At 40.0% G+C, this 222265-nt stretch overlaps 6 protein-coding genes across 8 annotated transcripts in view; 3 read left to right on the top strand and 3 right to left on the bottom strand.

The window, feature by feature from the left end:
* Nucleotides 1-16217: 16217 nt before the first annotated feature.
* On the bottom strand, nt 16218-27602 carry LOC121946857 (YTH domain-containing family protein 1-like). 2 transcript variants are annotated; one of them, XM_042491656.1, is made up of 6 exons: nt 27374-27602; nt 26569-26593; nt 23600-23679; nt 19793-21442; nt 19013-19057; nt 16218-18793 (listed from the first exon to the last, which is right to left on the bottom strand). In XM_042491656.1, the coding sequence occupies exons 1-6, from the start codon at nt 27398-27400 to the stop codon at nt 18767-18769; spliced, it is 1854 nt and encodes a 617-aa protein (XP_042347590.1). In that variant the 5' UTR covers nt 27401-27602; the 3' UTR covers nt 16218-18766. The 2 variants fall into 2 exon arrangements, with proteins under 2 accessions (XP_042347590.1, XP_042347591.1); XM_042491657.1 differs by having other exon boundaries at nt 19802-21442.
* Nucleotides 27603-30617: 3015 nt separating this feature from the next.
* birc7 (baculoviral IAP repeat containing 7) lies at nt 30618-37204 on the top strand. Its single transcript, XM_042491658.1, has 7 exons — nt 30618-31211; nt 33261-33360; nt 33487-33568; nt 33721-33766; nt 34976-35185; nt 36188-36253; nt 37005-37204. Exons 1-7 carry the CDS (start codon nt 30671-30673, stop codon nt 37202-37204), a joined length of 1245 nt encoding a protein of 414 aa, XP_042347592.1. The 5' UTR covers nt 30618-30670.
* Nucleotides 37205-37401: 197 nt separating this feature from the next.
* On the bottom strand, nt 37402-96153 carry nkain4 (sodium/potassium transporting ATPase interacting 4). The gene is made up of 7 exons (XM_042491747.1): nt 95846-96153; nt 72384-72521; nt 70012-70092; nt 61795-61995; nt 50652-50712; nt 41195-41279; nt 37402-39826 (listed from the first exon to the last, which is right to left on the bottom strand). Exons 1-7 carry the CDS (start codon nt 95897-95899, stop codon nt 39817-39819), a joined length of 630 nt encoding a protein of 209 aa, XP_042347681.1. The 5' UTR covers nt 95900-96153; the 3' UTR covers nt 37402-39816.
* Nucleotides 96154-104545: 8392 nt separating this feature from the next.
* Nucleotides 104546-151656, top strand: LOC121946457. The gene is made up of 10 exons (XM_042491020.1): nt 104546-104900; nt 138788-138996; nt 141143-141197; nt 141347-141437; nt 141553-141977; nt 142328-142504; nt 144820-144981; nt 147506-147640; nt 151185-151348; nt 151482-151656. The coding sequence occupies exons 2-10, from the start codon at nt 138869-138871 to the stop codon at nt 151654-151656; spliced, it is 1512 nt and encodes a 503-aa protein (XP_042346954.1). The 5' UTR covers nt 104546-104900; nt 138788-138868.
* Nucleotides 151657-157551: 5895 nt separating this feature from the next.
* Nucleotides 157552-205074, top strand: slc2a4rg (SLC2A4 regulator). Of its 2 annotated transcripts, XM_042491236.1 has the most exons (9): nt 157552-157998; nt 159696-159931; nt 188132-188232; nt 190207-190445; nt 194834-194934; nt 198522-198795; nt 199810-199950; nt 203998-204125; nt 204732-205074. In XM_042491236.1, exons 1-9 carry the CDS (start codon nt 157741-157743, stop codon nt 204841-204843), a joined length of 1590 nt encoding a protein of 529 aa, XP_042347170.1. In that variant the 5' UTR covers nt 157552-157740; the 3' UTR covers nt 204844-205074. The 2 variants fall into 2 exon arrangements, with proteins under 2 accessions (XP_042347170.1, XP_042347172.1); XM_042491238.1 differs by lacking the exon at nt 199810-199950 and having other exon boundaries at nt 204732-205073.
* A 16701-nt stretch (nt 205075-221775) lies between these two features.
* zbtb46 (zinc finger and BTB domain containing 46) overlaps nt 221776-222265 on the bottom strand; it is a 71265-nt gene continuing 70775 nt past the window's right edge. The window contains exon 6 of the mRNA XM_042491129.1: nt 221776-222265. This exon is cut by the window's right edge and continues 1396 nt beyond it. The gene's annotated coding sequence lies outside the window, so the exon portion shown is untranslated.

Below are 222265 nucleotides of genomic sequence, written 5' to 3'. Positions count from 1 at the left end.
CAAATGTGGTTTCAGGGGATGACAAGTCGGGGTGTGTTTGGTGTTAAAGTTTTCTGTCGAGTGAAATCAACAGATTGGTATTTTGGGGTGACAGTGGGGGGATGGAGATACACAGGTGAGATTATAATGATGCAATCAAGAGAGGCCTAGAAAGTGATGTTTATATAGGAAGTGAAAAATTGAAATACAGAGATATCCACTCATTTATTTTAACAGTTTTACTGATATCAAGGTTCCATTGTGCAGGATTTAGGGGCAGGATTTAGGGGCATCCACTGGCAGAAATGTTATGTAATACTCATAACTAAGTTTTTATTAGTTCATTATCACCTAAAAAGGAAGAGTCATTGTTTATTCTTTACCTTAGAATGAGCTGTTTATATCTATATACTGGGTGGGTCCTCTTCCACACAGTCAGCCATGTTGTTGTTACAGTAGCTGAGAACAGACAAACCAAACACTGGCTCTAGATAGGGCCTTTTGCATCATACTTCTCCTACACACTTGGCACAAGGACAAATTTTTATTTCTGCATCCTCACCACTAGATGCCACTTATTCCTACACACTGACCCCTTAAGTTATAATGTTAATATTTGTGGATGCCTTTCGTGATTACTTCATTATTGTGCCACCCTGTCTCCACTGATGAATGCTTTAATAAGTACTTCATTCTCAGCTGCTTCCATGCATTGTAGGGGCAAAATTATTAAAATAAGAATTATTATTATCAAGGAGAGGATGTGCAATTGCCTGATCTCAGACAGAACTGTCAACTTGTTACACTCCATTTTTATTTTCAGGCTGAGGTAGCGTCCACTCTAACCAATACGTGAGGGGGAAGGGGATTTGATTTTCCATAATCAGTCACTGAAAAAAAACAGATCTGCCTGAATCCAGTGTATTTTAAAGTCCACACTGATATATGGTTATGCCAACATACCTGTCTGGCTGGAGTTTAAGAGTGGAGAGGAGCAAAATTACAATGTCGGGCAATATTGACAAGACATGTCGATTTGAAATTATTTTGAATCTATCTTGTAGGGCTGCCCTCTGAAAGTCAAAGATTACAATAGGAGACTTCTCAGTCGATTGCGATTCTTCGAGTCAAAAGGCCTTTTTTTTTGTCAGTCAGTGTGCAGTGTACTACTGGGGACATTTTAGTCCCCAGAATTAGCTGCGGTGTAAGTGCAGTGCAGGCAGCTGCAGACCCAGGGTGAGTCTGAATGAGATGAAGGCAGCTTTTCGGAGGAAGTGAGGTTTTCCCCTGTCAGGCTCTGAGATAACATTATCTTCTGTCTTCTGCTAAATGAAAACTAAATACAATATAGTCTCTGGCTATTGTTTGATATCTGGTGTCATCAAAAAGTGTTGTTGCACATCTCTGATCTGTGGTTAGCATAGTTAGCACACATTTGTTCAGAGGGCTAACTTAGCTTGTTAACTATATTATGTAAACAACACTGTCTCAATGAACTGCGACTGCAAAGCCCTACTAACTTGTCTAGGTCACTCGTCATTGTTGTTATTACTCCTCACTGGTTGCCAGCACACCCAAGGGTTTGACATCAGCATTAGCCCCGCCCATGGTGCTGATGGGTTTATCAAGTCCCTCCGTGATGCTCATTGGTAAATTTTTATATTAAACCAAGAAACCGCTGTTTTATGTCGGGATGCCAGACAAATTAGTCAAATTAAACTTGCTTGATTGGGGAAATCTATGGTCTGGACCCAGGTAAGACCTGCAAAGCTCCACACAAACTGAACTGCACTGAAAGTTAAATTACATATCAGTGAGGCCTGACAGGTGCTTCCTAGACTCAGTTATTTCTGATTTTGCTTATCTGGTAAGTGTTCAGGAAAAAGGTCCATTTCCAGGTTCACCACTGGACAGCACTGCCTGCTGTCTGATACTTTATCAGTTATTGGTCTCACACTTTATCAGGTTTCTGAGATTGAACCCTGCATGCGCACGCACGCACGCACACATGCACGCATGCATGCACGCACATGTGCACGCACACACACACACACACATACACACACAAGATTTGAAATTGAGGAGTTGATTGTATAGACGTCAGCACAGACACATTTTTCCAACACACTTGTATACATGCATGTACTTATGGCAAACCGCTATGCAAACTGTCACTTAATTGAGTCAAAGTACTCTTAGTCCTTCTTTTTATACACACACATAGACAGACACACATTATGAAGCCACTCTAAGTTTGGAGAAGAAAGCAGATGCACAGTCTCTGGACACACACACAGGGACAAGCATGTCTTCTCCAAGGAGGACACACTCTTGGAGCGTCTCGCATGAGCAAGCACAGAGGGGAGCGAGATGAACACAGGCTGCCACTGCTGTAACCAATCATGGCAGCCACTTATCCTGCTCATTCCCCTCAACAGCAAAATTATGTTGCCGCTTCAGTCTCAGAATTTGTTTTTTTTCGCGAGAGTAAGAATTTAAACACGGGAGAAGAAAGACGATTAGAATGTACATTTATATGTATATTTAGATATTTATGTTGAGCATGGATGGAGCACCTGTGCAGAACTGAAAGCATAAACAATGCTTAAATATAATAATGTTGTTCTCAGCATGTGAAAACGTAAGGAATGAACTGTGGCACATTTAGGCTCTGCTGATAAATAGAAAAAGGCTTTGGAGCTTGTCCAGCTTGCAAGATGTCCATTCACACAAAGCTCTCACTCTGTCACACCTTCCTCCTGTCACTCACACAAAGCATGCTGGGAGGCATGGTTTCCAGGGCAACCGAGAGGCACCTTTCCTTGACGACGGTTCAGAATGCGGAGATGGAGGACATTAGCTTGCACCTCAGGTGTGGCAATATTGGTGCCTATAGCTCAACCACGAGCAGAACAAAGCCGCCGTGACCACTTTAGTGGAGAAGGGAAAAAAATATATAAAGCAGTGGGTAAATACATGTTAAAAAAAAAAAATGACAGCAGAGCCTATATGTGGATCAAACACCAGACGAAGTGGGAACCGACATCACCAACAAGCAATTGTTCCTCTGTGAACTTTGTAGTTTTTGGTTAAGCGGCTAGTTAGGATCCTCTGGAGCTCGGTGTGACAGAGGACCTACTGGGAGTTGAAACAGCTCTCTGGGTATCTTCTCTCAGTGATAAATGAACTAAGCTACTTCACACTTATAGTGTGAATTAAAATTTCACACACACATACTCTCTCAAAAGACCCTCACTCACTGTCCTAAATATGCAATAACACACTCCTGAATCCCCCTGCAGGCTCTAAAATACATCTTCAAAGAAACCCTCAATCTGCTTAACACATTTTACACACTACACTCACACGCACAATCACACATGGCCATAGCTGCACACGAGTGTGCGTGTACAAAAGAACACATTCAGACCCAGAGCACACAGATCAATGCAAGAAATGGGGAGACTTTGTGATATCATGTTACTTTCAGCAAAGGCCAAACCCATGAAATTCATAAAGAGGAGACAGAGGCAGAGATGGGTGTGTCGCATGCAAGCCAAACACACTGCAAAGACAACATGCGGTCGCTCGCACACCTCAAGAGAAACACAAGCGAAAGGGAGAGCGAGGGGGAGAAGAAAATGGGCGTGTGTTCGTAGGTGTGTGTGTGTGTGTGTGTGTGTGTTTGCGCGAGAGAGTGAGTGAGAAGGAGACTGAGTGCATAGAGAATTGAGTGCAGTTAGTAGTGTTTCCCCCTCGGCTGAGGCATTAACAAGCCTATAATGGACCCTCTTAAAAAGCCGACTAGGATCTCCTCCAAAACTAACTGATTTAGAGTGGCCAGGGCCCCCATGGGCAGTGGCCAAGTCCCCCTCTGTCCCTCCCCAGCACAGCCACAGCCAGCCCCGGTGGCAGGCGGCACAGACACACATTGTGTTTGTCTACTGAACCACAAGCAATAGCAGTTTATAACACAATAAAACACCATGAGGAGGCATTAATTGGATATAATAGCCAGGGAATGATTTAGATGATTTAACACCTTTTTCCAAGACGAGTACATAAAAGAGAGAGAAAAGGAAGAGAGGAATAAAAGGGAATTAGAGATGGACTTACACACCGCTTCCGACTTTGATTTTGAATGTCCACACACACACACACAAACGCAGATATAAACATACACTCATTTGTGTAGTCTACATATTGCGTGTAAGGTCAACTATACCTATATGATCAGACATATCTCACATATGTTTTTACACTGTCATCACATTAAGCTATTGCCATGTTAGAATGCAATTATAGAATAATCAGAAAATCCAACAAGTGCAATAAAATCATCTCATCTGTGCTGCATTAAAATGAAACCAGTGTCAAATTTATGTTTTCTTTAATTCAGCAAACCCTTGAAATGATGGCAATAATCATTCCATCACCGATGAAGCTGATGCTGATAAGAGATGACAGGCTCGCTGGTCGAGGCAAAAAAACAAACACACCCACGTAACCTCTTAATCACTCATCAATGTTTCAATGGCAGCGTTTTATTGACAATATACGGCTCAGGAAAATAACAGACTCCAGAGTCTTGCAGCAAATTATCCGCGAGAACCGCTTGCCAACCCTTCAAAATATTCCGTCACCTTATCTCTTCCTCACCTCCCTGTCTTTTCACTCCACGCCGAACTGAAAGGGAGCAAGGGCCTTGCATGTATGTACATAATTGGCACTTTACTGTCATATCAAATTCATATCAGCGCAGGGTCTCGGGCTGGGAAGAACAATGAGGGCCGGACAAAAGCAGTGGCTCGGTGCTCTGAGAGTCGCCCTGATAACCGCAGCAGAGGCCGGTCAATAAAACCAATCATCTCTAATCTTCTTATGGGGGACTAAACAGTTCCCCCAGATACTCCACAATGCCCACTAGACACAATGCACGCCACACTGTACCGATATAAGGAGGAAAACAATGTCTGACCCGAAACCTCGGTGTACGATCTCATCAACCTTATCTACAGCTGCATTATTGTCGTCTAAACACAAAGTTCTTTGGGGTAAGAAATTAAGTAAAGTTTATGCAATTCATAGCAACATTTAGAATAAAAGGCCTCCTTAATATAGGGTATGATATAATGTTGAGTTTTGAAAATTTAATATGAATAAATAATGGTTCAAGCGGTGCATTCTAACAATGAATCTTAAAATAGCTATGGTATTTTCTATTGTGTAAGTGTATAGTGGACTTTCAAAATCATCTGTATATTTTAGAACAGAAGTGATTTTTGGATAAAATCTATCACATGTAGGCTGCATCCTTACATGCTCTGCCCTCGCTCACAGTGATGACGAATGCTGCATCTCCTGGACTCCATTTTGCTGTTACTTTGGATGCAAGTCCTAAAATACACAACATAGGCAATTAAAGGTCAGCAATACCCTCATCTTGTAGTATTTAGCTTCCCACCAGCTTCTGAATTTCAGTGTTACAGTGATTCTAAAATTTCTCGTCTTGACCGTAAAACCTAAACACACAAAAAGAAGTAGGCATGAAATTATATCAAAATATTGTGTTTGGTTACATTTCCATAATGCTCCTCCATCAGCCTGTCAGTGGAGTTGCCTCAGACTTGAATACAGCTGTATGCAAAACCTCTCTGATGCCCCAACGCCCAAACCTCTCGACTGGGGCCTACCCAATCTGCAAAAAAAAAAAAACAACAAAAAAAAAACACGGGGGATGGGAGAGGTCATTGGGGTGAGGCTATATAGTTAGTGTACCACAATCCATTTTTTAAAAAGACATATATGATGTCATATATCCAACAAAGCATAAAATTCCATGTCAGCCACAGATAAAGGCAGATTTTTTTAAATAAATACTTTTTGAACAAAATATGAAATTTACATATGAATAGGATTATTATACTTTGTTTATTTGTACTTTGTCATGTTTAACTTTCCCATGTTATGCATGACAGGATAACCATTCCCCGCTTGCTCCATTTATCTGCCTCTCATCTTCCTCAATCTTCCTCCCCCTTCTTCGCTCTCTCCCTAATGATGTCTGGCTGAGGTGCAGGTTAATTGCAGGGTTAACTGACGGCGTAGAGGAGCGCTATGCTGCAAATATGAGACGAAAGCGAGGTTTAGTCACGGTGCACGGTTGGATAAAAAGCTGCGCATAAGTTTTTATTGAATTGTTGCAGGTTTGCACGCTGTGTGTATGTGTGTGTGTGTGTGTGTGTGTGTGTGTGTGTGTGTGTGTGTGTGTGTGACAGAGCCAGAAAGAGTTGAAAAAGAAGGACTTGTGTGTCTTTGTGCTACTCCACATGTACTTATAAAACAGCATCAGCTGGGCATGAATGAGCATCAGTAAGAGCAACGTTTTGAAGGGAGGTTAAACATGCGCCTTTGTTTTCATGTGAACGGCTGACATGCAGGATTTGTGTAAAACTCACCTCAGCAGTGGTGTCACCTCTGCTCTCTGTCTCAGTGGAATACAAAAAAAAAACTGTCGTTGCTGCCAACTTATTACACTCATTGGAATTTGACTTGTTTTACAAGAGCTAGTAATGAATATCTATGGAGGCGGTTAATGCTTATTCAGTGTTCAGGAGTCTATTTCCTCTGCAGCCTCCTGACTGCTCAGACTGCAGTACATGACTGAGGAGCAGCTTCAGAAATGTACAACCTAATGATAACATGCATGGACTGAGAGAATGCATGTATGTACAAAAGACTTTTCAAGAAAGACATACACTCAAGTACACACTTGAGTCAATTTTGCACCACTTACATATTAATCTAAACCGTTCATTCACACATGCAGGAAGATTTTAGTGTTATCAGCAACACGACTCCAATTTTAATCTTTATGCAACTGTTAATTCAAGGAGATATCAATTTGAGGCTTCGCTCTGATGTCAGTAAATACACATGCGTATTCAGATAAAATGTGCATACAAACACACACACTTAAAGAGAGTTCAAGCGAGATCTAAGATGCAACAGCCCTTCAAATGTACAATAAAGGTCCACAAAAAGACAGGATAATGAGCCTTTTCGACTGGCTGTGTCACAAACAGATCAATGCAAACAGCTCATGACATTTATCAGACTGAGTCAAGGACCTCCACATTAGTACTGACGCTTACCTCGCCGGTCAAGTGGCTCAACATTATTGATATGTGAGTCCACACAGCAAAGGACAAAATGTAATTCATTCATCTATAAACCGTCCAAATGAGGGATTGCTAGAGATGCTGTGTATGAAATAATAATTTGAGGGATTGCGCCAGTGTGTGTGTGTGTGTCTGTGTGTGTGTGTGTGTGTGTGTGTGTGTGTGTGTAAGTAAGAGAGTGTGTGGACAAGTTGACACAGAAGTGACAATCCATCTCTCCATAAATGTGCAGAGCGATTTTTCTCATTGTGAAATAATGTACAGTGACAAGTAGGATTTGGGGTCTTTCTGCTTCGTACAGCCAAAATTCAACTGACGTAGTCTAATTCAACACACTATGACTTCTAGTACAACTTTGAATGTACAACACACACTCTCTGTTGCTCGTTTGCGATTTATCTAATTTTGTGTGAATTCAAAATAATTTGTTTTTTTTGGCTTAAATGTAGCTTGTTGCAAGAAGACCAAAATTAAATTAGATTAAATTGAAAAATGACTTTCTAAAAAAAAAATATTTCTATAAATGTTAGCAGTTTCATATAATTTAAAATAATTAATACTAAAAAAAACCAGTGATCCTGTGGCTGAGATACAGTCTGATCTAAACTTTAATTTTATTTGCTATCATCATATTTCATAGCAGGTTATTTCAGAGACCCAGGCACAATTATTGTAATACGAGATAAGTATAATATATATTAATTTATATTACAATCAATTTTCTATGAGAGCAAATAAAATGTGTTGTAGAAATTTAAGAAATATATTTTTAGGTAATATTTCTAAGCTTACCTGTGACCATGTGGACCACATTAGCTTTACTGAGGCTCTAAAAAAATAAAGTGTGGCTCATCCTGAGAGCAGGTGTAACACACTGTATCCAAGTAGCCTACAGTAAAGTTTTCCTCAGCTCCCAACTGTCCCTGTGTCTACTGTGTGTGTGTGCATTATGTGTGTACAGGACTTAGTAATAGCCGACTTGCAAGGATTTAATATAGGCTAGTGTTTGTTATATCTTGCCATATATTACCATTTCTCCTTGGAGGGGCCCCTTGCATTCAAATCAGCGGCCGGCTGCCTGATCGTAGAGGACAGCTTACTAGGCCCCTTGAATTGTTCACCAGGAACAATGGATTCTTTTGTCAACGTGTTTCTCTTTCTCTCCCTGGACAATACTGGAGGGTCCTTCTGGCTCTCTGCACTTAAGAAATGTTTGCAAAATTACACCTCTTTATATGCCTCTCAAAACAAGTAGCAACGCCAGTATAAAAGTGTGGGAGGTTTAGGGGAAAAAGTGCACCGGAGATTCGTTTCTTTTCTCTTTGATAAACTTCAGACAATGTTTTAAAGGAAATTTCCTGCATTTAGGAACAGCTAGTTTTTTTGTTTGTGTTTTTCTTTCCTGGGAGCCTTGTACTAATATAAAATGTTTTTTAGAAAGCTTAGCTGTAAATAATCCTAAATTAAACAAACAAAAGAAGCACAAGTTAGGTTAATGTTTAACAAGAAAGAAAATGTCAACTGATCAAAATAACACGTGTATGCAAATAAATATGCATTGTGTTAAAATAACAGAAAATATCAAAATTTTAAAATTAACCCCCAAAACGTCTCTGATCACGTGACAAAGGTGATTTTTTTATTTATTTATTTATTTTTTTTATTCAGTGTCTCTTTGCTGTGTTGGAGGAGAGTCCTATTATAAACTATAGCGGTGTATCTGCATAACGAGCTTATAGTGCGGAGCTGCCCACCGGGCCGCAGCGCTGACCCCTCCCTCCTCCTGATGAATAGGCCCATAAGCAGATGCCCAGCTGTGCCTATTCGGGCCTTCAACAGCATTTCGGAAATCGGTATGATTTCCCTGGGAAAGTTGGCTCGCCACACCGGGACAATCTCTCCAACAATGTCCACCATTTTTTTCTATTATTAATATTATTATTATAGATTTTATTATTATTATTATTCTTATTATCATTATTATTATATTAATATATTGTGTGTAGTAGTAGTAGTATATGTAGGCTATATTCTAAAGTGCTTAATTATTCAAATAAATTCAGAAAAATGAATTTGCGTACACAGAAAGAGCTAACTCAAACGGGCTGAGATAAGCTGATGTTTGTGTGTGTTTACAGGTGTATAGAGCAGCATCGAGGTTACAAAACTGGGTTTAAAAAAAATACAGTTTTTAAAAGACACGTGCATATATTATTCTTAATGTTTTTGAAGCCTCTGTAATTTTGTTTGGAGTTTTTTGTGAGTTTGTATTATTAACGGCAACGTTTTAAAATGTATAACTCTAAATTAAGTCATATTTTTACATCTTTGGTGTAATTTCGCGCAGTGATAATGGAGCAAGAATCCCTGGAATATGTTTAATTGTTCAGAGTCCTGTATGAGCCTGCAGCCAACCTCTGGGTGTGCACCATATTTGACTCTTGTTTGCGCAAACTTTGGGATTCAGAGCGCATTTTTGGCACGCCACAATTAAAGGAGTCTGTGCTTTTCGCATGTTGCATCACCTGATTTGAACCTTTATTTCTGCCAAGCTTCACCTGCTGCAGAGAAACGGGGCTAGAGGAATTATAAACAGCATACATATTTGTTTTGAAGTGTTTTTGGTGCATTAAACTCCACCACGGCACGTTCCTTAATGTAATTCAAATGCACAGGAATATTTTCCCAGCGTACCTCAAAAAAGTCCAGGGGCCGCAGCTCGCACAACTGGGGCCGACTCTCCTCTCTCTTTTGTTGGGGCTATTGTGGGGGGCTGCGTGTTGGGATTGGGGGTGTAATGAGGGGGCTGCGACCCCCCGATGGGGGTGCATTTGCTGTCCAAAGACCGTTAGACAGTGGCTGAATGAATGGGGCCTGAATGTCATTGTAATGCACAGGGACAACTCCCCCTTCATTCAGCTTAAGATGTGGAGGCCGCGCAGCTCGGCGGAGGGAGAGATGAGGGGAGAAAAAGCAACCGAGATTCAATTCACGACCTCTCTTTGCTTCAGCGTGGAGAGACGCGGAGGCTATTTGCACTAAAGTTACGGGCTGCGTTTTCTGCACAGATGAAGTCCTGCGGTTGCACAAAACGGAGAGAAGATGTGATGGAGCCTCATGGTGCATAGATGGAGGATAGCCGCAACGACGAGAGTAAGACACAACAAAGGATTTTGAATCCAAGCCAGTGTGGATTTATCAGTATAGGCTGGATGTGGACAGAGGACGCTTCTCCTGTAGCAGGTGGCCGCCCTGCAGCCTGGGTTGTTACATTTTTTTCTCATTTTTTGGCTACCGGGGAACCAAAAAGACCTATAGGCCTAACAAATGACTTGCATTCGTGAATCGCATTAATTTACATGCAGGAAGCTCGTTTTGAGATGTAGATTGCGAAAGATGAGACAAAAGGCACGCCTGATTAAATAGTTAATAATTGCATTTGTTAGGGGGAAAAAGGAGCACATTTGCGATTGTATAGGCTCAGTTATGGAGAGTGAAGGGTTTCATCCTAAACACCGCTGACGGTTCCTCCTCTCCATCTCTTTGTTCAGCCAACAGTGGGAGGCAGACACAAGCTACGAAGGAGGGAGAAACATTTGAAAATCCAATGACATTTTCTTCCGGGACAAAAATCGATATATTCCTGTAGGATTTTAGTGTAAGGGCTTTTAAATGCATTATATGAAAACACGCAGATTTATTGCTGTGTTTATATGACTTCTCTGTTTTAGGAAAATAAATAATATAGGTTGAATTACACTAAATGACGATTGGCTGCAGACTGCAGGCCCACTTTTGGGTCAGCTTGCAAAAACATTTATAAGAAAAAAAAGAGGCAAGTCTCGAAGTTGACACTTAAGTTAAAGGAAGGATTTTTTTTTTTTAAATGTAATTCTTCGAATTCGTATTCTTAGAATTGAAAATGGCCATTTGAACACTGGCATGGCAGCAACAAGCAAAAAAAAGAAAACCACAGGAATGCACAAGGAGGAGCTAATAAATATTTAGGTCTGATATAGGTCAAAGCACCAAAATAGTAGACAACCTATCAACACTAAGAAAAACATTAAAATAATCGTTTTAGTCAATAGTCTGAGCCCACAAGGAGACTCTAATATATTTAAATAACTCATGACATAATGACAATAGGGAATATTGTCCAAAACAGTGCTAACAGTGGTGCATACAGAATGTACACAAAAATGTATTAGACTGTCTCTTAAAAGAATGCATCATATATAAATACATATTTTTCTGTCGTCAGCTTTTATGTAGAATATGTAATAATACATGCCACAGCAGCATAAGGTATTAGCCCAGACCATCTGCGATCACAGGCCACAGGCCTTAAAAGAAAAACCGTGAACACAGTCACAGTAATCTTCAACAGATCTGGATACAGTTCTGTGTGGATGTTGCATAAAATGTGTACTCCCAAATGGGAAAAACGGCATGCTGATGTGTCTGTGCCAGGAGTGTAGTGAAGGGTTAATACACTCAACTACAGGTTAATCAGAAAATAAGTTTGCAAAGTATAGAATTCACCCACTTTTGGCCACCATTATATGGCATAGTTTAAGAGTAGAGGCCAATAGGCTGTGCGCTGGGGTTTGGACATGAGCACAACTTTATTTGGAGATGAAGTTTGTCTCACAATGAGGTCATAGTTGAGCCGATCCACTTTTTTATATACCACAAGCCTGCGACTTCTGCAGCAGCCTTTAGCTGCACATGCACCTGTCCTGGTTAAACCTGCAGGGTGTTGGTATTCAGGTGCACACAACTGACAGTGGGACTGCCATGTTATTTTGGCTTCTTCTGCATGCAATGCTGCATTTGTTAGCACACGGCAACCGTCGGCTGCAACTTCTATCTGCAAGCGTAAACAGTCGTCGCCCGGTGCATGCATGCATGACGCGCTGCAGAAAGTCAGGCCGGTGGTTTCAAGGACATTTGGGGCTGATGAGGATTTGGTTTTAATGGGGGGAGGTGTGGGGGGGGGGCTTGGGCCCCGGGCCATGACGTCATTGTGCGCCCATGTAATCCTCTTGCGCTGAAGCCCAATCAGCAGAGACTCGCAATTGTCTAGGATGGGAAGAGAGGGGCGCTCTAATCCGGGAGACAGTGGATCACACAGCCCGAAAGAGAGAGAGAGGAGAGCGAGAGAGGGGGGTATGCATCCAGAGCTGGATTGTGCCTGAAATGGGTCAGATTAAAAAGACACGAACCGAAAAGGAACCGACTGACTCTTGGTGGAGAGAGGACCTTTCTGAAGACGAAGAAGCCATTTTTTTCCACCTCAGACACGAGAAAATGAGCCTCCCGACCAGACGAGCTTTAGAGAGCTGTGTGGCGCATACAGGAGAGACTTGCCTGTTTCTCCCTCAGATATACAGTAGCCTAACGTAAAAGTAGCCATCTGTAGTGTGTCAGCTGCATGAGAGGAGAGAGGAGGCATCGCGCGTTTTGTCCGAGGGCGTTGATCGTGGACAAGTCGGGGAACTGCATTCAAGCCAAGTTAAATGGAAAATACAGCACTCTTCGCAGTGGGATGTATGACTTCAAAGAAATAGCCTTGTGACGTGCTGCCATCGTTGCTTTCCTCTCTTTTCCACTGTTGTCTTTGTGTTTTGGGTCAGGCTAATGTAAACTGAGTGGTTTTGAGGAAAGACAAAGCGAGAACCTGTGTAGCTTCAGCTGTCATTCTGTGCGAGGTAACCTGCCAAGAGATGCGTAAAGACGCACAACCACAGAATAAGAGTGTTTGTAAATGTAAAAAGGCTTTGCTGTGGGCTGTATGCTGATTGGGTTTAATGCCGAGCTGTGGCGCAGTGATATCAATATTAATTTGCGTTGAATCCAAAGAGGCGCAGGAGACGAATGTGGCCGCGCGCATTATTGCTGGTGTAGGCTATAAATCGGCTTTAGATTTGAGTGTCTACATGCGTGTGTATGTGCGCGCGATTGTCTTGCTAAATCGGCTTTTTAGATTTGTGTATGTGAGTGTGTGCGTGTGTGCACGGCCGAGCGCGCGCGTACGGAAACGGGAGCTGTACTTAAATCGCAGTCATACAGTCTTGCATCCTCCTTGGCGGCAGATGTTGGAGGTTTGAGCGGATGGGAGTCAGGCAGGGTCGGAGGCTGCTGGCTGGGCTTCACTCTGCACCCATCAACTGGGTGAGAAGGCGACTTCTTGAAGGGTTGTCACTCTGCGTGTTCACAGCGGACCTTGATTTAATGTCCATACAATTAAGGCACGCGGTGAATGCCAAGAGAGGAATCTACACAACATCATGCTTCACTTTTTTTTTTTAAATCTCTTCTTTGCTTTATCAGGCCGCAGGCTTTAGTTTACCACTCTGACCCTTAATGGTACAGAAACAGGCCCTGGCCGCCAACCAGAGCAGCAGGATAAAGCTGACTGCTGTACTGTCACTCAACTGCGCGTGAGTGTGCGCACGCGCAAGCATGTATGCCTCGCTCAGTGTGTGTGTGTGTGTGTGTGTGTGTGTGTGTGTTTGTCGCTTTGACTGGGTGGACGCAATGCGTACTTTGATAGGCTGTTACAGCATGAGATGAGGTTTCCGTCAGTTACCTTAAAACGTTTTTATTCATTAATATTGGCGTTTAATGTCTTCCGTTTCAACTGACTTATCAAAAAAAAATGTGAAAACGCCTCGCGCAGCATACGACGCAGGTTTACGAAAACAACTGGACTTTCGCCAAGTGGGGTCAACGGCCTACCTCTGTGTTTTACTAAAAACATCTTTCTGTTGCATTTGCATTGTGCTTTTCTTTACTGCATCTTATATTTTTGGTAAATTTGGGACCTAGCTAAAGGGCTGATTCATTTCTAAGTACGCAGTTTGCATCTCTTGGGAGTAAAAATCTGTTAATTGTCAGGCGTGAGGTCAATACATTTAAAAAAAAATAGGAGAGTTAACCTTAATATAAAATATACAAATAATCAATATTTATATTTAAAATATAGACTAAGCTTTTATGACTCAGATATATTGGCTGTTGCCTCTGATGCACCGGCTGCACAACCTGCCTACAAATTAAACAGACAAATGGTGTGTCTGATAACGGAAATATCCGCCGCTGTTGTGCATTAATGCTAAATACATTTTCATCTTAAAGCGCTCGTGCGGCCGCCTTTAATAGTCCATTACAGTCCTATTGTGACAGATTGAGATATTATTTTTACAAAATATCACAGAGGCCAGCACCAAGGCTATCAGTAGTTTTAATAAATCATTCTATAGGCAAAAATAGGCCAGCAGCTGCAGTCCACCACACCTTCAGTGTGAGGCTCAAACCTCAGGCCTGCAGCAGAGGCTCACGAGCCTTGAAGGGACTCAAACTGGGGATGGCTGCAGTGTTTAGTTGGATGGAGTCAACATATAGAAATTTAAGTGATTGAATGCCACCTACAGGCGTCTTTCTGACAACGCATGGTTGAAGCTGTAGCCCAGTAAAGGCTGCAGGACACTAAAATTAAACGAGATTAAATGAAATAAACTTAAAATGAATAAATAGATAGTTGCGCATCCTTTCATTTTAGTTTTACAGTAGTCGCTGAAGCAGAATATTGTTTCAGATACCACCTCCACTGAATATAATTGCAGAATTTGTATTCTAAAATCAGCTCAGAGGAATATGGTTTTAATTTCAAGCTGAAGATCTTTTGCGTATATTTAAGTATTCATTTAGTAAAAAAACAATGAATGAACCAAGTGGGATCAAATTAACCACAAAAGGAGAATTTGAATTCTTTCTTTGTCACATACTGAACACCATATGCTCAATTTGCAAATTTCATATTACGTGATCAGTATATTTTTACATTTAATTGCAAGCGACAATTATATAAATATATGTCTGTGTTTAATGAAGAATGGAAGCAAATCTGAATATTGCTGTAGGGCCTTTGTAATAAATCTATGCTGCACACTACAGATTGCTGCTACCAGTCTATAGAGCAGAGAGCCCGAATGTGATATTGTTTGCCTAGTTTTTGTCTTGGTTGGATAAATGCTTTGTAATGATGTGATAATAAATAAAGCCTGAGCTGCACTGAGTTCTCTGCTTGTAATTATTTCATGTTATTGTACACGGCAGTCATGCCAACTTTGCCCCATGTACGCAGCATTTTGGAGATTTAAGTCAGATGTGAATTATCTTTACAAAGGGAAAATTCAAAACTTTTTAGAATCTTGCAACGACAATTTAAAGCAGATATGACGAACTCTCTCTAGAGAAGGGAACTAACTATTTTGGAAGCATGTAAACCAAATTATGCGGCGTAAAATGTTATTACCTTCTACAGCAGTGCATCCTTAACGTAAAGAAAATCCCCATCACCATTTCATTTATGATCACTTACAGTGTGCTTCCTCTAGATATGGTGTTCTTTACGTCATTATGTTGCTGGACCATCACGCAGTAGTTCCTCCAAATCAGAAAATCAGCACCACGGAGAGCTCCTGTCAAGAAGAGAAAACCTTTTTACAAGTGCGAAACATATATGTTGTAAAGCTGTGCTGAAAACTACTGTACATTTTCAGTCCCTAAAACAGATTGTGCACAGGGCATTTCAGGCTAAAAAACTGGATTATCAAAATTTAGTTCCTGCAGATGTGTACATGGATTTACACCTAAAGCTTCGGTCTTTAAATTATCCACTAAAATATCAATTACTTTGCACGTACTTATGACGCGCATGCCATTTTCTATCCATTTGATACATTTTATATACCATAAACTCTTATCCCAGGCAGCAGCGTGCACGCGATCATATTCTGTCGTAGACCGCTCCAGCCTGTGGAAACAGAGGTCTGCTTTGATAACAGTATTTACAGATACAATATTGTTAACTGTAGCAACACGATGAAAGAAAAAAAGACAACAGAAAGAATCAATTCCAGCAGAGAAAACCTTTCAGTGACATTTAAGCACTGGGGCTGCCCTACAGAGCTCCCTCTCTGTGAATAAGGTCACTATAGGTGGCTGTTTACTCACTAACAGAGAAGTCATGAGATCAAGACAAAGCAATTTCTGAATGGACAGTTTATTAAGGCTTGATTTCTTCTATAAAGAAAAACCAAGATAATTTTTTTCAACAAGTTATGCCCACTACAACTGTGGTCTATAAGATAATCAATGTTTATTTAATATTTCATGTCATTAATCCTTTTTGTAGTGTTGATACATATACTTTCATGGCTAACCTGACATCCCTCTATTGCAACAAACAGATATCATTAACGTGCACGTGAGCCCTGTACCGTAATCACAACCAGTTCATGCTTCCTGAGGCAAAGACGGCTGCGGCTGCGACTCAGTCTTCGGTTGGCATCCTTTAAGCTTCTCACCTGCCCCTGACTCTACGCTGGTTGGGGAGAGCGGTGTTGGTGAAGGCAAACATGTGAAGGGCGTTCACCGTATTGCTTGGATCAACCTAGCTATTGATTAGTGCAGGTAAAAAGGAGAGGAGGTGGAGAAGAGAGGATCTTGTTAGAGGTCAGTTCTCTAGATTACAAGGAAGGGATACACTGGCCAGGTAAAAAATACAATGCAGCTTCACAGGTGAAAATATGGATGTAGAGCATACGGTTCATACTCACACTCGAGCGACCTCAGCAAAGTGCAGAACTTCTGCCATCTCAACACAACAACAGGGTTAAGCTCTGACAGAATCAAGATACATCAGATACACCGTCTGACATAATCTGAACATCATGTGAACGAGCTCAGACCACAATTATCGGCTTCAGCTCAAATATTTCAAACAGAAAATTTAAATCAGGATCTGAAAATTTGATTAGGTTACCAAAAAGCAACATCAGATTTTACAGAAACACATCAAATAAAAAAAAAAAGATCCCTCAATAGGAAAGAGACAGCCGTGTCTGTTAGCAGCATTCCTCTCTGCATCATGGTAACCTCACAATCAATCACAAAATACTGAACTGACAGTTTCAAAATAATCAAGAGGAGAGAGAGAACCTGCTGATCTCAAAACGCTAAGAAATAAACTGCATTCTGGCTTTGAATGCTCTGAAACGACTGACAGGAGACCGGGGGGGCGTTAACTAAACATCACCACTCTCACCTCACAGACAAGCTGCAGGATGGACAATATTAACATTTTCCAACAGACTTCTTACATTGCAGCTTGCCATGCATGGGCACACACATCTATTAGTGACTTTTTTTTAATATCCAATCTTTTTTTCCATGAACATACCTGAAAGTATTTTACTGTATCATAACCAATGGTTTCAGTTTAGAACAAACTATTTTTGCAACAACAACCAAAAAACACACAGAAACCACATATCATTCTTATTTTTTTCTTACTCGATAGTAAATCAGTTACATTAATTTTTAGGTTATACATTTTAGGCTTTCTCCATGAATATATAGGCTCCTACGTTAAAGCTTAGCATTACGACCAACATGATAGACTTAGCAAAACCAAATTTGAGGGAAAAAAAAGAGGATTAAGACAGAATGATGGTGAATGGACAAAAATGTGACCCCCCCTCCCCTTTTTTTGTGGAACAAAAAACGCAAAAGCAACAATTCATTCAATGTAGCAGTTACATCATTACATAATTCTGATTATAAAACAATTTAAAATGGTGGATGCGACAATTCTCTCAGACTGGGTTGCGTACACAAGCAGAATCTCCTGATGAAACATACAAAAGACCCCTTCAAGACAAACATAAAAAAAGAAAGCAAAGCAGAGGGGTGTGAGGGATGTCAATAGTACAATTTTTTGACTTAAATGGTGAGAGTTCTGGTTGTGGAGGACACATCCATTATTTCTTTTTCCCAGAGGCCTTTGCAATTCCTCCTCGGAAATGTCTCGAGTCCCGTGTGACTTCACACTATCCCTGATTTCTCCAGCAGTGTCACTGTTTGAGCAGTTCTTTTGAGAAGTCACCAATAATTAGAAAAAAAAACATTAAGGCTCCAGAAAACAGGTTTCTGAAATGAAAATTGTCAGTAGTAAGCCAAAAAATAGAGATTTTGTTGATCTGAATGAAAAATAGATAAACCATTGAAGTTTTATTATCGCACAGCTCCAAGTCCGACATTGCCTTTGGGATCCTCCAACCCTGTTGGCACAGTTAAACCTCTGAAGCATGGCAATGTTGCCCCCAAATGGACAAAAAGGGGCAGGACACATCCGTTCCTGATTGTACTGAAATATAAAGTGGCAGATTTTTTTTCTCCATGGTGCAGTCAAACCCTGATTCAATTGGAAAGAGGCGGGAGTTGGGGCAGAGGAGAGAAAACCAGTCTGGTGAGAGAAGAGTACGAGATGGAACGGGAAGAAAAAAAATATTTAAAAAAAACTGAACTAAAGAGTGTGGTGGTGGCTAGGTAAAACATTAAATCAGCTTGTTATCCCTGCACAAGAAGTGGGTGGTACATGGGGCAAAAAAAAGCACAAGTCTCGACAATGGCAGAGATTCACCAGGATTAAATAGAAAAAAAAAATGAAGGGCTTGGTTGCATTTTCATAATCTTCTGTCTCTTAAATCAAAAGTCCTAGTGTAACTGTTGATCAAGCCAAGGATAAATGTCTTCTATTGTTTATTCCTGTTTTGGCGCTCCTGTTTGGAAAAAGAGCAAAAAAAATAACATTAGACATTCAAATATTACATAACAGCAGCAGTAATTTGCAAGGCAGTTTGACGAGGTCTACACATATCTATTCAAAGCAGTGATCAAATATTAGATTATCTAAAAAATTCATCCTCGCTGTGTGAACAGGACACTAACTGTCAGAAAAAGTCCCTTACAGCTTGCGGGAAAATATGACAGGTCTTTACCTGATCCAACCGAGAGCGGTTCTGTATCGGAGAAGGTTCAAAAGTCTGTCAAAAGGAGCAAATAGAGAAAACAAAGTGGAAAAACAAGAATTACACTCTCAGACACAAATAAAAGAAAGAAGCATCAAGAAAATAATGAGCAAAAATAGAGTGCCCCAGTGATGACGTTTTTCTGCAGGCCAACCCGGAAAGTTAGTCGCCCTGCATCCCTTGTCAAAAAGCCTATGGGATTTTTTCAGTGGATTTTGGATCTTTGCACAAAATCAGGCTCTGTGGTAAACAAACATTAATAATTCTTACGCGTTTTGTTCAGCAAGATAATCTTTGTAAATGAACACCACTTTCAGGATGTCTTAAGCCTGAATGCAGTCACCAGAAGGAAAAAGCTAATGCTAAGCTATGACTACCTTAACTACCGTCGCTTCACTACGGCTATGAGACTGTAAAGCCGTGTGCTGTGCACTTTGGCTTAGTGACCATAGTCTCATTTAGCTTCGCTTGTTAGCAACTGCCTTTTATGAGACACATACAAGCTTTTCAGTTTGTGAGTGAAGTATTTACTCACATATTTTATGTTGTAGAACAAAACTTTTCTCACACTTGTGTTAACAAAAGACCATACTTCAGGCTTCTACCCAAAAAGCCATTCAAAAAACCCACCGACTAACAGATTTCATGGTTTTAGGACTCATTTCTGAGGCACTCTACAGACTCATATGCTTATCATCAAATAATATGTTTGGTATATTTAAGGTAACACAGTGACATGACTGTGCCCACCTTGCGCACCTCCTCCTCTTCCTCCTGCCTCTTCTCGTAATGAGAGAAGTCATCAAAGATGGAGGTGGTGTGTTTGTAGGTGGCGATGATCTTGAGCACCTGCTTGGCCTTCTCCAGAGGAACCTCTTGGGTGTCACGGGAGTTGGTCACTGGCTTGTTGTCGTTGTTCTCCAGGCGGATGTGGCGCAGCTGGCTGTTAGGCACGTCCTTAACAAACAACCAGTCCACGTCAAACTTGCCCTTCCACTTGTCCTGTGCCCAAACACCAGCGCTGGTGCCATAGTCCACTGGTGAACGCATCTCTGCCACGCCGCAGAAATGACCGCTGCCGTTGACACTGAACAGAAGGTACACGGGCCCTTTATTATTCATGGCCCGGAAGGCTGAGTCCAGCCGCTTGTTGCCATGCTCCGTGCTGCACCAGATGGAGTACTTGATGGAGCGATGGATATCGTCCTCAGAGTAGCTCTTAATGATGAAAACACGTCCGTTCTTCAGGTTCCATTCAAAGTCCTTGGGGTTGTAGCTATGGGAGGCACGCAGCTTGTCCAGCACTGGGTGGGACTCTCCACCAGGTCCCTGGCTGGCAGATGTTTGGGGGCCACTGTTCCCACCACCAACCATACCCATCACACCACTACCATCATGGCCTGGACCGCCCTGCCCGTAGCCTTGGTTACGGTTGCGTGGGGCAACCCAGCGGGTCTGGGGTTGTGGGGGCTGGGTGTGGTTTTGGTAGGGCTGCGGTGGTGGCTGATGGTGCTGGTGATGGTGGGGCTGGGGCTGTAAGGCCATCTGCTGCATCTGGGGCTGCACCAAAGACTGGGGAGGTGGGGGCTGCATGGGTCCTTGCTGCATGGGGGCTTGAGGTGGCATGGCATGAGGCAGGCCGAGAGGCTGCTGTTGCTGCAGTGGAGCTGTGGCTACTTTAGTCACCGGGCCTTTGTCCCAGGTCCCGATGTTCATGTTGTGTTTGATGGGTGGCGGGGGAAGCGCTCCCCCCGGATTGGGCATCCCTGGCTTCACCTTGGCTTTCAGCTGCTGCGGCTTGGCCGGCTTGCTGGCGATGGCTGCCCAGGAGGTGGGTTTGGGTGGTGGCATTCCAATAGGTGTCGCTCCATTCCCTGTGGCCGCCACCGCAGGTCCACCAATCACAGATCCCACAGCCTTGACTCCTGAGCCCTGGCCAGTAACGTCCCCTCCGATCTTCAAGCCAACCATTCCCTGCTCCAGGCTGTTCATACCGGGGGCTTTGTTGAGGGTGTCACTGTGAAAGCCCGTCTGACCATCAGGCACCAGGGTGCCCCCCAGGGAGCTGGGAGGATAGCTGTAGCTGCCACCGTAGGCTGAACTTTGAGTCTGCTGGCCCTGGGAGCCACTTGTGCCCCAAGCAGAGAAGGCAGGGTTTTCAGGGAAAAAGTTAAACCTGTGGGGGTAGATGCTGCTTCCCAGGCCCCCCGGCTGGCCAAACACTGTGTCCGGCATGAAGTGATGGTCTCCGTTACTCAAGGGTCCATAAGGGGTGAGGTATGGAATAGGGGGGTCACCACCAGTAGACCAGGGAGCCTCACTGAGGGGATACGGAAATCCAATGGAGGGGGCGTAGTAGCTGGACAGGTAGGGGTCGGTGATGGACTGGTAGCTGTTGTTCTAGATGAATGAAGGTCAGCAGAGCCACAACATTAGCAAGCCACTTACAGTTTGATTTAAATCACATCTATAAATTAAATAAATCTCTCCTAGCCTTATCTATACACAAAAACTATTTTAAATTGTTTTCTAATCATGATTTACTCGATGAATCAATTTTAGGGATGGGCAATAATTTAAAATAGGTTAAAAGATATACAATGCAAATTTTTCCTAAAGAACAATGGGCCTCGTTTACTAACGTGTGTAGAAACGTTTTTACTCTGCGCTCAAAGAAGTGCATCCACAAAACTACCATCGGGTTTGTTACACGTGCGCACCAGCTGATTTTGGTCGTACCATCGTGCCTGAGTTGGTGAATCAGAATCATTCTAAAGTGGCAGGCTCGTGACTGGTGTCTGCAATGGGCATACTGCCACGCCCCTATTTCTCTATACAAGGAAGCATGTTTGTGTTTGAGTTATTTCTACACACATATTAAGGTCCTGACACAACAGCGTCGAAACGTCAGTGAGTGTCTGTGAATGTAATAGCAATCAGAAACAGCTGATAAGCCGTTCGTCACCATATCCTGTATATAATTACAGTTCTAATAATAATAACAACAATAATTTGAAGGCACTAAAAATAGTTGAGAGTAGCCATCATTACAGGCGGAGTCAATTCTTATATAGGTTCATGTAAGTTAGGACTGTTTTTTTTTTATCGTGGAATATCTTAATTATTACAATAATAAGTACATAAATAAGTGCATGCATTAGTAAATTACAGTTATAAATATTGTCTACTAAAGGCTTTTTTAAAATAAATATACTTTTAATACACTATGCACTTAGTTAAAAGGTGTGTGTTTACATTTTCTTGGACAGCCTTTATCATGTGTACATGCGCAAGGGTCTGAAGCAATTCTAAATTTGTTCGCAGAATACAAAAAAATTCAGATAAGAAAATATTAATAAATCCTGAATTTCTACTAAAATGTTCATGTGCATGGTTTAAGCACAGACTTATGTGTTTGCACTGTTAGTGAATGAGACCAAATATATAGACTCATACAGACGTAATCCCTCTCAGTCATTGTGTATGACCCACTGTCAGTGTGTGGAGTTGTATTTCTCTGCAGACACTCTGCCCTCTGCCAGTATTTTCTTTTATGTTTAGGGGCGTGTAACCTCACAGGTGCCAGACTGTAAGCAGCACACATCCAAGAGATGCAGTGTCAAAAAAACAGAAATATAGCAAGGGGAAACGCCAAACGAGAGTAAATTTGGGGTTGGCTTTCACTGGCAGGGATATTCGCAGTATTGACAACCTTTCCACCTTCGGATCCCATATGAAAACACACCTTTTCAAGCTGGAATATTCAGCCTAATTTAATAGGGGGACACACATCAAGATCTGCACTGATAATAACTTCATAATAATGATTTTATATCTTTTTTAAACTATGTTTTTTGTCTAGTTATTTTATTAACTTTTTACTTTATATTACTGATCTGTTTGACCAAATGATCTATGGATATATTGCTGCTTGTTTTTAACTGTGTCTTGGAGCGTGTCCTTGAGTGCTTTAAAAAGGCGCCAATAAATAAAATGTTTTATTAGTATTAATAGGTTTACTTTCACGCTCGCTGATGAGCATGTTTACAAACAGTAACCTATAATCCTACATAGTATACCTTTAGTGCCATCAGAACGCAGTCCTGCTGAAATGAACAGATGTTATGTTCCTACAAATTTCTGCTGTAAAAAAAATTAATTGATAGTGTTTAATTTAAACATAGAGGGAGTTCTGTAATGCTGAACAGTTGCACACAGTCCAGTGCTTAGATCATCAGTTTATTTTATCAGAATCAGCTTCATTGGCCAAGTGTGTAAACATACAAGGAATTTGACTCCAGCTTTTATTATTCTCAATAAACTTGCACAGAAATAGACATAATAGCCTGAAACAAGAACAAAACTGAACAGGGTAAACTTAAACTAGTGATTTTGTAAGTGACTGCACATATATATGCCATATCATGATAAATCATAACAGAAATAATAAAATATCAATACCACAAAATATGATATTCATATTCATTATCTAGTCTTAGTCAGTCTATGCTATATTAATATTTTTTGTATTATTCAGATAGAGATATTAAACTTTACCTGAGTTGATTGACCAGTGAGGTATGGCTCAAAGTCATTGTCATGGACAGTCTCCTTCTGATGCAGTGAACCATTTTGCACTGCAACAAAAACAGAATTATATTAGTGTACATTTAAAAAACATTTTCAGCGATTTGAATGCACAGAAAGCACTGGTTGTTTTAGCTATCAAGTTGTGTTGTGTTTGAAATTATGTGACATAGATTAAAATTCTTATACTGAAAAATAAAAAACACACATATTTTATTTGGTCAGCTCACACAGCGCACTATAAATTCATCAACAACCCTAAATAGATTTACTGATACTCTAGAATTCTAAACTGTCCGTCCCTCTTGTATGAGCATATGTTGTTGTTTTTTTAAAATAAAAAAATAAAATAAAATAAAATCACTGAGCCATGTCAAGCTGAGCCTGTCCTATCCTGGAGGTGAATCAGCCTGTGGCCTGCTGCCAGCGAGGCCTGCAGGTGAAGCATGAGTCAAGACCTGCCTGTCACTCCACCTCCTTCCCCAACTGCAGTGAATCAAATGTGACTGGAATATCATAAAAAATACGATTATGAGGCCATAACAACACCACCGCCAATGCCAATATTAGTGAGAAACCGACAACAGTGAATTACCAGTAAATCATTATGTACAGCGGAGTTAGTGGCGGTGTTGAGGGAAGAGTTAGACTGGAAGCTCCAAAAGTATGAATGCTGATTTGTATTAATTTTTTGCACAATACACCTATAGGAATTAAGGTGGATTTACAACATTGTAGTTTGCCCCCTCACAAAGTATTCTGTGGTTAACTTGAAGGGACCAAACTGTGAAAAAATGTTCATCAAAGCTTCTAAACTTCTAAAAATGGTCTGCTAACTGTCATGTTTATGGTAAAATATGACAAAAGTCCTTTTTTTCAAATGGTTTGTGCGTATTAAAGCAAGTTCCTTCCTCTCTTCCATGGTTGGAAAAAACTCCTCTGTCCTAGCTCAGTGACCACTTTGACTAATGTAGGAGCAGGAGGTGGACTGTCTAATGTGCACAAATCTTTGCATGCCTTAGAGGATTGAGACAGAACCAGTGTATTTTCTGGAATATGATTTTAACATCCTCAGAATAATAATGACCATAGCAAGGTGGAATATGCTTCAAGAGAAATTCACACTAGATTCCAAGCTGACTGCAATTTCATTTTTTGTCAAACATAAAATTACAAACTTTGACTCACAACTTTCGATGGTACAGGACTTGAGCGTGTTATACTCAAAAGACATAATTGGGTGTGCCATAACCTCAGGAACTAAATATGTTTACTGCCAAAACATTAGAGATCGCATCAATAGACAGCATCCGCACTGTGCAGGGAAAACTGAGCATAAGAATCACTGACATCTTCTCATCATTGATACTATCAGTAAACAAAGATGTAAAATAAGGTTGCAAATTGTATGCATTTTCCCAAATCGATCATTGGTAACATTAGTGATCAATTATTAAAAAAATAATAACAATGAATAAAACTTTGCTGGTACCAAACCATGTGATTTTTTTTCTCAATCAAAACTTGAAATATATGACATATTCTCTGCATAGCCTATGAGATACATAAAGATGTAGAGGCCTAGACATATAACACACATTCAATATAACCCAGAAATACTTTGCATCGCCAAAATGCCGCTGCCACACTCTTTCCAGACCCCATGATAGCCACCCAGTCATAAAATAATCATATTGCTCCCCTTTTATGCTAATGTTAGTCATTGAAACATGCTTCAAAATCCACCATTCTACTTATGGCTACAATGCAACAGGAGACTACACATCATTTATATCTCAGAATTAGATCTTTATTTGATTGAATTTCACATGTTTAATCAAATTCTTAGTGACCAATTATTGATCGATGACTTCTCATTATCATCCCTGATATAAAGTATTTTCCCCCGAGGTCATCTGCCCTTTTAATGACACCGTGGATGTTGTACTCCAACATGTCTAAGAGTATGTCCTTCCTAGTATGCCTCCACTCAGTTAGTAGACCCATAGCCCTGTTTATAGTCCTCCAATGCTGATTGTGATTTGTCATATTGGACTTTAAAGATCAAACTGAAATTGAATTGTAGGGCTGTAGTGATATACTGGATTTAAGGTATACTGTGATATGAAAGTCGACAGTTATCATACTGTTGACATTTGCTTATGTGCGATATTGGAAAAAGACTGTAACTGGACAGGTGAAGAATCTCACCTTTCATATAGTTATTTTCAAAAGGGAGGCTTTTTACACATGCGTCCATTACAAAAAAAGTTTCAAGTTTCAGTTATAGTAATAAAACTTTTGTTCAACCAAAAGTAAGTGTTTTCATTCCTCTGAGGATCATTCTGACTGATAATAATAATAACTCTGTAATACTGTGATACTGTAACACTGCAATATTTTCTCAGATGGTTTTCATACCGTGGAAATCTCATACCGCTGCAACCCTACTGAGTTGATATTACTATTAGTACGGTCCTTTTGGGCATGCTTTGCGATTGGGTTTCAATGAACTTTGACTTGACTAATCTGTAAAGCACTTTGGTATGAAATGTGCTATATAAATAAATTTGCCTTGCCTTGATTGTTTGTCTCCTACTAAGATTGACAGCCCTTTTTCACTGCTGACATTTTAAGATGTCAGAGCAGGTGTTTTACTGTAGGTGTATTCAATAACATTAATAGCTGTATTGTACTTAGGGGAGACCCGGGTTTTCTGCACAGGTTAGTGGGACACTTAAAGAAACTGTTATCCGTTTCACCTGTGCTTTTCCTGCTATGACAATACAAACTGTCTGTTGTAAAAAAAATATTTTAAAAAAATTAAGAAAAAAAAAAGGTCCATGGGAGGCTGTATGTAATCCTGATTTAGTCTTAAAAAGTATGCCCAGACTAAACAAACAAGTTATCCAGATCCATTCCTCTGTGATGCAACTCACCTTTAGATGCTTGTCCCTTTGATCTCTGTAGCCATGTTGGATCATGAAAAGAAAAAAAGGAGACATGATTATTTTCTTAAGATAGCACATAGACTGAGTGCAGCCTCTTATCAATGCTCTGCTCAGAGGCTGAACATTTAGACTACTTCCTGAAGAGGCAATACAAAACATGCACATGGCGTCAGTCCACAGTGAAAGGTGTATATAGTTACAGTTAGCCACAACAGTGAAAGCCATCTAATTGGTGTATAACTTGAGGTAGTTCATCAACCAGCTGACGTTGGCGTTAATTCAAGCACAACTTCGCTAGCTAACGTTAACTAGCCCTCTTAAAATGGCTTTAAAATCGCCAATAGCGTTAATGCAGCTTGTAACTTAGTTTGCCATATTAGTCTGAACACATTTGGGTCACCCTAGCGACAACACTGGTGCTTGTATCATCTACAATAAAAAGTTAAGATTCACTGAATAAGTTAGCTTGAACCTCTGTTTAATTATCTCAATGTTAGCGTTCACGTATTCTGTCATATGTGGGGAGTTTTTCCTGCTACGTTGGTGGTACAAACATAAAGTCCCAGTTAAAGATGACGACTGCCTGTATGCTAACGTATAACTTCGTGTCATTTGTCTTCGATGTCCATAAAAAAAAAACATTTCACCGTTTAACGGAATGTGGCTAACTTGCTAGCTACATGCACCGGCCAACGTTAGTGGCTAGCTAGCACTTCCGATGAATAGCCATAGCCCAGTAAATCGTTAGCTAGCTTTCAAGCTCCGTACAGGCGAGGTACATCGTTCTTCCTACCTGAGGGTCAATGCTTGTGGCAGACATAATTCATTAAGCAAGTCCCTGGATTCTCACAGAGCCTGAGCTTGTGATTTGAAAGCAAGTTCACAGCTCAGTTACAGTTAGCTATGTGGCTAGTTGGTGCCGCTTTAGCGTGTAGTGGCTAGTAGTTGTAGCGCAGGCTCAGCTGTATATTTTCCGCTGTGTGCACGTATCCCAACTTCCACAGTTCAAGTCTGTCGCCTCGGATACTGTGTCCGAAAGCAGTCAAGTCCCAGTACTGAATTTCAAGTTAACGTTACGTGTCGCCGAATCGACCTTTCGGAGCTTGAATGTTTCTGCGCTCGGTCGCCTTTTACTTTGTCTTTATTATTCCAGAGAGAGAGCCCTGCTCAGTTACGTTAAAGCCCTGTACACTTCCCCAATGGCTGCTCCATCCGGGCTTTGAGCCGCCGCTGCAGTTCACCTCGCTCCCCGCGGGGTGGCAAAACTTTCAAGCATCTTTTCTGCACAAAAAAAGTGCAGTTATATTCTAAAATTATTATAGTTTTTAGGCACATTTCCCGGGTCCTTCCTTCCTGCGTCATTTTACTCTTTTTTGTTTTTGTTTTACTAATATCCGGTTTTTGTTTTTTGTATTGTTTTTGTTTTAACTTTGTTTTTGCTAATTTCTTGTTGATTTTTAGGAAATTATTAAATATATGTATGTTTATCATATATATTATCATAATTACGTATTTAAAACAATGTTACAAATTATTATAATTTTAGGCACCTTTCCCAGGTCATTTTATTATTTTTGAAACTTTTTTTATTTCTGGCTTTTTAGTTTAGTTTTGTTTCGTTTTACTCTTTTTCAGACATTTTTTTGTACTTTTTACTAATTTCTTGCTATTTTCTGGGAAATTATTGGGCAAACTACATTTATCATCATCCATCATTAGAATAATTATGTATTTAAAATTATGTTAAAATAATTTATGTTAATTTAATTAATTAAAATTTGTATCATTTTTAGGCACCTTTCTCAGGCCATTTTATTATTTTTGAAAAATGTTTTTCTTTCTTTTCTTTTTGTTTATGTTTGTTTTACTTATTCTTTCGTTTCTTCTTTTGTTGCTCTTTTTCCAAAGTTTATTTTAAAGAAATGAAGCCAATATAATCACGATAATAATAAATATACTTTTCCCCTAGCTTTTTTCTTTTTCCTCCTTGACAATTCCCTAACTTTTCTAAATCTACTAATTTCTTGCAGTTTCTATATCATTTATCAAGCTGCTCATTACCTTTTCCTATATTTTTCAAAGAAATCAAGCCAATTTGCTCAAAGCTTTAAATACTTGTGCAAAAGCAGCACAAGAAAATTGATGTCACTACAGGTCTTAAAGGGTTAAATGATAGAGGGATAATAAAAAATAAAGCCAACTACATGATACTTAAGATGGAAAAGTTGCTCTTTTTGCACTGTTATTGGTGCTATTTTCTGCAGCCTCTGTGGTTGTAAAGCCCAGGGGTCTATCAGCAGACTGTGTGTGGTTTTCTGCAGGGCCCCCTTAGATCTGATACAGTTTAGCTCGGTGCAGTGCTCATATGAGACTAATTCATTTACTTGAATGCAAATGACACAAAATGAAAAAAGGCCATAGCAAGCATTGGAAATTGGAAGTCTGAGGTATCAATCAAATCCCTAAGGGCCTGTTCATTATATATGAGAGTGGAGGGGTTTGTGCAAAACAGGGGATGCACTCCAAATTGTTTTTTAAGCATTGGAGTGGGAGTTATGATTTTGATTTGGCTTAGGGTATTGACATTTAACTTTAAAGTGACATATTTTGTATTTTATTTTACATACCCTCAGAACCCGAAACCCACAAGTGGGTTTGAAAGACACACTTTTGAAAAAAATCTCCAAAATCGCACCATTTATCAGTCATGAACTGTGAAAAATGGTGGAGGAAGAGTAAAGAATTTTCCCCTGTCATACTCAAGGAAAAATATGTGTAGGTCAAGGGAGGGTCATGATATGAATAACAAAAACATACAAACAAACAGCTTGTTTTAGAGGGTGACCCCATTGATAAAACTATAGACCAAAACAAAGGCTACTTTGTACAGGATCTGTATTGCATATCTGACTGTATGGTCATGGTGTGCATTTCCAAGTGTCATGCATGTAGCAGGTTGAAATTGCTAATGCAGAATGACTCTAATTTTACATGACAGCAGTTTATCGTGAACTGATTAGGTTCTGGCCTGCAATACATTACAGTAGTTATTACTCCCATTCACCATTAGGAGGCAGCAATTTACCCACACCCACCTAAACTCTGTCAGAGGTCAAATCTGTTTCCTACCGTTGCTCAACATGCTAAAAAAAAAAATAGAAAAACTCAACAGCTATTTCTCTTTCCAGAAATAATGACCTAGTTACACAAGATAATCTGCAGACCTTGTTGTGAGCAGTCTCATGTAGCAACTATTTTCTTTCTATCAAACTTCATCTGCCAACCATATCACTGTGCAGAAGCAAGCCTGCATTTACTACTAGCTCATCTAGCACCACTGACCTACCTAACTTTATAGCTCAGCTGAGTAGTATGCAATTAATGTTTATGTCTCACATTGTCACAAGCACAAGAGGTGGTACGGTTGATGGGTGTAGTTTGATAGAAAGAAAGTAGTTCCTACATGAAACTGTTCACAATAAGGTCTGTGGATTATCTTGAGTAACCAGGTCATGATTTCTGGAAAGAGACATTGCTGTTGAATTTTGTTAAATGTATTTCTTTGTCGCTTTAAGCACCACAAGCCGAGTGCCATCTAGCTCCATTATATCAGAGAGGAGGAAGACATCTCTATGGCCAATATCTCAAACACTCAGCAACTCACACCAAACAATTGAGACTGATGAATAGCACTAAAGGTAAGAGGAAAAATATCTATTTTTGATTTTGGGGTGAATTGTCCCTTTAAAATTAAAGTTGTCTGTTATTTAGTTGTAGCATGTCATCATGCTTAAAGGTAGGCCTTCTTTGAAAAACTCTGCAGTATCCCTTCAATAGTCATATCAGTTGTTGGGCCATAGTGTTCCTCTGAAATGCTTTCCATGGTTTTTCCCTAAGAGGTGGAGCCACATGACATGTTCATGCTTTCATTCATTCAAGGATCAATGAGCATACGTTCTGGCATTTAGTGGCTTTTCTGGAAAGCAGTCTCCTGTAGGCCGCTGTGCAGGCCCCCGCAGCTGATCATATTATTTCAGCTGGTGTGCTGCACCCACCTTCAGTGCGCGCTCCACTATGGACCGCAAAACGGATGACTGGCACAGGACAAGAAGAGAAAGGAAAACCTTCATGCCCCAGAATGATGGATGACAGGAGCACTACCCTGCACATCCTCGAGGAGCCTCAGATGAGAAGAGAAAGGGAGAGACTTCGAACTTTTCAGTACTGGCCAGAAGATGCACCTGTCACATCTGCAGATCTGGCCAAGGCGGGCTTCTTCTTCTTGGGCCCCGGAGATAAAGTCCAGTGTTTCTGCTGTGGAGGGATTTTAAGATGTTGGGTGCACGGGGACAGCCCGGCTGCCGAGCACAAGAGGCATTTCCCCACTTGCAGTTTCATACTGGGTCGAACTGTGGGAAATATTCCACTCCAACTTGGCTCCTCCGACTCTGTGGACGGCCAGCTGTTGAGTCAACTCCAGAGGATGACTATGGATGACCAGGGGACAGCTGGACAAGCGGTGTACCCAGAGATGGAGGCGGAGGATTCCCGGCTCACCACTTACCACAACTGGCCCACTGAGGCCTCAGTCCAACCAGATGTTCTCGCCAGAGCAGGATTTTTCTACACAGGTACTCACTGTGTCACTATACAGCATAAAACATTCACATCCTCTTTCTTTAATGTGTTAATATTACCATCATGTGAGTGTCCGTGAGTATACTTATACTTGAATATTCAGCACTGACCCAGTCACTGCTAGAGTGACCTCTCTTTGTGAGAGAGTTCATGGTTCAATTGTCCTGCTGAGTCATGATGTTGTGGACAGAACAAGCTGGACAAAGCTGGGGCTGCTAAAGAGCCTCCACAGCTTCACGCAATACAGATTGTGGACACAATGTCACGAAAACCAAGACACAATAATACAATCAAATAAGTAATCATACACTTAAAAATATGACAAGTTGATTTTACTTTCAAAATCTGGGAAACCAATTGCCTTGAAAAATGTAATGTATCTATTAATCCTAATTGATGTTTACTTATCTATCTAATCTTTTCTAATTGTTAAGTTTACTTAAAAGTTAGTTACATTTACTCAATTTTGTTGCCACTTAACAATGACAAGTTTAATTAAATCAGTATTTCTAATTTTTTAGCAATTTCAGTAAACCAGGTTTACTATGCTATATATCTGCTGGTTGAATGTCAGTCATATTTGTATATTCTTAAACATGTTGACAAAACAGAACTCGCAGATCTCCTAACTTCATCATTTGTCATGATCAAGTTAAGTCAGACTAACTTTGTTTACTGAAGTTGCTAACTTCTTAGAAAGAACAGGGTAAATTCACGCCAATTTTAAGTTGCAACAACTTAACAAAGTTAAGTGAGTACAGCCAATTTTTAAGTAAGTTTAACAATTTGATATAAAGTAAACAAAATTACAATGAAGTTATATTTACTTTTTTCAAGGCAATAGATTTCCAAAATTATTTTAAGTAAGATCAACTTGTCAAATTTTTCAGTGAACAATGGGTTGTGCTTTTGTGAAGCTACTAAAGTTCATTCAAGAGATTAATATTCATTGTCATTTTTAGAGGTTTTAGTTTGCAATGATTCATGGAAATGTCTTGTGTCAGTTGTTAAGCTGTACAGCAGTAGTTCCCAACCTTTTTCCTTGGGACCCCACTGTTTCATCATTTAGTAAACTGACGTCCGCTGAGTAAAGACATATTTTAGGAATATTCCATATTATATTCATTGCATAACAATAAAGGTACAGAACAACTGGTAAACAAAATAATTAACCCAAATGCCTAACTGCAGGAAGTTTGTGTGAAATGAGCGATTTGGATACATTTTGAGCAAGTTATTCCCTGTGAATATTGCATCAGAGATGAGCTTTTCTGATATTTGTCACTTTTTTATACAATATTTTGTCCTTATAATGTATTTTTAAAATATTATCATAACAATCATTCACACATAAAAGGTTTTTTTCTTCCTTTTTCTCGTCTATTGTTCTATTAGCTGCTTGGTTGTGTTACTGTGCATACTTTCTAAAGCAGGACGAGGCTGTTTAGCAGAGAGTAAAGTCTCTGTGAATATAGCTTATGTTCAGATCGTCTCCATGCCCTGTGAGTTTATATATATATATAATTTAGATCTTGATGATAATCCAATCTTTAAAAAAATATCAGTTTCATTTAGTTGTCTTCACAGGAATTAATAAAATGCTTAAATGTAGGCTCTACTGTATTCATATTTTTTAAGTGTTCTTACACTCCTTAAAGAGTAATTAAACCACTGACTTTTGTCTTAAGTGCCTCCTCCCTGAAATGTGAAAATGGGCATGGCTGGAAGGGGGCACTTAGACACGCCTAGTAACTCCACCGTGATGCCTCCTGATCTTATCTGCAGCAGCCCATATGCACATGCATATTTATAACACAATATGTAGAATTCAAGTACTTTGCACTCAGGTGTCAAGATTTGGATTTGAATCAATTAACAACACTACTAAATACCCAAATATATTGGTTTATAAATAAAAAAGTGGTTTGGGGGGTAGTTACTCCCGCCCCTGTGGGGACTGTGGGCCCCCAGGTTGGGAACTAGTGTTGTATGGATTCACAGTCATTCGATCCCTCTCACAGTAGTTGTGTACATCCTGACAGGTCACGGTGACAACGTCAAATGCTTCTACTGCGATGGCGGGCTGAGGAACTGGGAGCCAGGGGATGACCCCTGGCAGGAACATGCCAAGTGGTTTCCACGGTAATAGCAGGACTTGTCACAAGAAGATACAAAGACATCATTTCTAAATATATATGTATGAGCAGTGTCAAGTTTTTTTTGTGTTGTGCACTTGTGCTCATAAAATAGCATCTTTATATTTCTCAGATGCGAGTTTCTAATCCAGGCAAGAGGGCAGGAGTATATCAGCAACATACAGGATGCTCATTTCCATCTGGGTGAGACTGTGGTGAGAGCCTTTATCCCTCTTGTCTGCTCCGAATAAACTCTGTTTGGCATGCAGCAGACAGAACCGCACACTGATAAATGACAGTTTGTCATTGCTGCATTTAAATCATTCATGACTTTCATTGAACATTGAAAATGTGATTACTTTTCTAGGGTGGATCACAGACCTCCACAGGCAGAGATATCGGCTCCAGAAACGGTAAGTCATATAAAACTGAAACAAGGCAGGGAGCAATGGGTGCGTACAAAAAAAGAGAACCTTTATTCCTACCAGCAGACCTGGATAACAAGATAGCAGCCTGCTCTGATGCCAATAATTATCTTTGTAAATCCTGCAGTGCAAAGAATCAAAGTGTCAACATCCTCTCTTGCTTGTTCACACAAAAGGGGAGAGGTGAAGCAAACATTGTGAGTTGCATTGCAGGTTGTGCAAATTGAGAAAATAATGGCAACCAGTTGATTCAATTAGATCAAAACTGGTGAACCATTTCCACAAAGCATACTTCACACCTTGGCACGACATAAAATCTCAATTAGACTCAGGACAGACTCTCTCAGGTAGAAAGCACGTCCATTACTTTTCCGTGGGAGGCTGCTGAAAAAGAAATAACTGCATGTCCAATTACCCGAGCTAATGTTTGTTATAGGATTGCAGTAATTGGGGAGCAGAACCATTTTGCAGGGCAGGCATGAGAGGGCAATTATTCTATACAATTAAGGAATTATAATTATAATCCATTTCAGTAGATTAACTCAAGAGGTGTGTGGTTTGAAATACATTAAGTAAGCTGCACAATTTGCTATGTATTTTTCCAGTTATCAAAAAGGTTTCTTATAGTGAATGTAACATCTAGTGCAGTGATACTCAACTTAAGACCTGCGGGCTAAAACTGGCCCCCAACCATTTCTGACTCACAATAAAAAATAAAGTGATTCACACTGAGAATTGTTTTGGTACTTTTAGTATACATTAGGTGTCAGAGTGAATGACACAGTATTAAAATCGTGCTTGTTTATTGAAAAAAATGCCAGAGGAGGATCCCCCACATCCCCTGACAGAGGTCCTAACTAAGCCCCTACTGTCCTAAAATCCTTGAAAACCCCTAAAATCCTAGAAATGTCTTTAAATCCAAGAAATGTCTTAAAACCCTAGAAATGTACTTAATACTTGAAAGGTCCTAAAATCTGAGAAACATCCTAAAATCCTAGACATATCCTAAAATCCTAGAAACATGTATAGTGCTGCTGTGACTGGCCCTTGGCCCCCTGTCATTTTGTAAAAGTGGCCCCCAAGCAAAGCAAGCCGAGTATCCCTCATCTACTGGATATGTCAGTGTTCTTTCAACCTTATCTGTTGCTGATCACTGATGTCGCCCTCTTCACTTCTCCCCTTCCTCTCATCTCCCAGATATGGTCGGGGGTCTGGGAGCGTCCTCGGCCATGCTCTCTCCTGTGGTGCAGACTGTGCTGCAGATGGGCTTTGAGGCCAGCCTGGTGGAGAGTCTGGTCCAGACCAAGTACCTTCTGACAGGTCAGCACTACACCTCTGTATCTGACCTGGTCACTGACGTACTGCAGGCGGAGCAGGAGGACAGGCAGAGTGGGCCACAGAGGAGAGGTAACAGCCAGTGGTGGAAAGTTACAAGTACATTTACTTAAGTATGGTACTCACATGCACTTCAGAGGTACTAGTACTTGCCTATTTCCATCTTCTACTATTTTATACTTCCACTGCAATTCAGAAAAACACATTATATTTTTCTTTTAGTTACATTTATTAGCTGTAGACACTTTTCAGATTAGGATTTAACATAAAACCTACACAATAACCTTATAAAGCACAACAGATTGTTAAAGATTAAATCAGTGCTTTCCAACCTTTTTGGCTTGTGATCTCTTAAAAGACAAATGTTTGGTTTTGGCCTCTTGTCACATTTTACATGTCGATGAGTTATTAGCAGTTTGAAGTATGATTGATGCTTTAAGTACGTTTTGCTTTTTTGTACTTTTGCTTAGCCCTTTTTCAAACCTGGACGAACTGGCTTGATTTCTTTAAATATCATATTAGCAAAAGTATTAAGAAAATTTACCTAAAAATAAGTTAAAATAAACAAAAATGAAAAAGTGGGAAAGTTAAAAAAGAAGAAAAAAACAACAAGGAAATGACCCGAAAAATTATATGTAAAATAATGGTTATTCCGTAAAACCACTTAAAATACATAATTATGATAATTGGAAAAATAGTTCTCTAGATTTTTTTTTTTTTAAATTGGAATAGAGTGTGTTTAAATTGTTTTACAGGTAGTTTTACTTAAGGTTCTTGATAAACAGGGAGGCAATCTCCAGAATATGAAGATATACTGTAAAAAGTAACATATGAAGAATATGAATACTTCTTCCACCACTGGTAACAGCCAGCTAGAGGTATCAATGATTTGCATGCTGAACAATTGTCACTTTCCACAGTAAGCGGCTTTAAATATAATCTGCCTCTTTTTTCTTTACAATTTGATATGCACAATTATATGACCAAATATAGTAATAACCCAAATGTCAACGTGACACTGGATGTCAGTGTTTGTGATATGTTTGACTGTCTTTTTTCCTATGTGTCCTTCAGAGCCAGAGACGAGGCAGGGCTCCAGTGCTGGAAACGTGAGGACACAAACACCCATTAGAGAGAAAGGTCAGAGGTCAAAACCAGTATGATTTTGGGGGGGGGGGGGGGGGGGGGCAAACTTTTATGTTTGTAAACTTGGTTCCCACACCTTCTTAAACATCAAATCAAGGCTTTCCCAGGCCCAATTCCCTCACATTCAAGGACCAAACACTGCAGAGTGTGAGACATGGATCAAGGTTAATTACTGTTACAAAACTGGGAATTTTTATAATGAGAATTAGAATTAGGAGGCTTTACAGAAGCTCACAGACAACAATTAAAAAGAGAGAGAGGCTTCTCAATTATGCTGTGTTCTCAGCAGCACAGCAAAACAAAAAATTGAAGTTCAGTGATAGAGACAGAAAATCTACGGTTCTTGCACAAAATGTATGAATTCAAGCACTTGCAATGACCTATATCTTTGTGTATTTTCAAAAACTTTCAACACATTTTTTCCTCATATAATTTAAATAAATTTAAGGAGCTGTAGGAGCCCTGTCAAAACACTTTTCATACCAGGGCGACCTCTAGCTCACCTGGTAGCGTGTGCATCCCGAGTCCTTTGCAGCGGCCCGGCTAATTGCTGCATGTCATCCCCTCTTTCTCTCCCTCCTTTCCTCTGAGTCTACAGCTGTCCTGTCAATAAAGGAAAAGAAAAAAACAAAAAACAAAACCGATAACCCATTGAGTTGCTGACATATGATTGCTCTATACTGCAGACATAACGCTGAGTATGTCCGTCTGTAATCTGATTTCCTGTTTGCTGTTACTCTGACAGTGAAGGATCCCAGCCCAGAGGAGCTGCTGAGGCAGCTGCAGGAGGAGAGGACCTGCAAAGTGTGCATGGACAAACTGGTGTCCATCGTCTTCATCCCCTGTGGCCATTTGGTGGTGTGTGGCGATTGTGCTGCCAGCCTGCGTCATTGCCCCATCTGCAGAGCCGTCATTAGAGGCAGCGTTCGTGCTTTCATGTCCTGAGGCTGTAGTGAGAAGCCACTCTTCTACAGGTGATGCATGAGTGGCCTTGAGTTTTCCTCTGTACTCATCTGACCTTGTACTTATTAAAAAAATAAAGACTACTGCTGGTTGCTTGTCAGAGCTGATACTTTTCTATAATAAACATTTGAAGCCGTTGAGTGTGGTCATTATTTGCAGTCAGAGAGTGCACAATATTATTAAAAGAGCACATTCTTTTATTAACAAACACCTATTTACATGAACACAAAGCACAGTTCTGGATAAATAGAATTACACAACCAGGTCACATGGGGCAACACAGGGCACAAAATAGAAGAGTGATACAAAAAAGAGAGATCTTTTCCACTTTCTATACAAAGAAAAAGAAATATCTACAAACAGGTGGAACCTTTTCCAGTAAAGACTAGCACATACACACACACACACACACAACCATAACAGGTTTCAACTAATCTCAGTCACCGAGGGGTTAAGGATGAGGCTGTATTGCACTGAGAGGAAGACTAGTTTTTATATAGTAGCATTTATAACTAATACTGATTATGTTACAATATGAGGTGCTTTGTGTTTTTACTAACCAACACACCAGTTAGCCTGCCAGGAGTGTGTAAAGGATAAATCATAAAGACATAAATTATTGCATCTTGCCAAAGATGACCAATCAAATCAAACTGGGTCACTCTTATTCTGCAGAAGTGGTGAAATGATTTTCAGAATTACAACAGTTTGTGGACCGTCTATGTGGCAGTGAAGAACATTTAGTATCACAGTGGAATTTGACATGCAGCAGGATATTTTTAGGCGCTGACAAAAAAAAAAAAGAACTGAATGAACTTCTTTGTTCACCACACTTTTGATTCCAGTAAAAAATAGCTGAGACCATTTCAAACTCAGCAGCAAGAAAAGCTGTAATCAGACAAATAGCATACTGAAAATGATCTTGATTCAAATTCAATGAGTAAAATAGAATGATCTTGACCGAAATGATCAAGAAAAGGACTGACTGTAACACTGAAACCAGGGCAAATCGTTGACTCCTGCTACATCACAATTACCCAGCAAAAAAATGTAAAAATACTATTATCAGCAGAAAAAGTACTTTTAAGACAAATCATGAAGATTTATGGACCCTGTGGCAGAAACTCAGTCGCCTTGCAACTTGTACATGAACACTTTGAACACCAGGGAGCAGTGGTGATTTGCACAAGCAGTAAGGCAACAGGGGATCTGACTTTGCTCTGAAACATCTGACATTAACAACAATAAGTGCTACCATCAGTATAGGAGATAGGACCCGAGTGTGTGTACTTTTGCCTAAATAAAAATTGTTGGTGGGTCCAAATAAATCTGAGTAAGAAACTACCCAGCAGACGCTTTCAGCTACAGTTTAACCAGCTCGTACACAGCCAGTCAAAGACATCAGTTTTGTTATTACTGATTATGTAATACACATAATTACAATACAAACCCTGTAAAAAACATGCTATAAAACAATCACAACTGAGACTATCACAACTGAGAATCTACACTGTTGAACTGATGGGAGACAAGCCCTCTGGTTCACTCAGGTACAGGTCACGCTGCCACACTGAAGACCACACAACTCAACGTTGCTATGATAGTAGTAAAAACAACTTCTATTGTTTTCTTGAAGTTAAAAATATGCTGTGTGACCTCGGCTTGAGTATGTGTAATGATCACCCCTGTCAGCGGTTCGACGTGTCAGTAGTTAGAGGAGAACTGAAGTGAAAATAAAGCTTTCAGTGCATCTTTTAACACCTGACACTTCAGAAACACTGACTTGGCTGTTGGTGAAAAATAGTCACAACAAAAGGACTCCAGAAATAAAAGTAAGACTTACATCTTTGTGTTTGAACACCTCTTTGCAATCTTGATAGTTCACACATGAAACTCTTAATCCAGACTTCTTACCTCACCACCACCATCTCCCTCCTCTAGTTTCATTATTTACATTTTCTATTTCTGACAGATGCTCCTGTAGGTTTGAGTCCCCCCCCCCCCCCCGCCCCTTCCTGCTTTCCTCGTGTATTTATGCACACAGATCCTGGCCTAAAGTAAACAGGCGGCACACAATAGCTCATTCCACGGGCTCCACTGTAATTCAGCCCTCCAGCCAAGATCTGAGCCAAACCAGCAATAACATGCTAAATCACTGAGTCGTCTAAGACACAGGACCACAGACTGGGAGTGCTGGGGCAGTCCCTGATTACACACACAATGTATTTATATGATATACATGTTCTATACAGGCATGTTCTTGGGCAATATTTGACCATTACGGGCAGTTGGTCCTCAGCAGAGAACTCCATACAAAGAAAATGATTGATACTTCCCTAAACACACAATACGAGGCTTTGTTGCAGCGTAAACCCCCCTTTCCCAGAACCCGACAGCCCTCTGTGGAAAACAATGGACCCTAACTGAAAAGTGGTGGCTTTTCCTGGCAGTACACCAGTAAATGACATGTTTAAAAAATCAAGAGGAGGAGGAATGTCTGGCGTGCCCCATTGAACTGGGATGTTTGTGCCACAACAGCCATTTTGTCTCCGTGGGAATTTGCTGTGTCATCTCCCCGCTGGACGCTCTCTTATTTACGTAGACCTGTGGATAAAAAAAACACATGAATAAAGAGAAGACAGTTAACATTTGTCGGGCAGCTCACACACATCCACATTTATACACACACACTTCCCAGGATGAATGTCTCCTGGATATAACTCTCAGTAGATTGGAGGAGACGAAAACTTCCTCCCTCCCATTAGAGACGGAGCTGATTAAACTGTCAAGAAGCTAATAAAATATTCATTTCATGTTGGCAGAGAATTATTACATGACTTCCCAGACTTATTGTTATTAAGTCCTCTGCACAACTTAATTGATTAATCCAATTTTAGACAGACTTTTTGTGTGTCTTTCTCCATGTGCCTTTATCAGAGACTGCCTGCGGCGCAGGGATGCACTTGTGTTCTACAAACATACACAATAGACACAGGGAAGGCCTCAATACTCCCTACAGCCCTCTGACAGGATGTAGCATGTCTCAGAAAGACATTTACTCCCCAGACATGACTCACAGCTCCAGATACTGAGCGAGCAAGTGTTTGCACAATCACTACGAGTCACTGTTGTTTTGTAACATCTTGATAAGAAACAAAAAACTCTGGAACAATGTGAACCTTGAGTTGAGATTTCTTGTTGTGATTAATAAACAATTTTAGAGAAAATCAAGGAATCCCAACAAATATTGGTCAGACGGTGGCGTTGTGTCACTGGCCAAAAATGGTCCCAGTCAGATGCCAAAAAGTGCATGTAGTTATGAGGCAGATGACCAGATGGTGACGTTGTATCCACATCCAATAATAGTCCTTTAATCTCTTACAAACCATGAAATATTGATCATAATATTGTAATGAAATCTGTAGTGGTCTAAGTCTGTTTTTTTTGGTAATACTTACAATTTCTTTGTTTGTTAATAATATGGTTTTGATCAGTTAAACTGTGATGTCTGCTCTAAGTCAAAAGACTAATATAACTGAATTCCCATTTTTTAAATCTAAAAAAAAACACCTGTGTTATTTATATATATCTACATGTAAATTATAATCCTGATTCATCTTTTTCCTGAGGTGTTAGAGGTGTAAATCAGAAGTTTTATCATGATATGATACTACATCTATTCTCTAGAAGATGATACAATATTTGATGAAATCATAAAGTCTGCCACAATATGATTTCAATTCGATTTAATTCAGGGCCTGTTATCACTGTAGAATGATATCACTAAATAACCTCATTGTCTTTTTCTTGACTGCTTAGCATTGTCTTCCTGATGCTAGGCCGCGAGTATTGTTTTTCCAAATGTTACATGACCTCAAAAGGCTACAAATTATAAATGCACATGCACCTGCTCTTACAGTCACATTAAAATGCACAGAGACATGTATGATGGAGTGACACATTCATACTTACAGGTACATGGGCTTTAAGAGGAGATGAGATGGTTTCTCATTGACATGGTAGAGTGGGAATGGGTCAAATCCACCAATAAAATCAACTGAAAACAAAGGATTAAATCAAAAGACAGACAATAACAGAATAAGACACTGAAGTAAATAAAAATATGCAAAAAAAGATAAAAACACACAACTGATTGAGAAATGAAATGGAAACCAAGGACACAGAGGGAACAGTTGCACTGCAGGGATGTTGAAAGGTGGGCAGCTTGCCAAGAACAGTACAAATCTTTTTTAACAAATAAAAGTCCACAAAAAAACCTCAGCTTAAACTTTTTATCTGTGTATCTGCCCGCGGCTACAGGCGAAGCTCGGGAACAGGTGAAAGCTGGCCAGCTGTCAAAATAGCCAAAGCCTTTTTTATCGCTCAGAAACAGAGGTGACCTTCAGCCACGGACCAAATGCTCAACCCTCTCTGTTTATTTTCTCACTTAAGAGTTCAGACTCTAGGCGATGTGCAGATGAGCAGACCATTGTCGCTGGAGAAAGAGAGGGGGACACCCTGGTAACCAAAGAGTATTTTTGCACAGATGCAGAGAGATATTTTTGAGATGGAAGGAGAGGCTTGTGGCTCTAAAAGGGGGAGAGAGGGGAGAAGGAGAGGTGAGGACTTCACGCTTGTTGGTTCGGCTGACGGGGGTGGGGGGGGGGGGGGATTAGTTTGGAAGTGCACATGTGAAAAGGGGCCAGCATGTCCAGGAGCTGAGGGGAGGGACAGGAGAGACTGATTCTGTGGAAAAAGATGCCAAACAAATAGCAGATCCAAGTTCAAGAGGATGACATAAAAATGAGCAGATCTGTTACTTTCTGGGAATCAACAGCTGCGGGGGAAAACAGACACAGGCCAGCCGTGGAAACTACTGTAAGGCCAAATCAGTTCCATCCTGATAAGAGGAGGCAGCGGTGGTCTGCTGAACAGTGATAGGTGGGCAGGATGAGCGCAGAGAGCCACAGGGTGCATTTGGGGGAGTTGTCCCTTTCCTCTGACCCTGCCCTGGTTTCCTGGGATTCTCTGTTTCATCTGTACACCAGATATATATATACACACACACACACACACACCCAAAGACCTGCTTTCCCTGCTCTTTTCTGTACCACTGATTTTCTCATCATAAGCAGGCGGGGTCCCCGTCCCCGCCACGATAAGCTGTGCTGAGGAATACAGGCAGATGATAATGATGGTTGCCATTTTTAGACACACTCGCAGCTCCAGGGACGGCGGCCGGTCGGTCGGTACATCCGTCAGTCTGTCAATCCAACACTTTGGTTCAGAGTGAAGTTTCGACACAACTATTGGATGGATTGCTGTAAATTCTGCACAGATATTTAAGGTCTCCAAAGGATGATTTCTGATGACCCCGCACGTTCATGTAGTTGTTAATAGCTGCTGAAGCTTTTCCCCACAGTTATTACGTGCATGGTCTGACCCTGACCTTGAGATGGATCTTCTATGCAGCTCACTAATCTAAAAATCTGTGAATCTGTGTATGTTTTCAACAGGAAAACTGAGCATTTTGAAAACACTGCCATGTGTTGGGTGAGATCTCACAACTCTTTGGGAATGTCTGAGACCTGCTGAAGCAATCTGTTCTTTATGCTTGCTCTGTAAGCAGCAAACAACATTTGGAAATGAATGTAAAAAGCTGTTCAGATGGGATGGTGGAGAGATGCAAGCTCAAATGGGCTGTTTACTCGCAAAAGGTGCTTCAAGCACTTCTCAAATGTTTTGGCATGTCCATGTGGATGGCAAACTTTTACAAAATGATCAGAAAACACCAGTAAGGACAGAAAACTCAATGTGAAACAGTGTATTTGATTCAATGACTGGCCCTTGGACTTATTTCACCTGTCAGCAGCTATAACCTATCATTTATTTATTACTTATATTTTAACAGTGAAGAACTGACAGCTATACAGTGAGTCTTTGTGGTTATTCAGCTGTGCAATTGTTAAACTATTCTATTTAACACAACTTTTATTATGATGCATGTATTTGTACACATTTTGCATTTTTCTGTTTGATATGTAGTGTTATATATTGCAGCTTTAATAAAATATTTTTACACACTTCTCATTTTCTGTCTGTACACTGACACTCTGAGGCACCCTTTATCAGCAGTAAGAGACGCACAAGGCCATTGCATTTTTTGACGCTCTGAACAGCTGTTTTAGTTAAAGAGCCACTGACCAAGCATCAGCTGGGAATGAGAATGTGCCGTCTATGCCCCTATATATTGTATAAGAGCAACTATAGTCTGCCCCAATTTTTTCTCTGGGATCATATAAGTATTTCTGATTTGATTCTGATTGCCCTCTTTAGTGCGGATAGTGGCCATGGAAACAGATATGGCAGCCGGGCGGTACATGTGCTCCTGTAATACAGAAAGGAGCGAGCTCAGTTTCTTCCAGGCAGAGAAAGCAAGCTGTTTTTCTTACTTGTGTGGACACACACAAGAAATGAAAGGTATGTAGGCCAATGGTTAAGGCATCTATGTTGTGCCCCTAAACAAGCAGGGAGTGATGTAAGATGTTGATGTCTCAGTTCAAGTGGAAACTGGGTGAAATCAGAGGAACCTGTACTAAACCAGGTGAGAAACTGACAGTGTACAGTTTACTGCTGCATGTAGCACCGTGTGTGTGTGTGTGTGTGTGTGTGTGTGTGTGTGTGTATGTGTGTTTGTGAGGGGCTGGCGAGCTGACAGTGAAAAGAAACACAGGCACAGAGATAAAGGAAAAAGACCAGGAGGGGAAAAACAGAGTTGGTGTGAATAGAGGAGTGAAGAGTGAGGAAGATCAAGTGAGAAAAACAGGAAGAGACGAAGACATAGAAAGATATAAAGTGCTGACAGATAGTTCAGAATTTCAGAGCTTGTCTGTAATACTGGAAAAGGTGAGATACAAATAGGGTTGGACAATATGGCTAAAAATGTTATCATGGTATTATTGTGCTAAAAAAGTGAAAAAAATATTTTGTTCAAGTGTAAAGGCTGAAACTCGTAGCTTATGCCATTTTTCAATCAAAACAATAACAAAACACGGACCTTGATGACGTTGTGAAGCAGCGTGGGATCATTTAAGGGCTGCCTGATATGGATTAAAACAAATAGCATGATATTTTTGAATAAATACCTTAATATCAAGATAGCGTTGATATTGTAGCGTTGACTATTGGTGCTATCACAAAATATTTTCACAGTGACATTTTCAATGAATAATCATGTGTGATGAGGATATAATGATTAATTATGTAAAGGCAAGTAACAGAACAGCTATAACATTCTGGTAAGTTCAGGAAAGTACATCACTTAATTTAACGGCGCCTTAAAAACCAGGAAAAGACAACACTAATGATATTAGGATATCTAAGATGATATTTAGTCTCAAATCACAATACCAAAATAATATCAACATATTGCCCAGCCCCAGTTACAAGACACAGTTTTGGTCTCTGTCTCTCTCACACACACTTTGTATTTGAATGAGCTCCTCATCATTGACTCTGATCTGCAGTGCTGCATCTCTGTTCTCACACACCATTACACAGCCATCACTGCTATACAGGCTACTCATTTAGTTTAAGGACCAGTTTAGCTGCTTTATGCATTGTTATTTTGCATTTGAAAACTTCAGGTATGTTTGATTGAGAGCGTATTTAAAGTTAATCATCCATGCAAAGCGAATAAAGGTTCTAGGCAAATATATACTGAGAGAGCCTCTGGAAACTTTGTTCTTTGGCGAGAAGCTAAACGTGGCAAATGCAGAAAATTGTGTTTATGTCTTGGGTGTCTGTTTCTCATCATTTGGTCCCTGCAGCTGCCAATTTCCTATTTGTCATCCAGCACTGCCTTTACTCTATTCTCATTCATATATTCATGCATGTAGTGATAGTCATAATGTATAGTAGTCATACAATTTAACTTATATAAGACACAAAGCTTAACCGGGACAACCGGCAGGATGGGACAGATGTGATGTTTTGTTCAAGTGTGCAATACACTGCCAGGAGATTCAAAAGGCAGCTAGCGGCATGTTAGCAGCTAACTCAAACAAGAAGAACAGCAATCGAAAATCTGCAAATTGGGAAAACAATAAGGTCGGGGAGCTCCTTACCCTCCAAGCAGATGATCAGCCGAAATATAACAGGTCTCTTTTTCGTCATAGTAAATGATTGTTATTGACATGTTATGCCATTGTTGGTGTTAATGTGTTATATGTCACACTAGAGGCCGATGCTGATGTATTACAAGTAATGCCTGTTAAGCCTCTTTAGCGTCCGGCATACTATCTAAACTCACACACTTTGGCAGCATTATGCCGGAATTGTTTAGTTCTGTATAAAAAGCAAAGCCAGCATAATGAAGGGACTTCGATGTGATCTCTATCTTGTGATCTCTATCGATCGCATGATTGTGAAAAAGTGCATGTCACACATGTTTTTCTTAAAACACTGATTTACATTAAAAACATGCATCACATTCAACTGGCATGTGATTCCACACATGAAAACACAATTTATTACAATTTACAAATTACTAACAGCTACTTTAATATGATCATTTTTTGCAATAGCATTAAAAGTTGTTATTCGATTACAGTCCCCCCCGGAGACATTTTGGCTTGTCATAGCACCATTCAAGTGTCCCAGTAAATCATGACAGTGTGACAGTGAGTCAACATGCCAGATACCAGGAGTCTGAAACTGAGGAGGCTTATTAGAATTCAGCCATCATTCATTCTGTTTTTCACACCTGTGCAGTCCTGCTGTGACATGTCAATATGTGTCTTAAAAAGACCTATTTATCTTAAAATGCTCTAGCTGTTTGATGATTATTGAAGTACGGCGATCGCGAAAAAACAGGGGAGACTTTTTTGATATTCTGACCTTTTAACTCTGTTCTCCAACCTGAGGATACGCTGCCACCTACACATCCGTGCATCCCTCCAGTGTCTCTGTCTGCTGTGAAGGATTTTCTGGGGATGTGACTCAGCACAGAGGGCGGCAGCATAATTAGCAGACATGCTAAAGCGAGCTTATCCCAGCGCTCGGCTTCTAACTCCATGACCTACTTTACAAAGAGGATTTTCCCTACACTCACTCTGTTGGTGTGTCTGCTCACCACCGATAACTCTGTGTAACAAATTCGCACACACAAATACACATAAACGCCTACAACACTTAGTCAGTCACGCACAGTCCACTAACACACACACACACACACACACACACACACAAATGCAAGAGGCATATAGGTATGTGTGAGTGCAAATACACACATGCACTTATAAAGTGACGGAGGGAGAGAGGCATCAAATGGGAGATCACACTCACACACACAGTATGAGTAATACAGCCTGAAAGCCATGTCAAACCCTGAGCTGATGGTATATGATGCTTGTTATTCTGCCCATTGTGTCTTCTTGGCTTCTAGTGAGTGTGTGTGAGTGTGCATGGGTGTGTGTTTCATTTCGTTATTCTTTACGCAAGCCTGAGCACTCAAATCTAACTCACCCGTCTCCCTGGAGAGCGAGAGAGTGCTCGGCGTGAGAGGAATTCCTGTCTTATCTCCTTATTCGTGAAAAGCTTGTCTTGTCTTGCGTTGTTTGTTCCTGTATACTGCCCCGTCTCCTTTTACCCCTTCCTTGACTTGCTCCTGACAAACACCTCCCTCTGCTACCCTACATTTTTCTCTTCCTGTCTTCCCCCCTCTCTCTTTCTCCCTCTCCTGAGGATTCTCCCTACCTTTCTCCTCTTGGTGAGGTGCAATCAGCTGTAGAAGTTATTGACCAGCACGCCGCTTAATGAGGCTGATAAAACGAGGGACCAGAGACCTCTAACTTTTTACAAGCACACCTCATTAAAGCTTTGAAAGCCAGAGATGGGGAGAGACAGAAAGGAAAGAGAGAGAGAGAGAGGATTTCTTGAGCACACTTCTCATACATGGTTATTCCAGCTAACTGTGAAAAAAAAACGAGAACAGGAATAAAGCATATGAGGGAGAAGTAAAGAGAAGGAAAAGTTCTGAGCAGGAGGAGAGGTGCTGAGGCAGCCAGGGAGCTCAATGCAGAAACTCGCTTTAATCTACACATCAAATGAGAGATGGGAAATGAGAGCGGCATAGTGCCTTAGCTGGTTTCTGTGTTGCTGTGTGTGTGTGTCTGCGCACCTGTGTCTGCATGAACACATTTATGTCTGTGTGTGTGTGTCTGCGCACCTGTGTCTGCATGAACACATTTATGTCTGTGTGTGTGAGTGCGCGCACGGGCAAAAGGCTGATTATAATAACAAAGAGCTAGCGGTTAGAAGAGATGTAGCAGCGTTTTACTTCAGCACAGCCTGGATCAGAAAAGAACTGGCAGATAATTAAAAGCAATAAAAATCACACTGTTCTGTTCTGTTTTCACCCAAAGCTTTTTTAAACCAACGCTTCCTTATTGCTCTTTTATTATTTTTATCTCTTTCCTTGATTGCGAATTCATGTCCATTATGAGTTTAAAGGAGCAGTGTGTAGCATTTCGTGGCATCTAGCAGTAAGGAGCAGAAGGTCTCTTCCCCTCTAAAAAATGGAGCATGCGATTAAAATTGCAACAAAAAAAAAATCATTACATGAAGCGGTTTCATTTTACAAAACAGTGTTTTTCTGACGCTATTTAGACTTGTCACAGACTTGCTGCTAATGCAGCATCTACTAATGTGTGCTCACCTTTTCTCTGATAACTTAAAGTCCCTGTTAGCTTCTGTAATGGGATGTATTTCTCAGTGAAATTGAATATTTGATTGGTGTACAATTATAAGAGGGATTTAAATACAATTCTTTGCATTGACTGAACTGCTACAACCGGGCAAATTTAGATTTTAGTGCGATACAGAGCTACAGTGGATCGTTAGCTCTACTGCTGGGGTCCGCTGATGAAGAAAAACCCAAAAACAAGTAACAATAACCCCAGTACACAGAAATATTAAATACACTGTTTTGAAAAATGGTAAGGAACTGTACTCTGTTTATCAGAGTAGGGGGGTTGCTGGGGCAAAATGCATGACCCTCCCTTCACCCTTTAAATTACTGCATTTCACAGCTTCAGGCTGTGATAAATGATGTGATTTTGGAAATTTTTAATGTAAACATACCCTTTCAACCCAGTTGTGATTTTAAAAGTAAAAAATAAATATATCAAGCCAACAGCCCATAGCCACTGCAGTTTGGGGAAACAAAGATGCACCGACACATAGAGCTGTTGCTTTCTAGCTAAATTAATCTTAGCTCTGTGCTCTGATGTAGTTTGATTAATGGTTGGAAGTTGTAATATCATTGGTTGAAATTGGTTGGTAGTACTAGCTTCGGTTAAACACACATAATATTGTGTTTTACAAGAGGAAAACACACAATTTTGATCTAAGAACACTAACAATTGTATATTTTTTCATTTATTTTTGACATATACTGTTAGGTGCACAAAATGCCCAGGGATGTGATCTGAAAGGGTGAAAAGAGCCTTTTTTAATTTCATCTCTCTGAGCCAACTTATCCACATAGGTTTCTTCTCCTCTAAAACAAACAGACCCGGTCATTTAAACCGGTAAAAATACTGAATAAAGCAGTTTCACATTAAAAACCGTCCTTTTTCCGACACTATTTGGCTCGTCAAGGTCATTTTTGGTTTGTCCGTTCTGGGCTGCTGTAGAAACACAGTAGTGCAATGTGGCAAACTCTGTGGATGAGGACCAGCTCCGTACGTAGATATAAAAGGCTTACTTTAAGGTAATGAAAACACAGCAATTCTTATTTTGAGGTGATTATATACTATTTTTATAACTAATTTTATTATATTCCATTTCTGCCAATATATTCCCCTAAATCCTGCACACTGGACCTTTGCACAAACACAGTCTGTGGCGACAGTCCACACAGGCGTGAACAAAACAAAACGTCATGAAAAACAAAAGGAAGAGTCTGTGACGGAGAAAGTCTTTTTTTAATTTCAGTTGACTCGACTCTTGCTAAAATGGTATTGCCCTCCAGGGATTACTTAAGGGGCGACTGGTGATTAAGTGGTACTGCCCAGAGCTGGGGGGAGTGGCTGGGTGGTGGTGCTAACCACTCACAGCCAGTGAATCTCTGGTATGTGACCACCAAAGAACTGCTTAGACTCCTATACCGCTCCTCTACGGGAACACACACGGAAACCACATCACAAGTCCCCCCAAATTATAAGAGTCTGCTGTTTAAGATGCAATTAGTGCATGTAGTGCTTTGTTCATTACGCTGTGTTCAAATCAAATTAGAGTTTGGGTGTCTCACAAAAGGGACTGACGTGATTACAGCCAAGCTCCAGATACTTCATAATTAGTATTCTAACAAGCACGCACAGTATGTGCGAATATGTGCTTCAGAAACTCCATTTAATCTCAGCTAATCCTCACAGAGAGTTTTAACTTTCAGCTAAAATACAAGAGAAAATATGTAAAGGCAGATTCTCACACATGTGGACATTGCCATGAGAGTTACTGCACTGCTAATCAGATATTTACAACTGCCACCGACCCTCAGATCCAATGTTTCCTGCTCTCTGATTGGCTAACCTCCAGCAAGACCTCTGACCTGCTGCCTATGAGGTCACAGCAGCTGGGTCATTTATCACAAGGCTCTGTCTCTGGTTTCTCCTTCTCTTATGACTCATTCCACGATCCCTGTCGTCTTTTCCCGCACCCTTTCCTCACTCCCTGCTTTATGCAAGAGAGGAAAAAATGAGAGTCAACTCTTGCCCTCATTTGACTCTGTGTTAAAGATTTAAGGCAGAGCAGCACACGGCAACAAAGACAGCAGAGAGAAACTTCAGAGGAAGGATGCACATGTTTGACTAGATGCATTACAGAGAAGAGGGAAGGTGTGTGTGAACAAGAGGGTGGGGGAGGTGCAATACTGCAGTATAAAAACACCCACCCTCACCAGGCAACAGACAGCTGGAGCGACAAACGGGGGGGGGGGGGGGAGTGTGAAAAGTGAAAGTACATTAAAGAAGGTTTTCATCAACAGTGAGGACCACACAGAGCGGTGAGGAGGAGGAATGAGGCGACGAGCGGACACGTGAAAGAGAAAAGGAAGAATGGGCTGAAGGAGGTGTGTAGAGGGAACACATGGTTCCTTTGGTTCTGGAGGGAGAGAAGAGGAGAGAGAGGGCCCAGCTGGCGTGGGGGAGGAGAGAGGAGGGAGACAGGGGAGAGCAGGGGCGGTGATAGTGAGGGGTGGGATAGGAAGAGAGGGAGATGAAGAAAGATGCAGCCCTGTTCCCCTCAGCTCCGGTGTTTTCCATCTCAGCTGTGTGAGTGGGTCTGAATCATTAATTGTTGCAATGATCTGTTTCGGGAGTGTGTGTGCTTGTTAGTGTGTGTTTAAGAGTGAGGTTAAGCAACTCACAGCTGTCCTCCTCCTCAGTGATGGCGCTGACAACATAACAGGCGTACACGAAGCCCAGGAGCTGTGAACACACAAGCAAACAAGAGAGGTTACACTCCACAGAGCTGGCAGTGAGCAGTTGATAAACAGCTGTGTGTTTGCTTTGATGGATAAAAAACGGTAATACTGAACATCTGGAAAAGAGCGAGTTTAGTGTGGATGCAGCATTGATTTGGGGAGATTGCGGCTGTGTGTTCCCAGGGCAGGTGATGCAACACTGCAAAGAACAACACACAAATTTACTGGAATTAATTTTAATGATCAAGTGATCATTTGATCCATTTATCAACTCAAGGGTAGTTATCAAGCAAAAAAACGTCAAAAAATGTAAGAATTTAAGAAGGTTTCAGCTTCTTAAATGTGAGGGTTTACTGCTTTTCTCTTTTTTATAACACAGTGAAGTGAACATTTTTAGCTTGTGGATTTTTAGTAAGACAAAACAAGCAACATGAAGGTGTCGCCGCGTGTTCTGTAGACATTTTGTACTATTTTCAGATGCTTTAGAGGATTAGGGGCTGTGTCCACCAAAGTATTTTTAACCGAAGCCAGTGCATTTTTTCAGTGCTTTTCAATGGAGCCAATAGCATCTTTTTCTGTGTGGAGTGTTGAAAAATGCTCAACTTTAGTTAAAATACTGATATCATAACTGTTACCTTTTACCCAGCAGTTCAATCACAGTGAAGGAGGGAATACCACAAAGACCAACCTTCAAAAATTTAAGTGCTGAACAACAGCAACTATGGAGGAGATATATGATTATATACTATGTTTGCTTTTATGAACCCACACACCTTCCTTTCATCCAGAGCAAGCTCTCTCTGCACTAACAGTTTTACTTCTGAGGATGTTCCATATCATAGCAATTGGATACAACTGAAGTGATGAAAATACGCTACACCTCCTAAAAAGTGCTTTCAGCTGGGCGTTTTCTAAAGAGAGCTGAAAGAAAGGACAAGGGGCAAGCATGTATAAAAAGTAAAACCAATTCTTAGCTGCAGCCAAAAAGCAGCTAAAATATTTAATTACCAATAATGGATCAAATAATTATGTGTAATGTGAATGTCACTCATAGTGATGGACTTGCACAAAGCGTTACCACTTGATTTAGCAGTTCCCTTCAACTCACTGTTTTGGTTTTCTGGCCTGCAACTTCAATGTTTTGTTTCACTTCCCTCATCAGTGTCATTTTCTGTCACAGCAGGCAGCTGTGACAGAAGAAAAACACACCCTCTGATACCTGCTGAGTACCAAATGGCAGTCAAAAAAAGTTAAGAGACAGGCCGATAAACATAGTGGAGCATTTAGCTGCTTAAGAGACAGACATTTCTCTCAGGAGTTGGTGGAGGCCAAAATCAGAGCAAAAACGAGAGTAAATATTGGATTTACATACATCAGGTGTCTAGAAACAAAGACTGTAAATACTCAACTGTTCCCCAGCTTATTTATTATTGTTATGTTCACAGATCTGAAGTGCTATAGTATAAAATCAGGGCTGGCAATGTTAAGAGTTTCTAGCATGTACTTATAGTAGTATCTCATATGGACAAACATCAGAAAGCAATGGCGAGCACTCAAAGTGACTGTGCACTGATGCACGTGCAGGCAAACAGTGCTGAGAATAGCCTGTGGAACTGGCAGATGGCTGTCATCAACTCAGAAACAGACACTAGGAGAGACAGACACTGGGAGACAGTCTCTCTCCACCCAGCCGTCCATCCATCATTTGGCACTCTGCCATGCCAATTAAAACAGCGTCGGGCATGCTGCCCTCCTTGCACACTGGGTACACAAACACAAAACCCAAGGGGGGATTGATGTCTGTGATGGTGGCTATTTATATAACATTCAATCAACCAATAACTTAACATGGCCTGTGTAATCATATGAGGAACAAAAACGACGTGCAGTTATTCGGCTTTTCATCTCTATTACTAGAGTTTTATACACGTTTTTCATGTGCACAATATATTTGGCCCTCATTGAAGTACATGCAGACGTAGATTAAATGTTTTATTTATGAATGAAATGCAGGTGTGGCGTCTAGTAGAAAAAGGAATGGGTCCTTCTCTGTGTGGCTAGATAAGATACACTCTCTGCCTCTCTCACTCTGTTTTTTCTCTCTAGTATCTAATTGCTGGTCTCACCCCATCCATTACAGTGGCGGTGAAATGGAGGTGAATTAGCATATGTATAAAGCCAGTGTCAAGCACAAGATGGTGTTAACAGCAGGGGGCAAACCCTGTTTTCAACTGCATTGTGTGTTTTTCCTGTAAAAGTGTGTGCCAAGTGTGTGGTCGTACGAGTTAATATCAATGTGTGAGTGCACGTTTGTTTAATTTTCATAAAGGTCTCTGATCACTGTTGTGGTCTGGGTTTGAGTCAAACATAGTAAAGCCAATAAGTCAAACCCCAGGAGACCTGAGACTGAGAGTGACTTTAAAACAGCGTTTTAAGATGAACTTGATCTTCGTTTTGATACTTTGTCAGATGTATGGGATGAAAATAGAATGAGACATTTTAATAATTTGAGTGCTTTAATATAATGGGGTGGAGCTTTAACAACTCATTCACTCCATTCTTTGCCGGAACTTAGTATCTAAAGCCCCTTTCACACTGCCTGTTCATGTAACGTCCGATCGTAAATGTCTGCAAACTGTTAACCAGCATATATCCACAGAATTGCCAAGATCCCTGCTTCATATTAGATGAACTGCCAGAAGTTTGCGTACATAAATTAAGAGTAAATACATCTTGGCAATTTTGTGGATATTTGCTGGTTAATGGTCTGGAACAACTTAGATGGTACTTACAAAAATACCAATCACAAACTGATACACCTCCTGCATGGGATTTATCTTACCCCTTGGATGCTCCATCTGAAGACGCTTATATCCTCTTTAAACTGCAAGCTCTTCCCTAATGACAACATGAGCTCTTTCCTGCACATGTATTGGAATTGCCCAGCAGTAGCATTTTTCTGGAAAATAGTCTACTAATCTACAACCTTATCTAATCTAATTGATACTGAAGCAGCGTATTGTCCAAAGCTGCTACTATTGAATGAAACCTCATCTTAAGATCTCTTATTTCACTACAGGCTTGCACTTTTTGTTGGTCTGACAGCAGAAAAAAATGTTTAATTTCGTTGGCAGCCACCTTATTCTTCCTCCCAGAGTCATTGGCTACAATCGTTATTGGATGTGTTATATATGAAGATGTGAGAATGCAAAATGCCAAACAATCAACCATCTGTGCCTGGGCTTCCTTTACTGACAAAACGAAAAATCTGCTGTGCACAACCACTAGGTCATAGACAAACTTATTATTGTTATCTTTTCTTTATTAATTTTTTTGCTCTCTTTTAATTTTTTTTCTTTGATCTCCTGAGGCTAATTATGTTGCAGACAGAGTTGGGGTTAAATTGTTTTGTATTTGTGTGTTTATGTTGTTTGTTAACTGTGTTAAACAGTTAAAAAGAAAAATACAGGTTAGTTTTAGTACCATTTCAGAAATATTCCCCACCCATGCTAAGATGCCTTAAAATGCATTTTAAATGACCATTTACGTACTCTGGCAATGTGTGTGCCATGTAAACAGGAAGCAAACTATCCTCTCGCCGTTGGTTGAAAATACTGTGGAGCCCCAGTTAGCCAAAATGACCAGGTTGGCCTGGTTCCAAACTTGGCAAGGAGGAATGAATAAGTAGCATCCAGTTGCCCAACTCTGCTGAGATTCAGGATTAATGACGGCACAGAATTGGGCCAAATAAACTGTCCAGATTCTGGGTGCCATCACCAGGAGATGGTGGAAAGGAAGACCAGGAATTTCTTTGCTTGGACCAATGACAAGGTGGAACAAAGTAACACATGAATAAGGTGGTCAAGGTGGCGGAAAAGATGAATTGGGAGTCACTGCAAAGCAAGTACAGTAAAACAGATATATTCAAACTAAAATATGGTCAGCAGCATTTTCAAAGTCCCTATTTCAGACGTTGAAATATGCCAGAGTAGTGTGGACGCTAAGCAAAAACAAAGCAATAGGAGGGGAGGAGAAAGTGAAGCTCTCGCTTCCTGCCAAAGTTTTCATCAAAGAAATGTAGTCAGGGAAACCACAAAGAGGTTGAGGATGAAAGGAACAATATGAAGTCAGTTTTAAATCTATAGACACGCTATTGCCTTGAGGATAAAAAACACACAATACGACTGACATGAACTTTTAGCTTCGCTGCACACTCATAAATACTACTTCTGCATAGACAAATCAAACACACTAGAAATTCCATGAAGTGTAATACCTTTAATCAGTGAATGGCAAACCTTCGGAGTGAGCCTGTCACTGCTCAGTAATGGAAAATCAGCACCGTTTCTCACTCTTAGACTGATAACTGCTGACAGCAAGACATACTGGACGCTGTAATATATCTGCTCATGTCTGCAGTCTCGCCATGGGCTGATCTTAAACCACTCCGTCTTCTTCTTCATTTCTGTAGCTGCAATACATTTAGTGCAATGCACAGGGTGCTAATAAGATCAGAGTTGGAGGCTTTTTGCTGGAGGCACTGCTGTCCTTAGCCAATATAGGCCAGTGTCCTCAATAACAAGTGACAATTCCACTTAAACATCCTTGCATATTAAATAATCATGTTCATAAACCCACACATGCAAGCACACACTCTCCCGAAGCTTTCTTCTTTGACTTCCCACTGTCACTTCTGGAGTTCAGGGATCATTTTAGAGATTGATGTCAAATTAATTAAGCTCATAAAGCCCCCGCATGTCCTCTGAGGCTGGATGTCAGTCTGCCTGTGAGGACGTGCCAAACTAAAGCCAACTCATTTAGCTGCCAATCATATGGGCTTTTTTTCTCCCTGCACTCTGCACTTTTTTCTTAAAGTTAGTCACTCTTTACACAGAGGTCTCTACATCACTGTCCCTCCTCATTGTGAGTTCATCTTTTCTCTCCACCTCTCTGTGTGTCTTTGTTTTATTGTTGCTCAATAAATGCCACCCTCCTCCCTGTCTCTTCTGCAGGTTTTTGAGCAGTGATCTGGACAACTGACAAAGGAAACAAGTCGCCAGAAAACTGGGCAGTTCAGTGCAAGATGTTAGGAAAACATCAAAAGCACAGCTGCCCTCCGGGGGGGGGGCTTCACTTACTATTTACTATGTTGCAGAGGAAACTGAGGGAGGTATTTGTGATAGTTCAGCAATATCAGAGTTTCTTCTTTTAGATAATGAGGGCCAAAATAAGTTCGAAGCTTAAATGTTCATGTGTGTGTGCTTGAGAAGAAGGCCAGCTGCTGAGCTAGAAAGGAAGGTTACTTGTATTTGCATAGGCTAATGAAGGTCAGGTGTATCCCGAATGTGCCAGTCAAGAAAGACACATGACCTTCTTTGACGATGCGCACCCTCTCACAAACATCAGCCATCAGACATGAAGCAGTTTCATGATTAGCAGAGTGCACACTTCTCATTTGTAACTACAATAAATCAGGTTTCTAGTCAATTACTTGGTTATGAGTGTTACTAAATAATTTCCAACAACAAAAAACTGTCTTTTTTCACTGCAAAACAGCTACATATTAAAGGCCTTTTCTCTTCATTTAACATAGTATCTGTGTAGTCCTGAACTATAAGTTGATACATGGACTAGTTTATTGTCAGTACATGTTTCAACAATTTTGATATTGAAGGGATTAACTAACTCATTTATCTAGCAACAAGACTAACAGCCAAAATACATTGGGCACGGAAACAGTGCAAAACATCTGCTGCACCATGCCCAAAGCAGAGCCTGTCTGTCTGTCTGTCTATCTATCAATCAATCTAATTAATTCATCTATTGGATCTAGTTGCAGCTATCTCATTTTTGCTGGCAACAACCACCAATATCAACCTCATGGTGGCGCTATAGTCAGATGATCACCAAATGATAAAATGGCCTGGCATTTGTGACTGTCTGTATAAACATTTGTGCAAATTCATTTAATTGATTTTGAAATATTTCACAAGGTGATTTTTTTTAACCTGCTGGTGCTGCTAAAGGAAAAGTCAAAGGATCACAAAAGTCGATGGGATCTATCCTCTGATGACCATGAATGTCAGTACAAAATTCCATGACAATCCATCCAGTAGCTTTTGAGACATTTTCATCTGGATCAAAGTAGCAAGCCAGCCAACTGACGAACAGACTGACGGACCTTGAGCTCTGGGGAATTTATTTGATTTATTTTTAGAAATTTTACAAGCAACTACTTGACGATTCTTAAAAATGCATCACATTAATCAATAATGACAATAATTTTTGGGTTGCAGCTCTATATCGGACTGTTTCCTGAGCGAATTACAATTTTCTTTCTTTCCACAGCCGACTGGTTTGTGCACGTGTGTGCAGTGACAGATATCTGAGTCGATCTACATGCTAATTAACACACTATTGATCATGGCTCAGTGTCAGGAGAAAATTCACCTGGTCTCCTCGATTGAAAGGAATTTGCAGGTAAAATATATCACATGGGAGAGAGGAGAAGTGCAAAGAGAGAGGGAGACAGGGGTGCTGCAGGTGTCCTGTAGGTTAATTACACAGGACCTTGTGCCTGACAAAAAGGCGCAAGCTTCTCTCCAGTAAATTAGATGTGTGTGTTTGTGTGTGTGGGCAGCTGCATGTTTAATGGCAAAACATGATGAGATAGGGACTGCAGAGACCACATCCACCTGTTCTTTTCTCCCAGCCCCCTCCACACACAGATCTGTACAGCTTACAAGACCACATGAGGTCGTTAAGTGTCTGTGGTGCTGATTTGCATCTACCACATCAAATAACAGCAAATAACAGTATGTTGATGTAAAAAAAAATAATAAAAAAAAACAGACACAAGAGGCTGACCATGCAGAAATAATGCCTAAAACATTTTAGAAGAGGTTTGACTTAGTGAGGGGGAGAAAAATTAGGCTCTCTGGCAAGAAAAACAAAAGGACAGAGGGCGAAACAGGCAGGTAAATAAAACAACCAGCGAACACTCAACAAGCAAAAAGCAAAGCAAACATGCCGCCAGAGACAATTTACTTCTTTAATGTTGCTTGTTCTTCACTTCCAAGCTCCCTCTTCTTCTTCTTGCCTACCCTCAGAAGTTTAACGAGACCAAATATTAGAGTAAAATTAATCTGAGGAAAATCCATTTCCCCGCAAAACAGATTAACAATTAAAGCTCTTGGCGGAGAGAGCCTTTGAAGTACAATGGCGGGCAGTCATGTTTTTATGATGTTCTGCGAGTAGCCCAACACAATATTCAGTGGCCCGCTGGAGACTAATTCTCTTCTCTGGTCTTCGGGTCTTTCTCTTCTCCTCCCTGTTTTTTGGCAGCAGCCAGCAGACCTAATAACTGCTCACTACTGCATCATCAGTCTTTTAATCCCAGGATCTTTATAATCCTTTGAAGCAGATGCTGTAAAACTTACAGAGCAGTTACAATGCAATGTCAGCACTGACATATTGCTTAATGCTATCATTATACTAGACAATGCGTGGCCAGGCACTGATTCTGGACAAATTACTGCACTTTAAAATAGAAGCACATCAAAGATCCCTCCAGTTGGCTCTACATGCAGCACACACACAAAAACAAAAACGCACATATTCCCCACAGCGGTGATGGATGTTCAGCATGAGAGTCTGAAAACACAACATGGACTAATGGACTTATCAAAGCCAGCACCCTGACCTTTAGGATGAGTAGGGAGGGGGTGGGCGGGGTGGTCATGCCGGTGAACTGAATAAACCTGAACAACGACAAAACACACATCCGACCTTCTGGGCAAGAACGGCCTCCAGCAGTAATGAAAGAGGTCTGCCCACAGCAGCTCTGCTGAGGGGACCACTATAATCAACCAGAGGCCCTTATTCGTCCCTCACACTACCCTGACATTAAAGGAATACTTCAACCTCCGAATGAGCATTTGTATATCAATTACTAATCCTGTGTTACACTGAAATGGTGAAAACTGTTTTCAAAAATTTTGGATTTTTAGTTTATTGTAGAGGAATGTGAGAAAAACAAAGTTTTCTTCACAAATTCAACATAACACAGGGTGAGTAACTGATATAAAAATGGTTATTTGTGGGGTTAAATATTCCTTTAAACCAGCTGCACTTTAACACACATCTAAACACCAGAGAACAAAAGTTACACTGAGTAAGAAATACAGGGAGACACAGAGAAAAGTGCATTGTCATTTTTGTCATTTTAGTTGGTGAAAGTTTTACTGACATGAAGGTCAAACTCGGTGAGATCTGGGCAGGAAAAGCCGAGACAGGAAGAAAAATAGGAGAAAATAAGAGGAAATGAGCAATGGAACGAAAGAATGACGCAGGCTGCCGTTCCTCCCATTATCAACTTTCACACAATCCTCCCAACGCAGATTCCCAGGGAATAGAGAGGCAAAAGAAGAAAGCACTGCCTGTGGCAGCAATAACCTATGCTAAATGATATATCTGTGTGTGTGTGTGAGCACGCGCGCATGTCTGTGTGCATGTGCATTTTATGAGTAGCTCAGCAGCTCTGACAACCCCTTGACATCTCTCACTGCTCCCTTTAGTGTGTAAGAGTTATGTCTACAGATGTAAACCAACATCACATCTTGCACAATTTTTCTTCCTCCTTTCTCTCACACCTTTCTTCCTAACTACCCTCTATCTCACCAGATATGTTTTCTCAGGCTCGACTGTTTTATTTAACAGCGAGGGTGGTGCACAGGAGCAAAAGAAGACGGGAGGATAGAGAGGTGTGTGTAGAATTTTTTTGCTGACTGCACTGACAGGGAAATCAGTCATTATTATGACAGCGAAAGAAAACCAAAGCCATTCAATAACAATATGTTCTGCAGGATGGGTGGGTGATTTTCAGTGAAGGCAACAAAGAATATAAGGGCAGGGATGGAGCAAAATATTCCCCTCAGTGATGAATCAATGAATAATACATTATCCCAGTTTGAAAAGGTTGCCTCCACTTCAAGCTCATCCTTTAAACCTCTGAGTTACTTTTTGACTGATTGTAGCCTGTGGCGGCAATAAGCGACAACACAGGGCTGACTTTAGCAAAGCTTCACTTCTGAACGGCTCTCTTCTAGCTTGTGATGAATCTGCGCGGATGGATGACAGTGATGCCTCCATTACTGGCCAATGGATCCACATTTGTCATCCTAATGAAACATGCTCCTTGGAGCCCAAACTAAATATTTAATGGCCTCTCACAGCGACCTTGAAAACCCCTCTAGCACAGACAAAGGGACACCCTACTTTTTTCCTTTTCTTTTCATTCACTCCTTTAGCTCTCTTTCTGCTTGGCCCACCAAAGAGGAAAAAAATGTGTTCAAATGTAACTAAGTACATTTACTCAGTTACTTTACTTGAGTAAATGTACTTAGTTACATTTACTTGAGATACTTGACTTAACTTGAGTTTATACCTCTTTCTAATTTTACTCCACTATAGTTAAGAGGAAAATATTGTACTTTTAACTTCACTACATATAACTAATGGCTTTGGTTACTTTACGAAATACAATTTTTGCATAAAAAGCAAATAATAAGTTAGCCAACTGACAGAGAATTAATTGGCAACTATTTAAAATAACATTTAAGTCAGTTTCTTATCATTTTTAAAGTAATTTTAAGATTTGGGGGGTGTTTTTTTTTTGTTTTAGTGTACTTCAAGTACATTTCCCTGATTATAGATACTTTTAGTTAAATCAACATTTTCAGTGGAGGACTTTTACTTTTCACAATGTGGTATAGTACTTTTTACTTAAGGAACTGAATACTTTCTCCACCACTGGTAGAAGACAAATGAAAACAAAAGTGGAGTCCATTTCCCAAAAGCAGCGCTCTGCGTTCAGCCTGAGAGGAAGTGAGGGCACAAGGAAAATTATTCCATTTGTGACACTGGGACTTCAGTACCAATTTCCCTGCTCCTCGCAGGAGCTGTTACCACAAAGATGGTGGTGCATGCTTGGTTGGACGTCGGCATGCAAAAATGTAGGCATAAAAAGTGTTGCCATCTCCTGTGGAGGAGTAAAAGTCCATGTGAGGAGAGGAATAAACCAATTCACTGCCTATAGTGCAGAGGCTAATGAGGTTCAGCGAAAGAGTCAGGGCTATAAAGTGAGGTCAGCCGTTTTATTACCTTTCTCCATAGAGGTGACGGGATGAATGGTGCTACAGAGTGCTTCTAAGCACTGGGTCCCTCTGCTGGTTCTCTTATCTACCCTGTAGTTAACTGCATTCATTGTGCTCTCCCAGGTGTAAATTAAGATTATCAAGATTATATGGTAAGAATGTAAAACCAACAGGACTCTGAAACCCACTGAAGGCTGATTAAGCTGCTGTCCTCTGCTGTCACCTGCTGCCACCATTTAATCCACTCCACATGTATTAAAGTGACAATGAGTGTGAAAAATAGGTGTGGGTGTGTTTATGTGCATTTGCAATGGAGTCAAAGTGTGTTAGTGAATGCTGCTGTAAGTAAATGTGCGTAATGTGCATGTCTGAACCCAAGTGCCTGCTGTGCTGGCAACTAAGAACATCCTGGCTCTCATCCAATATGAGGTTTAGTCAATCATACATGAGTGTGTGCAAATGTGCATGCTGGCAGGATGTGAGTTTCTGGTGTATTCATACGGCGCTGTATAAAGAGGACAATAACAGTCCTTCCAGTGTTTGAGTAACCTGTTAGCAGCTGGCAGGTCTGAGCCTCAGCCAGACAAAACAACGGATCAATTTTTCATCCAGTGACCGGGGCAGAGGAAGGGAGGCTGCAAGAGACAAAATAACAGACCGCTGTGGAAGTATATTGAGAAAAGTGCTTGAAGGGAAAACAAAAACATCACCTTCCTTTCAAGCACGTTCACCTTTCACATACAAGAATCCCACGGCTGCTGGTGTTAAGCGTGTAATTTGATGAGTTCCTGTGTAACATGTCCCCACACACACACACACACACACACACACACACACACACACACACACACACACACACACACGCGCACACACGCACACACACACACGGATCTGCATGTAAATATGCAGTCACACTGACGACTTGTACTCACAGCAACGAGAATCTGCGTGCCGCTATGCACAACCTCGATGTACTGGTAGTCCATGAGGCAGCCCATGACAGTGATGTAGGAGTGGCTCTCTGTGGTGCGGACCCCTGGAGCCTGCGGCATCTCTCTCCTAACGCAGCCCGGCCCGTGTTCGCTCCACCAAGAGTGATGGGCGGAGATGTTAAATGTCAGCAGGTCGCTGTCCTGAAAGGAGGAAAAAAAACATTGTTGCTTGACGTTATTCATTAATTATGAGTTACAATCATTTATTCTTTACGATAAACACAAGGCTGGATGTTTGATGTTTTTCATGGCTGGTCTCTCTTTTGATGCAAGGATTGGTTCAACTAGACAAAGGAGGCTATCTTAAACCCCACGCAAAATAGTGCTGAACATAGGACAGCTTGCTTCGATATTTTCAGACCGACACAGTTGTCATTTTTGTGGTCATCTCCCCTTGTGTAAGTAGCAAATGTACTTGCACATATCTGTGCGCCCATGGGTGTGTAGGTGAAGTGGCTGGTCGTTCACTAATTGCGAGATCAGCGGTTGGCTTTCAGGCTCCTCCGGTCTGCATATTAAAGTATCCCTAGGCAAGATACTGCAAAACAAAAATTGCTGTGAGTGTGTGAATGCTGAAAAGTTAAGTTTTTTGTTGGTATTTTTAGAAAGTTATTTGGTCAGAAACCAAAGTGTTGGAAAATTAGTCATTTTGACCTGTTGGTGACACTATTGGAAAAGTTGTAATAATTCATCTGTTTGGGGACTTGAATGTCTGTACCACATTTCATGGCAATTGATCCAATAATTGTTGAGATATAAACAATATTGTCATTCCGAAATGATGACATGCTCCTAGCATGGTTAAAACACATTTCTTACTCACTATCAGCTGTATCTAGCCATGTAGAAAGTTTTGGTTTTGATTTGAATTGACCAGTCTCAGAGAAAAAAGATTTCTGCTTTCACCCCTAAAAGCTGCAGTGTACAGAACTGTCTTTGTGGTGCTTAAATCTTTGAGAAATTACATTTAATTCAAAACAGCAATGTGTCCTTCCAGGAACAATGTGTCTGTTTCTGAGGATAATCCACAGACGTCACAGTCAACAGTTTTCTTTGGAACTACTTTCCAGTGAATAAATAATCCCTCTGAAAACTGTTGACAGTGTTTTTGTGGCTTATCCAGGGTAACATTGTTTCAGGAACAATGTTTGAAGTTGCAGTTTAATACTTTTAAATGTAAATTGAACTCAATTTACCTGCACTGCATTGGGTTGGAGGCAGACCTCTCAGAAGCTGAGGACCAGGCAAATAAAACAAAAACTATCTGCACTACTAGACACCACTAGACGGATCTAAGAATATTTTATTTTTATAATTTTGGGGAGCTATTAATATCTTTAACAGGAAATTGACAACACGCAAGTGTTTAAAAAGTCCATGAGCCATGAGTCATGGGTTACAACTTGAGTACATGAACTTTAGTCGGCATGAACCAACAGATTTGCTGTTCCAGAAGAAAGTTTCATAACTTCTTAAGCTGTGCCACATCGGTGCCACAGCTTTCAGATCCAGCATTTTAAACACGTAGCTCTTGTACACCCTGGCGATGTTCAATTTGCACACAGCCACATGAGCCCACGCGTACAGACGTACAGACGCTCACACCAATCAATACCCCAATACAGCAATCTAACCCTGCATCTGCCCCTCAGTGACAAGACATGCATTATTAACAGCCAAGCAAGCACTGTCAGGAAACATGTCTGATTCCTATCAACCCCCACTCACACTTACATGTACACATTGACGACACCTACGTATCACTTGTATCAACTTTCTGTCAACAAAAGATCCGCAGTCGGTGGAAATCACTGCTACAGGAGTCATAAACAATATTAAACTGATGTTACCATATAATATCCTTCTCTTTCTTCAAGCTGATTACTCTTCATCATCGGCCTCTGTCTCTATTTGCCTTCTCTGTCATTCTGTCATTCTCTCACAGAGTCGCAAAAAACAAGGGCGGCTGAAGGTCAATAGGTAGGATTGTGAAGACTAATGACTTGACAGATGCCATTGATTGAGCCTGCGAGCTAGGGAAACCATCTCTATCCAAGCTGCAGCCTCACTCACGACTGCAGAACATCAGAAGTCAATACTTAGGCTTTTTGCAACTCACTGTCAGGAGTGTTATTGTTATGCTCCCATGCACCCTGAAGCACAAATCAATCCCTCCATATCATAGATTCAAGGTTAGTCTACTGATACTGCTCTAACTATTTTCTTTAACAAAAGTCGATACATATTCCAACACAATCCTATTACTGGAATCACTGGAGACATGAGGCTTTCTATAAAACTAAACATCAAATGATTAGAATCTTATTTTTCATGATTTATTGTTTCTGAATTACAGGGAAGAGAGTTTATGTCAGTAGGATCACATAGGGGAGGAAACTTGAGTGGCTAACTGGGTGTTGTAGACCCTTCAGGCTCTGATGAGAGTCTCATATTTACTTAGATTTCATAAAGGTGTGCATGCACGGTGGCTGCATATTGATTCAAGAGCTAGAGGGACTTTGTTGAGGCTGGTATGCATGTCTAAAATGAAGTCTGCAGTCTCTGTGCGTGAGGGCTGCTGACTACATCCAATGTGATCTGCATGAATCTGAAAAATTGTGAGTTAAAATGACATTTGTTCATAGTATCATTTTTGCAGGTTGTTTTTTAAAATGCTACAAATAGGAAAACGGTTACTTTTCTTTTTTTCTTTCTCTCTAAAGCCCCTTTCACATACACACAAAAACCCTGAATTAATCTCAACATTACCCACGAATGAATCAGTTGATTCAGACATTAACTGGACTCTGCATGATCCCTCGTAAAAAGTCAGTGTAATGTACTGCTGAGTCCATGTGTAATTAGAGCATGTCACAGAATTCACAGCAAGCAAGTGGCTGTGTTGATATCATTTCTATAATATGCAAAACTGGAAAAATACAAACATCCCAGGGTGAAAACAAAGGGTCATTTACAAGAAAATAGTGACAAAAATGTCTAACCAGAATGACAATGGGATTCAGGAACTTCTGTCAGGCCGACGCAGAAATCATCAAGGCAATTTCAAGGAGCGCCCAGGGACTCAATTCCACAACATACTTTTTGGGGCATGTCCTGCCTCCTGCATGCTCGCAGGCACCACCCATCGCTTACAACAGTCATGTCCAATGTCCGGCCAAATTGTGGTCCTCAGACTGAATTTAAATGGCACTTGGGTTGTCTTTCAAAATGTACTTTATGACTGACAAAATATTGGTTGATCAAGCAAGATCACTTTGCATTGATTTTCATTCACTTCATGATGGCAGGACAATCACAAGGTTTGTAGACACGCACCAAGTATGAGCTATGGAGGTGAAACTGATGTGTTTTCAAAAACAGAAGGTAACCAAACAAACAGCTGCCTAAAACCAGATATTTCCTGCAAGGTCGCAGACACGGCCATGACAAAGAAGCATTAAGTCGACAGTGAGGGCCACCACTTTTAGGAGTCATGGAAAGTTAAATACTTTTTTACTTAAAGATAAAACATTTGTGTCATTTGTATGTGATGTTTTAAATAACCTGTATGATGTGAGAAGCAGCTGGCCCTCAGGTATTTTCACATTGTCTAACCTGACCCCCATTCAAAAAAAAGGTTGGAAACCCCTGGCCTAAACCAAAAAGAGTATTTCCAATAGGTGAGAACACGTTTGGTTAATCTCCTGTTGTGTGTTACATATGTGAAAGGTAAACTCCGGACAATGTTTGGACCTTATTCTCTGGGCACTGTTCAGAGATCATGAGAAAAATGGCTTAAGTCAGCAACAACAAAATCAGGTATTTACATCCATTTATATTCAGTGTAAATTTAGCTAAAGTCTAAGACATTTTTCTGTTTCTGTCATTTGATCTGATTCTGTGCTTTCAGTTTAAATCCTGACTTCATATTCACAAAATTGTCTAGAAACATACACATCAATACATGTTATTGATATTGATGACAGTATTGTGCGATCAGCCATATTGGCAATCTATAGCATCGATCACAGAGATAGAAGCAGTGTAGGCATATGCAATCAATACACAAAAGACGGAAATTCACTCACTCTGTTTGACAGCATTTAACTAGTCAAACTGATAATCCTTTTATATCTTGAATCCAATCAGTTTAGTTTTCGCGTTAAAACAATTATGGGTAACAGAAGTTATGACAAGACTGAGCCTACGGCCATCTATGGATCCATCCAATAGTTGTTGGGATTATTTCAATACGGAACAAAGTGGTGAAATGACACACAGAAAGACTGGCGTTGCCATCCATGCAGCCAAACCATTAGCTTAGCTCAAAATCTGAACATATAAAATAAATGTCTGCCAGACAGATAACATGTTTGCCATTTACTTTAACTACATGTTAATATTGGACCTCATTTTCCAATAGTTCTTAAGTGAAAATTTCTTCTTAACACCCAATTATGCAGTTTTCACAAAGATTCTGACATTCATCAATGTTTTCTTGTTTGGGATTTCTTCTTAGGCAAGAACAGAACCTTCACACACAACAGAGCACTCGAACACACATTTAGTGTTTATATGTTTGTTCAAAATAATGGGTTATTGTGTTTTTTTCAATTCTGCAGTTGTATAATATTATATGGATGAGGATCAACTTGGGGATATAAGATTAACTTGCTCATGCTTTCAATTTATGAGGACATGGACTTCTCTTAGGACCTTTCTTAAGAACAACTGAAGAAAAGATTTAGAAAGATAATGTTAAATGATCTTTGCTGATCTTGATAGAAAGAGAAAATGATCTCAGGAGATATTTGTTAGAATCAGAGTTTCACTTTTGGGTATTTTAATATAGCGGTAAACATTTTTAAAAGCTCAGTCAAGGAGTGTGAAAGAAGCTTTTTCAAATTCAGACGGCTTAGTGCGGACATGTTCAGAGTCTTTGTGTCTGCGGTCACTGTGTGTGCAGAGTGTGAGAGGGAATGAATAAAGAGAGAAGTGGTGAATTATGGGGGAGTGTTTAAAACAGAGGTGTGTGTAGAGTAGCAGGGGGTCTGTCTGTCAGTCTGTCTTGCACCATGGGGGTGGGGATAAGGGATCAATAGGAGGTGACAGAGCATGTGGCATATGACTGACAACCTGCCCCCTCACTCTGAGGGCCTTATCATGAACACATACACACACGCGCACACACGCACACGCACGCGCGCACACACACACACACACACACACACACACACACACACACACTTACTTATATAAATACACCCTCCAGAATAGTCCCGTCAACATTGGTCAAGGCTATCCGAATAGAATTAGCTGACTTGATTTCATGATAAAATATGTTGGGGACCTCTCAGGAAGCCGCATGCCATGTTTGGTCGTGCATGGTGTATGTGTGTGTGTGTGTGTGTGTGTGTGTGTGTGCGCGCCCCATTAGCCAGCTCTCCTCCTGGACACCATATGCAGGGCTGGAAGCCCAGGCTGGCTCCATCTGTCGGGTTAATGCCCAGCCTCAGCCCCAAGCAGCTGGCCCATACAAGCCTCATTATTCTAGCAGGAACCATGCAGGAGAACGCACAACACACACACACACACACACACACACACACACACACACACATGAAGTGAAAGACAGACACACTTGATGGAGCCATGGTCTATCACACAATGACAAAGTTGCCAGAGCTTGGAAGGTGTTTCTGAAATTCATTTTTTGGCTGTCTGAACTGGTGCGAGATGAACGTTGCCTACATGAATTCATTATTCTCAGTGGTCAGGTGGGCAAGATACCCATCAATAGCTTGGAGAGGAGGGGGGGGGGGTAAGCAGAAATGAAAAAAGGCAAGATATGGATGTTGTAACATATGCAGAATAAATTAAAAAGGATCAAAGGAGCAGTGAGGCGAGCAGTAAAAACAGGAGAAGACAAGATGTCAGGAGGAGGGAGGGTGGATACATTTACAGGTTGTGAGGTGACCACCCAACACTTCTCTTTGTCTCAATAAATATGCATCTTATCTGCACTCAGGCACCACAGGGGTGCCCCAAAGATTCAAAAGAGTTGGAGTGCGCATGCTGGTTTGGGAGAAGGGATTTTTCCAGATTATTTACCTATTAAACTGCGAGCTTCTACTTGAAACTCAACAGGGAGGTGAACGTCCCGCAGTCAGCACAGACGCACCACACAAATAATTTAAAGGAGCACAGACATCCTTCAAGGCCAAATTATACATCTCTGCTGAGCAGTCGAGGGTGTGTATAGCATAGATTCCTAAAGCGTAGGAAGTAATTTATACTTCTGTGTAGGATTCATACTTGATGGCTATGTCACACAGTCATTATATACCACAAGTAATCACATTTACTTGGGCTGCATTTGTTAATCACATCAGTGTGTTTATGCTTGGCAAAAAGCCCCTGGTAGCTGTGTATCGTATGTAATTGCAGCTTACATATGTTGATAAAGCTCAAAAGTGTGTTAACTATGCTTTTATATTACAGAACAAGTCATATTGGAGCAGCCATGCTTGGTGTAATTAAAAAAAACAACATTGGCACAAGGTAATAATTAAAGCTGAATCACTTTCAGGAGAAAAAACAAACCCAGACATGAGGCTTTTTCCTGGTAAAGACAGGAGGGATGTTGTTTTATCTGCAGGGTACAGTCACTGCCCTCACCTGTCTGCTTGTAGTCAGTTTAACCCCCAGTTAGCCGTTTAACCTTTTAGAGTTCGCTCAAGCTCAGCTACTGTTGGCAAGTAGCACCTGTAGTACTCATCAGGATTCCCCATATTTTCAAGGAAAAAAATTCAGAACATGACTTTTCGAGGACCCATAATAGAAATATTGTTTTCTTGCCCCCGTTACCCAGCAGTTTTCAAACACATCAGATTCAAATGCTATTCAAAGATAGTTACGGATCACAGGGAGAAAATGGAGAAACATGTGAGATGGTAAATAAACACAACATTACGTTGACAGCTACAAAAAACAAATTTGCATGGAGGACTGTTCCCAGAAAATTACTGTAAAGGTTTCATTACACACAACAAAATTACACAACTTTTCCAAAAGTTTATGATTTCTACTCATTCCATGACTTTTCTGGGCCTGGAAACATAATCATGAAATTCTATGGCTTTTCCAGGTTTTCCATGACCGTGGCAACCCTGAATAATTGTTGCTAAAGATGTGGACACGTTCATTTATTTTGTTTAGTCATTTAGGATAGTGGTAACACTGTCCTGTTAAGAGCAATCTGTTGGCTGGTTTATATGTTGTGCACTCTAGTGCTACGACAATAACAAACAGAGATGGGGCGATCTCTGTCAGCAGTGGTGATGCCAAGATGAGAAAATTTTCCCACTGGTATCTATACAATGCTTTCTTTGGTCTTTACCACAGATTTTTACATCTTCCCCTTACTTTGAACAAAACAACCCACCTCGTCTCCATCTCCCTGTTAATCTCATGGGTTGCGCTCTACCCACCAGAATGACCACTTCTTCTTCTTCTAGAGCTGCGACTCTGCTGCTGCTTTATGGAGCAGACACTTAAAGTTTATTACTGTGGTGTCTGATCTCCCACTGAGTATTGAGAACGCACTTCGTATTTTGCAAATTTGTTTTTTTGTGTCTATTCCATTTTTTTGAACATTGGCGCTGATTGCAAAAATTAGATAAATTGTTTACTGCCATTGGAAAACAGGAAAACAATGGTCTGGGTGTAGGGTAAGTAATGTAATCAGTCTTTCATTGGTGTATGCGTGAACAACCTACAACACCTGTAACACTGACTAGATAAAAGTAACCTGTGTGTATGCAGAAGTTATCCACTCCGGCTTGTTTACTTCTGCCCTTAACCCAGGTTCATCTTTAGGTTTTTATCAGAGAGAAGCACTTTCTGCGGTCATGGTATAAGTGTCTATCAGCTATGGTAAAATTCTCAACATGTCTTAAAGACATCTATAATGTGGGTGGCGCAACTCTTAAAGACAGAAATATAAATCAGGCTTCACTCCCCCACCAGCCTGTAACTGTGACCTCAGAGAGAAAAGAATATTCATCACAAAACACACAAAGCCACCCGACTGTGGCTGACAGATGCATGACGAAAGATTTGGAGAAAACAGCATAGTGAAAGTTTCGAAAGTCTCACCTTGGACAGGCCTCCTACGTCCAGGTAGAAACAGATGATGAAGACGTTCCAGGCCACCCACAGAGCGGCCCATACTGTATACTGGGGAAGGTGAAGACACAGACAGATTAGCTCCATGGACACTGAACAGAGCATGATGTGACGGCTACAAAATAAAATAGCAGGTAGAATGAATGATTTTATAAACACAGTCAAGTCAGGGGACAGTGTCCCACCACACACGCAAATATTCTTTAACGCACATGTGTTATTACACACCATATGCTCTAGAGACATCCAAACAGCTTACACACAAATGCATTTGTTTTTTTAAAGGCGCCAATAAGTTCAGCAAGTTTATTTGAGCCCTGAGGGAGATGCACACTTTTTAACTGCTAAGGCTGAATGAAGTTCACGACTTATAAAATTGTACAGTCAGACAGCCAACTGTTGACAGACACAGAGTGGTATTCACTGTCAGAGAGAGAGAGAGTCATCATTGTGAAGGTTGTAAAATCCTCTGACTCACGATGAATCGTGCTTTTAAAATGTCAGAGGTGTCAGAGGAAGAGCGCAGGGTGAGAGCAGCACCTTCGTATAAACATACATGTTGAATCATGAAACCCCTGAGCTTGCTCTCTCCCATTTTCCACTTGAAATGAGACAATAGCTCTACTTTCCCTCCATCCTGTCTTCCCGTCCATTCCTACTTCCTCTGTTTCTTCGTCTTTTCCTGTGTGGCTATCATTTATCCTTCAACATCTCCTCTGTCTCTCTTTACTCCCTTTTCCTCGTATCTCTTTTCCTGTCATTAACATCACCATCTGTGCTTTTACTAATGCTGCAGAAAATATGCTTTTAATGCCTGTTGTGAACGTTATGGTTTAAAATAAAAACTGAAGTGCATAAAAGCACATTTATGAAGCTTTATAGTGGCACCCTCTAACAAAAGGAGTGAAACGACAGGCAGCACATGCTTTGTACCGTGTTTCAAAGAATGACCTTCTCTGTCCAGAAACTCGACGCTGAGTATAAATCTGATGAGCTCCTTAGTCCCCCCAACACACCCACCCCCTCTTTAATTAGCCCTAATTACCATGGGATTAGAGTGATTTAAGGGTGTCACACAATGCACAAGAGAGTGCAGCACACTTTGCAATTAAAGAGGAAAAGCAACAACACGTCCAATCGAATGCAGGCAGAGGACTAATGCACAGTGAACTGCTTAACAAACTGTGAGGAACAGGATTATGTGGCAGACTGTACAATGTCACATGAGCTACTACTCTTCAGTTGTGTGTAGGGTTGGGCCAATGTAAAAATTTTCAAATGGTTTGAAAGTAAGCCAAACACCAGAACGGACAAATTTACTGAATTTTACCATGTGACCCGCATGATTCAGCAGTCAATCCCGACTGTGTCCCAACAGCAAATGATTGTCTATCTATCATGTAGCATCTTGTAACACCAGTGCTCTCTTGCCACATAGATTCAATTAAAAATGCCCCTCTGTCACTTGTAAACAAACCATGGAGCAATCAGCTGTGCGCTCAAGATCAGACTGAAGATGTAAACACAAGATGGGTGAGTGGCTATCTTCTTACGTTTGTAATGTTGCTTTTTAAATCAGAAAAGACATGTTTTATGTTGTGATATTTTCTTAAAATGAGAAACAATGTAACCAACAGTCAGTATTGTTACCCTAGCTTGTTTTTAGTTTTTTTTATGCTCATAAATTAGTAGAAACTTTTAGCTTCCAGGAGATCTCCCTCCAGCCAGCTGACACTGTGTTTAGGTTTTTGTAGTTAAATAAAGTAGATATAATATTAATTAATTCCTCATTTCAGCTACATGTATCAGCCAGTCTTCATCCACTGCTTTGCTTTTAAATCAAGCAACAGGAATAAATAGAAACACAGCATCCGACAAAAGTCCGGCTGATAACAGCGCTTGCATCCATTAAGGACAGCTCTTTCTTCTGCTTAACATCCAAAAGGTTTCCATATTGCTGCAGTTTTAGTCTTTTTAAGAGAACAACTGATTCTCTAATAAGCCTAAAAAGTACACAAAAACAGCCTGCTCTCTCTCCTGACCTCCCGCCTTGCTGAAATGTGATCTCTTTCATGAACACAACCTGTTGGACACTAGTTGCTCCATAAGTTTACAAACATGATATTATATTAATTTCACAGTCACATTGTTTATTACTAATGTAATGCAAGGTGTAATGTAATTTAGCACTGTGACTCAGGCTTCTTTTCAAATTGAACGTGACATGACATAATGGCAAGTGCCGGCTCAGCCAGTTTGCATAAATTAAACCGGTTTAAGCTCGTACACTAGACCAGTACGCCAAACCTGAAATCAATCCAACTTGAGTTGTGTGTACTCACCACCACAATGTAGCGTGGTCGGTACTGGATGGTGCCGAAGAGGCCGAGGATGACAATGATGATGTGGAAGAAGTTGGCGAGGATTGGGGCCCATTGGTAACCCAGGAAGTCAAACACCTGTCTTTCTAAAGCCAATACCTAAAGGACGAGAGAAAAGGAAGGAATCAGGTGAGGTTGACATGGACGCAAACTGCCTCTCCTGCTGTGACAGCAAACTGCAAAGGACGTTCTGAGGTTGTCAAAGCTACACAATGGCGACCCACATGCACATACTGGCAGCGTGGTCATGTACCGCTCATGGTTTATTGAAGACAATATCTATTCACCTCACGGCAATTGGCCAACAATCCTCCATTAAGTGAGCAGACATGAACAGCTTGAGTGTTCAGCCTCTGACTGTGGGAGCGCCAGAGGTGAAGACTGGAAGTTTTGTAAAATAAACAGTGACAGATTTATCGATTCAACCCCTGCTGAGCTAAAGAGGCGCTCACTATTTCCAACCTTCCTGCCAATGGCCTCCAGGATTAAGAATGCTCTGGGAACTTTATGGGAGGCGAGGGGCCTTCTTTAATGATACCACTGCGGTGAGCTTAGGTTCTTATTGAAATATGTGCTTGCAAACAATGTGTACACATGCACATGCATAAGCAAAGTTAAACCGTCTACAATGAAAAAAACAAATTCCACAGTTTTCCCAACGCAGGCATACCCTCCTACATCTACAACAGATTCTAGATCTTTTCACATTCAGGGCGTTTACATGCATCATGATATGAAAGTTGACAATTTTCATACTGTGTACATTTGGTTATCTTCAATATTTTAAACAAATGCAACTGGACAGAGAATCTCACCTTTAGTTGTTTGATAGTTTTTTTTTTTAAAGGGAAACTTTTTAGTTTTACACAAACTTCCACTGAAAAAGTAGTTTCTAATCCTTATTATTGCCATAAAAATATTTGTTCAACCAAAACTAGACCTTCTGTTAACATTATTTAAGGGTCATTTTGACTGATAACAATAACAATTCTGTAATCCAGTGATACCATGAAATACTTCTTGTGATGGTTATTATACCATGAAAATCTCATACCGTTGCAACCCTAGTAGGAATATTATCTTTTTCAGAATAAGGGCAAAAAATGGAATGTTTTGTGCTTGTAAACATAATATTGATTCATTCATGAGGTCCTTTTTTCTTGTTCTCTTCTCCCATCCCTCCACCTGAGCTCTTTGTGTGCAACATTTTGTGCAACAGCAAAAAAAAAACAAAACAAAGCAATTTGAAGCTTTAAGACTGTGAGTCCCTATTTGCATCAACTCAATTAGCATGCCATTTGGGGGGAAAGTACAGGGAGGGGTGTGTGTGAACCATTTAATTAGAATTCCATCGCCAATCCAATTCCATTCTCAGTGTGTGTGTATGTGTGTGTGTGTGGGGGGGTTGTGTATCTCGAGCAGCGATGTGTTTCGTTGTGTGTCGACATGTCATTTCCAGCCAAGCGCTTGAAGATGGATGAGGGAGGGAAGAATCTCGTCTCTGCCGCAATGATAGGAACGCACCATCGAGCACATTCATGCAAACACACACACACACACACACACAGACACACACACCACACATTCGATACACAGCCGTGCCTGCTCTTCCTAATGTAATGGAAATGTTACCAGCAACCCAATGAGACATTGTGACAGGCAGGGGGGAGAGATGATCAAATACTGAGTGATAATTAAAAATGAACACTCCTTCGAACAGAGGGCGAGGGCAATAACTCCACAGACAGGGTGTGAAGCGACAGAGGTCGCGATGAGTGAACTGTGACCCGCATCAAGCATTATCGTACCAAAGTCAAGGAATAGCTCAGCAAGTCAAAGATAAAGCCTTCACTCTAATGGAGGGAAGAGAAAAAAAAAGAGAACAAATAATGGCAGAGAAACAAAATTGTGATGGATGGGGAGAATATTATGAAAAAAAATAGATGGCAGAAAAACAGATAAATGGCAAGATGAGAGAAAATCACAAACGACATATGCCTACGTAGAAAAACTGAGCTCCCTCTCTCTTGATAACCTTCCTCTATCCCCTGGATATAGAGGCTGAGGAAAATGAATAAAGTCAAAAGAGTCATACATCTTCTGGTCAGCTCTGGGTCATGGTAAGAGAGCTCAATAAAACTTGTGCAGGAATGCAAAGATGAGGTGCAGTTAAATATGTCGGGGAGCTTTCAGGACTGACCCTTACAAATCGACAACATTTGTAGAGTTATTAATCAGCCCCGGCTTTTTGGGTGCATGCCTGGACAAACATAAAAGACAGTATTTCATGAAGACATACAACATGAGGTGTTAATTTAATGAGAATCCCATGTTCTCATCCAATCGAATTCAAAGACGGACAAATGTGTGAGAAAGGCACCTGATCAGTGGTATTAATGAGCAGATCTGCAGCTGATTACGGGTGGATCATTAGGATGGTAGCCAACTGGGACCCTAACATATAAAGACAAATAAAGACCTGAAGCTACATTTCAATTAAGGTTTTTATCCACATTCATCTGAGCAGAAAAAGATGAGATGATCATAAGGAAGCTTAAAAATGACAGTGTGCGTCATCGTAAATCCCTGTACCCACACTTTTACAACGTTGGCTGTGTTCAACAATTCCTATAACTTGGCAATACTGCAGTAATACGCACACATACATGACTAAAGAGGTTTTATTAATACAAGCTTTTTAAAAAAATTTTGTTAAGCCCAAGCTTTTCTTATTAAGTTGTTATCCAAAAGAATGTTAACATAGGAAAGAAATAGCAAATCTTTTTGGGATTTTTATCTCTAAACACAAAACAAATTAAGCACTATCAAGAGAAAATGTAAATAGACCAAGTATTGGTAAATGGTTCAAAGAACTGTCTTTAGGTATATCTTTAGAATAAAATGATCTCTTCTATTAAGGGAACACTTAACACTTTTTTATAGTCAAGTGTGTAGGATTCAGGTGGCTTTATTGGCAGAAATGGAATATGATATTCATAACTATGTTTTCATTAGTTTATTAATGCCTGAAACTATTGATTGTTGTGTTTTTGTTACCTGAATATTGGCTGTTTATATGTAAAAACTCAGCATCATCTTCCACAGAGTCCACCATGCTTCTTCTACAGTAGCCCAGAACAGATTAAAAAAAATCACTGATCAAAACTCAAAACTGCACTTAATTGTGCTCTATTTTATGATCATTTTTAACTTGTGCAAATTGTCTTAAAGTGTCTTTATCTTAAACACACAGACATGAAAAGTATAATGGGTCAGCAGGGTGTATTTGGAGATATGCTCTATCCCAAGGAGCAGGGTGGAAGCCTTTGCATACTTGCTTCATGTTGACTGTATGGTGGGATGAAGTTGGACAGTGATGATTACAAGCTGCAGTGGAAGCATTTTTATTTATACATTAATTGTAAGTAAGTATTAAGTATTTATCGAATTGTTTGATTTTTATTTTTTTATGCATTTTTATTTCCTTTTATTTGGCTTTTCTATGTTTGCATAGATTCAATTTTGTGTAATTTTCTTCTTGAAAAAATTAATAAAGTCTTTAAAAAAAGTAATACACAGCATACTGTATATTTGATCTTTGTCAAGTCAAAACTGTTAAACTGTAGCTCCCTTCACACAATGCAAGAAAGAAAATAGGGTGCAGTTTATCTTCTCATGTTGAAGATAGTACAGCTGAGCTCTCAGAATGTCCTCTGGTAATCCTGATGGAAAAAGCAAGATCCAAAAGACTGAAAAATCTGTTGAACAGCTTTTACTCTGTTTGGCTGGATGAATGCAAATAGCCTTGGGCTCTTATTTGGGTATACTTGGTTCCATTTTTCTCATTACAATAATGAAAAGTCTAACAGAATAAAGACATTTTCATTTGTGGGGAAGCTCACATTTTCTTCACCTGATCAGCGTAATAAAATTTAATCAAAGTATTTATCTTAACTGCAAAATATCTTTGTCTCATTTCCAATTTTTTTAAACACTAATAATAGTCAAATAGGCAACAATATCATAGCGCAATGCATTCTGGGAACACTTTAGGGCACGCCTCTCCCATGTAGACAGAAATCTGGTACGGTAGGTAGCAGTATGCACCCAAAAGTTGGTATTGCCATCTGCCAGAAGGTGCATTGAAGAAGTCCAAAGAACAAGTGCAACATAAACTACCCAGAAAAGAGAATTAAATGGCCTCAATCCATACAAACTATAGGTATGAAAATAAGGAGTGGTCTGGCGATTTTAGTGGGCTGCCAAATGTAACTTTTCTTGAGTTTTTTTCACACCTTGTTTGTTGAGTGAGCAACTACATTTTAGATGAGGTCAGAAATTATAAAGGTAAGTAAACTAACTGCCACTCACCACACACACACGACGTGTGACGTGACGTTTGTTCCACTTACGGCTTCTTTATTTTATTAATCTTAGACTGTTGTTTTATATCATTGTATTTATTTATTGTTTCTGCTGGTTTTAGATTTTAGTGTTCTGTTTTACTGTTGCTCACCGGGCCCTTAGTTTCATTCCCTCTCTAAAAGCTTGTGTTTTGGAATAACAATAACTCTTCTTGAATCTTGAATCCTTTACCCATGTCCTTCAACATTTCTTTATTAAATTGGCAACCTGAGACTCACTGTTTTGCTTCCAAGCTGGAAAGCTAAAAAGTCGCATGTAATTAACGATCCTTTCCCATGCCGGTTGTGAAAACAGCTACGGCAGCAAACATTTACACTGTATAAACTGAATAACTATATAAAGTGAACTACACTGTTTACTTGTCCTCAGCCTCTTCTTCTTCTTTTCATTGAGGTTTATGGGTATGGTATTGGTTTACTGGTATGGTCGTCAGTCTCTACAATAGCTTCTGTGTCTCATCCACAATGCTTTGCGCTGCTCAATACTGCTGATGTCACAATCCTATTCTCTACTATCCAACAATCACAGAAACACCTACCATGACCTCTGCACACACGCATTTGCGCATATGCAGAGGCTTGCTAATGAGCATGAACCTTCATCCGTCTAACACACATACGTTAGATCCCTTCATTTATTCACTACACACGGCCATGGCCCCTTACCCTGAAATACATCCACCAGTCACTGAATTGGAAGTAGTGTATAGGCATGAGGGACATGTGTGTATGTGTGTTCGTGCTCCTCTGAGATGCTGCAGTGAGCCTATCACGTTTACTGCTAACTCAATAATACCCTAAGATGACAACAATCAATCAAGTACAGAAAGGCCTCTCTGCCCACACACACACACACACACACACACACACACACACACACACACACAAGCACACAAACCCATATTGCACAATTAGCCCACAATTCATAGGAAGCAGCGTACTGGAGAGTGGGGTAGAATTTGATAAAAGATACCAACGCTCTTCCAGGAATAGTGAGCCGGCTACATAACAACCCGTAAAAGCCTCCCACCGACCTCCTGCGAGCACAAATGACTCCCTCTAGGGTGACGGAATCTCTTAGTGTGTATTTTGGTTTTGGGTGTGTATATGTGGAGAAGCATGTTGCCCACACATACCACTCCTCCCGCCATAAATACTGAGCAATTAGTGGGTGGGTAGGACAGCAGGATGCAACAAGCCCCTCTCTCACCTTCACTACTGCCCATCACTTCTTTGCTCCATCCTCTCATTTTTTTTAACCTCACGTTCTCCAAAACCATTAATTATTCCCTCCTTCAGTCATGTGATACCGTACTGATAAGAATCGTGGGCCTTAATCTTTCTGTTTCTATCCGATGATGTTAGATTGTGTATATTCCTCTCAGTTAGGGCTGGGCAATATGTTGATATTATATTGGTAATGAGATATAACACAGCTATGGTCTGAGATTTCGAATATCGTAACAACGCAAGTGTTTTTTTCTGGTTTTTAGGGCTGCATTACAGTAAAGTGATTTATTTTTTCTGAATTTACCAGAGTATTCTAACTATTCTACTATTTGCCTGAATATTATATTCATGTTTCTGATGGTTATTTATCAAAAATCTAACTGTGTAAGTATTGTGTGAACCAACACACAGTCAACCCTACAATACTGTTTTAATATTAATATGGTCAAAAGATATCACAATATTTAATCTCATCCATATCGCCAAATCCTAAAATGACCTCAAGCAACTTCAAAACGTCTTCATCTTTTGTTCTTGTTTTGATTGTGAAATTACATACTGTAGGCATATAACTGTACAGAATACAGAAATACTGACCACAGTTGGATTTGTTTTGTCTATATGTTCTGTTTACATTGTCAGCTAAAATACCCGCAAAATGTTTTAAACCATCTGCACAAAGAGTTTGAAATGCTGCTGACCAGAATTATGATTTCTTTGTCTATTGTTTTATTTATTGAGATTATTTTGATTATAACTGTTTTGAATCTACCTCAGATTTGTAAAATGTTCTGCTGTTGTCATGTTCTGACATTAAATAGTGTAAACTATAATCAACCCTCTAGTTTCTTCAGCTTTTACTCAGGAGCACAAATCAACCTTTAAACGTTAAGGAAATAATGATTTGACTTTCTTAGCATGATAATTAACGATATCGACTGATATGTACATTTGTTATTGTGATAACATTTTTAGTCGTATCTCTCAGCCCTACTCTCAGTTTCTACTAGCCGAGCATTAAAGAACACACAAGTGGTCGCAGCTTTACACTAATCCCTCCTTTCCTCGACACCTTAAGTGAGAACTTCAAAGTCCCAAAACATTTCAATCATCGCCACCTTCTTTAACATGCCGTGGGAAGTAAGCCACACATGAAAGAGAGATGAGAGGATCAGAGTGAACGTGTCTGAGAGGGAAAACACGTTTGATCCGCATCATTTGATAACTAATTAAGATGTGCATGTGTGCTTAAGATAAGTGCACGAGTAACAGTTTCAAGTAGAGACCAAACATGTGTCAGGGTGGCTTTGACAGTTGTTACCAATGAATAACTCAACTGTAGTGTCACAAGTTAGTGATATGCAGTAGTAGGACACACACTTGATGAGGTGTTAGGACCTGATGACACTCCCCCCCTGAGCAAAAGGACGGAGATGACTGGTGACCCTCTCATTTTCACAGCTCTACACCTTAGCCTCCAGATACTATAAATCACATCAGTGTTTCTCTTTCTGTGCATGTCCTCCAATGTCCTCTGATAACATGTTACTGAATGTGTCATCAGGATCTGTGGCTTTGAAGGTCTGTGTGTGTGTGTGTGTGTGTGTTTGTGCCCTTTCTGTATGACTTCAGGCTGCATGAGTCAGTCTCCTCTTCAAGTATATAACTCTGACTCACACAGTCAGACAGAAGGACGGCATTGAGGGGAAGATGCGAGGGATGAATTACTTACCACCACACTATCTCCTGTTTTTTTTATCTCAATGGAGTCGCTAATGGGTAGTTTTTACTTACAAGCACACATTGTCCAATGAGGCCAAGCCTGATAAAACGATAAGATTCAGAAGGGAAATTTGCATGCAATATCGAAATGTCCAGTTCTGTTTCATAAATGTTTTGCACTCCCATTGGCAAACATACTTAACCATTTGCTGGTAGTCACTGGGGGTGACTGCAAGGGCAAAACATGATACAGTATAAAAACCAAGCTGGCCTCTGATTCATCACTTGCCTCTTTTACTGACTTTCTCTTCTTACAGTTCAGACATACAACTTTTGCTCTGATTTCCCTAACAAATATGGAAATTACCAAGCACTAACTGTGCTTCCATGAGTGCTTGCAGAGCCCTGTGTATCAGTGGTTCCCTATTTGGGTGTTGAGCTCCCCCCCCCTGGGGAAGACAACATGAGTCTGTGGGGTCGGCAGATGGTTAACAAGATAGAAAATCTGAAAAAAATGATCATTGCTACACACAGTCTTGCATTGTTTTATACTTTCTTCTTTGCATTCTTGTAATTAACTTGATAAATAGACCTTTTGGGGCTCTGACAAATTTCAGATAAAGCAAACAGAGAGGGAACAGAGGAGGTGGTGAAAATCTATAGATATTAGAGGCCTTCACAGAGACCTGACCTGGACTATGAGCCAGACAGGGTCCAAATTATACTCTAATCTGGTCATTTAGGGTCTCGTTTGCTGCCACGGCTCTATGTGAGTGGATGTGAATGGATCACGGCATACTTAGTATCAGCGATGATCATATGGTATGTTGGCAGGAAGCCAATTTTACTAGCCTATATAGAAGATGTATGCTTAAAAAATATATATATTTTGGGAATTTAATAACATTATTACAGATTATATTATACCAGTTGAATCCGATTTGGCTCTTTAATACGAATCTATGACAATTCTTTCTTTTTTTTAAAATAAAGTTTTAAAGTGTGAACAGGATGCAGTGGGACATTCAGTGTGACTGTGGCATTCATGTAATATAGTAAATAACCTCACGATGCTAACAGCGGATTGGCAGTGTGCAACAACATTTTACACTGACACTAGATATCAAACAAAGGCCAGAGACTCAATAACTTGCAGTTAGCTTAAAATGCACCACTTCTCAGCAGAGGAGAGAAAATAATGTTTTCTCAAAGCCTAACAGTGCAGGACTCCCTATCTGCTTCGCTGCCTGCGTCTACGCAGCAGCCTGTATCAAAGAGTACTGTGAAAGTCAAGAGCACTCACTCCCTTCCTAAATCTGAGCACCAAAGTCTCCCCAGAAGCACATTGCACAGCACAGTGACTCACAAAAAACAAAACAACTGCAATATCTTGTTTACTGAGGGGTCTCCGACTGATGATTTAAATCTGGCAGGAATTGGACAGCCCTAGACACAACGTGGGTACCGTCATTTTACAAAGCATGCTATCACAATAAAAGTCCCTTTCCTGCTGAACAAAAAACTCACCAACACCCATTAACAGCTGGCTCTTGTATTTAATGGGAAAGGTTACAATCAGCATTCATGCTTGGGATAAATGCGGTAGTCACGGGTATTTATTGACTCCAGCTTAGATTGGCTCCGATCAGCTGTGATAGAAAGAAGACACTCTGGTGGATGCTCTCATTTTCGACCCTTTTTCAGTGTAATACAATGACGTGCCGCCACAAAATACTGTTGTCTCTACCTAAGCAGTGCTCGAACATTGATCCATTAGTATGCACTGAGTTTAAAAGAGACTGAATAAGTAACTGACATAACACGAAGTAACCACCATAACATTTTCACTGAACTCCATGCTGTTCTCTAATGTTTACTAACCTGTTTCCTGGTGTGTCTGCGACTTCAAACATGGCACAACAGAAAAAAACAAAAGGGATTTTTGTCCACTGCAGAGCTGTTTACATGGCTCTGGTCTACTGCTAATGGGGAAGGAGTCTATTGCCTATTTTACACCGTTTGAAAAAACTACATAAATGCACTGATTTTGTTGGGGATATATATAAAGAGTAATGAGAGCATTTTGCTGTTACATTGAACCAGTGGTTCTCACGAGTCCTTGGGGGAGTTCCAGGGGTCTCCAGAAAAACGGGGTATAAATTTACTATTTCATTCACCACAGACGTGAGTAAGAGTCGTAAGAATGAGTTTTCTAATCATAGGTTTCACTTCTTCCACACTTATCTCCTCAACTGTAGTTGACAACTATAGAATTCTGGTCTTAAGCATGTCTAACAACCAAAACCAAAATTCTGGGGCTCTTGTCACGAAAAAAGGTTGGGAACTACTAGATGAAATGGGGAAAGCTGTTTGAGGGCAACACACAAACTCACAGAGCTGGTGTTACTTAAATAACTACTATCCTGAGAGACATCAAAACAACTGTTCTATTCCAAACCTAAATTAGGAGAAATACAGTCACACAGACAAGCTATGAATCAGAGGCTGGCAGGCTTTTTTTTTTTTTTTTTAATGTCCCACTCTTGGCCCTGGCTTGTCTTTACTCTGTGACTCCCAGCAGGCAGTAAAGTACTTCTCAAAAATTTTCTCCAATCCAATTTTTCACCTCTCGCCTGGGTAAAGTCATTATGCTCTGGTGCCTGCCTGGTCCTTGTGTAACTAATGGTGCCAATCTCAGCATGTGTGTGATGGTGTGTGTGTGGCTTTCATTGGGTACATGAAGGGTTGGATAGATAGATAGCCCTTGGTGGTGCCTGGTCTAGCAGAGCTGAGACAGGGATTAAGAGGTAGGGTGCCTTCATAAGCCACTTTCTTCTTCACTGTTTGAAATATGGTCTGCACAGTGAAGTGCACAGCAGCTGGTCCCTTTGAACTTCACTAAGTACCACTTGTTTTAGGTAGTGGTACTAAACAGACCCTGAGTGAAGTGCTCATTGCAGCTCCGGTTTGTGCGAAGTGGCTATTGAAAGCCTAAGAATCAAAGAGCTCTTTATTTAATATGAAATATGTTAAACTTCCAGCGCGCTTAGTGCTAATAACATGCTAATCTTTCAGTGCTATTGGGAACACACAACGCACAAATCCGTCCCACTGAAATAAACATAATAAAAGCCAGTGCTTTGAACTGAGCCTCCCTCTGGACACTGGCAAACTACTTTAATACTTTCAACTTTGCAGTTTTGTTTTGTTTTGTTTTGTTTTAGGTTGTAATGTTTTCTCTGTTACTGTTGCTTACTTTAAGATAAAGTATTAGGCATCTTCTGGACTGGACAATCATTTTCAGTTCGCTTCAATACAGTTGAGGGCAGCTGTGTTCAGTCAGTTTGAGCTTTATGAGTTCGGTTGAATGAAGCTCTCCCGTCTCAGTATACAGTCCATGTTCAAACCAATTGAGAGAGTCGTTGCCCCGCCTGGTCCGTCGACTGGCCTTGTTAGTGATAAAAGTTGTCCCATTCTAAGACACTCTGACCTCCTTTCTGTCTCTCCATCTGCTACCCACTTTCCCCATCCCACATCTCGTCTGCTTTGCTTTTACTTTGCTTTTTTCCGAATACTTTCTTTACTCTCAACAACATTCATATAGTCTAGATAATCTTTGATGTGTACATTACATGTGATTAGGGTTGCAATGAATGCCATTTCTTTACATTCAAAGCTGCTATTTATGATTTTGAATGTGGAGTTCCAGGTGCTTCCATCAAAGGTACCACTAATATATAAATATTGTCCTTCATTCCATCAGTTATTGTTTTTTTTTACACAACTATAACCCTGGATGCCATGTAATTGTGTCTTCTTATTTCTTTTTCCATGATTCATGGTGACAATATAAGAGATCTTCTGCTGTGTCTTTACTCTTAAACTGAGTGAAGCTTTGAATGTCATATTTTCACCCTAAGAAATCCTCAAACAAAATCCTCAATTTGAATAAAGTGATTCATCATATTAAATTTGTTTTTTAGTTTTTATTTTCTGCTTTCATTAATAAGTATGTAACTTGTGGTGCTGTTAGATTTCAGGTACGTACCTCCCTTTGTGTGCAGTGAGTGAGAGAGCAAACAGTTTTTAAGCAGCAGTGAAAATATTGTTTTTGAAAGTCTAAATGTCAACAAATATTGACTGAAGCAAAATGTTTCTTTAGATAAAAACATGTTGTGAATTTTGGAAATGATTAAATATGTCTTTATTTAAGACATTTTGATTTTTGGACTTTATAGTGCTAGTTGTTGGAAATGTTATATTTTTATAATCATATCTAAAAAAAAAATCCCTGAGCCTTTTTCACAGATGACATTTTGACATGATGTTGGAGAAAAAGCACAGGTGTAAATAATAAATTCAACAATGGTTGAATTCTAATTAGGAGCATCAGTTTCAGACTCCTTGTGAAGTTCATGTTGATTCACTGTCACAGCTGTGACACTTGAACAGAACAGAGCCATCGTTAATGTTATTAATAACAACTATACTTCTCCTACTATAAGTCCAAATGTCTCCTGTGAAAAAGGCTTTTTATGTACCAAAATACTACAGTACAATACAGCATCTAGCCATCATAACACCCTCCATTTCATTTAAAAATAAAATAAGAGATTACATAAAATTTCACTAATCCTTTTGGTACACTTACGTACTTACACATGCTCATATATATAAAGTAAATATCACTTGCCACCACCTTTTACTACGTCAGCTGTGATTGAGAGTTGTCCATGTTAACAGTGCTGATCAAAGGATAAAGCTCAGAGCGGATAATGGCTACATGTGTGACAGAGCATTCAGTGAGATTCAGTGAAGGGGAACAAGTCTTGCTTGCATCATAGCTAATCTTATGCTACAAGAAACAAGACATTTTTAACAGTTAACCCGTGCCACGTCTAAACTGCTTTCATGCTCGCTTTCTCAATAACCACAGCCGACACAAAACTGACTAGACAGCATTTTAGGGATTTTAGCGCAAAAATCAACATCTGACTTCAAGGTTCACTGAGATATGACCCAAATTCAAACACAGTGACAGCAAACATCCTTCCTCACATGGCTGGAATCTCCTGTAAAACACTTATCTCGCTCTGTCTCTCTGCCTCCCTTTATCTCTCTCTCTCTCCACTTTGCCGTCAGCCAACATGTCTTTTAAGTTTATCTGCAAAGGTGGCAGCAATGTGCGGATTATTAGAGGCTAATTTAGACTCTGCTGCATCAACTTGAAGAAGACTGCAGCAGCACTGGCTGTTATGATTTCAGCCTCAACCCAAGGGATTAATGTCACTTGTGAGGTTTTGTCTCCTTTTCTTGTGGCTCCAAATTCCTTGTTTGTTGTGTGGGTGTCATGTGGAAAATGAGAGATGAGACAGCAGACTGCGACACGCACACACACACAGAGACACTTTGATTTCTCTGAGATGACTGAAGAAAAGCAGGACGAGAATACAGCCATGGATAAAACCCAAACATCCCAACAATGGATAGGATGGAAGGGACAGTGACGAAATGAGAGCGGCTTAAACCAGCCAATCCCCTCTCCCCTTCAGCCTTCCCATGTCCCAGATCTAACAAAAACTGTTTAGGTTTCGCCCCAATTAACAAGTAGGCAATTTAGCTGCGACAGAGGAAATTCTCATCAAGAATATGCAGTCAAGAACGGCAAACAGCTGTCAGCAGTTTGTACCCTCCAGCTCTACTTTCCATAATTGAGTCAGTAATATTGCTCTTTTCATCATAATACCATCACTTTTAATCTTTTATCCACCAGCTGAGGAAGTTATGCCACGTGCATCCCTGCTGTCTAACGGTTTGATCACACAACACAATTAGAGCAAAAACCATCCGTGAAGTCATCAGCCGCTTGTAAAACAAGGACTGAATGCCAAAAACAGTGGGGGGATTTGAGTGAGATAAATATGCTTTGCAGCCATTCAACTGAGTGCGATCTGTCAAGATAGTCATCCCAGCTGTGGTGCTCCCGAAGCAATTTATTCGATGCCACACTATAACAAATGACACCGCTGGAACCGCTGGAATGGAAAGAGAGAAATGGGCTTGCAAATAGTTCTAGTTTTATCTCCATTATAGCTTAATATTGCAGTGTCACTGATGTGGAACACACACAGGCACACTCACACGAGCCTCTGCATGGATGGGCACAGGCGCACACGCTCACATTTGCCAGCCCAAGGTTTTCGCTATTACCACATAATTAATGGTCTGTTAAATTGAAGACATTAAAATGGCGAGCAGTTGTAAAAAGGGGCCACCAGGGACAAAGAGGAGACGGTTTTTCCAAGAACACACATATTATTATAAACTAACATGCACGCAGCAAGGGCAGTGACTCCAAACTCCAGGGAAGGTCGAGAAACAACAGCAAAGTCACCACCTCTGCTTAATTTGCATAAAACCTGGCTGCTTTAATCTGTGTTTAACAAGCAACCTCTAACAAAAGTAAAAATTTCATTAAATTTATTTTATTCATAAGGACAACACACATTGATAAACATTTCGGTAAATGTGCCAGTGTTAGCCAGCTGGCTAATTTTCAACGACTGTCCTTTGGCAAGATGTTTTGAAACCTATAAAATGATGATCAAATTCACATAAAGACAGCAGGACACCACAAAGACAGCAATAGCGATGACAAACAGGAATTCTAAAGACAGAAACAAGACAAAACAATAACAAAGCAATAGAAAACAGCATTTAGCAAAAACGGCCTTGCAAGCAGCATGAAGCAACGACACAAAGCCAAGCATTACATGCAGAGCAGTAATAGCAATGAGAAACAGCAAATGCCAGCAGCATTCAAAACCTCACTTGGTTAAAAGTGTGTAAGTAATCAACAAAATGTATTTACGAATGAATAAAAAGTAAAAGTACTGAACAAAATTGGGTGTTTTTCATGAGACGCGGGCACATGGGTATTGGAACCCCAAATAAACAAACAAAAATCTTAATTTGAAAAGTAGCTAGTAACTAAAGCTGTCAAATAATTGTAGTGGAGTAAAAAGTACAATATCTCAAAGTCAAAGTCAAAGTCAAAGTCAGATTTATTTGTCAATTTCTTCACATGTACTTGACATACAAAGGAATCGAAATTATGTTTCTCACTATCCCATGCGTAGACAGATATCAGACAGGACAGGGCAAACAGTAAAGTGCACAGGCACAACAGAGTTAAAATAGAATTAAAGAATTAAAAATATAGTCTATATAACTAAAAAAGAAAAAAAAACAAAAAAAAAACAAGAGCAAACATAGTAATGAGCGCAGTAGAGAGAAAACAGATAAACAGAATGTAAACAGCAGAATAAATAGTGCAAAAACAGAATAATCAGTAAATAAACAGTGTAAACAGTGTAGTGCAAAAAAGAATAACCAGTATATAAACTGTGTAAACAAAAACATTGTAGCAGCTGTGGGGGTTATTGCACAAATGAGAGGTAGAATTATATATGCCTAACTTACAGCTTTTTAGTACAGAAAGCCATGCAAGCAGCATGAAGCAACGACACAGAGCTAAGCATTACATGCAGACACACAGAGAAGCAATGGCAACAAAAAACAGCAATGAGCACATTTTAGATAAAGTTACTCCCAAGTAAACCACCCAGCTCTTTCCAACTGGTTGCTATGTTGCATTTTGGGTGGGTCGTTTTTTGTGGTGAGGTTAAAGGCTATGTATGTAAGTTGAGCTATCTTTAGCGAGTGACAGTTGTCCTGAGAGCAGGATGTGTACCGAGCCCCACGTTCAAAACAGCCCAACCCCCCCGAGGTCCCAGCGCTCGTCTCTCACTCCTCAGCACGCTATCTCAGATTTGCATCATACATTCCCATGTCTCCATTTGACAGGTTGGTTTTTATCTCCTGCGGGCTATTCGGCATCTTATTGTGTACATAAAGGTTTCCGTGGTAACAGTGCACCAGAGAGGAGGGGGGAGATGGAAAGAGAACGAAAGAGAGGGGGAAAAGGGAAAGCTAAACATAGAGATTTCAGGTCTCCAGGGTCGTGCTCATAATTGGCCCAGAGTGAGAGGTCGAGCCACCACCCTTCCCCTCCCCCTCTTTTTCTGTTTCACTGCACCTTTGTATCTGCATCTCCCCAAAAATTTCCAGAGGCTCTGGCCCCGCTGATAAATCAGCTGGTGATCAATAATTCAAACATATTCCCAGCAGGGGGAAAAAATGGGGTAAAGGATGTTGGGGGGAGTAAAAGAGAAAGGGAGATAAGACAAAGCCCTGTTGTATTTCAACAAAGGATGCACGTTAGGGGCGGAGCATGAACATTCATTACACATTCAAGCAGCGCCGCTCATCCCCGAGCACCCAGGTTGCATTAGGCTCTCAGGTGAGATGATGACACACTGGAGGGAGCTCCAAAAGTCTGAGCTGTGGGTTTGCATTTATTAAGCAGTCACCTTGCCTTTGTGACCTAAACACACACACACACACACACACACACACACACACACACACACACACAAGCACACTCTTAACCAGTGTGGGCTGTTTAATCAACTTCTTTTGATAGGGCTGGTACTTATGGCTGAGGCAGGACCTGTCAGGGTCTGCTCTTCCGTGCATGAGGGCTGCTCAGGCAGAGCAATCAACACAGTCTGGGTCAAGACCACAATCAGCGCTGAGCACCAGGGGTCCATTTGACAGCACAAGCATAGCACTTACACACACACTGTACTGTACTTAATTATGTTGACCTATATGAACTTCAAAAAGAAAAGAATAAGGGTCCAGAGACAAGGTTAAGACCTTCATTTCTAAAATCACACAAAACACTGGAGCTTCTGTGGCCCATAATCACATACTGCAGTGATATCCAAACTCCGGCCCAGGAACCAACTGTGGCCCTCAGACCAATTTTAAGTGACACTCAGCTATATGATCAACACATTGTTGGTTAATCAAGCAATATCACTTGATATATATTTTCATTCACATCACGATGGCAGGACAATCATATAGTTTATGGACATGCAGCAAGTAGGAACTATTTAACTAATGTGTTTTCATAAATGGATGGTAAAGAAGCTAATGAACACCAGACATTTCCTGCAACATAGTAGACATGGCCACGGCAAAGAAACTTAAAGCCAGCAGCAAGGGAAAGTTAAATACATTTTACTTAAAGATGAATAGTTGTGTTTTTGTCATTTGTGTGTTTTTTTTTTTTTTTTTTAAATAACCTGTATGATGTGAGGAGCCACTGGCCCCCAGGTATTTTCACATAATCTAGTCCAGGCCCCATTCAAAAAGGTTTGACTATCCCTAATATACTGTTAGAGCCTTCTGCCCTCCATCTCCCACTTTCACATCTCTGGAGTGGGTTGTTTGAGTGGGTGTAGGTGTGGGTGCTGTACAGAGGCTATGTTCTCGCCACAGTGGCTGCAGGTTGAATTACGGCCTCGGCCCTTCGCTGCATGTCACCCCCCTCTCTCTCTTCCCCTTTCACACTAAGTGTATCCTATCAATTAAAGGCTAAAAGTAAAAAAAATTATGAATAGCCTACTTGTGTTTTTTATGTGGAAGTGTTTTAATTAGTAATGTTTTGGTAAAATTGCATGTAAGCATGTGACTAGATAAATATTGCATGAGTCGAGAGGTTGCAAATGTATATTTTGATATAGTTTTGCTGTTTTTAAATGTGATTCCCTATGACTTCAATTCATCAATTTCTTTTTTTCCCATTTTTTTTAACTCTTTTTTCACCTAGAAGGCATGCAAGATAAACACAGTTTCCTTCCCGAATTCAAAATAGCACAGGGTGAGTATTTGATTTGCATGATTTGATGGATGAAGTATTCATTTAGAAGGACTGGAAAATTAAAACATGCATTTTCTTTTAAGATAAGTCTATTTCATATACTGACCCAAAGATCTGAGTTTCAAAGCAGAGAGTGTTATACTTGCTTTCCCCATTCACAGCAGCTTGTAATCAGAAACTTGAAGTAATTCTTATTGCTTGAACTACAACTTGTGATGAATCAATCTCACAAGATCCTACTGACAAGCAACAAAATTTCTACAAATGAACCCGTCTCTCCAGATCCTAAATTGCTGGACCATTTCACCCAGCAGGCCTCAGCCGGCTCACCGACACGATTGTGTAAACTACAGAGAAGGTGCCTTGGAGACCTCAAGCACTATATGTGCTTCTAGGACATTAGTGGGTTTGCATCAATTTGACATAGATTTCACTGGGTTTTTTTTAGGTTGTTTTATGTCTTCACTTAGACTAATGTGTGGATTATTTAGTTGCTTCTACGGCAGTAAATGTATGCTTTGGTGTTGCTAGACGAGCTTCTCTGAGTAATGTTAGTAATGATGGAGGTTGTATGTCAAACCAACATTTACACCCCTGGATTCTACAAACAGCAACAAGAACTAAGATATTTTTTTTACTCAAATAAAAAATTAATTTGAACTGTAACAACCTGTCTGAATTCAAAATTTACAATTGTGCAACAGGCTGTTTGCCTTTTAGTTTAACAGAGAGTGCTCTTGAAATTCACAATCTACTTGACCTATTGCATGCCCTATTGACCTATTAGTTAATTAAGCTTATATATAAAAGTGGCCATTATCAAGCAAAACTGTGCTGATTGGAAAATCCTGACACAAAAGCATCTGAGAAGCAGCGTGTGTGCACTGCATTACGCTGTGTTTAAGATAAGATAACCTTTAATTATCCACACACCGTGGAAATGTTCTTGCTAAAATAGCTCAGTGCAACATTAACCCTACAATATAAAATATAAAAAAAGTTGAATATAAAATACAAAAACAAATATAGAAAATATATTAGATAGATATTAAATATAGAAAAGGAAATTATAGATTAAAGAAATATGAACAACTCGCCAGTTGCATATCCATGTTTCAATGCAGTACCAAAAAAAAAAACATGAGAAAAAGACACAGAAAACACTGAAAACTCAGAAGAGAGGTCCCTGCTGCTGTAAGTGGCTGCCACTCATGCGCCCCTGGAAGTAGTTAATTCTTACAAATTACATGTTAAGTAAAACTTATTTGAACTTGACTTTTTAAAAAAGTGACAGTCCTAATAAGCACATGCTTTGTATAAATGTCATACCAACATTAACAACCATTGTTGCTTTGATTGCTGCTACTTTTAAGGCTTCCGTAAGCTAAAACTTACAATATAATTGACTATTAGTGGCCTTAGGCCTAGTGGTATATTACAAACCCCACCCTTAGTTCACATCTGCCGAATATGGTCATCAGTGTGAATAACCCATATGTTATAGTGATAACTATCCTCACAACCCTGAGCACATACTCCAACAGCGCCATTTAATTCTACTTTCCAAAACAAGAAATTAACTGAGAATTGCTGTTGGCGTCTGTTGGCATTTGGTGAACACATCTCATTTATGGGGAGCCCATCTCTGTACAGAAAGCTGTGTCTAACAAACACAGACACCATATTTTGTATCTGCGTAGTTAATTCAGATAGGGATGCTTTGGTAGTCTGCTGCCATCTGTGCAAGCCAAAGCAAAGAGTAAAAAAAAAAAAAGTGTTTTTGCTCACAATGATATGATTTGCAGTCCAGAGAGGCTTAATGTGAACCTTAATAGCAAGCCTAGAGAGGCAGAGAGGAGGGTAAAGAAACCGAGAGATAAAAAAGCTGTGACCATCCACTCTATTCCCGCTGGCCTATCTCCTCCATCAACATGGCAGTGCCAAGGAAATACAGTTCATTATCATTGATCACACTCGACTGCGCGCTCACACAGACGCTCTAAAGAAGTTACACACACACGCTCACCAACAAAAGAGACACCCTAAACAGATGTCTTAAGCATCTGTGATAAAATTGAAATCTTCTTGCTGTTGCCATGAAAAGCTTTCATATTTCACTAGCTACCAGGTTGTGATATATCACCTCTCATGGGAACTAGCAAGATAAAACAGGATTATACAGTAGAAGCAACTCTCAGTCTGCTGACCTAACAGCATACAGTGTTTTATTGCCTTGCAATTTGCCCCAGCTGCTGTAATTACTCTAATTACAGCTGTGTGGTGCATTAATATCAAAGCTATGGGCAGGGACCTTGTGTATGTGTGTGTCAGTCAGTACCCATTGGTGAGACAGTATGCTGATAGACATCCAGCCCCTAAAAGCTCATGAATATTCAACTGGAAATTTGAATGTTAGTGCCTCCATAAGGAAAATGCAGCAGTGGAAGAAGAAAAAAAACAGCCTGAATCCTTTGTAATGTGTGGGAGATGACGTGATGCCTGCCAAGGGATAAGGTTGCGCCTTTAGAGATAACGCTCTTCAGGAGGAGGCGCTCAGTTTCTCCGCTAAAACTTTCTTGGAAGTACTTTGGTTGAACTCGGCCTTCTTCTCTGAAGCCTTCACTACAAAGATGGTTTATTCTCTAGCTATGTCATCAAAAGAGTAGAGGAAAAGTGGGCAGTGTGATGCAAGATATTACACACTCACATAGCGCTTGTGGGTAGTCTGAATGTTAGTTTTTAAAGGGTGAGGATGAGGTAAAACTTGCAGATCTCACTGAAAATGCCCGTATATCGGCACAAACAAAGCTTTTCACTGTGATAACATCGACACCCTTCTCTTCACATTGCTTATGATCAAATAAACACCTTCTAGCTCTCTTCACCTCTCTCCTCTTGTCAGAAATGACAAAGCTGCACTTCCTCCCCTCATACAAAGGTTGTAATCTTTACCCAACACTAGACCTACTAACCTATAACTCACAGGTCTGAATGTGCAGCTGTCAGTGGAGACGTGTGCATGAAATAGTGTCTCTGCGAGGCTGCATCTGTAAGTGCAGCCAGTGCAGGCATTTCTGGGGTCAATGTTCAGATCTGAGCTCATTACCTTTGTTCAGTGTGATTATGTGTGTGCGCACCATGTGTGTCCCTGTCTGCCCTTTCCCGCAAAACCACCGTGACCAACATAGAGGCCTCCTCCATCAATCAACCACTGTCCAGCGTACCGCATTAACCACCATGCAGAACGACGTCCCTCCTCATGGCCAAACATTCACAATATGTCTGGTCGGCCGTATCTGACCAATCAAAACGCTTCCACGCCAGGTCAGCTTCAGGTCAAAACTTCAAACAACTGACCCGGTGAGACAAAAAACGAGCTTGCCTGTTTCTTTGAGTACAAACAAATCATTAGACAGACGGGGCTTCCTGCCAACGCTTGCCTTTCTCTGGGGCTGATCGGGGTTCTGACAACGATCCAGCCCTACTGTCTGGACTAGTTAGACTGCGGAGGGAAAAAGAGGGAACAGAGGCGTTTCGATCAATACAGGCTCATTATCTGTTGCCTTCTGTCCCAGAGAGATGAGTCCCACCGCTCGGCCTGTTGATGAGGAAAGCGCACCACAATTCAATTAGGGAATGGCCGAGATGCCAAAAGAGGTTTGATCAAAGCACTCTGTCTGGCTAATTAGCACACACAGCGGTTCACAAGGGCTATTTTTACATCTTAGGAGCAGAGTATGTTGTTTTGTTAATGGCAGTTTTACCCTGTAATGGACTGGGAATAACCTGGCTCATTGTCAATGCATAGGTTTCATCCAGGGGAGAGCGGGGGCCCCTTGTGCTACTCAAAACACATGTATATTCATGTACACTCACGTGCACGTGCACATAAACACACATAGCTTCAACCTAGTGACCTTTCCAAAGGTCGTGCAGGGTTTAATGCAACCCCTCTTTGCAGGTTAAACTCGTCAGAAGTGTGCCGGTGTGTGTGTGTGTGTGTGCGTGTTTGTGTGTGTGTGTGTGTGTGTGTGTGTGTGTGTGTGTTTCTGTAGACAGGAAGTGTCAGGTCATCCAGAAATAGTGCCAGGGGAAAATTAAGCTGTTTCCAGGAGTCTTTGGGGACTTTTTAGGCAGCACGCTGACACCTTTATAAACCTCTTAACAAATGGTCGACCTCCTTCTCTCTAATGAGGCAGAGAGGTCCGAAGTCTGGGAAGGGAAAACAGGTGTGTCCCTCAAGATGGGTTCATATACCCCGTTGTTTGTGTGTGTCATCAGGGGGGGGAAATTTTAACAAGGGAGCAAGACTGAGGCAATTCTGAACTAAGCCACATTCACACAAGCAGACCAGTTCCTCACTATTTAACAAATTTACAGAGCTGTAACCTGACAGATACACAAGCACAAATACACAGCACTCTATTTTTTGTTTAAGTGGAGAACAGGCAGCAGGACACTTGGGTCGGGACGGCTGGAAGGAAGTTATCCAAATGACAGCAAACCAGGACAGAAACAAATGCTTCAAAGAAACTGAAGTTCTAGTGCACATCATGATGCTCAGATTAATGCTTATTTATAAAAAGCGTAGATTAAAAGCAAAAGAAAGGAGCGAACTACACATATCACTTCATCAGATTTGCTCTATGTTTAATCACCATCAGCTGTTACATTTAAATCATCACATGCTCATTAGCAGAGGATGGGACAGGTGTGCTTCAACATTAAGTCATTTCAGCTGTAATGATACTATGTGGGATTAATTTCAATATAAATATACATTTTATAGGATAAAAAGGTGCAATTAATGTAAAGATAAAGTAAACAACATTATCCTGGTGTGCACTGGAACTTCAGTTAATTTGATTTAATGTTACCCTGCACTGGCTGGCACACAGGTTAGAGGCATGGCGGTGCACAGGGCTTCTTCAGATTTTTTAAACAAATCTTAATCTTTTTCCTCTGAATAAAGCCTTTAAACTAAAGGTAGTGGTTCATGTCAAATGAACAATTTCCAAACTTGAGACCGCCAGAAACCTGTTACTCTGAGGGACAACTCTGAAGGGGTCTTGAGATGTTTTTGGGGGGGATGCAACATCATTAAATAGGAGGCGCAGGTGTTAGTAGTTATTACTGAAACCAACTGCCACTTCCCATTAAATGCTTTCTTTTTGTTGTACCTTCCATTTTTTTCTTCATTTCTGGATTCACTCATGCATGACACAATATATCAGAACTTTCCCATCTGACTCTTTGTCTGGAGGAGATTTTATTGCTCCCTTAGCTGTTAAAAGCGACATTTACTCATTGGGGCTTACGGTGTGAGCAAGCCCAGTTGTAATACCACCATAAATAACAGTGTCACACCCTGTCAAGTAAACTCTTCTCAGGGATAGTGGCAAAGGCAAGCTGGCCTGTGTGTCAGTGAGAAAGCATCGTCTGAGACAAGCTACCATCAGTAAAATGTCACAGCCTCACACTTCACTGATCAGAAACTGAAAAGCTTTGTGGGTCAACACTCCCCACAATATAGCTGGTTTGAGTTCCTAATGAACAAATTTCTCGGATCTTGAGATCAAAGAAGAGATTTATGTATTAGCCAACATCTTAAATGTTTAAGATCATGAGACAGTAGCAGCTCTGAATGTTAATCTGAAATGCAGACAGGGGTTTGAGAAAATAATGCCCCGCACAGAACTACATGATGACTTTAGGTAATACTGTTTCAGTGTATAAAAGATCACTGACACTCAAAAGAGCACATCTATACATTTGCTGATGCTCTTTTATCATGCATCACACAGCATCGGCCTATTACTGTGCCACTACTTCAGGCTGTTAGTGCTTTGAAGAGCTTCTTTAACACCAACAGCAGTACCATATGCTGTCTGTCACAACAGTGAAATTTCCTCACAGATAATGAAAAGAAATAAACAACACCACTTAGGCACAAATCACAACATCAACCCAAAATAGCAGGAAATCAGCAAATATCAAGACAAGGGAGGAGAGAGTTTAAGAAAATATGAAAACGTGGAGACTTGCAGAACTTTTAAGATGCTGATTTTTCTAAAAAAAAAAAAAACCTGTTTTCAGTTTTCAACATGTGCTACTCAACCTTTAACGAGACCATGAGCTACTGGCCAGTTTAACGTGAGAAAGATCAAATTCTAAAGTCATTTCTAGTTCTAAAAATATACACTAAAGACAGGTTACAACTTGCAAGTCAACAAGAGAAGTGTGGGTAAACTCACCAACTGTAAAGTGCAGATAAAGATAAGTGTGCATCGTCCGCTGCAGCAGCCCATTGTGTCAGCGGTGAAAACGTGACTCTGATCCGAGAGAAAAAGGACTTGGAAACAGGTCGGAGGGGCTCTCAATGTGCCGTCCAGACTCAGTCCTGATCCAAGCTGCGGCGTCCCATTCTCCTTTTCTGCTCTGGTGTCTCTATGCTGAGCCAAAATCCCGCGACAGGATCTGCTTGGCTTCTGGGATCTGTCTGTTTGCCTCCGCTCCTGCCGGCCGGTCGCACTTGAGGTGACTGACTGGGTGGGTGGTTGCGAGCCGGTGTGCACAAGGAGAAGGAGGAGGAGGAGGAGGAGGAGGGTGGGAGGTGGTGGTGTTGGGGTAGTCAACCGTGGGCTGGGATGTGGCTGACTGGAGGGCGTCAACTGGTTTGTGGACGCTGTCTGTGGTGAGGCAGCAGAGAAAGTGCGCGCGTGTTAATTGTAAATATTCAAAGAGAGGCAATCAATTTATTGTCATGGTGACCGGATACATTTCTATTATGCCAATTTAGAACGCTTAATGGCAACTAGAGCCACAAATAAAGCCAATTTCAGGCATTTAATTGTTTGCAAACGTTGGATATTAATTCTAGTGTTTGTTAACTAATGGTAGCGTCTCGCTTTTGAGGTTTAATGAGTTTTGTGGGTGCAGGCGCGTGTGTGAGGACGGACACCGAGCTAAATCAGAGGCTATGATGATGATGATGATGATGATGAAGTTGCTGGTGGAGGAGAGGCGCCATCTTGTGACATTCTTTTGAAACGCATTCCTGACAAGTTTTCAAGAGGCTCTGCACCGCACACTGTAACTGTCGACCTATCGAGGGTCTGCATCCTTCGAAGGACGCAACCTACGCGGTCTACGCAGGCGACTCTTTCGAAGACGCTTCCGACGGATGCAGACCCTCGAATGGTCATCATTCAAAACGAAAAACATTTTTTTGTCAGTTATGTGGGTTTTTTTGTGTCAATAAAACAGTTTCCGCCATTATTTAACAAAATTCCCGTTTATGCACAGTTTGGACAATAATAACTAAAGCAATTACAGTCTTAAAGGTCCCCCAATTTGGGCACTCCAAAGCCACTTTGAGTCTCGATGGTTTTCTGGTTAAATAGCCTATTCTTTTAATTACTTTTTTATGGCATGTTTCTTTACCTTAACTTTCTATACCCAGGGACACTGAACATTGTTTTGGACAGAATTTCAAACATTTTCCATGATATTTCAAGTACCCCAATTTTTTTTTTCCCCACTTGCATTTTTCAAACATATTCAAACTCAATTCAAACATTATTTCAGCATTTCGCATGATGTGCTGAAGGACTGTTGGAAATTTGAAAATCCAACAATGTTTTCTGTTTTTACAGTTTCCAATCACGATAAATGGTGTCATTTTAGTGTTTTTTTTTTTTTTAAACATGCCCCATATTTTAAAGTTTTCCATAAAAATTTCCCAAAAGTTTAAAAAAGAAGAAAAAAGCCAAAACATTTTAAAGAAAACATGCTTTTCAACCGTTTTCTAAAATGTAATAAATAACAAAATCCCCAAATTTTCAAGTCTTCTATTAAAAAAAATCACCAAAAAGAACAAAAAAAATAGAAAATCCAAATTTCCCTTTCAAAAGTTTTCTATAAGATTAAAAAAAAGGAAAAAGAATAAATATATGCCTTCCAATGCATGTTTTCTTTAAAAATAGGTGGTAAAGCAAATACAAAATACAGACAATTAAAGTTGTTTTCCCCTTTTCTCAGCCAAAAGGGCTTTCAACTTTACATCAGAGCTATGTTAGGTCATCAGCAGAAATAAATTCAGCGTTATGTTACATTAATGTAACTGAATTTATTACACACAACACATTTCCATGATTTTACTAGTTCTATGGCTTTTCCAGGCCTGGGATATGTGATTTCCAGGTTTTCCATGACAGTGTGAACCCTGTATACCCCTTGTGCCTCACCCCCCTCCCCTTGACCTGCCTCCTTTTCTTCACACAGACCTTTTGTTTGAATCTCCATTTGCCTTCTGGGTCTGCTCGGTATGATTCATAATAAAAAAGATCTTAAAAGCAACTCTCAGTCACCCTCCTCCACTCTCGGAGTGTATGGAAGCAGTTCCCACCTCTCTCTCTCTCTCTCTCTCCTCACCAGCTTGATAAATCTTTTACACGTCTGCGGGCTGAGTGAGGGAACACTTCACATCTCATTTCATCACACACTCCTCCGTTCCACTCCTTTAAAGAACCGCTCCGCCATCCTACACCGCCCTGCCCACCTGCGTCCAGCCGGGACCCCGGAGGAGCTCCTCCCCCCATCGCCAAAAATAACCTCAGGGTATTTATGGAAGCCAGCAAGCACGAATTGAGCTTTTTTTTATTGGTTGCGAAAAAAAGGATGTTGTTTCATCATTAGAGCTCACAACCTGGAAAAATAAGCATCGTGATCAATTTGAAGTAGTTTGTGCATCATCAACCACTTGCATCATTTTTTTCTGATCATTGATTGTTGATAGTTTGTCTGCAGATCCAGTACTTTTACACTTTTTAAGCCATATGTTCTTGTCTCAGATGAGCATTCTTAGGCACATATTTTATTGTGTTATGTAATGTGGACATCAGGTGGTTCATCCTGCTGAATCTCTTACTATATTATATTTTGGGTTCTGTGTGACTTTAAAAAAAGTTTACCTTATGGAGACTGGTAGATATTAGGCTTGGGCAGTATCAAGATATCACAATATACCAGGACATTTAGAAATCCCAAAGGTATGATTTTCTATACCATAAAAAAATACAGAATCTTTCAGCAAATGCAGACCCAATTTCACCCCAATGGTGATGTTTTTCCAGATCATGACTTCTCTTTAGAACCTCCTTGGTAAAGAGAAAAATGCCTCTGCCCCAGTTTTGGATTATTTCGGGTTTAGTCCTGATGATTAGATGAGCCAGCCAACAAGGATGAAGCTATGTGCAGTCTCAAAGCTCTCTGTTCAGCCCACTGATGTGTTGGTATAAGTGTCAAGGGATCCTCCAGGAAAAGTCTATGAAAGAAGGGTGCTAATTTCCTATCTATTCATTATTTTTCTAGGCTGTAAGTTTTAAAACCCAGCAAGGTAATTGCATAGGCAAACACACTCACAGCATTTGTAGGCTGGACAATGTCATACCAGAACACACACGTATTTTTTTTTACAAAAATACCATTAGATACCGCGTATCCTGGTGAACTGTCAGAAAGGTATGAAAAAATAGATATTGTCCAGGCAGCATAGATATATTGTTAATGACAGCTAAAGACAAAAGTTAAGGCATTTTTAATGGGTACAAAGACCATATATGGGTTGAATTCTTGTGACAAAATAATCACAACTCAAAGTCCACTTGCCAGCGTTTTGTTAACGATGTCATACCTTTTTACAAGGAGGTGTAGTTTTTCTCAGTTGTGTATTCAAGGTCCACTTGCTACCCAAACACCAACAACAAAGAAGAGTCCTAAAAATACGGCAGGTACTAAGCTTTTACATCAACAAAGATGACAACTTCCATCGGACTGAATTTATAGCTCTTCAAAAAGCTATGTCGACCTTGATTTGGAGTTTAATTATCAATTTATTATTTTCAAGGTCAAGAAATTGCGCTCATGTTTAACCTTTCATTCCTCCTGTCTCAACAATGATGCAGTGGTGGAGGATGCATCCATACCCCTTAGGCTAATACCACAAGGTAAAAATACTCAATTTTTAGTAAAAGTCCTGCATTGGAAATGTTACTTAAGTAAAGGTATGTACAATCAGGAAAATGCACTTAAGTAATAAAAGTAAAAGTACCCAGACACATTTCAATTAGTCCAGTGAATCAAAATAAAAGAAAAAGCAGCAAGTCCTAATGTTTGAGAAGCTGCAACCGTAAACCGTTTTTGCACCAAACAATTATGAAAATACTTAATTTTTTTTTTATCAATTCACTAATGGTTTTAGCAGCACTTTTGTAATTTTGTATCGTTTGTGTGCAACAATCTTAATTTCCAAAGTAATAAAAGTTTTCAAGTAAATGTAATGGGGTAAAAAGTGTAATATTTTCTTCTGAAGTGTAGTGAAATATTAGTAGAAAGTGGCATGATATTAAAATATTCAAGTAAAGTAAAAGTACCTAAACTTTGTACTTAAGCACAGTGCTTGAGTGCCATTATGCTTATATTGTGTAAAATATTTGATCCCAGTTATACATCAAATTGAAATGTCTTGTGTAAATATTACATACATTTCCAAATTCAGGCTAATATAAGTTTTATCTCTGTAAATGTCTAAATACTCCTCAAAGATAACTGGGTTAAAACAACGTTTGGCTGCATAACATGAGTTTGTAAAACTTGACACATCAGAAGGTTGAACATGTTAATAAATGTAGGAGGCATTAACCAATTTGTTGTTAACAGTTGTCATGTTTTACTGTTACACATCAGGCCAGTACATGCAAGAGCTGCTAGTAGAATACATTAGTGACCATCCTGCACGTCTTACATGCATGAAGCTCATTCATTCACAACTGCATTTCTTATGAGAACATGTTTTCTGAATGTGTGCCATAAAAATGCCTGTGCGTGTGTATGTGGGTTGGTGGGTGGGTGGGAGAGAGGGAGACTGAGAGAGAAGAGCTGAAATAAGGTCACTGTTATAGTTCTATTAGAAGCCTTGATGGAAGTTCTCCTTGTGTTCCCATTTTGCCCATTTTGCCAAACACCTCCTTATCGACTCACTCTGTGTATGCATGTGTGTGTGTGTGTGTGTATGTATGTGTGTGTGTGTGTGTGTGTGTGTGTGTCCAGAACACTTCTTTCATGACAAGTGTGTCCAGGCCCTCAGGGGCTGCTGTTCTCCACAAAGACACTAATGTGAAGTGACAGGACAGCCAGTGGTGAGCTGCTCTGAGGGGACCTGCATTGTGGAGGAGACCCAAGAGTCTGGCTAGTAGGTGGACAACAATAGAGAAAGGACCTCAAAAGGACAAGGCTTTTCTCTCTCTGAAAGCATCTTAGGCTGTCGCTTCAAGTTCCCACCCTTTCTGTCTCTCTCTGTTTCTCTTTTTCCTTCTCTGTTTCTCCTCTCACACATTTTGGCGCTCAAACACCCCAGTGAAAACGCAGTCTGTTTCACTACTATCTAACAGCCAATTCCTCATTTGTGAGGCTGAAGGAGAGATGACAGCAAAATAGATTGTATCCTTTCTCACACTTACAGACGCCTGAATGACTCCCCAAATAATAGTGGTGAAACGGTAATTTGCTTACACCACAGGCCAATAAAAGATGCCATTATGCAGGCTGAAATACTGTACGTCACCTGGGGAGCAGCTGTACAACAGAGATGACAGAATATTCAGCACTGGGTCACCAAACACCCACTCATACATCATAACGTAACCTTAAATAAGCTAAATAAGCTGTTCTCTTCAGCTCTACAGAAAATTTATCAACACAAACTACCCTACATAGCTGGAAATTACAGCCACCACTGGCTGTCCCACAAGCTGAATGCTTTCTTTATTTAGGCCCATGCTCATAAAAGTTTAAGATTATGCATGTGCCCTTGGAGGCAGAGTCTCATCTGATTTTTCTTCACTATTTTGCCATGAAGAAAGTTCCAGACTCCACGAAGAATAAATACAGAGGCTATTATGAGGAGCATGTCAATAATTTATAATGGGATTATGCTTTGGTGAAGAAATACTGGTCCCCAGAATCACTTTCTAGCAGCTGATGTTATTTTAAAGCTGGCCGCTTGGAGGCACTCGCCTGTGAGGTCGCTTTTAATTGAATGGGTGCCTTCACAGGTGCATCAAGCCAGAAACAAGCTAGGAAAACACAGGAAATAAGGTAGATTTCCTTCTAAATAAAAGCATATCATTAGTTGGATGCCCCTGTACTGTAAATATAAGCTGTTGTACAACTTCAATAATTATGTTTTTGAATGTATTTGATCCACTAAAAAGCCTGACACAAACACCATCTAGCTTAGGGTGATTAGCTTAGGTAATTTGTGATGCTTTTTTTTTAGGTAAAATGGGACAGCTGGTAAGGTAAAATCAGACAATTATGTTTGCTTGTTTGGTACCGTTACCTTAGAAAAATATGCCATTTTAGCTTTTTTTCCCATTTTACTTGAATGCACTAAGTACTCAATCAAACCCCTTTCCCATAAAAAGTAAAGAGTGTTGTGAAAATATTTTGACTATAATAAAACAGTTAATAAACCATTTTTGTTGTTATACTCTTATTGTTTTAGTTGAAGGACTCTTACTTCCAAAGAGTAAAAATCTAACTAGTCGAATTTTACTTAATATTCCACATTACCTGGCTTCATCCTATATGTAGTCCATGGTGCACAAGTTGGATATAAAAAAACTGAGAAATCAGAGCAAAAATCTCCCTGAACCAGAGAAGCGGAGGAGGAGGCTTTTTTGTTGGAGCATGGATTACAGCACCGCAGCAGGTAATTCTTAGCTCAACTGATGAAAATAACAAAATAGAAATAGTGTTTCTTTATATCAGATGAGAATGTAAGCTACATATTAATGTTAGGTATTTCTCAATGTCCCCAAAATACTCAGGACTTCTACATAGATTATTTTGAGCAGGAGAACTGGATTATATGTAGGCCTAAGGGACTGTACTATTTTTTTAAATAAACATAGAGGGTTGGCTTGACTGTGACTTCTTTTAATCTCACGACCATTCCCTGAATTATAAATATTTTTTCCTTGAGCCTCCTTGACTGACAGGGGGAAAGACATAACCTTACCTCCACCATAAAAACCATACTTCATTGTCTGTGGTTGTAATAAATGGTGTGAGATTTTTGTGTAAAACATGCCTTTCATCAAACCCACTGAGGGTTTGATGAAGTTAAATCTTACAACAGAACTCCATCCCCAGTTCTTTTAAGACATAAATAACGAACAGTACCTAAAATGAGGTTACACCAATATCATCCAAAATCCATAGTAAGCGAGTATAAATACTAAAGGGCACAAATACTCAAAACATATTTTTGGGGTGGTATAAATTACTGTTGCTAACGTGTTGGCAAAAAGACGAACGTTAACTAAAGCTAATGCGAACGCTAGCTAGCACAAACAACAACACTTACGTACCTGTGGAGTCAGCTTTCTCCGGAAATGGTGATTCTTAGTCCAACCTTCTCAGGTATTTAAGTCTTCGTTTGGTCTATGAAGAGTTAAAATCAGGTCTCGATTCGTCTGGTTCTTGTTTGCTTTGTAATTGTAGTAACTTTACTTAAACTCCCCGTTTCATACTGCTCGAGCTTGTAACGTTAGCAAACAGCAAGCTAGCTTGTGTTAGCAGTTACCGACAAGCTAACTACCGTTGAACAGTTCTTTGCATTGAATGGTCTGTTAATTATTTCATGTATTTTGTATAGACACGGAAATATTGCGATAGATATTATTAGCCGAACGCGTTGTTATTTATTCGTATAAGCCTTAATGGAAACAGCGAAAGCTAGCATGTTTAAATGTTAGCTTTTTCAGGTGCATATATATGATGTAACAGTTTCATATTGCGATGATGTGATTGGAGCAACATCACTTTTCTTGTGCTGCTATTTGAAGTATTTAAGTATGAACCCTGAGCAGCTTGGTAAGAAATGTCTCACAAATAATAGAATCATTTTATAAAGACAGGAGAAAAGTGAAAAAAGCTAGAGGAAAACTGTATTTACATATTTAAAATTATGTTTCAAAATTATTATTTTTAGGCACTTTTCCCAGGCCGTTTTGTATTCTTTTAGATAGCGTTTCTTTGTTTAAAAAAAGAAAATAAAAAAGAATTCATGTAATTTTCTTGTTCATATTTTAGGATAAATGGTTTATTTTAGCCAAACGTGAATAATTTTGTTCCAGTTCGTAATTTTTTAGTAATAACAGAAACATCACTTTTCTTGTGCTGCTTTCACATGCCTTTTACAAGTATTTAAATACTTTAAACCTGAGCAAATTGATGATTTTTTTTTCCTCCAAAACATGAGGAGAAAAGGTGAATAGGCAACTTGGTGAGAAATGTTCCACAAATTAATAGATTTTTTAAAATTATTTATAGGAACCATATCTAGGGGAAAAATGGAAAAAGCAAGGGCAAAACTATATTTATAACTTTTAACATTTAAATTTCTGTTACAAAATTATTATAATTTCTGGGCACTTTTTTTTTAAAATTAAAAAAATACTAACCAAATTAATTTAATATATATATATATATATATATATATATATATATATATATACATATATATGTGTAGCGTGTGTGTGTGTGTGTGTGTGTATAATTATGACATATTTAAAATTATGCAAAAATTATTATGATTTTTAGGTACTTTTCCTGGGCCATTTCCTTCTTATTATTTTGCTTATAACCTTTTGTTCTTAAAAAAAAAAAAAAAACCCAAAACAAATAAAACATAATTTTCTGGTATATTTGTTGTACTTTTTACTAATTTCTTGCTAATTTTTGGTAAATTTTTTCGTTCTTTGCTCCCATGTTTTTGAAAGAAATCGAGTCATTTTGCCCAGGTTGCAAATGGTTAATGAATGTTTTATTTTGAAAGCTCTTACCGGAAGCCAGTGTTGTTATTCTGTCTGCTTTGACAGTGGCTTCAGTCACATGGTGCTGCCTTACCGAGAGCTGATGGAGCCAGATGAGAAAGGCAGGAGGCGAGCCCCTCCGGTTGCGCGTCAGCATCCCCTCAAATAGGAATCCGCTGCTGTCACTTCTGCTCTACATACTGAGAGACGGGCGACTGTAACCCCGAAACAACAATCTACAGGCGAATCTCACTTGGCATGCAGCTGTTTTTGCATGTGATGCCAAAGAAGAGGAGTCAGGGGAGGCTGTGAGGAGGCTGGAGCTTTGCAAAGAATGATAGTGAGGATCAAGGCGCGCTGTCCCAGGAGAACTCATCTGAAGAGCTGGCCTCGAGAGACCGGGATGCTCCTCTAACGCACCGGTGGGCGAGTGAGTACAACAAATCCGACCTGCCTGTCTTTCTTTTTGGTTCCACTTTGGTGACATCTGGGTAGTTTTTGTACCTTGTCCCTCTTTATCGCCTCTGAATTATTCCCTCCTCGATCCCACCTGTCTGATCAATCATTCATAGGCTTCTTAGTAAAGTGCAGCATAACCGGTTGGTCAGCGATGTGTGAAAGTTGCCTTGCTTATTTGGAAATGGTGCACTTTCCCCCTTTGCGCACACCCGTAACTTAATGCATGCACGCATCAAGGTTTAATATCATGCAGTGCATTCCACTGGATGATTAGGGGGTCGATCATGTTCCCTTTAAAGTTTTGATTAGAGTGAACATGTGTTGCACACTGCGGCCACTGTGTCGGTGCAAGGCTAATTAATAAAGCCTTTGTGAGGGGCTCTCCTATCACAGGCACTCATCATTAATCCGCTGATGGCCCGGAGGGCGTGGGTTGCTGTACGTGATGATAAGAGAAAGGCACCAGTCCTACTTACACAGCAGGGCTGATTAATTATGGACTCAGAACTGATGAACTCAGAGACTGTAAGGTGCACAAGAGACAGACATGTCAGAAACAGAGGCTTTTTATATCAATTTCATTGGTCATTTTCACCATTGATAGATGACATTGATGATGATTTTTTTTTTTTTTTTACCAAAATACAAGTTCCGTCTGTTAAAATACACAATTGTTTTGAATCAAGCTTTAAATGACATGAATACTAAGTGATAAAGAAATCAGTTTTAATCCTTGCCACAAGTATAAATCTAAATTAGTTTGTAATGATTTTCTCACCTGTAATAGTCTTCAGAGTGAAGCGCTCACTGCTGCATGTGTGGGTGTGGGTGTGAGTAGAACTTCTCCAGCAGGCTCAGTGCATGTAGATGAATGAAATCCACTTACTATGCAGCAAGGGTTTCCATCTCCAGTGTGTGTGTGTGGGTGAGTGTGCCTATGTGTGTGTGTATTTCACCTCATTACACTCATTGTGTTGACTTAAGCAGGAGGGTCACCCCTGAGGCCCGTTCTCCTGCCTTATTGAGGAGTGATGCCCTGAATTACACCACGCTGGTGCTGATTGCGGGAGCACAGGAGCACGCTGGGGGAAGCATTTTGACTTAAGTTCACGACTGTTATTTGACCGAAGCGTCACATATGAGTGCAATGTATGTTTCCTTGCACAAATAAGTCAGCGCATTACACAATCAACAGTATGAAGACCCCCCCCCCCCTCACTCAATACAAGTGCGTTTCATTGAGAGGTGCTTAACTCCTGGATCTCGTATATTTCAAATTTGCGATGGAGCTCCAGCTCTGGTTCGAATTCTGGGCAATTATGTTCGCAGGCAGCCCACGCACACTTTGTACAGGAGCTCCTCTATTCTTGGTTGTTCTACAAACTGACAAAAAAACTCTCTCCCTTACAGCCTGTGTACTGCATTTCTCCTGAGGCGTTCTCAATATTCTCCCTGTGTATGTATAAAACATCAAGAATGTCGAACTGCAGGCGCGGGGCCGAGCACTTTAAGGCAGAGTCAGCCTTCTGTGGAGGGTGACAGAACAGTCAGATGGCCCCCACAGGGCAGAGAACAATTCCTGCTGCTGATGCACCCAAGGCGACAGGACTGGAGCGCTCCTTCCTCCTCCCTCCTCCCTCCTCCCTCCTCCCTCCCTCTGCTCTCATCCACCTTCCATCCCATCATCCCTTCCCACCTTCATCTCGTAGAAATAAACACACTCTCTCGGGTTCACTCGCACACCTGCACCATGGCTCCTGTGCTCTGTCTACCTCCCCTTCGTCTCCTACTCAAACATGCATGCACAAATGAAACATATATCGTCTCCTACATAAACACACATGCAGATGTGTGCCTAAAGAGTAATATTTATGAGCGGCCGTTCAGGTCATAAATCACATCTGCTCTCACACACAGCATCACTTTACTTTCCCCCACGCATTTGCATACGGTCATACATCCACAAGCATGCTTTTTTTGCCATTTTATTAGGTACATTTGTACAATCTAATATAGCTGTTCTGCCATAAAATCTGCTTTTATGATGCCCATAATGTTTTTTACAATATGTTTTACCATTGAGATTGTGGTTAGTGGCGGTTTAATACTTGACAGGATCATATTGGGAGGGGTTTCTAAGATTTTGCCCCCTTCATTTATGTAAATAGGGAGAGCAATAGAAAAACTTAAAAACTTTAATGTAGCCCAGTAAAGCACTACTTTTTAGCCTTTTGAAACCTGACCAAATAGGCTTGATTTCCTTAAAAAATCAGGAAAGAGAGCGATGAGCAACTCCACAAAAAATGGCGTAAAAATTTGCAAGAACTTGAAGTTAAAATAGGTTAAAAAAAAAAGGAAAAAAGGAAAGAAAAGTAAAAAAAACAATGACAAGAAAATGACCTTGAGAAAATTCTAAAAAAAAAAAAAAAAAAAAAAGTTTGTGTGGGACGTTTCTTGCAATTTTCTCTGATTTCAGACGTTTAAATGGTAGTGAAAGGTGTCTGAGTGCGGCACAAGAAAACTGACGTCGATTCAGGTGTTAAGGGGTTAAAAATGGCTTTACTCACTTCACTCACTTTGTTCACTTTACTGATTTCCAATATTGTCAACAAGACTGAACATTATACCCTTAGTAAGAGGATAGTATATGGCAGAGCTGTTGAATTGAATTGCTATGATTTGTGCAGGCGTACCTAATAAAGTGGCCATTGAGTGTAAATAGCCTAAACACATACAGTTATACTCTAAAGTCATATGATACCCTCAACATGTTCAGACTATAGACTGAATATAAAGATGTCAAATATTTCTCCACTTCCTCCTACTGTACATAATGTAGCCGAAATATCTCAGGTCTGGCCCTGCTGCCATCTTGTGATGTTGACATCATTTGGAGCCAGAGTCTGTGCATTAGAGGTCTCAGCAATATCAAATTCCTGCGCATACACAATCGCAAACAGCAAAAATGATTGTGAGCACATCGATTGACAAATGCAGCTGTCAATCATTAATAATCAATCAATCATTTCTTTATCGTCATGTGACAAATTTTACAAAAGGCAAATTCACACAAAGCCGTTGAAGTTAATCTCTTTTACACACACCTCACAGATGTAATCAGAAGGGGTCATAGTGCTCGGTCAGCCATAGTATGGTGACCCTGGAGCAGTTTGTGGGGTTTGGTGCCTTGCTAAAGGGCACCTTGGCAGCACCCAGGAGGCAGGTTTGCAGGTTCAACCAGCAACCCTTCAGTTTCCAAGACAAGTTCCCAAAGACTTCTGGTGCAATCATGACATTTAACCTCCTTTTTATGGCATCAAATAACTAATTAAAACCAAACTGAACACACGTCAGCATGACAAGAGCTACCTTCAATGACAGAAAGCATCTTTGGGAAAATGTATTTGACGTGTACTTTGAGTTTAAAGTTTGACCCATTTCCCATCTGCTAAGATGGAGGGGGCAGGGTTTATGACCTATACTGCAGCCAGGGTAGGATCGAGACGTTTTGGATTCATTTTTGGGAAGCTCTCATGCCGCACATGATTATGTTCTGTCTATTGTTCAGACTGAGAGTTATTTTTAGAGGCAGTGCAATTGCATACAAAAAATCAATGGAAAGGTGCAAGTCGAAGCGAACAAACACTGTTTGCGGCGTGATACAGAAACAAGAAAAAAAAGGAGCGAAAGTGGAGGAAATTAAGAGAAAGAAATTGGGTTTCTGGTATGTTTTGAAGGGATACTTCACTGATTTTCAAACAGCTTTATATTAAAATAGTTTGGGAGGTATGTGTAGATGATCTGTGGTAACCCCCCCCCATCCCACGTGTAAATTACATCATTTGAAGGAGTTTCGCTGCATCTTGGGCTGTTGCTCAAACTACAGGCTGTGCTTACACATTTTTGTATTGCTCACCAGCTGCTGCCAACTCTGCCGCTGCTACTGTGTAATCAAAGTGTATATAGTAGATCAAGAGACCCACCCGGCCCTCTCTCTGTCTCTCAAACTCGGACCGAAATCTGATCAAATGGTAAAACTAGGCAGTACTGATCAAATATAAATCAAGATTATGTTACTGCACTGCCTTTTTCTCACCAAAAATGTTTTCAAAAATGCATTTTAATGCCCTGTTTCGCCATAATGGCGAGAGTTTGTGAATAGGCAATGGGCGCCACGCTGCTTCCTGCACAGCGGAAACAGATGCTGAAAAAACTGAGATCAAACAGTAAAACTAAGCAGTGCAGATCAAATAGACACAGATCCAGCCAGCCGTCATTGTTTCACACGGGCCAGTCCACATTACGTCAGGTGCGTAGCATTTTGGTAGTTGTAGGATTTCTCCCTCTTGACCCCTTTTTCTCTGTTTTCTCTGGTCATGTAGCACCAGTTGAAAAAATATTTTCGTCTTTCTGCTGCAGAGACTGACTTGTTTTATGTGAGGGCCTTCTTTATATTGGTGAAATACTTTTTTAAGGTCAATCGGATTGTCACACAAGGCTCCCTCTGTGCGCACATAGTCAATGCGTAGATTGATAGCCAGCAAATGTACAGACGCTACTCTGGGTGTTTTGGGCAATTTTACAGGGATAAACACAGTGGGCGAATTTTTTGTTTGATAAAGCAAGGCATAAGGCAGACTGTACTGCAAGAGAAAAATATATCCTTTGAGTTATTGAGAACAGTGGTATGTGTAAAACAGAGTGACAAAGTTCTGTATCTAAGAGGAAATGACAGTATATGTTATATAGAATAGCTGTGTGAAAGAGAGTTTGAGTTCCTGGTTGACTTATGGCCCTTAATGCCATGAAATGGAGAAGGTAACAATCAGACTATTCATGGTGCAGATGACCTTGCTATTGTTCCAGCAAAGCCTGCTGAATTTAAAGTTGTCCTTAAATGTTCTGTGGTTCAATTTAAATTCTCCTTGAAGCTTTAACATAGCTTGAAATACCATTTAGTATGTACAGGCTTTTTTCTTTTTAGGCCAATCAGTAACTGAGATATTTTTGTGGAGATGCTCATCGCTTTCCTGTCCAATGAAACTACCTTCATTTTCAATGAACGCCAATATTTCCCATCTCATTCTCTCACACACAAAGTCATTCCCTTTCTTTCATACAGTGCACACATTATAAATACACATTATATAGTGAGTGTGTACGGTGGTGTGTCCATGAGTGAGAATTTCAAGAGAGCACAGCAGCTCATAGTTATTTGAGGTTTTGAAAATGTCAGTCATTGTCTGAGGCCTTCGCTTGTTAAAAGGTGCAAAAGTATGATGCGAGCTCCACAGATCACGGAGCAAATGGTCCGTGAATCCTCAAAGTGTGTATGCACACATGTGTGTGCATGTCAGCTGTGTGCATAATAGCTCAGGGATCGGGGGGCCGTAGATTGGCCAGTCAGCCAGACAGATGTGCCCTCTCCTGGACTTGGATTGTGGGGCCTCGAACTGGCCTGCCACCCAGCATTAGTGCCATGGATCCGTGACCAAAGGGCTCAGGGCACCAAAACTCACTGTCTGCATAAAATGCTCTCAATTATTAATGCCGTGTATAGGGCAATAAGAGGCATTGCAGAAGCCGAGGGAGGAAACAAGGAAATGGGCACTGAGGGAAGAAAGAAAAGGGATGACAAGCAGATAAAAGTGGAATAAATGAATGAAAAGTTTCTTTTTTACTCCTTTGTCATCACAGTTGACATCAAGCACAATACCACATTTAAACAAAATGAGATCACCATAGCAACAAGAGATCAAGAAAGTGATGCTGCAGCACATTATTGATACTCTCAGTTGCTCTCTTTTTAGAGACATGAAAAGAAAAAAGACATTGACCAGTTAGACCTTCATCTTTTTCACACAGATCTCAAAGATCACACCCATTATTGTGTCATGTGTACAGATGTTTCACTTATACAGAATCCCCCCTCATTAATTGTTGAGTGCACGGGTAGTTTAGTATCCGTCATCTCAGTGTACACTAAATACATTTCAGGTTGGGTTCAGCATTGCAGTAGCTTGCCATTAGCGTAGCAGCACTGTAATTGTATTGATTCATGTCTCAGCAGCATTACAGCATAAAGTCCCTGAACACAACTATATACAACACAATAAATAAAGCAGCAAAGTAAAAATAGTGAAAACACAGATATTCTGTTAACTTCCTATTATGTCTCGTGAAACAATCATGATACAAGAATATGCTTGTTCCCAACAATGCTGCTCCATTACTACGCATAGATGATATACTCCATCCTCTGTTCCACATTTAGAAGCACGTGAATGGAGAGAAAACATGCTCCTTTCCTGAAGCTTGTGTCAGCTTTTGGTGCTTTATTAGCTAGAAATGTACAACAGTGCGACCATGTGCATCTGCTTGTATGCACATTTGTTTTATCACCATACGTCTTGCAGTCACAAGGATGTTTAAACTTCTTATCAACAGATTTTTGAGAGTTTGAAAGCCTTTTCAAGGTCTTAGCATCAGGTGCAGTTTGAGCTTGGAATAGTAGTCCTTGAAGTATTGAAATATTCCTTCAACCCTCGACTCACATGTAGTTTTAGAAGTGCTCTTTGATTTATTAGCCTTCTTGCACTGGTGTATAAAAACCTCCTTCGTGTGTGAGTGGCTGTTCATCGTTCATCATGGTCACTGTCACCTGTGCTCTTTCTTTTTTATATTCCAAACCAGTGTTGCCACTGTATATTGATGTGTCTTTCCATTTTTTATAAATTTTTTCATACAAAAGAACGTATTTTGTTTGTGTTCTTCAACAAAAAACAAAACGTTATGTCTGGCTATAGTTTATACTGCGTTTGCATGGAATCAGATGGATTGTAGACGGAGTGTAAAATTGTGTCAGGCTAGTAGAGAATACCTGCAACGATAAAAATAGATAGCATTGCCAATTGTTGTAAAAATATTTTAACTTTTTGCCATCCTCCACAATGTAATTTAAAACAGAATATTGTGTAACTGCTTCATACAGGGCAAAAACACAGGGAATGCAGACAATTACTGGAAATATTGCATGAAATAATAAACACAAAGTTGTTTTGTTTCAATTTTTTTATTCCAATCCCTGTAAACAATGCAGAATCACTATCCCAAAATATTGTCATGCATGTTTTGTTTCGCCATCCTGCCATTCTGTGTGTTTGTATTTCCTTTACCATCCAGAGATTGTTTTCCATCTACTGTCTGCCTGATTCCATGTCAATGCAGCATCAGGAAATACAATTGCAACTCAGGAAATAGGTTAAAAAGCATTTTTTAAAAAATATTTTTCCAATCAGATGGTTCGAGAAGTCTTTAAGAATTCGAATAAATGCCAAAACAGAAGTAAAAGTTACTAAGGACCACAGATTGTATAAAAGAAATGGACAGCCAATGTGATGTCGCCCATTGGTTTGTAGACGTCCATTTTGACGTCTTGAGTTTGGCATTTGGCAGTTGCCGTATTAATTTTTTGGAGTTAGAAGTGACCATATTTGGACTTTGTTTTGAAAGCAGTTAAGCCTGATAAGCCCCTGATGATGAAGCACATCCACATTGGCTTCACATTTTTCAGACCAGGAGATCATTTCTTGGTAAAGACCTTCTAGAATTTTTAATCATCACTGGTTATTTTTTTTATTTTGGAAAATTGGATGCTTGACCATATGGCTTAAACGGTGATATATGAGAAACACAAACTGGAGCTTTACCACTCTCAAAAATAAATTCAGTGTAACTGTGGCTGCCAGAATACCGAGTGAGGATCCCGTGTCTGAAAAGTCAAAGTCAATAAAAGATGGAGATGTACTGACCAGCACAACTTTGCCACACAATTCTGAATAATGTCAAATCAATCTTTTTATTGACCTTTTTAGTGACCTTTTTCCCTGGCTCTTTGAATGCACAACAACATGACCGCAGTTTGCTGCTGTTGGCTGATGGAGTCTACCACTCAGTGCCTCACTGAGAAAGCCTCACGGCTACAGCAGGCTCGTCTGTATCTCTGCTTTAAAAAAAAAAGGGGGGGGGGGGGGGCGGTTTTGTTTTTCATTCTTAAACTTTGTCATTTCTTGTAGGCGGAGAAGTGTTTAATACCAACAGCAGTTTAGTCTGCGCAAATAGAGCAAATCATCTGAGTCTCATTAGTGGGGACGGGACGCACTTATCTGCTTTGTGTTTTTTTTCCGCCGTTAGATCGGCATACTTTAACATAAAAATATCTCCTGCTCTTGCTTTAAGGAAGGGGGGAGAACTACATAACATGGAGCAAATTTAATATCAGATTCCTTCTAAATACACAAAGTGGCAACCAACCAGAGTATGTACTCATAATGCACCTAAAACCGCTGCCATCAAGCAGCAAACACAACTGCAGTTTGTAATGGGTCTATTGCATCAGCACACAGAGATAATTGAATGATGCCATCATGTGCAGCAGCTAGATTGCAGTATGAAAACCCTCCTGTGAGTGAACATCTCAGCAAGAAATAATACAAAAAGTAACTTTCTACTGGGGCTGCTTGATTATACCAAAAATCCTGATAAAAAATATTTTAGTCAGTACTGAGATCATAATCATTTTACATTATTACTCATTGACCAACTCATTGATCTTGATCTCATAACATTGGCTTTAGGTTACCTAAAAACGTGCCACAGGCTGGCTGAGAATGAGTTCTGGCTTTTAGCAGGGTGTGTGCAGTTTCTTAAAAAGTCTAAAAATGAAATTTGCGTGGTTTAGTTACAGATCTTCAAACCTACCACTGAACCTGGCACTTTTTACTTTTGACTGGCACTTACCTGTTGACAAATCTTGATCCAATGACCTTATTCCTCCATAAAACCTGCCTCTTCATACCTTTGTACTTACCCGCAGTGCTCGAAAAAAAGGATATTTATCCAACAATATGTCTAAAATTTGGTTTAAATTATCTTGAAAGTGCAATGAAAAGCATTCATTTTTAGTGTACAATACCTGGGAGGGGTGAAAGCACACTGCTGTAAAGGAAAGGAGAGTGCTGGATTTATAACACATGACAAGACAAGAGCCTCATAATGTCACGGTGTACGGCATAAAAATTGTTTTATCTTGATTATCTTGTTTAATATCGTTGGAAGCCAAATTTGTAAAAGAAGTAATCTGATTAATCACCCCTACTTTCTTCTTATAGTCACACAACTTTGATGGAGTTATTATGCAAAATGTGGTTGGTATGCATGAAATCATAGGATTTCAAGGGGGATGCAGGGGACATGCCCCCCTCAATATTTAGAAAATGTGCATTTGTTTTTGTGAAAAAAATTCACCAGGGTTTAGGAAATGTCATGTTTTACAACTCAAAATTTTGCAGGGGAGGACCCAAACCCCCTGTTTCATATTTGCCACACCCTGAAATGTTGAAAGGAAACTTGCACGCTTATATTAAGTATTCTAATGCAGTTTGGATCATTTTTCTGTGGCTGAATGAATGTTACTGTGAGGTGATGAACTGATTATTATGCCAGTCATGAGTGTATGTTTAGCTGTGTTGTGCATGTATGTGTGTTTCTACACCTTCCTTTTGCATCTGTTAGCATTAGCATATTAACAGTATGCATACATTTGTGTTACGGCTAATTGGCAACGCAGCAATACTATTAACATGAATATGAGGTGTGTCACTCTGCCATAAATGCCTCTTCCTGTCTGAGATTCAGACAGCCAGTGTCAGCACGGTGAGCGCTGATGGGCGAGTTCACCTTTGCAACAGTAGCTGTTTATTGATTCCTCTGACAGTCGCACAGGTGTTAGCGATGGAACATCAGCCTCTGCACTCAAAGAGCGCGAGGACAGCGGGGCATTCATGCTGACTGGTGTGTTATTTATTCATTAACAGGCGGTTTGCTCTTCAGCTCTGCCTCAGAGGACCATTTTCACCTGTTTCACCTCCTGAGGTTTGAGATAGCGCTGCATCTGGTATCAGATCTGTCTCAGGTGTGCAGGATCACACAAATGCACACATACACAGTAGCATCCACATCACCCCCTCCATGCCGAGTATGAATGAGTGAGACTGTAGGGACAGTGAAAGCCGGAGGAGGAATGAAGGGTGGAGTCGGGGGCTCCAGGGACTGTGGCAAGGCAGATCCTATATTGATTGGTTTAGTAAGAGAATCCTCGGGCTTTTAGTGGTGCTGCTTAATAAGAGTGGCTTGTGGAAAGAGATATCACATCAGCTGAACTGCACTTGGGAGGCTGCCTTCGGCTTTTAGGAATAGTTCACAGCTAAATCAAAACATAAGCAAAGGGGGGGCTAATCCGTTTAGATCATGGTTTTTAGCAACAACTTTCAAGATTAGGAAATATCTCTTTACACAAGGATACGTTGCCTTGACATTCTCTTTTCAAAAGCAAAACAAAGGTCATAAACTTTTGCTGCACACTGTCACAGGTGTGTGATCACCCCCGCCCCCATATTGAAACCTAAGCAGCCTAAACTATGCGTGTACCTATTACACAGCACGTACTCCGATCACACAAAACAGCTTGCAGTGGGTATGTGCGCTTGTCACAGCATGAATGTTGTGGTTTTTTGCATTGACATAGTCTTTTTTTTTTTTTTTTTTTTTTTTTTGCAGCCTGTACCTTATCTGTCTATCTTGGTGTTAAGTCAAGAGCCTGGCTTCAGAGAAACACTGAGCTATTTTAGGAGGCAGCAGATTGTGTTAAGCGAGGAAGTGAAGTGACACAACTGGGGTTGAGATTTCTCGGTGCCTGAAAACCTTGAAAATATCTTTATTTAGTGCTCTGCTCCCCCGACATCTTGCAGATTGCACCTAGCTAACATCAGATAATGGGTAGCTGTGGAAGCAAGCAGCACATCAAAGCCTGAGGATGCACAACCACATTATTCTTTTACTTTTTAATGTAAAATGACATCTGTTATCTCTATACCTGGGTCACTTTAATTCTTTTGTAACTGCTGCGAAAAATATATTTTTGTCATAGTTTTGACATTTTCGTACATAGATTATTAAATTTGAAAAGTGTTACAAACTAATAAAACTTTGAAGAATGTGGGACATATGATGCTTTGTGTGTGTATAGTGCTGAGAGAAAGGCTGGGACTATTTTGGGCTGTTTTTGATGATTTAATTTTATTATTTATGTATTCACCTCCACATGAAAGAGAGCTAGAGTCCCAAGTGGTCTCTTTTTTTTCTCTCTCACACACTTTCCTTCTCTTTCATGAAAACACACGCACACACACACACACACACACACACACACACACACACACACACATCCATATTTATTTAGCCGTTTGTGACCATTTTCATCATCTGATCATTTTCACTGCTGATCATTTGCAGCACTTTTTGTATTTTATTTAATGGGACCTGCACACATCCACCCTCTATCAGAATTGAGCCGATGCAGTGAGTATCAATGTAATCTGACACATTTGTGTGTGTATGTGCAGCTCATTGTGTTTGCATGTGCTTGCACTTGTTTAACGAAAGCACCTGCTGCGTTTGTCCTCTTCATTCACCCGACGGATCAATAGCAAGCTGGGTCTGTCAGCGTGGTAGCTGTCATGGAATCTCTGCTAACCCAATTAACCAAACCGTGCACTAACCCAATTAGCTGAGCCCCTGCAATATATTAACCCGATTCACACTGCCACACATACACACATCTCACTGGCATCAAAAAATGCAAGGCCAGCAGGTCAAACGCAGAGTGAAGTCACAACTGATATGATTTGCTACTTCCATACTGAGCAGCAATGCCTGTAAAATATTAATGTAATGACATTTTTTGTCCCTTTTATGCTTTTCTTATTGAAATCAAAACACTGTTGGGAAAACTCTAATTACTAATAAAACCACATCCCTAGTCCAACTGACTGTACCCAACCACTTTATACAGATTATGACAGTATTGAACATAAGGCCAAGTGGCTCATAGCAATGTATTTCAAGAAAGGGCTGCAACAATTAGGCTCCCAACGGATATCGCTACTGCACAGACTCCGGCTCTCAATGACGTCACCTACGTAAGATGGCAATGCCTGTATCCCAGGTATTCTAGCCTCATTTAAGTGTAGCAGGGGTAAGTGGGGGTGTGTCTTCCATCTTTATATACAGTCTATGGCACTAACATGCACTAACATGCTTGCATGGCCGGACCGTCAATCACAACAACTAACAGAGAGGCTCAGATTACAACACACACAGAGGGATCACGATTTCATTCTCTGCTCAGGACGCCATTACACCACTATATATAGCAAATAGTGGTTTGCTGGTACATTAACCCTTTGGAACCTAGATCACCATCAGTTTTGTTGATGCCTTTTACAAGCCTTTAAACCTCTGGGACCTGAGAATATTGTTTTGATTTTATTTTTAAAACACTGGAAAAAGGCAATGAACAACTTGGCAGGTGACAAGAAATTGACTTGAAAATGTTCTCTGAGGAGATTATTAGATTGTATTTTTTTAAAAAAGTGAAAAAATGTCTAGAAAACTTTATTTATAATTCCTATAATTGTGTATTTAAAGTTATGTACAGACTTTTTTTTAATCACATTCTTAAAGTAATTTTCTCATCTCTAATTTTCTCATATTTTTCGTCATTATTTTTTAAAGATTTTATTTTATTTGTTTATTTATTTTGATTATTTTCGGGTAATTACTTGTTATGTTTTATTATTTACTGCTAATTTTAGGGCCATTTCCTTTTGAGTTACTCATCGCCTTTTTGTCATATTCTTTAAGAAACCAAGGCAATTTGCTCAGGTTTTAAATGGTTAATGCACTTAATATTGTGTATAGCTTCTTTCAAGCAAGATTATTCATAAACAACTAAATGCTAGTTCACTTATGCCTGACCAAAAAAGTGCCATATTTTTTAATTTCTTGGTTTGTTTGTTGTTGGGTTTTTTCGTTGTTTGTTTTTTATGTGTGGTGCGCACATTATGTTGAAGCCTGCAGATTATATAAAGTAACTATTGAAATCACTAAAAATTTGTCCTGTTGAGTTCAACAATGGGGAAACATGCATCACCCTTCTTGGTGGCTCGCTCAAGAGCCACATTGTCAGTCAGAAATAATGAGCTATAATGAGCTATCTAGAGGAATGAGACTGAATAGCATCACACTAAGAGTCAGTCAAACCACAGCACACATGCCATTGATAACATTTAACATCCTGCAACCAGTCAAATACCGTAAAATAACGATATTCTGACTAATATGATTAAGTTATGGCTTTACCTTCAAACACATGTATTTTTCAGTTAAGCAGCTGGTTTACATGAGTCATGTGTGACAGTGTCAGAGGTTGTGAGTAGTATAAGAGATGAGCGGGCGTAGTAACTCAGCAGTGGTTGTGCTAGAGTGGAGGTGTAAGGTAGGTGGCCTTGGACAAGAAGTGTAAAGAAAGGCAGCATGAGTCACCAAGAGAGGAGCCTGCACACTTCATTGAGAAGCAACCCACAGAGCTCTCTCTCCTGTCTCCTCTCCATCTGTGGTGCTGTGTAGGATAATCAGAGAGAGAGAGAGAGGGAGACTGATGGCAAACATGCATGTAGGTTAACATTTTAGAATACACCTGGGGTAATGGTTTTTCCATAAGCTGCCATTGTTGGGGCCGACCCGGCTTTTAAGACTGAATCAAATCGATGGCTTCTCCGTCTGAGGCTGGGAGGAGCAGGGCAGCCTCTCTCTGTCTGCACAGCCACGATAACACTGCTCAATGGGCACTAACCACCTTTCAAATGGAAATGGAATATCCAGTGAAAATTAGACCCAGTCATCCGGATGGTACTTAGCACTGGGCAGTGAATGGGAGATGGTAGCGTGACGGTTGAGGGGTGTGTCACGCTTTGGCTTTGTTGTGCCAGAGCTTAGCTATTTTAAAGCGACCAAGGTTCATGTTGTGCTTCATTTTTTGCAAACATTTTACACACAAACAGGAACTGTGTTGTATATTGAGGCATGTAAGATTGGATGCAAGCTTGCAAGTGCAGAGAGTGACTCACCCAAAACCACGGGGGCGTGTGCTACAGACAGTATGCTAACTTACAGTATATACTCATCAGAGTGCTGGTTCGTTCTTCTTGTGTCTCCCCCTCTCCCTCTCTCCACATCTCCTCTTCCCACCTCTCCCTCTATCGCTCTCATTAGCTCGCTTGCAAACACACACATGCACACACCAGACAAACTCAGGCTAAGGGGGGGGGGGGGAGGGGGTTCATAAATTGCTGACATAGAGAGTGAATGCTGTGATCAGATTGAGTACTGGCTCAGTCCTGTAAAACCCCTTGGGATTGGTTTAAAATAAATCACTCATAGATTCTGTCTGCCCTAAAGATTAAAGTGGAGGGAAGTGTGTGTGAACGCATGTGTGCGTGTGTGTGTATATGATCTGTCAAAATGCGACAGCTAAGTTTGCCTGAGTGTTGCTGTGAATTTACAGTCCACAGTATGTGTCTGTGTGAGAGTTACAGACTGTAAAGCTGATGAAAAGAGCCACTGGGCGGGTGTGCTGTGGTAAATGGTTGCATGAAAGTGTCGACATGTGTAACTGCTCCAATTGGCTCTCCGGAGTCGTCCTCAGGGAAATAAGGGCAGCAGCACAAGCAGAGATAGGCTGCCACTGACAAAGAGTTATGAGTCTGTCCTATATGTGCACATTTTGATTTGTTTTTTAGTCAAGGATGGATGCCAGGAGATGCAACAAATGTACAAAATGTGCGGATTTAGAAAAAAAATCTCATATATAGTTTTGATGTATGTGCATGTAACTAGGATTGTGAAGATTTGTCTTAGTGCATGTAATTCTTTGTTTACATGTACAATGTGTGCATCCATGTCTATAGGCTATATGTGTGCAGTATGTTTGTTCAGGACTTCCCCAGGACTCCATATGGTGTCAGGGGTGATGAATGTGCTCGAGGGACAGCAGCACTTAGCAGCTGTTTGTGGAGTCACGGCAGCACACACCGAGCCACAGCCTTTACACTCTGCTGTGTAAAGGTCTGTGGCTAAGTGGGCATTTACCCATAAACCTGACACGTATCGTACAATGCACCCTCTGTGTCACTACTTCCTTCACATATCATGCCTATTCTCTCTTCTCTCCTGTGCGCCTTGTCTTTCTTTTTATTGTTGAAACAGCGGCAGAAAAAACGACAACAATGGGCCTCATGCAAGAAATGATAAACAAACACATTTTCTCTTATTTTTGCTTAAATTCACCAAGGTTTTCTCATGTTTACTCATGTCTTAGGTAAGAGAAAATTTTGTGAGTGGTCCAGAACATAAATGTCATGGCTCCACCCTCTAAAATATACATTATGTATGAGGACTTTTTCTTTTTAATAATTTTAATTATTTTGATTTATTACATTTATTTAAACCTTTTACTTTAAATACTTCCATGCATTTCCTTGAAATCACATTTACTTTGTTTAACAGTATACCTACATCAGTATCACTACTGCAGAAACTCTCCTTCTTACAACCTTTTTGCAGGCATCGCTCCAGTCTTAGCCATGTGCCAGAGTCTTTGCACACAGCACCACACCTGCCCTTATACAGGTGACTCAATGCTGAATGGCTTATGATTAACTAGGATTCAGCATTGAGCATACCTGGGTAGGAGCATATTTGGATGGTTAAGAACTTTTTGTGCATCTGGGGTTGACTTCTCTTATATTTTCCCTTACCAGAAAATTAAGAGAAACTTTAAGAGAAATTTAAGAAAATGTTGCTGCATAAGGCCTAATGTGTGATATATGTGTGAGAATAACTGCGAGTACAATAACAGACTCAAAATGCTTTAGTTTCAGACCACAGGAGCAAGGCTGCACAAGATGCTTAAAAAGCCCTCTTGTGCAGAAAAGGTTGAACGCCACGGTAGCTGAGTTTCAGTTTTGCTGGTAATTCAAAAAGTCTTTTTCTTTGTAACCATTTATTGAGCTAGAGAGGATTGGAAGGTGCACAGTTGGCTTAGGGAGAAGATAAGGGAACTAATTCCATCCCTCTTTTCCTTCTGCTCTTTGATCCTCACCTCCCGCTTCATATCTCTTTGATTGCCATGTTTATGACAGCTTCTTTTTTCCTTTTCTCCTTTTTCCTCTCTCCTCTCCTACTGTGTGGCGTGGCATGTCAGCGGTTCATCTTCTGTTGGAGGTCCTCCTGCACACGCACTCACATAAACATGCATGCGTGGAACACACACTCTGAGCAAGACACACCCGCACCCCCCCTTTCCTTATAGAGGTAAAGTGAGTGCACCAGCATCCGCGATGAATAATTGAGTTATCTGGCTCTGCGCAGAAATAGCAATCTCCCCACACAAGTGTGAAAACATCACTTGCCACCGGAGACCTGGAAATTGGCGCTGCCATGTGGGTCTACACGTGTATGTGTGTGTGTTTCTGTTTGCACTCATGCTCGTCTTACTTGTGTGTGTCTGTTTTAAGACAGGGTTTAGTCCTTAAGTCATCAGATTTTGTGCTGTGTTTGTGGCTCTAAGCCTTAAACTGAACACTTAGACACAAAGACATGATGCAAAAATAACCTTGGTAACTAAAAAATCTAAATATTTGTGAATTAAAAATAAACTGAGCCCTTCTTGCTCATCTTTTTTTCAGTGGGTGGAGTTGAGATTGTTATATCCGTGGGCTGACATAAATGATTTGTGGGAGCTCATGTGACTCTGGGATACTTTTGAGACCATCATAAGCAAGAGAAATACAGTACAGTGGTCTTTGATCACACACAAATAATTCTGCCAAAGCCAGACCATCATTTTTTTTGTTGGTTTATGAGGTACAGCTGTACAATCTAATGCAATCCAGCACAACAGGCCGGCAATAAATCCCACCTTTATGAAGTTTATAATGTACTTTGGATCTGTTGATTCAATGGTGTAATATTTTTTAGACCATAGTTATTGGGGGTGTTGTAATGCATTACAGAAATGTGTTTTTAATAATTTGCCCATCCCCATTTACATACAGTTAGGGCTGTTCCATGTATTGATTTATCATCATTGTGATATGAGACTACATATCATCTTTTGTTGTATTTTTGTGATTTTAATTAAAACTTGAATTGACATCAGTTTTCTTGTGCTGTGTTCAGGCACCTTTTAAAAGCTTGTTAACCCTTCAAAACCGGAGCAAATTGTTTTGATTTCTTGAAAATAATAATTTAAAAAAGACAATGACCAACTTGGCAAGGAATGTCCATAGAGAGAGCGTGCCTACCAACAATGTGTTGGGCAGAGAACAGAACATGCACCAGAGCCCCTGGGGCCTGTCATAGCTACTTTACTTCACTGTGCAATATCAATGTGCAATATCAATATTCAGGTATTTGGTCAAAATTGACATGATATTGGATTTTCTCCAAATCAGCAAGCCCTAAATGCAGTTAGATTTTGCAGGTGTTGTGTGAAGTCAGTGCAGTCATTTTGTTTATGTAGTTGTACATAATATTAAGATGTAAAAGAAAACAATTCTTTCATTCAAATTGGCATTTTTTCCACAAATGTGTAGTTTGTTCTACTGTAACTAGATCCTAAAATAAAGTGTTGAGGCAATATGAGCGCGAGACCTATTTTTACAGGCCCGTTTGATTGTGATGACAGCACCTCGAGAGATTATCACAGCTGCTGAAATCCTCATAACTAGTGTTACTGGTGGAGCTTAGGCATTCTGTCTGTCTGTGTAAAGACTGACCTGATGTAAATCAGCTACGAGGCCCAGCATCTACTCTCCAAGTGAGAGACTCCCAGGAGCCCTCTGAAGCAATCCGAATGGTGACATGACAAAGCTGAGGGAGCAGAATCACAGCAAACTGACAAATAAGGCCAAATCTGACAGGCGAATCCTCAGAACAGCTCCGCGGTTTGACAGATCCTTCAGCAGAGAAGCGAGAGCCAACGCCCTTCACAGCGGCACCATTCATTAATGCTATTTCATAACGCTACAGTAGAAGTGATCACACAGCAGCGAGGCTGCGGGAAATAATGAACCCACGTGTCAGATATGATACAGATATCGTACAGTATCAGTGCAAAGGTTAAATAGTCAGGTTAGTGTTCACAGTCAAAGGTAGCCTGTTAGTTGTCTGTGTAGCGCAGTAACGTGGGCTTGGGGGTAGACGCAACCAGCTGTTAGGTCTAAAAGCTCAGAGCTCTGTTATGGGGAGATGGCGGCAGATTAAGCAGCAATCCCACTGATCCAGCCCACACACTTACCCTCCCCACACCCCTTCCCCCTCATACACACACACACACACACACACACATCCTTCACGGTAAAGAGGCACTGCTATGAGTGACCACTTTATTTTCTGCTAGGGGGATGTTAAAGAGATCTGGTGTATACGTGTGACAGCCTGCTGCCATAATAGGTAACAAACCTGGAAAGAGGGCGAGAATGAGATGGAGGCCGCATGTGTGGGGTTAAATCTGGGGCAGACTGTCCCAGGATGGACAGCTTCAGCAGCTGTCAGCATGGATGTAGTTGACTGGGAGGGATGCTTGTATGATCATGACATTATCAAAAGACTAAAGGTAGTAAAAGATGATGACAGAGGGTGCTATGAATAAAAAAAGGAAGTTGCCAGTGCTGTTGTGCAGTTACGAAAGTGTATGAATATGTTTGACAGCGTGCTTGCATTGACATTTATGCTGCAGCATGTGATGTAGCAACAGCTCGGGCTGAATGAAGCGAGCTGCAGGCCCATGGTCTTTGCTTCCTCTGTGTTTTCTGCAGGGTTAAGAGTCTTTAGCGCTGAAATCGTCATTAATCTGCTCTGTGCAGACAAGTCAGGCAGAGCCGGGAATATCAAAACATATAGGGAGAAGTCTCCCTGGATCATTTGAAATCCTGTTTGGATGTTTCACTACATTGCAGTTGAGAGATTGAGCCATTCCTGCTCCCGCTTTTCCTGCATCTGTCTCACTCATCCTTTTGTTCTGGTGTTTTCCTCTCCTCTCTCTCTTTTTCCATCTTTCTCTTTTTCTGACATTCTTGCTGTGACTTCTTTCTCTCTAGTCTGCCTGTCTCTCTCTCTCTCTCTCTGTCTCTCTCTCTCCCGCTTCTCCTCTTTTTGGTGCTAGCTGGGGGATTGGGAGGGTTCCTCCAAATTGGCACACAGATGAATAATGCATCTAAAGCAAAAGCAGAGAGCTGGGGTTGGATATATCTGTCTGTCAGACTCTTTCTCTGTATTACAGTTATGTAGGGAGTTAGGCTGATACTTCAGAGGAGAAAAAAAAAGATGTTCATCGCTCTTTACTCAGTTTCCCATTTACTTTTCCCTCTGTCATTAATTCTTTTATTGTCAGTAAATGTGTGCATGCATGGCCACCGAGCACCACGGGTATCATGCAACTTGCATACTGATACATGCTGTGAAAGATTCTTGGATTTTTGGAAGTTTTTCGACAAGGCTTCTGGCTGTTTTTGCCACGACACACATACATAATGCATGTGTGGGATTTTGATTTTATTTGATTCTCTGTCGCTGTATGCATGAGTTTGTGTGTGTGTGTGTGTGTATTTCTTGCTATTCCCAGACTGCAGTGTTAAAAAGCAGACTGCACTTGTGAGCATAAGCTCACAGTAGCACCATCATTAAAGTAATGAGCAGGAAGTTAGCACTGAAGTCAACCATAAACAGAGAGATAGAGAGAGAGAGAGAGGGAACGAGGGAGAGAGAGATCCCCAATCCCACAAGGATAAATCTTAAATCCTGAATGTTGCTTCTGACTCATTCTGGTTAATTAAGTCGAGTCAAGTGAGAGGAAAATGGGGTCTTGCCTCGCCTCAGTCTGTAGGATCAGCACTATACTGTATTTGCAGCTTATGAAGTCTCTCACTGGAACTGTCCTCTGTGCACTCAGAAAGCACAGATAGAACAAACTGTATCCAGCCTCTTCCTCCTATTTTTATTAGCTTGACCCGTGCAGCCTCTTTACACTTAGACACGCTCTCTCTCTCACACACACACACACACACACACACACACACTTCCCTTAGGTTTTAAATCTACATACACAGAGTAAATGCTCCAATTCAGTGTTGGGTTTCAGGGTATGTACACTAACAGAGTTTTATTTATCACACTTTATCATTTGGCCCCCATTTGTGGTAGATGTTATTTGCTTTGCACATCCTGCACTCAGCAGTTAAAGCACACACACACACACACACACACACACACACACACACACACACACACACAAACACACCCCGAAACGCAGAGAAACAAAGAAATCTGTCGAGCAACCTTTGGGATTTTCTTTGTTGTTTTATGGTGGAAAGATTTCGCCATGCGACTCAGGATGAGGCAAACGAGTGAAATGTCAAAATCCTGTGTAACTCTAAAAATAAAACAACACAAGGGTTTGCCATTTGAGGACATCATAGGCACACGATCGGGTGTGGAACAGATAAAACAAACACTTCTTTATACCCGACAGCAACCGAAATGGAGCTGCCAACTGTCCTCTGCTGAGAATAGAAGCAAGTGGATTTTCACAAATGTTTATGTATTTAACATTTTGAGATTATAAATCTTTTTTTCCCCCTCCCCATCGTCATGAAGGATATAAATGTGGCAGATGAACAAGAATCTTTGCGTGAACAAAAATAGCATGACAATAGCATTGCAGGTCCAAGTGCAGCCATATATAATATACAACCTATAATTTATTCATATGCAAATTACATAATATGTTTTGAGGATATAGTACAATGGAGGATGTTGAAATGCTCTTAATCAAATGTAAAAAAGAAAAACTAAAGGAAAAAGATACGTCATTGGTACTGAAAAAAATAAGGGTCATAAATTTGTTGTTTTTTTTCCCTAAAACTGCTGGGTTCTGTAGTTTTTAGCAAATGTCTTTAATCTGAGTAAATAAAACCATTGTTCTGAACTATTTTCAACGGAGGATTAATACACATTTGTTACATTTACGTATTTACAGCAACAGGACTTCGAATGTGAGGTCAACTCAAAATAAAACACAGCTCACATTCATAGTGTCAGTAAACAACTCTCTCCAAAATCCAGGGCTAAAACTCAAATGTGTGATGTCATCAGGTATAAAGTCTAGAGCTGCTCCACAGGCAAAGACTTGGAAAAGATGTTCTAGAAAGATGACTCTGAGAGCGCCCAGGGAAATGTTTTGAGTATATTTTCTATTTCAGAACTGAGAACATTACAAGAGAATAAAGATCATTTGGGTTTAAAAAAGAAAACTTCCATTCAATTGGTCAAAACAATTAGGCTCCCATTCATCGTCTGTGGAGCAGCTCCTTTATATCTGTGGGCCTTTATGCCCTGTGACACCACAAGTTTGAGGCTAAAGCTCTGTTCACACTACGTGACACTTGTTGCTGTAAATAGATTTAAGATGCTAGCAACAAAAGTTGAGCTGGCCAAAACTTTTTTCAGTACTTCAATGACACAGTTAAGTGTCACCCAGTCATATGTTTTTGTTTCTAACTGTGATACTGTGTTATTTAGCTAACCCTATGCTAGCTTTATGTGCATTGCAGTGCACACAGAGATGCAAAGGGGCGTCAAAATATGATGTTAAAGTAGAGTTACAACATTGACCATGAGCATAGATATTTTTGACCAAATAATTTTTTTTAGTTGATGTCAAGGTGTTTTGTGGAAAGTAGCAGGCACATGATGTAGATGAAGTAGATGTTAGCTATGTTAAAGAGCGTTTAAGCAACACTTCAATGTCAACTTGGCAATAATGTAGCTGGTCACGCTGTAGCTGTGTTGCTTGTAGTGTGAACTCATCATTAGGTGTGTGAGGGTTACTAATAGGGCTTTATGTGATTCAGAATTATGCCAGTTGAATCGGATCTGGCAGTTCAAAATCATTATTCAATGGTTTTTTTTTTCTCTTTGTTTTTCTTAGAAAGTTTTGAAGGTGAAACGGGGCTCAGCGGCATTCACATAATATAGTAAATAAGCTAATGGCGCTAACGAGGGGTCGTCAGTGTGCAACATTTTTTGCCGACACTATATATCTAACAAAAGACTGTATTGTATTAAGTTGCTGTGAGCTGCAAATTTGCCACTTTTAAGGAGAGGATCTCTCCCATAGACTGTATATAAAGATGGACAATGCAGCCCAGCTTACCCTTGCTATGCTTAAGTGAGGCTAAAATATAGATACCACCACCATTTTATGCTGGTGGAGTCATTCGGAGCCAGAGTCTGCGTAGTAGTAATATCTGCGGTGAGTTCCCACCATAACACTCATCTGAACAATCGCAAGCAATCTCCCTGAATGTGAGCACATGAATTGGCTGTCACAGCTGTCAATCATGGTGGAATATCCCCTTTTTGTGGCACTGAATAACTCATTAAATCCAAAGTTATCATAAAACCGATCCCTTGAACAACCATCAGGGTGATGAGAACTATCTTCATTGTCAGAAAGCATCTTTGGGAATTTATTTGGTGCGTAGCTTTTACTTTTAGTTTTATTTTGGCCTGTGTCCCATTCACTAACATGGAGGGGAGGGCTTTATGACCTATACTGCAGACAGACACCAGGGGGCGATAGAGATAGAAAAGTTAGACTTCTGGGGAACTTTCATGTTGTCCATCTTTATATATGGTCTATGATCTCTCCTCTCTCCTCCTTTGTCCCACTGTCCATGCACTGCCTGCAAGTTTGCAGTTCCAAAGAGTAGTGAAGGTCAAGAGCACTCACTCTGCAGCAAAATCTGGGGACCAAAACGTCCCCAGGAGAACACTGTACAGCAGACTTGACTGGCAAAAAAGGTCTGCTCAACTTGAAGCAATCCCAGTCTACTCATAATTTGAATCTCCAACTTTCAAGGGGCAGCTCTAGCTAACAGCGTTGGCGTGGAAATTACAGCTCAGTGCGTAAGATATATACTACTGTTTATGTACACAAAAGTATGTTGAACGCCAGTACACAGAGTGGATATGTAGTGCATAGTATGTGATTATCGACGTAGCATTACGTCTTTGGTTTCTGGCTTTAAAAGGAAGAAGCTCATGTTATGAAATGTTGATCCACTAACATATTGAAATTCTTAATTCAGGTGCCGTTCCCCTTTAACTTGTTTTTTACAACTTGTTCAGAGATAACTCTACACTCGTCACTTAATACTCTCACTTATTAAGAGAAGAGTGTTGCCAAAAGCTTAAACTCCAAATCATATTTGTTCTTGCTTATGAGATCAGAACGTTCACTGTGTTATGTGACCACTTTTAACAGGTCACTTTGGCACTAAGTTGCAGACTGAATTTTCCAAGTGCCGGTACAAGGTTTTAGTTCTCAGTGGGTGTGTGTGCGTGAGGCTTAGAGATAGGCATTGCAGCTGATGGCAAAAATGTCAGAGGGTTAAGCTGCCCCCCTCCTCCTCCCACTGTCTCTCTGCCTCCATCTCTCTGCCTTCTTTCTTCTCCGTCTCCCCATCACTCCATGTTGTTATGCACAGTGCAGCGGTGTCCCGCGGGGCCAGAGATTGCCATGGACATGATGTGATTTCTCGTCTCTCCTCTCAGATGTAATGTGCTGTAGTCCGTGCCTCTGATGAACTTGCCTGGCAATGTTTGGAAGACATGTTGTCCTCTGCACACCCCTTCTTTCTTTCTATCACCACCATTTATTTCTGTCCATCACAGATTATGCGTGCATGGATGCCTGATCTTCAGATAGCGTGATAGATTGATTTAGAGGCGGGGCATTTAGAGGGTGAACTGCTTTACAGGTTGACATCCTATTGGTGCTGCAGAGGTGATGCAACTGAGAATATTTCATACTGCCTGATAAGGACTGTTAGCCTGTGACTTGTCTGATGAAGTGGCATGTGCTTAGTTAATCTCAAAGAGCAAGAGTAGTGTTTTACTCTCTCTCAAACAGGCGCGTACACACACACACACACACACACACACACACACACACACACACATTCATATGCAGCAATCTTCGTATATCGGACGTTTACTCTATTGTTGCCCTTGATAATAATCACTTAGTTGGATTTGTCCTAATGTGATGACAGAGACTGAAAGCTGCGCTCAGGAACATGACGGGAACATATCGGCCTTGTGAATCTCTAGCTACAATTAGGAAAATTGCATGGATGCTGGCTTTGTTAATCCAGTGTGGACAGAGAAAAAGAGGGCTTTTTGGAGGAAATCTTATGTGATGAGTGCAGGCAACTTTGGGTGGGAGATGCAAGAGACAGTGACCACCCAAGATTTTAAGAAGTTTACTTTTTTTAGGTTTGAGCACAAGGTCATAAGGGTCATTTAAAGCTCCAGTATGTGGTACTTAGGGTGATATATATTGGCAGAAATGGAGTATAATATAATAAGTATGTTTTTTATTGTGTATAATCACCTGAAACAAAGAATTGTCGTGTTATTGTTACCTTAGAATAAGCCATTTATATCAACCTAGGGAGCGAGTCCTTATTCACAGAGTCAGCCATGTTGCACTGCCATGTTTCTACGGCCGAGAACAGACAAACCAAACACTGGCTCTAGATAGGGCCATTCACATTTTTGCTAGTATATATTTTTCTAGTTGGCCAATGTAGTCAGAGGCACCTGCTGCAGACAGCATTAAAAAAAATGCAAGTTTTTACAAATGTAGATGAGGAAAAGGGAAAAGACCTCTGCGGATAGTGTGGTCCCAGTAGAAACCTCCTGCATGTCTGGATCTTAAGTTATCAGAGAAAACAGGTGAGCAGGTGCTAGACTAATGGCCTGGACACTGAAATTGCTTTATTCAGCTTTTTTACCGGTGTAAATTACGTAGTTTGTTTGTTTTGGAGAGGAAAAGACCTCTGGAAAATTTTGTTAATGATGAAAACGTCCTGTACGTCTCAATTTGAAATAAGGTGAGCACACATTAGCAGGCTCATGGGCAAACGGCCTGTCTGCAATGTGCTGAACAGCATAGAAGAAATAATGATTTGTTCCATGTTTTCACTGGTTTTAATGGAGACATCTACGGATAATTCGGCTCCCGGTTAAAACCTCTTGAGTGGTGAAAACTGAAGGAATTCTAATTGGCAGAAGTTTGAGCTGATTTCAATCTGCAGTCCTTACTGCTAGTCACCACTAAATCTCCCTAAATTGTACACACTACTTCTGTAACAGTTTTAGTTTCATTCATATGTTTTGGGTAAATGTCAGACTCTACTGCAGTGACACCTGAAAACACTGTTTTTCATGTATACGACCACATTAGAGCTGAGAAAATACAAAGCTTACTTCTCTAGAAGTTCAAGAAAACCCTTGAACCATGAATGAAATACCATGAATATAGTTCAAATAAACAGATTTACATTTTGGTGGATCTCTAATACATTGACCTTTCTATGTAGTTACAACACAAATTGAAAAGGTGTCACACATTCATTCAAATCCCCAAAAAACATTTTTGACCTGCTATGTAACCATGATGCAGGTAGTTTTACTTTTATGTACTGAGGTTTTGAGATATTCATCTCTAAAAATGCTGCCGCTACCTAATAAAAATGAATAGAAGTTCATTTGTGGCTGCTCAAGGCTGAGACAAACAACAGAGTGTCTTTCACAAACCAATACCTCACTGTCAACTTTTTCTCAAGTTGAAAGTTAGTTAGTAGTTCCATTTAAAATTGTTTTGACCAAGGCCTGTGGGTTATGTAAGTAATGTGAAAAATTAATAGGTTTTATTGCTTCTATTATTATTGTCTTACCTTGATTTGGGGTGTAATTGTAGCCTAAGCTTTGGAACTACAGTTTCCATCATTTGGGGGCTTTGGGAGATTTTAAGAGACAGTATAATTTTGCCATGGAATTAAAGCGTTTGGCTGATATTGTTTGCAGTGTGCCAATGGATTTACAGATAGCCGTAACTGGATTTTTCTGATAATAAAGAAAACTTAAAAACATGATGATTATCAGGCCAATTAAGGTTCTCAGTTGCAGGAGCATCTTTTGACTTATGAGCCAATGCTTGACAGTGAATGGGGATAATCTGTGTTTCCCACAGAATTAGAATCTGTATAATTCTGTGCCCCCTCTCTAAATCTTGACATTGTTGTGGGTCTGTAAAAACAATACAGGTAGAACTCTTCGTGAGATCTTTTTCCTCAGCAGTACTTTGTGTAGTTTGAGTTGCAGAGTGAATATTTGTATTTAACAAAATAGACTACTACTGATACCTCTAAAGTGTCTTATTTATATGATTTATCTTTATTTTAGAGTGGATAATTGATCGGTTAATCTGACCAAAGCTCGTCATCAGATCTGATAGATGGATGAGAGGAACAGCAGCTGCAGGGGCGAATAAATGCAAACTTTCAGACCCAGCACATTCAATGATTAGGTTACACTTTTACTGTGTCGGACGTTCTGCTACTTCGTCTGTGCCCAGAGTGCGCTCTGCGCTCTGAGTGTGGTGAAATGAATAATCCAACGGTGTGTGTACTCCAACAGTGCTCCTAATGACAATCCAGCTCCAAAAATAGAAAATCAACATGTGGAGACAGATAATTGTGACAAGTTACCACAAATGAATGAATACTATATGTGGGAAACCCTGGAAAATATTATCCTCAGAAAGTTTAGGTCATACTGAATAAAAAAGTATGCATTAGAGCTGCAATTATCAATTGATTAGTTGTCAACCATTAAATTAATGACCAACCAATTTAATAATTAATCAATTATTTTGAGTCATTATCAATTTTTTTTTTTTTTAAAGTACAAGTTTTCTGTTTTCTTTACTCCTCTATGACAGTAAAGTAAAAATATTTTGGTTGTGGACAAAACAAGACATTTTGTCACCTTGGGGTTTTGCAAAACACTGATCAACAATTTTTCAACATTTCCTGTCATTTTATAGACCAAACAGCTAATCATTTAATGGAGAAAATAATCAACAGATTGACCAACAATGAAAATACTTAATTACAGCCCTAATATGCATCATGCAAGCTCTGCATTGGTGGTCGTAATATTGGAAACAACTGTAATGGGGTAAAAAAAAGTTAAGTAAGGGAGCAAACAATTAAGGGTGAACAATGTCAGTAATACAGCGTATGTATACTGTCTGATGTGGGTCCGTGAGTCGACATATTTTATTACACTTTGCTGTTACATGTTATTTCAAGCGAATCTCATAACTCATCTTTACACAGAGGAATTTAAGCTTATTGAAATGTCTCCCTCTTTCAGTCAATCTGAAAGAGGGCATCGATCAATACTAATATGTTTTTTATTTCCATATGCTTCAGTGAAGTAACAACTGGGAACTTGATATTCTGAAAAATTCTCTTTCTACAGCTGCACGGATTTCTTTAATTTTAGATGACTGTAGGGAATCAACAAAGAAATGCTGAGGTTAACCTTAATATGCTTTATATACACTCAGCCTCCCAAATGCTGCCCAGTTTATGCTTCCTCTAGCATTCAGCTCTGTTGTTACTGAAGTCAGGTCTGTTCAGTTGCATTCTGCTCTTTCAGTAAAAACTGCCTTACACAGAAAGCTGAACAGACATCGCATGATTACATCAAGCATTAACAATTTATAACAACTCATGATTTAATTTAAAATGTAAGTGTCTTCCCTGAGATGTAACTAAAATCAGGTTATTTTTAAACCTAAAAAATGTCCCACTTTTAGGATATTTTCAGTCAAAAGCACCATTCACACATCTCTTGGTAATTTATTACAAATTTGAGTACCTAATTAAACAGATCTAAAGTAAAAACCGTAACAGCAAGAAAATTCAATCTTTTTGCAGCAGAAGGCTAAGGTTTTCTGTCCTCCGTGTCATCACACCATGCCCTTGTGATGACGTCATTGCTCTACGTTCCCTGAGGTGAAAAAACGTGCGGTGAAGCCAGAGGCATGAATGATGAATCCATCACAACGCCTTTGCACTCTGCTTGTAAAAGTGAGCATATCTCAAAAACTAAATAATTTACATAGTTAAGATAACTTATAGAGTGTTAAAAAATATTAGTTTATGTTTCTACATTTAAAAGTCATTTGGATCAATATGTTTTATGTTTTTACCTTGTAAAAGTCATGAGAAAAGTCATTTTTTAAATCATTTTTTAATGAAATGATTCCAATACTTTCGTCAGTCATTGTGATTTATTGACTTACATAATGTTTTAACTTAGGCTGTGCAAATTTCAGGGTGATGAGGCATTTGAATATACTTCAAGAGATGACATCACAATAAGCAAAAATACAAATGTAGGCACTGACAGACCATTTCTATTGCAAAGAGTTTAACAGATGACACATTAAAAACACTGCAATATGTATTCTTTATATTATAATATTATAATATCAGGGTCTGTAAAATTTGGTTAAAAAAAAAAAACATTTTTGCGGGGATTTAATTGACATGTGATGAGGTCTGACAGACCTCAAAGAAAACCAGCAAACATGTATGCTCTGCTGAAAGACTAATTGACCAATAGATCAGAATAAAAAGTGAAACACTGCATAGATGTAAACATGCGTAAATCCTTTCTACCAGTGTAGGCACAAAACACTAAAATGAAATGGGGTCTGTCTAAGCCGAGAGCTTAAAATTAAGGATATAAACCTCTAATTGTCTCCAAAACTGTTTTTAGGGCACATGAAAATTGAGCTGATTTTCTTTTCAACAGTCTATTTTAAGCATAACTGGGAGTAGAAACTACAATTAGCTTTTGTTGAGCAGATATTGCATAATAAAGAGGCTGCAGAGTCTGTTGGAATCTCAGTTATACATCTGAGGGTTAAACCGTCTTTTGCCTTCACTTTTCATTGTGCAATCCAAAGATCGCAGCTAGATTTGCAACAGTGTGGCGTTTTCATGCTGGCGTGCGTGTGTTTTTGTTCTGTGCCGTGTGTGATCTCAGAGACACAGAGGAAACCTTCCACCCTGTGGTTGCGCTGCACCGCTGCATCCTGCCTGCTGCTCTGCCAGATCTGCTGCTTGCATCCGCCCCTTGACGCGTCTTCGCAGCTCCCAGTTTGACCTCATTATCGCCCATCGTTACCGTCTGTATTAGTAGCTGCACCCTACATCATCATCACAGACATCTTTATTATAATCACAACCAGCAGCAGCAGGCATCGACGGGGCTATCACCGTCACCGTCATTACTCTCAATATGCTGTTATTGTCATTGTCATTTTACTCGTGATGTTTCTGAAACGAAGACAGATGCTGGAATAAACACTCTTGCACCCTAACTGTGTGTCACTGTCGAGCGTGCTGCAGGGGCGTTGTGCATCGTGCACGAACTGCCTCTCCTCCTCCAGAGTCTTGTTCACCACTTGTGAGCTTCACATACTGTTAAGTATGCCTCTAGACATGTGCTCCCATCCTTCATTGTGTTCGTTGGTGGTTCAGAAATGCAGCTCTTGTATGTGTTTCTCCTCTGAATATTTCAGAAGGGGGCTGACAAAATGCAGGCAGAAACAGACCGCTGATGACCTCCTTCTCATCGCCGCCTCCTTTTTTTTTTCTCCCTCTCCCTCTCTCTCTCAGCCCCCCCCACGCCCTCCCTGTGCTCATCACACATTCTCCCAGGCTTCCCCGCTATTTCTCTCACTGTCTTCATCTTCTTTCGTCTCATCACTCGCTTTTCTCTCTTCCCTCCCCCACTGTTTATCACACCCTCCCCTCCTCGTTCCTCCTTCATGATTCTAGCGTGCTCCCCTTTTTCTCCGTCTTCCCCCGGTTTCTTGCATCTTCTCCCACCTGTCTGTCCTTTCATCCCACTCATTTGCTCCTGTGTCTCATCACCCTCTCTCTCTCTCACCCTTCCCTTTCATTCACCCTGTCTCCTTCTCGTTTTGTCCTCTCTCCACGGTGTTGCTCTCCGTCTGCCTGCCTGCCTGTCTGTCTATTCCATAAAGGGCTGTCTGAGGCCTCTGCTCTGCTAATTCATTCGCTGTGCATCGCCTCACATATCTGCAGGGTCAGGCAGACAGACAGAGAAAGAGAGAGAGTAGGAGAGGAGATCTGGAGGAAGAGAGAGGGAGAGGGACCAAGAAAAGAGGACATGGAGGGAAAAAAAGATGCAGTTTTATCTCCAAGAAACAGAAAGCCAGAGCCAGATCCTGTGGTGGTATATTCCAAAATCTCTCTCTCTCTCTCTCTCTCTCTCTCTCACACACACACACGCACACACGCACACACACACACACATAATATATATACAGTAGCTTGCCATGACCTCCTTCTGCTCACTGCTTGCTTTGTCATTTGGGTCCCTGACGTTCTGCTTTCTGTCTAATCTAATACGTAAACCACATTGCTGCCATTGTCTCTTTTCATAAAGGAATGTACGGCGTGTGTAAGTGTATGCATGTGTGTGCTGGGCAATGTGTAGGGCTGTGAGTGCAGGTATTGACAACTGTTCCTAATTCCAAATGTCTTGTGCCAATAAATCAGTAATTGTAAGATAAGATAATCCTTTATTAGTCCCACAGTGGGGACATACTTTTACCACAACCTGAACATGTTCTCTGTTCAAGTGACATTTTGGACGCGATTCTCATGGAGCTGTTTGCACCAGCTCTTTTTAAGTTAAATTTTAGCCTATTTATAACATAGATGTTTTCTTAGTGGATATTTGTTTTTAAATTAAAACAGATTGTAGTCTACAAATTAGGTTTTATGTTGAGATTACTTCATGTTTACGCAATGCCAGGTGTTACTCCAGGGGACTCCCTAAAAACTTGGTATTTCACCCGAGGTTGCTGTCCTACGTCCTACATCACAGTGTTGTGTCACTGATGTTAGAGTGCAGCCTTAGGGTCATCTTGTCACTTTTTGGATAAGCTTGCAAAACTTAAAAAGATGTTTATTGATCTAATCTTTCTTTTTAGTCCCGAGATCCAGCCTACAGGAGACCTCACGTCTAACTGTAACTTCAAAAAGAGGTTTTTTTTTTTGTTTTTTTTTTAATTGCGATTATCAATCTTGCTTCTTTTACTACTGGTATGACTGTACCAGTGGTTAAACTTTGCTGCAGAATGTCATAGTCATAGCCAAAGTCATATTATTACCTGATAAAACTCATAACATTATGAGACAAAGTCATAGATAAAAACTGGAAAGTTGGTAACGCTATAAAACGCAACATGAAAAGTTTTACTCCATCAGATAAGATAGATGAATGGTTAATGTATGAGACCTTCATGCTGGTTTTGGGGTTTGAGTTCAGCCATGGTCTGTACTTTTTCAATTTTTTTTAGACTTTAGTAGTCAGGATGAATACAGCTTGTGAATGGACACTTAATGCTGAAACTTTTACTTACTTTACATTTTCAATGCAGGACTTTTACTTGCAACAGTATTTATACAGAGTGATATTGCCACTTTTAATTAAGTAAAAGATCTAAGTAGTTTTTCCACCACTTGCTAAAATATTTATACGTATGTACTGCCAATACCACTACGATTAAACAAGTCATATATTCAACAAAAGCAAGTCAATTAAGAACACAATTGGAATCAACCAAAACATGGAGTACCAGTGGAATCAGTGTGCATGTGACTCAATGTTGTAAGGTGCATAAACGTAACCGAAGGACACCTGAGGTAACACTGCTGTCCTCACACCTGTACTGAACAGTAGCTGCCTCACAGACAGTTAATGTTGAGGCAGCCTTTTCTCCCTTTCAGATGTTAAAGTCTGCGTGTTCTGACCACAGTATGCAGGGTACGTTTGGTGAGTTCTTGCATCGACAGAGAGGAAATAAAATAAATGTTTTTCTATGATCTACTGTTACTGACCACCAGTTGGTTGTCCTGGAAATGCAGAAATACATAGTTAAGAACAGGTCTTTTAGTTACACTGTAACGTTTTATGTACAATAACATAAAGCCCTGGACTAACAACTTAAAAATATAACTTAAAAAAATAAAACATGGGACTTGAATCCCAAAATCCCAGTTTAACATCCTGTGACTAAACCCCTCGGCTACCACTTCACCTAAGGAGGAGGGAGATCAGGATGACTGTGCATAACTGTTTGGCTTTAATCTGTGACTTTTCTTTTCCTCAAACATGACAAGTTTAATCTCATTATACCATTACTTTTTTCTTGTTAATTGACATGCTTAATCTCGTAGTATTATGAATTTTCCCTAGTAAATTTATGAGTTTAATCTCGTAATATTGTGACTTTTTTTCTTGTAAATTTATGAGTTTAATCTTGCAATGTTATTACTTTTTTCTCAATTAATACTTATTCAATTCTTTTTTTCCAATATGGCTCTAATCCTCCTTGGTAGATTAAAATGTAGTTACCTGTCACGTTATTTTGTACATTTGAATATTTTTTAGACTAATAGTATTTTCCCGTTGATGCCCTGGGTTCACATGGACCGACCCGTTCTCTGTTAACTCCTCGTTGTTCAATTGTGGAAATTATTGTGTAATTGAACTAGATGTGAAATGGCAACAAACTATGTTTGTAAACACAAAGTTCAGCAAACTTTTAAAGCAGCTGTAATACTATTTAGTACATCTTAAGGGATTGTCATCCTTTTTAAAACCCCTTAAACCACACAGATAACTAATTAAAAACCCCAGAATACGAAAGGTGGAAATTTAATTTCAAGCCAGAAAACATGTCTCTGAGGGTTTCTAAAACCTCTCAAACTAAGCTGGATCGTCTTCAGGAGCACTGTTGTAATACATATACTGTTGGGTTATTCATTTCACCACACTTTCAGAGCGCAGAGCGTATTCTGGGCACGCCCGAAGTAGCAGAATGCCCAACGCAGTAAAAGTGAAACCTAATCATTGAATGTGCTGGGTCTGAAAGTTTGCATTTACTCACCTCTGCAGCTGCTGCTCCTCTCATCCATCTATCAGATCTGATCAGCTCTGAGCAGCTCTGATCAGATTAACCAATCGATTATCCACTCTAAAATAAAGATATACCATGTAAATAAGACACTTTAGATGTATCAGTAGTAGTCTATTTTGTTTTGTTTTTTTGGCTTTGGACAGAGCCAGGCTCTCTAGTTCCCCGGGCTTTCCTTATACTAGGCCAGACTCCTGACTCCAGCTGTGTGCACACATGAAGTTGGTGTCTGAGTTCTCATTTTCAGAAAGTACGCAATTAAGCTTATTTCCCCAAACTACCAAACTACCTCTAACAAATATAGTGCTCTCTGAGCACAAGCACACAAATCTATCTAAACTAATCCCATAGTGTGGGAACAGCATGCAAATGTTTGCCCCTGTGTGTCAGAGACATATAAGTATTTGGGGTGAAAGTGCTTGTTTGTAGTACAACACTCCCTACAAGATAAACCACTGTTCAAAACATTGAAAATCTTGTAGTGAGCCACTGTTGATTGGAGGAAAAAAATAAGACAGCACTCTGCCAGGAAATGAAGTGTAGCAGCGGTGGATCTGGCCCTGCCGACAGTGAGACACTACTCTGGGGAGCAACGGCTGGTTTTTCCTGTAAAACTAACACAAGAGTCTCTCTGGCTAGTCAAATGAATGTTACGGTATCATTTGATCTTTTTTTAACAACAAAAAGAAAGAGTGTGATGAAACCTTTTTTGGCATGCTCATTCTGGCTGCCTTGTAAGGTGTTCTATTTTCTGTGCATTATTCTGCTAGTGAGTCAAAAATAGAAACTGATATGTCAAAAAGAGACAGTGACAAAAAGCCAGAGGCAAAGCAAGCACGCACACACCATTTCTTACCTCGCTCTCTGCAGCATTTCTTCATTTCTTATCTCTCATGTCACTCATATGTTGTATCTTTTTCTTGTCTGTCTTCCTCTGCCCTTTATTTTTGCAGGTTTTCCTGAGCAGACGGTCTGTGTGGCAGAGTTTGAGCTCGTGTGGTAAAGAGTGAGTTAAGCGAGAGGGAGTGGGTGTCATGGATGAAAGTGAAGAGACAAACCCTAACCCTACCTACCAAAACTTGCTGCTCCTGGGAGCCATCGCGGCGGCGTCTGCCTTTGTGGTCACCATCCTTATTGTCCTCGTCTGCGTTGGCTGCCAAAGGTAAGAGGACGGTCACATGAGTTGAAATGTGAGAGAAAAAAATAGAGGACAGACTGGAGTAAAAAAAGAGAACAGCCAGAGTTTTATCATCTCAGCTGCCAGCTCTCCTTGCCCTCCCAGATCACTCTCATCATCCACTCCTTCTTTTATGTGCCTCTACTTCTTCTGAACTCTTCTCCTCCCTTCTTTCTCTTCCCTCCATCCGTCCTCCCCGTCTCTTTTATCCCCCGCTCTGAGCGGAGTGGCAGTAATGAATGTTAATGGCTGCGAGTGTCAGATCAGATGAAATGATGTTTACAGGACACTGAGGAGACAGGCCAGAGTCAGAGCAGCCTCACGTCACCCCTCTTAAACAGACTCCTCAGCAGGCAAAAGCAATGGAACACCCCGCGGTTTAAAGAGGATCAGACTTTGAGCCAGGCAAGAGCAATAGAACAGACTATGGTTCTTTTTTTATTTATTTGCAGAACCCTCAGGGACCAATCAGAGGCTGCACTGTGGCTTTGTTGCCATGGGATACACAGATAAGGATGTAGAGAAATGTCAAACCAGCTCATGTCATGGAAATAAAACCACACTAAGAGCTAAAGAATATATGCCCTCTGATGGATGTTGGAGTTGCAGACCAGTTCAAACTCACTTTGTCACGTACACAAACCATAGATCCCTGAAAAGACAGTCCGTCAATTTCCTGCTATTGATTTAAGAAAGACCCCTCCTGCATTGGTGCTTTTAGCATCAGAGTATTACAGTAGAGATGTTGTAAGATAGTAGTTTAAACTCGCAAAAATAATTGTTGCCATTCTGTACACGTTTTCATCCCTTCATGTCATTTTTACCTTAATCACCCTCCTGTGCCGTGTTATCATGAACATCTCCAGGGGGAGCTGTCCTCACCTTATCACGGTCCCCTCTGGGTATGATGGCCATATGTTTGTGCGAATGGGATTGAGTTCCAGCTCACTAGAGGAGACAATAGCTAGCCCCAGTGACATAGATCTGTCACACAACTGACCCTGACTCTTTCATACATTCAGATTAGATCATATAAGAGAGGTAAGATAAGATATAATAAGATTTCCAGAGGGAAATTGCTGTGCAGTGGTTTCATTACAAAGTTAAAAGAGTGCTGATATACAATGACTAAAAATAGCAAAGTAGAGAGCAACATATAACAATAACAAACAAAATATATATCAAATATGACAGTAAATATAAACAAGATAAAGGTAAGGTGCAATATGCAAGAACTTGCTCAGTTAGGTGCAAAATATAAAAATTAGCTAACAATAAGGTGCAAAATATAAAAACTATATAAAATTAGCTAATTTAGGGTGGAAAATGAAAAAAATAACTTGCAGTAGCATAGAAAATATAGAACTAGCTATTAGTAAAGGACAAAATATAACAAAATAGCGGTAAGGTGCAAATAGGCACAACCAGTAAATACAAACAATGCCACAAACATGTTATCAGAATGAATGATAATCAATGATTCAGATATATTTTCAACATTCCTGCACGTTTGCAAAGCAGAAATGCTATTTTAGCACAAGTAAATATCTAACATTATGTGTGATGCAGATTCTCAACCTCCAAAGTGAGAGAAAGTGGATGGGGGTGGTAGAACAATTCTCAAATTCACACCTGCACCCAGGAGCTTTAGTCATCTTAGTTCATCTCGTCACTCTTTCACCATATCAACGGTTTCCTATAGCTACAGCCGCCTCCAGGGCTCCACAACTCTGGATACATTTGTTGCACACGACTAAATCCACACTGAGATGTTTTCTTTTAAAATGCATCACTATTGCAACTAATACCAGAGGATAATCAAGTAAAATGGCAAAGGGAAATAGCATGGAGGAAACAACACAATAATAATGTGAGTTTGTTTGGTCTTATCATGAAAAGATTAAAAAAAAAGAAGAAGCACAAAAGTTTCTCAGTGAAGGACATTCTCCGCTTCGGCAAAATCCTGAGTCATGCTGCACTCATTGTTCGACTCGGCTCTTGCTCTTAACCAAGGACTTTCATGCCCTAACCAGAGTCGGATGCTGATAGTATCTATCTGCTCTGAGTGTGTATATGTTCTCTCTCTGTCCACCGGCTCCTGATGACCTTCCTCACTTTGATGTTGTGTCAGAAAAAGCAAGAGCAAGCACCCCCCAGCCGGAGAGAAAGGGACATCTGTAAATATGGTGAGACATGCTTTCATTTTATTCCCTCTCTCTCTCGTCTCCATCTCCCTCTGCTCTCCTCCACATGTCCTTTCTCCCTCTTCTATATACAGATGCACATGTTTTATGCCTTGTTGTAACACGTTTGTGTGTGTGTGTGTGTGTGACAGCAGGGTACCCTTCGACACCCAAAACTGAACTCCATGAGCAAATCTGACACCAGGCTGCATGAAATCAATCGCTTTCCCTGCAATGGAAACTGTAAGTGATGAGTTTGTGTATGATATACAACCCTGAGCTGTTTCACTATTTCAATCCTGCCCTCTCCACCACTTTCTTTCTCTCCTTCCTCTTCCTCCTCCTCTTCTCGGTGCAGCTGTTAGCAAGAGCCGTCCAGCCAGTATGGACCTCCTGCTTCTCCACAGCCGGCGCTCCCAGACAGACCTGAGGCCCTCCCATGGGCGCCAGCTTCCCCAGATCCCCACCAGTCCCCAGGGATCAGGCCAGGGGGGAGGAGGGGAGACAGGAGGAGATGGGGGAGGTGGAGGAGGTGGAGCTGGAGGAGGAGGGGAGGCTAGAGACCACACTTACACCGAGGTGGGCATACGGAACAACCCCACTCCCACCCACTGCCTGGATGACGGCTTGTATGAAAGCGTAGGTGTTCGAGAGGGTGACGCAGGCCCCAAAGTACCCTCTGCCCCGCCACCCACATCAAACAACACCCCAGCTACAGTCAGAGCTGCACAGAGCCCCCCAGCTCAGGCCAACGGAGCTCGCAATGGGAACGGAAACGGGAATGTACGTAGATATACACACATCTGAAACTGTGAGCTTAAATTATGATTTTAATGTGAGACACCTCATGGGACTGGCCTCACACAGTGATTCACATTTATGAGACAGAAAATTCTCCACACATGTTAGCCTGTGCTGCCTGCAGAAAATGAAAGTGATAGCAGCAGTATTTTAGTGAGACAGCTATAACAGTTATTTCTTGTTTTCTTGTAAATGGCATGAATCATCATCTTGTGTATATCAGCCAGCTGTGCCTTGTTTGTGGTCCTTTGCATCATGACAGTAATTTGTTTGAAACTGACATGTCTGGATATACAAAGACAATAATGTTTCTTTGTCTTTTTGTCTCACAGGGTGGCAGAGGGAACGGCCGAGGGAACGGCAGAGGGAATGGCGCCATTAACGGGCCGATGGCAGGGAGAGGTAATGGTGCGAGCGGGGTCAACAGGTCCCCTCTGTCTTCTGTAAACTCCCTGGCCATCCAAGATCCAACTGCAGCGGAGTATGCCTCCATACGGAAGTTCAGAAAGGTAACAGTGTTTCAAATTAAAGATTACTGTATTTGTCTCTAGGGAAATGTTTCTTTAACGTTAAGACTGACATAAAAACACAAACATAGTGCAAAACAGTGTATATTACAGACATGAAGACTGCCTCTAATTTTACACCCTCCTTATTTCCTGAGTTTAGGAAATTTGCTGCTAAAGGGATAAAATAGTTTTTATACCTATTCATGTATATCCTCCTGTATTTAAAAGAGATCCTACAACATCTACCAGTTGGAAGTAGTTTGTATTCTGAAAACTGGATATGAGAGGGGTCTGCAATAATTTTCTTTGCATTTTTAACTGTTGTCTTTTCAGAGAGCATTTGAAGGGGGGGCATGCATCTTTCTACCAATCACAGTGTGTTTACATTTCTATCAGTTATTAGGATGAAAGAGGTATTGCTCCTCGTATTTATTCTGTGAAATGACTAGTTTTATTTCATGTACACTGCAATGATACTGTAGCATGTTTGACAAGAAGTCCAACGTGGGCTTTAACAAAAACAGACATGTCACTGTATTCTACAGGTGTGTTGTCACATGGCATGGTCTAAAAAAGAATACCAGAAAACCAAGATTATTATACTTAACTGAAACTAAACTAAAACCTAAAACTAAATGTGGAAAAAAACATTTTAGTTAACTGAAAAAAAATCATGAAAACTAGACTCAATAAATAAAAACAATGAAAACTAACTAAAACAATATGGTGTACTTACAAAAATAACTAAACTAAAATTAAACTTTACAGAAATGTCTTTAGTTTTAGACTTGGCCAATTTGGTCAAGTTTGTCAACACAACAATCACAAGGAGGCATTGGTGCATATGTTTATTGAGACTGGGATATCCACATGACTGTGAGTCAATGGCCTTCACAAAGTGATGTGTTTTTGTGTGATACATATTGTGAACTTCTTGAATCTTGCCCCTGACAAATAAGCCAACATATTATAATTTTAAAAAAACTAATACTGAAACTACTGAAAACTAAACTGAACATTTTCAAAAAATAAAAACTAATCTGTAATAAGCAAACCCTGGGAACTAACCAAAACTAACTAAATTGAAAAAAACAAAACTATGTACAAAACTATAGTGACTTTGATAGTTCACCTAGTTTTTTGTCATTTCTGAAAGCTGTGTGACTAAATTCGATAGAATTTGTTTAGCAGGTGTGTCGGCGTGACGGTTGGTGTTTATCTCTCATGTTATGTGATGATATCTAAAGTTGCTAAAGTAGGTGTTTGTGTGATGTTAATCAGTCTGAAGAAAGGCAGTGGGCTCTGACTAATACCATCAGTTTTGGATAAAAACAGAGAATTGCAACAGAGTTTTTCAGTGGTAAAGGGTGGTAACAAGAGGCCACACAACAGCATGACTTTAGAGGAATAGTTAGGTTGGGGATAATGTACAGTGAGCAGGTCATTATTGCACAATTAAACCTGAATGATGCAGGTATTGAATCTTGTTTTTTTTTTTTCTAATAATGACCTGCTCATTGTACATTATGCTGCTTATGACATGGCTGCTTAATAAAAGATTTCAATTCTACACAAAATATAGCCTGTGCTTGATAAGACAAGATCGGATGAAAATTAAATGATAACAACAAAAAAAGAAGAAAAAAAATGCAATAATAACTGAGAGAAGATAAACAAAAACAATGTGGTTATAATACAGCATACACTTTAACAAGAAGATTAGTAAAATTAACCCAAATTTAAAGCAAAATTAAAAACATGGGGTGTTTAATTTTCTTTAGAAAATAATTTATTGATTTAAAAAGGATTTTATTGCTGCTGCCAAGCATCTATGATCAGAGATGTGTCTATAGTAACAGCCCATCATTCATAGCAGCAGTCTGCTATTCAGGAATAACTGTTTGCAAATTGTCATAATTACACAATTAGAATCAAGTATTCAACGAAGCTTTGTAATAAAGTTGGGATGCTGTACACCGTGTTGAAGGTGAATTTTTTAAACACTTAATAGAGATGGTCACTGTTTGCCAAACCTTAAAAAAAGCTCACATTCAAGCTTGTCTGTCACCAAAGAAAACTATTAAAATTCATCAACATTGCACTATAACCTGCAGCACATCCTATTTGCTTTTAGTTGAAATATAGAGGTGAAAAAAGTCAGCAAATATCAACTTATAATGTCCTGCAAATCTGTTAAATTCACTTCTCTGACATGCATGAGAAGTCCACAATAACTTGATTATGTGGACTTTTTACTGTATTCTTTGACTGAAAATGTCTCTCCAATGTTTTCACTGGTGACTAAAAACATCAAGGTCGACAAGACAAACAGGAAGGAAAATAACGGGGCCGACAGCCAGTCAGACAGCCAATCGAGTGTGAGTGATTCACCCTCTACAGCTCCTCCTCCGCTCCATCGCAGTCAGGAGTTTCCGCGGAAAGCCCTGGAGCCGTTCCACCTGCACTCCTTCCCAAAGGTACAGCAATCATTGGATCAATATGTTCTGAATCAAGCTTTATGTACTGTACCAGCCAACCAGCCACTTTTCCAAACTGTGAGTCTGTCTGAGCACCACTAGAGGGCACTGTCCACAAACAAAACGCTCTTTATATTCAGACTCGGGTTGATATTTCTTGTCTCTCGATGTCTTCTTGTTGGATTTTATCGCACATTTATATTTTATCATCAATAGTCAGTGTACTAATAAGAATATTTTTAATTTGATTAAAAAAATCCAGAATTAACACACGTTTTTTAAGATTATGTCTTAGATTTTTATGTTCATATCACATAGTAAGAGTTGTATGTGCCAGCTGGGATGTGATTATAAACAGTCATGGCCACAGATTAGGGCAGTTCTGAGAGGGAAATACGGGGACAATGATCGGATGGTGATCAACCTTTCCTGTGGGTTTGCTGGCACACATATCCATTTTCCATGTATGTACATGAGTGTGTGTGTGTGTGTGTGTGTGTGTGTGTGTGTGTGTGTGTGTGTGTGTGTGTGTGTGTGTGTTTGACGGAGCATAAAACAGGTGACCTTGTTTTTTTTCTTGAATGATTTTAAAAGGTTTATGTTGTTGTTTAAAACATTTTCTCTTGGCTGTGGAAGTCATGCCAGTTGTTGACCTGCACTTTCAATCTTTTCTTTGTAAATCCTCGATAGTGTGTGTGTGTGTGTGTGTGTGTGTGTGTGTGTGTTTTTGCGAGTGGGTGTGAGTGTATGTGAATGTTTGTGTGTGTTTTCCTCAGGCCATTTGCCTTCTTTCAGTGTGCTGCGCAGCACGGTATTAGAGTGGCCAGCGTAAAGAGTGGAAGGATGGATTATGTAAGAGCTTGGCTGGCTGCCAAGCTGCCTGTGTGTGTGTGTGTGTGTGTGTGTGTGTGTGTGTGTGTGTGTGTATGTGTGTTCCCATTGAATCTATCAGCAAGTCTATCTAGAAATGGCCTAACAGGTAGCCAGCAGCCAGTGTGGGGATAAATAATGTTCACATATTGAAGCCATTTACTCTGCCCCCCCCGCTTCTATTACTCACTCTCACTGCACAGGAGGAGCTTATAAAAGTTTAATCATCCTGGGTCGCATGTGCACGCACCACTACATTCTTTCTAATTGTTTTTTAATTGGTTTGAATCACCAGTGGTACATGTTTGGTTATTGTTTCATTATGAAGTCTATTTTAAAATAGGATCACCAGCAGTGATAAAACTAAGATGAAAGAAAATGCAAATACAATACAAAACTTAATAAAAAGCACATTTTGAGGAGTATTTATTAAAATGACCTTTACCAGCAAAGTTAAATGGTGGTTATGTTTCTGCTGCATTTGTTAGTGGATATGTCTGTCATTAGAATATATTTCACTGAATAGATTTGCTTAAAACTTTGTGGGAAAGTTAGTCACAGACCAAGGAGGGACTGATTAATTCTTCTGGAAAATTCAGCAACTGAGCAGGCATTCAATGACACTTCCATAGTATAAGCCATCTAGTAATTTTAACATTTTTTAATTCTTTAAAGGGTCATTTCACCCTAAATTAAAAAAATGCATGCTTTTTCTCCTACATGGAGTGCTATTTATCAGTGATCATTGCTATCAGTGATATGGTTGGTGGATTATCTTGAAAGAGACATTGCTGTGATTTTTTTCAAATGTATTTTTTGGCACACAAGCACCACAAGCTGATTGCCATCTAGTTCCATTATATTATTGGAGAGAAGGCATACATCTCCAATTCAGACCAAAACAATCTAGATTGATAAATAGCACCACAGGTAAGAGGAACAAATATGTATTTTTGATTTGGGGTAAACTGTGTCTTTAAGTGCAGTTATTTTTAAAAAGATACAGAATTCATTTTCATAGCAACGGTAGCATTAAGGCTGTGGCAACAAAGTAAATGTAATAAGATATCTGTTGCATTTGAGTCCAGTTAGGAAGTGGTGCCAGCTGAGAGGATCATTTCCACTGCCCACTCTCTTTTTGACCACAGTGCCACTTGCTGATTCGTTTATTTGGATCTTGACAGGAAAGCTCCCTGCCGAGAGCAAAACGGAGTGAAAAGCCAGATCATTTAACATGTTGAGATATTGTAGAAATAGAGCTATCTATCCTAAAACAGCTTTAGAACTGACACTTTTATGACCATAACTGTGTTTAGTCAGTAATTTTGATCACAGCAGTGCTGACCAAATTTGATAAAAGCAGTCCGCATTAATCCCACAGTGCAAGTGTGTTATCCCTCCATGAAATCATGACCTCTGACCTACAAAACAAATTCTTGCTCTTTTTCTGCACAATTTGCTCATGCTGTGCGACAGGGTCACTGTGCACCAATTAAAAAGAATACACACACACAGTCAGACACAATGCAACACGACTTTTCATACGTGTAAAAACATGTTTTCAAACTTGCCAGTCCTGCTTCATTGTGTGATTTACTTGTGACTTCCACATAATAATTGCAATACTTGCTCTTCAATTGATGTTATTTATTAGGAGGCGGTGTTCATGGGAAACGGGGAGCAGTACATCTGGAAGCCTCCAGAAGAAGATGACATCATCACCTTGCATCCACCTCCAATCCGCGGAGACAGCATACAGGGGCATCCGTCTCCCCCAACTGCAAAGGAGGTAGTATACGTGTGTGTGTGTGTGTGTGTGTGTGTGTGTGTGTGTGTGTGTGTGTGTGTGTGTGTGTGAGAGAGAGACTACAGGCAGACAGACAGGTCTCTGATTTGTGACTGCTGTGTTTACTGATCGGGGCGCCCATCCGATTGGGTGCGCCGTCATAACATCGCTGCCCTGTGACCTGCCTGTCATACCAGGTTTCTGCTTTCAGCCAGAGGTTGCGTTACATGGACCCAGCATCCCCAACCCCCCTGCCTGAACCCTGACCCCAATCTCCCAGCCCCCCACTCATCTATTTGTCTCCGTCACACAGCTCACCAGACGGCATCAGCATCACCTGCTGACAATTAATAGAGGTGTTTGGTAAAGGTTAGCCGTCTTGCCTCGTCAGCCCACGCAGGCAGAATGTGATGAGCCCTGACTGGGATGCAGGCTACAAACTGACCTACAAATGAATAGATGTATGGTGGAGTCTGTCTGGTAGTGTGAGAGGGAAGTCTGCACTCAGAAATCATGTCACAGACCCCACCACATCTGTTTACAACCCCCACTACTCCAATATCAGCCCCCCACTCGTCACTCTCCGCTGGACACAGTTTAACATCCTGAGAGTGACAAGCAGTTGGGGAACTTTGGGCATGCCCCGGGGGCTGGGGGAAGTTAATCTGAGTGGATGGAGGTGTGTCCCCAAAAAAGATCACTGTCTATTATTAGTCTTTGTTTGGCTCAGCGTCCCTTTTTATTATCATTATCATCAGCTCAGGGGAGTCTTTTTTCCTATTAGTGAGTTTGCTTCAGGGTTCCCAAAATCATGACAACCTTGAAAAATCATGGAATTTCCAAAGTTACATTTTCCAGGCCTGGAAAAGTCTTGATATTGGTAAAAATCATTGAAAGTTTTGAAAAAAAAAAAACATAATAATGTGTTGTGTGTAATAAATTAAAATACATTAATGTAATTTAAAGGTGAATTTATTTTCTGTAGCTGATGACGTGTGACAATGTTGTGACAAGCAAACCATGCCTTACAAACCCACGTTATCTTTTAAAGAATGTGTTGCCTTTTACTGCTTTTCTATTTTTTTTTTAAGAAAATGGGTTTGGAAGGCATTTTTTTCCTTTATAATATTTTTGCAATTTGTACAGAAAACTTTTGACAAAACTTTTAGCATTTTGGGTGACTTTATTCCTTAAAAGGTGGATGGGGGTTAGGGGGCAATGTAGGAGTAAAGTAAAGCTGCAGTTTTAATCTCTTGCTAAGTTTCTTGTCTAAGCCAGTGTTGAGCCAAAGACTTTGGATACTGTATGTGGAGATTAAGGGGTTAAGTCCCCGCTGTTTGGCTCATGAGTTTAAAACTCCTCCTCTGCAAATTAGACTGGTACACAAAGCAGCTGGCTTGAATGCACTCTGAATTCTCTCTCTCAATTTCTCTTTCTTTCTTTCAAACTTTCTTTTCAGTTTTTTTTTTCTTTTCTGTTCCAAACTTTTCCTCTCCCTTAGTCATAGTGTTTTTCCATTTGTGAGTTTGTTGTTGCCCTAACATGCCCATATACTTTGTATCCTCTGGAGTTTGTCAGTTGCAGCCGTCAAAAGGTGTTGAGTTTCCACTCCCACCTAAATCTCCTCCTCTCCTCTGGTGCTCTCTCCTTCTGCTCACTCCCTTCGTGGCTATTAGGAGGCGCTGCCTTCCCTAGCCAATCACATTGCACAAAGCATGTCTCACCAGATGAAGATCGACTGCTAGCAGACCATTTGGAAACAAGTGTCATATTTGCTTTTCATAAAGTTGATCACATACAGATGCATCACTCATGCATACCATTGTGTTTCCACGGATAATCAATGTATGCTGAAATTAAATGTGACTTCTCGAAGAGTCAATGTGAGCGGAGAGCTAAAGCAGTATCAGAAGAGACATAACAGAAAGGAGCGCAGGCAGAGGGGAGGAGAAAAGAAAACACACAATGCACAGGCTTCCTCAACAGCTGCAGCCCAGTTTTGAAATCCCCATCATCTTGTGACTTCCTTCCTCTGCTGCACAGAGCTGCAAATTTGGTGTGCACAAATGCACACACACACACACACACACACAACACACACACACACACACACACACACACACACACACACACACAACACACACACACACACACACACACACTGCACACACTGCACATTGTGTGCACACACTTGTAGCATACGCCAGGGTCTTTGTTTATCCAAAAAGGTCACACAAGAGATTTGTGGGGGCAGGGTATGTGTGTCACTTGAGGACTCTCAGACACAGGGGGAAAGAGAGAAGAGAGAGAGAGACATATGCGCAGTTAAAGTCACAGTGTTTTGCTCTTAAATCCTGCAATATAACCACCTTAACTGATTTTCTCTTATTTAAGACATATAATGTAAAGGTACCATAAAAGTGAATGCAGGGTAAGCGCACAGAAAAAAACCCTTGGCTATTGTCTCTGCGCTCTCTGGTTTCAGTTTTTTGGGAGTGGAACAAAAACAAGGCTAATCTGTGAGTGTGTGTGGGATAGAGTTTGCATAGCCAGTGTTTCACAGGGCCACTAGAGCAGAGCTGCTGGTCTGGGTGTGAACATAGAAGGTAAACATTACCATGTCCCACAATCCTTTGCTCTTGTGCTCCACTTGTGGAATTTTGACACAGAAATGCCAGAGGTCAAAGTGCTGGTTTATCCAAATTCCCAGCAACACCTCACACATGCCTTTCAGTTGTGAGTCATATTGTACATACCTCACTGTAAACACAAATGCAGGTACAGCACAGTATGCATTTACAGACTCATGCACTTGCAGATTAAGTCGCAAAAAAACATGTACGTATGTCTCATTCAGAGCAAATGAGATATAAGCAAAGTCCATCTCTGAAGACAAGTGAGCAGTTTTTTTTTTTTTCAGTGAGTTGGCTGTCATCCAGATCTTTCACACCATACCCTGCTGTTCTGTTGCCAAAGCAGTTGTGGTGAAATTTTAACAGGTTCATCCACTGCACAGCTAACTCTGTCACTCTGCCTAGACCTCAACTGACTGATAACACAGTTTACTCTGTCTTATCCTACCCTGTCAAAATAGGTCAGCTTACAGCACACAGCGAACTCTGTCAACACAGGCACAAACTACTGCACACACACCCCTCACAATCCATGCTCACACATTCATTTGCGCACACCAAATTAGCAGCATTGTATGTTTGATCTCATGTTCACATATTGTACTTTAATGTCTGGAATCACTGCAGACAGAAATACACACATGGAAAATTAGGGATGCTGCCTGTATTCATAGCTTGGTTGAGACTTAAAGGTGGGAAACATTTGATACGATGACTGTTAATTTAAATCCGAGTACAGCATGTGCAGGCAATGTATCAGTAGTGGCAACAGACATTCACTTATAGAAACAAGGGCGTGAGTGAAGCAGTCTCCTTCTATTTCAGGAGCTGCCACCCATAGGCTGTAGGATATAGCTGTACTGTAGTTCAGTGTCATTAACTGACACCATACTCTGCTTCTTGTGTCTTCTCAGATTGCAGACACCTACTCCATCGTGTGTAAAACCCAAAAGAAGAAACCTCCCATGGAAAACAATGGATCAAAGACCCTCCCACGTTCCTTCGGCGGAGGTTCCCGGGGCGAGGCCGAGGAGTTCAGGGCCAGGCGCGTTCCCAGGAGGAGCCCTGCTATGAGCCCGTAGGAGACAGATCCTGGTCTGCGGTGTTCAACGGCCGAGTCTGACCCTGCGTACGCCACGATCGACAGCCACCGGAAACGGGAGCAGGCGGGAACCAATAACAGCACAGCCGGGGGTTCTGCCACTCTGAAGAGGAGGAAGCAGACGCCGCAGCAACCTGCGGCACCAGTGCCACCTCAGGGCTCAGGGACCCACCGCCCTGCCTGCTAGAGGCCTGCCTGGTGGGGAAAACTTCTATGAGACCATCAGCGATGTGAAAACAAGGGGGCAACAGCTCCAGCACCACCACCATCTTCACCTTCAATGACGGGATGGAGATGTACGTCACCGGCTTGTAGCTGGCTGGAGGGGCCCACTGGTATGAAGTCATGAAAGGGACCCCCCCTGTTCACCGGCCGACAGGTTGCTGTACATAGATACAAGGCCCTCTATAGACAAACAACATAAGGATCCATTTTGAGAATACATCAGGTACAAACAGGGTCTTAATCCAGGTTCAGACTTCCCTTGATTGGTCTGTACTTCAGAACCAGCCTAAGCCTAGTCCAGCCCAAATATGGACCAAATATGTTTTAACAAAAAAAAAAAAAAAGATAAGAAACTGGAATATACATCTTCAACCTGCTGTGTCATTGACCATACCCACCTGTTTGTGCATCATTTTCCATAATATCTTTATTTTTATATGAACACGTACTCTTAAAAGAGTATGTGGTGAAAACTCACATCCTGAGATCAGCACACACACACACACACACACACACACACACACAAACACATATATATATATATATATATATATATATATATATATGTATATTTAAAAAAATAATGTGCATGCATTGTGCAAACACACACCTGAAAAAAAGACAGAAGTAGCAAGGAATATTGTCGGTATATTGGGAGTATGAGGCACACTGATAGCTATTGTCACCCACACACACACACACACACACACACACACACACACACACACATATGCCTCATCTTGGGGGGACTTATGTAATATAAGCAGATGGATGTCACAGAGATTTGCGGTGCTTAGCTCTCCCTGAGCAAACATCTCAAACAGGTTCTCTGTGCGCACCGGCCTGTTGCCTGGCAGACAGCATTGTGGTGCTTTGTTCAAACATAGGCCTGTTATTTGTTGGCCTGCTTTAATACAGAAGCGAAGGTTATATTCCTGATTTCACATGTTGCCATCAATGTGCCCTAAACATATTATTAGCAATTATCAACAACAGCCTTCGTGATAACTATAAAAAGTGAGTTTTGCTAAAAAAAATGTAACCCTAAATCAACAATCCACGGTCAGATTTGACAAACAACTGCAGCCAAAGGCATGATGACACACCCCATCACACCCCCACACAGACACACACATACTTGGCAGAGTCATTCGGGGTAAAAGCGATCAGGTCAGGGGCATGGAGTGGGTTGTGCAAGAATTTCCCCAGAGTGATATGGGTGACAAATTGCACAATGCAGAACCGCTGTATCACCAGGATAAATGAGAGAAGAATATATTCAAAAATAAGGAAGCGAAACAGTCTCCAAAATAACACAGGATGCTTTATCCTAAGCAGTTAATATATCATATCCTTCGAGCACTGTTAACATCTGATTTTTATGACCATTATAATTTGCACTGGACAGCCGCAGGGCGTTCGGCTTAATTGCGCATTAACTTGCTGTAAAGAGTGTTTCTGAGCACAGTTCTGATTCGCTCTCTGGTCTCGAGTGAAATCCAGAGAGCTCCCCACAGCTCGGCAGACTTAAGTCTGGTGGTTGAAATAGCAACAGAGGGCTCAGACTCCAAGAAAAATGAAGAGCTGGGCATGAAAATTACCAGCGAGTGTCCCTTGGAAGGTTGCCCCTCACCCTCTCCCCACCCTCGTCTTCAGCCTCTGCACCAAGCTCTCCTCCATTATAAACAATGTCTCTCCCATGTAGCTTTGGGGAGCATTAAAAAAGAAAGAACAGAGGGAGAAAACACGATATTAGAGGCCTAATAAATGGGCATAAACTGCATTAGAATGAGCTCACTGTGAGACAACCATGCAAAGAGAAGACGGGTTTAGAAAGGTTAAATTTAGAAATGCTACTGTGTCGGAAAGTATGTAAAAACAAATGCACTCTGTATTTTAATGCACTGTTTAGTTTTTTACTGACAATATCATTGGTTAAATAGCTCATGCCACTGCCATGAAAACAGTAATGTTTATGTTGTTGGTGCAATTTTTTCCTGCTTGATGAAAAAGTGCATGCTTTGATATATGGAGATGAAAACAAATATTGTGGTACTTAATTGGTCTCTTGTTTGTTAATCTTTTATGTTGTACTTTTTTGCCATGTGAAGCAAAGCAGCATTCCGTTTTTTTTTCAAAGCAGCGACTTGGAGGAGGAAGAGAAATACAAAGATAAAGAGAAGCGACTGGGAGTTTAGAGCAGTGTTGTTTATCCTCCGCTCTGGGGGAGCAAGAAAGAGCGATAGAGGTGAGGAAGGAGAAGAAGAGCAGCTAGTGTAATGCTGAGGATCACTGCAAATGGACACAGACCCAAAGGACCCTCCCCCCCTCTGATGCGTGTTTGCGTGCATGCACACACACACACACACACACCATCAGGCACACACACACACACTGCAACATCAAGCCATGCGCGTTTCCAGTTTTGGGGATGAAGCACATTTTGCTTCCACTTTGTCAGCCCTTGCAAACACTCCCTCCCCCAGCTGTGTTCAACCTCCAATAACCGTTACAGACCTCTCTTTTCTCTGCTTCACCTCTCTCCCTCACTTTGCAGGGGAGGGGCCTTTGATGTCCAGCTCTGAGGGACTCAGGGAGTGATATAAGGGAAGGAGGAGGGGGTCAAAGTGGGGGGGTCAGTGGGTCAGGCCAATCCCAGTCTGATATCAACAATGCACCAACGGCTCAACTACTGTCTGATATGAGAAATGGCTAACAGCTGAGACGCTTAACATGCTCTGTCGAGGCCTCCGTTAGACAATGCTGGCTGGAAATCGCTATCACACTTGATCCTTTTTCTCTGGCAGTCACTTTATGTGTCACATTTTCTTTATCCTGAGAGAAAGCACTGATCTGATATATTCCGTTGAACACTGTTAACACTGATGGAGACAGATGTTCATTGCACAAAAAAACAGTATGATGATGTAAATACTCTGCCGCTGTTCTGATGTTGTTCCAATGTAACATACAGTATACAGTATATTTGTTTAAAAAAGAGATGGTTATCACAGACACATTGTACTTTGTGGATGCAAAATGTTTCATGCTTTCCATGCAGATACAGATGCTGTTTGTTAATTGTCCTCAGATATAATTATGGGCCAATACTGCTGTGAAAGCTGTAGCCAATGTTGTATGTTATTAAAGCACAGGGTTTAGTTTAAAAATAATGAATATAATAAAAAAATATAGTGTGACAGTGCAGATATGCAAAAGATTGTAATGTTTTATATTAACCTTCATAAAATATTAAAGTGAGTTTTTACTTTTCTAATAAAGTGGCACATTATAACGTGTGTTTGTCTTTTGCATGTATTGCTTTGCACAGGATATCAAACCAGGCAGCACTACAGTTGTTGCAGCTCCACAGCAGCCTCACAGTAATAACCGTAGCTTGCAATAAATGCAGCTGGCAATAAAATGTGTTTGTGTAAAAAATTAAGCAATAAACCAGCAGCGTCTGAGCTCTGCAGACATCATAGAAAAGGTTTGGTAAAGAGGCATTCAGGTGCCTCCAACAACTGAAATACAAAGAAAACAAATGTTATTAATGATAACAGCTGTTTCATCATGTTTATGAGCTGCGTATTTCCACCAGACACTCCAGTTTTAGTGAATGTTGAAAAAAGATATTGCTTTATTTTACAGTTTGACTAAACCCATAATTGTATGTAAAAAAAGAAATATATATCATTATGAAACCTATGATGCAATAACCCAAACAATGCAACACAGTAGAAAAAGCATCAAGGTGTCTCTGTTATTTTAACCACCTTATTATGCAATCAGGTCAACAAAAGGGACTGTGCTTTATTTATCAGAGGAGGTGGGTGACTGGGGATATGACTTTTTTTTTTAGATTATGTTTCTGGTCTTTTTATGCCTTTGAAAGGAGGACAGAGAGAGATGGGGCAACATGCAGATAAGGGCTGAGGCTGGAATCAAACCCACGGCCACTGCGATGCGGACACAGCCTCTGTACATGGGGCGCCTGCTCTATCCACCAAGCCACCACGCACCCCCTGACTTTTTTTTTTTTTTTCATTTCTTGTCATGACCCCCCCAGAACTACATCTATTTTTCCTTTAGCCTTCCAGGTTGCTAGAGTTTATCACCCACCCACCACCATAAATAACCATATATATATATATATATTTAATATTCACACCAAATGTAGGTAGCAAGCATGGGAATTACAGTCATCTTAAGCAAAAAAATGCAAAATTGTTTCTTAAAAATTATGTGTTAAAAATCACATTATTAAAGAAAACATGCCCTTTGAACTCACCAGCAGCATTGTGGCTTTAGTGGGTATTTAAATAAAACAAAATAAAACTACTTTTTAATTTTTTTTTTTTTTATTTAAGTTGTATGTTCCTCCCCTAAGTCTACATTGAAAAAAAAAAACATGACTCCCTCCCCAGTGCTTTAAAAATATTTGACATGCCTCCCCAGTTTTGTACCAGCCCCTTCCCCCTCATAGTTCGTGAACAGTCCCTAACAAAAGGACCTCAATATTTTTATACATTTAAATCAAGCACACCTCTATGCTACTCTCATAACACTGAATGTTGCTTCATAAACCTCATTATTTACCACAGGGCCATAGCATAATTTTGCACATGGGTTCATGTGTTTGTGTTCAGACACTGTTCTTTTAATTTTACATAATAAAAACCCCATACAACAGAGATACTCGACTTGCTTTGCTTGGGGGCCACTGTAAAAACGATAGGAGGCCAGAGATCAGTTGCAGCAACCCTGCACATGTTTTTAGGATTTTAGGACATTTCTAGGATTTTAGGATGTTTCAAGAATTTTAGGACATTTTTTCAGATTTCAGGGCATCTGTAAGATTTTAGAATGTTCTTAAGATTTTAGGATGTTTAGGACATTTTTTTTTTTTCAAATGTATAGATAGAGTGTCAGGGCAAGATGACCCTTGCACACTAGAAAGGGAGCGAAAACCCACAGAGGCATCCGGCCTCAAAACATTATTTAGTTTGATTATCTAGTATAAGTCATATGTGATAGCTTATGAATACATATATTTGGAGTATTATATTATTGTAGTTTCAACAGCTTGCTAACGTTATTAGCAAGATAGCTAGCAAACATAGGAATTGCAAGCTAGGCAGCATTTTAGGGAACTTGCTGGAGGAAGACATCCTTAAACAAAAACAATTAACCTGAAGAGGTTTCTACATAATCAATAAATGGGTTTGGGTTGGGATTTAAGTTTGTTTTATTTAACTAGATAGCTTGTTTTGAGCTGGGGGGCATCTTGATTTTTATTTTTGCACAACAAACTAATCTACCAGTTAGTTTTAGCCAACAAAGTGTTGGTTTATGCATCACCATCCTGCACATTCTGAAATTATATCCAAATATATGTTTTTTTTTTTTTATTTTACAGTAAATGCCTTTGTTATTGTGCGGGGGGGGGGGGGGGGGGGGGGGGGTTCTTCCCTCATCTTACTTGTCGACAAAACGGTTGTTTTTATTTTTTAGGGGAAGAAAAAACTCTAATAAAACATGTTCATTCCATCGATAATAACCCGCTTATAAAGTGCGGTTCAAGCGATTGAAACATAATCCGTTAAATCGCCATTTGATTAGGAAAACTACATAAATGCGCAGTTTTCCTCTGAAGCCCGCAGGCTGTTTCTCCTCCGCTCTCCCTCGCCTCCCGCCTCGTGGGCCCGGCTCTTCGTCAACAGACACCGGCCGGTAAACTGCAGGGCACGCCCCCTCCCCTCTCCTCCACCCGCATTACTCGGATTACAAAAAACGTGATTGACACAGTCAAACCGGCCAATCAGAGGCCGCCTCGCTGTTGACGCGTACCAAAGTGTAATGTTTATGTACGCAACGAACCAATCAGAGCGCAGCGGAGGGGGCGTGGCATGCTTTTGGAGGAAAGAGGCAAAACAATCTTTTATCCCCCTGACCGGGCGGCTCTTTGGATATCCTGGGTAGAGGTGGCAAACTTTACATGTAGTCTAGAATAGAAGTTAAGTCACAGATAATACCTATCAACACGCGACAATCCTGATAAATGTATCTAACTCCAGCAATTTGCACTAAAATCCACAGAAAGCTGGTTTTCTTTCTTTAGTCTCCCCTCGCCCTGTCTAAACATGGATTCCAGATACATTTTGGAGCAGCCGGCCGTTGGGACAAGGGTCGGTGGTGCGGATTTTAACTGCCGAGCCGGCCACTCTGTGCTCCGCGACACCCGGGATAAAAACGGTCACACGCCGGTGTACACAAAAGGGCCGGTGTTTTACAAATTTGTGATGGACGATGGCTCGATTGCGGAGGTTAAAGGCGAGCGGACCTCTCCAAAAGGGAACCGACCTTCTCCGGGGGCTCGAATATTGCACGACGTGGAAAAAGTAAGTGCCGTTTCCCCCCTGTGTTTTAAGTGTGCACGCGCGGCTCCGCTAGCCGGTAAAGTAGTCGCCCCCAAGTTACAGCGCAGCTAATATCAGGCGTGTAACGTTATGTCATGTGTTATGCTAACTTTGACAGCTCTCACGCCGTAAGTGCGTTTTAACGGTCGAAATACGCGACCGTGAAGCTCACATGAGACGTTACGACTTTATATCGTGTTGTGTTGTGTGTTGAGTACCGCCTTCACAACTCTGAACCCACTTCTTTTTTAAGTGACAGCAATTTCCCAAACTACTGTCAACGCACGTTCGCAAGTAGGCTAATTACGTCGTATCAAAAAACGCTTTAAATGGCGGCTCATTCTGTGTGCAAAGTTTACAGAAACGGGGGGCAGGGACTCCAAACTATTAGACATACCCCCTCCCCCATAACGGCAGGGTGGAGCTTCAGCCAGGGCTTCCTGGCTGCGCAGCTCGGCCCGGCTCTTCAGATACTACCGAGCCAGTGATGGTACTTATCAGGGGAAACATGTGATACGTTTGCAGTTATTTTCGCTGCAGCAGGGTTTTGTTTGCATTGTGGTTTGGCTTACATTGCATGTGTGTTTTTTTTTGCATTGCACCGTGTGGTTCATGTGTGGTTCTATGTGTGCTCTGCAGGGTCAGTAATTTAATAATATCATGTGTAACTAATTAACCCGGCAACATCACAACTGCACAGGTGGCAACTTGCCACACCCGTTTTTGATATGGATCAGAGAGCGGTTTATTCATATAAGTTTATTGAATTGCTGTCTGTTTATTTTAAACGCAGTGTGGTGATGGTAGCAGGGTTTATAAGCTTATTTGAAGGTTTTGTGAAGGAGCATTTGAATGTATTTACAAGAGTCTGAGGCCACCTTATGCTTTGTTGTTTTATTATAGTTATAATGATCATACATATTTATTTCTCAGTAGTTTCTTTACTAAAATACAACCAGAACATCCAGAAAACGTGTGCAGTATAACAAAATGCAAATATTTCAGAATAAGACAACTTAAGTAGGCTAAAACTCCAAGTATTTAAAGTATTTTTATTGGCTACAATGAGATGATTAATCGATTAGTTAAATAATTATTAGCTGCTTTTCTTTTGTCATATGTAACAGTAAATTATAAATCTTTATGTTTTGGTCTCTTGATTGGAATAAAACACAATTTCCTAACATAGACTCATTTTATAGACTCAACTATTTGTGATGATATTTTAAATAATCATTAGTTGCAATCCCCATTTTTAATGATGATTTAAAAAAAAAAAAACTTTCTTATTTAAAATCTCCCAAAGTCAGTAATGAATATAGATGAGTTTTTAAGACAAAGCAAGTATTTCAATCAGTCAGTCAATATTGTAGCTGTAACCTTTATAACACTCATAACATTTGCATTTATGTAACTGTTTACCAGTTGAACCCTTAAAACGCTTATGCTTATAAAATCACCTCAGGGTTTTTGTGATCAATCAAATTGTACAACCATGGTTTAAAAACCTGCCAGAATGTCATGCAAAGTCATCTAATTTCCCTAGTGGAGGCGTTGAAACTGTTAACCAAATGGTTAACCTTTTTCTATCACACATTACATATTCCCTCTGATGTAGGCATACTGATAAATGGCTTAAGAATTATAGATTGACCTTAATTGTGTTTCTCATTTTCTAGACTGGCTTCGGGGACCAAAAAGACACTGGTTCCTCTGGGATCTTGAAGAGGGCCAGTCCTACTCACTGCCCAGGCGTAAACGGGCAGTCGACAGGCGGCTTCATGCACTTGGACATCAGGAACCCAGGGAAACAGGCAGAGCTGGCCAACAACTTCAGGGCAGCACCAGGGCGGAACGTACCACCAATGGAGAGACAACCCCTCCCTTCCTCCCACATCCCTGTCCCCAGAAACAGGTACAGAGCGGCTAATGACATCCACAGTCATGACCCCTGTCTTGTCTTCATACTTGCTTTCACTTATAGTGTTGCATGCTAAGTTAAAAGGACATCACTTCAAAAGTAAAACAGCCATTTGATGTGAGGCAAGCTTTGGCCTGGCAGCTAAACATAAGCTTTGGAAAGATGTATCAACCCCATATGATCCTGGCACATAAACTATCAGAGCGATGTCTGTGTGCAGGCTCCTATTTCTATTCATCCCAGTCCAGGGTGCCGTTTCTGCACAGATAATTGAGTCATCCAGATTAGAACATTGGTAATATGACGTGAGGCTGATTGTTTTAGTTCTTTGAAGCTGGCTTAATTTCTATGTAGCATTGTTGTCAGAGCAACAAGTCCTTAAGCCAAAACCTGCATAAGGGCACACGTATTGACAGTTTGTTGGATTATGACCGAAATATCTTACTGCAAACCACATACATAAAGTAATTTTCAGTTACAAATGGCTCACTAGCTTAGATGTAGAATGAAAATTTAGAGGAGGACATGCAGGTTATTGATGAATCATTATGATCTGTTGGTATAAAGATCACAGTTACATTTTCATTAAAAAGAAAAAAAAGTGTGCACACAAGAAAGTACAAATCCAAACCAAAGTAGATACTGTTAACAAAAATGCTAAAACCCAGCTAAAAGATTCTGACTGTCAGAAGACTCGTGGAGAAAGAATGGAATTTATAGTTTTTTAAAAGCGTTTCTCAGTGGTATTATTGTTTGTGACACTCTCTCAAAGGCAGCTGGATTGCGTTTTTCTCAGAGTTTAGCAACTGTCACAGTTTTCACGTTTACTTTGGTTGTTCCACCGTCAGGCAGTTTCACTACTGGGGATAGTTACTGCAAAGAACTTACATTGTTACACTTTGGTAACTGGCTATAGCTGCCAATAGCTACTGGGGGGGAAAAAAGTGCATTTCTCTTCCTGTTTTGGTTGAGCAAATGAGTGACGCACTTGCTTTTCAACCTTCAAATCGAACATTCAATTCTCGCCGAAAATCGTTTACGGTGACAGGAAGAATTGCATAGTAAAAGCAAGGTTTACAGGGAGCCACTCTAAATACAGATGGTGTCATTTTTCTATAGCCATTACACTGTGCAATCAACATTTACCTTATAATGAGAAGTTAACGCAAAAAAACTAGCAAATTTCCATGTTAATTTGACACTACTACAACTGACTTTGATAAAAATCCTATTCCATCAACTTCTGTTTGCAAGCTTTTAGCAATGTTTCATTTTCACTGTAGGCTTATCGTTATCTCTTTAAAGTTGTGCATGTCATCTCATTTTGCACCTACATCACTCGTAGTCTAACCACATTCACTGGTAATATCTAATGTTTAACGGCATGGAAACACTGGAAACATTGTGTAGCACCATGTAGAAAATAATGACACCAGTAACAATGCAGGCTCACATATAAATTAAAACTTATGTCCTTGAATCTATTATCCTAGTGCATGTTGAAAGTTCCCAACACATCTACAGTACACACGAATGTCATATGAATGCTGATCACATATTCAAGTCTGTCAATTTTGCTTTTATTTCAAAATAAGGTTGCAGTGTTATTCAAGAGAACATCGTCCAGGATTAATAAATCAATCCTCAAACTGCTTTCAAAGAACAACATTGGCTGGATGAGAATAAACAGGATTATTGTAGTCTGATAACAGCTTGTTAGCCTGAATTAGTTAAGCCATATTTGAAGAACAGGGTCCAGGAGCTAATTTGACACTGATGTGTGGTTATAAAAATAATCAACATTGGAAATTTTTATACTTAACTCCAAACCTGCGTTACTTAACATAGTCTCAACTAGAAGTGGAATTCAGCCTCTGGTTACAACTGTACAGTGGTTTGGGCATGAATGGTGCGGGGGCGCACTGGTCATTGGACCACATGTTTGGTATTCAATCCAGAATAGTTTCGAAATCTGCCGTAAGAAGGCCAGAGCTGGAGATGAAGGCTAGGATTGCCTAATCACTTGACGAAAGGAGACCTGAGAGGAAGAATGAGATAATTATAGCATGTAGATGTTGTTTATTGATAAATAAGCTGACAAGATGCAGGATTGTTTGTATTAATTAGGTGTCTCAATGTCTTGCTTCTAAGCCCAGCATCATCCCTTTGACCCTGTTTTGACAGTCGAGGTTTGTGGATGCATCAGTGTGATGTGCTCCCTGTGTGTCAGGCAGGAAGCTTTGTTGTGTGCGTTTTGTTTGATGTTTTATGTGCAGCGCCGTGAGTTTTTGCTGCCGTCGTTTGACATCATTTTCAAACACAGACTTGCACATTTATGCTTAGGACCTTCTTTGATAGTCCTCAGGCAACCTTACAGCTGGCACATACAGACTGTTTCACACAGAAGAAGCAGAAAATGCATCGAGGGACAGGCCTAGTGCACTGATAAGTGATTATGTAACAGTAATAAGGAGTGGGAGAGACTGTAGGCGGTGCCTTAGCACAGTTTCCATCATTTTACACAGCTATTGGTTACTGTCAGTTGCAAGACGCTGCCGGTCTATCAGACGGTGCTTACACATTAACAAAATGCCCGGTGGCGGTACAGTGAAGTCTTAAAACTTGAGTTGCTCCGTATTAAATCAGCATAGACACATGATGTCTTTTATTCTGAGACTCTGAACAAATATGATTATAGTCCATAAACAATAATTGTTTAATCTGCTGAGAGTTTACATGGTAGGTGTTGTCTGTTGGGGCTCAGGGCTTTAAATGCCACACTTCTTCCCTCATTATCACGTGAACTTCACGTGCCGCTGGTCATGTATGATACAAGGGAGTGTCTCTGGGGAGCATGCAAGACTGAACATGCTTTTAAACCAGAGTGATGCTGCGTTGTCATCTTTGTGAATGCGTCTTTAAATGTGTGTGTGCCCAGTACGGACAACGAGGCTGCTCCTCTCACCTGTCGATCCAGGTCTAACCAGACTTGAAACATGTGTTTTCCACAGAATGATGATGGCTATCTCAGCACACTGCAACCACAATAACAAACTGAGTTGACACTACGCAGCTGCTGAAAGAGGTTGCATAACATTATGTAACTGTGTGGTGGTCATATTAGCCAGGCCTCTTTTGTTAACCTTTCAGATTAATTCCCTGTCTTTGCTCTGCTCAAATTGGCTTTTGTTTTGCAGTTGGTGACAAGAGGCTCTCCATTCTCAGCCATTAATCACATTTTAATTAAAACCACTTTAGTATTGAGTCTTTTTTGGGAATTGATCAAGCTTGCTTATATTTTTAAGCTCATGCTAACTCTGTCATTCAGATGTATGTATGCATGCGCTATTCATCACAAACTTATTAGAGCAGATTGAAAATGGACTCTAGTTGCCATGTGAACCCACTAACACTAATTTGGTGCAAGCAGTGATTTCACCCTGTTACATCGCACTACACTCACAAGCCTATCTTTCTTCAGGTAATTGTCACATTGACAAGGTTGTGTTTGATGTCCCAGTATGTGTGTGCACATCTGTGGTGTGACCCATTGTGCATTTTCTGCACTCTGTGGCCTGCTTTGGGTAATGTCAACAAAACCATTATTTTCATTCGCTCCCTACCAGTTTAGGCAATACCACCATTGTGTTACAGGATAAAATATGTTTAAAGAAACTTAGGCTATAAAGCTGTTGCTCACCTCTGTGTGTTTTAAATCAACCACTGTATCAGTTATGTTCTGTTTGTTACATTCAATGCAGTGCTTTCACACCTCGTCTCGTCAGTTTGCAAACTCTGCAAAGTAGGTCACTATCCTTCAGACAAGCCTAGGCAAAGATCTTTGCAGGAAGAAAGAGGAGGAACAAACACATTTACTTGCAACACATTCAAAGCTACTGTAAATTTAAAGGCACAGTTCGCCCTAAAATAATTTTTAAAAATTTTTCTTCTTACCCGTAGTGCTATTTATCAGTTTGGGTTGTTTGGATGTGAGTTGCAGAGTGTTGGAGATATCGAGCGTAGAGATGTCTGCCTTCTCTTGAAGACAATGAAACTAGATGGCACTTAGCTTATGGTGCTCAAAACTCCCCCATTTTTTTTTTAAACTCGAAAGAAATGTCCCTTTCCAAAAATCATGACCTGGTCACTTGAGATAATCCACAGACTTTGTTGTGAGCAGTTTCACGTGGGAACTTTTTTCTCTCTACCAACCTTCGCCCACTTACCAAATCACCATGCAGAAGGAAGTGTGAATCTAGTCATGGATGAGAGACTTGTTTCAGTGCAAGATTAAAACATTCATGGCATCCTTCTAAGCTAATCCGAAGTGTTAGCTAGCTCAAGTGTTAGGGCTGCCCCTTGAAAGTCAGAGACTAATCATCAGTCAACTGAGATTGCTTCAACTTGAACAGTCTTTTCTATGTGCCATGTCCTTCTGGGGATGTTTTGGTCCCCAGATTTTGCTGTGGAACGAGTGCTCTTGATTTTCATGCTACTTTACTACTATTTCATGCTAGCTGCAGACACGCTGTAGCAGCACAGAGGGAGAGAGAGACCGCACCATTAAGGTGAAGAAGTGGTGAATTTACAGCCCACATCAAGTTAATACAATACAGTCTTTGGCTTTTTTTGATATTTAGTGTTGGTAAAAAATGCTTTTGCGCATTTGCGATCTGTCGTTAGCGCTCCTAGCTTGTTTACTTTGTATGGGAAACAAAAAGAATCGTTGAATATTTGTATTGAACCGTCAAATCTGATTGGACTGGCATAAGTTTGAGTCGGTTACAGCCTTACTCAGTGGTGCCAGGTGAGCTAGTAACAGAGGCATGCTTCCTTCTGCACTGTAATGTGGTTGGTTTGGTTAAAAAAAAAAAATGGGCGCTTTGACACCACAAACCAAGCGCTGTCTATTACATTCAAGAGAAGGCAGACATCTATTTAGCCAACATAACACTCAGTAACTCACACCAAAACAATCTAGACTGATAAATAGCACCGCGGTTAAGAGGACAAAAATGTATTTTTGCTTTTTTGGTGAACTGTCCCTTTAAACAGTCCCGTTGTCTTGTCCACATCGACTCTGTGTGTGTGTGTGTGTGTGTGGGGGGGGGGTGTCTCGCTTTTTCGTTGTTCTGTCTGTGATTGAGTCTGTCTTTCACTCACACCCTAAAGCACAGCTCGTTCTACCTGTCAATACTAATCAGTGTGGGATCGAGCGCACTGATAACGGAACAAAGACCAGCTTGAATTAACAAAAAAAAAGAGGTCTGACGAAATGAAGAGGGGAGGGGGCATTTTCTTTTGATGTGACAAGCTTTTCTCTCTTATCTGTCCTTGGTCAGGTACACTGTCACCACAGTAGGCTAACATGAATAGAAAACACTGAGTCCGCATAAACAAGACACCAGAGCAACCAGCTGCAGCGAGGTGGATTGGTGGTGGGGGGAGAAAAAGCAGCTCTGTTTTTAACATAATTACTGCCCAGCCTTTGACTCAGTCTGCTTAGAGTCACCAGGACAGTTTCGGCGAGGCAGGCAGGCAGGCCGGAGCAGAGTCCACCACCTTTCCACCCCCATCCGACCACCCCACCACCAATCCTCTTCCCCCAAAGGAGACATTACAGCCGGTTGTTGAAGGTCAAAGTTAGAGGAACGGCCAACCGCCCCCACTCTTGTCTGGGATGTCTAACCCACATCCAGACTGCTGACATGGCATCTCGAGTGGAGCAGCACGCTTCTTCTCAGGTGCTTGTTTTCTTCTATATTTCCGTGGAAAACATATTTACTTAAAATACATTGTTAGTATCATCATTAGCTGCAAAATTTCTTCAGAATTTCATGCAGTATTATCATCCTTCCCTCGTCTTCCTTGTTCTCCCTTCCAGAACACAAGGGGTTAAAGCTCTTGCACTGACACAGGCAGGGGTGAAAGGTCATCCTCAATGAATGGAGTCATGTGAGAGGGGAGGGTCAGATCAGGACATGAGCAGGCATCTGGCACGTCCGCTAGGTCAGCCTCAGGATCTGGGTTATGTGCTACATAGACAGTTTACAACCACAGAAGATTGTGGCATACAGCTCATCACCTAACACTGCAGCTTCAGCTGTCTCCTGACTTATAGGTGGATGGAGGAGAAAGGAGAAAGAAAGATTTTTTTTTTATTTAATCTGCATTTCAGAGTGCAGCTCTGCGGCTGGCTCTGAATCATTCACTCTTTAACACTAATGAGCCTCTGGAAGAAGCTATGGCTAATGGCTGAAATATGTGCTGTGTGCGTACAATGCACAAATAAGACATTAATCTTCTGCTGTTTTGCAGCGAAGAAGAAAGGCTAAATCAATTTCATAAGTAAGGTGGAGAGTAGGAGGCTTGAAGGAATGCTTTCTGCAAACCATCTGTTGCAAATATGATGTTACGTATACAATGTTAGAAATGGTTTCCAAAAAATTATGCCGCAATTATACGTTTCTAATGTTGTTAATGGTGCATATGTTGGTTGTATCCTGTACATTTGTCCTTAGACGGGATGCCTTAAGGACAAGAAAAGGGAAAAAAAAACCACTTATCGAGAGGGAAGGAAACTCTTGTTGCGCAGCTCTGGCACCGCTGCAGTAAAATTCTTTATCGCTTGCTCACCCACACTAATAGCGACTTACATAAGGCCCCCTGTTCTGCCTCACTTGCATTTGGAGATGCCACAGTCAACTGTCTTTCCTCTCTTTTCAATCAATCTTTCTGTCCTTCTATCCTACTCCTCATACCAGCCAGCAGCTGCTCCGTGGCTTCCCCGTCTGTCCACTAGCCTCATAAGCTGTCTCATCTTTCATATATCCTCCCACAATGCTACTTTTTCATTTTTTTTAAAAAAAAAAAGATTTTCTTTTCTGCCTTGTGCCTTTTATTGAGGATAGGACAGCTTCAGCATGAAAGGGGTAGAGAGGGGATGGCGTTGAACCTGTGGCTGCTGCGGCGAGGACATAGCCTCTGTACATGGGGTGCCCGCTCTACCAACTGAGCTACTGTTTTTCATGCTGTCTCAGTTGTGAGCTCGGGCAGTTTTTGATACCATACACAAACACAAAATTTCTTCATGGTTACGAGGGTTTTGCTGGAGATGTTGCAATTCTTTCTGCCTACTTATAAAATGTCACTGCCTCCCTTTTTTATTATCTGTACCATACATGCCTTTTTCCATTAGTCTTGACCTTTTGCCCTCTGCCCTTTTGTCTGAATGACGACTGGCTTAATCCTTCTTAAATCCAGAGGAGATGAAGCCCTCTGAACAATGCCCAGTCTTTCTCCGCCAGGAAAGATGATTCCATACTCTTCCAAAAAGTAATGTTAGTTCTAATCTGTCTGTAGGGCGTTCAGCTTCAGTGTGTATGATAGTGTTAAATTTTCACAACTTTTCAGTGATTATATCCATTAATAACAGAGGAATAATGATAGCATGCTCATCACTGGAATGTTTACTATGTTTCTATTGGCGCTCACATAGCAACTTTGCAGACAAGCCAAGGGTTGATTTTGGTTAGAAAAATTTCTTCACTGTTTCAAAACGTAGAAGCTACATTTTCCGAAAAATGCCACAGAATAATTGGATAATATGATTAAACATTTAAACTGTGAGTTATAACAATAAAAACCAAACCAAACATACGTTTTATTACTTTTCACTGTGGCAGATTGATCGACACAATTCAGTAGGAAAATTTTCTGAATGTACTGCGTAACGCCTCAGTGAATTTACAAATGGTTTCCAAAACCAGATCCTTGGTGGCTGACAGTAAGCCTTACAAAGTCTGAAGTAACTGTTTTCAAAATGTTCTGTAAGCCTGTAGTTTCATGGGGTTAGCTCCCTCCTGCTCTCAATCACTGCACTTATAAATATCCTTACATACAAACACACACACACACACACACACACACACACACACACACACACACTGTGTTGCGCAACTTGAATCATAAGTCATCCCAGTCTGCTGATGACAAGCAGAGAAATTCAGTCCAGACTGCAAACAGAGAAGTCTGAGAAACGCCTAACACTTTGTAGTGTGCAGAGTGCAGTGGCCTACATCTATTTTAATGTCTTTGTTTTTTAATTAGTGCTTAGCATGTAGTTAAATATCCTTTCCCCTCTTTTTATCTGGTAAAAAAACACATTTTAGTTTTCTTTCTTTGTCAGGAGAATTCGAGCTACTTTTCCCCCAGAAATATGTACACATTGTTTTTGAACATGACAATACCTCTCTCCTCCACATCTCCTCTTCTCTTCTTCTCTGCACATAGCTTTCTCAGTAACCCATGAAACACTAAAACCTCTTTTAAACTGCCTGTTCAAGGCGGGAGTATTGTGCTATTATTTCTCCTCGCTGTTGTGTATAAAAGGTACGATTGCAAAATAGGGGGGCAGAGTTTTCTCACATTTGAGACGGCAATAGAGGATGTAACAATGCCAAATTCAGGTCGATGTAAAAGTTAGGCTTGGACTGTATCATGGTATTACCGTATATCAGGGTATTTAGAAATCCTGAAGGTATATTTTTCAGTACCATCATAAATACCGGCCCCCCTTTTTCTATTAAACCCATTGTATGTAGTGCACAGCATGCACCACCAGAGATCAGTCTCCCGTCTCTACTGGTGGAAAAGGCAGTTGATCTGAGAGACACGAGACACCTTGTGGTGGAGGGATAAGTTACAGGACTGCAAACAGTCGATGGCCAGCTGCGGCAGAGAGAGGGACCATGGGAAATAATGACATTTTGTTTTGTTTTTTTACATCTAACTTGGTGAACGGTTTACTTCGACCAAACCAGAGCTGTTGATTGTTGGAACAGTAGACTTACTAACAAGATAACTCGCAAAAGTAACCAATACGTTATGGGTGGGTTTTATTTTATTTCTGTTTATTTGAATGATTGTGTTTTATGATGAGTTAATGAGGCAAATCTGACTTGTCAGCCTTCCCTGACCCAGACAAAGTTGAATTCAAATGGTGTACAGTTGTATTTCTCTGTTAAGGAAAATAGGTGTGAGAATATGACTTTTTTTTTTTTTTTTAACATTTTGTGGGTTTCTGCCATTGTTATTGTTTAAGCACTGCTCACATATATGTTATATATTTCACACTAGAGGCAGACGCTGTTGTGTATCAACAGTCCAGTCATGCCTTTTTTGCTTCAATAATTGCATCCCTGATATCTACAATCACGCACTGGAGCGGCATGATGCCACCGTTGTTTGGTTCTGTGTAAAAATACAAAGGTGCCATAAAGAAGGGAGTTCATGGTGGCCCTGTAGGATGATCTCTGTGTAAAAAGTGCTTAAGCTTACCTTCCCGTCACTATGGCAGTATGTCGGGAACATGGGAACTACTGTGCTGGCTGAGGTTTCTGATTCCATCCCGAGGAACGTCAAAAGTCCATGATCTCACTTGTAATTAAAGGATTATCGACAGCCCTGTCTTTTAGCTTAGTTGTGGAAGAGAGCTGTGCTGAACTCTTGTCTCTTCCAATTGATTTTGTGTTGACACAGTTAAGTAATGTGAGCATTGACTTTTGAAAATGCCTGATCCTGTGGGGGATTTGGTAAATCAAAGAGTGAATATAAAGCCCAAAGCACTGCATAGATTGAGAAGCTGCTTTACAGCTTCATTCAAATATATTTTAAAGATTCAGCTCAAAAAAACAATTTTAAGCAGCATGCCACACCCAGGCTGCTAGAACCAGTGGGCCTTTATAAGCTCTTAGTAACCCCCCACGCTTTGTGTGTGTCCTCGAGTGTGTGTGCAGACATGCATGTCCTTAACAATAGAGCTATGTGGGCTGGGATAATCACTTATCCTCGTGCCCTCTAACGAAGGGCAAGACAATCAATCAAGCAGCTCTACAAGTGACAGTACAGATTTGTGTGTTTTCCTTTTTTTTTTATCCTTTTTCCCCCTACACACAGCACACACAGACTTTCATTCTGTACTTGTGGTGAGGTAGTCATGTTTCATTTAACACAGATCTGCTAATGACCCTGTCCTCTTCTCACCTCCTGGATATTGCGTCATGTGTGCTTGTATTTTCTGTGCACTGCTGAGTCACCCAGCAATATTTACACACGCGCCGCCTATATCTGTCTATATGCACAAAGCCACACACCCAAAATTTTATACCCTAGGTGACTCCTCATGCTCATGGCTTTCATCTGATTTTCATGAGCCCGCTTTGTGGAGTGATAAGGGGAAGGGGAAAGAGGCTGACAGCTTCAGTGTTTGTTTTTTTACCCATTAGCTTGGGATCTGTGGTCTCCTCCTTGTAGCTATAAACTTGTTTATAAAGATAAAAATTGATTTTTAGGTTAGCCTCGTGACTCCTGTTGTTTTGTGTCTATGTGTGGTATTCATAGGTCCTGAGAAAGACTGAAGAGAGATGTTGAAATTTAAAGAATCTGAAAACTAAGACCTGAAAAATGTCATAAATACAGTTAGTCACTGATTTTCCTGCCTGTAGAGACTATTTTATTTTTACTGCTTTCCTAGTTTAAAGGGGACCTTTTTATGCTTTTCCGTATTATGTATTTTATATATAGTGTTACAGTGAAGGGTGCTCATATTAAATGTGGCAAAAGTTTCAAATAATGAGGTAAACATTTGCAGAAGTAAAATAATACCTGTGAGCAAAAACCTCAGGCTCCCTACTGATCTGTTTCTAGGATTTCTTTCTACTTTGGCTACAGTATGGCACCAAGGTGACAGATTTATTTATATGGTTGCTTCAGCACACTACTGCAGCTATTAACATTACATGGCCTACACTGCTACATAACGCTGCATGCTAATGTCATGGAAACATGTAATCTTTGCTGCAGATGTAAATTTCTCCCTAATTGTAATCAGTTTCCTGCTGGAACATGTCCAGTTGTATTTAGAAGCTTTTATTGGTGATTTTTCACAGTAGAAAGAGCAGCGACTCTTCTTTAAAGTCACCCCCTTACATCAAGCACACTGCCAACATGCATAGCTGCATGCTAATATCAGGGAAACATGGATTCTTGGTTGCAGATGTTGTGTATTTCTTCCCATTTCAGATCAAATTCCTTAGAATCTTTTTATTGGTTATTTTTAATGGTAAGAAAATGCAGTTATTCTTTGTTACGGTCGTTCCCCGGCTGCAATGGCCGTGCAGAGACGCTGAGATATGGAAGACCCAGAAACGCCAAACAATCAGAGCTCGAAAGAATCTTTTTAGAAAGGGGTGCTAAAGATGCAGGCGTTAAATGGTTTTTAAGACAGAGGGTGAATAAAGGTGTTCCAGCACAGACAGTGCGAGAAAAACAAGGTGTTTCTTGACCATTAGAGTATTTAAAATGTCCTAGTAAAAAACTTTAAATATAAGCATTAATCTAAAAATTTGCAAAATAGGTCCTCTTAGAGATAAACGAAAACAAATGAACTTTACATTTCTAAAAACAGTAGAATAAGGGAAGCATAAATTATTGTGATTTTCAATTTTTCAATTAGAAAAATCTGAAAGTCTTTAACCCAGTGGAATGGTGTTTAATGGTGGTTAATGCAATTTAGGAGAATTTTTCAGAAGTCTAAACAGGAGCAAACAAACAGCCCTTGGGCTCCTCTGACGGCTGCCAAAATAATGTTGAGATTTTCGATTTGGGGAGAGGTAGAAAGTATCCCCCTTAATCTTAGTGATGGCGGCTACCAGCACCAAAATACCACTGCACAAAGCATTGAGTGTGTGAGGCTGTTCAGTCAGGTGCAGAGCAGAGCCCCAACCACTCCCCAACCTACCCCAGAAACTGTTCCAGGCCATGGGAACTGGTCAATCTCACTCTTCTCTAATCGGCCACATTTCCACCCACACTTGGTATTCATCCATAGATGGAAATGTTTGTTCCCTGTTTTGTTGATATACAATAGGCAACGTGTAGACTCTTTGAGCCTGGCATATTTCATGAGATTTATCCTGTTGTGATCTATGTAGAGGGCAGGTCTGATCCCAAATCTCTTGTCTAACAACATTTGCTTTTTCCTCACTCCTGTCCAATCTGCCCCAATCCGGTTTGGACCAAGAATCAACACCATGGTCTCAATATATACACTAGCTTGTGTTTACACTGTGTTTTGTTCACCATAATGACACCATGAGGAAAAGATGGAGCAAGGGAGGAGAGAAACAGGGGCGGAGAGAGAGAGAGAAAGGGAAGGGCATAGGCATAACAGCAGTAAATTTAAAAATTGTCTCCTTCAAATTATTATGGCTGGTGTAGCATCAAGATGTCTGAGCTCATTGTCCTACTTTCAGAGAAATCCATTTGCTGTTCGTTCCACACACTTGAAAATTGGCTGACGTAGAGGCCATTATTTAAAAAACCATGATCATCCATTATTCAGTTTTTATGTTTACTTCAGTTGCAACAATTTGCTGTTTAATTGATGATACGATCGGAAGGCAGTTGCCAAATATTTTGATAATGAATGAACCATTTCGGTCATTTTTCAAGCAAAAATGTCAAACATTTACTTGTTCCAGCTTCGTAAATGCAAAAATTGAGTGCTGCTTTTTATTGTTTATGAAAGCAAATAAAGAATATTTGAATTTAAACTGTTGTTTGGAAAAAGAAGCAATTTCAAGATGTCACTTTGGACTTATTATTCAATAATGAAAACTGCATGAAAAATAGTTACTTAACACTGTGGCTTTATATCAGTTCATCACTTCATGCCCTGAATGCTGTCAGCCATGTGACATCAACAGGAAGAAGTCTCCCATAAACATGCTGCCCTAAAGATTTTTTTATTTTTTATTTTTGGTCTTATTTTGGGCCTACAGCGGCCACTTTGTTTTAGATTTAACACTGTAGGTAGGATTTTTGTTTTGTGTATTTAATTTTAAAAAGAAACCATTAATCCTTTGAAACCTGGATCAACATCATTTTTTTTGTGTGTGCGCCTTTTACAAGGAATTTGACCCTTTGAAATCTGAGCAAATTGTTCTTGAAAACATGGGAGAAAAGGCAATGACCAGCTTGGCAAGAAATGTCCCACAAATTACAGTAAAAGGTAACCAAAAAAAAAAAAAAAAAAATCTAATCTAAAATCTTAAACATAGTTTTAAAAATGAGGGGGATATTAATGGAAAATATATATAATTTTGATTCTTTTTTGTCACTTATTTTTGGTAATTTTTTTGTAACTTTTTTACTAATTTCTTTGCCAATGTTTGTGCAATGTCGTGTTAAATTGCTTGTTGCCCTCTCCCCATGTTTTTGAAACAGATCAGACCAATTTGCATATGTTTCAAAGGGCTAAAAGACCTAATAATACAAGGCTTGCATTGTACAATTGCAGGAAATGTACACATGATGTTGGTTAGTAAGTGGGCTATAACTGATCGGTATTGTCCTTTAAAGCTGTCACATTACGACAGAGAAAATTGGAAGTTAAACAGGGAAAAGTCAGGGCATCTCTGTACCTAATAAGAGTGTAGTGGGAGCAGGGGGTGTTTCGCATTTTATTGGCATGCTGAGCAGCTGTTTCTGTCTCTGGTTTCACCTCAGCTCTCTTTAACGGGTTGGCTCATGTCTGCTCCTTTACATTTGACCAGATTTACTAGAGAATGTAGATGCAGCAGAGGGAACTTGAGGTGCCAGATACGTGCACGCCTGCATGTCTTGTGTGTGTGTGAATGAGTGAGGTTTAGTGGTATGCTGGTATTTCTGAAGCGGGATCTGTTAAAAGCCCCCAAAGCCTCAATAGATTAACACGAGGCTCCTGTCTCCTGTCCAAATATTTTCCAACCTTAAAACCTACTTAACTACTGTCACTGCCCTAATTAGCTACTTTCTCAGCTGATGTTTAAGGTTGATAGAGATCAAAGATTAATGCATTTAGTGAGGTTGCTGTATTATCCAGCAGTTTATTCCTTAACATACCAACCAAGTTTGACACTTCATTTAGAACCTTTGGAACAGCAGTCGACAAAACATGTCAACCAAAAGTCTTCGTACTTACTATTTTTGGAGTTTTTGACCCTATCACATGGCCCTCGTCAACTGATTAAATCTGTTCAGTTGCCAAAGACTTTTTTATATGATTTTTCAACATTTTTTGCCCTTATATAATATTCCCAAGTCAACCATTTAAGATTTTGCAACAGCGAGTAAACTAAATCTGAGTGTGTATGTGGTTGTGTGAGAGTGAAGAGTCTTGGCTGTAGAGAGACCCGACTGTTTGACAGAAAAACATTTCGGTCACACACGGCACGACTTTCCCTGGGCCAGGGCCGCTAGCTGTGTCTGGCAAGCTCTCCCATCTGTCAGTCTGTCTGTTCAGGAGAACGAGACTGCCCTAACTTGAGCACTGCCTGGGTTTGGCATTGTAAGAAAATGCACAAATCTCCCAGGGAGAGCGGCTGGTTGCATCCAACCAGCAAATCGTCCCATTTTGGAAAGCTCCGCCATCATATTTCAACATTTGTATACAGTAAAAAAACAAGCAGTCTGATCCAGAGTCAGGTTTTATTGTCCTCTCAAATGTCTCATGGAGGAGAAGCTCTGTGTCTCTCCACAGCTGTCTGTAGGTAGACGTTGGCTTTTATCATCATCATCATCATCTCTCCTGTGTTTCCATGATGTGCTCTAATTGCCTCCATTCATCTTATTAACTATCCCATTGTTGGCTTCACAGTGAGATAGAGGGGCCATTTTCCTTTGCTTATTCCCAAAAGTGTCGCAGCCTCCTCCTGAAGGATGTTGAAACACTGATAATTTGGAAAGAGGTGAATGTCTTTTGCAGGCACAGAGCCAGAAGATCCACAGGGAGACTTAAATTTTTAAAGATGTGGTTTCTGGTATTTTTTGCCATATTAGTTACTATCGGTAAAGTCTGACAGTGCTCGTGGGGAGCTGAAGATGGGCTGATACAGAAGGGCTGATAAAGCACTGCAGCCACATCATGATATGAAAGGCACAATCATTACCTCAAAATGACAATACACGTATTATACACAAACAACTGCATGTATTTTTAGTATTTTCTGATACTTATAATGTTTCACGCAAGTAAAACACTAGTCGTCATGTTTTTCATTATTTTTATATATTTTTTTAAAACGTAATTTACATATGATCCTAGAAATTGCACTTTAGGCCTGTAAATGGAAAGAGAATTAGCATAATTGTAATTTGTGCTGTTCAACTTACAAATTTAAGAAATAACCAGTTTGAATCAGTCCTCTGGAAAAGCTGTTTTTTGGATTGTACTGGTTTAAAATTAGACTCCTGACACAGATTTGCTCTGACTGCACATTAAACTCGCAGGTTTTGGACCAGCAGGCACATACTGTTTAGCACACTCACTTTTTACACTCTATACTTTTATATTGTTAGAGTACATCACTGTAACCAGCTGCTTTGGTTTGACTTGGTCAAAAGTGTAGCTTTCAGGAAATACAGTATTGTGTTTTAGTATAAACAGTACACACACAGTTTGGAGCAAGTTTGGAACAAAGATTTCAATTATTTTATACAGACACAGTCCTCTTGCTGGGGTCTGAGGCAACATTTTGCTAGCATTTTTAATAAACAATTTTCATTAGAAAAATGAGGCACATTTCAAATACTTCTGTATGAACACAGAACAAACTCACTCCCAAAAGCTTATAAAACCTAAAAGCATTGCTTATGCTATGAAATTGGAAAAAAAAATAAACAGAATAATAGAAAATATAATTTGTGCATTAGGAGGAGTTTTATGTAGTTCCACCGTAGCAATTTTTAAAATTCAAGGAGCAACACGGATACACTGTCCTCATCTGACACACAGCTCTCTCTCTGTTTCTCACTCTTCAGCTCCAGCATTTCTGCATATGTTGCTAACAGTGTGCAGCTCAAAGTTTGCAGGCAGAATTTGAGCTCGTGAACTTTGTCTTCGCATCCTGTGCATCACTCTACATGGGGCTGCGTGCACCAGACCGTGACCCTCGTGCTGTGATGGTTCAGTACAAATAAACAAACTGTTACTGTCTGGTATTGTTCTCATAACTTTTTTTTTTGAGCAACCAGAAACCTTATTAATGCAAGAAACTGACAATTTATGCATTAACTCTTTCACAGTGTCCTCTTTGGTTATTGTTTGTCCTCAGAGTTCAATTCTTAACAATATAGCTTGTGAATATGTTTTGCTCATTATTAATTGTACAGTGTCACGTCCGCATTTTTTCTTTTATTATTTATTTATTTATTTTCTCTTGTTTTGATCAATTTCTTTTTACAGAGGCAAGTGTACATACCATTACATTTCATAACATCACATGACAGACATTTGTTAATAACATAATTCAAACAAACTATTAAGAATGTTTTGAAATGGCCTTATAAACTAAACACTGCACATTGGATTTAAATTGGAGGTGTTGTGTGTGCGTGATAAGTTTGTCAGACCTTTGAGACACTGAGGTGCCAGATGGACAGATGACTTTTTGTTCAAAGCTTATGATAATGCAGCTCAGGCACCAGATACCTAAGTTTAAGTGACAAAGCGAGCTGATTGACTCTCAAAGTTAATCCCACTCACTCATGGCTGAAAATCAATCTCTTAATGTGCTTGCACCCTTTTTTGAACCTTTTGTTTTCATTATTATGCTACACACTTGTGTTGCCGGGAGAGGCAAATATAACCAACATGCAGGTTTTGAGGGTTTTAAGGGTCCACTGGAGGCCTTTTTTGTTTTATTTGCTCAGTTGTTTTTCCTCAAATGTTTTCATCACTATTTCTGCGAAGGTTAAAACAGCAAAATCATATGATGGGTAGGAGGATCCTTCCTTTTCACTCTCTCTCTCTTTATTGGTTCATAATAAGAGATAAGTCACAACACTTCCTTGAACTCTGGATCCATTTTTCCACTAACTGTTGTTTTTCTTCAGTTTTAAGCACTTTCTACATGTGATCTTTTGCTCTGTCACTTTCTCTTTCTAGAAAAAAAAGATACTGATCAGTTTATTTTACTGGCTGGAGCCTGTGTCTGTCTGATGCTGCCCTGCAGATATTTGGCTTCATGGGTGTAAGTGGAGCAGAGTGGCTCTGGAACAGCATTGGTTTGCTTTCGCAAAACACAGGAAACCAAGCAAAGGCCTGCTCTGGCTTGTAATGGCAGAAGGGCAAATCTCAAGAGCAGGCGAGAGAGGGAGTGGGAAGTGAAGAATGAGGAACAAAATAAGAGAGAGTGCTGCAGAGAGAAAACTGACCGCTCTGTTTAGGGCTCTCCGCCATTTTAATCTGTGTTCCAAGTTTCAAGACATGTTTATTTCTGTTTGATTTGGCTCTCATCTATCTTTTCTTGCCTGTTTTACTTCTAAATTTTATATCAAAGTCTATGTTGTGAGTCCTTTTTCATGTTTAAGTCAAAGTGAAACAGACTTAGTTTATGACATGAAGAATAAACTTTTCGTACTTGATTTGATCTGGTTTCCCTTAACATCCACAGAGCAAACAGGCAGCTCAGTTGTTTGTAAGGCTGAGGAGATGATACGTCTGTGATTCTGGAGAATCAAAACCTCAGTCTAGCCCAGAGTGGTTTGGATTATTCAGATATATGAAACGGATGTCGGCCAGGAATAAAATAATGCAACTACTAGGCTGACTTCTCTGGCTCACTACATCAACTCATGACTCAAATGTAAAACGACAAGCGTTTTGATAAGGAAGCAGCGTCTTCCGGCAGAAGAGCCTGTGTTGTTTGCTGTCCTCAACAGAGGAGGGGGGAGAAATCTAAAGGCCTCTGCACGGGAGAGACTGCCCTGCATTCCCGTAGCAACAACATTGTTACTGGGGGGGACTGACAGAAGTTGTGAGGAAGTTGCTATAGCTACAAGTTAATCTTGTTGTGTAGCCTGAAGTGACAGTGGGGTAATAAAGCAAGCTATTGCTAGTTGTTTGCTGGTTTGTCCAAGGATATAAACATTATAGTTGATTTATCACTATTTATTTTTATCAGTGATCATCATAATTTGGCAAATGGTCATCTGTTTTAGTAGTATTAGGCAGAGGTGGGACAAAGGCATCGTTTTGCAATTCACAAATATGTCTCAAGTCTTTGCATTTAAGTCAAGTCCCAAGTCAAGACAGGAATTAAGGGAAATGGATCAATTTGTAGCATTTGTATTTTTGATCATTTGACCTGGGGAAAAATATCAAGTATTTTCATATCAAAAGGCTGAGGTCCAAGTGAATCACTGCTATGGAAGTCTAGGCCGAGTTACAAGTCTTTTTTGATTTATCAAGTCGAGTCTAAAGTCATCAAATTTGTGACTGGGATCTGACTCGAGTCCAAGTTGTGTGACTTAAATTCACACCCCTGGTATTATTAGGTATGCAACTAATGTATAAATGTATGAGTGGAATGGTGGAAATCAGGCCTCAGCTAACAGATGTAACTCCTGTAACTTCTTTTTTTTTTTTGTAAAGCCAGGAGAATACTTGTCTGTTTATGTGCACCCATCTATTATCCAATTTACACCAACTGTGTTTCCACCATTCAACTGACCTGTGTGTGGCTCAAACCGCAAACGTAATGACCCACTACATCTCCATGTCTAGCTGTTTCCACAATGTGGGCATGGCATGCATGTCAGATAGTGCGTCATGATCTACTCTGTCGTCAGCCAGTTAATTGCATGTGCTGTGTCAACATTTTCTCTCTGAGGAGCGAGTGCTACAAGCACGGCTCTAGCTTTGAAGGGGGATGCCCATTCAGATTCCTGCACACAGAACAATCCTGACTGCTGGCGTCTAACCTGCGAGCTTGCTGGTAGTGTAGTTTAAGAGAAGTAATGCAGACGTGGGGAGTCAGACACCACAGAGGGAATCATGTATTTTGCTGTGTGTCTGTTATCTTGCCAGAACAAAGCTAGTTGTTGTTTCTGCGTGGCCCTAAGGCTACAGATTGCATTCGAGGATCAAGAGATGGAAAGAGAGGGCTTTTTGTCCCGGGACTGAATAGCCTTTACACTCACAGCCCACGTTAAGGAGACATGGCTCCTGCCTAACAGCCTCTCCCTCTCCAGGGGGTTCAGAGCCTGGGTACTTGGAAGGGACAACATGACTATAGTCTACACACAAATGCACACATCGATGGTGACAAAAAAAAAAACGTGATACACACTTGTTTATATCAATGTATTTGTATTCATAGAGAGCTACAGGGATTATATTTTCTTTGTAGGTAAACTGAAAGTTAGCATTGGCCCTGGTTCCCATAACAAAAATCATTGTTTTGTTTTCTCTCATTGGATTTTTTATTATTTCAGAAAGGCTCTGCAGCAGACTAAAGGTTATGATACATTTTGTTCAGCAAGACAATCTTCTAAAATGAACACCACTTTTATGGTTTTTGAAGCAAAAATGCAATCACCAGCAGTAAAAACGGAAAGCACTCAATTGTTTATTTACAATACAAGCAGACGTTACCAAGGACCCTTGACAATCTTGAAATTTTGTAAAGTTTTTTTTTTTTTGCTTGAGGTCTTTCTAATGGTATGAAAATTTATACAAATACAATAAATCACAGGTACAATTGTGACAGTACCGTTTCTATATATACTTTTAATGTCAGACAAAATAAATTTAAGAAAATGAAAATAATAAATAATTTTTTAAAAAGGCGAAAATAAATAAATGATACGTGTATATATATATATATATATATATATATATATATATATATATATATATATATATATATATATATATATATATATATATATATATATATATATATATATAAATATGGGGTCCTTATTACAAGACTGCAAAATAGTGGTGTTATTTTTTTTATTAAATAAGATGAAAATGGTTAAATGGTTCTGTAAACTTTAGTGGATTGAAAAAAGTGGATGTTAAATAGATGTAAACATACATGCATTGTTGAAAGAAATTGTATTTATTTTATGCAAGGACAGGAATTCAATTTATTTTGATTTATTTTTCTTCTTTACATTAAAATGAAAGTGCATTATTTTAAATCAGGCTGTTTTTATCATTCTCTGTGAGCTTCTGCAAAGATTGCTTGTTCTTGTAATAAAAATATTCTGTGTTGTCACAGTCATTAACCTTGATCTGTTTGTTAAACTGTATCATGTAGGGTCTTTGAATTTGAGGGCATTTGGCCTGAAAAGTCCTTGAATTTGATGTTTAAGAGGGTGTGGGAATCCTGACAGGTGATGTACAAAGACATTACATAATATTCAAAACAGGAAAAATGGAGCTAGTGAGTGTTTTGGACAGAGAAAAGGGGCTCGCATCACTGAACATGGGGGGTTTGTGCTGGGTTTCGGAGGTTGACTGTTTACTGCCGATCATGACCATCTGTCTGCAGAGTGAGGAAGTGCGATAGAGAGAGGGACGGAGAGCATTACGTAATCCAGTGGAGTCGATGCAGGATGATGGGGGACGGAGGGATTGCGGGATGGAGAGCAGTGGGTGTTCTATTAATAGTGTGTATGGATGAGGCAGCTGTCAGGGCTGCACAGCGGGCAGACGCTCATCAACACCAGCCTGGTCAGTTCTGATTACCTCAGTTATTATCAGTACGTTATCTCGTTATACAGGATATATGAGTTCGACTATATCATAACATTCCCTGCACTGTTTTTATTTCATATGTGTGCACTGATAAGTCACATTTTCAAAAGCCTTCATCTACATATTCATCAATGATTTACTATGCTTTATGATAACACACACAGGCTCATCTACACAAATGGCGCACTGTCCAAATTCCCTTTAGAGCCGAGCAGAATCCCTTGAGCTTTAAACAGGCTGAAAGGAAAGACGAGAGAGAGAGATGCATATCAGAACACGTGACGAGGAAGTGTATGGTTAACGATTGTGGTTTTGTGGTTGCCGTCACTTTGTCTTTCAGCCTCCCTCACATTCTCTCCCTCTGAGTGTGCGTGAGGATGAGTGATGCAAACACATGTTTTAGAGATGAATAAATGAAAAGCTTTGCCTAAGGAAAAGTCTATCTCATGACTGGAAACATTTTTTTTGGCGCGCATATCTCCACTGCTGTGCACATTTGCATTTGTTTGTGTTTGAGAGAGATAAAAAGAAAAAAGCAAAAGGAAACACAGTCAGTGTTTATTGAATGTGTAATCCTGTCACGGCTCAAACAGAGAGGTGTTTGAAAGTTGATTTTGATTACATGTGTTTGTGTGACAGTGTTGTTAGACTCTTTTACTGCCAAGGTCATGCACCAGTCTCCATGCCAGTCGAAGGCACACACAGCTGCTGTGGATATGAAGAAGCCAGCATACATGCATACAGTACATACAGAGACACCCTGATGCCTGTTTTGGGGCTTGTGTTGATCACATGATCACATTGGATGGATACGTGCTATTTAAAGTGACCTCCACTGTTGCTGAGGGGGAGATCAGAGATTATTGTTGGTGGTGTACAACCCCAGTGAAAACAAGACCTCAATACTGAATTCTGTACAGCTTTGAATCATTTGATACTAAACGATTGACGATTTTTGATACTATCTTTGTGGTCAGCCAAATCAAAGCAATGAAATCTGCTGATACTGCACAGCTTTTCCACTCTGTCTTCCTCTTTTCATTTGACCTTATACAACTGGTTTCTTCCAAGCAGCCTGTGCGACACATACAGTACTTTTTCCCCTGGTAAACAAGATACACTTCAAGTGTGTTGTTCAAGACTTAAATTTATATTGTTATTTGAGAATGAAACAATCACCTCCTGTTACCCGTAGATGTGTAGTGTTGCTCTAAAGTGTTCATAGACTGCAAAAGCTGTGTGTAAGTGGGGGGTTGCGGAAATTTGTGTTCCGGTAAACTGAGTCTCCGCTGTGCCAAACAGGTGGGATACACATGCAGGGAGGGAGAGTGATTAGATAAGGTTAGGCAAAAAAAAAGGATGAAAAATACACTTCATGAAGCTCACTGATAAACATGTCAATTTTTTTGCTGTGTGCATAGCCTGCATGTTAGTTTTCATGTAAGTGTATTGTGGCAGTTGGTCTGAACCTCAAAGGCTAGGTTTGGTATTTTTTTTGGCTTCTACCTTATTTTTTCAATGTTTCTGTGTTTGGGTGACTAATGTGAACAACAATTTTTAAAAATTGGTCCAGTATTGAGAGCGACCACCCAATACTTTGGGTAATTATGTCCATGAAAAATGCTTGATTTTGGCACTGACATATTTATATTTTTATTTCATGAGTTTGACAGGATTATTGAAAGGATCCCTACAGTGATGGACTTTTTGTTAAAGGGTAAGATCCTTTGTGTTTAATCAGAAACAGCCCCGAAATCTCTATCACCAAACCCAACAGTCTCCATGTAAATCAGTAGTAATTTTTAACGTCGTAAAACACACTTCATTTATAGTCTACAGAAAAAAAAAATAAAACTTACAAAAGCTATCTTGTTTTTTTTTGTCTTTGCACAATTTCAACAGTCACCAACTGGTTTGGTTGAAATAAACCCTTTATTCACCCAGATGGATGTAAAATTATGCAGGCTTCATACACACTAAAATTATTTTATTTAAATAGAGGCTGGTATGTTTGGAAATGGGTAATTCTGGGTTGTTTCCAATTAAACAAAAAGGATTTTCCTCTTTATAAAAAGGTCTGTCTCTGTAGAGATTTTTTCCATAATGTCAGACACTACAATAATAATCTGAGCCTGTCGGGGGCAAAAACAAGCACTTTTAGTGGATGTGAATTGACGATGCGCTCATGCCCTGAGTTGTTACACTGCAGCCTGTTTTGCAGCTTCTACCTGCAGCTGTCTCACTCAATACTGGACAAGTTTCAAGAATTATTGTTCCCATTAGTCACGTAGACACAAAGTAGTTGAAAATACAACACTTAACCGTTAAATGGGCTCATAGAGTGCAGTGTGCACCATAAACCAGACAGATCCGAGGGATTTCTACTGGGCTGGTAACTGGAGCAAAGGTGCTGTGTTAAATATAGAGGGAAGGCCCAGTCGTCTCCCCAACAACAGCAGAGAGCCCACTGTATAACAGGGAAAGGGGCGGGGATTTAGAAACAGCAACACGGTAGCATCATATCACCATCTGCAGTATCAAAGTCCAAATGTCCTCCTAGGACCCGGTGTTGAAGTTTTCTTCCAAGTGCATCCAACTAATTATAAATTAATCTTGAAAATCATCCAAAAATGAATCTGAGTCTGGACTCATTGTAACTTACTGTGCCTTGGCTGCAATAATGACCATCTACAATCAAACACACATGCTTGGGCACACGCTACTCTCCCCCTTTCTGCTCTCTTGTGCTTGTTGTTGCTACTTGTGTCTTGGCTCAAAGCGGTAGTCTCTTTTTTGCTCTGCCTCTCTCTGTATGTGCCTGGGCCTGGCTTGTTGACTTAAGCTGGCCCATGTGTTGTACTGCTGCCAGAGGGGATGGTTCTTGGCTCAGCCGAGGCCAATAGAAGTTTAGGGAGGAAGGAAGGTAAGAGGGTGTGTGGGTGTGAGAGAGTGAGTGTATGGTTTTGATTGTGCATGTACTTAAGTTGGCCTAATGCTCTAATCAGTGGCATCCACAAATGTACGCACTACACTCACATGTACTGTATGCAGGTATAGTTATGTAAATGAGATGAAGACTTTCCTATTGCGGCATGGCACCTGTCACATAAACCACGTTTGTCAGTGACAGGGCTCGTAAATTTTAGAGTAAGAATGGTGTCAGTACACACAACTTACTGTGTATGAGCCTCTTCATGTTCATCTGCATATGAGGGGGAGGGCATGTTTATCATGTCATCGTTAAATTTACAGCACGCCATAAACGTACCATGGTTGGACTGAAAGGTTCTTGTAAACATCCAGATTTGGGGAGTCGAAAACCAAAAACCGAACACTCTTCCGCCCAAATACACACATATATAGCATATACCACACACACACACACACACACACACACACACACACACACACACACACACACACACACACACACACACACACAGCCCATCTTTGTTGACAGCGACCTCTGCTCTCAGATCACCTCTTTCTGGGCATTAAATGGCGGCATCCCCAGTTTAACTTCACTCCAAAATAAAGCCTCTCATAAGAAGATGCAGACAGATTTACTGTTGCATCAATGCAGTCGCTCTTAAGCTTCGCTCTCCACTCTCACTAAGTTTAATGGCTCCGCAGTTATTTCACAGACAGACGAGAAGTTATAGAGAGAGCGGCGGGCCACATCATTTAGAGTTCCTACAGGCGCTGATGTGATCATAAGCAATGAATGCAGATGGCAACGCCGTTATCTGTATGAGCTGGTTTTATGATGGCAAAATGTGGCAGCCATCTGCTTCTAACTTGGTGTAAACATTAATATCAAAGTCAGTCTGATAGAAACAGTAGATTAGCTCCACCGTAGTCAGCATGAGGAAGAGCGAATCTGCAGTTGGTCCCTTTTGAGAATGGGTGCCTAGAACACGCCATTAGTGTTGTTTATTGCTCAACACATGCACTTGCAGATACACACAAAAACTCGCACCAGATGTAATGAAACTGCGGTGGAGTATCATGCTTCTGCTGGGAAGCAGAGGAAGGAAAAAGCTCAATGTCAGGAAATCAGAGTGGGTTGGAGGGTGGCCGGGGTATTAATGGGTCTTGGTGTGTGTTGGTATTTCTCTGTGTGGCTTTGTGAGAGAGGGAAAGGATTTCAAAGATTGAATCATCACTGAAATCAACCGATAGGTTAGCTGACTTTCAGTATGTTTATTATGTTTCACTAATACACACATACACACCAAAACAGACATGTCATGATTGTATTTGGTGTGCTATTAATCTACTTTTCAACTTCTCAGGCAGGCCAAACAGTCAATTTCTTTAACTTTGGAGTTGAGCTGACAACATGATGTCCATGTTTACAACAAAATGATAAAACCAGCACAAAAATGTTATTAAGGAAGCGACCGAGGCCCATTAATCAAAAGCGCGTCCCTACTTGGCCCTGTGTAGTGCTGAAAACAAGGCTAATGACTGAAACAGGACACGGCTAATCTTGTTATCTCTTTATCTCTCCACCAGACTGCCTCTGTGTGTGTGTGTGTGTGTGTGTGTGTGTGTGTGTGTGTGTGTGTTTGTGTTTATGCAAGTGTGTTTACCCGCTTCTCCTCTGGTGATGTCTTCTGTTTTAGCTGTGGTGTGGATATTATTCTTTGCATACTATGATTCTCTCCATGTCGGTATTTTATAATTACCCTGTTTTGCCAACTGCCCGCATTGCATTCAAAGCACACACGCGCGCGCGCGCACACACACACACACACACACACACACTTATTTTGAGATGACAAAGAGTAAAACCAGCATCTTTTGTGTGGACATAGCCGTGCAGTGTTGAGACTGTCTCTGAGAGATTCCTGCATATCTGGTACATTCCTCTGCGATCTGTTTGCTTCCCATCCAACACATTCTCATCTAGCGTGGGAGCTGAAACACTTTTATGAACTTTTTCTGTGTCCATAAAACGTTTGAAAGTCCTGTCACTTCTGAGAGTGGGTGTGTGAGCAGGTACTGTACATGCACTCTTGCTGATTTGCAGCATACTTTTGTTTGTGTTTTTGGACTCTAGAGTGAGGCTTTTGCGTCGAGAGGGTGTGTGTGTGTGTGTGTGTGTGTGTGTGTGTGTGTGCGTGCGTGTGCGTGTGCGTGTGCGCGTGCGCGCGCACTGAGACTCCGAGTGGATCTCTGCCAGGGCTTAGGGCTTGGCTGAGAGAACGCCTCAAACCAGTTTACTCTGGTTGTGTAGTGGAGAAGTCTGGGGGCGGGACAAGGACCTCTTAAAGCTGCAGATCATGTGTATCTCTGCCTCTGTCTGTCTCTCTTTGTGCATGTGTGTGTCTGTTTTGTGTTAGTGCATCTGTGTTCATGTGTGTTCATATGTCACCATATTACAGTATTTGAATTTGCATGTAACATATACAGCTGTACATAGTGAACGTTCATATATTCATCTAACTGTACTGGTTTTGATAGCGTGTTTTTTTTTTCTTTTTCTCGGGGTTGTACATGAGAATTTTGGTTGGTTTATGTGCATTTGCAAATGCGTGGGTGAGGTCTTGGTTGTGCCATTAGTAATTTCCCCAGCATTTTGCTTTAAAGGACAGCAAAAACAGAGGTGAAAAGCGCAAAATAGAATAGACGAAGAAAAGAAGTATGCATGAAGCAGAGATGTTTGTGCAGAATTGCAGGATGACACAAATTAGCGTTGTGCTCGGTCACATTTTTATTAAAATGTCGGTTGCCAAAGAACATTTTTTGGGCTCACAGAGAATGTTGATGTGTTTATGAATGCATACTGTGTGTATGCGTATGCTGGTAGTTCAAGTGGTCAGTATAAATAAGGTTTAAGCTGAGGGTGGACTGCTCAGCATGGGGTGACTGAGCAGGAAGGGAGGAACAAGCATGTCTATTCTCTCTTAGCGATGTTGCACAAGCTGTGCAGAAGCACACCACAAAACCCTTTCACTCTCGAGCCTTTCCATTACATATTCATATACACACATGCACACGCTCAAACTCACACTCTAAGTTCCCTAAGAATCACTGTGCATATAATCATGTCTGTCAGTGTGCTCCTCTGGCTACTTCTTTTGTTGGATTTATTCGCTGCATCATCCAAATTTCTTCCAACATCTCTGTTGATATTTTTTGGGAGGACTACAGAGATTTGTAGTTTTCTCAGGGGACATGTCTGGGCTTTTTCTTCGGAAATAATTTTCCATTACTCAGTCAAAACAACAAACTATTTTACAGAGTACAGCTGAACTTTGATTTGTTCAAACATATTCCCGATTCCTGCTGCTAGAGTTTTATTAAAAACTATGAAAGCTGAACATTTTACACCAGGTCTCACATCTCTGCAATTACAACCAGTGTCTCAAAGGATTAACTTTAAAAAAAAATGTTATTGCCTATAAATCACTTAATAGTTTAGGGCCTCAGTACATCTATGACTTGCCTCCACACCCTTTTAGACCTCTGAGGTCATCAGGGACCAGTCTGCTTAGTGTTCCTAGGATTAAAACCAAGCAGGGTGAAGCTACTTTCACTTGTTGTGCTACACACAGCTGGAATAAACTTTAAGAAGATCTTTAATGTGCCCCAATTCAGGCTACTTTTAAAACAGGCTAAAGACTATTATGTTCACTTTGTTTATAAAGAAGTACTTCACAACTGGACAGATGGTCTTTTCATAAAACTGGGCTATGAAGTAGAAAGAAACAAATACTTTTGAAATTGATGCTACCCGTTAACAGAGAAAATGGATAGAAAGGGCTGTGGCATTCACCTTTGCTCAAGAAGTAGAAAACTGACAGCCACCAGAATGCACTTTACTTCACTGGACCAATGAACACTCCCACTGGTAGGTGACACCATGTGAGCGTTTTACACAATGGTGTCCAGCTGGCAACCGATGATTTTGTGTTACAGTTAAACGGTAAGCTGAAATGTGTTTCTGAAAACACATCAAATGTTTGGAAGTTTATGACAGTATATTTACACATACAAACAGTAGGAATGGGAGGCATCAGGGTATTATGTTATACCAGCGTATTAAGAAACCCAGACGGTGTGATTTTAAATATAGAAATTTAAGTAGAAAAAAAATACTGAAAAGGCTGGTTTGCAAGCAGTGCGTATCACATGCCCTGGAGGTTACAACTGACCGGCACTGCATGTGTTAGCGGTGTGTGTTCACATTGGCAGCATTTATTGTTGCGGTGTTGCCAGCAGAGCCAGGATGGTATGACAGTTAAAAAAAAAAAAAGAAAAAGAAACCGTCCAAGCCTACTACTTATACTGTTCTGATACAAACCTCTTTTAAATTGGCAAAATGTCACTTTAATCACTGCTAATAATAGCAATCTGACTCTTGCACTTTCTATTTGACTTTCTATGGAATGTGTTTTAATGCGTTTTCTGCATTTTATACTCTTTTGTTATTTATGTGTTTTTATGAATTTCACTTTGAAATTCTTCTTTGTATGAAATGTGCTATATAAACTTACCTTACCTGGGCTCTAGGTGAAGTAGAGACAAGTACAGCAGTGGTAATCTACACCTGACTTTTTTCCTGTGTGGTTAATCTATATTTGTGTGTTTTGCAGGAAGCCCTCAGGTCACGCTGATAAGGAGGTGATGGCTGCCACCGTCCTGACCTCACTCTCCACATCCCCTTTGGTGCTCTATCCTTCCTCTGCAGCCACAGGTAACATTACTGCCTTGGCATCAGCTGCACTCTACATTGAACATACTTGCAGAGGAAACCATCAAATAAGGACTCATCCACCACATTAAACAAATGTATGTCATTCACTGTACATCATGTCGCAGGTTACTCAGTCTCAGTCAGGTGAAGCAGGGGGACCTTGGGTGTGTTAGTTTACCCCCACACAGACTGATTTGCTGAGTCGTTAAAGTGTTACTGTGTTCATCTTATGGAAGGAAGTCTTTTTTATAGTGTTATTAGCACTCTTCCCTTATCTTTGTATGCATAGATGCTTACCCAAGCTCAGCATTTGCTGCCAACTGTTCAGCCATGACCCTAACGTCAGAGCTCCTTTTGCTGTTTCCAGTATTACCATGCCAACCCTGCCAGACGGTCAAAGTCCTATCTGCTTTTTTTCTGCCAGCATTAAACCAAGGCTACTCCTTTTGCTCTCAGTAAGGCAACATGTAGCAGTTGATTCCCCATATCATGCTGTTTCATACCAGTGTACTAGCTGGCGACAATAACTCAATAGCAATGTAATTTTTTATTGTAGAATTTAGCAGTCACAGATCCTGTCAGAGGATGTTGTGGCTCCGAGAGATAATCTTATTGAAAAGCTTACACGACACAAAGTGTAGCAAAGTAAGGATGTTGATATCTTTGATTTAAACACTAATTCTACCACAACTCCAAATTCTCAAATTTACAGGGTTCCCATGGAGATGAAAATCCTGGAAAAGTTATGAAATTAGAAAAACTATGTTCCAGGCCTGGAAATACTTTCGAATTAACTGAATTTTTTGGAACAGTTTTGAATGTAGATTGTTTTGGGTATTTTTTAAAATATGTTCAGAAAATTCCCCAAACAAGTCTAATATTACACAAAATATGTTGTATTTAAAATTTCTTTGATTTGATGTTTTGGTTTCTATCCTCCAGAAAGAAATGCAGCGTTGATGTTTTACAAAGTACTTAGCTAGCTGATGGCAGGAATATCTAACTTGCGAGTTATGGACTCACTGCACTGCACTGCTGCAGAGTGATAGGGGAAATCCTGAAATAGGTATATTTGGTGTTATTTTTGGCATGTAAAAAATAATTTTTTTGGCCTGGTGGCCCACACTTACAGAGGAAACAGTACATTATGTAGCCTAGTTTCCAGCACCATGAAAAAAAAAACCTTGTGGCTTGATATTGAAAGTTGTTACGGTCATAGTTCATAAGTTGAAAGTTAAAATGAGATTGGCCACGCTGTGATGTGGGATTTGTTTGTCTCTTATGGGGGTGAAACATGGTTCACTGCAGAGCTTTAGTAATGCGATGAACCGTAATCCTCATACAAAAATGTATCTATGCAACATATTAACTTGAATTCAGCTCTTAAAATTCCAATAGAAAATAGTTATTGGTTGGTATTTGTAAATCCCCAACATACATAATATTAAGCTTTACTCTATGTTGGGTTTTAGGTTTTATTTTTCCCATGTTTTACCACAGTGAAAGTCCCATCAAGCCGGCATGATTATCCCGTCTTTAAGGTCAAGTGTCATTGGATGAACTGGTCAAAAGGTCAAAGGGTAGCAAAAGGGTTTGTGGGCTAAGACTTAGGGAAATAATATAGTACTGTCTCCAGGAAATAAAAGCTGTGTTGGGCTTAATAGGAAGAGTTCAGTATAGCTAAATGAAAAATATTCGGACAGTAAAGTTTCTTTATTCTATAAAATATTAAAGATATTAGAATTTATTCATCAAATAAGCTCAAATGGTTTATGGCTTGAGAGATTCTGCATTTTCATTTACCTTGTAGAGTTAAAATGTTGTTTATGTTGCCAACATTGTTTTTATTTCAAGCCTTTAAAATAGTGCACACTCACACTCACATTCACATTAACCTGTCTTCAGATATGAAACATCCGCTTTTTAGCCACGTCTTGCCATTAATCTGAACTGTATGCATTCTGTAATCTGCAGTCCCAGAGCCAGCCAGCAGGGCTTGGAAAGAGGTGCTATCAGACAGCTACAGCAGCTCGACCAGTGGCAACTGGAGCTGGGATGCCAGCGACCAATCAGTGCCCTCCACACCGTCCCCGCCGCTTTCTAACGACAACAACAAGAACTTCATGCTCTCGTCCCAGGGCGATGATGTCATTGAGGATGTCGCTGAGAGCACGCACTTCATGTTTGAGGACCCCATACCTCGGAAGCGAAAGGTAAAGATGAATGTTTGGGTTGCTTTTATATTTTGATCAACATGTTTTGATTAATACAGCAGAAATGATGGAAATGAAAAGGGCTCATTATGTGCACCGTTAGATATGGACATGGATGGAGACCTCTGTCTGTACACTGCATCCATGTCATCTGTATTTTTGCACCTTTTCTGAGAGATCCCACCTGTGTTATCATTTGTATATTCAATATCCTCACAGACTACCGTCATATACAATGCTGCCTCCATTGGAGGATACATTATTACGACTCCACTGTTGCCATGTTTGTCGTTGTCAGAAACTTTTGACTCTGCGCTCTCATGCCACCTAATTTATGTGTCTATGCCAACATAAAAGACATGGAAGTATGTGGGCATAGATTGTTCCAAGGTTAGATCTGTTTTCGTACATAAATTGAGTATAAGTGAGCTTTAGGACCATGGCTGTATTATGTGGACTTGATACAGCATTAAACACTGCCCCCGTTCATTCCTAAGATAGTTGCTCAGTGGCGCATGAAGCCAAATGGTTAAACTGCTGCAGGCAAAATCAACCGTATGATCCGGGGATGACTGGCACTAGAGCATCAGAAACCTGTGCTGGCCGAGTGCTGCAGAGTGTGGTCAAGTGACTAATCTTCCGGTTTAGCGCTCTGCTAACTTGAATTGAGATAAAATGATTGTGCAGCTCTTCTATAAATATTTACAGACTGAATGAATTGAATCCCAATAATGAAACGAGTCATTTCCTGGGGGTTGTGATACTCAAAAAAAAAATGCATCCACTGATTTACAAACTCTTTCACCATGTAAGTCTTTGGAAAAAAAGTCTTTTTAGGCCGCAGGGCATCACATGATGGTGCAATTAAACTGTTTGGCTATTATGAAAATTGGCTTCAAAGAATGGCACACCTCCTTGGGGCCTGCTTAAGACTAACTATATATCACTTAGATGATAAATTACATTCTAAGAAATAAGTTGACATCCATAGTCAGTACAGTTTCTTGACTTTGCTGTGGTTTTGTGGTTGACACAGCAGCCCCAGAATGCTGTCAATTCCACTTTTAACCTAAAACAAAATAAATTATTGCACACTAAGTAATGCCTTAGGGCTACAGTTATAGAGAAACAACTCTTATGTGTTGTTTCTATAAAGTAGTAGCAGTGAGAGACCTTGGAAAACCTGCTAGATACATTCAGAAAATGTAATGCAGTTTAACAGCCACTGACATAAGACCTGTCGCTCTCTGCTTGTGCGGATGATGGATTATGTTCTCCCTTTAACTCCTTTCCCTGTCATTTTCTTTTACTATAGAAACAGTCCAGAATGTCATAGTGTTTTTACTGTCAAGAAGCTTTACATCCTCCTTTTAGTCTTTTCAGGAGGGGGAGGTGGGAAGGTTTAGTAAGGATAAAGGAGTGGGGAGGGATGAACAGCAGGAAGTAACAAAAGGTTCAAGGGATGCATAAGAATGAGACTCAGAGGGTGTAGAGGAGAGGAGAACTGATGCTCATGGTAGCAACAAGAGGAGAAATGAATCTCAATATTTCCTCTGGCCATACAGTGACAGAGGAGAGCTCATTTACTTTACAATATGTGGGAGTTTGCAATTCCACCTCCCTGGAGTGGGGCAGCAGTGAAGATTATTGAGCTGCCGAATATATAAAACCATAAAGACACAGAGGACGATGCTGCCAGAGAGTCATGCCATACCATAGATAAGCAGACAGGAAATGAAGTAGGATGACTCCGGGTGGAGAATAGACGCACAAGTTGTGTGGAAGAGGGATAAAACTTGAGTTAACCTGCTGGCTAGCTTTTTGTTGCAATATAGCTGATGCCAACCCCAGAGGTCTAAACCCCTCTATGAGCAGCTGCCCCTTGGATTGTAGGCTGTTTGATTCTGTGCAGGCAGTGGATTAAGAGGATTATTAAACATGGCAATCACCAGTCTTACTGTAACAGTGTTAAGATGCAAGAAAAACGCTTAGGGAATTAAGTGATTTGTGATTGTTTGTGGGAAGAAAGACTAGCTTTGCTGTGTCATTTGTATTAGGGGGGTTGTTTTAAACAGCATGGTACGGGGCATGCACATAGCCAGCACCACCTCAGCATTTAAATGGCATGTTAAGGTTGAACAGAATGAAGTCAGTGCAGTTGAAAGTAGCAATAATGTAGAAGAGACCCAACATAACCATTGATGAAAACCTGTTCTACTCTTCTCTTGCTCATTTTTGGTCTTTCCTGCTCCCTCCATCCCGCCTTTTCTTGCCCTTCTTTCTCCAGTGACTGTTGAAAGGTAATGAGAGAAGACACCCACTATCTTTCATTAGCAGTGATGCAGGTCCCTGCCTGCTCATCGGACAGCTGCCAGCCCCTGATAGGCAAAAGGGAAAATGAACTGATATTAAAAAACACCCACTCCATGTATCTACTCATCTCCTTATGACTTTCTTATGAGTCAAGGGGAGTTATCTGGGTATATGTAACATCAGATTTGAAGAGGATCAGATATCAAATCAACTTTCTCTGTTTACACTGCATACTGTAGGTTGTTTTATTTAGACTGAAGATATTTGCACTTCAACTTCTGCACAACTGTACAGTCCCTCCATTGCACCTTTTGTACATATATTTTGTATTCATTATCTTACATTTTTTCATTTTATATTTTTATATTGCTTCCTTATTTTTTATCTAATGTCTTATTCTATTTAAATTTAGTATTTTTGTTCCTCCTTTATGTTAATTGTTTTGCACCAAAACACCAAGTCAAATTCCTTGTATATGTATATATACTTGGCAATAAAACTGGATTCTGATTCTGATGAACATTTAAAAATGCTTCTTTTGATGATCAGAGGTTAGAAAGAGGTTAGTGTAGTTTTCACAGGTGTGCCTTTGAGGAAGTGAGTGCTCATGTATTCATATTTAGTTGTACTTTTTTGAGAGGTCTTGAATGTTGTTTTAAACATTAGGGGCAGCCCCGGGCTGCAATCCTAACACCAAACTATTTCCGGTAAGGTTGATCTTCTGGACTCAATAAAAACTGTGTTATTCTCCTGTATGGGCTTGGTTTTGCAGGACGCACCAGTTTGCGTTTTGGCATCTCCATAACTGTCTTACCAGCCCATGCTCTGAGACTGAGATTGTAAGAATGCAGAATAAAAATCATGCATTATTTTGGTTTGATGAAAATGAGAAGTTAGACTGAGTGGCAAAGTATGCGACCACATATCTCTAAAGCTTTAGAAAATTCAGCAAACTGGACTGAATAATACACTACAAGTATGAAGGCATACAGAATATACTGTTGATATTTTCCTGTGATTTGTCTCGTACCTATGTAGATGGAAACCGATAGTCTGGCTTGTAAGACCTTTGAGCTGGGCATGTATTGATGCAAAATACTACTTTGTTATCAGAATACAAACCCTCCCAGACTGTGTATATTTTTATTGTTGGACACAGTTTAGTCCATCTAAATGTCAATATATTTTAGTACTATTTAGTTGTACATATTTTCCAGTAAAACATTATGATTGTTTTATTTATTAGTATTTAAGTAAAAGTTATTTGAAAATCTGCAAAAATTTGAAGGGTTTCTTCGTGAATCAGTGACCACAACAAAATCGATGATATGGTCTCTGTCTGAAGTTGCAGTCAGGCATGAAGTCTCCTGTGGGTTTTATCTTGGGTTTAAGGCAAAGAATAAGTTAGTGACAATTTTCGAGTTCTCAGTTTTGCTATCTTACCCAAAAAGTGACGAGCCAACATCCCGACTTATAACATGCACAGACAGCAGGAAGAGATCAAAATAGTACATGTAGTCTGCTCATTGATCAGTCAGGGAACATGAAAATACTGTGAAGTAGACAGAAAAGGGTATAGTTTCATTGTCCCCTCTTCTTCTGTCGCTCTCTCTCTCTCTCCCTTTCACTTTGTAGGTGTCTGAACTTGTCATATATCAAGTTTCTATTTTTATAGACTTGCTGCTCTAATAGCTCTCTAATGAGGTATAGTGTTTGGCCCCTTGTAGCGTGGCACTCAATCTCCCTGGAAGGCCTTTGTATAGAAGGTGCCAATGAGATCCACACAGAGGGACGTGACAATACGGGCTGCATAGACCTCCATTTCCCATGAAATACTCATCAGTGTGTTTTACAGATAATGTGTTAAGTTTCATCACTGTTTCTATCATGGCTGACAGCTGATGTTTTTCCATTGTTGAGAAAATGATTCACAACCCAAGGGCTTTAATTAGAGGATTAAATAAATAAACCAAAGATAGATGTAATGACAACACACTCTGTTGTGTTTGTAGTGACACTTGTTTAAATTAGCTCTTTCTGACTCATTTTGGTTTTGTGCTGAATGTCTCTTTCAGAACTCAATGAAGGTGATGTTCAAGTGCTTGTGGAAGAACTGTGAAAAGGTCCTCAGCACCTCCTCAGGGATCCAGCGACACATTCGCACCGTCCATCTGGGGTAAGTTACAAGTCATTACAAGAAAAGCAATGACATGTAGTGCTCAGTTATCGTATACATCAGGGATTCTTGATCACAAATTAGCTGTATTCTTCACATCTCTTTTGGCCCAGACACACACCAAACTGACATCAAAGACTTGAGTCATGTCTCTTCGCTAGCACACTGCAAAGGGCAAAGCATCTTTACCGTGGTCTAGCAGACAATAACACAAACAATTATGTTTGTGCTGAAGAGTTCAGTGGGTAAAAAAAATTATCTTGCTTGTATTTTGGACATAGGCCTTATTGACTTGCTTGCTTTCTTAACTTCCGCTTCTTTTGATTTGCCAATCAGAGTGATTTCATTCACCAGCGGATCATCTTCTCACAGATCAAGATGCTGATTTGGCTGATGCTCACATATGGACCATCATTGACTGACAGCTGGCTTGCTGTGTCAGGGTCCTCGTAGACAGTCTTGGGGTTAACACTTTACGCAATGTAAGACTGTGATGTAAGGCATTATGGGTTCCTTTATTCAGTAAGTTCCTCAACTATCTGCATAATAGGCGAATAGGAAAAAAGTCATCAATCGTGCTGACACCAGTGACACTGTCTAGAGCACCTGTAGATAGGTTCTTTAGCTGAGGTAGTCTGTGCTGACTCTAAATAGGAACAGGTTGCAAATGATTTAAGAAACTTTTTGTGATATATAATAAGTGATAAACTGGTCAAACAAGCTGGACTATTCCACTATAAAGCCATGGTTTGGTGAGCAAGAGACTCGAGTTTATTTAATTGTGTTTGGCCCTTAAAAAGAAAAAACATGTGTGAACGGCATATAAACTTCAGGATAAGGCAAGAGGGAAATCCAGGCACTCGAAAAGTATGCAAACATGAAAAATGAGGATTTACATTAAAAAGCCTTTATTATAGACACCGGCCTTCGTCACGTTCGCATAATTTTGGAGTGCTTGGATTTCCCACTCGCCTTATCATGTTGTTTCCCATCTTTCATGAGCACCAAATACTATTTCGTGACCTACATTTGATTATGATCCACAGAGCAAACCAGTCAGCTCTCTTTCGTGGCATATAAACTTCATTTAAGTCTGTCTGTCTAATGGTGTCCCTCCTTGTTAGGATATGGATTTGTGTTGATGTTGTATTGGGCAAGTGTGAGGTTTAAATTTGTTTTGTTAACTTGCAATTATCTGACAATGCGTCCTAGACAGTGTTGGGATCTAATGCAAAAGCAATGCCATGCGTAATGAAACCAATTAGTTTCTACAGAAAGTAATTAAGTAAAGTAATTAAGTGCTTCTTTTTTAAGTAATACATTGTATTACTTGTACTGTATTGTTATCACATGAAATAATGGACCCCATACATGTATGATTAAAGTCTCGCATGCTGCTCTGTTGTGCCGTCAGCCCCAGTTCTCATCTCTTAACCACCACACACACACACGCGCGCATGCACACACACACACACACACACACACACACACACACACACACACACACACACACACACACACAACACACACAACACACCACATCACCACCACCAGGCAGTATGATGATCTTTATGAGTCACACTGATGATGTTCCTAGTGACACCGACAGTATTTAAAAGTTTGTTTTTATTTGTTTTCATATTCATGTTTTTGTAACTGCAGGCTTTGGTTTTCGCTCAGATAAAGACCTCCACTGTGTGGGTGTCACTTAAGTAATCACTTCTCTACGGCTTCGGGGTAATCATGTTAAACTCTGTGATTTAAATTATGTGGTAAGACAAGAAAAGTGACAAATCTAACACGTCAATGCTTGGATGCTGTTCATCTGCCTGCCTTTACATCTGAGCAGAGCTGAACTTGTTTATTAGCACTTCTTCCTCACATATGAGCCATGTGCTTAGAGGTATATTGAACAATGAGGAAGCCGATACTTTCATATCACAGATGCTTAAAAGATGGCCGAATACAATATACAGGTATGAGGTACCACGTTGTATCATATATGTATGTGTTCCATTGTATCACATCGTAACAGTACAGCACTAGTTTACATTGCTGCTTTTGACCCAATGCAGCAAGTAGGTTCGAGACAATTTAAAACGATACATCTGTCATTCAGTGAAATACGAAGCAGCAATAACTTTCAGTTTGCACAAAGATTTGAAAGTGATGCTAATTCTGATAATTTTATGTTCATATCACTAGAAGCAAGTAGAGACAGACAGACTCCCACTGTTACTTCATGCATTAGTTTAACCTCCTACAGTTATTGTCATTTCATCACCAGCCTGTTTGTTTGAGGACCCCTGCAGCACACTGGCTTTTACTGCCCCCTGCTGCTGGGATGAGCAACCGCCTCCTGCACTTTTTTTCCCATATAACTGACGGCTGGGCTTGTGTTTCTAGATGTCAGTAGCTTTTTATTAAAATGGAAAGTCACAGGCAGGGAAATTGCAATCTTTCACACCACTGTTAAATTCAATTAAATAAAAAAAACAACTTTATTTACCCCGCTGAGGGGCAATTCCAGGGGCAGGCAAAGCAAATAACAGTACATTAGGACACAGTACTGGCTGCAATATTTACGATACATGACCAAAAGTAGCGGTGGTCATGTAGCAGAGGTACAGTCAGATGGTCAGATGTCCAGCAGTGATAAAATATAACTTAAAAACCTTTAAGTCTGAGAGGCTGGTGCTGACAGATTTGAATGGGATTCCAGCTCAGCATTTTAAAATGTACTTTTAATGTTTTGAGAGTATGTTTATTATTTTCTTCTTCTCAGCATTGTTTAAATGTTTACAGTCTATGGTAAGAAATCATTGAATGAATTAAACCTTTTATTGCCCTTAGGGGAAATAGCTAAGCAAAACAGAGCATTGAAAAGACACCACCAACAACGACACATAAAATACATGTGCATAGTATGTAAAAATATGCTGAATTGGTTGGTGCATTTTTTAAATGTTTTTCAATATGATACTGAATGCGGAACTAAGATTAAAACCATCCACACACAGAAATCATACAATTGAAATTTTGGGAAATTGGATAAACATGATTAGCATTTCTTTAGTGTACTTCAATGTTTTCTGCTTTATTTCCACAGAAATATCTAACAGAATGAAAATATTGTACTCTATTACAATGGCAATATTTCATATGTCTACTCAGCCAACAGTCTTCAGGCTAATGCTCCTCAGAGGAATGCCCATTTGTGATCATGGACCGGAGCCATGAAATTAATGGTTGCGGATGAGAGAGGAATAAGTGGAAGCATAACAGATACATACCATAAAGCATTTTCTGGCACCACATTTATGAATTTAGAATGAAAGGGAGAAACAGACTTAGTTTGAGAATATACCTGCAGCGCCTTCATAAAGATGTGATAAGATGAGTTTTGAAGCTGCTGCTGCTGTGAAACAAAATGAGAGAGGCAATCTTAAAAAGCTGTGTGGCTCAAAATGTAAAGGGTTTAATGCCTTTTATCATAACATAAAAGCTGAAACTAAAATTAAAATGGAGCTATAATAACCTTAATGTACTGATATCCTAAAGAGTTTCTCGATGTTTCTGTCCTGCAGGCGAAACAGCGACTCGGACTACAGTGATGGAGAGGAGGACTTTTACTACTCAGAGATTGAGGTCAACATGGACAGCCTAACGGAGGGCTTGTCCAGCCTCACACCCACATCCCCCACCACGGCTGGCCCTCCGCCCGTCTTCCCTCCACCGCTTACCGCTGTCCCTCACTCCGAACACATCAGTATGAACGGCTCGCAGAGCCACGCCCCGACATTGCTTAGTCAGTCTGCTCCCTCCACGCTCTGCCACATTCGCACTGACCACGCCTACCAGGTAATTCACACAAGACACACTGGACTCACGCATTACTTAATATGATTTCAAAAAATTGATGCCACTGCAGTGCCACAGGACAGAACATCAAGTAGTTTGTATGTTACAAAGCCAAAAAGTTTGAGATTTCTATCATATGGAATCTGCAGATACAGTTTTTGAGATCAGTGTGGGAAAAAAGCTTTGAGGTCAGAGCGAATTACTGAACTCCTACACCAGTGTGGGAGTATATCTCAGGGAGAGAAAGCAGAACAAAAAGAAAAACATTGCAAATATTAACAAAAGGTCACATGAAGAATGAAGTCCGAATATTTTTGAAAGTCAGAGAAGATATTCAATCGTGCTCAAATTCCTGCTTGCAACACTTTATTTGAACTGCTTTGTAGCAACTTTGGGTACCCGCGCCTCCTCCCTCTTCTGCTCCTCGTCCTTCCTCTTCTTTTTCTTCCTCTTAACTATACAAATTCATGTGCACTCTTCTCACTTATATGCCCTTGGAGGTAAAACTGAAAGGATTTCAGCTGGAAAAACACATTTGGTTAAAGTATAACTCTTTCAGTACTGAATATTGAATTCACTCCTTCAGTCTGCCGTGGTTCGAGGTTGTATGGAACTTGCAGTTGCTATGACAACACAAAATGCACTTCAGAATAGACTTACAGTATGTATATGCACTGAAACTACAAATACCCCTTGTTATAAATACACTCATCTTTAATTCAATACTGCAAACTTATGTGTTGTTACCACGTTCTACAGGTGCCTGTCAGTATTGTTTATCTATAGTTATAAAACTCACATTTTCTGTTGATGTAAAATCCAAAGTTTTGTGGTAAGCAGTTGTGTTCTTGGTCAGATTTCAGCTGTCGAGGTGGAGAAGTGCCTTCCCTGCTCATTATATGATCTCTTTTCTCTGTATTCTCCTCCTGTCCGTCTCTGTCTGCACCTTTGCTGTCCCTCCTCCTTTCTGTCGTGTCCTCTCCTGGCTATGGCGGGTGGTTGTCCACGTTCCAGGCCACTGCTCCAGTGAGTATCCCAGTGGGTCCTGAGCTGGCTGGGTTAGGCAGTGGTAATGGGACCGGGCTTGGAATTGGGACTGGGAACGGCATCAGTGTGTCGTGGCAATCCCCTCCTGTCATTTTCAAAGGCGTCCCGGTGAGTGAGGCTTGGTCTCACGCCTTTTTATCTTAATTTTAACCTCTCTCCTGCTGTTTCTACTTGTCGTCGTTTTTAATTTTTTTTTTTTTTTTTTTAGCTTTTTATGTCACCCATTTTGTTTTCTCTCTCCCTGCTTCTTCATACCATCTTCTCTTTATATTGAGATTAGTGATGCATGATAATGATTATTTCTACCGATAACCGATAATTTCCAGCTTCTTATGGCCGATAAGATACTGATAACCGATCATTTCTTTCTGTTTGGTTTTCATTACTGGACGGTATGAAAGGCTGAGATGTAGTGAGTACAGATTATTATAATTTGAGCATTTTCATAAAGAAAACGACATTTCAGACAAAAAGCTGGGAAATTCGCATTTTTGTAAAAGAAAGTTATTATCAAGAGCAAAATCAATTTCATTTTTATATATTTTTTTGTTTTTTGTTTTTTGTTTTGTCAACTTGAATTGTACAAAAATAATGCCGAGAATAATATTCTTTTTGAGTAATAGTGGAAGTATAGAGTGGAACATTCCCCAAAATGTCAGGAAGCATCACAGCTACAGAACAGCCCCTAAGTAAGCCTAACAGCTTTGTTGTGATCTCTGCATATTCTTACATTGTTCTGCTTGTTGGTAGTTGGGAGGAATCAGACATCAGATGGAAAATCTCATCAGTGGCAGGGAAAGAGTTAAAACCGTGGGAAACCGTGCTGCTGACTGTGATGACATGTTTTGACTGATCTAGCAGGCGCAGCAGTTTGACGTCACGTGCAGCATAATGCAGTGTGTGTCGTACTGGAAAATCAAATTCTCTAATCGGAATTATCGGTATTACATCATAAGTCCCATTATCAGGACGATAATTATCGTGCATTTATAAAGAGAAGATCTGCAAAGAAAGACAGATGCATCTCTATTAGGGATGCACGATAATTATCGTGCCTAAAGAAGTTGGATACTGTGTACCATTTTGCTTTTCGTTTTACAACTGGCAGTGAAAACGGCAACACCACTGTACACTGTTCACTGCTGCTAAATGGCATTCTCTGTCCGTCCGCAGACTCTCGCATTGGTTAGTTTTTATTTGTAGGAGTCTTCTTGGGCTTCTTATTTGTGTACAAAACTAGATCAGCATGACCTGCACTCTCAGTATTCTCTTGATGTTGTTCCCCAGGGTTCGCACAGAACTTGGCAAATAAGCTTTTAAAAATGCTGCCCCCTCCACTTGGAATAACTTACAGAAGGACCTGAAACTGTCTGATCTGATCACTATGTGGGAATTGAAGTCAGCTTCAAAAGATCGAGAAACCAGCACTCTTGGTCAATAGGATTGCTACTGTGATTCTCACTGAAATAGAAAATTGCACATATTAACATATTTGACTGTTCGGTGTTGCATTTTAACTGGACGCTGTGCTTGCTCTTTGTAATGTGTGATAGTTTTATTTGTCTGCTTGTATTTAATATTGTTCCGATGTTTTTGCTGCCGTCACTTGAAAAAAAATTTAAATGTCAATTAGTCATTTGCCTGGTTAAACAAAGAAGAAGAAGAATATATATAAACACACACACACACACACACACAGTGCATAAAGTGCATAACATATATCATGCTAAGGGCACATAAAAACAATGCATGGAGGTTTACATTGCAGCCTGGGTAGCGGTTGCCAGCTGCAGCGGCCACGCTCAATACTGGACTAATTTCAAAAATTGTTTTTTCCCCAAGTTACACTTTAAAAGTGACCAACATTATGTTATATATGTCTCATAGCTCTTTGTGTAAGAATTATGCAACTAAATAGAAATTTCAAAAAAAGTAGGAATTAAGTATTAAAACAATCAAACTACAACAACTAAGGTAAAAACTTTAAAATGCACTCTCTAATATCATCAGGGCGTCTTGTGGCTGTTTAAAGGCTGGGGCCATAATGGCTGAAGCGGCATTGCCATGAATCAGAGTCTGGGCTCATGGGACAGCCAGGAGACAGTCAGAGGACCTGAGGGATCTGGGGGCCACATATTCTCTCTTAAAAGCACATAAGATGTCCTTGGGCACAGAACTTTTTAAAGATTTACAAACCAATAAAAGGGTCTTAAAATCAATAATAAAACTGACAGGGAGCCTCTGCAGGGGCAAGCAAAATCTTATGTAATGTGAGCTCTCCTGGTTGTAGATAAAACATGTACAGATACATTTAATATGAATCGATTTTGAACTGGCTTTTTTCAACAGACCAAAAAGGATTGCATCAGGATAGTGCAGCCAGCTAGTGATAAAGGCGCAGATTGATTGCTTAACATTGGCCTGAGCAGCAGCACTCTGATAACACTTTTTTAGTGACACAGAACAGCCTTGAGATAAGAACCAAGGATGACACCTACTTGGAGTACACTTTGGTTACTAGTTCCTCTCGCTTGTCACGGTTGTGTTGCAGAGCCATGCGTGTGCTAACATCTAAGACACACTTATGCAGCGTATTCATGCAGTTTGTTTCAGCTGGATGCCATCCATGTAATTGTGATAACGTGTGCCTGTTTCATGATATAAGAAGATTATAGAAGTCGCACAGTGCACACATTTGCTCTTCCTGAACCACTCTTACACTAACTCTAACCAATCTCTCCTATCTTGGCTAAACCTAACCATCCCAACCAACAAAGGCAAAGAGTAGTAGCAAATCAGAGAGAGAGTAGGCTGGGTCTTTGCGCACAGTACAGCTGTGCTCCACAAAGTGTTATTGTGACTCTTACTAATCGGAGGCAATAAAGAATTTTCTGCCAGTAAGGTACTAAAGTGATGACAGCAGTGAGGCCAACTCATTTCCGAAGTGTATGAGAAAAAAATTGCAAACAGTATTTAAAGCTGCACTAAGACTTAAAAGACCAAGGCGAACAACCTTGATCTTAAATTCATTCACAACTGTTAATAAGGCTGTCTCTGTGCTGTTAACCCCTTTGGCCCTGTTTTAATCATGCAGAGTGGTATGTCTTGAGCACACAGACCGTGTGGATGTCTCTAAACTCACCTGCTATTTTGGTTCATGTATGTGCAGCAGTGCAAAGTGCAAAAAGGTTGGAGGAATTTATATATAGATCAGAGATTGCTGTGATTAATTAAGACACATCCCGGTTGTAGTTACTCCAAAAGCCGGCCAATCACAGTGACACATGACGACGATAGTTCAAAGAAATGAAGAATCAGCTTATCCAGGAAATCCTGTGTTTGTCTGGATGTAATGATGTGAGCATGCTGGACCACAAATCTGCAGACAGAAACAGATAGTGTGTGTGTGTGTGTGTGTGTGTGTGTGTGTGTGTGTGTGTGTGTGTGTGTGTGTGTGTGTGTGTGTGTGTGTGTGTGTGTGTGTGTGTGTGTTTAGTTAATGAAAGTAGTTTGATATTTTAGTCATTATTCTACTGTATTTGACACTGTAAATGGTTAGTTTGTATCTTAAAATGCAGCATTTGTTTTGTAGTGCATCAAGTATGAAATATGAGTAATTTAACTTGGACTCTGAGAAGCTGTTGGCAAGTTATAACCCGTCAGTGTGATGTGTGTAGATGTGTGTCCTGACTGATATTATAGTAACATTTTTACTGATGTTATAATACATTTCAGGTCAGTCATGTTTTTTTGCTGATTGACCATTGTGCAATGAGTATCCATTACACCAGAGTGGATTACATATTTTCTAGTTTTAAAGGCTTCAACTCTTTTAAAAACTCATAACACCTTAATTTCTTGATACTTTTTACACCTCTGGCTATTTATTTTCTGATAAGTTAAAGTTTTTATCACTTTGCATTGAGGAATTACTTTCCCCGTAATGTAATAAGATACTACATAATCTGTAAAATATGTTATTACAATATCAGTCATGACATTTTAATACATTATTGGTTAAACTATTACATCATTCATTATTATAACAATTTCAGTCAAATTAAGTGCAAATTTGATCACATTTCTAGAAAATGATTACATTATTGGGTGCTACATGGTACAATATTGAGAATGTTTGTCTTTCCACTTTTGCAGGGGCCTGTGACTCACATCCGGACAGTGAGCATAGGTGAAAAGCGGCAGCCGGCAGCTAGCACGCATGCCACTGTTAACAAGAGCCATGCTTTAATAACGCCGGCACTGAAATCTACACCTGGAACCAGGTATGCAGCAGGCAACTGTCTGTGTGATTGTGTTCTGTGTGTTGGTTCAATATATCAAGAAAGTGAGGCTGGTTTGGCTACTGTCATCTCCAGCTACTGTCAACTATGAGATGGTGTTTAAGATAAAACATTTTATCTTCCTTTATCCTTATCTTTGTTTATTCTTTTATCTTCCCTTGTCCCCCATTTCACGATCACTTGATATTCGTTGCTTTCCCCCTGTGGTTATCATTGTTGTTTGAGTGGCTTTATAAATAGCAGGACCCAGCCACAACAAGTACGTGAAGCTCTGCCAGAACCCTGAGTTGCTCTTTATGGTGCTGAATCATATCACATCAGATTTCAGATCACGTAAAAAAGAGCAATAGCAATTGCATCACATTGTTATCCTCCTCAAAGATGTTTTCCTTGTATTGAATTACATTTATATTGACTTGTTGAAAGGAAAGACTTGTTTGTATGTGTGTCCGACCCTGCCCCTACATGAGCATGTACAAATTCATGTGCCTTTGAGCGCATTGCACATATATACGTGTTTTTATGCCCGTGTGGGCGTCTGGATGTCTGTGTGCTTGTCCTTATGCTGTCACATCTGCTGTTACCAAGGAAACCCCGTGGGGAGGCGAAGAAGTGCCGAAAGGTGTACGGCATGGAGAAGAGAGACATGTGGTGCACAGCCTGTCGCTGGAAAAAAGCCTGTCAGAGATTCACCGACTAATCCAGTCCCCCCCTTTCTTTATTGTGAGATGAGCTCTTCCTCACTCGGAGTGACAGCTGTAGGTGGACTCTTCCACTGAGGAGACGAGGGGAGATTTCTCCACCACGGAGCTCTCAGTGCTGCTTCCTCCAGCCCAGCAGGGGGTTCACCTTCTCTCTTTTCCATTTCCAAACACAAAGAGAAAATAAAACTGGTGGGTAAAAACAAAACAAAAAAAAAAACTGTGCAACTTTATGCAGGTTTGCAGACTTTTTTTCTAGGACTGAAACATTTTCATTCACAAATAAGGAAAACATTTAAATTGGAATTTGATTTCTTTGTTTTTCTCTTGCCATTTTTCACGGCCTCAACTCAAGGCAATGTTTAAAGACTACAGATAAGCTTTTTGGTATACTCTGTTGTTCATTTGAGGAGCATCATGTAGTCTACTGTTTATGTGGTGGATCATGAAACTTTTTGGAGGTTCAAGGGTTAACACCAGATTTGCTCGGTAAGACCTCTGTAGCATATCTGTTCATTGTCACTGTTTAATTAAGGGACTTCAAACCTACGCCTGTTCACTTACAACCAACAGTTTAGGTGTAAGCTAAATCCTGAATCTAGCATCCCTGTCTTCTGCAGCCTTACTGGATATCGACATTATGTTGAGGTGCATATTGTTCAGTATCTACTACCTGTTCATTAAGCATTCAGCACAGCCAGCTATTCTTCTTGTAATTTTGTAAAAATGCACAAAACCCTCAAACACAAGTGGTACAAGAGTTTGCCCTTGACTTTCCAAAATATTTTTGAGAGATGTACACAATATCTGAAATATTCGTTCCTCTCTTTACTTATACCCTAGAGATATGCACCTTGGAGAAATAAGTCATCTTTTAGAGTATCACTGAAACCACAGCGTATGCCTGAGAGACCTGATATCTATTTCTTATATAGAGTTTATTTTCAGCATTGACTTGCTGAAGCAACTAGCAGTTGCACTGTGCAATCAGCAGGATTCCAGCATTTATTATGGTCTTGCTTTGTGGTTGTCATTGTTATTAAGGCGAGTTGAGGCAAAAAGGCTCAGTTTTTTTCCTTTTATAGCAGATGTTCTTAAAGAGACTGTTTACCACAATGAATGATACATGATTGATTGCTGCCCTTTGAAACTTTAACTTACTGATGTTAATTGTGTTTGTAGGTGAAAAACAAAGAGATTGTAACCAAAAAATCATTTCTTACCATTTTAAATGGAGAGGTTACCCAATCTTTAGACTTCACGGTAACTGTCACTAACCAGCACTGCAACATTTGTAGATACCAAACTTCATAGGACATGTTCCTATGTTTTTATTTTAGTCGATGTTGCGTTTAATCGTTTGGAATAATCTTTTACTCTAAACATTTGGAAATGAAAAGTGAGAATCAAATCAGTGCGGAGCAGCAGTGTGGGTGGGCGACTATATACTGATTGATATGAAAGTGAGGAGAAGCGTGCTGTTTTTTTTTTTTTTAAATTGAAAGTTACAAGTTTTTAGAATAGGCCTGTAATCTTAAAAGACAGGCCTGCCTTTCCAAACTTTAGGTGAAATATAGGCGGTAGATTTTTAGAATTTTTTTATGTTTCCCTTTTACCTGTATGAGAAAAACAAAAAACAAATCTGCAATATTGTCCATTCTATGAAAAAAGGACCCTTTAAAAAAAAACATTTAGTTACCCAATTTACATTTCTTGTAATAATCTAAGATACAATGAACAATGAAAGAAAAAATGCAATTGGTACCCTAACAGAATTTAATCTCAGATATTTTTTTTCCCTAAAAATATTTGAAAAGATGTTCTCCTGCTACACAGGAGTGTTCCTACAAAAGACAAATACAGTGAGTAGGTTTACATGCACACTAATATTCCACTATTTTTCCGAATATGACAAATTCTGAATTTGAGTCAGATCATTTAAACAGCATGTTCTGTTTTGATTTTCTGAAGTAGGCCTTACTTGGAGTGAAGCATTTTCCGGTTAGGACGTAGGATATGCCGATGTTATTTCGGTTTTAGAAGCATTCTCATTTGTGACACACGGCCTCTTGTCTGTTAACAGTTGGCTCTGTGTGTTGTACACAAACCAACATGCCAAGACTTTGTAAGGCTGTGGGGTAGAGATGCATGCCCAAAAGAAAAGCCCACATTTCTGGATGGAAGAAGAAACACCTACTTTTAAACATTATGAAAGACCTGAATATCAACCGGCTTTTGGATACCTGTAACTATTGTAACACTGAAATTTAAAAAAAAAAATTTACACAACTATTTTGTGCAAAGAAGCAAAATGGCACAAGCAGTTTCGGCCATTCCAATTTGACATATTTTGATGCGATAAACAACATGTTAGGGTACATTAATCAGTGTATTCATGGCTTTAAGTAAAGGGGAATACAGTTGGAATATTCTTTTTCAAAAGCCCTGTAAACAGCATAGCAGGAATATTGTCTTTTTTTGGAATACGGTCAAAATTGGGAATATTTTGTGCATGTAAACATAGTGAAACAAGTCACCAGGCTAAAACACCTGCAGAGTTGAGGTGTATTTGTAATTGTTTTAATATGACATTGATGAACAACTAAGTGATGATATGTTATTGGTGATAATTAATAAGTTGAACAGAATTAAACATCAGTAGTCATAGTTAAATTTTTTTAATTTAGATATTTTCTTTCCTCCCCTCATTAGCAACAGTAGTAACTTATTCTGAGCTGACTCAGTACATTTTTAGATTTAAACGATTGATAAAAGACATTACCAATCTACCAAGATGACCTGCTTCCCATAAACCATAGCCAAGTTAGTTTATTTATAAAGCCCCAAATAACAAATTTGGCACTAAGTAGATTGTGCTTTCTGTTCTCGACTCTCAGAGCGCTCCTTACACTGACCTGACCTGATCACCATAGCAGCGTTTGACAAACGCACACGCACAAACACACTGCCTGTCTTCTCCTAGATGAGCAGGCATTCGAGCATTTGACTCCATGACTGAGGTATAGTATGACTCCAGACCCCTGTCACCATAGAAACACCTGTGCTTTCCCTCCGTCGCCACAAGGTCACTCATGCTGTCTGCTGTTGGCTGATATCACGTTAGACGCGACCAGCTCTGGATGAAAGCTGGGAAGTCGTTGCTCGACTTAATTGGAGATAGACACATTAAGCACACATTTAATAATAGTCATTAATCTCACACTCAGTTCATGTTATAAGCCACCATTTTATTTTGAAAATCCTGCCTGTAAATCGTTTATTCCAGTGGCATCCCAGATAAGCTTCCGGTCTCTTCCGGTCAAAAAGTTCACAAAGTGCCAATAAAAAGAACATAAAAAGGAAAAAAAAGGTATACTGACCTAATGATATTGCACTACGTTGCACTGCGCAAAGACATGTTTTTAATACATGGACATTTTATATACACAAATTTTGAAGTGAAAGGATTTTTTTTTTTTTTCAAGGGGTGGGAGGGGTGTCGTCACTGCCCGATGGAATACATGGGGTGTCAGGGAAAGGGGGTCCTGTACCCCTGGGGGTCCCCCATTATAATGATCTCGACAGTTAATGTCTTGCTCTCTGTGTCAGATTTATTGTACTAATCATACTGGCTGTTTTTAGAAGTGTGGTACTGGGAAGTACAGTGTGGTACTTAGGTAGTCACTTTGCCTTTCCTTGGAGGAGTGCCAAGGGCTGAAAGCAGCACCTGCCTTGTCTCAGTGATGGGAAAACACCGGTCTCAGTCAGTGGCTACGCATTAATGTCTTGATAACAGATGCTTTATTGCCTGGAGTTTTTTCTCTCTCACACACACACACACACACACACACACACACACACCATCTTTGTGCTTCCTTTCTTATTCACATTTTACTGAGCTGAGGTAGTAACTGTGTAGATACTGTTATTAGTGCTGGATACCACTTTTAATTCTCTGGTTTGGTTGTTAATGGAGTATTGAATGCAGCCCATCAGGTCTCTCTCCATCCTCAGTGTGAGCATGTTTAGATTTCACCAGCAGGCTCACAGACCAGTGCTTTTGCTGGTAGTGAATGTGTTGTCACATGTTAAAGGGATAATTTGGAGTTTTTTCATTGGGGTTGTATGGGCTACTTATCCATAATCGGTGTATCACAAAAGGTAGATGTCGTTCGGCGTGCCCCCGGTTAGGAGAGGCTGCAGGATGGTCAAGACAAAGCTAAATATGGTACTGCTGTAGATGGGGCGGCAGGAAGTAGATGTATTTTAGGCACCATAAAAAAGTCCCACCAAAACAATCTGTAACAGTTTAAGTGTTCTCTATATTGAGAGTATTTTCTCCACTTTTGGTCTACTGCTGCCTTGATAAGTTAGTTTGTGTTCTCGTGTGTCTTTGATGAATCCAAACTACATGGGTCAAAGTCACAATAATACAAATAAACTTCCTAATCGAGGCAGTGGTGAACCCGCTGCTCCTGTGTACAGCGATGTTAAATGAACATTTTTCTTAAAGGAGTCTGGCTTTGAAGAGGGCGATATAACTACTTCATTTTCTGTCAGAAATCAGTCTGACATGAAGGTAAAGGGGTGAAAATATTCCAAATAAAGTGTAAACTTACACTTGTATTATTTTTTGTAAGTGGTACTGTACTTTTTTATAGATGCCTAAAAATGTTCTGTTGCTAACCCTGTCCTCAGCAATACATTGCTTAACTTTTGTGTTTGACTCCAGCCAGCTTCTTCAAACTCTGGGCATGCTGACTGACATCTGCTGAATGTAAAACACTGACTATTGATAAGTACCTCATACAATTTTAAAAGATCTGAACTATCCCCTTAAGCTTACTGGTTCCTGTGGTTCCACTATTCCACCTATTTTTTTTGAGTTGCACTAAACTGGCCCGTGACGATCAAGGCTCAAGCCGAAATCAATAAGAATTTGACTTGTGACATTATGGCCAGAAAGAACTGTGGGTACAAAGTTGCTCTTGTGGATGTTATTGGTGATTTACATTCAAACGTTCACTTATAAATTGGGAGATGGAGACTGACTGTTTATGGGTTTGCAGGGAAAAGTTGATGGAGAGCAGACACGAGACACGCAGTGACGATATAGATGGATTTTGCAGTTTCAGGGCTTTCTTGTACATATGCAACATAAAGAGAACCGTGAGGCTTTTTTCATATATTGTTGTTTTCTTTGTTGTTGTTATCTTGTTATATGAAAAGTAAACTTTTTTTACAGTATAGTTGCTCAGAATATTTTCTTTCATTTTTTTAAAAGTCGATTGAGAAGCTATAGTGAACATAACACGTAAAAGATTCAATGTATATTGTAGCTTAGTGGCAAAGGGGAGAAAAAACCTGTTGAATGTAAAACCTACAAAAAGAAATGTCTTTTTTTTGTTGATATATTTGCTGGCTACTTTGTACTGCCTGTAGTGAACCTGTAGCGCGTCCTGATTTTGGTATCCAAATCCTCTAACACCCACAGCTGTCGTCACACTGCTAAGTCATATCAAATAACCATGCAGTATTGCTTTACCTTCCTATTTTGTGCAATGAGATGCTTTATAATGAAACAAGAACTAACTTGAGCTTTTGGTGTCATCTGGGCTTCTTGCTCACACTGTTGCTGTTTGTCTTTCTCCCTGCCAAATAGTCATTTTTCTGAAATGTGGTTATCGTTGTCGTGGATGTTGTTTGTGGTTGTGGCTTTTAAGTTGTTGTTAGGCAGGATAACCTTCGACCTATCTGGTTAGTTGAAAATTATAACCCTGTAGGAATTTGTATCCTGCCCTGCACATTCCAACAGACAGCACGCTTTTAGTGTCTTCCACTCGTTTTCCTAATAGACTTCCCGTTTCATTTTCACTACAGTGATTCGTCTCTGATCACCTTGTTCTTTTTTTTTTCTCCTGTTTTCTGTTCTTGTGCTGTCCAGCTTTACTGTGGTCCCACCCAAGCCTTTACCCAGTATATTAAGCTAAACTAAACCCTTGAAATGTGCATAAAAAAAGCCTTTTATTTCCACGTCAAAAAAATCTATGTGCTGCTTTCTTGAATGTCAGTTTTCATTTGTGTGTAAACCAGCAGCAGCAAAGCCAATAGATCTCCTTCCAAATCAAATGTAATGTAATGCATTGCAATGGCAGCTCCACTCAGTTCTCTGCTTCTTCTACTGTGCTCTTGTTGTTTGTCCTGGCTTTTACCCCTCTGTTTGTCACATCTCTCATTTGATGACCATTTTTTTTCTCCTGTTGTGTTTTTACTGAGCCTTACACTGGCTGGTGTGAAAACTGACTTTTGCTTGTTTGTTTTTCTTCGTTTTGTTTTCTCATTGATTGATTGATTGATTGATTGTCTGGTTGAGTTTGAGGTTGTTTTGCATGTCTAGCATCGCTCATCTTTTTGTTCTTTTTTTGGTTAGGAGATACAACACTGAAGGGTTTTATGTGTTAGATTTTCCCTTTCAGTAACTGATAACCCTAGGCTGATGTGGTTTGTTTTCCTCTCAATGTATAAAAAAGCCTGAGAAACGCAGAGCTAAAAGCGTTTTTGAGGGAAACATGACGTCAGCCTCGGGTCTTCACTGGAGGGCAAGATTTCTCCTGTGCGTGGGCTCGGCCTCTGGTCTTTATCAGCAGTCCCACGCACACGGAGGAAGCACTTTCTGAGGATTGGTGCACTCAAGGAGTATTTGTGTGAATGTCAAGCCTATGACTAGTGCTTGGAAAGATGGATGACCATGTATGATGCTGATAATGTGATCTATGTGATGTAATGTGACGGAAAGAAAATAAACCTGAATGGAAGAAGTCCGCAGTCAGATACACTATTAATCTTTTATAAGCGCATGAATAAGACAAATGGCTGCAGGAGATGTTTAGAATCTACCAAAGGAGGAAATGTAAGATCAATAGACATACTTCACTCCTTTGTCTCTTTTTTTTTGACTTGTCTATCCTGCCCCCTTGTGGACAGCAGTGGCTACGACAGCACTAGTACCATCAACCCCAGGGCCCGGTTGAGAGGTAGTCTGATCGGATTGGATCAAATTTTGAAAATAATTCAAAAGACAAAAAGATTCAGATATCTGATAAAATCACATATTCCTGGCTTATTTTTGATCTGGATCAAATTTTCAGTATATGTTCACTTTTTAGTAAGATTGGGATACTTTATACCCCCCAAAAATGACTTAATCCAGCAGAGGGATGGATTCAGGATGGATATCACTACCAAATATAATAAATCATTTAAACTGGTAAAATATAAATACTTTTTTTTCTACTGTCCACATGATCTGCTACCTGTTAAGACATTTAATACAGTAAAGTAAAAAAAACTGATGTTTTCCCCATAAAATATTTAATCTAATATTATAATTGATGATAGTTATATTTAAGTTACAAAATATTTGAGATTGCTTCTTTGCTTTCTACTATCATTTTTCGCTTTTTATTAATGACAATAGCGCAGTCAAAATTAGATACCAACAAATGCATTCACTATGCTGTTCCATGTCTTCTAAAGGAGCAGTGTGTAGAATTTGGAATTTCTGTTCCCAATAAGATTTGATCTCACAACCTTCTGGTCAGGAAGTGAGCACCTTAACTCCCAGAGCTAATCCTCCTAGCACCTAAATAACTTTTGAAATTTCCTTTCTGTCTGTGCTGCTCTGTCAAAAATTGACAGACGTCACTGCCGATACAGAATTTTTCTTCTTTCCTGACCATATGACCCTTATATTAGCAAAGCAGACAGATATTAGCCGAGATTTTATTTACAGTTACTAAGTGCTTCACAATACCAAACTATTAAATATCATCTTAAATCTTACATCTAAAATATCACCTTTAATCTTAAAATATATATAGCGTTGTTAATAAGACAATCCAAACACTTCACCTGATTTATCTGCCAAAAGGATATATGATATATAGCTGAGTGATATATCATTTCAGCCGATAAATCAGGTGAAGTATTTAAGTTATCTTAATGACAAAGTCATATATATTTTAAGATGATATTTTATTGACTTTATTTAGTTAATTTTGCCTGCCAACAATTTCATTTTCGGCCTGACTCATATAATAATCGAAGTTTTGACAGACTGCAGAACCTGAAATATCTGTTTCCAGTAAAAATTCTTCTCACAACCTTCTGGTCATGAAGCAAGCACCTTAGCTAATCCTCCTGGCACTGTCTGTGTTTTCAAAGTTTACTTTGGCTCTGTACTGAGAACAAAAGCATTCAAATTACATCAATGCCGAATAAGAGTCAAACTTTCGTCCACCAAGCTACCAAGCAAGAGCCTTAATTCTCAGACCTAAGGCACTTGCTTAGCCAATAAATCAGGTGAAGTATTTGAGTTGCCTCAATGACAAAGTCATATATATTTTTAAGATGATTTTTCTTTTGTTTACTGACTTTATTTAGTGAATATTGCCTGCCAAAAATTTCATTTTCAGCCTGACTTACATATATTAATTGAAGTTACAACTCAATGCAGAACCTGAAATTTCTGTTCCCAGTAAGATTTGATCTCACAACCTTCTAGTCATGAAGCAAGCGCCTTAACTCTCAGAGCTAATCCTCCTGGCACTTCATGTGTTTTCCGAGTTTACTTTGGCTCTGTACTGAGAACAATAGCATTTAAATTACACCTGTGGCGAGTAAGAGTTGAACTTACTTCCACCGAGTTACCAAGCAAGCGCCTTAACTCTCAGACCTAAGGTGCTTGCTTAGCTGATAAATCAGGTGAAGTGTTTGAGTTGTCTTAAAGACAAATCATATATATTTTTAAGAAGGTTTTTTTTTACTGACTTTATTTAGTGAATTTTGCCTGCCACGAATTTCATTTTTGGCCTGACTCATATATCAGTTGAAGTTTTGACACACTGCAGAAACTGAATTATCTGATCCCAGTAAGATTTGATCTCACAACCTTCCGGTCAGGAAGCAAGCACCTTAACTCTCAGAGCTAATCCTCCTGGCACTTCCTGTGATTTCAAAGTTTACTTTGGCTCTGTACTGAGAACAATAGCATTCAAATTACACCCTGTGGCGAGTAAGAGTTGAACTTACGTCCACCGAGTTACCAAGCAACTCTCAGAGCTAAGGCGCTTGCTTAGCCGATGAATCAGGCAAAGTATTTGAGTTGTCTTAATGACAAAGTCATATATATTTTAAGATGATTTTTTACTGACTTTATTTAGTGAATATTGCCTGCCAAGAAATTAATTTTTGGCCTGACTCATATATCAGTCGAAGTTCATCTCGACTAGCTAATCCGCTTGGCCCTAGAATGATTCTTGAAGTTTCCTTAAGCTCTGCACTGCTCTGTCTAATACTGACAGATGTCACTGCTGATTTAGAAATTTCTGTCTCCTTAAAATTCAGTATTTGCAGCGACATCTAAAATTGAGATGGGTTAGGGTTAGGCTAACCTAACATGGCCTGTCAAAGAAAACGCCCCAAAATGGCAAACTATTTATTTTAATTTACTATAAAATTTTGAAAATACGACATGTCCCAAACACAGCTGAAAATAGCATGCCCAGACACGCTATAGCATAGAATGTTGCTAAAGCGGCCCAAAACACCATGATACAGCATGCAGAAAAAATGACTGAAAATGCAATACTACAATATGGCAAAAAATGCCAAAATACGAACTGTCCCAAAACCAGCTGAAAACTGCGAGAGAGATGCCATGGCATAGAATGTATCTAAAAAAAACCCCCAAAACATCATAATATGACATGTCAAAAAAATGACCCAAAAACCATAACTATAGTATGGCGAAAAATGAAAAAAAATTAAAGTTCCAGAAACAGCTAAAAACAGCATAAAAAGTGTGCCGAGACACGTCCTGTGCATAGAATGTCTAAAAAAGAAAAAAGCCAAAAACAAGTCAAGGCTATAGTATGGCTAAAAATGACATGTCCCCAAAACAGCTGAAAATACCTCAAAACAGCATAAATATAGAATATAATGTTGCAAAAAATGGCCAAAAAACACCTAAAAAATGCATATTGAAAAGCCAGGCTATAATATGGCAAAAATGTCAAAATATGACATGTCCCAAAAAGAGCTGACAACACCTCGAAACAGCATAAAAACCTGCCAAGTCATGCCATAGCAAAGAATGTTGCAAAAATGGCCCAAATGCTAAACTGAACAAGAAAGCAAGGCTATAGTATAGCCAAAATGTCAAAAATGACATATCCCAAAAACAGCTGAAAACACCTAAAAACAGCATGAAATATCGTGCTAAGACATGACATGGCATAGAATTTTGCAAAAAACGGCCAAATACCTCATAAAAATGCATGTTGAAAAAATGACAACAAAGGCAAGGCTATACTATGGTATGGCAAAAATCTCAAAAAATGACATATCCCCAAAACATCTGAAAAACAACTCAAAACAGCATAAAATAGCCTGCCAAGACACGCCATGACATAGAATTCTGCAAAAACGGTCAAATATCTCATAGAAATGCATTTTGAAAAAACTGACAAAAAAGACAAGGCTATAGTATGGCAAAAATGTCAAAAAATGACATATCCCAAAAACAGCTGAAAACACCTCAAAAGAGGATAAAATAGCCTGCCAAGACACGCCATGGCATAGAATTTTGCAAAAATGGCCAAATACCTCATAAAAATGCATGCTGAAAAAATGACAACAAAGTCAAGGCTATACTATGGTATGGCAAAAATGTCAAAATATGACATGTCCCAAAAACAGCTGAAAAACAACTCAAAACAGCATAAATAGCCTGCAAAGACATGCCATGGCATAGACTTTTGCAAAAATGGCCAAATACCTCATAAAAATGCATGCTGAAAAAATGACAACAATGTCAAGGCTATACTATGGTATGGCAAAAATGTCAAAATATGACATGTCCCAAAAACAGCTGAAAACAACTCAAAACAGCATAAAATAGCATGCAAAGCCATGCCATGGCATAGCATTTGCAAAAACGGCCAAATACCTCATAAAAATGCATGTTGAAAAAATGACAAAAAAGGCAAGGCTATGCTATGGTATGGCAAAAATGTCAATAAACGACAAATCCCAAAAACAGCTGCACACACCTCAAAACAGCATAAAATAACCTGCCAAGACACGCCATGGCATAGAATTTTGCAAAAATGGCCAAATACCTCATAAAAATGCATGTTGAAAAAATGATAAAAAAGGCAAGGCTATACTATGGTATGGCAAAAAGGTCAAAATATGACATGTCCGAAAAACAGCTGAAAACAACTCAAAACAGCATAAAATAGCATGCAAAGACATGCCATGGCATAGACTTTTGCAAAAAAAATGTCGGCCAAATACCTCATAAAAATGCATGTTGAAAAAATGACAAAAAAGGCAAGGCTATACTATGGTATGGCAAAAATGTCAAAATATGACATATCCCAAAAACAGCTGAAAACAACTCAAAACAGCATAAAATAGCCTGCCAAGATATGCCATGGCACAGAATTTTGGACTCACCTGCTTCTCCCCAACTTCACGCTCCCCAACATCCCATTTCCCCTTACCCCTTTACCCCATCATTGTTTTTATAATTAAAAGACCTTTGTTACTTGTTTACTCTACGTCTGCGTGTTTGCTCTTGGGTCCTCCTCTCTTCTTCTTGTTGCGCGGAGTGTCACAGAATTCTTGAAAAACAACCAAAATGCTCATAAAAATGCATATTGAAAAAATGACAAAAAAGGCAAGGCTATACTATGGTATGGCAAAAATGTCAAAAAATGACATATCCCAAAAACAGCCGAAAACACCTCAAAACAGCATGAAATAGCCTGCCAAGACACGCCATGGCATAGAATTTTGCACAAACGGCCAAATACCTCATAAAAATGCATGTTGAAAAAATGACAAAAACGGCAAGGCTATACGATGGAAAAAATGTCAAAATATGACATGTCCCAAAAACAGCTGAAAACAACTCAAAACAGCATAAAATAGCGTGCCAAGACACACCATGACATAGAATTTTGAAAAAAGTGCAGAAAACACCATAAAAATGCGTGATGAAAAAATGACCAAAAAGGCAAGGCTATAGTATGACAAAAATGTCAAAACATGTCATGTCCCAAAAACAGCTGAAAACACCTCAAAACAGCATAAAATAATGTGCCAAGACACGCCATAGTACAGAATTTTGCAAAAAGTGCAAAAAACACCATAAAAATGCATGCTGAAAAATGACAACAAAGGCAAGGCTATAGTATGACAAAAATGTCAAAATATGACATGTCCCTACAACAGCTGAAAACACCTCAAAACAGCATAAAATAGTGTACCAAGACATGCCATGGCATAGAATTTTGCAAAAACGGCCAAATACCTCATAAAAATGCGTGATGAAAAAATGACCAAAAAGGCAAGGCTATAGTATGGCAAAAAACAACCTAAGTGCAATACTATACTATAGCAAAAAATGTCAAAATATGACACACTGAAAAAAACAGCTGATAAAAAAACCATAAAATAGTATAGTGAAAATTGTCAAAATATGTAATGCCCTCCCAAAAAACAGTTGAAAACCACATAAAATGGTGTGCCAAGACACATCATAGCACAGAAAATTGCAATAGTATAGTATGTCGAAAAAAAGGCCAAAAACATCAAAATATAGCATGTAAAACAAAAATGGCTGAAAACGATATAGTATAGTATGGCGAAAAATGTCAAATTTTGAGATGTTGAAAAAATGGCTGAAAACAACATAATAATTACATACCATACTTTAAAATTTTAAAACACATTCAATATTGACTTTTGGGGCATTTTTTCAATATGTCATTTCTATAAACTATCTAAACATGCTATACTTTGACTCTTCTTGACATTTGGAAACAGGACTTTACTGACAATTTCTCGACATGCTATAGTTTGGCATTTTTGGTGATACTATACAATGACTTTAAAACACTTAAAATATTGACTTTTTGGATGATTTTTTCAATATTCCACACTATAAACTTCTTCAACATACTATACTATGACATTTTTTCATTATTTAAGACAAACTATTATACTATGCCATTTTTCCATGATTTTGGTCGACATACTATACTATGAGGATTTTGGATGATTTTGGATAACACATTATACTATGACGTTTTTTCATGGTTTTGGTCGAAATACTAGAGTATGAATTTTCTTCATAATTTTGGTCGACATACTATAATATGAAATTTTTTTCATGAGTTTGGACAAACTATTATACTATGATGTTTATTCATGATTTGGGTTGACATACCATACTATGATGTTTTTTCATGATTTTGGACAACATACTAAACTAGTATGTTTTGTCATGATTTGGGGGAATAGACTACACTATGTTGTTTTTTCATATTGACATACTGTATTATGACCATTTCATCATATTTTCAGCAACATACTATGACTTTAAAAAAAACCCAATTTGATGGCATACCATACTAAGACCTTTTCATTATATTTTTGACTACATACTATAAAATGACCTTTCATGACATTTTTAACAACATACTACACTATAAACCTTTTCTGATATTTTTAAAGACAGACTATATTTTGTGATACTTTCAACATACTATACTACGACTCTGATATTTTCATGATATAGTATATTGTGACATTTTCATGATAACTTTGACGAGAGGATACAGAATGTCTTTGTCATGATCTATTTGATGTCATAGTATACTATGGCATTTCTTAATACATACCATACTTAGACTTTTTTTATTGCATGTTATAATAAAATAACATTTTTATTTTTTTTTCACAACAGTTTATACTATGATATTTTTTTCAGGAGATAGTAATAATGTATTTGTAAAGTAATTACCATATTACCATATTATGACTTTTTACAACATATTACAGAATTATTTTTTTTTTAAAGACAGTTTTCATGGCTGTTTGGCTTCATTTGGCAGAAAAGCTCAAGGGTGAACGGGGTAGAAGGGATGATATGCAGCAAATGGCTGCAGATTAGAATTGAACATGCTGCAGATACAGAATACACTTAGGTTCAGTTCATGGGATGCTGCTCTATCAGGTGAGCTACTGGGCACCCCACTATAACATTTTTAACGACCAACTATACTATGACTTTTTTAATGATATTTTAAACAAATCATACTATGACCTTTTTATGATATTTCTAATGACATAGTATACTATGACATTTTCATGATTATTTGGCATGGCATGACAAACAAAATCACTTAAGGAACCCCATGCTGGCTATTCTCCCTTTTCTTCTTTACATAGTTAGTAGCCTACATGGTGATATGTTCTCCCATTTACCTATATTTGGTCATCTTGAACAGTTTGCGTCCGGATCAGGGTGATCCAAATCAAATATTGCTTTGAAACAGCAACACAAAAGTAAAATGGATTAGTTGATCCCGCATAGAAAAACATGGGAATCCCAGATCTGCATCATGCTGATCTAGATCAGTTATTTGGAAAAACTGGACATGGGATTTGGCAGAGGCACACATAAAGGCACCACACATGCACGTGTTACTTCTTTACAGCAGCAATTTCAAAATTTATTGAGACTGATTGGTTTTTGCAAATAATAGTCAAGCTAATTCTTCCACTAAACATGAAGTTAGAAAGAGGCTTGGATGGCCCGTGGGCCAGCCCCAACATCAAAACAGGAGGCTCATGGTTGGCTGTAAAAATGTTTTGTGATCAGTACTATCAACCAAAAAAATATCTGCACAAGAGCACTTAAATCTGCCTGGAAACAAAACTGGTGTAAAAACAGGACAGTTTCTTTTTTTTTGATTATTTAACACATTTTGTTACAAACACAGGTTTATGATAATCATCAATATAAAGTCAGTATCATATTGAACAATATTCCCAATGAAAATAAACAAACCTCAAGCTTCAAGTGTGACCTTTTACAAATCAAAGACCCTCTGAAACTTGAGAGAAAATAAATAATATATAATAGTAATATAAATTCATATATATGAAGGTATACACACATCACTCTTAGTAGAAGAACAAAATCTAAAGTAAAAAGCGCCAATTTTGAAATATAGTATAATATAGATATACCCATATCTATGGCTTCATGATTTGCACGTGTGAATCAAGCTATACAGGCTAAATGAGGATTGCAATTTGTACACGTCTAAGAATACCCATATTCATCTGCAATAGAGCAAACAGTTCCAGTTTTGCATCGTGTGGAATGAGACAGTTGTGTGCAGATGCCGAAGACGTCGCTTTGGTATGACAAAATGAGCACAGGCATGCAGTTAAGACCACAGAATCAGGGCACAAAAGGTCATCAACACACGGTGGGAAGGAGAATCTAGTCGCCCATCATGATTTGTCTCTTTGAAATCCTCGAAAAACAACAAACGTTTTGCACCTCTAATCTGATCAGACACATCTTAGTAATCTCTATCCGTTGACACAAACAAACAACATATCTATCTCTCGGAAAACACACACTCTCACAAGCACACGGGTGAAATGTCATTGAGGCACATATTGAGGGGTTGATGGCAGACGTATTCCTGAAGTACAACCCAGTTATGAGGAAGAAGACATACAGTACAGGTTGTGAGAAGAGCGCAGGGCCGGGGGGTCACACATACATCCAGATGTCTCTCAGTGGCCACAATGGCACCACAGGACAGAGATTTGTCACCGATCATTGGCTCCTTCCACACTCACCACTGACATTCATAAAAATCCTATCCCATTGTCTTTCTCCTTTTTTTCCTCCACCCAAAGATTTTTAATAAAACAAAAACACAATAAATAATACAAATAAAATAATCGCCAGACATGAAGAAAGCATCACAAATCAAATTTCTCAGTGGGGGTTGATGGGAAGTGCAGTCCATGGCACCTGTAGCACACAGGCAGCAAAATGTTTCCCAGAGTTACTACTGCAGCGCTCACTTTCCCTTTTGTTGCAAATGAACTTGATTCGAGCCGGTAAAACACCAGCGGGTAGAAACACAGCATGCAGACTCAACACCATCTGAGAAGAGCGTTTCATCTACATGCTGGATTTCTACTTGATTGTGTGTCATGCGAGGCGTGAGACAGTAGAAATTAGAAAAAAAATCAAACTGGTTTTAAGATGCGATCTTCAAAAAGCTAGCCGGTCCTTTCACACAGCCCTTCTTCATAATCACAATAATACCATAACATTTGCACTTTTTTTTCAAACTGTGACAAATAGTGACAAAAAATAAAAACAACCCAACAACAAAAAACTGTTTAACCACGACAATAAATCCAAAAAAGCACCTGCACACACAGACTGTGAAACGAAAGCACTTCATGTATACAAGGTACTCGATTGTTTTTGGTTTGATATTAATCAATTAGTGTACATTAGTGATGCAAAAAGCGTGTGCTGAATATATGTTTCAATCAATATCTAACAGAGAAGTTTGACAGTGAAGTTCCCCCTTCGGTAAAAAAAGCAAATACGACAGAAAAAGCGTAAACTGGCACAATAAAAGGTTGATAAAAGCCTTATGGCTTGCTGTCCACAACAAGGCAAAGTATAAAAGCTTTTTTTTTCTTATACAAGATATAAAATATCAAAAAAAGAACGCACAATAAAGCTTAGCATCCAGCACTTAATAATAATTAATAATAGTAACATCACCAACAGTAATCATTGTTTTTATAATTATAATAATAGGACGTCATCTGCCTCACTTAAATTGTCAATAACATCGCCGAAAAAACATGGAAATAATCTTAAGAAATCAATATAGACTTTTTTTTGGGACACTGGACACTCAAACGTTCTTGCATAAAAACATCCATCCATCCTGTTCAACACACCCAACACACACACATGCACAGAGAGGAGAGAGAAAGAAAGAAAGAGAGAGAGAGACAGAGGGGAGGGAATGACTTCTCAAAAAATCCACAAACAGGTTTTTCAATAAATAGCTGCTGAACAAAACAAATTAATATTAACACTCTCTACGAATATCAAACTCGGAAAATTTCAAGCACAATTGTTGATCCTCTTCTTTTAACCTCACAAAGCTGAAGAAAATATGTATCACCAAAGGAAACATAAACCATGGAAAGAGGCTGCATATTTTGTACTGAGAAAGTGGAATTATATGACAGGAAAAAAATGAAACAAAAAAGTTTTTGAAACAAAGGCAGCTCCTCCTTCAGTGTGAGAGACGTGGCTCTCAGGTCCTACAATCACAACTGAACCAGCGAGAGAGACAGAAAGAGTAAATAGTGTAGGTCATGTGGATCCATTGTTGATTTTCCAAACAGGGAAGCTGTTTCCACGCTGTGTATAAACTCTGACATACACTCTCTCTGTTTCTCTCTGTCTCAAACACACTCACGTCTTTAAATCCCAAAATATGTACA

Source organism: Plectropomus leopardus, chromosome 8 (genome assembly GCF_008729295.1).
Source record: "Plectropomus leopardus isolate mb chromosome 8, YSFRI_Pleo_2.0, whole genome shotgun sequence".
NCBI lineage: Eukaryota > Metazoa > Chordata > Actinopteri > Perciformes > Serranidae > Plectropomus > Plectropomus leopardus.
Note: the sequence above shows the minus strand (reverse complement) of the source record. Positions and strands in the feature narration are given on the sequence as shown.

Bases quoted from the DNA above. Each gene is read 5' to 3' on its own strand.
- nkain4 (XM_042491747.1), bottom strand. From the start codon at position 95,899: ATGGGCTGCTGCAGCGGACGATGCACACTTATCTTTATCTGCACTTTA. The intron at 50,713-61,794 runs GTGAGTACAAGT...GTGTGTTCACAG, and splicing joins GCACGCAGATTCTCGTTGCT to CTCCTGGGCTTCGTGTACGC. The intron at 41,280-50,651 runs GTGAGTTGCTTA...CTTTGTTTTCAG, and splicing joins CACTGAGGAGGAGGACAGCT to TTGATTTTATTGGTGGATTT.
- birc7 (XM_042491658.1), top strand. From the start codon at position 30,671: ATGACTGGCACAGGACAAGAAGAGAAAGGAAAACCTTCATGCCCCAGA. The intron at 33,361-33,486 runs GTAATAGCAGGA...TATATTTCTCAG, and splicing joins CATGCCAAGTGGTTTCCACG to ATGCGAGTTTCTAATCCAGG. The intron at 36,254-37,004 runs GTCAGAGGTCAA...TTACTCTGACAG, and splicing joins AACACCCATTAGAGAGAAAG to TGAAGGATCCCAGCCCAGAG.
- slc2a4rg (XM_042491236.1), top strand. From the start codon at position 157,741: ATGGATTCCAGATACATTTTGGAGCAGCCGGCCGTTGGGACAAGGGTC. The intron at 157,999-159,695 runs GTAAGTGCCGTT...CTCATTTTCTAG, and splicing joins TATTGCACGACGTGGAAAAA to ACTGGCTTCGGGGACCAAAA. The intron at 194,935-198,521 runs GTAAGTTACAAG...TCTGTCCTGCAG, and splicing joins ATTCGCACCGTCCATCTGGG to GCGAAACAGCGACTCGGACT.
- LOC121946457 (XM_042491020.1), top strand. From the start codon at position 138,869: ATGGATGAAAGTGAAGAGACAAACCCTAACCCTACCTACCAAAACTTG. The intron at 141,438-141,552 runs GTAAGTGATGAG...TTCTCGGTGCAG, and splicing joins CTTTCCCTGCAATGGAAACT to CTGTTAGCAAGAGCCGTCCA. The intron at 142,505-144,819 runs GTAACAGTGTTT...AAAAACATCAAG, and splicing joins CCATACGGAAGTTCAGAAAG to GTCGACAAGACAAACAGGAA.
- LOC121946857 (XM_042491656.1), bottom strand. From the start codon at position 27,400: ATGTCTGCCACAAGCATTGACCCTCAG. The intron at 23,680-26,568 runs GTGAGTTGCATC...TTTTTGTTGCAG, and splicing joins AAAGGGACAAGCATCTAAAG to TGCAAAATGGTTCACTGCAT. The intron at 18,794-19,012 runs GTAAAGACCTGT...TTTTCCAAACAG, and splicing joins ACCGCTCTCGGTTGGATCAG to GAGCGCCAAAACAGGAATAA.